The sequence below is a fragment of the Zalophus californianus genome, chromosome 9 (assembly GCF_009762305.2).
Source record: "Zalophus californianus isolate mZalCal1 chromosome 9, mZalCal1.pri.v2, whole genome shotgun sequence".
Taxonomy (NCBI): Eukaryota; Metazoa; Chordata; class Mammalia; order Carnivora; family Otariidae; genus Zalophus; species Zalophus californianus.
The window spans coordinates 115672248-115900535 of NC_045603.1; the positions used below are offsets into that span (position 1 = coordinate 115672248).

Consider the following 228288-nt stretch of genomic DNA (forward strand, 5'->3'; position numbering starts at 1 on the left):
CTACCCACTGAGCAGGGAGCCCGGCCACAGAAAGGCAGAAAGATGTTTAACCAACCGAGCCACCCAGGCGCTCTAAGTGAAGCATTCTTGCTTGTAGTTCTCTAGAGATTTTTTAATTAAGAATGGGCCCACTTCTACACATGACCATAAAAAAGGTCAAATAGTATCTTTATGTGTTTTAATAAACATAAAGGAGTAAATGTTAAAATAACCAAAAAACTATTGTTTTAGATGCTCTTTCCTTTACAACCATTTTAAAACTCCTACTATGTCCCATGGGACGTAATTAACACTGAGGTACAAAGTCCCTCAGGGAACTCAGTCTAGGGTGGTAAGTAGCCATGTAATATAATAATCACAACACAATGCAAAAGTGTTAAAATTGAAGGATATAAAAAGAGCTATATTATGTACACAAAAACAAGTACAGAAATGTTTATAACAGTACTATTTGGTAATAGCCCAAATTTGGAAACAACTCAGTGACCATGAACAGTAGAATAGATATTACTGAAGAGCAGTGAGAACAAACGAACTACACCTATTCATCATCTATGTATCTCATAGACTTAATGTTGAGGGAAAAGAATCTAAATTCAAAAGAGAACATAATGGGTGATGCCATTTATATAAATTTCCAAAACCGGCAAAAGCAACATGTTTAAATTCAGGCTGGAGATACAGTGTCTGGAAAGGGGATGAGGGAAACTTGGGGTTCTAGTAACATACTATTTCTTGAATTAGATGCTTATTACATGAGTATGTTCAACTTGTGAAACTATTGAATGTGTAATTAAGATTTATTTGAAGCCTAAAAAAACAAATGAATAAATAAAAAGCAGAATCAGACCTATTAATACAAAGAACAAACTGATGGTTGCCAGAAGAGAAGGAGTGGTGGGTTGGGCACAATGGGTGAAGGAGAGACAGAAAGACAGGCTTCCAGCTCTGGGATGAATAAGGCATGGGAATAAAAGGCACAGCATAAGGAATGTAGTCAGTGATGCTGTAATAATATAATTGGACAGATGGTAGCTACACTCGTGGTGAACATAGCATAATGTATAAATTTGTCAAATCACTAAGTTGTACACCTGAAACTAATGAAACGTTGTGTGTCAGCAATACTCAAAAGAAAGAAAAAAAAGGGGGCTCAGTCGTTTAGGTGTCTGCCTTTGGCTCAGGTTATGAGCCTGTGTCAGGCTCCCTGTTCAGTGGGGAGTTTGCTTCTCCCTCTCACTCTTCCCCTACCCGCTGCTTGTGTGTGTGCTCTCTGTCTGTCAAATGAATAAATCTTTAAAAAAATTTTAAGAAAAAGGGCACCTGTGCAGCTCATTCGGTTAAGCTTCTGCCTTCGGCTCAGGTCATGATCCTGGAGTCCCAGGATCGAGCCCCACATCGGGCTCCCTGCTCAGCAGGGGGTCTGCTTCTCCTTCTGACCCTCCCCCCTCTCATACTCTTTCTCTCTCTCAAATAAATAAATAAAACCTTTAAAAAAATTTTTAAGAAGAAAAAGAGAAAATCTCTTCTTTAACACTCTTCAAAAAAGATTTATTTTTCTTTGTGTATGTTATACTTCATTTAAAATTGACATTTAAAGAATTGTACATGTAGGGGCACCCGAGTGACTCAGTTAGTAGAACATGTGACTCTTGATCTCGGGATTGTAAATTCAAGCCCCATGCTGGATGTAGAGATTACTTAAAAATAAAATCTTTTAATGAGCACCTGGGTAGCTCAGTCGGTTGAGTGTCCAACTCTTGATTTCAGCTCCAGTCATTTTCTTAGTATCCAGTCCGACTCTTGATTTCAGCTCCAGTCATATATCTCAGGGTGGTGGGATTGAACCCTGGGTCAGGCTCCTTGATAAACAGGGAGTCTGCTGGAGATTGTCTCTCTCTCTCTCTCTCTCTCTCTGCCCCTCTTCCCCTCAAATAAATCTTAAAGAAAAAAAGCCCTTGGGGCCTCTGGGTGGCTCAGCCAGTTAAGCGTAAGCCTTTGGTTTACGTCATGATCTCAGGGTTCTGGGATCAAGCCCAATGTCAGGCTCCCTGCTCAGCAGGGAGTCAGCTTGTCTCTCTTTCTTTTTTTTTTTTTTTTAAAGATTTTGTTTATTTATTTGACAGAGAGAGAGCGCGAGAGAGGGAACACAAGCAGGGGGAGTGGGAGAGGGAGAAGCAGACTTCCCGCTGAGCAGGGAGCCCGATGCGGGGCTCGGTCCCAGGACCCTGGGATCATGACCTGAGCCGAAGGCAGGCACTTAACGACTAAGCTACCCAGGCGCCACCAGCTTGTCTCTCTTTCTCTCTCTTTTCCTCTGCCCGGCCCCCCCCCCCCCCCCCCCCCCCGCTTCGTGCACGTGCTCTCTCTCTCTCAAAATAAAAATCTTTTTTAGGGCGCCTGGGTGGCTCAGTTGGTTAAGCAACTGCCTTCGGCTCGGGTCATGATCCTGCAGTCCGGGGATCGAGTCCCGCATCGGCTCCCTGCTCAGCGGGGAGTCTGCTTCTCCCTCTGACCCTCTTCCTTCTCGTGCTCTCTATCTCTCATTCTCTCTCTCTCAAATAAATAAAATCTTTAAAAAAAAAAATCTTTTTTAAAAAAAGAGTGCGTGCTCTTAACCCTCATATCTATCACCACATTAAAGAAATCCTAAATATTAAAAAATAAATAAGTAAATAAATAAAAAAATAAAATCTTTAAGGGGTGCCTGGCTGGCTCAGAAGAGCATGTGACTCTTGATCTCAGGGTCATGAGTTCAAGCCCCACGTTGGGCATGGAACCTACTTAAACTTTTAAAAAAAATAAAATCTTTGTACATGTCACAGAAACAAGAGAGTAATTAAATCTATATGACACAGATGAGGAAGATCATAGAGAAAGCAACATTTGAGCTGGTTTTTCTGGGATGAGATGGTATTTACAAGCAGAGAAGGTGAGAGAGAACCATTCTAAGGAAAGGTGAAAAAGCTAAAACACACCGTATGTGATAAGCAGCAAGTTTGCTCATGTATCGGGACCGTACATATGAGGGAAGGTGGGACAATGTATTGGATGCAAAGTTGGCTGAGGCTCACTTAAAGGTCATACATGCCATGAAAAGGAGTTTGTGTTCCGTTTATAAATCCATAAAGACAATATATTTTTGTATGAACTACAATTTGATCAGGAAAGCACAACCATTATGATGGATATGGTCTCAGACATTAATTACAGGGATTAAACTATCTAATTGTGGGAGCTACTGAAGAGTCTTTGGAAAGCTATTGCCTCTGCATCTGGAGGGAAACTTAAAATTGCTATAGATCAGTGTGTGTTATAGTCAAAAACTTACATGAAGTAGGGAAGAACAAAGACAAACTGAAACGCCTAAGGCCACTTGGAACCAATGAGGACAAATTGAATTCTATGTTCTCTCTCACTGCCTCTAAAGTCTATGACATTGGATGGCCTTCAGACCAAAACGGGAGCTGAACTCATGCCTGACCTAAGACTCAGGAAAGTAGGTCAAGGTGCTACTCCATGTCTGGTACCCTTCAGAGGTGCTTCGCTCCTACCTGCCAAATCTCACATAAATTCTTACGGTCAACCCTAATTTAGAACAATACAAGGAAGGGAATGCTGGGAGATAGAGTTGTAGCTTCTCTAATGACCCAATACAAATTCACCACAATTATTATAATTTTTACTTTTATTTATTTATTTGAGAGAGAGAGTAAGGGAGCATGAGTCGGGGGCAGAGGGAGAGGGAGAAGTAGGCTTCCCCCAGAGCAGGGAGCCCGATGTGGGGCTCAATCCCAGGACCCTGAGATCATGACCTGAGCAGAAGACAGACGCTTAACCTACTGAGCCATGCAGGTACCCCATTCTAGTTTTTACTTTTAGAGTGACCAGAGTTTATTCCAGAAATATACAGAAAGGTGAACATTAAAAAATCTAACATAGGGCACCTATGACCGAGAATCAGATGCTTAACCAACTGTGTCACCCAAGCACCCCCAAACTACAAACTTTTAGAAGGTATGACAGTTTTTTTTTAAGATTTTATTTATTTATTTATTTGAGAGAGAGAATGAGAGAGAGAAAGAGCATGAGAGGGGGGAGGATCAGAGGGAGAAGCAGACTCCCCGCTGAGCGGGGAGCCCGATGTGGGACTTGATCTCGGGACTCCAGGATCATGACCAGAGCCGAAGGCAGTTGCTTAACCAACTGAGCCACCCAGGCACCCAGAAGGTTTGACAGTCTTAACTAATGCAGCAAGATTAAAGAAAATGAATGAGCTATAAGAATCAGGAAAGGGGCGCCTGGGTGGCTCAGTTGTTAAGCGTCTGCCTTTGGCTCAGGTCATGATTCCAGGGTCCTGGGATCGAGCCCCGCGTCAGGCTCCCTGCTCCGCGGGAAACCTACTTCTCCCTCTCCCACTACCCCTGCTTGGGTTCCCTCTCTCGCTGTCTCACTCTCTCTCTGTCAAATAAATAAATAAAATCTTAAAAAAAAAATCAGGAAAGAGAAAGTAAATATTTCATTATTTGTGGATGATAAGTTGTCCATATAGAACATTTAAGGGAAGCTACTATTATTACAACTAAGAAAGTGTTCAGCAAGGTCGTTGAACATAAGATCAATCAATAATGATCCTTTAAAACAAGAGCAACGGATTATGAAATATAATAGAAAAAGTATTCACAATAGCAATAAATTCCAAAGTACTAGAAACAGAAGACGTGTAATATCTTTATGGAGAAAAACTAAAATTTATCTGGACATGAAAACTGAATAAATAGACATATGTTGGGGTTAATGTAGAGCATGAAATCAGCCATAATACCTGGCTTGCTAAAATTTAACACAGAGGCTGCTGGGGCGAGGCAGGGTTTCCGAGAAGGGCGTGGGCCTGAATGCCGTGAGGATTTACCTTCCCAAACAGCAGACATGTGAACTAAGAGATGTATGCATTGTCCCTTAGGCTGTCTTTCAGCATATCTTTCCCATAAATCCTTTCAGTTTCAGTAAGACCCCTTGTCACATATCACGTGCTTGGGAAACAGTAATAAGGATATCCTGAAGGACCAATACAAGCGGGAGCCAAGATGAGCAAAGGGTCTTGGTCTCTGAGCGTTGACCCCCTTGCCTTCTCCTCTCTTTCACAGCAAAGTTTCGAGTCATCTTTCATCCTTCGGTACAAGGATTGCTGGCCGTTCCCGGCAGACATCTGATAGTCGTATCCCAAATTATAAAGATGAAAATTCTTCCCAAATTATCCGTAAATACAATTCCAATTATAATCCCTGTAGGACTCTGAAGAACTTTATAAACTTTATAAATTGACTCTAAAAAAAACCCTAAAGAAAAGCCCAGAACAGGCAAGATGATTCCCAAAAGAATGTGATGGAATGTTAGGGTGGGCTAACTGCTACAATCAACAACTGCAGTATTTCAGAAGCTTAACACAATAAAGGTTCTCTCTCACTCATATCACAGTCCAGTAATAGTGGCAGAAAAGCAAGGGGGAGGACCGATTCTGCTCCATTGAGTCGTCCAGGAGCACAGGATCCTCTGCCTTGTGGCACCATTATCCCATAGGACCTCAGAGTCCACTGGGTCTGCTGCATCCAGCCAGAAGAAGAGGTTTGAGGGAAGGCAGGGAGAATCTCAAGGGAGATTTTTAGGAACCATGTCTGGAAGTGGCAAAGACTGTTTTCCACCAGCATTTCATTGGTCCCCCTTAATCTCAAGCAAGAGTGAAAAATTCTAGTCTAGCTAAATTTCTAGAGAAGAAGAAAACTTGGTGAACAAATAGCAGTCTCTACCACAAAAGACTGGTCCCGCCAAGTAGCATACTTAAGAATCGTTAGTAATAAGTGTGTGATACTGACTGAAGAAAAGCCATTTAGTTTAGTGGGACAGAAGAGAGAACTCAGGAATTAAAGATTACTGGAGAAAGTATGAACTATTTCATAAATAGCAATGGAACAAACTCTGTAGAAAGCAAAGATAATAAGATCCTTACCTCTGATAGACATATAATAAATTCCACACAAATGAAGGATCTAATGTGTAAAGTACATCTTTAAAGTCATTAGAAGAAAAATAGAGCTGCTGCATTACCCAACTCCAGGGGGCGCCACTCACGTTGTAATCTATATTAATTAGTGCCCCCTGAAGGTGTGTAGCACAATGATCTCATTTATGATTAAGTGTTAGGCAAAGGATTACTTAAACCCCAAAAACAGAATTGCAAAAAGAAAATATGGATACATCCCTTAGCTTATTAAGCTGCAATAACTAAATGCTATAAACTGGGTGGACAATTACTTACTTCTCATAATTCTGAAGTCTGGGAAGTCCAAGATCAACAGACCAGCAGAGTGTGGTTCTTGGTGAGGGCCCCCTACCCGGCTTGTGGGTGGCTCTCTTTTTGCTGTATTCTCACATGTGTTTTGCTAGATGTGATCCATGCTCCTTGAGAGAAAGAGAGCTCTCTTTCTCTTCGTCTTCTGTTTGGTGCACTAATCTTACTAAGAGTCCCAGCTTCATGATCTAATCCAAGCCTAACTACCTCCCCGAAGTGCCCACCTCCAAATAGTATAATACTGGGGAAAAGAGTTTTGGGATATGAACTTAAGGTAGACATAAACATTCAATACATAACAATACATTGGACTACATCCAGATCGAAAACTTTGGTGTGAAAGAAGATACATATTTAAAATTAAAGTATGTTATCGATTTGGAGAGAGACAACACGTGTTGAGTGATAGAATCTCCAAATCCATCTCCCTTCTCCCTTGTCTCTGTGGAAATTATAAAAAGCCCAAAATTCAGTGTCCTAGGCTCTCCTACAGCTAAAGGTAGCCGTGTGTCACTGTTCTTGTTTATGTATATAATAGACCTTGTTCGATAGTGTTTCCGTGAAGGTTTGTTTGTTTGTTTGTTCGTTTTGATGTAGTGTTCCATGATTCATTGTTTGCATATAACACCCAGGACTCCATTCAATACATGTCCTCTTTAATACCCATCACCAGGCAAACCCATCCCCCCACCCCCTCCTCTCTGGAACCCTTGGTTTGTTTCTCAGAGTCCATAGTCTCTTATGGTTTGTCTCCCCTTCCTATTTCCACCCCTTCACTTTTCCCTTCCTACTATCTTCTTTTCTTTTAAATTTTTTTATTATCTTCCTTTCTTTTAACATATAATGTATTATTTGTTTCAGGGGTACAGGTCTGTGATTCATCAGTCTTACACAATTCACAGCGCTCACCACAGCACATACCCTCCCCAGTGTCCATCGCCCAGCCACCCCATCCCTCCCACCCCCCACCACTCCAGCAACCCTGTTTGTTTCCTGAGATTAAGAATTCCTCATATCAATGAGATCATATGATACACGTCTTTCTCTGATTGACTTATTTCGCTCAGTATAATACCCTTTAGTTCCATCCACATCATTGCAAATGGCAAGATTCCGTGAAGGTGTTTAATGGGTAAAGATTTAGCTGGAGCACCCCTTTGCTCTTTTCATCCTTTGCCTTTTACTTGCATCCTTCTTATTCTCGAAATGCTGAAATAGATGGAAGTATAGCAGCTGTCTTGTCCCACAGTGGTGAAAGCCATGTACCAAGTTGGTGAAAACTGAAAGGGAAGGGGAGCCACGGTCCTTGGTAGCTTCATGAACAACTGCACCGGCCTGGTACGGTCTGTGCAAAATCTGATCCAAGAAAAATACAGACATTTGTCTTTCCATAGGGTTTTATTGCTTGAAGCAAAATGGAATTTCTAACTGAAACAATCTGTAACAGACAAAAAAACCTTTTGTACAGAATGAAGAATTCTTACAGTTAATTAAAACCAAAGGACAAAAAACTCCATAGAAAAATGGGTCAGGGAAAAGACTAGCACACAGCAGAAGAGGAATAACAAATGGCCAAAAACACAAATGGGAAGATAAGCTCTATAATAATCAGGGAAATGCAGATTAAAACAACAATGATATACCACTTTTTATTCCTCAGTCCTGCTAATGATCTTATGTCTGACAACATAAAATGCTGATGTGAATATGAACATATGGAACGCTCATACATTCCCTTTTTTTTTTTTAAGATTTTATTTATTTATCAGAGAGAGAGACAGAGGCAGACAGAGGGAGAAGCAGGCTCCTTCCTCAGCAAGGAGCCTGATGTGGGACTCGATCCCAGGACCCTGGGATCATGACCTGAGCCGAAGGCAGATGCTTAACCGACTGAGCCACCCAGGCATCCCCATACATTCCCTTTTTTTAACTTCTTTTGTAAGATTTTATTTATTCATTTGACAGAGAGAGAGAGCACAAGCAGGGGGAGCGGCAGGCAGAGGGAGAAGCAGGCTCCCTGCTGAGCAAGGAGCCCGATGCCAGGTTGGATCCCAGGACCCAGGGATAAGGACCTGAGCTGAACGCAGCCGCTTGACCGACTGAGCCACCCACACACCCAGATCTCATACACTCCTGATGAGAGTGTAAACTGATACAACCTAATGGAGACCAATTTGGTATTTTTCTACCAAAAATGAAAATACACATACCTATTAATGAAGCAATTTCTGTTGTTAGCATAAATTCTAGAAAACTTTCACCCGTGTGTGCATGGGGACAGATATAAGGATATTCATCAGAGAGCCATTTGTAGTATTAAGCAGTTTGAAACAACCAAAATACCTTCAAATGGCGAATACATAATGAAATATGGAACGCAGGAACGATGAAATACTATATAGCAATGAAAAGGAGTAAACTACGCTAGACTCTATGAATCTTGAGAAGATAATGTTAAGTGAAAAAATAAATTTTTAGAATATATAAAATACAGAAAACAGAATTACAAATTGTTTATGCCAACTTAGTATATAAAGTTATTTTTCAATAAAAAGAGAAACAATAAATCTATGTAGTGATTGCCTTGATGGGTCGAGGGACTGGTTATGGTGCATAAAAGGTCTGCATTTTTATCCAAATATTTTATTTCCCTTTAAGAAACAAACATGGAAAGTTGTGACAATTTTTAAATTTTTTATAGAATTTTACCCAGTTGCCCTCCATTATTGAATAATCCATCTTTTCCCCCTGATTTGAAATACTAGTTCCCACAACCCAACAACAAAAAAATAATCAGATTTTAATATGGGTAAAGAGCTGGAATAGACAGTTCTCTAAAAAAGATAGGCAAATGGACAATAAGCACATTAAATGATCCTAAACATCACTAAGTAGTAGGCAAATGCAAATGAGTTGTTTTTGGTTTCTTTTTAGATTTTCTATTTTTATTTTGTTCACATAATGCTTTCTTAACTTTCTCCACATCCTTCTTTAGTTCTTTGAGCATCTTTAAAAACAGTTGTTTTAAAGTCTTTTTCTAGTATATGTGCCATTAATTAGATCTATATGAGTGACATTTGCTATTGTTTTGTTTTTTTCATTGAATGGACCATATTTACTGTTTTTTGTATGCCATGTGATTTTGTTGTTGTTGTTGTTGAATACTGGGCATTTGAATCTAATAATGTGGTAACTCTGGATGTCAGATTCTCCTCTGGCCCCAGGGTTTCCTGTTTTTTGTTTTGTTTTTGTTTATTGTTATTGTTTGTTGATTGTTGTAGGCTGTCTGTGGGAGGATCAGCCTGAGGTAAAACTAAAAGTCTTCTCAAGTCCTTTCAGAGCCTTTCCCTGGGCATGTGTGGTCACTTCTAGTTCTTCTTGTGTTTGCAGTTGCTTTTTTTTTTTTTTAAGATTTTATTTCTCCATTCAACAGATAGTGGGAGAGAGCTCAAGAGAAAGCCCAAGCAGGGGAAGCAGCAGAGGGAGAGGGAAAAGCAGTCTCCCCACTGAGCAGGGAGCTAGATGCGGGGGTTCGATCCCAGGACCCTGGCATCATGACCTGAGTCGAAGACAGATGCTTAACCAACCGAGCCACCCAGGTGCCCCAAAATAAATAAAATCTTAAAAAAAAATTAACTGTGGAAATAAAGGAGCATTGATTCAAGGAAAAAGCTGAGGGGTGCCTGGATGGCTCGATTGGTTAAGCCTCAGGTTCTTGATTTCGGCTCCGGTCATAATCTTGAATCCCAAGTCAGGTTTCTGGCTTGGGCTCAGTGGGAGTCTGTTTGAGATTCTCTCTCTCTCTCTCCCTGCCCCTCCCCCCTCTTGTGTGTGCTCTCTCTCAAATAAACAAATAAAATCTATTATTTGAGAGAGAGAGAGCATAAGCAGGGGGAGTGGCAGACAGAGAGGGAGAAGCAGACTCCCCACTGAGCAGGGAGCCTGACTTGGGGCTCGATCCCAGGACCCTGAGATCATGAACTAATCTGAAGGCAGATGCTCAACCATCTGAGCTACCCCGGTGCCGCAAATAATAAATCTTAAAAGAAAAAGAAAAACAGCTAAATCTCAGTAAAAACAGTAAGCTTTGTGTTGTTTGAACTTGCCTTATTTCCATCCCTCTCTCCCTAGCTCTGCAGTCGCCTTGAAAACAAACTGTCTTACAATCATACTGCTTTGAAAAGCATCATCCTAGCAGCCTCTGGATGGGGAAGAACAGGTTGGGAAAGCCCCCAAAAGTTCGATGCCCAGAGAATTATTGCTATTTGACCTTGCTGGCAGCTCCCTGGAAAATCCCCATTCTCAGGACTTACCTTTCACTTGACTCAGAACTCACTTAGCACCAACAATCCTATGTATTTGTTGAAAACCACTTTTAACTGTTTACCGTTGCAGTGGCTGTGGCAGCCATAATAGGGAAAACAAGAGCTTGAAAAAAAATTTTTTAAGGAAAATCTGGAGAATGAGATGTCCACAAAGGGTTTTGAAAAACCGCAACATATATTTTTGGAAATCCAGAATACCACGAATCCATGCAGAGTTGTGCCCGTGCCCAGGAGACACTGAGTTCAGTGGCTACAAATGACAAAGAATACAGACATTACAGAACTAGCTTGGAGAAGTCATTAAACAAACAAACGACAACAACAAACAGGAACAGCATAAACTCCTGGGGAGAAACCAGATGTTCTTGTGTATGAGTAACTTGCACAATGACACAGGTAGCACCCAGGCCACATAGATATGTATTGTAAAAGTTTCCCCACTTGCAGTGAACACCTGAAACTCTATTTCCTTTGATTATCTACTCTCTCTGGAAACTTCCCACACCAATCTCAGGGCATTGCTGTCAGTGCTAATGCTCTTACCAGATTTTCTTTTTGAGGAATGTGGATGTGGAACGGAGGGATTTGAGAGGAGGATTGGCTTCTTGAATGGTGGAGATGAAAAATTGGGGACACAAATTTGCCTTGATCTCCGCCATTTACAAAGGGTAGCAAAAACAAAACAAAAAAACTTTGCAAAGATACAGGGCACTAAATGAGAATACTTGCCTGGGTTCCTGATGCCCTTCCCAATGACTTGCACAAGTATTTTCTTAGGACTGACTGCATTGGAAGTTTTGAGTACTGTGAGTGAGCCTGAATTCTCGTAACGAGAACTTATTTTTTCTTTTTCTCTTTTCCCCTTTTGTCTTTTTCTTTCTTATGCTACCTTGGGTTTTGTTTTCTGTAACTTCCAACTAAAGATATACTAACTTTACATGGGCTGCCATTTGTCTTTAGAACTTTTTAAATATTATTTTGTTCATTTGTAGGGAAAAGAGAAATCATTCTAGATATTTCCAGCACTAAGGGATTTATAAAACCACTGGAAGGGTTGGAGGACAAAGTTCAGGGAAGGGCCACGATTATCCAGTTCTCAGCTAGGTTCAAAGATTGAGATACGTGGGGCGCCTGGGTGGCTCGGTCGTTAGGCATCTGCCTTCGGCTCAGGTCATGGTCCCAGCGTCCTGGGATCGAGCCCCGCATCGGGCTCCCTGCTCAGCGGAAAGCCTGCTTCTCCCTCTCCCACTCCCCCTGCTTGTGTTCCCTCTCTCGCTGTGTCTCTCTCTGTCAAATGAATAAATAAATCTTTAAAAAAAAAAAAAGAAAGAGTGAGGTACTTGTTATTGTTGGCAGGGTCAACGGTTCTGGGGACAGTTCTGTTGTCACCAAGGCCCGCAGCATCTTATTGAAGTTGAAAATGAGAGGTGGAGGAGGTTGTGTTGATTCAGCAGCTTCCAAAATTAACAAGTGATTAATACACTCAAGCCATGCTGGAAATATTACAGCTTCTGGGAAAGAAGAAAAAACAACACGAGATTGTACTTAAAGGCTATATTTTTCCCCACAGGACTCCAGGAACTTTGCGTTTTTAGCCACTGCTAATTTTTAATTATTTCATGATAACAGCTTGTTCCACTCTATAATAAGACTGGCGGGGCGCCTGGGTGGCTCAGTTGGTTAAGCGTCTGCCTTTGGCTCAGGTCATAATCTCAGCGTCCTGGGATCGAGCCCCATGTTGGGCTCTCCGCTCAGTAGGGAGTCTGCTTTTCTCTCTTTCTCTGTCTCTGTCTCTCAAATAAATAAATAAAATCTTTAAAAAAATAAAATAAAATGACACTGCCACTGTGAAGTGGCTTGACTTAACGTGTCTAAGGGAGGACTTTCCCCCACGTTAAAGGAATAATCAGACCTGCCCGAAAACTAGCCTGTGGGTCTGGCGTGCTACAAATACGATGACTCTGTATAAAAGAATTTCTACAACCAATTATAATAAAATTTGAAGGAGGGTTTACAATTCATTCTATCTCCTAAAATCCTCCTATCTTGTGTGGGCCTTGCTGAACTGTTTAAACAGAGCATTCTATTCACCCTCCTTCTCTGAGGATTCCGGGATGCTATTGTTAGTTTGAAAAGAAGCAAAGAGGGGTAATAATGGAGGGTTGTAGAATCCTGGGATGTCAGTTAATCCTAGAATGACCTGTAATGAACTGAATTATGTCCCCTGCAAAAGCCATATATTGAAATCCTAACCTCAAGTACCTTAAATGTGAATGTATTTGGAGATAGGGCCTTTTTTTTTCTTAAGATTTTATTTATTTATTTGACAGAGAGAGAGAGAGAGAGAGCGAGCGAGCCCAAGCAGGGGGACCTGCAGGCAGAGGGAGAGGGAGAAGCAGGCTTACTGAGCAGGGAGCCTGACTTGGGGCTCAATCCCAGGACCCTGGGATCATGACCTGAGCCAAAAGCAGATGCTTAACCCCGACTTAGCCACCCAGGCACCCCTAGATAGGGCCTTTAACTAGGTAATTAAGATGAAATGAGATCATAGGCTATGACCCTAATCTAGTATGACTGGTCTCCTTATCAAAAGACAAGATTAGGGGGTTCCAGGGTGGCTCAGTTGGTTAAGTGTCCTGACTCTTGGTCTTGGCCCAGGTTGTGATCTTATGGGTCATGGGATAGAGCCCCGCTCTGGGCTCCACACTCAACCTGGAGTCTGCTTGGGATTCTCTCTCTCCTCTCCCACTGCTCCCTTTCCCTCTCTCTCTCAAATAAATATTTTTTTTAAAAAGGACAAGATTAGGACATAGACACCAGGGAAAAGGTCCCACATGAGGACATAATGAGAAGATGACCATCTGCAAGCCAAAGAGTGGGGCTTTAGGAGAAACAAAATCTGCTGACACTTTGATCTTGGACTTCTAGCCTGCAGAAGTGTAAGAAAATAAAATTTGTTGTTTAAGCCGCTCAATGTGTGGTATTTTGTTTTGGCAGCCTGAGCAGACTAGCACACACATGTGCGCGCGCACACACACACACATACACACACACACACTTTTTTTGGTAGAGAATGTGATCATGTCACATAGTGGTCGTGGATGGAGACAGGAGGGATGGTGGGGGAAGAAGCCTGGTTGCCTGACTCCTGGTTTCCTTCCATTATACCACATTTCTAGGCTATATTCTGGTTTGTTGACCACACAATTCTAATTTAGGATCCTGGGATGCAATATTGTGAATTAACTGTGCAGATGTCTGACGTTCACTAAGTAGGCAGTATCACTTGTATCCCAGATAACACGAGAAGCAATCTTGTACCAAGAGAGTCCAAATTATTCTTTCCTGGCACATCTCTTAATCCCTCTGAAGTAAGGTCTTTATGATTATCAGCAATCTGCTATTTCAAAGTTGAATGTGTGAAATTTCCATTTATCCCCATGTGTATGTGCAGAATTTGCAATTACAAATTGTTTTTCATGACCAAATTGATTATCTTGACTAGACATCCACGAAATGAAATATATAAGGTCTGATTTTCAGCTTGAGCCTTCAGTATACATCATGTAGTTTAATACACTCTTATTCTTTATTCTGTTGGGATTTCTTTGAAAGACATTTCATTTTAACATATTAAAACAAAACCCACAGAAAAATACTAAATCAGGGAGACCTGGGTGGCTCAGTTGTTTAAGCATCTGCCTTTGGCTCAGGTCATGATCCCAGGGCCCTGGGATGGAGTCCTGAGTTGGGCTTCTTGCTCAGCGGGGAGCCTACTTCTCCCTCTGCCTGCCGCTCCCCCGATTGTGCTCACTCTCTCTCTGACAATTAAATGAATAGAATCTTTTTTTTTAAAGATTTTATTTATTGGGCGCCTGGGTGGCTCAGTCGTTAAGCATCTGCCTTCGGCTCGGGTCATGATCCCAGGGTCCTGGGATCGAGTCCCACATCGGGCTCCCTGTTTGGCGGGAAGCCTGCTTCTCCCTCTCTCACTCCCCCTGCTTGTGTTCCTGCTCTCACTATCTCTCTCTCTGTCAAATAAATAAATAAAATCTTAAAAAATAATTAAAGATTTTATTTATTTATTTGAGAGAGAGAGAGAGAGCCTGAGAGGGAGGAAGGTCAGAGGGAGAAGCAGAAGCAGACTCCCTGCTGAGCAGGGAGCCCGATGTGGGGCTCCATCCCGGGACTCCAGGATCATGACCTGAGCCGAAGGCAGTCGCTCAACCACCTGAGCCACCCAGGCATACCAATGAATAGAATCTTTAAAACAAAACAAAAAGAACCCCAAAACTCTTAAAAAATAAGAAATATGCTAAATCAGTAAATAGTGTAAGTGTACATTGTGGGAGGGAAACTGGACCCAAAAGTTTTCATGATGTTCATAACTTAGTGTCATCATGTCTGCTTGCAATTTTTAATGTTAACTTTCCACCATTTAGTCACCTTTATAACTTGGAAAAACAAGTTGTCTCCTATCTTTCTGGGTTGGATGATTTTTTATCCTGTATCAAAGCTAACAAAAATATGTAATGTTTTCCCTGTTCTTTAATATTTGAAGCAAGGGATTTTTCTTCTGCTTGTATTTTCTTTGGGGTCAGCTTCAGTTAGGTATACTTTAGTTACAATAAAACTCACTGATTGTAAGTGTGCAATTTAATAAAGGTTGAGAAGTGTATTTAGTCATGTAACCCTCACTACAATCATGATCTAGAACATTTTAATCACCTGTAAAAGTTTATTTGTGTCTGAATTTGGCCTCTGGCAAAGTCTGATCTAATTTTTATCACGGAAGTTTTGCCTTTTCTAAAATTTCATATAAATGAAATAATACAATACGTAGGTGTGTGTGTGTGTCTTCTTTCACTTAGCAAATTGCATTTGAGATTCACCCATGACTTTGTATGCATATATAGTTTATTACATTTTATTGCGGAATAGTATTCTATTGTTTGTTTATCCATAGCTGGTTGAAGGACATTTGTGTTGTTCCCAGCTTTTAGTGATTGTGTATATAGCTGCTGTAAACATTCAAATAGTGGTTTTTGTGTGAACATACATTTTCATTTCTCTGGGATAAATACCTACAAGCAGGATTGCTAGGTTATATATTAGGTATATATTTGGCTTTATAAGAAACTGTGAAGACTGCTTTCCAAAGGGGCTGTAGCAGTTTGCCGCTAGTAAGGTATGAGAGTCCAATCATTCTTCATTCTCACTATTGTCTGCTATTAGAATATTTTATTTTAGCTATTCTAATGGGTGTGTAGTGCAGTCTTTTGAAATTTACACTACAGGGCGCCTGGGTGGCTTAGTGGGTTAAGCGTCTGCCTTCGGCCCAGGTCATGATCCCAGGGTCCTGGGATGAAGCCTCGCATTGAGCCCTGCATGGGGCTCCCTGCTCAGCGGGTAGTCTGCTTCTCCCTCTCCTCCCTGCTCGTGCTCTCTCTTGGTATTTCTGTCGCTATTTCTCTCTCTCTCTCTTTCAAATAAATAAAATCTTAAGAAAAACAAAAACAAAATTTACACTACAGGGTGCCTGGGCCGCTCAGTCCCATTAAGTATGGGTTTTTTTTTTTTTTAAGATTTTATTTATTTATTTGAGAGGAGAGAGAATGAGAGATAGAAAGCACGGGAGGGAAGAGGGTCAGAGGGAGAAGCAGACTCCCTGCTGAGCAGGAAGCCCGATGTGGGACTGATCCTGGGACTCCAGGATCATGACCTGAGCCGAAGGCAGTCGCTTAACCAACTGAGCCACCCAGGCGCCCCTGTTTTTTTTTTTTTTAAGACTTTATTTACACAGCGAGAGAGGGAACAGAAGCATGGGGAGTGGGAGAGAGAGAGGCAGGCTTCCCGCCGAGCAGGGAGCCCGATGCGGAGCCCGATGCGGGGCCCGATGCGGGGTTCCATGCGGGGCCCCATGCGGGGCTCTATCCCAGGACGCTGGGATCATGACCTGAGCCAAAGGCAGAACCTTAACGACTGAGCCACCCAGGCGCCCCAAGTATGGGGCTTTTGATTTACGCTCAGGTCATGATCTTAGGGTCATGAGATAAGGCTCCGTGTGAGGGTCCTGGCTCAGGGCAGAGCTGCTTAGGATTCTTTCTCCCTTTCCCTCTGCCCCTCCCCCAGCTCCAGCTTGGGCACACGTGTGCACATGCTCCCAAGGGCATTCTAAGTAAGTAAATAAATAAAATTAAAAAAATTTACACTACATCTTGGTGGAGTGCAGTGTTATCTTAGAATGGCTTTATTTATTTATTTTAAAGATTTTATTTACTTGTTTGAGAGAGAGAGTGTGCACCTGAGTTGGAAGGGGGCTGCAGAGGGAGAGGGAGAGGGAGAAGTAGACTTCCGACTGAGCAGGGAGCCCCACACCGGCTGGATCCCAGGATCCTGAGACCATAACCTGAGCGGAAGGCTGACACGAATGGACTGAGCCACCCAGGTGCCCCAAGTATGGCTGTAATTTGCCTTTCCTTGATGAATAATGAGTTGAGTACCTTTTCCTATATTTATGGGCCTTTTGTGAAATGTAGTTGTCTTCTTTTGTCCAATTTTTAGTGAATTGTCTTTTTTTAAATTGACTTGGAGGAATTTTTAAAAATTATACCCTGGGAGGGTGGGGGGATGGGTTAGCCTGGTGATGGTATTAAGGAGGGCACGTTCTGCATGGAGCACTGGGTGTTATACGCAAACAGTGAATCATGGAACACTACATCAAAAACTAATGATGTAATGTATGGTGATTAACATAACATAATAATGAAAGAAATTATATCCTGGGTATGATTTCTCTGTCAAATGTATATGTTGTGGTTTATCCTTTCACTTTCTTAATAGTATTTTTTTAAAGATTTTATTTATTTATTTGAGATTGAGAGAGAGTACAAGCAGGGGGGAAGGACAGCGGGAGAGGGAGAAGCTGACTCCCTGCAGAGCAGGGTGCTGATAGAGAACTTGATCTCAGGACCCTGGGATCATGACCTGAGCTGAAGGCAGACGCTTAATGGACTGAGTCACCCAGGCACCCCTTAATAGTATCCCTGGAAATCCCTGGAAACTATGAGTATATTAACTTATATGGTAAAAAGGACTTTGGCTCGTAATCAAGTTAAGGATCTTGAGCTGGGGATATTATCCTGGATTATCCATTGGGGATGTATGTAGTCACAGGGTCCTTATAAGGAAGAATGATGGTCAGAGTCAGAGAGGAAGAATGTGTTTATAGAAGGAAAGTCAGAGATTTGAAGACACTCTGCTGCTGATTTGAAGATGGAAGAAGGGGCCATGAGCCAAAGAATGCAGGTAGCTTCCAGAACCTGGAAAAGCAAGGAAACATATTCTCTGGAGTCTCCAGAAGGAACAAAGCCCTATCGACACCTTAATTTTAGCTGACTGTTCTGACCTCCAGAGCTGTGAAGATAATAAATTAGTGTTGCTTTAAGTCACTAAATTTGTTGTAATTTGTTACAGCAGCTTTAGAAATGAATGTAATGTCTCACCTTCACACTTCACTAAAAAGCAGTCTTTCCATTTTTTCTTTATTTTTCAGTGCTTACTTATCCTGGTTAAGAAATCTTTGCCTACCCCACACTTGTGAAGTTATTTGATATTTCCTTGCAGAAGCTTTATTGCTGGGATGCCTGGGTGGCTCAGTTGGTTTGAGCGTCTGCCTTCCGCTTGGGTTATGATCCCGGGGTCCTGGGATCTAGTCCTGAGTTGGGCTCCTTGCTCAGTGGGGAGCCTGCTGCTCCCCCTGCTTGTGCTCTCTCTCTCTCTGATGAATAAATAAATAAAATCTTTAATTAAGGGGCGCCTGGGTGGCTCAGTGGTTAAGCGTCTGCCTTCGGCTCAGGTCACGATCCCAGGGTCCTGGGATCGAGCCCCGCAACGGGCTCCCTCCTCGGTGGGAAACCTCTTCTCCCTCTCCCACTCCCCCTGCCTGTGTTCCCTCTCTCACTGTGTGTTTCTCTGTCAAATAGATAAATAAATAAACTCTTTAAAAAATAATCTTTAATTAAAAAAAGAAGCTTTAGGGCACCTGGGTGGCTCATATGGTTAAGCGTCTGCCTTTGGCTTAGGTCATGATCCCAGCGTCCTGGGATCGAGTCCCGCATCCGGCTCCCTGCTCGGCAGGGAGTCTGCTTCTCCCTCTGACCCTCCCCCCTCTCATGTGCTCTCTCTCTCATTCTTTCTCTCAAATAAATAAATAAATAAAATCTTAAAAAAAAATGACTTAGTGGAGAGATGAAATACGGATTTTTAAATGATTTTTAATTAGTTTGCTTTTTGGCCATTGGACACCACTATTCATAGCTCATTATATCAAAAGCATTTAATGTTCTTGTTGAAACGAAAATCTTGAGATATAGGGCCTTTTACACTATTACAAAGCAGTTGATAAAAAAAGACAACCAAATAATTTTCTGCAACCTAGATAATGCATACCTAACTTCAAAAGTGTAGGGAGATATTTGCAAAGAAGAGACAAAGAAAAAGCGATTAGGATGGGATAACACTGAAATTATGTGTATTTATTTTTAAATTGTGAGTCTTTACAGGTACGGAGTATCATTCTTCAACTCATACCCCCAGTGTGTAGTACATTGCTTGGTACAGAGCTGGCAATGATAAATGTTTGCTAAATTTTAAATGAAAAATTGAGGGTGGAGGAATTTTAGAAAGTAAAGCCTGAGTCGCGTTATGTCTGAGAAGAGGAAGTAAAAGTTTGGATTTCTTCATATTCTAGCCCTTCTTTTTTTTTAAAGATTTTATTTATTTATTTGAGACAGAATGAGAGAGAGAGAGAGAGAAAGCACATGAGAGGGGGGAGTGTCAGAGGGAGAAGCGGACTCCCTGCCGAGTAGGGAGCCCGATGCGGGACTAGATTCAGGGACTCCAGGATCATGACCTGAGCCGAAGGCAGTTGCTTAACCAACTGAGACACCCAGGCGCCCTTCATATTCTAGCCCTTCTTAATCCCGTATCAGAATTGGTATCTCTAATTCACTGACATTTCCTAATCAAGCAAATTCTGCCAATTTTCACAGCCTTCTCGGGGAAAGGATTTTATTCTCTAGAGTCACCCTGTGGCGCCACCTGCCGGAGATGTCGGGAAACTTCGCATTTGAACTTTCTCCCTGGGCTGTCCTTTACGCTCCTCCCCGTTCTTTTTCGGAGGCTCCCCCTAAACGCATGCGCTTTCGGTGGGCCGCTTAGACCGCGAGAGACTACAATTCCCGAAGACCTTGCAAAGGAAAAAAAATCCCGTGGTCGCGGGGAAGAGGAGGGAAAACGTGAGGGCTCGCGAGAGAACGGGATTGAGGCGGCTGCGCGAAGTGGGTGGAGCGGGGTGGAGAGAGTGAGGAGGAAGAGGAGGAGGTGCCGTCCCACAATACCAGGCGGGAGGGCGGTAGGCGGTTTGTATCCGGGCTGTGAGGTGCTCGGGTCCTCCGCGGACCTTGCTGCCTCTGTCTCTTTAACGCGAGAGGAAGCGATGCAGAGGGGTGGAAAATGGCAGAGCTGCAGATGTTACTAGAGGAGGAGATCCCGTCTGGCAAGAGGGCGCTGATAGAGAGTTACCAGAATCTGACCCGGGTGGCGGACTACTGTGAAAACAACTACATACAGGTGAGGAGCGCGGGCGCGCGGGCGGGCGCTGGCGGGCCGGGCCGAGGATCCACAGCCTGCCGCCCGAGTGACCAGCCCACTGGGCGGGGTGGGGAACTGCCCTAACCTCAGCGGCTGCCTCAGCCCCAACCCCAACCCCAACCCCAACCCAAACCCCCAGCCGGGGAGAGCAAGTGGCCGGGCTGAGGGAGTCGGGCTGCGATACAGGAAGTGGCTGTGGTGGTTGAAACCGATAGAAGGGGAGAGAGAAAATGGGCGAGGGAACCCGGAGCTCGCCGCCGCCGCAGCCCGGCGCCCTCCTGCTGTCCGCCTCCCTTCGGGCTGGGCCCCCCGGGTCGCGCGCTGCCCTCGGCCGCCTTCCATTCGCTGGACTCCTGTGTGGGAGAGCCGGCTGCCCCTCGGTCCCGAGAGGGGTCTTGGACGGGGAGAGGAAAGGGCAGGGACGAGGCGCGGGGAGGAGCGGCAGAAGGGAGAGGAAAAGCGGGGTGTGTGTCGGGGGAGGGTGGGGTGGGGGCGATTATGTCAGTTCAACCCAGAGGGTGTGTCTTTTATTTATTTATTTTTTAAAAAAATTTGTCATGAGTCACATTACACAGACCTCCCCGAAGAGAGGAGGAAGCGGGTGGGGAGTGAGGGAGGGCGTGTAAGAGAAGTGAATCTCAAAATTCCTTTAATTGAAGGTTTGTAAATTTGCCTGGCTGTCCGTTTTCATGTCGGGTTTTTTCCCCCTCTCATCATTTTCACTTCCGCCCCACCATCATGTATTCTAGAGGTTGTTAGGACTATCGTTATTATAAAACGTAAATTGTTCTTAACTACTTGGGAAAATCTCTTACTCTCTCTTCCCCAAAAGTTCTTCAACTGTTGTCTTTATAAGTAACTTAAAATAGAACGGTTGTAACTGCCCGTTGCTTATTTTCTGAGGTTTTTCTCTTTCCGACCTAAGTAAATGCATAGAATATGAATCCAGATAGATTATCGAACATATTTAGTCCTAGGACCATAAGATTAAATGTTATTGTAAATTTATTAGGGCATTCTTGAGCCCTTATTTATGACAGATTCTCGTTTTTTATTTTAATAATTGAAAGTGATTTATGTTGTAGTTTGGTTTGTAGATATTTATTTAACTGGGTAAACCAACAGTTTGCTGTAGAAGCAAATAAAGAGCAGGGAGTCCTTTGTATCAATATAATGGCATCAAAAATTGTCTTGTTAGTATAAGACATAACCCAAACGTGTTTTGAAAGAATCGGGTTATTGCGATTCAGAACTTAAGTATTTATAGAAATGCCTCCCATGTGATTATCATTTTTAAGAACCAGTAGTTTTCTGTGTTGGCAAATGCTTTTAGTTTTAGAAGGAGATACTGTTTTCAGAATATTTTGAATATTTCTCAATTTCCATATTAGTAACATTCTATCTTCAGTATCAACAGTAGGAGTTTATCTCATAAACTTCTTCAAGCTTTTACTTTAGTAGGACTTCTGATAAACTTGTTGAATGCCCACCACGGTCTACTGTATTACTTGTTTTTGCAAACTTTGTAGTTAGCCTTTTAGAAAAATATTCTAAAATCTATAGGAACGTGAATATCGTTTTCAAAGAGAAAAGTGGTCTTGTAGTTTCGATGTTAACACATACAACGCGTATGCAAGCTGACAGGAAAAGCCTTAAAATTGAGGTGAATCTCAATTTATCCCCTGATAAGGCTGAAGGTTTTGAAGATTTTGAAAGTCAGTAAAAGCACAGGAAGTTAATTTGCCCCCAATCCAGAAAAGTCATTTCTTGTAGAAGTCAGTAAATAAGTACTTCATAAAAGGGTGGCTTCTTTTGTTTTGCCTGTTGGGAAATCTGACAAATGTATGGTGTGGTAACTGCTATGTGTTGGCAAATGCAAACGTGTTTTAACTTGTCTGTCGACTACTTTTTTTTCAGGTAGTTGTGTGCTCTAAGGTTTTCATTTTTTTCCTCCCTGAGCTTGTTTCTCTTCTCTTGCCACTATCATGTAGCTCTGAAACACTTTTAAACTTTATTGGTAATATTCCTAGTTAAGATAAATCATGGTATTTCTCCTGTAGTCTCTGTTAAACATGTTAGTACCATGGTGCCATAGCCATTGCCAGTGGCCCCAAATTGTTTTTGGTTGTTCTAAACTTGACACCAGTGAGGTATTCTGATTTTCCTGTGGTGGGGGGGGGGGGAGGGGGAGATGAAATTCACACATACTGTTTATTTTAGTAGCCTTGAAACCTTGGGCAACATGATGCAGGCTACTAACTGCCTTCCTGAGATGCTCAGGTGGGGTCAGGCTCAGAAAGGCTCAGAAGATGATGGAGACTGTGGAAGTTGATATAGTAGCTGTCTTTGTGACATGCTGTGCTGCTAACTTTGGTGCTGTGAATAGGAAACAAATAGTGCTAGAAATACCCATTTAGATGTCTTTTGAGATCTTTCTATATCCTTTCTGTGACCCTGATTGGGTTATAACCAACATCCTACGTAAACATGCCACCTCTCAGGGAAAATATGCAGTCACTTGTGTTTTGAGAATTTTTTATACCCAGGATGAGTTAATTTATTGCCTGGGTGATTTTTATCCTGAGAGTTCAGTTTTCGTTTTGTTTTCCTACAGTTTGGAAGTACAGTTCAGCTCAGGTGAGTTGTTTAGCAGACAAGTTCTTTTGGCTATAGTGCAGTTGAGCCTAGAGCACGTTCTCAGCTCGTCGGGTCCTGTTGACTTTAATTATTAAATTGTTTTATTAATAGCAAAACTTCTCAAAAGAGTCTATTATTGTAAAAAGGATGGGGCTTTTGAAATTGCTATGGGGAAATATTCAAAATATAAAATATTTTTTATAAAGACATGAGGAATAATCTTTGCCTTTTTCTGTCTTTAGTTTGAGTTTTTCTGATGGGTCATGTCAAAGGACAATACTCCTCAACTTGCACACACTCTTCTGGCCGGTTCTCTTTGCTCTACTTTAGGGTCTGTATTGCCTTTGTCATGGGAACTGTTTTGAGGAATAGGAAGGTAAGCTAGGTGAAAAGGATTAGAAACTGCTTAAGAAAGGTTTCTCAGCATGCAGATTGCTAGATTGGGGAAAGACATACAAGTCTTCCATACAACTTAACTTGTTAATTTAATTTTTCTGCCTGGCATTCCCCCAATCAGAGCTGCATTTGGGTTAACAAGTATATTCCTTTTTTTTAAATCTGGGACTTTTTTTTTTTTTTAAAGATTTTATTTATTTATTTATTTGTCAGAGAGAGAGAGTGATCACAAGCAGGGGGAGCAGCAGAGGGAGGAGCAGGCTCCCTGCTGAGCAAGAAAACCCATGCGGGACTCCATCACAGGACCCTGGGATCATGACCTGAGCTGAAGGCAGACGCTTAGCGATTGAGCCACCCAGGCGACCCTAACAAGTATATTCTAAAGTCTGGGAGTATGAAGTGTGAAGGGGATATCATCAGTGAGCTACTTAGTTTACCTTGTTTTCCTTTTTCCCTGATGTTAGCTTATGCTTATTGCTCATTATGCACATTTGATCTTGGAAGGCAGGTAATTTTTGAGAAGGAATACTTTGGAGTAGGTAAAAGCTAACATTGGTGATACTGTACAATGTATGCCAGTTATAAATAATGTCAATTATTACAGTAATTCTATGGTTTTCTTTTTTTTAACAGATGATCAGTCTGCAGTTCAGAGGCATCAAATACCTAGCCTAAAGTTCCGTATCTTGTATTATACAGTGTCTGGAATCAAACCCAGATTTTCTGATTCCATATTCTCAGTGCCTTTTTTTTTTTAAGATTTTATTTATTAATTTGACAGAGAGAGACACAAGGAGAGAGGGAACACAAGCAGGGGGAGTGGGAGAGGGAGAAGCAGGCTTCCCGCAGAGCAGGGAGCCCAATGTGGGGCTCGATCCCGGGACCCTGGGACCATGACCTGAGCCGAAGGCAGACGCTTAACCGACTGAGCCACCCAGGTGCCCCTTCTCAGTTCCTTTTAATGAATACTGACTGAATGGGGTATTTACCCTAGTATAGAGGATAAAAAGCTGGTGTGAAGAGGGTACTATAATCGCTTCTATTTATTGAGTACCTACTGTGTCATAGTCTTTGCTGGTTGATTTGTATTATCTTTAATCCTTACAAAAACTCTCCATGATAGGCAGTATTCTCACAGATGAGGAAATTAGAAGTCAGAAAAGTTAAATGAATTTTCTTTGATTATACAGTTAGTAATTGGCAGTCAGGGTTTCTGCCTAACTCTGAGAGGCTCCACAGGCTACACTCTTACCATATCACACTGTCTCCAGACTCTAATGAGTCTAGAACTCAAGAGACTAATTCAGAAATGTCATGGGAGGGCACCTGGGTGGCTCAGTCGTTAAGCTTCTGCCTTCAGCTCAGGTCATGATCCCACGGTCCTGGGATCGAGTCCTACATCAGGCTCCCTGCCTGGCAGGAAGCCTGTTTCTCCCTCTCCCACTCCCCCTGCTTATGTTCCTGCTCTCGCTGTGTCTCTCGCTGTCTCCGTCTCTGTCAAATAAATAAATAAAATCTTAAAAAAAAAAAGAAAGAAATGTCATGGGAGGGGTGCCTGGGTGGCTCAATTGTTAAACGTCTGCCTTCAGCTCTGGTCATGAGTCCTGCGTCGGGCTCCTTGCTCAGCGGGAAGGCTGCTTCTCCCTCTCTCACTACCCCTGCTTGTGTTCCTGCTCTCGCTCGCTCTCTGTCAAGTAAATAAATAAAATCTTAAAAAAAAAAAAAAAGAAATGTCATGGGATAGTTAGACTCTTGTTGGGCAAGTCTAGGAACCTAACAACTATTTAATCGTTTCTTCTGAGTTCCAAGTTGGAAATATAAGAACAGGTATGTTTGTAATTTGGGGGCTTGCCTTCATCACCAAAGTGCTGAATTATGGGAATCAGGCTAATTTTTCATTGAGCTTAGTGGATTCTTTTCCTTTCTATACATCCTTTTCCTTTCTATACATCCTTTCTATACATCCTTAAAACATTGAATTTTTTAAATTCTGATTCAGCTTTGCCATTGTGATAAGAAAATTTGTAGAATAATTAGTGGAAGTTAACAGGGGCGCCTGGGTGGTTCTGTCAATTAAGCTTTGCCTTTGGAACAGGTCATGATCCTGAGATTGAGTCCCGAATTGGGCTCCCTCCTCAGCGGGAAGTCTGCTTCTCCCTCTCTCTCTGCCCCTCCCCCGCTCGTGTTTGTGTTCTCTCTCTCTCTCTCTCTCTCTCTCTCAAATAAATAAAATCTTTAAACAGTGTTAACAAAAAAGTCTTAAAATATGGTTACTTCTGATTTCCACATGAACTAGGTTCAGGTAAAGACAGTCAAAATGATTAAGGAGATTAGGATGGATTGGAAATGGTGTAATTCTTAGAATTGCGCTTTGCATTTTGAGTACAGCAGGGGCTAGTGAAATTAGAGATCTAGGTTGGAAATCTAAATGAATTAAATAGGCTTTTAGTAATGTACAGTGTGGTGACTATAGTTAATACTGAATTGTGCATTTGAAAGTTGCTAAGAGAATGGATCTTAAAAATTTTCACCACAGGAAAGAAGAAAAAAAATTATAACTGTGTGGTGATTGATGTTAACTAGATTTATTGTGGTGATCATTTTGCAGTATATACAAATACTGAATGATGTGCATGTGAAACCAATGTTACAACAATTATATTTGAAGTAAATACAGGGCTTTTTTAAAAAATACTTTATTTGAGAGAGACCGAGTGAGAGAGTATGAGTGGGGGAAGGGGCAGAGGCAGAAGGAGAAGCAGACACCCCCTTGAGCAGGGATCCCCATGTGGGGCCTGATCCCAGGACCCCGAGATCATGATCCAAGCCAAAGGCAGACGCTTAACCAACTGAGCCATGTGCCTCAGGACTTTATTTTTAAATTTTATTTATTTTTTCAAATCAGGGCTTTAGGTAATTTTATGGCAGATCCTCAATTAGTTGTTAGATTGATCTATACCATGCCACAACATGTTTGTTAATTTATTTTTTTAAAGATTTTATTTATTTGCCAGAGAGAGACACAGCGAGAGAGGGAACACAAACAGGGGGAGTGGGAGAGGGAGAAGCAGGCTTCCGCTGAGCAGGGAGCCCGATGTGGGGCTCGATCCCAGGACCCTGGGACCATGACCTGAGCTGAAGGCAGACACTTAACGACTGAGCCACCCAGGTGCCCCCACAACATGTTTATTAATTGTGTCTCTCTCTGTCAAATAAATAAAATCTCTTAAAAAATTATTTATTTGACGGAGAGAGAGAGACAGTGAGAGAGGGAACACAGTAGGGGAAGTGGGAGAGGGAGAATGAGGGTCCCCGCTGAGCAGGGAGCCCGATGCGGGGCTCAGTTCCAGGACCCCGGGATCATGACCCGAGCCGAAGGCAGACGCTTCACGACTGAGTCACCCAGGTGCCCCAAAATAAATAAAATCTTAAAAACAATAAATAAAACTAATGTCTTCTTCTTTTTCTTTTTGTAACCTTCATACTAGTAAGAACTTTACCTGTGGTGCTTTGATCTAGTCCTGATCTGTTTAGATCCTGAGTTTTAGCATGCTTGTGTCTTTTGGACATCCTAGTCCCTCAGGATGATGACACTTTTTAATTCTTTCTTTGTGCTTCTGCTTCCTCCATTTGGTTCTGATAGCTGAAGAATGCTAATACTTCTTTAGTGGAAGAAAGGTATTTGAACAAATGGAGGTCTGATCTGTGCTTGTGGTTGGAATAACCCTGCCATTTCCAATCCAGCGTAATCCCAATTATTTAGAATAAACCTATATATCTGTCTTGAATGAAATTTGTCCTAGGAATTACATCTGTGAGTTAACAGACAAATATATTAGCCAGAAAGGAAGAGCACTAACATTGGGAGAAGAGGTTGAATCAAACATTAGATTATGTAGATGGAATTCCATAAAAATTCCATGTTGGTATGAAAAGTAAGTTTAAAGTAATAGTTAAATGCTAATTTAGGGGCATTAAAAAAGTTTGAAGAGTGCCTGGCTGGCTCAGTCAGTCTGAAAAGCACGCGACTCTTGATCTTACTCTTGAGCTCTGAGTCGTGGCTTTGAGCCCCATGTTGGCTATAGAGATTACTGGGGAAAAAAATAGAAAAAAAAACTTAAAAAAAAAGTTCGAATTTTGGGGGAGTTGTATAGTTTTTCTAATGTCTTTTTGTGTCGATTTTGATCTCCATTGAAATGTTTGATTTTAGAAGAAATAATAGTCAAACCCCAGAACTAGAAACTTTTTAGTCCCCAATTATTTATTAAGACAATATATCAAAAAATAAGGGATTTAAAAAAATATATAGCATTAAGGGGTGCCTGGGTAGTTTAGTCGGTAAGCGGCCAACTCTTGATCTCAGCTCAGGTCTTGATCTCAGGGTCATGAGTTTCCAGCCCTGGGTTGGAGCCCAGCATGGAGTCTACTTAAAAAAAAAAAAAAATTACAGCATTGAGAAGATAAAAAATTTGGAAAATAGTAATTATTGGATTTTATTTTTATTTATTTAAAGTTTTTTTTTTAAGATTTTATTTATTTATTTGAGAGAGAGAGAGAGATAGTGAACATGAACACGGGGATGAGGGAGAAGCAGAGTCCTGCTGAACAAGGAGCCCGATGCTGTACTTAATCCCAGGACCCTGGGATTATGACCTGAGCTAAGGCAGACGCTTAACCGACTGAACCACCCAGGCATCCCTGGATTTATTTCATTTCATTTCATTTATTTGAGAGCAAGAGAGAGTGAGAGAGAGCTTGAGCTGGCAGATGGAGAGGGAGAGAGACAGACTTCCCGCTGAGCAGGGAGCCCGATTCCAGGCTCCATCTCAGGACTCTGGGATCATGACTTGAGCCGAAGGCAGAAGCTTAACCAACTGAGCCACCCAGGCGCCCCTGGATTTCATTTTTATTTTATTTTATTTTTTTAAAGATTTTATTTATTTATTTGACGGAGAGAGCGAGAGAGGGAACACAAGCAGGGCAGTGGGAGGGGGAGAAGCAGGCTTCCGCCAAGCAGGGAGCCTGATGTGGGGCTCAATCCCAGGACCCTGGGACCATGACCTGAGCCGAAGGCAGATGCTTAACCGACTGAGCCACCCAGGCACCTGTGGATTTCATTTTTAAAGGAAATAGCTGATCTGATCAGTAAACATTAATTCCTTAGAAAGGAGACTTGAAATTTTCTATTGAAGTTTTTTAGTGTTACCACTGTGTCAGCTGAAGTTTTCTTAGAAATAGTTCGTAGTAAATTGAAGTTTGTGAAGAAAATCTGAAAGCAAAATAAAACATCCTTAGAAAGATAATGTGTATTTGTTATCAAATAGATTCTAATTTTTTTTAAAGATTTTATTTATTTATTTGACACAGACAGAGCAGGAACACAAGCAAGGGGAGTGGGAGAGGGAGAGGCAGGCTTCCTGCAGAGCAGGGAGGCTGCTGCGGGGCTCAATCCCAGGACCCTGGGATCATGACCTGAGCCAAAGGCAGACGCTTAACGACTGAGCCACCCAGGTGCCCCAAATAGATTCTAATTTTGATATGTATCTGAGCTTTAGCAACTTCAAATGTTGGCAGAATTGTGATTTATGTTGATTAAAGAATATTGGTAGGATTATTTCAAATATAACTTAATATATAAAGAAACTAATTTAAAATCTTATTTTACTAATAATTAACACAATAATTAAAAATTTATTATGGAAAATTTTAGACATATTCAGAAATGGAGAGACTATATAATGAAACCTTAAATGTTCATCACCCACCTTTAACAGGTATTAACTCATGGTGAGTCTCTTTTTATCTATATTCCTCTTAAATCTCCCTACCATTATTAAAAAGCTTATCTTTTACATATCATTTCATCCATAAATATATTAGTATATTCCACTAAAATGTAAAGGCTTATTAAATCCATTGCATAACTTTTATAAGTAGAGAAAAAAGATAATGAATGTTACTATAATTTACTTGTGACAGAAAGTAAAGAGCTCTAAAATAATATATATATTTACAGTTAACACATTTTTAATTTTTTAAAAAAATTTTATTTATTTATTTGTCAGAGAGAGCACAGGTAGCCTGGCAGATGGAGAAGCAGGCTCTCTGCTGAGCAAGGAGCCTGTTGTGGGACTCAATCCCAGGATCCTGGGATCATGACCTGAGCTGAGCTGAAGGCAGATGCCTAACCAACTGAACCACCCAGGCATCCCAACATATTTTTAACTTATAGTTAATTTTCTTAGTGATTCCTGCCACAGGTTGATTAGATATAGCTATATTATTTGGTTTGTAATGGAAGTTCTTTTTTTTTGAGGATTTGATTGGCTTTATTAAGCAATTCATGAATCTGGGATCATTCCACATAGCAAGTAGGGGGGAGCTCCCAAGTGGAATTTTTTTATTGAGGTATAATTCATATAATATAAAACGGACCATTTTAAAGTATGTAGTTCAATGGTATTTAGTACATTTACGGTGTTGTGCAACCATCACCTTGATCTAGTTCCAAAACATTTTTATCACCCCTCAAAATAACCTTGTACTCATTAAGCGGTTTGTCCCTATCCCTACCCACCTAGTACCTGGCATCCACCAATTTCCTTTCTGTTCTCTCTGAATTTACCTATTCTATATAGTTCATATAAGTGGAATTATACGATTGTTTCTGGCTTCTTTCTCTTCATAGTAGGTATAATATTTTTTGAGACTCATTCATTTTATAGCATTTTATAGCATGTGTTAGTACTTAGTCCTTTTTTATGACTGAGTATATGTCATCCATTGATGGACGTTTGAGTTGTTTCTACCTTTTGGCTACTGTGAATGGTATTGCTATAAATATTCATGTATGGTATTTATTTGAGTGCCTCCTTGCAGTTCTTTGGCATATATACACGTAGGAGTGGTTTATAATACTCTTTTGTTGTGAAATATATAACTAAGTTTGCACTGTAGTACCATTATATTGCAGTGTAATGAGGAAATTCCAGGTATGAACATATACTCAGAATTTCATTGTAAATTGATAGAAAATAAGGCTTAGAGCCTAATTTTTCATTTTGTTTTTTTTTAAATTTTTTTAAAGATTTTATTTATTTATTTGACAGAGAGAGACACAGCAAGAGAGGGAACACAAGCAGGCGGAGTGGGAGAGGGAGAAGCAAGCTTCCCGTGGAGCAGGGAGCCCGATGCGGGGCTCGATCCCAGGACCCTGGGATCATGACCTGAGCCGAAGGCCGACGCCTAACGACTGAGCCACTCAGGCACCCCTATTTTAGTTTTTAAAGATTTTATTTATTTATTTGACAGCGAGAGACACAGTGAGAGGGAACCCAAGCAGTGGGAGTGGGAGAGGGAGAAGCAGGCTCCCCACGGAGCAGGGATCCTGATGCGGGACTTGATCCCAGGACTCTGGTATTATGATGCAAGCAGAAGGCAGATGCTTAATGACTGAGCCACCCAGGCACCCCTAATTTTTCATTTTATATATAAGCTTAATTTCCCCCCAATTACCAAAGTAATATTAAATATGGTAATTGCACAAATTTTAAACTTTTTAGAAATATACAATGGCTTAGACAGTTACAAGTTGGTGGAGCTTGTGACTCTTGATCTTGGGGTTGTGAGTTTGAGCCCCATGTTGGGTATAGAGATTACTTAAAATCTTTAAAAAACCACTTCTGTGTACAGCCTTTAAAAAATGTGTTGAAAGTTTATGCTGTATAGTTGGTAAACTCATATTAAGGCAGAAAATATTTCAGTCATAATATATTTTATTTTTATTTATTTATTTATTTAAAGATTTTATTTATTTGACAGAGAGATACACAGTTAGAGGGGAACACAAGCAGGGGGAGTGGGAGAGGGAGAAGCAGGCTTCTCGCGAGCAGGGAGCCCGATGTGGAGCTTGATCCCAGGCCCCTGGGATCATGACCTGAGCCGAAGGCAGACGCTTAACGACTGAGCCACCCAGGTGCCCCCCCCCGGTTTTTTTTTCATAATATATTTTAAAAACTAAAAACATTCTGAAACTTCTGTGAGATTATCTAATTATTAAATCAAATGTGAATTCTTTTTTTTTTTTTTAATTTTTTTTTAAAGATTTTATTTATTTGTTTGAGAGAGAGAGAATGAGAGATAGTGAGCACGAGAGGGAAGAGGGTCAGAGGGAGAAGCAGACTCCCCGCTGAGCAGGGAGCCCGATGTGGGACTCGATCCCGGGACTCCAGGATCATGACCTGAGCCGAAGGCAGTCGCTTAACCAACTGAGCCACCCAGGCGCCCTCAAATGTGAATTCTTATTCAGAGCTTAAATGAAGCATAGTATGCAAGATGTGCATCTGGATATTCTCAGCTGCTTTTAATTAGAGCAGATTTTTATTTATCTCCTTGAAACTTAAAGGGAACAAAAATACTGTGCTAAAGACAACGTATATTGAAAAAATTCAGTTTACCTTTAAGTCACGTGTTTCCTGAATACTTTATATTTAATTCCTAGTAGTAATTTCTACATGCTGTGATAAAATTGCATTTGATAAATTTTATTTTTCCCTTTTGTGGAAGGGCAAGCATGGTGCTTTTTTTTTTAATTAAGATTTTAAAAATTTTTTTTTAATTTATTTATTTGACAGAGAGAGACACAGCGAGAGAGGGAACACAAGCAGGGGGAGTGGGAGAGGGAGAAGTAGGCTTCCCACCGAGGAGGGAGCCCGATGTGGGGCTCGATCCCAGGACTCTGGGATCATGACCTGAGCCAGAGGCAGCCGCTTAACTGACTGAGCCGCCCAGACGCCCCTGAAATTTTTTTAAGTAATCTCTACACCCAGCGTGAGGCTTGAACTCACAACACTGAGATCAAGAATCTTACTGAGCCAGCCAGGTGCCCCAAGCATGGTGCTTTTTGAGAACCCTTTCTATTTGTGCCATGGGGAATTAATGTCTTCCAGAAAGGTAAACTCGAAATGTATATAATGCATCATGTGGAAAAAGATACTTCTTGGTTCAAATATTAGCAACCTAAGACAATAACAAATACATATTTTAAAAAGTTGTGTACTGGAAAGGGTTTATGAGTGCCATTTTATTTTTTATTTTTTTTAAAGATTTAGTTATTTTAGAGAGAGCATGATGGGGGGGTAGAAGGAGACGGGGAGAGAGAGAATCAGACTCCCTGCTGAGTGCAGAGCTGATGAGGGGCTCCATCTCATGACCCCCAGATCATGATATGAGCCAAAATTAAGAGTTGGGTGCCCATCTGACTTAGGTGTCCCTGTGAGTGCCATTTTAAAATCATGGTTACTACTCAAAAGTGGGCCCTTAACATAGCCCAGCAATCCCACTGTATTTTTCACATCAGTATATTCTTCTGCTCACCGTAAACTTTTAAATTTTCTCTTCCCTTTTAAAATCTCTTTTCTTTCTAATCTTTTATTCCATAAAGAAAATGGTCCTCATTATATGACATGTAATTTCTTAGCGCTACATCTCCAAGCCTACTAGCATCCTTATCCAACTTGTTGTACTTCCTTCTTGTAATGGAGGAGAGATGTCCTTCCTCCTAGCTAGGGTCAGTCCTTATCTTTGCTCTGAGTGCCATTTTCTCTTACCTTTTCAGAAGGCTTACACTTCTTATATATTTCCTTCTCTATTGAATTTGTGCAGTTGGAATCAAAACATCTCAAGTCTTTCCCGTATGAGAAAATTATCCTTTGACTTCATAGAGCCATGTAGTAACTGACCTCTTTTACCTGTGTTGCTTAGAGTTTTTTTTTTTTTTTAAAGATTTTATTTATTTCTTTGACAGAGAGACACAGTGAGAGAGGGAACACAAGCAGGGGGAGTGGGAGAGGGAGAAGCAGGCTTCCCGCAGAGCAGGGAGCCCGATGCGGGGCTCGATCCCAGGACCCTGGGATCATGACCTGAGCCGAAGGCAGACGCTTAACGACTGAGCCACCCAGGTGCCCCTGTTGCTTAGAGTTTTATTAAAATTATTGTCTACACCTTTCTCCATCCCTCACTTTGCATTTAGTTTTTTTTTTTTTTAAGATTTTATTTATTTATTTGACAGAGAGAGACACAGAGAGAGAGGGAACACAAGCAGGGGGAGTGGGAGAGGGAGAAGCAGGCTTCCCGCAGAGCAGGGAGCCTGATGTGGGGCTCAATCCCAGAACCCTGGGATCATGACCTGAGCTGAAGGCAGACGCTTAACGACTGAACCACCCAGGCACCCCTGCATTCACTCTTTAACCTGTTCTGTTTTATTTGTCATCATCACTACTGCACTGAAATTGTGTTCAGTAACTTATAATGTGCAAAATTCATTGAACTCTGTTTAGTTCTCTTTTTTTAATGGTAGACTTTTTTTTAAAGATTTATTTATTTATTTTAGAGAGAGAGGGAGAGAGCATGTGCGTGCACGAGTGGGAGGGACAGAGGGAGAGAGAGTCCCAAGCCCAATGTGGGGCTTGATCTCACGACCCTGAGATCATGACTTGAGCTGAAACCAAGAGTCGGATACTCCACCGACTACTGAGCCACCCAGGTGTGTACCTCTCTGTTCAATTCTCATTTTGTTTGTCTTCTCAGCGTCATTTCACACAATTATTTCCCCTTTTTTGGAAAAGCTAATCCTTTGGCTTTTGTGATGACATTCTTTCCTACTTTCCCTGTTATTCTCTGGCCCCTTGTTCCCCTTTACTTTTAAATATTCTTTTTAAAATTTAACTTTACTATTTTTTAAGGTACTAGGTGTTCCTTTTTTTTTGGAGTGTAGTTAATACATAATGTTAAATTAGTTTCAGATGTTCAAAGTAGTGATTCCAGAGATGTCTGTACATTATGCTATGCTCACTACAGTGTAGTTACCATCCGTCACCATACAGTGCTATTCCAGAATCATTGACTATCTTCCCTATTTGTACCTTTTATCCCTGTGACTTACTCATTCCATAATTTGAAGACTATAGCTCCCACTCCCCTTCACTTATTTTGTCCAACTCCCCACCCTACCTTTATTAAATGGCATAGTTGATACCTCTGCTTGTTTGAATCACAAGTGCCTCAGACTTAAGATGCTAGAAATTGAATTCATCACCTTTCCCCAGTCTCCTTTACTACTGTCCATTCACTCATTTATTAGAAACCTAGGCATCATTCTTGACTCCATTATGCCTCTTTGTCTTTGTCCTCTCCTCCCAATTCGTCTGTAACAGGTCGTGTTGGTTTGTAAGTATCTCTTAAATTGGCCTATTCCATCTCTACCATCCCAGTGTAAAGCTTAGACAACTGCTATAACTTCTGTCTTTACATCACCACATACCTTCCCCTGATCACATTCCCATTATCTATACTGTGGCTCAAGTGGTATTTTCAAAAGAGAAATCTGATCATGTCACTCCCTGCTTAAAAATCTTTCAGTGATTCCCCATAAGTATACAATCTCACAGTAACACCTAAGAGGCCCTTTATAGCATAGCTCCTATTTTTCTAGTCTTGCTGCATTCATCCCATTACCCTCATCTTACCAGTTATATTGGCCTTTCAGTTTTTGAAATTTCATTCTTTTCTGCCTTCTCATCTGTCGTTTTCACTAGAAAACTTGTTTCTCAGTCTGAATATTACCATTTGTCAGGTCTTGTAGTTCAGAGAAAATTACTGTACATATTCATTCTTCACTTGATAAAAATTCTTTGAGTACCTACCATGTGTCAGGTACTCTTAGGTCCCAGAGATACTATAGTAAGGCCAAGTACCTACCCTTAGGAAGTTTTCATTATAGAGATGAGGAGACAGACAATAAACACCAAAAAATAAGACTGGACTGTTTAGATAGGGAGAAGTGCTGTTTGGAAAATTAAATGGGAAAACAAAGTGATTAAAAAATGGGCAGAGGACCTGAATTGATATTTTTCTGAAGAAGTTGTGCAGGTGGCCAACAGACACATGGAAAGATGCTCAACATTACTAATCATCAGGGAAATGCAAATCAGAACCACAATGATATCACCTATACCTGTCAGAATGGTTTGAATCACAAAAGACAAGAAATAACACGTGTTGGTGAGGATGTGGAGAAAAAGGAACCCTGTGCACTGTTGGTGGGAATGTAAATTGGTACAGCCACTGTGGAAAACAGTATGTAACTTCCTCAAAAAATTAAAAATAGAAATACTGTGTGATCCAGGGGCGCCTGGGTGGCTCAGTCGTTAAGCATCTGCCTTTGGCTCAGGTCCTGATGGGATCGAGCCCCGCATCGGGCTTCCTCCTCAGCGGGAAGCCTGCTTCTCCCTCTCCCACTCCCCCTGCTTGTGTCCCCTCTCTCGCTGTGTCTTTCTGTCAAATAAATAAATAAAATCTAAAAAAAAAAAGAAATACTATATGATCCAATAATTTCACTACTGGGTATTTACCCAAAGAAAATGAAAACACTAATTGGAAAAGATATATGCCCTCCTGTGTTTATTGCAGCATTATTTACAATAGCCAAAATATGGAAGCAATCAAAATGTCCATTAATAGATGTATGGATAAGGAAGATGTGGTAGACACACACACTCACACAGTGGAATGTTATTCAGCCACGAAAAGGACGAGAATTTGCCATTTGTGACAACATGGATGAACCTAGAGGGTGTAATGCTAAGTGAAATAAATCAGACCAAGAAAGACAAATACCATAGGATTTAACTCATGTGGAATCTAAAAAACAAAACAAATGAGTAAACAAAAAGTGGAATCAGACTTGTAAATACATAGAACAAAGTGATGGTTGCCAGAGGGAAGGGAGTGTGGGCAAAATGGACGAAGGGGAGTGGGAGATACAGGTGTCCACTTATGGAATGAATAAGTCATAGGAATAAAAGGCACAGCGTAGGGAATATAGCTAATGATACTGTAATAGTACCGTATGGTGACAGATGGTAGCTACACTTGTGCACATAGCATAATGTATAGACTTCTCTGGGATCACTGTGTTGTACACCTGAAACTACTGTAACATTGTGTGTCAATTATACTAAAAATATTAAATACAACAGAGCAAATAAACCTAACATTACTCTGACCTGCTTAAAAAACAAAAACAAAAAACACCAGAAAGATACTTAAATGGGGTGATGATACAGAAAATTTGAATTGGAAGGAGGACTTCTTTAAGGAAGTTAGGAAGTGGTACTACGTGGAGGTGACATTAGAGCTGAGACATGGAAGGTAGATATGACATCTTCCATGTGAAGATCTGTGGAAAGGGAAAGATGGGAAAAATCTTTCTAAGGGTAATGTGGCTAGAGGGTAGTTAGTGAGAGGGAGACTGGTAGGAGAAAGGTCAGAAAGATTGTCAGGAGCCAGATTATGTAGGGCCTTGAAGGCCTTGAAAAGAGGTTTGATTTTATTCAAGTTTGTTGGGGTTATCATTAGAGTACTTGATTTACTTTTTTTTTTAAGGTTTTTTATTTATTTTTTTAATTGAGAGAGAGAGAGAGAGAGACAGAGCAGGAACACAAGCAGGGGGAGTGGGAGAGGGAGAAGCAGGCTTCCCGCCAAGCAGGGAGCCTGATGCGGGGCTCGATCCCAGGACCCTGGGATCACGACCTGAGCTGAATGCAGACGCTTAATGACTGAGCCACCCAGGCACCCCTTGATTTACTTTTTAAAAGTCTCATTCAAGCTACTGAGTGGAAAACATACTGAAGAAGGGAAGGCAAGAGCAGAATCAACCAGCAGGGAGGGTATCCTGGTAGTCCAGGCAGGAAATGAGAATTGCTTATACTTTAGTGTGGGGTGGGGAATTAAGGGGGAAGAGCTTGGATATTTTTAAGGCAGAGCTGGACTGGACTTACTGGTGGATTGCATATGGGGTATGAGGGAAAGAAAGGAATCTAAGGATGACTTCTAGTTCAAAGTTTTTTCTAAGTATGTCAGTAGATGGTAGTACATTTGTGGGAGGATAATCAAGAGTACTGGTTGTTAAGTATGAGATGCCAGTTAGACAACCAGATAGGCCAGATGGTCATTCTGGAGCTTAGGAAAGAGTCAGAGTTGGTGATCAACGTTTAGGAGTCATCACAGAATAGATAAGCACTGTCTCACAGAAATATGTGAGGCACATAATGTAATTTTAAAAATTTTCTAATAGCCACATTAAAAAAAGTGTGAAGAAACAGGTTGAAATTAATTATAATGACCTATTGCATCCAAAATAATTATTTCAATAAGCAGTTAGCATAGTTAATTAAAGTGATCTTTTAGTTTTTTTTTGGTACTAAGTATTTGGAATCTGATGTATTTTATACTTAACAGCATATCTTAGTTGGGACATGGATAGTGAAAAACTGGGAGGATTAATGACTGGGAAGTGCTGTGGTATGAAAGGATAGTTGGAATTGAGGTACTAGAGTAAGTAAACTGTAGGGATGGAAGTTGTGTGTTTAGAATGTGGGATTTTTGAAATCTAGATTTTTGAAATTGGTGTAATTACTTTGTGATCATGAGAGTTTTTGACTGGTGAAGAAAAAAATGGAAGAAAAAATTGTTTCAGTTCAGGAGGTCAAGTGAGAGGCAAGGGTTTTTGGTGGATTATCTGAGTGTATGTTGACATCACTAAGAAAAATGATATGAATAGTGGTGAATTAGTGAGCCAGATGTTAGAGTCCCTCCAGTGTGATGGATGTTGGTAGGTGACACTTACAAGGAGGTTACTTCCTTAGAGACCTCAGTTTATACCCTGTTAAATGCTCGCATAGAATCCTATATCTTCGGGGTGCCTGGGTGGCTCAGTCGTTGGGCGTCTGCCTTCGGCTCGAGTCATGATTCCAGGGTCCTGATATCGAGCCCCACGTCGGGCTCCCTGCTCGGCGGGAGGCCTGCTTCTCCCTCTCCCACTCCCCCTGCTTGTGTTCCCTCTCTTGCTGTGTCTCTCTCCTCAAATAAATAAAATCTTAAAAAAAAAAAAATCCTATATCCTCTGTAGCACTCATTGCACCTGTTTGACGCTTGATGCCAAGCTCCAAGAAAGCAGGACCAGGTTTTTCTTGTTTATTTTCGTAGCTCCACTACCTGCTTAATACCTGGCACATAAATTCTCATAAAGTGTAAAGAGGTTTGGAAGGTTGGTTCTAGTCCTCATTCCATCATGAATTAGTTTTATTGTAACCATCTTTTAACTATCTTTTACCTTCTGTTTTGAACTAGCTTATGTCCAGAGTGACAATTCTTTATTTTATTAAAAATTTTTTTTAAAGAATTTGAGAGATTTGTGCGCGTATGAGTGGGAAGGAAAGGCAGAGGGAGAGGGAGAAATAGACTCCCCACTAAGCAGGAAGCCTGACGTGTGGTTGTATCCCAGAACCTGGAAATCATGACCTGAGCTGAAGGCAGACGCTCTAACCAATCGAGCTACCCAGGCGCCCCTATTTTTAAAAAAATTTTTTAAGTTTTAATTCCAGTTATTTAATACACAGTGCTATATTAGTTTCAGGTGTACAGTATAGTGATTCAACAGTTCTATGCATCACCCAATACTCATGTTGACAAGTACACTCCTAATCCCCAGATTGACAATTCTGATTTTTAGTAAAGTTTGTTCCTGTGTATTTGACTTCCAGCCTGACAATCTGGTGTTTTTCATTAGTTTCTGAATTCTTCGGTTTTCTCCAAAACAAAAGAACAAACAAAACAAATCTCTGATTTACTTATACCTGTTTCTTCCATTGTGTTGTTAGCAGATGTTATGTTTAAATGTTTACTTTGTTATAATTAAGATATCAAGGCACTGAATAAACAAATTGTTCAGGAAATGATTTAATTCCAGTTGTTATGAACTGTGATTCCTCTTAAACATTCTTCTTTAAAAACTTTTTTTTTTACTTTTTAAAGATTTTATTCATTGAGAGAGAGAGAGAGAGCACAAGCAGGGAAAGGGGCAGAGGGAGAGGGAGAAGCAGACTCCCTGCTGAGCTGGGAGCCTGACATGGGGCTCGATCCGAGGACCTCGAGATCATGACCCGAGCTGAAGGCAGATGCCCAACCATCTGAGCCGCCCAGGCGCCCTCCTCTTAAACATTCTTAAAACCTTTTTGTTAAAATCAGTTTTTTCCAAGTCTTACTGAAGAGAGAAAATGTAGGGGAGGATGTGTTAGAATGTCTTTTTCTTTATCTCTTGATCAGTTTTCTACAATATAGATCAATTGTACTGAAACTTATGGTCTCAGGACTCCTTTATACTCTTGAAGTATTGAGGTCCTCAGAGAACTTTTCTTTAGGTGAGTTATATCAATATTTACTGTATTAAAAATTAAGATCAAGTTTATTTATTTTAAAGATTTTATGTATTTATTTGACAGAGACACAGTGAGAGAGGGAACACAAGCAGGGGGAGCGGGAGAGGGAGAAACAGGCTTCCGGCTGAGCAGGGAGCCCGATGTGGGGCTCGATCCCAGGACTCTGGGATCATGACCTGAGCCGAAGGCAGACGCTTAACGACTGAGCCACCCAGGTGCCCCAAAAATTAAGACCAGGTTTAAAATATTTATTAATTCAGTTAAAATAACATGTAATGGGTTTAATAATTTTAATGTAAATAATATATTTTTTGAAAATAACTATAATTTTCCAAAACAAAAAAACTGTTTAATAGGAAGAGTGGCATTATTTTACATGATTGCAAATCTCTTTAGTGACTAGCTAATAGCTACATTCTCATCTGCTTCTGCATTCAGTCTATTATGATATTTTATTTTTGTTGAAGTATATGAGAAAATCTGGCTTCATACAGTTGTGTAGTTGGAAGGAGGAGTTGGATTCGGGAGGAGTATTTTTTGCATGTAATTGTGGATAATTCTTGTTGGTATTTCATCAGAACTTGGCCCATAATAGTTTCCTAAAGGTTGGTTGCAGTGTGGACTCTGAAATCATATCAGTAAACGTTTTGTACTTTGTTACACTAGAAATTGTTGTATAGGTCATTTGGAAAAGTAGGGAAGAGCTTTCAAGCTCATGCTGATGGATACAGGTTTTCAAAAATTCTAATTTTTGCTTGAAAGCTTGAATTTTGCATTGGAAACAAATATTACCGATTATTTTCCTTGAAGTGATAGGCTCATCTTAATAACTGTAGTTTGTCAGTTGTTTTTTGAAGTAACAATGAACTCGCTTTTGAAGTCATTTTTTGAAGTTCCATGGAAAAGTGGCTTTTTCAGCTTGTAGATAAATTGCACAAGTGCTTTTTCTTAAAGGCAACCATCATACTTAGAATGCGAAAGTATTTTATGTTTACTCCCCATTTTGTCACATAGAATATTATAAGTCATCCTAAGGGCCAAGATTTAGTAAAGTTAGTATTTTTCTCTCTTTCTTCAAGAACATTTTTTTTTTAAAAGATTTTATTTACTTATTTGACAGAGAGAGAGACACAGTGAGAGAGGGAACACAAGCAGGGGGAGTGTGAGAGGGAGAAGCAGGCTTCTCGCCGAGCAGGGAGCCCGATGTGGGGCTCGATCCCAGGACCCTGGAACCATGACCTGAGCTGAAGGCAGACGGTTAACCACTGAGCTACCCAGGCGCTCCCAGGATCCCAAGTTCTAAGAGAAATGTTCAGTAAAATGAAATATGTATAATTGTATGTAACGTAGTTCACAGTATGACAGAATATATTCATTTGTCACCTGTTTAGTTATTCAACAACTTTTTACTGCTTATTACATTCTAAAGTGTGCTTTGTGAATCAGATATAATCTCTTCTTTAAGATAATCTCTGCTTCCCCCAATCAAATAAATCACATTATTTAATAGACTTTATCTAGGGAAGTACATGTTGACCTGAGAATGTATGTAAGGTGCCCCCACCTAGCCTAGTGTGTCAAAGAAGTAATGGTGGAGTTGAGATCTGAAGAGTGAATATATGTTAACCAAGAAGTTTTGAGGGAAGGAAAAACAATGTGCTTACCAGAGGGAACAGAAACTATATCTTAGGCCCAAAGGTGAGTAGAGCAGAGTGATTTTGAACAAGATAAAGACCTGTGTACTTTAGAGTACAGTGAGCAAAGAGGGGAGAGTGAGCTTTGAGGAGTTAGGTAAGGATGAGATCAAATAAAGCCTTATAGGCTATGTTAAGGATGTTGGTCTTTTTTATGAGGCTGATGAGAAGACACTGAAAGTTTTAAGCAGTGGGATGACGTTATCATTTTTACTTTTAAAAAAGATTACTCATGTTAAGAGTAGAGAACAGATTGGAAGGAGGTTTGTGTATGGATTGGAAGGAGCTCAAGAAGAGTTTGGGAGGAGGCTAGTTTAGAATTGATGGTAGCAAGTGGTGGTAAATTATCTAAAATCTCTAGTGCCTGGAATCAATATGGTAGGCTGTGGCTCCTTTTCTTTTTTAGAAAAAGGAGTGTTTGAGGCTATAGCGATGTTAGAAGTAGTTCAACAAATAGTTAATTTGATATTCAACAAGTATTTACTGTCTACTCTATGAAGGACTATTTCTAAGTACTGTGATGTCATGTTGTGATGTCTATTATATGTGATATTATGTAAAAATCATTGACTAATAGATTATAAAACCTTAAATTTAGGGAGGAGAAAAATCTATAGTACTGATATTTAAATGAGGAAATATTCTGTATGGAAGAAAATAATTGTTATTTTTGAAAGGTTTTCGATTTTAGTTTTGGCAGTCAGTAGAATTTTGCTTGTGGAAAGAAAAAGTATCAAGCAGTATTTTTTTTTTTTAAGAGCATCTAGATATTTAGTACATTCCTCTAAAAGATTCAAATAATACTTTTGCATTAAAGGCAAAACCTAAAATTCCCCTTTCTTCTTTTGCTCTCCACGTTCCTACTCATTGCCTTCCCCAAACTGTTGTCAAGTTTGTTTTGTATCCTTCCACTTTTTACTCAAAGGTTGAGGTGGTTTGGGAAGATTGATCTGGCATTGGTACAGGATGGATTAGTGAAGAGACAGACTGGATGCCCAATGACTAGTCAGAGGACTTGTATTTGTCCAGATGCAAAGAATATTTCTTGAATTTATTTTTTTTTTAATTTTTTATTGTTATGTTAATCACCATATATTACATCATTAGTTTTTGGTGCAGTGTTCCATGATTCATTGTTTGTTCATAATATTTCTTGAATTTAGATAGCTGTGGTTATGATTGAAAAGAAAGGAATAAATGCAAGTATCAGGAAACCTTGGTGAAGGGGATATGGGTAGATAGGGCAAGGGAGAAGTCAGATGACTTATTTTACCTATAGCCATTCTCCTCCAGCATAAAGCTAGTATGCTTTCAGAAGGCAATTTGCAGTCACAGAAATGAATCTATAGACCCTCTCTTTTCAACCGTTAGTACACAGTTGGTTCCGACACTTCCCAGGTTTTACTCCTCCACAGTTGAATTGATTGGCAGAGCAGTGGGTTGAAAAATAGGAATAAGGCTTGACTGTTAGCTGGCTGTGTGGGCAGAATCTGGGAGAGGGAGGAAGGAGAGGAAAGGGACTCCAAGGTCTCTGGCTATATAGTATGAGGACATGCGTTTGAGGTGCAAGTTTTTCCTTCTAATGTTAATTTTGATGTTCTGTCATAATGTTTTGTTTTATAGATGTTGACATTTTTAGGCACATAGAATCTTTTTATAAGTACTTCTAAAACATGTGTGATTTATATGTGGATTGAGAATTGTTCTTATTAAAAAGGAACTTTTAGACTTCTGAGGAACAGTTCAGTGTTTAGGGATTTCAGGGAAGATTTTTCATAAAGACTGAGTTTAGCTGAGTCATGAATTTAAGGAGTTAAGTGGCAAGGGAGGTTGGGAGGCAAGGGATGTAGGTAGTAGGAACAGCATGTGTACCAGTGCATATTTGAGAGAGCTACAAGTAGTTTGCTTTTGATAGTGTCATATGTAAGGGAGAGTAGTGGAGGAGATGAGAGCTCAGTCAAAAAATGGGCAGACACACACACACACACGCGCGCGCACGCACACACACACACACACACACACACACACACACGAAAAAAAAAACCCCAAAACCAGGCAGACTGCTGCCATTAAACTGTAGATAACCAGTTCAGTGTTTCCTACATTTGAAAACAAACCATGTTTGTTTTTTTTAAACACTTTTTTTTTAAGATTTTATTTATTTGACAGAGTGACCACAAGTAGGGGGAGCAGCGGGCAGAGGGGAGTGGGGAGCCCAGTACAGGGCTTGATCCCAGGACTCTGGGATCATGACCTGAGCCGAAGGCTGACGCTTAACGACTGAGCCACCCAGGTGCCCTGAGAAACCATGTTTTAAATTTAACACTGATAAGGTGAAATTGTGCTTTTGCTGAGTCCTGAGAGGTATTCTGTTGCTTTGTCTAGACACATTTGGCATAATCAACAGATACCAATGAATAAGTGGGTAAATGCAAGACAATTGATTTATAGGTCTAAATAAACCGTTTTTGTATGAACTAAGTGTCATGACTCAGGACTGCTTGCATTAGTGGATTTATTATTAGTGTTTATTAGTATCTTTGGAATGTAAAGCCACTTACTTCCAATTCACTTGTGCATTTCTTCCACTCATCCTTATTCCTCACTTCTGCCCACCCAAAACACACACACACAGAAAGGAAGAAAGGCAGCATGGTACTATCTATATGAAAATCATTCTACTGTCTGGGTTTTTGTTTTGTTTTACTTTGGTTTTGAGTGAAGAGGTGAGATGGTTTAAGGTGAGAGAAAGAGTAAATAATATATTTACATCACTGAGAAGAATTGCAATAAAACATTCCTTTTACAATCAGAAGTCCTAGAAAATTTGCTTCCAAGATGTTTTGACTTCATGAATACTATAAATCATATCATGATCTTGTTTCTTTATCTTGTGGTTTCATAGAGATCAGAGCCAAACTTACGGCTCCAATTTATTGACTAGGACTGTGTGGTCTCTGTGGTCTGTGTATTAATGTCCTGGCTTTATCTTTATGTTAATAGTTACCCTGACTTTTATCTTGTATATTTTGCTGTTTTGTACACATTTTTTATACTGATGTAGTAATAGCTAATGGCCTTAACTGCAGACCAGTGAAATTATAATCTTTTTTTTAAGGGGAAATGAGGATTAGATCAAGTCCAGGCCTCTGGATTTTTTTTAAAAAGCTCACCAGGAGGTGTTGATATCCTCTCAGGGTTGAGAATCACTTGTTCTAGAGCAGGATGTTTTCAGCAAAGGGCTGGGGATAGTAATTATTTTAGTCTTTGTAGGCCATATGATTTGTCATAACTACTCAACTCTCCCTTTGGAGTAAGAAAGCCATAGATGTCATGTAAATTAATAGATATGACTGTGTTCTAATAAAACTTTGTTTACAAAAACAGGAGCAGTGTTTAGCCCGAGGATCATAGTTTGTAGAGCCCTGTTCTATAGCCTGAACTTCAGTGACTGTGCTGTACTGTTGTTGGACCAAAACTGTATTTGAGCTAACATATTGAGGTTAATGGATTTCTTCCTTTTTCTTAAAAAGACTTTTATTTATTTATTTTTAAAGATTTTTTTTGTTTTTTGTTTTTTTAAAAGATTTTACTCACTTATTTGAGAGTGAGAGGGAGAGAGAGAGAACAAGCACGGGGAGCTGCAGAGGGAGACGGAGAAGGAACAGGGAGCCTGATGTGATGAGGAGCTTGATCCTAGGACCCTAGGATCATGACCTGGGATCATGACCTGAGCCAAAAGCAGATGCTTAATTGAGCCACCCAGGCACCCCTTTTTAATTTTTTAAATTTTTAAATTTTTTAAAAATATTTTATTTATTTATTTGGCAGAGGCAGAGATAGTGAGAGCAGGAATGCTAGCAGTGGGAGTGGGAGAAGCAGGCTTCTCCCCGAGGAGGGAGCCCGATGTGGGACTCGATCCCAGGACCCTGGGATCATGACCTGAGCTGAAGGCAGACGCTTAACGACTGAGCCACCCAGGCGCCCCTAAATTTTTAAATTTTTAAAAAAAGATTTTATTTATTTATTTGACAGAGCATGCACAAGAGAGGGAACACAAGCGGGGGAGGGGTAGAGGGAGAAACAGACTCCCTGCTGATCAGGGAGCCCAGTGCAGGGCTCCATCCCAGGACTTGATCCCAGAACTCTGGGATCATGACCTGACCGAAGGCAGATGCTTAACAACTGAGCCATCCAGGCGCCCCATTTTTTAAGTAAACTTTTAAAGAGTATTTTTAATTTCGCAGCAAAACCTAGTGGAAGGTATGGAGATTTCCCATATACTCTCTATCCCTGCACATGCATGACCTCCCACAGTATCATCATCCCCCACTGGGATAGTTTATTTGTTATAGTTGATGAACCTACGTTGACTCATCATTATCACCCAGAGTCTATAGTTTACTAGTTTCCATAGTTTAGGGTTAACTTTTGTCACTGTACTTTCTCTGGGTTTTGACAAATGTGTAATGACAGCTACACACCATTATAGTGTCATACACAGTAGTTCCGCTGCCCTAAAAATCCTCTGTGCTTCACCTATTCATTCCTCCCTTCTCATCCCAGGCAATCAGTGATCTTTTTACTGTCTCCATTAGTCTGCAAGAATATCATATAGTAGTTGGAATCATACATTATGTACCCTTTTCAGATTGGCTTTTTTCACGTAGTAATATTCATTTAAGGTTTCTCCATGTCCTTTCCTATCTTGATAGTTTGTTTTAAGTTCTGAATAATATTCCATTGTTTGGATGTACTACAATTTATTTTTCTGTTCAGCCTACTGAAGGACATCTTGGTTGCTTCCAAGTTTTGGCAATTACAAGTAAAAGTTGCTATAAACATTTTTATGCAAGTTTTTATTTATACATAGTTTGGAAACCCAAAGTGGCTGTACCGTTTTGCATTCTCATCATGGATGAATGAAAGTTCTACTTGCTCCATATCCTTATCAGCATTTGGTGTTGTCATTGTTCTGGATTTTGGCCATTTAAATAGGTATATGTGATAACTTGTTTTATTTATTTTATTTTTTATTATTTTTTTTAAGGATTTTATTTGAGAGCGAGAGAGAGAGAGAGAGAGAGAAAGAGCATGAGCTGGGGGAGAGGCAGAGGGAGAGGGAGAAGCAGGCTCTGAGCAGGGAGCCCGATGTGGGGCTCAGTCCCAAGACCCTGGGATCATGACCTGAGCCGAAGGCAGACGCTTAACTGACAGAGCCACCCAGGTGCCCTTGTGATAACTTGTTTTATTTTATTTTATTTTATTTATTTTATTTTAGATTTTATTTGACAGAGAGAGACACAGCGAGAGAGGGAACACAAGTAGGGGGAATGGGAGAGGGAGAAGCAGGCTTCCCGCCGAGCAGGGAGCCTGGTGCAGGGCTCAATCTCAGGACCCTGGGATCATGACCTGAGCCGAAGGCAGACACTTAACGACTGAGCCACCCAGGGGCCCCTGTGATAACTTGTTTTAAATTGCATTCCCTGATGACATATGATGTGGAGCATATTTTCATATGCTTATTTTCTGTGTATCTTGTTTGATAAGGTGTCTGTAAGGTCTTTGGCCCATTTTTTTTTTTTTTTGAGAGAACAACTCCACATCTTTTATTTATACAAAAAGGGCATATTTAGCAAAAGACACTGAAAAAAGAGTCACTATGGCCCAGGAGACAAGGCAGGGAGGTGACAGGCCTTTGGAGGCCCTGCTTAGGGAGGAGTCTGGGAAAAGTGGTGAAAAGTCCTGGGTAACTGCTGACTGGTGGGGCCACAGAAAGGAGCAAGCTCCAGTTAGATCAACACTGTTGGCAGGTCATGGGTGGAACTCACAGCGACCTCACTACTAACTCTCGAAAGAGTCCCAGTCAGTGCTGTTGACTGAAGTGAGAGCCCCCCTGGTTCCTGGAGGGCACCCACCAAGGGACACAGGACAGGAAGCCCAGGTTGGGAAGTGCAACTCGGGGTGAAGGCCAGGGAGAAGCAGGTGCTCTGCAGTGGCCAGGAAAGGTCCAGACTTGGTGGCGGAGTTGCGTCCTGTTACGTTTGGGGGTTCCGCTCTATCTCTGCCAGGCACTCTCTGACTAGGGCCCGGGACACATGGATGATGCCTCTCTTCAGGCGCTTCATGGCGCTCTTGCTGCCATCATAGGTAGGCCGGATCTCTTTGCCCATCTCCTCTATGACCAACAGCAGGTCCGTGTAAGTGCTCTGGGAGCCCTGGGCTCTGGGTGGTCTGCACATAGCCCATGGAGGGCGGTCCAAAGTCGTTAAACAGGAGTCTGAAAGGGGCAGCGGCTCCTGGCACCGAGCCTGATGGCGATGGGACACTTGCGGCTGTTGGTACTGGGGTGCCTGGCCCAGGGGTGCTGGAGCCAGGGGTGCTGCTAGGGGCGGGGGCAGTGGGTTTGTAGGACATCCCCAACTCTTGGGTGCGGCGGATGCCGGCCCTCTTTGGCCCATTTTTAATTGGATTGTTTATTTTCTTATTGCTGAGTTTTAAGAGCTCTTTATAGTTTTTTGGATAATAATCTTTATCAGGTATGCTTTGCAAATATTTTCTCCCATTCTGTGTCTTGTCTTTTCATTCTCTTGATGGTGTCTTTGCAGGGCAGAAATTTTTAATTAAATTTCTTTTTAGAAATTTTTAATTTTAATGAAGTCCAATTTATTAAGTCTTTGATGGATTATGTCTTTAATATATCTAAAAAGTCATTGCCAAACCCAAGGTCACCTAGATTTTCTTCTATGTTACCTTCTAGGAGTTTCATAGTTTTGGGTTTTACATTTAAGTAGGTCTGTAATAAATTTTAAGTCAATTGTTGTGAAGGATGTAAGGTGTTTGTTTAGATTCATTTTTTTTTTTTTGCACATGGATGTCTATGTGTTCCAGCACCATTTTTTGAAAATATTTTTCTTGCTCCATTGTATTGCCTTTGCTCCCTTGTCAAAGATCAATTGTGTATATTTATGTGGGCCTATTTCTGGACTCTCTGTTCTTTTGATCTATATTTCTGTTCTTTTGCCAGTATCACACTGACTTGATTACTGTAGCTTTATGGTAAGTCTTGAAGTTGGGTAGTGTCAGTTCTCCAACTTCGTTCTCAAAATTGTCTTTTGTCTCTCCATATAAATTTTACTTATTTATTAGGTTTTTTTCCAGGTACACTGAGATATAATTTATATGCAACATTGTGTAAATTTAAGGTGTACAACGTGATGATTTGGTACCCCTATACATTACAGAATGATTACCATAATAGGGTTAGTTAACACCTCCATCATCTCACATAATTACCACTTTGTTTTGTGGTAAGAGCCTTTAAGATCCACTCTCAGCAACCTTTCAGATATATGATACAGTATTATTAATACTGTTGTTACCATGCTGTACGTTAGATTTCCCCAGAAATTGTTCGTCTCATAACTGGAAGTTTGTACCCTTTAGCCACATTTCCCCATTCCTCCCACCTCCACCCTTGGCAACCACTGTAAACTGTTTCTATGAGTTTGGCTTTTTTTTGATTTCACATATAAGTTGGTACTGTATAGTTTTTTATGGTATACCCTTGCCCTCAAGGTCCATCCTATGTTGTCGCAAATGGCAGGATTTCCCATTTCTCATGGCTGAATATAGTTCTTTGTGTGTGTTTGTATGTACCACATCTTTATCCATTCATCTGTAGATGGACACTTCAGTGTGTTTCCATATCATGGCTGTTATGAATAATGTTATAGTGAACATTCTTCTCTGTTACCTTCTAGGAGTTTTAGGATATCTCTCCAAGTGGAGAGTGCAGATACCTCTCCAAGATTCTGATTTCATTTCATTTGGATATATACCTAGAGATGGGATTTCTGGATCATATAGTAGTTCTATTTTTTTTTTTTCTTCAGAAACCTTCACACTGTTTTCCATAGTGACTACACCAGTTTACACACACCAATTGGCCACATGCCTAAAGGTTTCCCTTTCCTCCACATCCTCACCAGCACTTATGTCTTACCATTCATTTGTTTTTGTTCTTTTGAAGTAGGCTCAATGCCCAGTGTGGAGCCCAGCGTGGGGCTTGAACTCACAACCCGGAGATCAAGAACTGAGCTGAGATCAAGAGTCTGACATTTAACCGATGGAGCCACCCAGGCATCCCATGTCTTGTCTTTTTGATGATAGCCATTCTAATAGGTGTGAAGTGATTATGGTTTTGATTTGCACTTTTTTAAGGTAAATTTTCCTGCCTTATTTTTTTCTTTTTTAAAAAAATTTTATTTAAAATAATCTCTACACCCAGTGTGGGGCTTGAACTCATGACCCTGAGATCAGGAGCCTCATGCTCTACTCACTGAGCCAGCCAGGCACCTCTGATTTGCCTTGTTCTGGTGATTAGTGATGTTGAGCATCTTTTCATGTACTTGTTGGCCATTTGTATGTCTTCTTTGGAAAACTCTTCAGGTTTTCTGCCTTATTTGTTTATTTGCTTGCATGCTTGCTGTTGAGTTGTAGGAATTCCACACACACACACACACACACACACACACACACACACACACACACACACACACACACACACACACACACACACACACACACACACACACACACACACACACACACACACACACACACACACACACACACACACACACTTTGGATATTAACTCATTTCCTGATAGGTGGTTTGCAAATACTTTCTCCTATTCGTAGGTTGCGTTATCATTCTGTTGATTTTTTGTGTGTGGTTTTTTTTGTTGTTGTTGATGTTGTTTTTTTTTGCTTTGCTGTAGCTTTTTAGTTTGATGTAATTCCACTTAATTTATTTTTGCTTTTGTGGCTGGTGCTTTTGGTATCCTATTCAAAAAAGTCATTGTCAGGATTAATGTCAGGGAGCTTTTTCCCTATGTTTTCTTCTGTGGTTTCAGGTCTTATGTTTAAGTCTTTAAGCCTTTTTGAGTTAATTTCTTTAATTAACATACAATGTATTATTAGTTTCAGAGGTACAGGTCTGTGATTCATCAGCCTTATATAATACCCCGGGCTCATTACATCACATGCCCTCCTTAATGTCCATCACTCAGTTACCTCATCCCTCCATCCCCCACCCCTCCAGCAACCCTTCGTTTGTTTCCTTTGCTTAAAGTCTTATGGTTTATCTCCTCTGCTTTCATCTTGTTTTATTTTTTTCCTCTCTTCTCCTCTTCCCCTATGATCCTCTGTTTTGTTTCTTAAATTCTGCATGTCAGTGAGATTATATAATTATCTTTCTCTGATTGACTTATTTCGCTTAATGTAATACCCTCTAATTCCATCCACGTTGTTGCAAACTCTTTGAGTCAATTTTTGTGAATGGTATAAGATAGGGGTTTAATTTCATTCTTTTGCATGTGAATATCCATTTTTCCAAACACCATTTATTGAAGAGATTATTCTTTCTCCGCTGAGTGTCCTTGACTCCCTTGTCAAATGTTACCAGACCATATATGTGAGGGTTTATTTCTGGGCTCTCAGTTCTGTTCCACTGGTCTATGTGTCTGTTTTTATTCCAGTGCCGTACTTTTTGGATTAATAGAACTTTCTAATACCGTTTAAAATCAGGAAGTGTGATGCCTCCACCTTTGTTCTTTTTTCTTTAGGATTCCTTTGCCTATTTGGGATATATTGTGGTTCTGTATAAAATTGAGGATTGTTTTTTCTTTCAGTGACAAATGCCATTGGAATTTTGATAGGGATTGCATTGGCTTTACAGATGGCTTTGGGCAGTATGGGTATATAACAGTATTCTTCCCCTCCATGAACATGGGATATTTTTCCATTTATTTGTGTGTTCAGTTACTTTCATCAAAGTCTTACAGTTTTCACAGTACAGATCTTTCACCTCCTTGGTTAAGTTTTTTCATGTGTATTTTATTGTTTTTGATGTTACCATATGAAATTAATACAATTACAGTACAAAAAGTTGTATTTTATTGTTTGTGATGTATTGCTTTGTATGCTCTTAATGGAATTAAAAAATTCTTTTTCTTGTATTTCATTGTTAGTGTATTGAAATGCAATCGATTTCTGTGTGCCAATTTTGTATCCTGCAAATTTACTGAGTTCTCTTATTCTAGTATTTTTTGATGGAGTCTTTAAAATATTGTATAGAGAAGGTCATGTCATCTGCAAACAGACTGTTACTGCTTCCTTTCTGATTTGGATGCTTTTTGTTTCTTTTTCTTGTGTAATTGCTTGGCCAGAACTTCCAGTAGAATAGAGGTAATGAAAGTGGGCACCCTTACCTTGTTGCTGATATTAGAGGAAACGTTTTTAATCTTTTACCCTAGAATATGATGTTAGCAGTGTGCTTGTCATATATGACTTTCATTATGTTGATAAGCATTGTTTCTGTAACCAGTTTGTTGAGGGTTTTAATTTTGAAAGGATGTTGAATTTGGTCAAACACTTTTTCTGCATCTATTGAGATGATTATACGATTTTTATTTTTCATTCTCTTAATGTATATAACACATACTGATTTGCATATGTTCAAACATCCTTGCATTTCAGAGATAGATCCCTTCTGGTCATGTTTATGATCTTTTTAATGTGCTGTTGAATTCAATTTACTAATACTTGTTGAGAATTTTTACATGTATATCATCAGGGATATGGGCCTGTAGTTTTTCTTGGAGTGACCTTATCTAGCTTTGATGTCAGGGTAATTTTGGCCTTATAAAATGAGTTTGGGAGTGTTCTCAGTTTTGAGAAGAGTCTGAAAAAGATTGGTGTTAATTCTTTAAGTATTTGGTAGAATTCACCAGGGAAACCATCTAGTAATGGCTTTTGTTTGTTGGGAAATTAAAAAAAAATACATTATTTTGTTTATTTGAGAGAGAGTGCATGTGCATTAGTGGGGGGAGTAGCAGAGGGAGAGGGACAAGCAGATTCCACGCTGAGCATGGAGGCCAGTGTGGGGCCAGTCCCACTACCCTGAGACCATGATCTGAGCCAAAACCAAGAGTTGGTCACTCAACTGACTAAGCTACCTAGGCGCCCCTGTTGGGAGATTTTTGATTACTGATTCCATATCTTTACTTGTCATTATTCTGTTCAGATTTTCTGTTTCTTCCTGATTCAGTCTTGGGAGGTTGTGTGTTTATACAGATTTATTCATTTCTTGTAGTTTATCTAATTTGTTGGTGTATTAATTGTCCATTGGAGCCTGTTCTGATTCTTTGTTTCTTTGGTTTGTGTTATATTTTCTTTCATTTCTGATTTTGAGTTTTTCTTTTCCACTTTCTTTTTTTTTAAGATTTTATTTATTTGACAGAGAGAGAGAACACAAGCAGGGGGAGTGGCAGGCAGAGGGAGAGGGAGAAACAGACTCCCCACAGAGCAGGGAGCCCCATGCAGGGCTTGATCCCAGGACTCTGGGATCATGACCTGAGCTGAAGGCAGACGCTTAACCAACTGAGCCACCCAGCCACCCCATCTTTCTTTCTTTCTGTCTGTCTGTCTTTCTTTTTCTTTTTCTTTTTCTTTTTCTTTTTAAGTGTCGCTAAAGTATTGTCAATTTAGTTTTTCTCTTTGAAAAACCAGGTCTTAGTTCCTTTTCCTAGTTCCTTGAGGTGTAAAGTTAGGTTTATCTGAGGTCTTTTTCTTAATGTAGACTTTATTGCTATAAACTTATCTCTTAGAACTGCTTTTGCTGCATCTTGTTTCAGTAAGTTGTGTTTACATTTTCATTTGTTTCAAGATATTTTTTAATTTCCCATTTGATTTCTTTGGACCATTGGTTGTTCAGGTGTGTGTTTACTTTTTATGTATTCGTGGTTTTCCAGTTCTCCTCCTGTTATTGATGTCTAACATCATACCACTGTGGTCAGAAAAGATTCTTGGTATGCTTTCAGTCTTCTTAAATTTGCTAAGTCTTGTTTTGTGAGCTAACATAGGATCTGTGGAGGATGATGTATGTATGCATGAAAGGAATGTGAATTCTGCTACTGGATAGAATATACTTACCTTTACCAGTATGTTGTATTAATTTCATGTTACTGATTAGCATCCTTTTTAGCTTGAAGAAATTCTTTCAGCATTTCTTGTAAGGCAGGTATAGTGGTGCTGAACTCCTTCTCAAGCTTTTGTTTGTCCGGAAAAGTCTTTATGTCTCCTTCATTTCTGAACGATAACTTTTGCTTGATAAAATATTCTTGGTTGGCTGTATTTTCTTTCAGCACTTTGAGTATATCAACCCACTCTGTCCTGACCAGTAAGGTGTCTGATGAGAATTTTGTTGATAGCCTTATGGGGATTCCTTTCTAGGTGACAAATTTCCTTTCTCTTGGTGCTTTTAAGATTCTCTTTGTCTTTGGTTTTTGACAGTTTCATTATAATGTGATTAGAGAAGATCTTCTTGAGTTGATTTGTTTGGGGACCTGTAATCTTCATGAACTTGAACGTCCAAATCTCTACTCTGATTTGGGAAGTCTCTGCTATTACTTTAAGTTTTCTCGCCCTCCTAATTAGGCCATCTCTTCTCTGTAGTACTCCAGTAGTTCACAAATTGTTTCTTTTTATGCTATCCCAAAGTCATGTAGGCTTTTTTCACTTTGTTTTCATTCTTTTTCTTTGTTCTCCAGTGACTGGATAATTTCAAAATTCCTGTCTTCTACTTTACAGATTCTTTCTTCTTATTGATCCATGCTGCTGTTGATGGTCTCTATTGCATTTTCTCTTTCATTGTATTCTTTCGCTTTAGAGTTTCTGTTTCTTTGTTATGATTTTGGTCTCTTTGTTAAATATCTCATTTTGTGTATTGTTTTTGCTGATTTTTAAAAATTTATCTGTTTTCTTGTAGCTCATTGAGCTTCCTGAAAGAGATATTTTGAATTCTTCATCAAGTAAATTGTGGAACTTCATGTCTCTTTGGGGTTGTTTACTGGAAAATTATTGTGAGCCTTTGATGGTGTCATTTTTCCTTGAATTTTCATGTTCCTTGAATTCTTGTGTTGCTGTCTTCACATTTCAAGTATTGGTCACCTCCTCCAGTCTTTACTGGTTGACTTCAGGAGAGAACTATCTTCTGTTAGCTCTGCTAGGGATTCTGAGGCCTTCACAGATCTTCCATAGCTATGCCTGCTCCAGATTTCTTGCTTCTCTTTGTGGCAGTATGCTTAAGCTTCCGTGTTCTTTTTTGATTCTACAAAGTGCCAGGCTAGGTGCTGAAGGCCTACTTTTGGCTTTCCCATAGGTGATACTTACATGCTCAAGTTAATGATGCCTCCCAGGCTTGCAGATTTGGGCTGGCTTTCCATATGTGCTTTTTGCATTTTTTGCAAAAGCTCACTTTCACCACTGTCGGGTGTGTTGACAGGGAGCCAGTGATGAGGTGGGGGTGTGTGGGGGTTAGGCATGTGGGGCACCAGTAGTGCCTGTAGGCCAGTTTGGGGAGGATCTACAGGCAAGGTGTTTCCAGCAGCTCATGGTTGGGTCTTCTGTTCTGAGTCTGGCTCCTGGTCTCCCAGTTGCTTACTGCCCCCTAGTCATGCAGCTCATGACTTAGTATTTTGGGTGGGGCAAGAAAGAAATGGGCTTCTTTGGCAGTGTGTCACACATCGGGGGAAGTCAGGCACTCCCTCACTCACACTCAGTTTACTTCAGAAGAGAAATCATTGGCAGAGAAGAGCTCTTTTGGCACTGAGCTGTTTTGGAGCTTTCTTGGAGGAGGGGTAATGTGGGTAAAGTCAAACTATTCCTTTTATCCTTTCCAAAGCATCTTATCTCAGATTTTTTTTCCCCCCAGTAATGTGCAGGAACTTTTCCACTGGACTCCTGGACTTCCCAAAGGTTTTCTCATCTGTGGGTGATTGTCTAAATTAGTGTTCTCCAGGGGCTCCTGGACTGGGGCTGTGAGGAGCTGAAGCTGGTTCATGGGCCACCTCAGCATCCACATCCAGGACCAATGTCTGTATGTCTGTTACCTGATGCATGGGTGGGTGAGAGTCCTCCTAGATTCCTTGGCATATGGTACTAAGTGTCTGAACCAAAGGTAATTGGGGCTGGAGCTGAGTCAGTCCTCTGGAGCTGATTCTGAGTCTGTAGTCAAGACCGTAGTCAAGTCAGCTGCCTGGGTGCTGGCCTGTCTTAGAACAGCTCTCCTCCATCTTGGACTGCACTGGGTTTCACAGTCTCTTCTCTGGATCTTAAACTCTTACAAAGGCACTTTTGTCTGTAGATGGATGCCAGATTTTTGTGGCTGAAGGTGGTTATGATGGGGGATATCTTTTTTGGTATCTTTTTTTTTTTTTTTTTTAAAGATTTTATTCATTCACTTGAGAGAGAGAGAGAGAGAGAGAACACAAGCAGGGGGGAGAGGCAGAGGGAGAGGGAGAAGCAGGCTCCCCACCAAGCTGGGAGCCCGATGTGGGACTTGATCCCAGGACCTGGAGATCATCATCTGGGCTGAAGGCAGACGCCAAACCATCTGAGCCACCCAGGCACCCCTTTTTTGGCTCTCTTGCTGATATCACCTTTCCATGTAAACTTTAGAATCTGTCAGTATTCACAAAATAACTTGCTAAGATTTTGTTTGGGATTGCATTGAGTAGATCAAGTTGGGAATAAGTGACATCTTAAAAGTATTGAGTCTTCCTCTTCATGATCATGAAATATCTCTCCATTTATTTAGTTCTTTGATTTCTTACATAAGAGTTTTATAGTTTTCCTTATAAAGATCATGTACATATTTTGTTAGGTAGTTTCTTTCATTTTTTAAAAAAAAAATTATTTATTTGAGAGAGAGACAGAGCATGAGCATGGGGGGCGGGTAGGTAGAGAGGGAGAGAGACAAGCAGACTTCCTGCTGAGCAGGGAGCCTGACATAGGACTCTGTCCCAGGACCCTGAGATTATGACCTGAGCTGAAGTCAGACACTTAACTGACTGAGCCACCCAGGCACGCTGGTAGCTTTCTTTTTAATGCTATTGTATCTCCTTAGTTGGCATTTAGATTTCTTTTTTAAAAATTTTTTTAAAAAGGATTATTTGAGAGAAAGAACATGAGCTGGGGCAGGGGCAGAGGGAGAGGGAGAAGCAGGCTCCCCACTGAACAGGGAGCCCGATGCGGGCTCTGTCCCAGGACCTTGGGATCATGACCTGAGCCAAAGGTAGATGCTTAACCGACTGAACCACCCAGGCATCCCTGGCATTTAGATTTCTAACTGGTTAGATTATTTGGCTTGGATTCAGTATCTGGTAATTTATTAATAAAGTATTTCTTCCTCTTTTGTGTCTTTCTATTTTTGTGTGTGTGTGATTTCTATTTTATAACTGTTGTGTATGTGAACAGAACATCTCTTTGTTCATATCTCAGATTTTTTTGGACTAGCTACACAAATGATTCTACATCTCTTTTTGGCATGGCTGTAACTTAAAAATTCAGTTGATTTCAGTAGAGGTTTATTAATTGAGTCTTATACTTTTTATAATTCTCCTTTTTTAAAATTTATTTTTATTATTATGTTAATTACCATACATTACATCATTAGTTTTTGATGTAGTGTTCCATGATTCATTATTTGTGTATAACACCCAGTGCTCCATGCAGAACATGCCCTCTTTAATACCCATCACCAGGCTAACCCATCCTCCCCGCCCCCCAGAACCCTCAGCTTGTTTCCTGAGATTGGGGTAAATATAATTTGTCAGATAGTGTCATACTGGTCCTGATTTTTGGTTTGAAAAATGTGGTTAATGAATCACTAGGATGGAGATGTCCAAGACTGATTCTGTGAGACTATTGTAAGCTGGTGTAAATGAGGAAATAGGCAGAGTCAATGGTAGGACAAGGTACTTTTGTTGGTATTTATAGAACCTTTTTTTTTTTTTTAAAAAGCAGAAGTACTTTGTTGTTCTCAAGTCAGTTAATTAAGGGTGGTACTGATTGTGACAGTATTAACTACCACCTTACCTAATAGTTTACAAAATGATGCATTATGGTCCTTAAGTAATTTCCTAATGGAGTCACATTTATTTGAGGATGAATTGAAGATGTGAGTTTGTTACTTTAGTGAGGAATAACTTAGAAAAGTGTAAATGTTTAATTTTTGTTTCTCTCATTTATAGAACCTCTATTCAGAGCATGAATTGTTTTGTAGATCAAAAACATTCTCAGCTGCCCTGAGAAAGTCAGCTTTCTCTATTCTCTTCCCTTCCAGTTAATTAGAATTTATTTGGTATACAAATTAGTTAATGATGACTTGGGGTGGTTAATCTTAGAGTAACAACTTTAGTAGTTTCACTCTTGACACATTAGAATTGTATTTTGTGCTATCTTAGAATTATAGACTGGGAGTCAGTGTGGTATAGTGGAAGACCATGGCCTTTAGAGAGACATAGTGGATCTGTTTTCCTAGCAGTGGTACTTTGGGCAAATTACTTAACCTCACGAAATTCTTTTTCCTCATTGTAGGTTATTCTAAATGGGATATTTAACATAAAGATAGATGCCTTTCTTGTGTGTGGTACAGAGTACATATTACAACAGAATTCCTGTCTCCATTCTTGTCTTCTCTGTGTTTTCCCGGTCCACTTTATAAAACTGCACCTGAAGTGTTCTTTCTAAAGCCAAAAACTAGTTCATGCTTTTTCTTCCTGAAAATCCTTCTGTGGCTCCCTTGTAGCCTCAGGATGAAGTCCCAATTCCTCAAGGGCCTATAGGATTTCTCTAGTCTTGTGGTGTATTTCCCCCTTGTGCTTGCTGACCACTGAGGCTTGCTCACCTCCAAGCTAATGTCCTTGTTCATTACATTTTGCTTTGAACTCTATCTTTTGCTCTTTGCCCTCTCCTTTCTGACCCCCAAGCTGCTTCTGTTGTTAAGAATGTTAGGTGAAATATAATTTCAGTCCCTTAAGTCCCTATGACAAGAGTAAGAGCTGTGTAAAGACCTTTGGATGAAGGTGCAGACCTGGGTTTTAGTCCTAGCTCCTCTATTTACTAGTTAGAGGATACTTGTACAAATTAGTATCTCTGAGCCCTTATCTGTGAAACTGGGATGTCTGCTTAGCTTATTGTGTGAAAATGCTTTGGAAACTAAATGTGTAGCTGTTAAAAGTGCTACTATCAAGAGTATATTTTGGGTATTAGTAAGATGGCGATATTTCCTAATGTTTGAGGCATTGGATTATGTTCCCCTGCCCCAAATTTATATGATGAAACCCCAACCCCCCCTTGTTACTGTATTGTAGATAGGGTCTTTAAGGAGGTGATTAAGATTAAATGAGGTATAGGGTGTGGCTCTGATAGAACTGGAGTCCTTATAAACAGAGATCAATCTCTCTCCATCATGTGAGAACATATTGAAAAGGTGGACCTCTGCAAGCCAGGAAGAGAGCTCTCACCAGAAACAGAATGCTGATCTTGGATTTTTCATCCTCTAAATATGTTAGAAAATAAGTTTCTATTGTTGAAGCCATTCAGCATTTTGTTATGGCAGCCCGAGCAGACTAAAACAGATTAGAATATAATTGCCTTGTGGGAAGGGCAAACTAGACTGATTTTTCAGATTTTTTTTAAAAGATTTTATTTATTTGACAGGGAGAGCGCATGCATACACAAGCAGGGGGAGCTGCAGAGGGAGAGGGAGAAGCAGGCTCTCCGCTGAGCAGGGAGCCCGATGTGGGTCTTGATCCCAGGACCCTGGGATCATGACCTGTGCTGAAGGCAAATGCTTAACCGACTGAGCCCCCTAGGCGCCCCCAGATAACATTTTTTAAAAAAAGATTTATTTATTTGAGAGAGAGAGAAGGAGAAGGAGAGGGCCAGAGGAGAGGCAGTGAGAATCTTAAGCAAACTCTGTGCTGATGCGGTGCTCTCTCTATCTTATGACCCTGAGATCATGACTTCAGGCAAAACCAAGAGTCAGATGCTCAACCTATTACACCACTGAGGTACCCCTCAGATAACCTTTTAATGAGTAACACAACCAGTGTTCAATTAGTGAACTAGTTTAGAAAATGGCTTTGGTAATTTGGGAGTTACCCTAATAGTTTTTTTGTCTGTATGACAAGGAGAATTAGTGTGTTACTTTCAAGTTTAACCAAAACCCTTTTTTTGGAATGTACTCTGCCCCTTCCCATATAAAAATTATTAAGGATGTTGGGTGCCTGGGTGGCTCAGTCGTTAAGCGTCTGCCTCTGGCTTGGGTCATTATCCCAGGGTCTTGGGATAGAGCCCCGCATCGGGCTCCCTGCTCTGCAGGAAGCCTGCTTCTCCCTCTCCTACTCCCCCTGCTTGTGTTCCCTCTTTCACTGTCTCTCTCTCTGTCAGATAAATAAATAAAATCTTAAAAAACAAAACAAAACAAACTCAGGCTTAAACAATAAGGAACATATATTATTTTATAATCACAAGAAATTCCAAAGTAGGGTTGTCCCAGGGTTGGTTAATTCTTTTTTTTTTTTAAAGAGTTTATTTATTTGAGAGAGAGAGAGAGAGTGAGAAACAGCATGAGAGGGGAGAGGGTTAGAGGGAGAAGCAGGCCCCCCACTGAGCCGGGAGCCCGACGTGGGACTTGATCCCAGGACTCCAGGATCATGACCTGAGCCGAAGGCAGTCACTTAACCGACTGAGCCACCCAGGCGTCCTCAGGGTTGGTTAATTCTTTAGCTTTGTATTATCAAGGATTCACGTTCTTTTCTGTTTTCCCTTTTCTGTTTGATGGGGTGGTAGTGAGGTATGATTAGCCTTATTTTTAGTTTACTGGTGTCTGCAAGTGCTGGTTGCGGTAAAAGTGTTACATGTGATTATAGAACATTTGGAAATTCCACAGAAGAATGAAGATGAAAACACAAATCATTTATATAGTCCTGCTGTAATTGGAAATAATGCTGATGTATCTCCTCTCAATATCTGGTGAGTTAGTTTGCATAGGTATTTAATTATAGCAAACAAAATTAGGTCACACTATATACACAGGTATGTATTGTGTTTTTTTCCATTAAGATTATATAAAGAGAATTTTCTTAGTAAAAATAATTTCTTTCCGAGTATCGAAGAGATGATCATTGAAAAAATTGGATACAGAAAAAAATATAAAGACTATTAAAAATCACCCATATCTCAATAATCCAGTGATATTTACTAATATATGTGTATTTTATTTTTATATTTTATATTTGTATAAATATATATTATATATATAAAACATACATATTTTAAAGTTTCATTTACTTTTATTTTAGAGAGAGTGTGTGTGCAGTGCAAGTGGGCTGAGGGGCAGAGGGAGAGGGAGAGAATCTTCTGCAAACTCCGTGCTGAGTGCAGAACCTGTCTAGTGGCTGGATCTCATCACCCTGAGATTATGACCTGCGCCAAAACCAAGAGTTGGCTGCTCAACTGACTGAGCCACCCAGGGACCTTTATACAGATTTCTTTAAAAAAAACAAACAAACAGGTATTCAGGGTCCCTGTGTGGCTCAGTTGGTTTAAGTGTCCAACTGCATTGGGCTCCACACTCAGTGTGGAGTCTGCTTGAGATTCTCTCTTTCCCTTTCCCTTTGCCCCTCCCCCTGCTCTCTCTCTCTCTCTCTCTCACACACACACTCTCTCTCTCAAATTAATAAATAGAATCTTAAAAAAAAACAGGTACATAGTCATTTTGTAACCTGCTTTTTTACTGAATATACATCTTTTCTTGTGGTTCATACCCCAGCATCTTTGCTTCTTCACTCTCAACCGATACCTGTGGTCTCATAAGGAGTTTCAGTTGACTAAGAAAACTTAGACCGAGTTTACAGATGGTTTTGGGTCATATGCTTCTACCACCCGAATATTGATATTTTTAGCACTGTAGCCATAATCAGGGGTGATCCAGAAGGGCAGTGGTGAAGGGAAATTCTGATGAGTAGAACTTTGAGCAGTGTACCTACTTATTTATTTTGCCTGGAAAGAGAGATGGTTAGAGATGTAGATCCATTCTGACTCATGGCAATAGCAATTCTTGGGCTTATTCATTATGGACCTGGAAAGAACATAATTGGAGGTATGGGGAATAGATGTGTAGATATGCTTATGAATGGACATCAGCTAATGTTTGTGTTCATTGTGAATGCCCATCAAAGAGCAACCACAGCAGAGAAGGATCTTAATAATCAAGTGGACGAAGTATAACCTCTGAATTCTAGCCTATTTCCTCATCCACCTCTATCATTGCTCATTAGGCTCATGAAAAAGATGCCAGGGTGCAGGCGTGGAGGTTGTGTGTCCATATGCTAAGCAATATGGACTTCCATTCACCAAGACCAGCCCGGCTGCCACTACTGCTGAATGACCACCTTGCTAATAACAGAGTGCTGAAACTGAATCCCTGAGATAGCATCATTCCTCTGGTATTTCATATCACGTTGCCTTTTTTTTTTTAAGATTTTATTTATTTATTTATTAGAGACTGCACACGTGAGCTGTGAAAGGCAGAAGGGGAGGGAAAGGGAGAAAGAATCTGAAGTGGACTCCTCACTGAGTGGGGAGCCTGGTGTGCCGAAAACAAGTCAGATGCTTAACCAACTGAGCCACCGAGGCTCCCCCATGTAACATTGCTTTTGACCAGGCAGCTCATTTTACAGCAAGTAAAAGGTGGCATTGGGCTGATGTTCATGGAATTTCTAATTTTACCATGTTCCCCACTACTCTTAAGCGGCTGGTGGCAGTTCCTGTGTGGTGCTAGGTAATGTTCTCTAAGATGTGGTCCAGTCTCTGAATCAGCCAGCAGTGTGTGGTGGTATTTCTTCTGTAGCCAGCATTCACAGGTTAGGGAATTAAGGGGTTGACAGGGAGTGAATTCTTCTCACTATTACCCCTAAAGGTCTACTAGCAAAATTTTTGCTTCTTTTCTCACAGCTCTTGGATATGCTGATTTAGAGAGGAATGCTGGGGAATGCAACATTGGTTCTGTTGAACTGGAAGTTGAGCTTCTGGCCACTTTGGCTTCCTCATGCCAGTGAATTCATAGGCAAAGCAAAAGATTATCATATTGGTTAGGGTGATTGAGTCTGATTCCAAAGTGGAGATTGGGTTGCTGTTACACAGTGGTAAAGAGGAAAATGTATGGAATGCAGGAGATCATCTGGAGTGCCTCTTAGTACTTCATGCCCTATGATAAAAGTTAATGGAATACTCAAAGAATCGAATACAGGCAAGGCTGCTAATGGCAGTGGTTTGAGTCAGCATACCAGGCAAGGAAAAGTAACCAGATGAGATGATTGCTGAGGGCAAATGGAGTATGTGATAGATAGTGGAAAAACATTATAAATACCAGCTATGACCTCATGACCAGTTACAGAATGAAAACTCTAGTATTTATATTTGTTCTGTACCATAACATTTGTATATATATTAACCAATTATTTTTCTCCTCTCTCTCCAGTTCTCTTATATTTAACTTCATGTGTTAATAGTGGGTCAGCCTAATTATTTCAGTATTTAAGTTACAGGATATCAAAGGGGAAGTACAACTCAGCCAGCTAGAAAAGGAATGAATATTACTCAAAGAGAAAGTAGACTTTGTATTCTCTTTTTGGGAGATAGAATCGTTTTGGTTGTATGAGGTTGAGTGTATCATGTTAGACTAAAGCATGTTTTTGCTATTGTCTTTATTCAAGAGTTAAATATGATGAAAGAGGTTTGTACATATGCCATATTGACAGAGGGTACTGTGGTGGTTTGTACTATTTCAGTTTACTTAAGTTGAAACTATGTATCTCGTAGTTCTGTAGTAGGGTTCCTTCCCTGTATGGTTGTGGGTTAAAATTGACTAAAAGAGAATTTGTGTAAGCAACATTCATTAACCTCTAAAGGTTTTTGTGGTTAGATGTAGTAAGAGGCACAGAGGTGTTGGTGGGTTCCAGCTTGACCTTGATCTCCTTTGTTCTGCATGTAGCTCTTTTTTCTGGTTGCTGACAGTTTGGGCATCAGGCCCCTCACTTGATATGAGACCTGCAGAAGCATAGCTTCCCAGATCTCAGGAGCATTTCCTTTGCAGTTCCATTTCTCCAGCTGGGTGTGTTTGGTTTCTCAAATTGACTGATGACTTTCTGATTCTCTCACGTCCCTTGTGGACTATCTCAAACTTTCCCAGCTATTTCTATAATTGTGTATGGTAAATTTCTATAATTTCTTATTCTGTTAGTCTTAGTGGCTGTGCTTCCCAGTTTGAATCCTGACTTAATACACTTTACTTGTTGGTAAATATCTATCACTTTATTGACTACATGGCATTCTAGTATATGAATTTTTTTAATCACCTGTCATTGGTCATTTAGATTATTTCTTTTTTTTTTTCTTGTGATTATAAACAAAGATGGTTGGACATCCTTAAACATACAGTTTTTTTTTTTTTTTTTTTGGTTTTGTTTGTTGGTTTGTTGCACTTGACCTTTTATTTATTTTTTTGGTAAATTCCTAGAAGTGAAGAATATATGCATTTTTTTTCTTTTGAGATTTTATTTGTTTATTTGATAGAGAGAGAGATAGCCAGAGCTGGCACACAAGCAGGGAGAGTGGGAGAGGGAGAAGCAGGCCTCCCACGGAGCGGAGAGCCTGATGCGGGACTTGATCCCAGGACCCTGGGATCATGACCTGAGCTGAAGGCAGACGCTTAACGACTGAGCCACCCAGGCTCCCCAAGAATATATACATTTTAAAGAACTGTTATACATGTTGTCTAATTGGACCCTCCAGCAGTATGTGAAAGTGCTTGCCCAATATACACTCTTGATCATGATGGCTCTTTCAATTGAATTCTTTTTTTTTTTTTAAGGTTTTATTTATTCATAAGAGACACAGAGAGAGGCAGAGGGAGAAGCAGGCTCCCTGCTGAGCAGGGAGCCCAATGCGGGACTCAATCCCAGGACTCTGAGATCATGACTTGAGCAGAAGGCAGATGCTTAACCATCTGAGCCACCCAGGTGCCCTCTTTCAATTGAATTCTTTTTAAAGTTGTTATTTAAATTTGTTAATTAACATACAGTATAATATTAGTTTCAGGCTTACAGTATAGTGATTCAGCACTTCCATATAACACCCAGTGCTCATCACAAGTGCACTTCTTGGGGCATCTGGGTGGCTTAGTCAGTTGAGCATCCTGCTTTTGGTTTTGGGTCAGGCTGTGATCTCAGGATGGTGGGATTGAGCCCTGTGTTGGGTTCCACGCTCAGTGCTGAGTTGGCCTGAAATTCTCTCCCTTTCCCTTTCCTTCCCCCTCTGCCCCTCTTTCCCCTCATGCCTGCTCTCTCTCTAAAATAAATAAAATCTTCAAAAAAAAACCTAGAAAAACAAGTGTACATCTTAATCCCCATCACCTTTTTAACCCATCCCCCCACCCACCACCCCTCTCAAAGTAATTCTTTTAAGAAGAAAGAAGATCATATGAGAATATAATTAGTTAACATGGAGTTAATAGGAAGCTAGTGTCTTGGACTAAGTATGAAATATATTCTGTCAGTAATACTTAAATGTGTAACTAATTTTGTGTTTAAATGTAGTTCCTCTTGGGGCATCTGGGTGGATCAGGTTAAGCTGCTGCCTTCGGTTCGGGTCATGATCCCAGGGTCCTGGAATTGAGCCTCATGTTGGGCTCCCTTCTCCGCGGGAGCCTGCTTCTCCCTCTCCCCTGCTTGTGCTCTCTCTCTCTCTCAAATAAACAAAATCTTTTAAAAAAGTGGTTTCTCTTTTGAAAACTGGGTTCTTACAGGTTTTCCATTAAGCCTGTTTTTTAAAATACAAGTTTTTTTTTTTTTTGAGATTTTATTTATTTGACAGAGAGAGAGCAGGGGGAGTGAGACGTCTAGATTTTGCTGGAAGCTCATTGGCCTGTTCGAAGTTGCTTAAGTGGGAGATGGTAGGAGGAGCTGTGCTAACGCTTACAATAACTAGGTTTCAGCCTGAATTGTTGAGCAAACAGTTTGTTCTTTTTGCTGGATATTTGCCATAACCTGGTAGGGTTTCTTTTTATTTATTTTTCACTTTTCTTGAAATGGGAATTGTGTTGGAGAAAATCATATCATTTCAGTGCTAGCTGGGTATTGAGAATATGCATACCCTAATCTGCATAACTCCATGCTAAATAGGTTTATTTGTCAGTAGTGAGCCAGCATTTGGCCTGTGTGCACCACCCCCCCAACCTCTCACTCTTCTCCACAAAATGATTATGATTCCTCCTGGAAAGTTTCTCAGGTCTCAGACCAACCAAACCTTAGGTTGGCCTTCAGCAAAGTAGATGTTTTGTGTACTTTATGGTATATAAAAATCTTCCTGTTACAGGTTTTAAAACTTGACATTTTAAATTCTTCCTATTAACATTAACATTTTTTTTTTTTAAGGGCCCGTAGAAGGCTCCCTGCTCAGTGGGGAGTCTGCTTCTCCATCTCCCTCTGCCCCTTTACCCTGCTGGTGCTCTCTCTCTCTCTCTCAAATGGATGAATAAAATCTTTGAAAGAAAAAAAAAATACAGGGCCCTTAGACCAAGAAGTGTTCCTTATATGCTGTATATATAATCAGTTCTAAGAAACTTCCTCCTCACCCCTTCATTTTAACATTTCTGAAATTGGGATGCATTTTACAGTTAAAAAGCTGTCACCCAGAGCAGTGGTTCTTGTACTTGTGTGAACTTGGTTGTTTTTGCTGGTGGTTTAACTCGACTATTGCAACCTGTTAACAGATCATTTACGGACCATTTGAGGAAAGAATAGAGTCCTGGGTTTTGCCTTAAGACAGTTTTGGAGGGTGACACCTTCTGGTAAGATTAAGTTAGCACTAGCATCAAAATGTGCAGAATTGGTGTCAGCAGCTTGGAAGAACATTCTGGAAATAATGATAGAGCCTTAAAAGATTTTTGTGTCACCTGCAGTGGAAAGTTGACAGCATCACCTATATAGTATTTTTGCCACTTTGTTTAATCAGAACCTAGTCATAAGGAAATAATCAGACAAATCCAGCTTATAGGACTTTCTGTAAGACTGGTTTTTATTTTATTATCATTAATTTATATATTTGTAAAAAAGATTTATTTATTTGAGAGAGAGTGCACAATCACGAGCAGGGGGAGGGACAGAGGGAGAGCGAGAATCTCAGGCAGACTCCCAATGTGGAGCTCAGCAACCTGAGTCAAAACCAAGAGTTGGACACCACACCAGGTGCCCCAGCTGATTTGGATTTTTAAAATAACATCTATGTTTTAAACATAAAAAAATGTCAGGGTTGAAGGGTAAAGGTTATTTTAGTTTTTTTTTTTTTTTTCAATTTGGTATAGCAGTTCCTATCCATTGCCTTATTTATTTATTTATTTTTTAAATATTTTATTTATTTATATGACAGAGAGAGACAGCGAGAGAGGGAACACAAGCAAGGGGAGTGGGAGAGGGAGAAGCAGGCTTCCCGCCAAGCAGGGAGCCCGATGTGGGGCTCGATCCCAGGACCCTGGGATCGTGACCTGAGCCGAAGGCAGACGCTTAACTAACTGAGCCACTCAGGCGTCCCCCATTGCCTTATTTATTATAACAACCTCATGGGAGGCCAATGATTTTCTGCCAATTTCCAGGCAGTCTGATTGTATAAGGGCACAGACAGTAAGGCCAGTCTGAGTAAAGACTGTGATCTCATGCTCAGAGTTTGGCTCACAAATTCTTTTCAGCATTTGTAACAGTCAATTTCCTTTTTTTTTTAAATTTTTTAATTAACATATAATGTATTATTTGTTTCAGGGGTACAGGTCTGTGGTTCATCAGTCTTACACAATTCACAGCGCTCACCATAGTACTTACCCTCCCCAGTGTCCATCACCCAGCCACCCCATCCCTCCCACCCCCCACCATTCCAGCAACCCTCAGTTTGTTTCCAGAGATTGAGTCTCTTACGGTTTGTCTTTTTTTAAGATTAAAGATTTTTTATTATTTTTAAGGAATCTCTACACCTAATGTGGAACTTGAACTTAAAACCCCAAGGTCAAGAGTTGTATGCTCCACCGACTGAGCCAGCCAGATGCCCCTTTGTAATTTATTTTTTTAAATTTTAAGTAGGCTCCATGCCCAATGCAGGACTCAGACTCATGACCCTGAGATCAAGAGTGGTTGTCTCTACTGACTGAGCCAGCCAGGCACTCCAAGATACTGTCGAAGAAAAGTGTTCTGAGTTTATTTAAAAAAAATAAGTGAAAATTAATTTTTAATGTATTCCAGGTAAATTTTGCAGGCAGGGGCACTTGGCTGGCTCAGTCAGTGGAGCATGTGACTCTTGATCTCAGGGTGCTGAGTTCAAGTCCCATGTTGGGTGTGGAGCCAGTATTAAAATTTATTTTATTTTTTTATTTTTTTAAAGATTTTATTTATTTATTTGACAGAGAGAGACACAGCGAGAGGGGGAACACAAGCAGGGGGAGTGGGAGAGGGAGGAGCAGGCTTCTCGCAGAGCAGGGATCCCGATGCGGGGCTCGATCCCAGGACCCTGGGATCATGACCTGAGCCGAAGGCAGACACTTAATGACTGAGCCACCCAGGCACCCCGGAGCCAGTATTAAAATTAAAAAAAAAAAATTGCAGCCTTATAAAACCAAGTAAAATCTTATTTATTTATTTATTTATTTGAGAGCGTGAGAGAGAGTGTGTGGGAGGGATGGAAGGAGGAGGGCAAGAGAGAGAGAGAATCTTAAGCAAGCTCCACGCCCAGTGTGGAACCCCATGCAGGGCTTGATCTCACAACCCTGAGATATGAGCTGAGCTGAAATCAAGAGTCGGATGCTTAACTGACTGAGCCATCCAGGCGCCCCTAAAATGTGAATTTATAAAACTAAATATGATATTTACTGAAGTCAAAAGACAGGTATATGGGCTTATCATATTTTCTACTTGTATATATATTCTTTACTATTCAAGGGGAACAGTAGGAGATATTCGTAATTAACTGTACATGTTTTCCTCTGAATGACTGCAACTACTAAATAATGCCATCTCTTGTTTGGTCATTTAGAAGAAATTAGATGTGAATTTTTTTTTTTTTTAACAGGGCTCAATATGTTGATGCCGTCATTAAAATCAGGTTCTTAATATTAGGGGATTTAAAATGAGGCAATAGGCAACAAACAAGTTACTGCTGTAACCATGAAGCTATTGAAAATTGTTTTTTGAAAAAGATGCTAAGGAAGACTAGCACATGGAGAAATGCTCATGGTATATTTAATGAAAAAAAACAGGACATTAACTGTAGGGTATAATGTAAGTTTTTACATTCTTGCATACAAACACATACTGGAGAGACTTGGAAGAAAATACACTAACATGTTAACATACTGTATTTGAATGATAGGACCATGATACATTTTTTTCATTTATATTTTTGTCTTTCTCTGTATTTTTCTGTTAAAAAGCAGGCAAAAATTAAAAAACTATATAGTATTTGTTTTCATTTAGAATGCATTAATTTTGGGGCGCCTGGGTGGCTCAGTTAGCTAAGTGTCTGCCTTTTGCTCAGGTCATGATCTCAGGGTCCTGGGATGGAGCCCAGAGTCAGGCTCCCTGTTCAGCGGGGAGCTTGGTTCTCCATCTCCCTCTGCGCCCCCCTTGCTTGTGCTCGCGCGCACGCTCTCTCTCTCACTCAAATAAATAAATCTTTTTAAAAAAGAATGCATTAGTTTTTAAGCATAGTCGTGACAAGGATGTTCTCTCAGTATTCAAGTATTTATGTGGGATAGAGGGAGAAAGATTTTTGCTCTGGTAAGAGATGAAGGTTGAGAGAATGTGGGAGAGGAAATATTGTTAAAGGTAAATGTATAGATATGAGAGAGATTGCTTATAGCTAGTAATTTACACTTTAGGGAAGGGGGGGAGGATCCCTCGCCTTTGTAGTCACTTTGAAGGGCAAGAAAAGAACTTATAGGTGTAGATATTACTTGAAAATGTTCTTTACTCCAGCTAGCAGATTCTGACTCAGGAAAGCTTGGTTTCCACAGGTAGAGGAGGAAAGAAGAAGACAGCTAGTTTTATGTATGAGCTGTTCATAAAATTCAGTTATCTAAGGAATTTCCGGTTTAGTTCTTGGTTACATTGTTTATTTTGAGTTTAGCTCTTTTAAATAATTAACTTTTTATTTTAAAGCTGAACATGTTTATTTCCATTTTAAGCAGACTTCATCAATGGCATAAGACAGGGATGGCAAATGGGTTTCATACCACATGTCAACTCCTGGAGTGATTAGTTAAGAGGTTTTAGACTTTGCAGAGAAGACTGCTATAATTAACAATGTCTGTTTTAGCTCCTTGGAAAAATGCTGGCTATTTGTCTTCTAGTTTATAATCCATTTTGTATGGTTCTTGGAACATACTAAAGCTGTTGGTAGTGATTCAGTTAAAGTATAAAAAAAGGAGGAGGGAGGGGCGCCTGGGTGGCTCAGTCGCTAAGCGTCTGCCTTCGGCTCAGGTCATGATCCCAGGATCCTGGGTCGAGCCCCACATCAGGCTCCGTGCTCCACGGGAAGCCTCTTTCTCCCTCTCCCACTCCCGCTGCTTATGTTCCCTCTCTTGCTGTGTCTCTTTCTGTCAAATAAATAAAATCTTTAAAAAAAAAAAAAAAAAAAGGAGGGAGACCAACTATTGGATACTAAACTTACAGTCTGACATAAGCAACAGCAGCAATTCTTGTGTAGACTTTACTTTTTAAATTCACTGGTCTGTAGAGGATATTAACTATAACTGTCTTCAGTAAAATAGCTGCAATCCACATGTGGCTATTGGGCACTTGTTAAAATGTGGCTAGTTTGGAAATGAATTTTTAAATTTCATTTAAATTATTTTAAATTTAAATTCAAAATGGGAACTGTAAAATATTTTTTGTTAAACACAACTTTATTGTTTTGGTAGGACTACATTTTACTTTAAGAATTGCATTGGAACAGGGACGCCCAGGTGGCTCAGTCGTTAAGCGTCTGCTTTCGGTTCAGGTCATAATCCCAGGGTCCTGGGATCGAGCCCCACATTGGGCTCCCTGCTCTGCTGGAAGCCTGCTTCTCCCTCTCCCACTCCCCCTGCTTGTGTTCCCTCTCTCACAGTATCTGTCAAATAAATAAATAAATAAAATCTTAAAAAAAAAAAAAGAATTGCATTGGAACATTCATGGGAGGTTTTTATTTCTAGGCCTGTAAGTGGCACCCATTTCTGCTATCATTCCATTGACAATATTTAGTTTTATGACCATGTGATTAGGGAAGCTGGAAAATAAAGTATCATTCTATGCTCTAGAGGAAGGGAAAATAGATTTTAGTGCAAAGCTAAGTCTTTCCTAATCTTGGGAAAGAAAAGTGTGCAACTTGTACACTGAAAACAAAAAGGCAGATGAAACTCTAAAATTCAGTGGATGACTGAAAATAACCAAGTGTCACTCAAGATTAAATCTGCCTAGTTTGGTAAACATACTAAGAATAGAAAGTACTTCCTTAGCTTCATAAAGGGCATATACCTTCGTAAAGGTCGGATGCCTAAAAAGTCAGTGCAGTAGAGCAAGAAAAAGAAGAAGGCACACAGATTGGAAAGTAAGAAGTAAAATCATCTTTCATGATTGTCTATGTACAATATCCTAAGAAATCTACAAAAAAGCAACTGCAGCAAATAATTTAGCAGTGTTGCAGGATTACAAGGTCAATTCAAAATACAAGGTATTCAAAAACCAGTTGTATTTCTATAAGCTTGCAATGAATAATTGGCAGTTGAAATGATAAAAACAGTACCATTCATGATAGCATCAAAAATATGAAATACATAGGGGTAAATTTAACAAAATGTTTGCAGTTCGTACACAGAAACTTTAAATTCTCTCAGAAAAGTTTTTTAGAAGACCTAAATAATAGGAGAGGGTTATTGTGTTCACAACTGAAGGTGCAGTATTGTTAATGGCATTTTTCTCCAAATTGATTTATAGATTCAGTGTAATTCCAGTCAAATTTTTAGTGGGCTCTTTTGTGGAAATTGACAAACTGATTTTAAAATTTACATGAAAGTGCAAAAGACTTAGAAATATCTAAAGATTTTTTTTTTTTTTAATTTGACAGAGAGAAAGCACAAGTAGGCAGAGGGAGAGGGAGAAGCAGGCTCTCCGCTGAGCAGGGAGCCGGACGTGGGGCTTGATCCCAGGACCCCAGGATCATGACCTGAGCCAAAGGTAGCCGCTTAACCGACTGAGCCACCCAGGCGCCCCAAGACTTAGAAATAAAACAGTCTTGAAAGAGAAAAATCTGGGGGACTTCCCTACCTGTCTTCAAGAGTTACTAAAGCTATAGTAATCAATAACAGTATAGTACTAGATGGGGATCAACAGATGTAACAATGGAACCTGAAAGAGAGCCCAGAAATAGACCCACATCTATGCAGTCAATTGATTGTTGAGTAAGTGCCAAGACAGTTCATTGAATAAAAGGGTGATCTTTTCAACAAATGATGCTGGAACAGTTGGATATCTATATATAAGAAAAGAGTTTTGACCATTACTCTAACTTGCACCATATGCAGAAAGTTTGTATGAAATAGATCATAGATCAACCTAAATGTGAGAGCAAAAATTATAAAACTTCATTGGGTTCCCTGCTCGGCGGGAAGCCTGGTTTTCCCTCTCCCACTCCCCCTGCCTCTGTTTCCTCTCTCGCTGTCTCTCTCTCTCTCTGTCAAGTAAATAAATAAATAAAATCTTAAAAAAAACCAAAAACTTCTGAAAGAAAACATGGAGAATATCTTAGTGACTTTGGGTTTGGCAAAGATTTTTTTTTTTTTTTTTTTTTTAAAAGGGGTTTGGCAAAGATTTTTAAAAATAGGGCACAAAAATCATGAAATATAAAAGAAAAAATTATAAATTGGACTTCATCAAAAGAAAAACATTTTTCTCTTCAATGGGTTGTTAAAATAATGGAAAGGCAGGCTACTGACTGGGAGCAATATTTGTAAAACATACCTAACAAAAAATTTGTATGGGGTATATATAAGCAACTCAGTAATAATACAAACAAACCGGTTAAAAATGGGCAAAAGATTTGAACACTTACCAGAGAAGTGGATAGTATACAAGCATTTGAAAAGATGCTCAATATCATGATTTAATAGGGAAATTGAAATTAAAACCACTAGTGGAATGGTTAAAATTAAAAAGACTGACCATGCTGGGGGCGCGTGGGTGGCTCAGTTGCTTAAGTGTCTGCCTTCGGCTTAGGTCATGATTCCGGGGTCCTGGGATCGAGTCCCGCATCAGGCTCCTTGCTCGGCGGAGAGCCTGCTTCTCCATCTCCTCCCCACTTGTGCTCTCTCTCACTATCTCTGTCTCTCTCAAATAAATAAATAAAATCTAAAAAAAAAAAGACCATCCTGAATGTTTGCCAAGTATGTGGAGAAACTAAAAGTCACATATATTGCTGGTGGAAATACCAAATAGTTTCTTATACTGTTAAACAGAAACTTAATTTACCATGGACTTGACAGCTCTACTCTTAGGTATTTACCTAGGTAATACCCAAGAGAAATGAAAACATGTCCACTCAAATACTTGGACTCAAATATCTGTAGTGGTTTTAGTCATAGTAGCCCCAAACTGGAAACAAACTAAATGTCTATCAGCTGATGAGTAGATAAACAAATTGTGGTAAATCCATACAGTGGAATATTGCTTGGCAATAACAAGGATGAATTTCAAGAGCAATATGCTAAGTGAAAGAAGCCAGACACAAAAGACTATATATACTTTTGATTCCATTTATATGAAACTCTAGAACAGGCAAAACTGTAGTGGCAGGAAGAAATCAGTGGTTTCCAAGGTCCAGAGAATGGGGAGATAGTTGACTGTAAAGGGACATGAGAGAAATGCTCTTATCATACTTAGGATGGTGGCTATACTACTGTACACATTTGTCAATACACACTGAATTGTATACTTGAAATTTTTGAATTGTATGCATTTAATACTTTAATAAAGCTGACGCACCCTTCCCCTCCCGAGATGGTTCTTAGCATCCTACCAAACTGGTCAATGACCTTTAAAAAAATTTTTTTTAGGGGCACCTGGCTGGCTCAGTTGGTCTTAGAGCATGTGACTCTTGCTCTTTGGGTTGTGAGTTCGAGCCCCATGTTGGGCATAGAGATTGCTTAAAAAAAAATAATACTGTCTTAACTCTTTTTTTCTCCCTTGCTTTGTTCAGGTATAATTGACAAAATTGTGATATGTTTAAAGTATACTTCGTGATAGTTTGATAAATGTACACATTGAGAAAGGATTCCTTCCATCTGGTTAATTAACACATCTGTCACCTCACATATTTATCTTTTTTTTTTTTGGTGACAACATTTAAGTTCTCTTTTAGCAAATTTCAGTTATACAGTATGGTTGTTACCAACTGTAGTCACCATGTTTTACATTTAGGCCATTTCTTTGGACAGGGGTAGGATATTGATATATGATAAAATACAAATTGGGTTCAAACTGATGCTTTCAATTTAAATCCAGAACAACATGTTTTTTTCTTAAACCTTGTTCTTCTTATGATCAGAATCTCTTTTGAACCATGCCAAAACCTCACTTCTCAATGACATAAACATAGAATGACTTGCTTCATCTCACACTACACAAACAACAGTCTCAGGATAAATTCAAAACTTGTAAAATGATTGAAAATAGTTTCAGGGTTTTGTGTTTTTTTTTTCTTCGAATTATTTTTGTCTTAAAGATAAATCCCATTAGGAATGAACAATCAAGGGGCACCTGGATGGCTCAGTTGGGTAAGCGTCCAACTCTTGATTTTTGCTCAGGTTATGATCTCAGGGTGGTGAGATGAGCCTCTCGTTGCTTCACACTGGGTGTGGAGCCTGCTTAAGATTCTCTCTCTCCCCCTTTTCCCTCTGCCCTTCCCCGGCCCCCTCTAAAAATAAAAAGAATGAACAATCAAATTACTGTGCCTTGAAATCACTTTTTATTTCCCCTTTGGTTAAGCCACTAATTGGGCACACGGGCCCATTTGATTAATTTTACATGTAATTTTGGGTAATTTTTTAAAATTTAATTTTGTTTTATAATTGTGTAAATTATTTACATAGTTCTAAAGACAAATCTACAAAACAAGGTATGTTTAAAGAATGTTAATAAAATGTTTTAAAAAAATAAAATCTTTTATTTATTTATTTATTTTTTAGAATTATTTATTTATTTGACAGAGAGACACAGTGAGAGAGGGAACACAAGCAGGGAGAGTGGGGAAGAGGGAGAAGCAGGCTTCCCGCAGAGCAGGGAGCCCGATGTGGGGCTCGATCCCAGGACCCTGGGATCATGACCTGAGCCGAAGGCAGACGCTTAATGACTGAGCCACCCAAGCACCCCCAAAAATAAAATCTTAAAAAAAAGGGGGCGCCTTTTTTTCACAAGTAGGCAGACAGGCAGGCAGAGGGAGAGGGAGAAGCAGGCTCCCCACTGAGCAGGGAGCCCGATGTAGGGCTCGATCCCAGGACCCTGGGATTATGACCTGAGCCGAAGGCAGACGCCCAGCAACTGAGCCACCCAGCTGCCCCAGTAAATAAAATCTTTAAAAAAAGAATGTTAGCTATGCTCCCTCCAGCCTATTTAACCCCTCACCTTAAATATAATGATTTTTTTAATTTTCATTTTTTTTAAAAGATTTTATTTATCCATTAGAGAGCACATGAGTGAGGGAGAGGGGCCAAGGGAGGAGAAGCAGACTCCCTGTTGAGCCAGGAGCCCGATGTGAGGCTTGATACCAGGACCAGGAGATCATGACCTGACCTGAACGCTTAACTGACTGAGCCACCTAGGTTCCCCTAAATGTAATTATTTTTTAAAGTGTTACAGTTTAGGCGTGCCTGGTGGTTCAGTCAGTTAAACATTCAACTCTTGGTTTCCGCTCAGATCATGACCTCAGGGTCCTGGGATTGAGCCCTCTGTTGGGTTCTATGCACAGCAGGGAGTCTGCTTTCCTTCTTCCTCTGCCCCCCTACCTTGTGCACTCTGAATCTCTCTCTAAAATAAATAAATAAGTCTTAAAAAAATAAAATGTTTATTCTTCCTTCTTAAAAAATACAAGCATATATTTTCATATCTTTACCCATTTCTTAAATGGTGGCATTCCAGAAACATTTATTTCCCATCTTGTATTTTTCACCTCAGCAATATTCTGGAGATCACGGTGTAGTGGTAATAATGACAGTCCTTATTTCAGCAGTATAGTACTCCATTGTTTATAGAGCCCATAATTTATTCAGTCCTCTATTGATGATTATATGGGTTGTTTCCAGTTTTTTACTATCATAAATAGTGCTATCATGAATAACTGCATTTTAGGATTCCTAAAATGAGATTACTGGGACAGAAAATAAATTGGTATCTAATTTTGCTTGTTATGACCAGCAATGTATCAGGGAGTCTTTTCTTTTTTAAAAGATATTTATTTATGTATTTTAGAGAGAGAAAGAGCGAGCAAGCATGTGTGAGAGGGGAGCGGGCGAGAATCCTCAAGCTGACTCCTCACTGAGTGTAGAGCCCAACGATCCCAGGACAAGAATTGGTGGCTTAACCAATGAGCCACCAATGAGCCACCCAGGTGCCCCTGCGTTTCGTTTTTTTTTCTTTTCTTTTTTTTAAAGATTTTATTTATTCATTGGACAGACAGAGACCACAAGCAGGGGGAGGAGCAGAGGGAGAGGGAGAAGCAGGCTCCCTGCTAAGGGAGCTCCCTGATGCAGGGCTCAATCTCAGGACCCTGGGATCATGACCTGAGCTGAAGGCAGACACCGACTGAGCCACCCAGGTGCCCCTGCGTTTTTTTTTTTTTTTATAGTGAATGAGGTTGAATGTCTTTTCAAATGTTTAAAAATGGTTGTATTGCCTTTTTTGTGAACTGTTAGACCTCTATTTTTTATTGATTCTTGGTGTTTTTCATTTTTAGATTATAATGATATTTACTCTTTATTTGTGATCTACCTTGTTGCCCCCCTCCCCCTACACAGAGTTTATTACTTGTCTTTGAACTTTGCCCTGAGCTTTGCTATGAACTCTGCTTCTTAACTTTTCTCACCACCTGACTCTGAGTTACGTACAGCACTTTGGGAAGAACAGGTGGGTAAAGGTTTGGTTTATAAGATTCACAGTTTTTGTGGAGATGAGAGATGGTTATAATGGATAACAGGGAGGTTGGAATTCTGATGTTGATTAATGTAAACAGGAATATAAGACGGATGGATTTAATCTATATGATTGTTGGTAGGTGTTGGGATTTTTTTGTTAACATTTGTTAAGTAGAGCCTCTGGTTGGTGAGCCAAGGTTCAACAAAAGACTGCAAGGGAAAGTGGAATAGAGAAGTTTATTACTCATAGGTCCTGGGGGTACACAGTATGATGTCTCCAGGGGACACAGGGAGAGTTCAGTGCAGGATGTAGGCAGGAAGTGAGTAGCAGGACTTGGGGTACATGCCTTTATTAGGGTCCTCAGGTGCAGTGCTCAGGGGTTCCCAGGCTAATTCTGGATTGGTCAGTTCAAACCAAAAACAGTAGGGTTTTGATAAGCTCCAAGGTAGTCTTATCTAAGGGGCACAAAAGGGGAAGGAGCTGGGAGACAGGAGAGATTATCACAGTAGGGTTTTGGGGAATCATATCTGGAACTTAGATTTACTTGTGACCCTGAGGGCTGTTGCTGTTATCCAGGGCATGCACTTATGGGAGGAGGTAGTGTCAATTGAAGACCCCTGCAGGACACTTAGCTGCACAAAGTGGATGCTGAGGCACCAGTATTACAGAGTAGTTTCCTAAACTCTCAACAGTGGGTTGGAAGCTTGGGGCTGGCATAAGGTCCTAAAGATGTAATGTGATAAATTGGTGGTTTGAGGGGCTTTAGTGACTCAGAACCAACTGTAATGTATGCCTGTGATGACAGTCACTTGGTAGCTTCTTTGGTGGACCTCAGTGGATTGGCCACTTAAGAGACAGTGGGTCCCACCTAGCAGATAGGATTTCTGCCATGGCCTCACCAGGGTCCTGAGACTATCATCAGACTTATGTGGTAAGTTTTTCGACTCAATTGGGTCTTTCCATTAAAAAATATAATTATAACTTTGCCTTTCAATAGAATATATGTTTAATGAATATTAACCTAAGTAAGTATTGGGATTTGTTTTTTTTTTTCTTATTTTCAGGCTGCAGACAAGAGAAAAGCTTTAGAAGAGACCAAAGCCTACACAACCCAATCCCTAGCTAGTGTTGCTTATCAAATAAATGCATTGGCCAACAATGTACTCCAGTTGCTGGATATCCAAGCCTCTCAGCTTCGGAGAATGGAGTCTTCTATCAATCATATCTCACAGGTAACAGTTTGTGAAAGGCTTTACGTTCACATTTAATCAGCTGGCAGAATAGAAGCCGCATAGTCAAAGAAGTAGATTGCCTGGAAATACAGATTTTTTACTCATCTGAATGAGTGTAGTTATTTTAGGTTCAGCTTTGAGTTCAGTATACCTACTCTTCTTCTTCTTTTTTTTTTATTTTTTATTTTTGTGATAAAATATACATAACATAAAATTTACCATTTTAACCATTTTTTAGTGTATAGTTCATTGGCATTAAGTATATTCATATTGTTGTATAACCAGTACAAGTTATCCTACTGTTAAAGCCTTTTTTTGAGGTAAAATAAATTGCACATAATTAAAGCATACAATTTTATAAATTTTAATACGCATACTACACTGGAGACCATCAACACATTCAAGTTCATGAACACCCTCCACCTCCTAATTTTTTCATCCTTCTTTGTTATCCTACCTTTCTGTCCCCTGTTCTCAGACTTCCTGTCACTATGGATTAGTTTGTATTTTCTAGAATTTTATATAAATAGAATTATATGATATATAGTGTTTTTTGTCTGACTTCTTTCAGCATAATTATTTTGAGATTCATCCATGTTGTGTGAAAAAATTTTACTCCTTTTTTATTGCTGAGTACTACTCCATTGTTCCATATTTTGTTTATCCATTCACATGTTGATGACCATCTGGATTGTTTTTGGGTTTTGCCTATGACAAAGCTTCTATGAACATTTGTGTACAAGTCATTATATGGCCATATGTTTTTATTTCTCTTGGGTAAATTAAATACTCTTGAGTGGAATGGTACATAGTTTATATGGTAGTTGTCTCTTTACCTTTATAACCAAATTTATACCTGAATTATTTTCCAAAATGATTATACCATTTCATCTACCTACCAGCACTGTATGAAAGTTTAAGTTGCCTCACATCCCTACCAGCACTTGATATGGTCAGTCTTTTTAGTTTTAGTTATTCAGTTAGGTGTTTTAGCCATTGTAATACTTGGGATTTAGTTTCCGTTTCCTTGGTGATTATTAATGATGTTGAGCATCTTTTCATGTGGCTCTGTAGGTTTTAGTATTTTAAGGCTTGCTCATCTTTTGTCAGATTTATTCCAAAGTATATCATATTTTTATGCTATTGTAAATGGTATTTTTTATAACCGTAGCTTGGTTGTTCATTTCTTGCTTGTATGCACAGAAATACAGTTGATATTTGTATACTTATTTTGTATCCTTGTTAAAGTCACTTAATAGTTACAGTAACTGTTGTACAGATCTCATTGGATCTTCTACATAGAAGATTATATAAATACAGTTTTAGCTTTATTTCTTCACTTTCCTCTCCTCTCCTCCCTCCCTTCTTCCCTCCCCTCTCCCTTCCGCCTCTCCCATCCTTCCTCCTTTTCTTTCCTTTCTTTTCCTTTTTTTTTTCCCTTTGCCTTACTGCAGTAGTTTGATGCTTCAAGAAAATATTGAATAGGATTAGTGAAAGTGGACATTGTTGTCTTTTTATTTTAGTAAGAAAGCATTTAGTTATTATGTGTATTACAGGTTCTTCAGAAATATGCTTTATGAGATTGAGGAAGTTGCCTTCTAAAGGTGCAGTTTGCTGAGAGTTCTTACCAGGAGTGGATGATGGATTTTGTCAAATGCTTTTTCTGTGTGTGTTGAAATGATCTTTTTTTTTTTTTTTTTTTTACATGTTAAACTAGCTTTGCCTTCCTGGGATAAACTCCATGTGACTGTGATGTAGTCTCCATTTCATAGATTGTTCGACTTCATTTGCTAAGATTTTGTTAAGAACTTTTGCTTCTGTGCTCCTGAGAGTTACTGTAATGTCTTTGTCTGGTTTTGGTGTCAGTATAATGCTGGCTTTACAAATATGTTGGATAGTATTCCCTCCTCTTCACTTCTATGGAAAAGTGTCTGTTGAATTGATACTTGCTTGCTACCTTTTAAATATTTGGTAGAATTAACCAGTGAAGCCATCTGGGCCTGGAATTTTTCTTGGCAATGATGTTTTAACTATATATTTGATGTCTTTAGTAGATTCGGGGCTGTTCTCTTTATTTGTTTCCTCTTGAGTAAGCTTTGTATTTTTCCAAGAATTTGGCCTTTTCACCTGTGTTGTTATATTTATTTGCATAAGGGTGTTAGTAACATTCCCTTATTCTTTTAATATTTGTAGAATCTGTAGTGATGTCACATGTCTCATTCTTGATATACTTAATTGGTGTCTTTTTAAACTGATTAGTATGGCTAGTTTATCAATTTTACTGATCTTCTAAAAAAGACCTCAGGTTTTGGTTTCATTAATTTTCTGTACTGTTTTTCTCTTTTCTGTTGTGTTGACTTTTATTTTGTAGTTGATTATTTCTTCTCCTTTCCCTTTCCTTGGAATTAATTTAGTCCTATTTTATACTCAAAGTAAAAGCTGAGGTCTTTAAGAGCCTTTATCTTTTCTTATATAGGTGTTTTAGGTCTATAAATTTCCCTTGAAATAGTGTGTTATCTGTATCTCAAATTTAGATAAGTTGTACTTTCATTTTCATTCAGCTTGAAATAATTTCTAATTCCCCTTTTTGGTTTCTTCTCTGGCCCAGGGGTTATTTGGAAATATTTCAAGATTTTCAAAGGATCTCTCTGCTGTTGATTTCTAATTTAATTCTGCAGTAGTAAGAAAATAATACAACTCCTTTTAAATTTATTATAAATTGTTTTATAACCCAGAATATGGTCTCTCTTGGTAAATGTTTTGTATGCACTTGAGAAGAATGTATATTTTGTTGCAGTTGGATGGAATGTTCTGTAAATCTCATCAGGTCAAGTTGGTTGATAATATTGTTCAGTTCTTCTATATCCATGCTGATTTTCTGTCTTCTTGTTTTTATTAATCGTTGAGGAAGGTATGTTGTAATCTCTGACTCTAGTTTTTTACATGTTTTATTTCTTTTTGAATTTTTATCATTTTTAATGGAGCTATGTTATTAACATAATACTGTAAATGCTTAGGTTTGTAATGTACTATTGGTGGATTTATCATTATGAAAATACTTTTTTTTAATCATTGGTAAACCTAGGTTTGACTAGCTTGGCAGATGTAGTTTGTCCAGGCACTGCGGAGATGGAGTAAGTTCCTGCAGTAGAGGTGCTAACTGGATCAGTGCTCTGAATTCTCATACTTTTTGTTCTCAGGCGCACTTAGCATCTTAAATATTGAGAATGCAAGGGTTTTGGTTTATACGGGTAGATCTTTCAGTATTTATCATATCAAAAATTAAAACTGATAAATCTTAAAGTACTTATTAACTTATCTAATAATAAACATACCCATTACATGTTAATACAAATAACATTTAAATGAAAAATAACTCTTACCCAAAACAAAAAAATTTGTGAGAAGAGTGGCCTTGTTTTTACATTTCTGCAAATCTTTTTAATGTTTTGTTTAATAAAGGTAACTGGATTCTCATACCTGTTTTTGCATTTAATCTGTTGTGATTTGTTGTTTTGGTTGAAATATATGAAGAAAGTCTGGCTTCATACAGATATATAGTTAGAAAAGGCAGGATGTTGGCGACCCTGGGAGTCTTGGACTATAGTTGGAGAACCACTGCATTGTGGGGTTATTATGGTTTAGTCTATGATATGTATTCTCAGTGTCATATACTGGTCGTCATGCTTCCATTTAGAAAAAAATCTCCCAAATTTGTAATATAACTCCACCTATAGCTTTTTTCTGGCTCTTTGTTGTACAATTCTTCTTCCATCCCTTACTGACTTTAGTGTTATTTTTGGTGAACTTATCCATGATATCATAGGACTTCTGTTGATCCCTAATGGTCTGTTGGTATTTATTTTAGGTTTCCTCAGCCAGTTTCTTAAAGATATTTCATGAGTTTTAAGATTAAGCATGCTTCTCTTCTTTGGCACTTGTTATCAGCTGAATTGTGTTCCCCCAGAATTCATATGTTGAAGTCCTAATTTCTAGTACCTCAGAATGTGAGGTTCTAGATAGGGTTTTTTTTTTTTTAAGATTTTATTTGTTTATTTATTTGAGAGAGAGAGAGAGAGAGAGAGAGACAGCATGAGAGGGGAGAGGGTCAGAGGGAGAAGCAGGCTCCCCGCTGAGCCGGGAGCCCGATGTGGGACTCGATCCCAGGACTCCGGGATCATGACCTGAGCCGAAGGCAGTCGCTTAACCAACTGAGCCACCCAGGCGCCCCTAGATAGGGTTTTTAAAGAGGTAATTTTTGAACAATATTATCAGTCAACTTGACCTGATGAGATTTACAGAACATTCCATCCAACTGCCACAAAATATACATTCTTCTCAAGTGCACACAAAACATTTACCAAGAGAGACTATATTCTGGGTTATAAAACAATTTATAATAAATTGGAGATAGGGTTTTTAAAGAGGTAATTAAGTTAGAATGGGGTCACTGGATGGGCCCTTATCCAGTATGATTGGTGTCTTTATTTATTTATTTTTACAGTTTTACTTATTAGTAAAGTGTGAGTGAGTGGAGAGAGGGGTAGAAGGAGAGAGAATCTGAAGCCGACTGCACTGAGTTGGGGAGCCCAACACAGGGCTTGTTCCCGAGACCATGAGATCACAACCTGAGCAGAAACCAAGAGTTGGACGCTCAACCGACTGAGCCACCCAGATGCCCCTGATTGGTGTCCTGATAAGAGGAGAAGATTAGGACATAGACACAGAAGAAAGACCAATGTGAAGACAGAGAGAAGAGGGCCTTTTACAAGCCAAGGACAGAGTCTCTTAGAATTCTGCTGACATGTTGATCTTAGATTTCTAGCCTCCAGAATCATGAGAAAATTAATTTCTGTTGTTTAAACCTTCCAGTCTGTAGAATTTTGTTATGGCAGCCTGTTGTGATGGTCTTGGCCAAGAATGCCTTAGTCTCTTACCCAGGCCTGTATTTGCTCATAGCAAGCCCCACAGACTTGCCCCCTACTGCCACGGGGGCCCATTGTTTTGGCTTGACTAGCTCTCATGGTTCTTAATGATTCAAGATCACCTCCTAAAACCAATAGGGAACTTTAAAAAAACAAGATTTATTATTTACAGGTCTTGAAGAGTAAATGGCACTCTCCAGGGCCACATAAGGGCTATACATCAAGGTTGCAGGTAGAGAGAGAGGGAAGGGAGCATGAGTCTGGTGTAGGGTCTGAGGGTGGGGTGTGCTAGGGTTTTGTGGGTTCAGTCTGTTGGTGAATTTAAAGTGTAAGAGTGGGAATTAGAGTGCAGAAGGAAAAAGTGGAGTCACAAACAGTTAGTTACCTAGGTTACTGAAAGCTTTCTGCAAGAAGAACTTCATGGATAGGGGTAACCTGGTTTCTTATCTAGTAGTTTTGCTAGTAGCTATGCAGTATAGCTAGTAATATGTTTATTTGCGATGGATGTGTTTGGAATGGATGCCTCACCAATCAAAAACTTAATGCCACACACTTACAGTATACAGCTCTGGCAAACTCATCTAGTACTGGTATGTCATCTTTAGCACTATCACCTCTATACTTTTTGTTAGCTATTATGGATTATAAACTTCATCAGAACTTGAACTAATAGGTGGAAAGATAACAGTGCAGATTGTTGTCATTTAAAATGAGAAGGCATGAAAATAAAAGTAAAAAATAAGAAATAAATGAGAAGGCATGATATGTTAACACCCAGTGGCTAGGAGCATTCAGTAATACTCATTTGATTGGCTGATTTACCATGAAGAAAATATATTAACTGCCCTATTCAGAATTCTAATAGATTTATATGTGCATCTGACATTTCTAAGATGAACCACATGGTACTAGGCTGAGTAATGGTTCCCAAAGGTATCCAAATCTTACTCCCTGGAAATACATTACTTTATATGACAGAGAGGACTTTGAGGATGTAAATTAAAGATCTTGAGCTGGGGAGATTATCCTGGATTATCCAGGTATGCTATAAATGTAATCACAAATGTCCTTATAAGAGGGAGAGAGAGGGTGCCTGCATGTGGCTCGGTTGGGTGCCGGACTCTTGATTTCAGCTTGGGTCATGATCTCGCTCATGAGATCAAGCTTCCATTGAGCTCTGCACTTGGGATTTTCTTTCTCCCTCTCCCTCTGACACCGCCCTCCTGTCCCCACCACGCTTGGGCTCACCCTCTCTCTTTAAAAAAAAAAAAGGGGGGCAGAAGATAATTTGACACAGAAGAGCAGAAATCAAAATGGTTATATAAGAACAGAGATTATTAGAATGATATGGTGACAAGCCCAGGAATGCCAGAAGCTGGAAGAAGCGAGGAAAAATGTTCTCCCTTGAAACCTTCCAAGGGAATGTGGCCCTTTTGACACTTTGATTTAGTTCTATAAAATTCAGTTTCGATTTCTGGCCTCTAGAACTGTAATCGAATAAATTTCTGTTGTTGGGGCTCCTGGGTGGCTCAGTCGTTAAGCATCTGCCTTCGGTTCAGGTCATGATCCCAGCGTCCTGGGATCGAGCCCCGCATCAGGCTCCCTACTCCGTGGGAAGCCTGCTTCTCCCTCTCCCACTCCCCCTGCTTGTGTTCCCTCTCTCCCTGTCAAATAAATAAATAAAACCTTAAAAATAAAAATAAATTTCTGTTGTTTTAAGCCACTAAGTTTGTAGTAGTTTGTTACAGCAACATTAGAAAACTAATATACATGATACAACAAATCAGTTCTAAGTGTGGTATGACTTTATATTTGTGTAAATCTTTGGTAGATTGGTACTTGTCATTTTCGTGATATGGATTAAAATTGTGTATCTTAAAATCATGAGGAAAACATGAGAAACTCCTCAAGTTTCCTGCCAAAGTTCTGTTACGAAATAGTATTTTTTATCTTCACCTTTGTTATTTTAAGACTGATACACAATCTAACAAGTTGCTAACTTTCTTCCATTTTTTCTTGTACATATTAAGATGCAACAATCGAATGTTTTAGGGCAAATTTCTTCACCTTTTCAGAGGGAGGACACCTTTTATTAATTGAAATTAATGAGGCATTCTTCCTTTAATACTAGTTATTAACAAGATAGATTTATAGAGGAACAAGCTATAGTAACATGGCACAGAACATATAAATGTTTATTTGTAGGAGTTGAGGGACTAAACCTTGTCTTGGCACTAGACTTTGTCTTACTGTTACGTAAAATAAAATTCTTTTAATTACTGTATGGATAAACATTTGTTTCAAAATTAGTTATTCTGCCAGGGACTCTTATAGCACCTAGCACAGTGCCTGGTACTTAATATGTGCTTCCATGTGAGTTTAAGGAATTTTTGAATTTAGTATGTTTTAGACATTATATGAAAAGTTTGAAGTTAAATAAAAATACTCTAAAGTATAACAAAGATTTCTGGTATAGCTTTGGTCCTCTACTTCCCATTATATTCTTCATATATATATATATATTTGTATCATGATTTGTAACAACATCATTCGATTTGTAACATATAAACATATAACTTGTATCATTAATATGTGTGTGTATGTATTTTACTATAAATCATGTTTGTTTTTTTTTTCTAAGAAAATGTATTAACCTTGTCTCTCAAGACTGTTAATTATTGGTATGACACTAGAGCTTCATGCCATCGAATGATTTCCATGAATTTGAATGTTTATTTGAATAAATAATTTATTGCAGGGATCAGTAAATGGTGATCCATGTGGGCTAAATTCAGTCCTCCTCTCATTTTTGAAAAATAAAGTTTTATTGGAACATAGCAGCATTTTTTTGTTTACATGTTGCTATGGCTGTTTTCACTTCTGCAATAACATGGTTGAGTAGTTATGACAGACACCATATGGCCTGTAAAGCCTAAAATATTTACACTCTGGCTCTGTTGAGAAAAAGTTTACTGATCCTTCATGTAGTGTTATATAAACTTCTGTTTCAAAAAATTTTAAAAAGCTTTGTGGGATTTGATACCATTCTCTCCCAACTACTTATAATAACTTTTTTTTTTTAAGATAATTTTTCTTGAGGTTGATTTGCTGAGCCAGAAATTGTAAGGAATGGGGCTTGCATGATGTGATTACATGATGATACAAATTCTACAAGTTTTATGACTTCATTCCTTCTATATCTCAATGTAGAGAAGTTAGCTTGTATAAGAAATGTTGGAGGAAGCTCCTTTAGAGGTTTAGTATTCTGGCATCACTTGGTATATTGCATTGCTATGCTGACATTAACCACCCAGAGTCATGACTGCTCCCATTTCGGATGCCAGTGGCAAGTTGGATCCCCGGTCTATCCACACTTTTGACCAACTGGTCACAGATCTTGAGCAGGGTGGGGGGTGGTGGGGGGTGTCTTACAACGCCCCTGAGGTGTGAGAATTATTAGAATGACTCAGAATTCAGGGAGATACTATTCTTATGGTTACAGTTTTATTTTAAAGCAAACACATTGGGACCAGCCAAATGAAGAGACACAGGGTAAAAACATAGAGCTTCTGTACCCTCTTCCTGTGGAATCAGGGCACATCACCCTCCCGGCACATCAGTGTGTTGTTCATCAACCAGGAAGCTCTACTGAGCTTTGGTGTCCAGAGTTTGTTTCACATGTAGGCATGATTGATTGAATCATTGGCCATGTGACAGAACTCCATCCCCAACCCTCCTTCCCTACTCAGAAGCTGGGCTGACTCAAAGCCTCAGCACTAGTCACATGGTTGGTCTTTCTGGTGACCAGCCCCCATACTGAGCCATCTTGTTAGCATAAACAAAGATACCCCTATCATTGGGGAAATTCCAGGGATTATAAACTCCCTCCCAGGAACAGGGACAAAGGCCAGTCAAATTCCTTATTATATAATAGCTATCAAATTTGAGGGTTTATGGCCCAAAATAAGTTAGTAAGAACCAAGAGTTAATGATGTATTTGTTTCATGGTTGAATCTGTTATTTAATTCTGTTCATATTGAAGTTTATATAAACCTCATGTTGAAGGATTGCTTTGTCAGTTTGTTTTATAAGCAGTTTTTACTGCCATAGAACACTAGATCAAAAGATGTAATTTATAAGATGTTTCTTAAAACTACTTTTCATATACTGATGCTTAAGGTGTAGTATATTTATAGATTTCTCAAATTGGTAATTCTATAGAAGAATATTTAGCATTTTAGATAACTGAAATTTCCTGTTTTAATCATATAATAGAAAATTTTCTAATATATGTGCTTTCTTTTACATATATGGGTAGACTGTAGGTAATCCCACTCCTTCCTGCCCCCCCATGACAGAATTTGCAGGTTTTCTGTGCATAAAAGAATCTCTGAGAACTGCAGACTTGGGTGAATAACCTCAAAACATGTTTCTTCTCCTGGCTTTCACTTTTTAGGGTAGATTTGATTGGGGTTGGCAGTAATAAGATTGATTTGGAAAAGATGGATATCAAATCTTTGAATTTTCAATATTCTCCTTTCCTTCCTTTCTGCATCTACATTTAGCACTACAACAACCCCAGAATGGTCTTATTTATAGACTTTTTATGCCTAGGTGTTGTTCCAGGACAAATACTGGTTTTTTTACCCCTCACAATTGTTTCTGGTTTGTGAAGAAAGAAAAGGAAGGTAAATCTAGTGTTCATGTATATTATAAGTTGGCAGAATGTCAAGTAAGGTTTCTAAGATTTTTAAAATTTATTTAAATGATAGTTGATGGTAGTATTTTTTTTTTTTTTAAGATTTTATTTATTCATTTGAGACACAGAGATAGAGAGCTCGAGCAGGGGGAGAGGCAGAAGGAAAGGGAGAAGCAGGCTCCCCGCCGAGGCTGACAGGAGCCTGGGATCATGACCTGAGCCGAAGGCAGATGCTCAACCATCTGAGCCACCCAGGCGCCCCAGTATTTTTGTTTTTAAAATGTTGTTACTGGCCAATAAAATCAGTAACAATACTTTTTCTTCTTCCCTTTTTCCTCCATTTTGTCTTTTTTTTTTTTGTCTTTCATTTTGTCTCTTTTCTTCTTTTTAATTTACTGATCTATGAAATTCAGACACCTAAGCCTTTCCATATTCTAGTCACCTTCTAACACGCACATACACACCAACCCACCATCCACTTCTGAATGAATGAAGATTGAAAGAGACTTGTGCCATTAACCTTAGAGGACTAGAAAAATTAATTATTTTTAGGCTATTGAGAATAAAGGCAAAGCTGTGTATTTAGTTTCTATTCTAGAGCTCCCAATTTTGCAGTAAAAGTTTACCAGTACCATAGGCTGACCCTGAACTATGCATGTGTGGAATGAAATGCAAGCAAGCTAGCCAAGGGTGAAAGAACTGAAACAGAAGTCTTAGCTGCTGTCCATCTTAGAGGAGACCGTTTGGAGTTCAAGTCCAGCTAAGTTTATTAGCAGTACTTTTCAGAGGACTATAACAGGATTTTGACTTTCTGCAAGGTATCAGTTAGCATGTACAGGATAGCTATCATTATTGGGCCTATGAAGAAATGGGAAATATGACCAGAACTCAAGATAAAAGGCAGTCAGTAGAGCTCAACTCTTACGAGTGTTAGACAAATAACTGTTTCATTATTTAGTCAGCTCTGAATTCAGGGACTTAAAACTTTTTATAGTTAAAGGGAATTTCAAGGTACTGATTCTAGTTTCATTCAGCAGTATTTTTTCTCATGTGTTCTAAGGTCTGACCTACAGTTTGATAGTCTCTTGCCCTGTAAGATTAGGTCTTCATTAATAATTCCCAGAATTCTAAGAACTGGCCTACTAGGGAAGCTGTAATCTGTGATGGTGCCATTGTAATTACTGACTTTAAGAATTTGATTCATGGATTCCAATTAAGAATTAGAAAGCTTTCGTCACTTTTTGCTGCCTCAACTAACTCTTGACACTTGCAGCTGATGACTGGGAATTGGAATTTGGAGTCCAGTCTTGCCTCCACTGCAATTGCTTCTCAACACCCAAAGAATTAGAGAATGGATACTGGAGCACCACTTTGAAAAAAATCTCATATCTCAACTTGTTTGCCAATAGAGAGTAATGTAAAGGGGTAGTAAGAGATCTCCATCTCACTTTTAATTTCTGTATCCCATGAAAGTGTTATCATTGACAGGTCTGAAATTACATCCAGAAGCCCAGCTGTGAGAACAAATGAACAATGTTGGTTTTGGCTTTTTGGCTTCTGTAGAGCAAGAAGGTACTCTTAGGATGGGGTGGAAAGGGTAGAATGAAGATGGAGTGAACTAGTCTTACAGCATGCATTGATGTTACCTGCACTCCCCTAGTACTTTAAACAGATACCAGTTGCTGCATTTACTGTTGGCATTATGTTTTCAGTGTAGTTGGGGAGCTTTTGAAAGGTAGCAGATTGTATTATACATTTCAGTTTTTAAAATTCTAGAACCGAGCACTAAACCGGTCATTGACCAAGCATTTAGTGAATGTTTGTTCAAAAGTTTCACTTGGGAGAGTTGGTATGTACACTACTATTAAATACAGTACATGGAAGTATTTAATAAACATTTTAATAGAGTAAAAAATCCTGTGGGCATATAGTTTGGGTGGCATCTGTGGTAGTCTGTGCATTTATTGCGAGACATGGAGTGCAAATGCATTCCAGTCTGAGGTAATGGCATCAGACACTGACACAGATGTCTTATTCAGGGTGACAGGGATGTGCAGTGGAATGTTTGGAATGGGGCATGTACCTGGAGGTCAGCTTGGAAAAGTAAATCTGAAGTTCTAAATTATACTTCATTTCCCTTTGATTTGGTTTCATTGATGAGGCTGAATAATGGCTTGTGTTATATTAGGAGCGTAGATAGTATCCTCTTGCTTCTTTTTTGCTTCTCATATCTGCTTAGTGCTAGAGCTGTACAGCTCCTGAATTGAGCAACATGCTTAGCAGAAAAAGAGTTTATCGGTCTTCCTGAGCTGTTGTCAGATGGCTGACTGATGTGATTAAGCCCCTGCAGCAAAAGGGAGACGTGTTTTTTGGAAATTCGATACTCTCTTCTTTGCTTTCATGGTAAACAGCAGGCTTATCCTGCCTCTGTTCAGTATGCTTTTTGGAGAAAAGAATCATCCAAGCCCATCTTATGCCTCAGATAGTCTGTTTGTGGTGTTGAGGAAGCAATCCTCCAGTCTCCTCCCTATTTATCACACAGTTTGGTCTCAACCACTTTTTCGTTCTGTCCTAATTAACACGGGACTGTTCTCTTCTCACTTAGAGTAAGGACTACCTTTTTTCTGAAATAGACTTTGGAACCCCTCCTTCTAGCTTGATTCTGTATAGCTAGTTTGGGAGTCTCCTTCCAGATCTTAAGTTCTTATGGTTGTCTGTAAGCCGTTCACCAGGCTACAGCTCAAACCTCCTAATTGGTTTCTGAGTCTTCATAGTAGCCTGATCCTGTTTCAGATCCTGGAAATGGGTTTTCACTTCCTGTAGTTTCAACTTTAGATTCCACAGCATGGCATAAAAGGTTCTTCGATCTGGTCTTTTCCACCTCTCAACGCATTCCTGCCGTATTCAACTTCTTGAGGTGTTCCAAACACAGCATGTGTGCCTCTTTGCTTTTCCATAATCTGTTTGTCTTACTTGGAATTAACTGTTGTGTCTCTCTTCTGCTTAACAAGCACCATCTGAAGTCTTCACTGATCAGCTCAGGGTAGACCTGGTGCCTCTTTGTGCTGTGCCATCTAACGTGTTCCTACTTTTGTCAGTGACTTGAGGTATAGATGTCTGTCTCCCGTTTGTCACTCTTGAAAGAAGGAGCATGTTTCATTCATCTCTGCTCCTCAGTGCATAGTAACTGGCAGTTAGGAAGTGGTTTGAGGGCTGCCTGGCTGGCTCAGTCAGTAGAGCATGTGACTCTTGATCTTGGGGTTGTGAGTTCGAGCCCCACATTAGACGTAGAGATTACTTAAAAAATTAAAAAAAGTGATTTGAGAAAAAAAATGATTTCAAAAGTGATAAAGCCATGTGGTATGGTGTGCTTTGGAGTCATAAAGACCTGGGTTTGAATCTTAATTCTGCCACTGTATAATGTGTTCAGATTACCTAACTTAACTTTGAGTGTAGTTTTCTCATTATTCATATTGGGACAGTTGTGCTGACTTTACAGATTAAATAAAGAATTTTACATAAAGCATTTAGCCTAACACTTGTATATAAAATGTTGGTATTATTAGTCATTATATCTATCATCCGTTTTTTCTCTTATATGCAACTACTCTTGTACTCCCCCTTCTAATCAACATGCAAGCATGTTTGTTTTTTCCCATGGTAAAAAGGCTTTCCTTACCATACCCTCAAGATACTATCTTTTCTCTTGACAGTTCCTAGCTCAAGATCTTGAATCTCTCATCTCATGGCGTCTTTTTCCTCCAAACATGTATGTGTCTCAATCCACTGTGATTTGATTTTTTGTCTCTGTCGCTTTTGCAATGAGCAGCAGTATCTTCTAAATCTAATAGCATATTTCATTTAAACCTCATCCTTGTTGCTTTTATTTGTAGCATATAACAAATTTGTAATTATGTTTATTTGTATATTTACTTATAAATGCTCCTTCTATTATAGGTAAGTATAATGATGACAGGAACCTTATCTATTTTGTGTATCACTGTATCCCTTGTGTCTCCCATAGGGCTGGCAAGGAGTAGATCCTCAAATCTTTGAGTTATCAGTGTGGCACTTCTGAAAATGTATAGTCCTTTGCAGGTAGGGTGGAGTGTCAGTGTTGTATTTAGAAAGGTCTCCATTTCAGGGTGCCTGACTGGCTCAGTTGGTAGAGCATGTGACTCTTGATCTCAGGGTTGTAAATTTGAGCCCCATGTTAGGTGTAGAGATTATTTAAAAATAAAATCTTAAAAGCAATAGTTCTCCATTTCAGAGCAACACAAATATACCCTAGTGTAAATTTTGAATTATCAGTCCTTTGGTTCAGAATCTTTTTTTTTTTTTTTTAAGATTTTATTTATTTATTTGAGAGAGAGAATGAGAGATAGAGAGCACGAGAGGGAAGAGGGTCAGAGGGAGAAGCAGACTCCCTGCTGAGCAGGGAGCCTGATGCGGGACTTGATCCCAGGACTCCAGGATCATGACCTGAGCCGAAGGCAGTCGCTTAACCAGCTGAGCCACCCAGGCGCCCTTGGTTCAGAATCTTAAATAAATTATTATTATTATTATTTTCAGATTTTATTTATTTGACAGAGAGCACAAGCAAGGGGAACAGCAGGCAGAGGGAGAAGCAGACTCCCCACTGAGCAGGGAGCCCAGTGTAGGGCTCGATACCAGGACCCTGGGATCATAACCTGAGCTGAAGGCAGATGTTTAACCGACTGAGCCACCCAGGCGTCCCTGTTATTATTTTTAAATTTTATTTGTTTATATATAGAGAGAACGAGCACAAGCAGGGGGAGGGGCAGAGGGAGAGAGAGAGAGCATCTCAAGCTGACTCTGTGCTTTAGTGCAGAGCCCAGTGTGGAACTTGATCTCATGACCCTGAGATCATGACTGGAGCCAAAATCAAGAGTTAGTCGCTTAACCTTCTGAGCCACCCAGGCGCCCCTTAAATAAATTATTTAATGCGGTCACTAACAATGTTTTTGTCTTCCTGTTGCCTGAAAAAGTCAAAGTGTGGAGAATTACCAAAAAAAAAAAAAAAAAGGCTGAAGTGACTTAGAACATGTAATTAGGTATTAGTAGTGTTTACATTCTTCTCCATACTCCTACTCTGCCTTGCAGTCTTGAGAAGTGACCAGCCAGGCAAGAGCTATTCAACCAAGAAATAAGAGAGTTTACTTCTAGCATTAAAAAAAAAAAAAAAAAAAAAAAATCGGTGTCTGTTACTTTTAATAAAACCCACACCCATCTCTGTTAGATGATACCATGTCAATCCTTAAACTCTCCCTTCAGGATAAAGGCTAGTTTGTTAGTATGGTATTGATGCAAGCATGATCTTGCCTCTCCTTGCCTCTCTAGCTTCATTCCTTTCCCTTTCTTGCCCCTTTCTTTGTGCTTCAGACATCCTAATTGATTTAGTCTTGTAGCAATATACCTTTATAGTGGCTAGTCCCTTTGCTTGGAATGTCTTTCTCCCCTTCTTCCTCTGTCTGCTAACTCCTCCTCATTCATTAAGCTTCAGGTTAATTGTTCCTGCTCAGGGAAACCCTTTTTTTTTGTTGCTGTTGTTCCAGAAGGCTAGGTTTGATCTTTCCTAATACCTCTGCACATAGTTCTACATGACAGGTAACTTCTGTTTGATCTTCCTAATCTACTCCCTTCCCGCCTTGGTCTTTACTCTGGGAGGCTTACCTGTATGGAGTATGGGCATCTGTGACTTCGGGCTTTGGAGTGGGTGCAGCCAGTGTGGAACAAAGGAAGATAGGAAGCAGTAAGGAAGGTAAGCTCAGAATATTTACTTCCCTGGTTTGTTCCCTGTGGGTTGGCTGTGTCCCAAGACAAATCATTACTCCCTTCAAGGTAGCCTTCTCTATGTCACTTTCTCTTCCAAATTCTCGTTATCTCTCCTGCCCCTCATCCTTTTCGATTTAGGGGTACAGCTCCTGCTGCTTCTAGTTCCTGTACCTTTTGTTGCATTCCCCTATCCCTCATGATTCCTTGTGTTTAGTTCCTTTGTATGTAAATGCTTTTTGAATTATTCTAATTGGATTATTTAATCAGATTCTGATGGGAGGTCTGTCTAATATAACCCAGCATATATATATATATATATATATAATTTTTTTTAAAGATTTTATTTATTTGACAGAGAGAGACACAGCGAGAGAGGGAACACAAGTAGGGGGAGTGGGAGAGGGAGAAGCAGGCTTCCCGAGGAGCAGGGAGCCCGATGTGGGACTCGATCTCAGGACCCTGGGATCATGACCTGAGCCGAAGGCAGATGCTTAACGACTGAGCCACCCAGGCGCCCCCCCAGCATATATTATTTTGATAATGTTTTCTTTTCAGTAGTTGCCTGTTTCTGCCTTTGCCCTTAACTGAGGTAAATAGGCTCAGCTCATGTAGTTCTGAAATACCCTATTTCCTCTTTAGACAAGACATTGCTACTTTTGTTTGTATTACATATTGAGCTTCTTTGTATAAGGTGACTTGAAGTTAGGAATGAACAATAAAAAAGGTGTGAAAAATCCATGACATTCTTAATATCTTTGTAGTGGCATTTAAGGATCTTTAAAGACTTGGCCCTGCCTTTTTTTCCCCCCAGCCTCATCCCTTAGTACTAGCCCTTCATGGACTTTTAAGTTCCAGGGATACTAAATGCTCTCTGCCATGTCAGTGTCCTGGCATGCATTGTTACCGATGTGTTTCACCTAACCAACTCGCACTCATCCTCGAGGTCTTACTCTAGATACTTTTTTTTTTTTAAAGTTTGTTGCCTAGGATACACAGCATTTATTTTTTTATTTTTTAAAGATTATTTATTTATGTATTTGACAGATAGAATAAGTAGGCAGAGGGAGAGGGAGAAGCAGGCCCCCCACTGAGCAGGGAGGCCAACGTGGGACTCCATCCCAGGACCCTAGGATCATGACCTGAGCCGAAGGCAGACACTCAACCAACTGAGCCACCCAGGCGCCCTACTCTAGATATTCTTAAAGGGTGGTTTTTCCCTACTGCCCCTTTCTGTCCTGCCTCCACCTGCACATATATTACTCAAGTTAACTATTTGTATAGCATCCTATACTTCCCTTCATAGCATTTATCATTAGAATTATATAGTTATTTGTCCTGTTATTCAGTTTCTGCCTTCCATAGGGGTCTGTGATGATCGTTACCATATTCTCAGTGCCTAGCATATATATATATCCATTTATACAGCAAAGGAAATTAGACTGGAAGGTCATAGAATTTCTTTAGAGGAGTATTATGAAGATAATTTAGGGCCATTAGAATTTGTCAGTTTGGTATGGGGTCATCCCCTTTTTAAGTTTCATTGATGAAAAAAATCAGTATATCCTCTTTTTAGAGGAATATTACTTGGTTCTGCTCCTTCATAAATTAGTGGAACACTCATCACTAAATACCTCTGAATCAGTGAACTAAAAAAAAAAAAAAATCCTATTCTCATTTTTATGACTGAGCAATAAAGATTATTTAAAACATTTGTGGGGGGTGGGTGGCACCTGCCTGGCTCAGTAGGTAGAGTGTGAAACTCTCGATCTTGGGGTCGGGAGTTTGAGTCCCATGTTGGGGCGTAGAGTTTATTTAAAAAAAATTTTTTAAAAATTAAAAAATCGGGAAGAATTTTCAATTTACAGAAAAGTTGCAAGTACAGAACAAATAACTTTTTGTTTTGAATTGTTTAAGAAAAACTTGCTGGTATGCTGGCCTGTCACCCCTGAATACTTTGGTGTGTATTTTCTGGACACAAGTATATTCTACAGCATAACCACAAGGCAGTCATGAAAATCAGGTGATTAACACTGATGCATGCTACCATCTAATCCTCGAATTACATTTAAATTTTCCAGTTCCAATAGCTTTGTAAGAAAAGGATCCAGTTCGGAAGCATTTATGTTATATCTCTTTAGTCTTCTTCAATCTGGAATAGTTCCTCAGTCCTCCTTTGCTTTCCCTGGCCTTGATACTTTTGAAAATTATGGGCCAGCTCATTTGTAGAATGTGTCAATTATGGGCATGTTTAATATTTTCTCATGATTGGATTCAGGTGATAAATTAGAGATACTTTTTGGATGCAGTAGCTTCCTATTTAAAAACCACTACCATTGTCTTAATTTTTTTTAAAGATTTTATTTATTTGAGAGAGAGAGCAAGAGAGAGAGAGCACGAGCAGGGGGGAGAGGGAGAAGCAGACTCCCCACTTAGCCGGGGAGCCTGACATGGGGCTTGATCCCAGAATCCTGAGATCATGACCTGAGCTGAAGGCGGGCACTTAACTGACTGAGCCACCCAGGTGCCCCGTGTCTTAATTTTTTCAAGAAACTTTTTTGTTTACATTTTAAGTCTTCTGCTTTTTCCTGTTTTTTTTAAGCTTTGTCTCATCTAAGCATAACTGATCTTTTTATTTTTTATTTTTTTTAAAGATTTTATTTATCTGACAGCGAGAGAGGGAACACAAGCAGGGGGAGTGGGAGAGGGAGAAGCAGGCTTCCCACGGAGCAGATGCGGGGCTCCATCCCAGGACCCTGGGATCATGACCTGAGCTGAAGGCAGACGCTTAACGACTGAGCCACCCTTAATGACTGAGCCACCCGGGTGCCCCATAAACATAACTGATTTTAAAAATTATAGTGTGATATTTCTTTTATTTTCTTCTAAGTTTTTAGAGTTTTGGGGCTTGTAAATGCATAGTAATCGTCAAAGATAGAGGAAACTTACAAAGAACCTGGCATGTACATCAAACAACATCCCTAAAAATATTTTGTAAGAGACCAGCAAAACTTACTTTCATAGGAATTTGTATTTCAACTAATCAGGAATAATTTATTTTGCTATATTTTGTCATTAAGATCACATTGTATTTAAAAATTCTTTGGCTTCTGAATTGCTAGTGGTACTTGAGAACTTCTAAGACAAATAAATGTATTTAATTATGGCAGAACTTATTTCTAAAATAACCGTCTTGGTTAAAAACAAATTGTACACATTTTAGCTCTCAGTTTTAGCTCTGAAATAATTTGAAAATCCAATGAAGGCAGTCAGAATCACTGTTCTAAGCCTATTTTTAGATTTTTTTCTTTTTAGCTGGTTTCCTTTCTAGCCACCTGCAGTTTTATGTGCGGTTGCACGTGTTCATTTTTTCTAAAACTGTCCCCTTACCAAGCTTGGCATGTAAGCAACCTCTGTAATGCTTTTGGTTTGTTCTTTTTGAAGAGGAAAGTGTAAATTATAAAACCTACACTGAGTATTTCAATTCATTAAAAATATTTTTGATAAAATATATTATTACAGAAGAAAAGACTGTCTCTAGGAATCCTTTTTTTTTTTTTTTTAAAGATTTTATTTATTTGAGAGAGAGAAAGAGAGAGAGAGAGAGCATGAGAGGGGGTTTGGTCAGAGGGAGAAGCAGACTCCCTGCTGATCAGGGAGCCCGATGCGGGACTCGATCCCGGGACTCCAGGATCATGACCTGAGCCGAAGGCAGTTGCTTAACCAACTGAGCCACCCAGGCGCCCTCTAGGAATCCTTTTTGATTATAGTTTGTTTTGTCTTAATATAATACATATTAATATATAGAATATGTCTTTTCTATTTACTTTCAGCTTTTTCCTGTTTTTTTAAGCTTTGTCTCATCTAAGCATAACTGATCTTTTTATTTTTTTTAAGATTTTATTTATTTATCTGACAGAGAGACAGCGAGAGAGGGAACACAAGCAGGGGGAGTGGGAGAGGGAGAAGCAGGCTTCCCACGGAGCAGATGCGGGGCTCCATCCCAGGACCCTGGGATCATGACCTGAGCCGAAGGCAGACGCTTAACAGCTGAGCCACCCTTAACGACTGAGCCACCCGGGTGCCCCATAAGCATAACTGATTTTAAAAATTATAGTGTGATATTTCTTTTAACTGGGGCATTCAATTTACACTTAATGTAGTTAGTGATATATTTGGATTCAAATGAATCACCATTATTTTGGTTTTTTATTCATGTTATTCTGGTTTTTTTTTTTTCCCCCTCTTCCTGGATTAACATTCTCTTTGGATTAACATTCTTCAGAGGCCTTTTTGTGTGTATGCTTGCATGTGTATTTTGTTTCTTGGTTATGGTGAATTATTTCCTTATGAGTTTTATAAATTTTGATTGTGAACCCATCTTAAGATCTCATCTTTGAGATCTGTCTACCGATAAGATAAATTGAAGGTATGTTCCTGGTTTTGTTAGGGATACCATCAATACAGGACTGTTTAAAGTTTTGAACCTAAAGACTTCATAGGAACACATTAAACTTTCTAGGACGACTGCTGCCCCCCACCCCCACCCCCCATGTGTGTGGGTATATGTCTTTCTGTGTGTCTGTGTGTTTTCTGTACCTGCTATGACAAATTACCACAAACTTAGTGGTTTAAAACCACACAACTTTACTCTCTTATATAAGTTACAAAGGTCGGAAGTCGGAAATGGGTTTCACTGGGCCAGAATTGACATGTGGGCCTGGCTGTGTTCCTTCTGGACATTGTATATGGGAGAATCTGTTCTCTTGCCTTTTTTCAGCTTTTAGAGACCTCCTGCATTTCTTGGCTGGTGGCTGCTTCCTCCATCTTCAAGCCAGAAATGGCCAATTGAGTCATTTCACATGGCAGTCACTCTGATCAGCATTAACTCTCCTGCCTCTCTCTTTCCCCTGTAAAGATCCTTCTGATTACAGGAGCCCAACTCAGAAATCTCAGATAATCTTTGTGTCTCAAGACCCTTAACTTAATCACAGCTGGGAAGTCCCCTTTGCCATGTGAATTCTGCCTTCCCACCTTCAGCAAATTGAGGCCTTACATTTTGTTCCCATTTGGCATAAAAGTCCTAGCTCCTTTTTTAGAAGCTAGCATGTCTCTGTAGAGTAGCTTCTTTCATGTTTCTGCTCTGGGTTTTAGTCCTTCCTTCTTCCTCTTCCAGGATTTTCTTTACTCTCTTCAGCATTGGGCTATGAATTTTTAAAAGATGCTGTCACAGTCTGTTAGGGATGTTAGGTAGTTTGTAGTGGGAGAATTTTCAGGTTATCTAATCTGCCATATTGCCCCAGTTGCCATTCTTTATATTATCAAGGTATTAATGAGTTTTTTTTTTTTTAAGATTTTATTTATTTATTTTACAGAGCGAGACATAGCGAGAGAGGGAATACAAGCAGGGGGAGTGGGAGAGGGAGAAGCAGGTTTCCTGCCCAGCAGGGAGCCCGGTGTAGGGCTCGATCCCAGGACCCTGGGATCATGACCTGAGCCGAAGGTAGACGCTTAACGACTGAGCCACCCAGGCGCCTTGGTATTAATGAGTTTTAATAAGATGTAAAGTCTTTCACTTCTATTTTTCCTATTATTTTTGAATTTAAATTGCTTTTAATTTAGCTTTACTAAAGAAAATCTCAATGAGTCTCATCGTTGAAGAAGCTGATCCATTAAGTCTGATTAAAACAGTTTATCTGTTTGAGCACTGTATTTTACTCTTATCAACACACTATCTTTTTAAATTTTAATCTGACCCCAGTCTGTCCTGTTTAGCCTGCTACTTGTCCCCAAGAATCTCTCTCACCACATCCTACCTTTCTTCTTGATTGTCTGGTCAGGTGGTTCTCTTTCAGTAAAAAATGTTATTTTCTGTTTTTCTGTCTCATCTGAGTTAAAGGTATATAGATATTATTCTGTACCCGACTGTTACCATTGAGCTTCATTTCACAATTTTCTTCTGGTTAAAAGCCATTCAGATATTACCTAAAGAATTGTAATGATAAGTCAGGTTCTATGTTACTCCTTTCTGTACCCAGTCTTGCTCTCTAGAGCACTCACATAGTGAGTACTGTGTATCAGGCTTTTATACATGTGAACACCTACCAATTAATTCATCCTCACAAAATCAGAGGGATTTTGTGGATAAACTAATACACAGATAGTTATGTGACTTATTTAGGATCATATAGCTATTAAATGGCATTCGAACCATGCAGTCTAGTTTTAGAATCTGCTTATCACTGGGGTGCCTGGCTGGCTCAGTTGTTGGAGTGTGTGACTCTTAATCTTGGGATTGTAGGTTTGAACCCCACATTGGGTGTAGAGATTACTTAAAAACATAAAATCTTAAAAAAAAAATCTGCTTTATCGCTATGCTGTACTGCTCTTATTTTTAGACAAAATTATTTTCCCCTCAGACTTTTAAAGGCAATAGACCATTTCTTCTAGTTTCCAGTATTGTCATTGAACTTTCTGATGTGTCTCTGATTTTATTTTATTTATTTTTAAAGATTTATTTTTTTCTTAGAGCATGGGGAGGGGCAGAGGGAGAGAATCATCAAGCAGACCCCTGGCTGAGTGTGGAGCCCGATGCAGGTCTCTATCCCACCACCCATGAGATCATGACCTGAGCTGAAACCAAGAGTTGGATACACTCAACCGACTGAGCCACCCAGGTGCCCTGTGTCTCTGATTTTAGATCCTTTGTATGTAACTTGTCTTTTTATCTCTGGAAACCTTTGGAATATTTGTCTTTAGCTGTGGTGTTTTGAAATTTCATAGGGATATAACTTGATACTGGTCTTCTAAAAGTACATATGGTCCCCTATTTATGATGGTTGACTTAAGATTTTTTTGACTTATGACAGTGTAAGAATGATATGCATTCAGTAGAAACTGTACTTTGAATTTTGATAATTTCCTGGGCTAATAATGTGCTGTACGATATTCTTTCGTGATGCTGGGCAGCAGCATCTCAGCTCTGTCAGCCACATGATCAGGAGGGTGAACAACTGACATACTTAACAGCATTAAGCACCCATGCAGGCATTCTGTTTTTTACTTTCAGTCCAGTATTCAATAAATTACATGAAATATTTAACACTTTGTTATAAAATGGCTTTGCATCAAATGTAGGCTAATGTAAGTGTTCTGGGCAGGTTTAAGGTTGGCTAGGTGAAGCTATGATGTTCATTAGGTTAGGTGTATTAAATACATTTTTGGCTTTGCTCCGCCATTGTGGTATGTACGATTGACTCTTCCTCGCCATGTCTCCTCACAAAACTTTTAGGATCCAATGATTCCTGTCCAGGAAACAAAAGCAGAATTGTCCCATTCCCCAGTGGATTTGGATGAAAACTGGTAATAAAATCAGGTGCAACTTTAAGAGGAGACGTTGGAGAAGAACCAAGCTGTGTCTATAAAGAATTGCACATGAGATGGCACACATTTATGCTGTTTTGATGTTACTTGCTTGTACCGTATCACTCTGTAAACATCACTACTACCTAAGCAATAGACATATTTTATTGGGAAAAAAATTTTTTTTCCTGTTTCTAGGCTTCTGCACTAGTAGGTTGGTTCAGTAATAATATATGAGATCTTTTATTTGAAAAAAATGTACTTTTGATTTACAATATTTTCAGCTTACAGGTTTAATAGTATATAACCCAATTGTCAGTTGAGGAAGATCTGTACATTGTGTTGGCACTTGGAGAGATGCTACTATATTTTTAGGATACACTGTTATTTAATAATTTCTTTTACAGGGGTGCCTCGGTGGCTCAGTCGTTAAGCCTCTGCCTTTGACTCAGGTCATGATCCCAGGGTCCTGGGATCAAGCCCCGCATGGGGCTCCCTGCTCAGCGGGAAGCCTGCTTCTCCCTCTCCCACTCCCCCTGCTTGTGTTCCCTCTCTCGCTGTGTCTCTCTCTGTCAAATAAATAAATAAAATCTTAAAAAAAGTAATTTCTTTTCCATTATATTCTCTGTTCTTTTTTTCTAGGTGTTCTATTCAGATATTAGACCTTTTGTGTTAACATTTTAGTGCTATTTTCCTTTTTTGTTTCCATCTCTTTGGGAGACTTACTCAACTATAAAGTCCACTGAATCTATTATTTTAGTTTTTACTATCCTTTCTAATTTTTAAGAGTTTTCTTGTTCTTTTTCATAAGTTAAATTTGTGCTTATTAATGGATTGTGTTTAATTCTTCTGCATATAATATATATCCTTGTTTTTAAGTATTCCTCTGATCGCTGAAAAATTGTTTTTTTTTTTTTTAGGTTTTTCCCTCCCCTTTATGAAATACTGCCTCAAATCTAGTGATCCTTGGCTGTTTCTATTTAAGAATGAGGAACTCAAATGCTTTAAGTAGAAACTATATGTGACAGAGTGTCACTTGATGGGTGATTGGGCTTTAAGCAGGGGCACACCAGATTCTTAATATATAGAAGTCTATTCTTGTGCCATTATATTTCTGTTTTCGAGAATTTTCTAATGTTTTCCATGAGAGTTGCATTCATGAGGGAATGCTGACATTCTGAGACCATGGTGAGTGGAAGGGTGGGAAGTCCACTATTTAGTATACAGACACTGACTCAGTTATCCTGCTTTTAGCTTTGTTCCTCTCTTTTATTTATTCATTTATTTTAAACTTTATCTATTAGAGAGAGAGCATACCAGTGTGGGGAGGGGCAGAGAGAGAGGGACAAGGAAATCATGACCTGAGCTGAAGTCAGATACTTAGCTGACTGAGCCACCCAGGCTCCCCATTCCTCATTTTTAAAAACAGTTCTCTTGATATATAATTCACATACTGTGTAATTCACCCACTTAAAATGTACAGTTGAATGGCTTTTGATATATTCATAGAGGTATACATCTATCAGCACAAGCTGTTTTGGAACTCTGTCATTACTCCAAAAAGAAACCCTCAGTACTCCTTAGCTTTCACTTCCCAGTCCCTGTATCCTCTCTCTACCCAGCCCTAAGCAACTAGTAATCTACTTTTTATCTCTGTAAATTTGCTTATTCTGGATATTTCATATAAATGGAGTCATGTAATAATATGTGGTTCTTTGTGATGGTCTCTTTGATTTAGCATGTTTTCAAGGTTCACTCGTGTTGTAGCATGTATCAGTACTTACTCCACATTATTGTAAATAATAGTCTATTCTGTGGATATCACATTTTATTTATCCATTTATCAATTAGTGGACATTTGGGTTGTTTCCACTGTGTGGCTGTTATGATTAATGCTGGAACCTGAATATTTCTTTATGAGTTTCTGTTTGGATGATAGGTTTTCAGATATATTGGTCATATACCTAGGAGTGGAATTGCAGCATCGTAAGGTAACTCTGTTTAACCATTCAAGGAGCTGCCAATTGTTTTCCAAAGTGGTTACAGCGTTTTACATTTTCACCAGCAATGTGTGAGAGTGTCAGTTTCTCTACATCCTTGTAAACCCTGTTTTATCTCTATATTTTTTTATTAAGCCATCCTAGTGGGTGTCAGGTGGTATCTCATTGTGGTTTTGGTTCTGTTCCTCATTTTTGTAGTCTGTAGAACCTGTCACTTCCAAATTCTGAGCCTCTCAAAAGTTATTTTTTTCTTTCTTTTTTTTTTTTTTATGTTTTATTTATTTATTCATGAGAGGCAGAGGCAGAGGGAGAAGCAGGCTCCCCGCCTAGCAGGGAGCCCAATGCGGGGCTTGATCCCAGGACCCTGGGATCATGACCTGAGCCGAAGGCAGACGCTTAACCATCTGAGCCACCCAGGCGCCCCAAGAGTTATTTTTTTCTTTTAGGATAAATTGTCTTGCTGTCTACAGGAGTTCGGGGTTCTAACTTTTTTTTTTAAGAGAGAGAGCAAGAGCGTGTGCATGTGAGCAGGGAGGGGCAGAGGGAATCTTTTTTTTTTTTTAAAGATTTTATTTATTTATTTGACAGAGACAGAGATAGTGAGAACAGGAACACAAGCAGGGGGAGTGGGAGAGGGAGAAACAGGCTTCCTGCCGGGCAGGGAGCCCAATGTGGGACTCGATCCCAGGATTCTGGGATCATGACCTGAGCCGAAGGCAGACGCTTAACCACTGAGCCATCCAGGCGCCCGGCCAGAGGGAATCTTACGCAGCCTCCACATCCAGCACAGAGCCGGACTCAGGGCTTGATCCCATGAACCTGTGGTCATGAGCTGAGCCAAAATCAAGATTTGGATGCCCAACCGACTGAGATACCCTGACTCCCCTTCTTCTGTCTCTTCTGATCAGTTAGTTACCTTGACTCCATTTGCTTTCTGATATCCAAAGATTTATTAGTAGTTCTTGTCCATTGATTTTTCTCCTTTTATTTCCCCTTGTTATAGGCAGGAAAAATATTTTTATGAGTTACTTATGCAAAATATTTTTGTATTAGTTATTATATATAAATTAATTTTTTGGCATTCATTTTGGTGGAAGTCTCAGAAGGGAGAGCCATTAATGTATAATCAGTCCTCTAAATTTAATCTGAAGTACCGTTTGTACCTTTAAATATCCTCTCTGTAAATATCCCCAAATGTGGTTGTTACTTGTAAGAAGGATTACAGTACCACAAATACTTTTGTGATGAATATGAAAGAAGTGAGTAGGCTCAGAAAGGGCTACTATTGAGCATAATTCAAATCTTTTCAAAGTGTTGGGCTTGATGCTTTTTTTCTGGTAATACTGATTTGCACTCCATATATGTTTAATGTGGCTGGGCATCTTAAATGAACTAAATAATAATTTTTAATTCCTTTTTTTTTTTTAAGATTTTATTTATTTCACAGAGAGAGACACAGCAAGAGGGAACACAAGCAGGGGGAGTGGGAGAGGGAGAAGCAGACTTCCCGCTGAGCAGGGAGCTCTATACGGGGCTTGATCCCAGGACCCTGGGATCATGACCTGAGCCGAAGGCAGATGCTTAATGACTGAGCCACCTAGGAGCCCCTGATTTCTAAGATTGATTATAAGAGTTGTATTTTTTTTTTAAGATTTTATTTATTTATTTGACAGACAGTGAGAGAGTACAAGCAGGGGGAGTGGCAGAAGGAGAGGGAGAAGCAGACTCCCTGCTGAGCAGGGAGCCCAGTGCTGGGCTTGATCCCAGGATCCCAGGACCCTGGGTCATGACCTGAGCTGAAGGCAGACACTTAACCAGCTGAGCCACTCAGGCGCCTCAAGAGTTGTATTTGTTATTAGCTTTAAGCTTTAACTGGTTTAACATCTAGTAAACTCAGTTAAATGCTTGGATATGGATTGGGGAACAGAATAATAATAATAATAACAATAAAAGCTAACATTTATTTGGTTCTTTCTGTATGCCAGACACTGCTGAAAATCCTTTATGTATAATAATTCACTTAATCCTCACAATAATGGTGTGAGTTTGGCAAATTTTTTTGTTTTTATATCTTATTTGTACAGTAAGAAACTGAGGGCATGGAGAGAAAGTCACTTGCCCTAGATCACACAGCTAGTAAATGCAGAGTCTACTATTAAATCGATGCAGTCGGGTTCTTGAGCTTGTGCTCTTAGTCATTAGACTATAATGTGTGGCATTTCTCAGAATTTTAAATACATATAATCTTTTTAAGAAGGGAGGGACCCTCATGAAATAGTAAAAAAAAAAAAAAGTTAATTCCTAGTAAGGAGTAATAGGTTGGGGATTAAGTACAAATTCATGACCTGGTATTTGGAAGATAAACTGTGATCCAATGTTCTCTTAAAAATTCATATTTGCCTTAGATCCTAATTTGGATCAAAAATGGTCATCACTAAATTAAGCACAAAAAATTATTTTTTGAGGTAGATGTATAATCACCATGTGTAGTGTTCTACATTGTGTCTTATATTCTTAAGCAGGAGAAGAGACAGAAAAATGTCATTGGGTGGTACTAAAAAATTGGATATGGGCCAAAGTGTTAGTGACAAATCCAGTTTTTCCCAGGATAAAGTATTTCTGAATAATTCTGATCCAAGTGTTTTAGATTATGTTTTTCCACCAGAGTCTTATTTTGCAGCTCATCATTTCTAAATAGGTCTATTTTATAGTGTGTATATATAGGTCATTCTGAATCAAGTTAACTTTGCAGTTGATTGGGACCTTGTTTCAAGCTTATTGAACAAAGCTCTGTAACACAGAATTTTGGGCATACGGCCATTTCCAGAGTCTGGTCCAAATAAGCAGTAACAAACAAAGATTGTTTCTTTCTTGGCTAACGGCTTTGTCTGTGTGGCTTGTCTCAGGACTCTTTTACACTTTTTCTATTCCTTTTATACTCCTCTCCCTTTTCTATTCAGAGCAAAAGTGTTTCGATTTTCATTCTGTAGTTATTCTTTCAGCAAACATTTATTGTGCTTTTACTTATATACAGGGTTCTTTGCTTGAAATCTATAATGCCCTCCCTGTATTGACAGTGGCAGTTGTGAGGATAGTAGGCCTTCCAACATGATATTGTAGAAAATATGTGAAATGTTGAGTAGTTTTGCTGTGTTGTACTTCTTTTCTCTCTAGCTTTCTGTCTTTTGATAATTAGGATATTTTTTTTTTGAGTATCTATAAAGAAAGCATGTTTTTCTGCCCCTTCCCCCCTCTCCCTCAACATGGTAAGGGAAAGGAAAGAGAACATAATTAAAACAACTTATTTCAATATAATAGTTTAAAATAATCATATCTTAAAATATAATTAAAATCTTGTGTGCTTACAAAATTTATCTTATTTCAGCATTTGTTTTAAAAAATATTTTCCTTTCTAAATAGAATCACTTTTAGACTATTTTAATTAGAACCTTTGCTTTCCACAAAATTTATTTTACCTCTTCAGTCCCTGATCTGCTTATATTATAAAGGGCCTGTTTGACCCTTTAAAAATAAATTGCCAAATTTGCTTTTCTAATTTCTTTAGTATTCCTTTGATAACTTTTAATCAGAGCAGAGTTTAACTTATTTTTATTCATGCCGTTAAAAATTTTCTTATATGTCTAAGCAGGTATTGTATTTTCATGTCTCTTTGCCTTTGCTTATACTGTTCCCTCCACTTGGATTTTCCTCTTTCCCCCATCCTCCTTTCTTCTTTTTGGTCTGCCAAATATGGCTGGCTAAAATGAAGTTTCTTTTATGGAGTTCCTTGATGTCGCTTGAAGAATATTAATCATTTTTTTTCCTCTCTGCTCTATTTAGTACTTTGTGTGTGATTAAAATTTTTGAAAAATTATACTTAATACATTCAAAAGAATAAATGTAATGCATGTTACAACATTTGTAATAATAAAACGAATATCTGTGAATCCACCACCAAAGTTAACTAGAAAATGATCAGTTCTATTTCTTCTACCTATGTGCTTCAAAATTGCCCTTCAAAAAAGTTTATCACATAAATATATATTCCTTAACAATTGTTGTTTAATTTTGTTTGTATTTGGGTTTAGTAAAAATAGGTTCATGCTGTATGTAGTCTAACATTGCTTGCTTTTTTTAAATTAAGCATTATGTTTCCAAGATTTATCTGTACTTCATGTATAGTTCATTCATATTAATGTATAATATTTCAAATATGCCGCCTATTTGCATTTACATTTAATGGATCTGGAATTGATTTTTTTCCCTGTAGTGTGAGGTTGGGTTCCATTTTTAGTGTTTCTTTCTATATGGAAACTAGTTGCCCCATTTGAATAATGTATTCTTTCCTACTATGTCATCACTGTAAGATACCAAGTTTCCTTGTTAAGTGTGAGCTTGTTTCTGAGTTCTTTCTTCTGTTGAATTTGTCCATAGTCTTATTCACTATGGCTTTATAATAAATCTCAATGGGCAAGTTCCTCCTCCCCCTTTCTAATTTTTTTTTTAACTTTGGTCATTCTTTCCCCTTTGCCCTTGTGTATATAGTTTGAAACTATAAAAGACTTGCTGGGGTTTTTATTGGGAGGCCTTGAAGTTGTAGATCAGTTTGGAATCAATTGTTGTATTGGCAGTATTGGCATCAGTACTTCATTGCATGGGAGTGGGGGAGTGAGAGAGATGTCTGGTTGTGAGTAAGTGGGTGTGTGCTGTACTTGGCTTGGAAGCCCACATAATTTTTTTTTTCAGGTTAATTTTTCTTTTTTTTTTTTTAAGGTTTCATTCTAATTTTTTTTTTTTAAGATTTATTTATTTGAGAGAGCGAGAATGAGAGAGTACATGAGAGGGGAGAGGGTCAGAGGGAGAAGCAGGCTCCCCGCCAAGCAGGGAGCCCGATGTGGGACTCGATCCTGGGACTCCGGGATCATGACCTGAGCCAAAGGCAGTTGCCCAACCAACTGAGCCACCCAGGCGCTCTCAGGTTAATTTTTCAAACTCCCATTTCACTGTTTCCTTATTTCTTCCCTTATTTATAACTGGTTGGGGAGAGAGTTTGTTATGGTTTTATTCAGGATGTTCTGATCATTTCTGTTGATTATCTTATGTTCCACGTTGTCATGATTCACAACTCTTCATATCATTTGTACTTGTATTGAGTCTGTCAAAAGAGTTTTCTATTTGTGTTATCTTAGCTCTAGATTATGCCTCTTACATTACCCAAATTCAGAGGCCTCATTTGCTTTGTTTTGTTTTGTTTTTTTTAAAGATTTTATTTATTTATGTGACAGAGAGAGACACAGCGACAGAGGGAACACAAGCAGGGGGAGTGGGAGAGAGAGAAGCAGGCTTCCCACTGAGCAGGGAGCCCAATGTGGGGCTTGATCCCAGGACTCTGGGATCATGACCTGAGCTGAAGACAGAGGCTTAACGACTGAGCCACCCAGGCGCCCCCAGAGGCCTCATTTGCTTTGTATTCAATGGTTGCAGCTATGTCTTTGTTCCTGGCCCATTGTTGTACAATTTCATTTTGTGTGCTGAAAATGCAACATAAAATATTAATAAAATTGAAAAAATTATTTTTAAAATGTGAAGACTTTCTTCAAATTAAAAAATTTTACAGGGGTGCTTGGGTGGCTCAGGTAGTTGAGCCGTCTGCCTTTGGCTCAGTAATGATGCCAGAGTTTGGGAATCAAGCCCCGCATTAGGCTCCCTGCTCAGTGCGGAGCCTGCTTCTCCATCTGCCGCTTTCCCTAATTGTGCTCTCTCGCTGTCTCTCAGATAAATAAATAAAATCTTAAAAAAAAATTTTTTTTACAAACTATTGCATAGTTTCAAAACTGGACAAGGAAATTGTTAAACTATTTGATTGTCATTTGACGTTTAGGCAGTAAACAGAAACACTGCCTTATGTTAAATTTAGTTCTTTGATTTTTTAGCTTTGAATTATGTAAAAGGTCTTCAGGAATGTACTCTTCCCTTAAAAGCTGATCCTCTGAACATGTTCATTCTATCTCTTACTTCCAAATATATCTCCATGTACATTCTGTTTTGACTTGATCACTTCGTTAGGTGCTGAATCATCAAACATGCTCTTCATTTATCAGAACTTGTCTTTGGGTTTCTAGCCTTTTCTCTAGTTTGTCCTGCTGATAGCCATGTCTGTAACATCTGCTTTCTTCTTTCAAGTCAGTTTCAGTCTTTAGGGCTTGTTTACCTTGGAATCATTGAGTTTCGAGCTTCCAGAATCGTAATGCTCATTAGACTGGCTCTGAGGAGTCCTCTAACATCCTACTATTGCAAAACTGGAGATTTGAACATAATTCGCATTCGTCATCTTTCTTTTTTTATTTTATCTTTTAAAATAAAAATTATGTATATTTAAGGTGTACAACATGATTTGATGTACATATACATAGTGAAATGATGACTGTAGTCAAGCTAAATAATGTATCTTCTTCTCACAGGGTTACCTGTTGTGTGTGTGATGAGAGTACCTGAAATTTACTCTTTGTAAATTCAATACTGCATTATTAACTGTAATCATCATGCTATACATTAGATATCTAGGCTTACTCATTCCATGTAGCTGCAACTTTGTAGCCTTTGACCAATATCTCCCCATTTCCCCCACTCCCAGAGTCTGGTAACCATCTTCTGCTCTGCTTTTTGTGCCTTCAACTTTTTAGATTCTTCATTTCCTCCACCTCCCCACCCCATCTCCTTCTGTGTGTTTGACTTTTTTTAGATTCTACGTAGAAGTGAGATGATGCAGTTTTTTTTCTTTCTGTGTTTGGCTTAGTTCACTTAGCCCTTAGTTGACTCCAGGTTCAATGTTCATTATGTTTCTAATACACAATGTGATACGTACATTTTTTCATATTAATATTTTAGACATACTTTACCTTAACTTCAGGGTTGTAGATTGGATAGTTTGATAAATAAGATTCAGATTTGGTTAAATTTTTTTAGTACTTTTTTGTATCAAGCAATATTATTCTGTTATCCCATCCCCATTATATGTAAGCAAAATGGAATCTTAGTGAGCTAAAAAGCTTGTATGAAATATCACAACTAGTACATGAAAGAGCCAGTGTTCAAACCTAGGTTTTCTGATTTCATATTTGTGTGTGTATGTGTGTGTATTTTCTTTTAAACCAGTGGTTTTCAGCTATGCTTCATAGGTCTAGGGATTGCTGCCGGGTGATCACAACAGTAAACTAGGGTAACTCTTAAGTTTTATCTCCAGCATATTATAATTGAAAACTAATTTTCTTTATATCAAACTGCTTATTTTGCTATCTAAAAATGAAAAATCGGGACGCCTGGGTGGCTCAGTCGGTTAAGCGGCTGCCTTCGGCTCAGGTCATGATCCCAGGGTCCTGGGATCAAGTCCCACATCGGGGTCCTTGCTTGGCGGGGAGCCTGCTTCTCCCTCTGCCTGCCTCTCCCCCTGCTTGTGTTCTGTCTCTCTCTCTCTCCCTCTCTGACAAATAAATAAATCTTAAAAAAAAAAAAAGATGAAAAAATTGTGAAAGTAAGGAAATTCACGTTTAAGAAGGAATTAGTCTCCCTAAAAAATCTAACTTTGGCTTGGTGAGCATATGCATGCTGTTGTTATACAAATGTTCCAAGTCTGTTTCCCTCCTCCTGCCTGCTGTATTCATTCACCCTGCCATATGGAGGGTTGTGCTTTGGACTTTTGTGATTTGGACTTTTGTGATTCCTACTTGGGAAACTGGGGAGGGAGTGAACTCAGAGAGAAAGACTTCAAGTAATTTGAAATAGTGTCCTGAATATATCTGCAGTGTGTAAGGGAAGTAGGGAGGGTGAAAAAGATTATTTTAAGGCAAGATACCATGATATTTGAGAGAAATAGGGAAAGAACTCGAGCCAGTTTGAATTTGTTTTTCCCATGAAGACTGGGAACCATGTGGGATGTTCTTTTAATAGGATTTAAGCAGGTGAGATATCTTCAAAGTTTTTCATTTTGTTTTCTCAAGTTTACTGTTTTTGTAAAGATCACCATGGTTACACCATAAAGAACAGATTGAAAGAGAATAGATGGATGCAAGTGAACCAGTTAGAAGGCTTTTGTAATAACTAAGGTGAGGGATGGTACAGTAGATTGACTAGGACGAAGCTGTTGGGAGACAGAAGGAAATACATTTCTGGTTTGTATATATGTATGTTTTTAAATCGAGGTAATATTGACATATTAGTTTCAGCTGTACAACATAATGATTCAGTATTTGTATATATTGCAAAGTAATCACCACAATAAGTCTAATTAACATCTGTCTCCAAACATAGTTAACAAAAATTATTTTCTTGTGGTGAAGACTTTTAAGATTTACTCTTAGGAACTTTCAAATATACAATAAAGTATTATTAATGATAGCCACTATGTTGCACATTACATCCCCATGACTTACTTATTTTATAATTGTCAGTTGTACCTTTTGACTTCCTTAACCCATTTTGCCTAGCCCCTGCCTCTGGCAACTACTGATCTGTTCTCTGTGCCTGTGGGCTTGTTTTTTTGTTTTTTAGATTCCATGTATAAGTGAGATCATATGGTATTTGTCTTTCTCTGTCTCATTTCACTTAGCATAATACCCTCAAGGTCCATTCATGTTGTTACAAATGACAATATTTCATACTTTTTTTATGGCTGAAAAGCACTCCATTGTGTAGTATACCATTGTGGTGGTGGTGGGTCATACACACACACACACACACACACCACAGCTTTATCCATTCATTCATTGATGGCCACTTAGATTTTCTCCCCCCATATCGTGGATATTATAAACAATGCTGCCGTGAACATGGGAGTGCATATAGATTTTTGAATTAGTGTTTTTATTTTCTTCAGATAAATAATCAGGTGGAATTGCTGGATCATATGGTAGTTCTATTTTTAATTTTCTGAGGAACCGCCTTACTGTTTTATATAGTGGCTGTACCTGTTTTCATTCCCACTAACAGTGCACAGGGGTTCCCTTTTCTCCACATCCTCACCAACACTTGTTAAAGTAAATGTGACAAGATTTAGTGATACTGGATATGAACTAAGCGCTAGATGTCTGACTTAAATAACTTGATAGAGAACTCTTATAGAACATTGAAATAGAATTGAGTAGACTATATGTTTGATTTGGGGCACTTTCATTTTGAGGTACCATTGACATACCTGAGGGGAATGTTACTTTTTTTTTAGACTTATTATTTATTTTAGAGAGAGAACATGTGAATGGGGGAAGGGCAGAGGAAGAGAATGTCAAGCAGACTCTGTGCTGAGCATGGAGCCTGACGTGAGGCTTGAACTCATGACCCCGAGATCATGACCTGAGCCAAAACCAAACAACCAGCTGAGCCACCCAGGCGCCCCCGTTACACTTTATTTGTACAATTCTGCAGCTCAGAGGAGAGGTCTAGAATAAAGTTTATGTGTATATAAATGGCAATTTAAACTTGAATGTGGATGAGTTTGCCAAGGAGAGGTTATAAAGCCGAGAGAAGCTAGGACATAATGCAGAGGTCCTTGCAAAGGACACAGAAATGAGTGTTCAGGGAGTTAAGAGCAAACCAGGGTGAGTGTTGGTCCATGTTGTTTTACCTTCCAGTGAAATCTCAGTATTTTCTTTTCTGTAGTATTATGAATCCCCAAAATTAATTCCATGTCAATCCAAATTTGTACTAATTAAAATTCTGCTATAGAAAAGGAAAAGAGTTTATTTCATTTTTTTAAATATATTTTTTTAAGATTTTATTTATTTATTCATGAGAGACAGAGGGGGAGAGAGAGAGAGAGAGAGAGAGAGAGAGAGAGAGAGAGAGAGAGAAGCAGAGGGAGAAGCAGGCTCCCAAGGAGCAGGGAGCCTGATGCGGAACTCGATCCCAGGACCCCAGGATCATGACCTGAGCCGAAGACAGATGCTTAACCATCTGAGCCACCCAGGCGCCCCAAGAGTTTATTTCATTTTTCAAAAGATTTATTTATTTTGGAGAGAGAGCATGTACACATGTGCGTGTGTGAGTTGAGGGGACGGCAGAGGGAGAGAATCTTCAAGCAGACTCCCCACTGAGCACCAAGCCCAATATGGGGCTTGATCTCACCACCCATGAGATCATGACCTAAGCTGCAACCAAGAGTCGGACGCTTAACTGACTGAGCCCCCCAGGCACCCCAGAAAAGGAAAGAATTTAAAAGATAAGTGGAGGCATTAAAAAATGTAGCTTTTAAACTACGATTTCTAACATGAATGACTATATCAGATAATCTTCAGGGTTACTGAGTGGGAGGGACTGGCTTGAGTATGAATTGTTTCAGTATAAAAACGGGTTTGCTTTTTTTTAAGAACTGTGAAAGGTCTGAGATTTTGCCGTCTATGCAAGCTAGCAAGTTAGCCTGCCATAGTTGCATAGATGCTGGTAGAAGGTACAAGACTTCTGGGTCATAGACATAGGACTTTATTATTCATGACAGTAGCAAGAGCCAGTGTTGTTATTTGTGCCAGTTTTCCAAGCCCAAACTCCATAGAAAAATTTGAAGAGGGCTGAGTGATGCCTCTCCTGTATTGCAGTATTGTCTGTTATAGAAGAGGAGCCTCTAGGTTAGGGAACCCAAACTTTTATAGTGGGAAGTAGCCTGCCTGATGTTAATCCTGGAGGGAGATGTCATCTTTATTATACTAGATAGTAAATGAACCTATCTATTGCTCCCAGGGGAGACATTTGTATCCTTCATGGCTGTTTGCTATACAAACATACTTAATATATTATGGAACAAAGAGAGGCAGTGGCTCCACTTACAAGATATATATAAATATTATGGAACATGGATAATTTGCCTTCAACAAGTTTTTCCCCTAATTTCTATACATTACTTGGCTTCTGGTAAAATTTCCCATAATGATGCTCTTCATTGGTCCTTCTGATTAATTTGTCTGACAAAGGCTGGGACCACAGCCATCCAGTTTATCTCATAAGACATTTAATTAAGGTTATGTACTGTCAGGGTAGCAGGATGAGGCCAAACTGCAATATTGACCTCAACTGTGCTCTGTAGGGTCGTAGACCCAAGCAGCTGAACAAGTGCCATTAACCATCAGGGTCTGCCTTAGAGAGCCAAGTGGCTTTCTCTTTAAGTTTCTTCACCAACTTTCTACTTGACCCAAGGCATTAATCTAAGAACTGCAGGATGTTAGAAAAAACCTGCAGGATATATTAAGGAATGCACAGATTTGGCCTTTGCCTGCAAAGAGGAAGTCTGGGGCAATTCTGTCATCCATAGTAATCCTGATCACAGTGAGTTGAGACTGACCTGGATGGCCGCAAGGCTGAGGTGATGTCATTGATCACCTCAGCTGAAGTCCAGGACAAATTTTAAACTACCTTTTCTAATTGGGTATTAGAATTAGTAAGGGTATTAGTGAAGGGTATTCTGCTTTTTCCATGCCAATAGAGCTCTCGCAAACCTGGTGAACATTCCTAAAACCCGCTGGACTTCTGCAAGAAGTGTGGCAAGCACCAACCCCACAAAGTGACACAATACAAGAAAAGCGAAGATTCTCCTTATGTCCAGGGAAAGCGGCATTATGACAGGAAGCAGCATGGCTATGGTGGGCATACTAAGCCGATTTTCTGGAAAAAAGGCTAAAACTACAAAGAAGATTGTGCTGAGACATGAATGTGTGTTGAGCCCAACTGCAGATCTGAGAGAATGCTGGCTATTAAGGGATGCAAGCATTTTGAACTGGGAGGAGATAAGAAGAGAAAGGGTCAAATGATCTAGTTCTAAGCTTCATATTTGCTATATTATGAAAACAAAAAAATCTTGAGGTTATGTTTAAGAAACAAAGTAAGGCTATTCTTAATTATTGCGGGGGGGGTGGTGCACAGTGGACCTCTCAGAAGGATAACTGACTTGTTAATTATGTGCAGTCTGAGGCAGTTATCCCTAAAATGGGAGTCATCCAATTAGAAATACCCTTACTTTGGAAAGAGCAGTTGTCTGCAGACTACATGATCTCCTTGTGGTGCTTAAACACTTGAAGGTCTCTTATGACCACCCCTAAGGTGCAGAATGTGGTGTTTACAGTTGTTGTCCCTCTGTCCCCCAGATAGGACGTAAGTCAGGGAGTACAGGCTGACAGTTTCTCTGTTGTTGCCTCCTGCAGAGCTGGTAGGCCTTACGGGTCACAGTTCAGTACAAATAATCAAGTCTAATGATTGTTTTTGGAGGGATTACCTGAAGGCAGTCAGTCCAGTCTGTCCTGTTTATCTATGCCATCAACCAGGTAGCATTCATCTGGCCTTTGGAATGACTGAATGATAGCTATAGGAAAGGGCAGGGGGTAGGAGAGACACCTGGAGGTATTGACAGGTGTTTTGTGTGGGAAGTGCAGGAGCTAGGATTACCCTCTGTTGCTTCCTAAAGACTCTTCCTTGAGGTTAAAGAGAATGGTGATCCTTTTGTGATCAGAGCCGTACAGCAGGGTGTGGCAGACTCAGCTGTCGGTTCAATTTAAGGCACTGGGACACTGTATAGGAGAGCTGCACCAGGGAATTTTCCTTTGTGAGAAAAGCTCCAGGGGTGATTTTGAAAGACAGAGATCACTAATGTCCCTCTTTCTTACCTCCTGAGGTCTAAAGTGTTTATTCCACAGGTGCCAGAGTTGTTCTTCCACATCACAAAATGAGTGTCCCATACCAGTAACTAACTTCTCCCTTTTTCCCAGTCATCCCTGACTCTTACCCAGACCTTTTGTCTGGAATGGTCAGGTACAGGAGGGACAAGGGCATTTTTTATTAAACTTACAGAGACCCTATTATGTCTCCTGTTTTGGGCCACATGATTCACTGTAAGGGGACTTGGTGAGCAGCAGTATACTTTATTAACCAAATGGTCATTATCTTTATTATCTAAGAAATCCATCAAGAAAATTCAGGTGGCTAAACCAGAAATAAGTTAGAATTCCCAAGACCTTCTTTTGTCTAGGCTGCCATCCGGAGGGTATACCAATCAGGTCAGCTTGGGGTTTCCATTAGGCGAAAGAAAGAAGCATCATGCTTGGTAATGGTTAGGACAGATCACAAGTGGCAAAGAAGGGATGATTGCTTCCTAGGGATATCCACGTTCAGTGACCAAATTGCTGTATTGTTATGTGTGAACCAGGAAGAATTAAGGAGGTATAGTCAGAAATCTTTCTGAGTTGATTAAAATTTTTTTTAAATTGTGGTAAAATACACATGACATAAAATTTCCTATCTTAACCATTTTTTTAAGATTTTATTTTTTAAGTAATCTCTACACCCAGCGTGGGGCTTGAATTCATAACCCTAAGATCAAGAGTTGCATGCTCTACCAACTGAGCCAGCCAGGTGCCTTGACTAGTAGCCCATTGTTAGTGACTTCTAGAATAAAAACATACTATCAGACTGCAAATGGTTTGGAAAGTGAAAAACATGGCACAGATTAGTGTCAAGGGTAACACTGGTGTGGCTGGAGTCAGCTGACTGGACTGGAATAGCAGTATCCTACTTGAGAAAGTGTCATCAACGGTAAGGCCCCACTAATAGCCTGAAGAGGAGGGTCAAAGATCTGATGTAACCAGTCTGTCAGTAGGAAGAGATATGGCCTCTGTCATATGAGATGAATGGGTCTTCTGAGAATTACAAGTGTGGGATGCAGTGATTGCCTCCGCATCAGAAATATAGAGTCCTTTACTCTGTATCTGTTCTGTGATGGTACATGTGTTGATAGGTCCTGCAGCAGTAATGGCAGTCTGGGCAGTACAGCCCTGATCAGCACCTTCATTCCATTTGATCTCATCAGACAATGGTCCCTTGCCATGGGCATCTATATTTGTGACCTAGACTATCTGAACAGCAACTGCAATATGTCCCCACAGTTTATGGCTAGTTTTTAGTCAGTCTGTAGTTTTCCAAGTGGTAGGCCAACAAGCTAGGTCATTGGTAACAGACCCAGAATCAGTAAAAATATAACAAGGTTTATGAAGAGGAATATTGGTCAGATCTGTGAGGACATCCTTGAATTCTGCCCACAAAGCAAAGCAGTCACACCCATTTTCAGCTCTGTGTAGCTGGCCCTGAAATTGAACAGCATAGTAGGCCACTGAGCAGCATAGGGTTTCAGTGTAATTAAATCATTCATTAGTGAACCAGGCCCAGGCATTTATGGGATCCTCTGTGAATCAGGGGCCTCAATGAGCCAGCAACTTTAGTTAGGCAGAATGGAGGCCAAAATTTCCCCAAAGGGATAACTGACACTTTTTCATTTAAAGCTGAAATACCACAGGGGCCTGGCTGGCTGCATTCTTGAGTTTACCTCTTTAATGTGATAAGAGAAGCATGTTAGGCTCTTACCACCTTACTAGTCATTGAGTTTGAGTTGACCCATTCTGAAATGGGAAACTTCAAAAGGAGTGCACCTGGTGGCTGTGTCAGGGAGGCATTGAATCCAGAAACCAAGGGACACCTTGGTGGCGGCTGCACCTCTTGCCAGAGACTCCAGTCAGTAAAATCATCTGTGCATGGAGACTTGTACACAAAGGGGTCATAAGGATTTTGGGGTGCTAAAGCTACCAGTGCTTTCTACATGGGCTCTTTCCAGTTGGCATAATCCCCTCTGGCACTTAGGAGCATTCACAGTACAGGCATGTAAAATATCAGTAAATTATATATTCAGTGGTAGAAGCCACAACAGTAATACACCAAATTTCCATAGGATACTGAAAAGAGAGCCAAGTGCTGTCTGCACAGAGTTGAGTGGATTACAGGAAAGGAACTCCCAATTTAGGGGACCAGATCCAAAGACACCATCTGAAAAGTATGGGTTAGTTACTCTTTTCACACTGTGAATCCCACCCAAACCTTGATAGCTGAAAGCATGTACCCTCTTCCTCCACATGAAAGGTATGAATGTGATGTGGTCTCCTGTATCTAACAGAGCCATAAAATTTTGAGTCCCTCCTCTTCCTGGTGTTCTAGCATACCTGGGTATGATTGATCTTCAATTCCCCTTGGGAACTAGGAAAACTCATCTCCACCCCCAGTCATCTTTCTCTGTAAAGCAGCTGAGGCTGGGCTATGGGGAGATTGGGAGAGAGCAGCTCTGCACCTGTAAAGAAGTTGCATTTCCTTTCAGTTTTGAGCAGTGCTCTAGCTGCGTGCTGAGCAATCGAATAAATCTGTGGTATTTTTGATCCTCCCAAAGTCCCATATTCTGTGACAAGGTCATCAGTACTGGCATTCAGCAGCTACAACCACATTGCTTTCTGACCAAGGAAATGAGCTTGTGCCCTTTGGATGACTTGGGCTAAGATCTGCACAGTGACAGCATTGTTTTTAGGAGTCTACCTAATGTTGGCTATTTGCTGCTCCATTGTCAAGATAACATCTCTTAAATTCTTGCTTGATTTCAACATAAGAATTAGAGGAGTTTTCCAAGGCTAGAAGGTCTGACAGCAAGAATTTATCTAGATTTCTTTGGTCAATTTCTCATTCTCTAGTGAATCACCTTCATTATCATTTTAAACCCAGTTCAGTACAGTAAGAGCCTGAAGACAAGTCAGTGCCTGCCGCAGTTTCTCTTAGTGAAATTTGGGATGAGCTGGGGAGGGTGGTGGGAAAAGCTCTCTTGGAGCAGACAGGACCCATTGCCAAAAAACGCTGAGGTCTTTACTCATCTTTTTTTTTTTTTTTTTTTTAAAGATTTATTTATTAGAGAGAGGGAGAGAGAAGATCCCAAGCAGACATTCCATTGAGCACGGAGCCCGATGTGGGACTAAAAATCCACAACCCTGAGATCATGACCTGAGCCAAAATCAAGAATTGGACGCTCAACTGACAGCCACCCAGGCGGCCCCTCTTTTACTAGTGTTGAATGGATTGAATGTTGACAAAATAGACTGCAGGAGGGTCTGAGCAATAAGATACAAAGCTGTTGCCGTCTTTTTAAATAAGCATTATGTGTCCCATCCCTACATCTCCTAAGCAAACTAGCTGAAGTTCTGAAGATTCTTTTGGTTCTGACCACAGTTGTTGCAGTTTTTCTCCTTTGGCACCCAGTGTAACATTGGGTGTAACATTATCTGAAGAGGAACAGTCCTTTGTGTTCCCCACTCCCTCTGCCAGATAAATCTTATTACCAGTTGTTCACAGAACAGACCTGCTGAGGCCAACTCTAAGGTTGATGGAAAGCTGACAGTAACTGGGGCATCATTCAGACTTCTGTTTTTGAACCTACAAAATGATATTCAACCTGAAACTACATCCTCAATTTAGCCTTTGTTAATAGGCAGTAACATGGAGGACCATTCATTGCTTGGTTGACCATCCCATTTGGTCAGCATGTTCACTCACAATTCCCATGGACTTACGTCACGTCGATTCCTGTTAACTGGTCTTTCGTTCTATTTCTAGAAACTCTGTCAGTATTCCATCCTCATTGTCAGAACTGTCAAAAATTGTGAAGAGTTTAAGATTTTACCCTTTGTGCAAGCTAAGAAGTTAGCCTGCCACAATTTCATAGATACTATTAAAGACATGAGACTCTTGGGCAAGATGCAGAATGTCATTGCTCATGGCAATAGCAGTAGCCAGTGTCAGCATTTGTGCTAGATAACTAGCCCCAATTTCCACTGGATACTGAAAAGAGAGCCAAGTGATGTCTGTGCAGAGTTGGGTGGATTACAGGAAAGGAACTCCCAGTTTAGAGGACCAGATCTTTTATAATGGGCAATAAACCTTCCTGACCTTTGCCCCAGGGCTGACATTATTTTTAATACACTGGACAGTAAACAAACCTGCCTTTTGCTCTCCAGGAAGACATTTCATCTTCTAAGGCTATATAAATACTGTATAAATATCCAGGACAGAGGGAGCAGTGCCTTTTCTTATAGGATGTGCAAAAACGGTAGACACTGAAGGAGAGTTGTCTCTCTACCTTGTTTTGGAATTGGGAGAACATTTTTGATTACAGGTTCTTTCCCAATCAATTTTTTAAAATTCTGGAAATAGAATCTTAAGCATTAACATTAAATTTTTTTTATTCTGACAGTACCCCTCTACCCCCTTCAGTTCACATCCTTGCTTCTTCTCCACCTAGACTACCATCATTGCCTCCTACCTGGTCTCACTGCCAGTGCTCTTGTTCTGTCTATCCTCAACACCTCTACCAGAGGGATTCTCAAAAAAATTTTATTTATTTATTTATTTATTTATTTATTTATTTATTTATTTATTTATTTATGAATGACATAGAACACGAGTAGAGGGGAGAGGGAGAAAGCCCCCAACATGGGGCTTGATCCCAGGACCCTGAGATCATGGCCTGAGCCGAAGGTAGACGCTTAACTGACTGAGCCATCTAGGCATCCCTTATCTAGTTTTAAATGTTGGCAACTAAACAACAACAAAATTCTTTTTTAAGTCATAAAGGCCAGTATTAGGTAGGCTGCATGATGCCAGTTCATAACTTTTGCTCTAACTTACCATCTTTTCTCCTATACTTTTTTCTGCAATATGAATAATTGCCTTGAATAATTTCCATATTTACCTCTTCTATTTATCCTTAAAAACCTACAGACTCTATAAAGTCTTTAAGTGAGCACTTCTCAACCTAGTTAGGTATCTTGGCTCTGAACACCTTTGGAGTAATTTCAGATACACTGTGCTTATGTCACTACAGCACTACCTCATTGTGTTGTAATCATTGATTTTCTTCCTGGTCTGCATCCCCAGTAAAGTGTAAGCTTCTCAGAGCAGGACCTCCCTCCCTTTCCATACACGCTGAATTTTTAGGAATGAAAATTGCTTTCCTGGAAATTGTCTTGGAACCAAATCCATTAAATCAGTTGGTGCTTTTAATCATCTTTAGATATTCCCCGTTTTGAGCCTCAAAGATAGTAGTTTCCTTAATTTTGAAGGGAAAGATAGAGTATTCACTGGAAAATAGACATGCAGTACCATCCTGTGGTCCAATGTTGTATATGGCCCAATATATATGGACATTAGTTAATGCCTAATAATATTTTCTTTGTTCAAATTTAAAATACAGACTGTGGACATTCATAAAGAGAAAGTGGCTCGGAGAGAGATTGGTATTTTGACAACAAATAAGAATACATCAAGAACTCACAAAATAATAGCACCTGCAAATATGGAGCGTCCTGTAAGGTACATTCGGAAACCTATTGACTATACAGTTCTGGATGATGTGGGCCATGGTGTCAAGGTAAGCATTTTTATATTGTGTTAACTTGAAATAATTTATCCGGTAAATATTTTGGATAGGAAATAGGGTAATAAAAATAATTTTAATAGATTCTCTTAGCTGGTAACTAGCATTACAGTTTTCAAAGAACATTTATTTGATAATAATTATACTAAACTTGAGGCAGAATTTTATCTGTGAAATAGGTTGTATTCAAGAAGACAATAAAACTTAACATGCTATTTATTCATCAATTAAGCCATTTGAGTCCTAGACTAATATTACAAATTTTATTTTGAATTCCATGTCTTACTACTGAATGAGTATTTAAAATCGTATGCTTTTTTACAGAGTTGGTTTAGAAAATAATTTGTAAATACTTTAAACCTTTTATTTCAAAATATGTATATGTGTTAGTGCATCTCTGTAGATGTGGCTATAGTTCCAGCAACTTATGAAGAATAAAAAATTGTATTTTGTTTTGTGTACCACCCCCTTCCCTTCCCCTTCCCCTGCTGTGGCAGGCTTTTAGGAAAGAGATTATTTGTTGCCCATGTTAATTTAGTTGCTCTTGAAGGATATCAGTAGCCTGTCAACTTCTTAGGCGTTTGTGGTCATTTTGCAAACATCCCGAATGACCTGAATTCTTCTTACCCATTTCTGCTCAGGATAAACAATTCCTTTTAAATTTGGTAGTCCCTTTTCTAGAGGACCATTATTTGATTTTATTCTGGTTTTCAGAATTTTTATAATAAATTTTTAGGAATCAGCTAGAATCTCGAAGCTTTCCCTAACTGGCTGATTTGACAGATGCTATTGCTGGATCTGTTGCATTCTGAATTATTTGGGGGTTCCCGATCAAGAAGGGAGTATAGCTGACTGACAATACTGACTTTTATTCTACTCTCCTTGGACATTATTGGAATCTCCCCTTTACTGTCATGCTTGGAAGCTAGATGTAAAGTTGGAACACTGCAAATGTAGAGGAGGCTACTTGTTTGTTTCTTATATTTTTACCCAGGGGATGTGGCTAGGCTTGTAAAACAGCTTAAATTCAGTTTATGATTTCTCAGAAAGATCATTGCCAGCTTAATTAAGTATTTCTAGAGCACAGTTAGAGGTATGTGAAGGTTAGAAATTTGGATAGTAATGAACAAATGCTAGGGCCAAAATTATGAGAAGGAAAAGAGAGAAGCTATACTTAGCTATAGTTCTAGAATTATTTTCTTATGTTTTGTCTACCACTTTTCTATTTAGAAGTTTGTTTTTCTACTGATTGATAAGAGTTCTTTTTTCTGTTAAGGAAATGAGCTTCTTACATATTGGCAGATATTTCTTCATACTGTTGTTTGGCTTTTGACTTTGATGTTTGGGTATTTTAAAAAATATATACAGATTAAAAAATTGTATCCAAATATAGTATTTCTTCTTAAAGCTGCCAAGTTTCATGTTAAGGTTGCTACACTCCGAAATTAATATTCCATCATATTTTCTTTTGTGATGTAAATTTCGGGGTTTTGTTATTTGTATTATTTAAATAATATTTATTATGTTAAAGCATTTTATGCTTTGAAATAGATGGTTACACATAAGTTTGGTAGGAATTAAAAATATGGAAACAATATCTTAAGATATGTCTGGTTTGACTTTTGGAAACAGTAAGATATGGATAAGAGAATCCTAGCGTAAGGAAACTACCAGAATATATACATGAAGGAGAATGTAAAGAAGATGAACTTTATAAGAGAGCACAAGTTTTCAGAGTAAGATATAGACTAGAGAAGACCTGAATACTTAGTAGAGACATTTAAATTTTTTTTTAAAGATTTTATTTTTTTGAGACAGAGAGAGAGAGCAAAAGCGGGGGTGAGGACGTGGGGAGGGGCAGAAGGAGAGGGAGAAGCAGACTCCCTGCTGAGCAGGGAGCCCAGCAGACCCTGGGATCATGACCTGAGCTGAAGGCAGATGCTTAACTGAGCCACCCAGGCACCCCTAAATTAATTTTTAATTAACAGCTTTATAGCCTGGTTCATAATTTACAAAGGACTGACTTTGAATGTATGTGTTTTTAAGCCTCAAAAAGACCATGCGATCTAGGATTTGTTACATTTTATTAGTAGAGAAACTAAAGCTTTACCAAATGTATATAAGAATGTATTTTTTCAAGGTTTCACTTGTATTAAACAAAGGAGTAAGCTAATGAATCATATGTCAAAGAAAGGATTGGCTGGCCTTTTAGACTTTCAGCACCTGTGGTATACAAAGCTTATGATTTACTTAGGGCCAGAAGATAGGGAGGAATCAAAGAGAATTCTATCGTTTTAAACCTAAGATTCCAGGGAAATGGTAAAGGGGCTCATCCATAAATGTAAATGTTAAAGAAATGAAGTGAGATCTTAAGAAAATAAAAGTCTAGTTTGGATGTGTTTTGGGGATATTTAAGTGGAATAATCTTGTAGGTCGCTAACAATTACAGTATTTTAAGCTGTAAGATACAGAGATTATTTTCTTCTAAAACTGAAACTCAAACATGTCTGTATACATAAATACACGCTTGATAGAGGAGGCGGAGCTCCATATAAGGTTAAAGGTTACACCATTGCGTAGTAGCAGAGTTCAGCTAGGAATTTTTTTTTTTTAAAGATTTTATTTATTTAACAGAGGGAGACACAGTGAGAGCGGGAACACAAGCAGAGGGAGTGGGAGAGGAAGAAGCAGGCCAAGTTTAGACTAGGATAGTATTTGGTGTATTGTAATGCTATCACATTAGTATATCTTATTTCCAAGGATAATAATGTTATTCAGGTTTACAGTTTCTAAATCCAGGTGTGATATGTAGCAGCTAGGTAGGATTCCAGACATTGATAAAAACGAGCAATATCATTCTAAACATATTAACACCAAAATTCTGGCATAATTTCTGGAAATGAGAATATATCTAAGACAAAGTACATTCCTCCTTTGGTTGACTTTCTTAATGTTGTCTTTATGGTCACCTGAAAATGATAGATTCATATTTAGAAGGGCAAGTGTTAAAGAATATATACGAGGTTAGACTCTATGACCTAAAGATATTTCTTAAGTGGCGTAGTACAAATAGTGATGCTTTAGGATTATACACAGTATTTCATATTATTTATAGTACATTATTACTTCAAGTATAGGCTAGTCATCTTTCATAGAAGTAGCTTTTAGGATCAAAGCAATCATTCTTCAGTTTTGAATATTAGCTAAACTGGTTCAGAAGAAAACTTGGAACTAAAGTAACCTATAGCTTCCTGCTACTGTTGGCCTGCTCAGATTTAGATTCATAAGTTACAAATGAGAGGGTTTCTAGACCCTGTTTGTTTATGCCTTAGTTAGAATCTGGCTAAGCTGCTACTGTGCATCGTGTTTTGTTTTGTTTTGTTTTAAACACCAAGGTGCTAGGTCCTTTTCTGAATTTGGAAGCAACATGTGGTTTTGAATTTTAACATTTACAGTTTTATCAGTTTTTAAAATACTATGTTACCAGTCATCTGATGAATACTTTACTTGTTCAGTAAAGCCTTAGGTCTTGTGCACTGATGTCTTAAAGTAGCCTTACATTGAGTGTGTTAGGTGTTTCCGTTTAAATCAGTGTTTATCATCTGTGATTCAATTGGATTAGTTTCATAGGATGAAATACTGACCCAAGACATTATTGGACTTGCATGAGATTGGCATAATTAAGTGGTGGTTTCCTTATGAATATATTCTTTTGAAAAATATTTGATACACGTGAATATTTCCCTACTGCTTATGGATACTTTTTTCTTTATAAAATATTTGAAATATGGCTGGGTAAAAGCTTATCAACATGAATTGAATAACTATAAATGTAAACGTGTCCTATCAGATATAATTTATTTAGAATTAATTTCTACTTTTTCCCCCCCTTTTTTTTGCCAACGTAAAGTGGCTAAAAGCCAAGGTAAGAGATACTACTTATCATCTGATCCACAGTATTCCCTCTATACTGATAGAGGCTGCCGAGCCACTAAAATTTGAAAACTCTTCCTATGTCTGTCTGCTTTTTTCCCATAGGATTTATGTAGAGTAAATAAACTCAGTTCAAATCAGCAACATAGCTTGGATGTGTTAATATATCAAAAGATATATTGACATCTGCATTTATATAGGAACATTAATTTTGCTAACATTTATTGCTTTGCTCATTTTTTGATAGTTGCCTTGCTTTTATTGACTTACAATTAGGAGGTTTTCCAGACATATATGACTTTGTTACTGAATTGTTAAGATAAAGATGAGTTTTATCTTAATGAATATTTTAGCAAGTTGACACTGAGATTTGTAGTTTTTATTAATGTACATGTCTAAAAAATTTTGGGAAATCCAGTATTTGAATGCAGATAAGTTGGAGCTCAGTGAACATGTTTAACAATAAAACAATGTAGAGAATCCAATAATCACACCTGTATTTGCCATAAATTGGTATGAATAGCACAAGATAATAGGAGAAAAGCCAAGTGCAAGTGGTTTCTTGACTTTTTAAAATGTAGTACCAAAGTCTGTTATTAAAACTGTCTGGGAATCCTTACTTCACATTCTGATATTAAAAAAATAATAATACATGGTGTCAAAACACCAGCAGAACAATTTGATATAAAAATAAAGGCTTTTCTTTCCACATTTTAGCATGGAAATAACCAGCCTGCAAGAACTGGCACGCTGTCGAGAACAAATCCTCCTACTCAGAAACCACCAAGCCCTCCCATGTCAGGCCGGGGAACATTGGGGTAAGAATTCAACTACATTTTACAAGAAAATCTATATGCAAAAGAAAAAGATGTTTCTGTGACTTAAGTAAGCATATGGGTCCTTGCTGTGGGACCCTCTCAATGTGAACTACCTTTTACAAATTAATTTTGGTTCTTATTTCCTTGAACAGAATCCAAAATGAATCTGCGTGTTTTATAATATTCTCTATAGAAGTCTGTACTAGAAAGGTTCTTTTGTATATGTGTAAATAAGCATTATTTATTTTTTTAATCTTCTAATTAATTTTTTTGGGAAACAAATAAGTCTAGCCCAAGTTTATTTCTAATGAAATCGCCAGAGGATTCCATATGATGCTTTCACATGTGTTAACAATATTCATATTGCAGGACTTTAAATAAGCGGTGTATTTTATGTAGTTCGGCTTCATAGCCTGCAGATCTTTTTGGCACCTGAAACTTAGGGACTCTACCTGGAGTACTCTTGACTTTCTGCTGGTAATCTGAGGGTCCTTCATACTTGAGCTTTGGGGGTAGGCCAGTTGGAGAAATAGAAAAGATAACAGTTAATGGCTTCTTCCTTCTCAGTTCTCAGTGCAATAAAAATATTGAATATTGGTAAGACATTTCTGAAAGTTTATTCATCTTAACACAGGAAGGCAAATAGTAGATTTCTCGTGTTTGGTAGAGGGGTGAGGAATCATTATTTTATAGTAACAGGGATTAATAATTAACATTTGTACTGCATCTTAGTTTCCATTTTCATACTGTAAATCCCTAGCCCCTGAAAAAAAAAATACGAAGTTATTAAATAGAAAAGTTAAAACCATTTATTGAGAAATTTATGGCATTACATAGGATCAGAATGTATTCATTCGTATATTTCTACACTGAGGTAGGAATAAATTGCAGGGGAGATACTTCATTTTTTTAAAAAAATTATTTATTTATTTATTTGAGAGAGAGGGAGAGAATGAGAGATAGAGAGCACGAGAGGGAAGAGGGTCAGAGGGAGAAGCCGACTCCCCACTGAGCAGGGAGCCCGATGTGGGACTTGATCCCGGGACTCCAGGATCATGACCTGAGGCAAAGGCAGTCGCTTAACCAACTGAGCTACCCAGGTGCCCGAGTTACTTCATTTTTATAATGTACAAAGACAGTGGCTTGTGGGTCACTGAGCTGGGAGTAATGTATAATTCAAAGTTGAATATTACTGAGCATTTAAAAAATTACAGTCATTATTTTTAGAAATAAGGTTAGAAGTTTTAAATCACCCTTTCCTATGGTTTTAATAAGAAAACGTAACAAACTTTAGTTTTTGTGTATAGTAACAAAATTTATATACAAAAATTTAAGGTTTTTTTAAAAAGATTTTGTTTATTTAATTGACAGAGAGAGAGAGAGCAGGAACACAAGTAGGGGGAGTGGGAGAGGGAGAAGCAGGCGTCCTGTGGAGCAGAGAGCCCGATGTGGGGCTCGATCCCAGGACGCTGGGATCATGACCTGAGCTGAAGGCAGACGCTTAACGACTGAGCCACCCAGGCGCCCTAAGATTTTTTTTTTTAAACAAAAGTTATTATTACAAATTAAAGAAAAAAAAACTTGTGTTATACTTGGTTACAAAGAGACAATCACAGATTTAGGGGAAAATACCATTTAATCTTTCTTATTCATTATTCCTTTCTCTTTTATGCTTCTTTAGACGAAATACTCCTTACAAAACCCTGGAACCTGTTAAACCCCCAACAGTTCCTAATGACTACATGACAAGTCCTGCTAGGCTCGGAAGTCAGCATAGTCCAGGCAGGACAGCTTCTTTAAACCAGCGACCAAGGACACACAGGTAAACCTTCAGGTTGAGTCTTTGAATATCTGCAAGTGGGGGTGGTTGACTGGTGACAAACTCCTATAAAGTTGCCGAGTAAAGTATTGCTCTAATGCTAATACAGAATATAAAAGATGGGTAATAATATTGTATGTTTCTATAAATAAATTTATGCCATAATTCCTGTTCTTTAGGTTTTAAGTAAGTTTGTACTAATTGCAGATTTGCCACTATGTTGTTGGTTTTTTTTTTAAGATTTTTTTTTTCATTTGAGAGAGAGAGAGAGCATGAAAGGGGGGAGGGTCAGAAGAAGAAGCAGACTCCCTGCTGAGCAGGGAGCCCAACACAGGACTCCATCCCAGGACTCCAGGATCACGACCTGAGCTGAAGGCAGTCGCTTAACCAACTGAGCCACCTAGGCTCCCATGTTTTCTTTTTGATGGAGGTATAAATGTATATTTGGATCAAGGCCCAAGAATGTTTTTTAGAACAGTTATTTAAAAAAGATCAAGGCAACCACTCTTAAATATTTTTGGGTAAAAGATGAAATATCAGAAATTATACAACATGATTTAAACTTTATGAGGTTGGAAGAAAAAAGACCTTAAATCTGAGGAAGAATTTAAGAGAGTTGATAGACTAGAATATCTAAGTTGTTTAAAAAAAAGTTCTAGAAATTACCTCCCCAGTGGATTTTTTAAAAACTTGATTATGGAGCATGATGTACATTCAGAAAAGCATACAGTTTATTAAATATACAACTTGATGGTTTAATACGAATTGAATATACCCACGTAACCATCCCCAGATCAGAAAATGAAATATTACCAGCAACCCCGAAGGTTCGCCTTAGGTACTTTCCCAGTTATAGCCTCTATTTTCTTTTCCCCAGAAGTAGCCACTCCATGTTTTGGGTACTTTTATAAAGTCCAACAAATTTATTGTATAGCAATAGCTTAACTTTATAGCTTTATTTTATTCTTCAGTTTTATCTATCACTTAGTAACTTGGCAAGGGACCTCTCTTTACCTTGACTTTTAGGTTGGTATATTAGAGAAATTTAGCAAAATCATTTTGGGGGATTCAATTAAGTAGGGGTATGTCAAGCTTCTTAGGTTCTATGTAATGGAAATTTGTTGTTACTGCTACTGTTAGTAAATAAATTATTATATTGATATCTGCAGTTACTGTAACAGGTCAGGTTCATTGAGGACCAAATTCTTTTGTGTGTGTTCATTTTTGAATAATAAAGCATGGTTTTTCTCTCTAGTGGAAGTATTAATAGTTTAATCATATACAACAACCACTTACTAAGAGTTACTTCATTAGGTACAGGGACATGCCCATAAGATATAGTTTAATTTTCTAGAAGCTCATTCTGTTTTAATAAAAGGCCAGATTGTTAATATTTTAGGATTTGTGGGCCATATGGTCTCTTGCAATTACTCAGCTCTGTCATTGCAGCATGGAAGCAGCATGGACAACACATAAATGAATGAGCATGGCTGCATTCCAGTCAAACTTTGCATATGGAACTGAAATTTGAATTTCATATAATTTTAATGTATCATAAAGTATTATTCCTCTTTCAGTTTTTTTCAACTATTTAAAAATCACGAGAATATTCTTGGCTCACAGGTTGTAAAAATTGGATCAGGGGCCAGATTTGGCTGTAATTTTCTAACCCCCTTGTGAGAAACAGGACATATAAACCAATAATTGTAGAAGAGCATAGTAAGTACAAAAACTTCCTATGTCTGTGATGCAGTGCTGGGACAAAACAGGATATTGATCACCTGGCTTGAGGGAGTAGGGAGGCCTTCACATTCAAGCAATTTATGGCATATAAACAGCTTGTTCTCTTTTTCTTTTTCTTCCATTAACATATGATAATGTAATGATAGAATAATCATATTGGAGAAAAACTTTTATTAAACAGTGCAAGTTTTGCTCTCTTCAGTTTCTGGGCCTGTTGATTTTAAAGTCAATATTGAGCCTAAGGTTACACATGCACATATATACTTGTGTATACACGTACATGCACATGTTACTAAAACAACTGGATAGTGTGAGGTTGTATGCCTAAAGGGACAGTAAATCCACAGGAATTAGAATAGTAAGGAATTGGTTAGAGTTTAACAGTATCGACTCTACAAATGCCCCATGCTGAAGTGTCACTTTTTTTTGTTGTTGGTTTGCTTGCTCGTTTTCCAGAAAGTTTCCCTGTCTTACCACCATTCTTTGAGATGGGATGGAGATTTTGGTACTAATTCCAGACTAAAACTGGTTACAGTTTTTATTAACTTCTGTAACATCTTGTACATTTTCTTTTGTGGCATCCATCATGGTATTTTTTAATGTCTATTTTCCCATTCTCAGCTGTGAGCTCCATGGCAACATGGTTCATGTCTGCTTTAGTTACTGCTCTTCATAGTAGGTTTTAATAAACTTTTGTTGGATCATTATACTATGAGATTTTATTGGTCATTCATTTCTCAATAGGATGATCTCTTCTGATGGTTCTGTGTGCTATGTTAGGACTGCACTGATTTCCAGTAGTTTGAGAAGTAGAGTAAAACACAACCACGTTAAGCATTAGGGTTAAGATTGTATTGAATACTTCTTATAAACTTTTTGTTTTGTATATTTAACACACACACATAAAAGGAGTATTTAGTGGCTTTGAATTTGTCTTTGGATAAATGTCTAGAATGGCTTTTTTCAAACTTGTTTCTTCGCAGCGGAAGCAGTGGAGGGAGTGGAAGCCGAGAAAACAGTGGAAGCAGCAGTATTGGCATTCCGATCGCCGTGCCCACACCGTCACCGCCCACTGTTGGACCAGGTGTGTTGCATGTTGACCTGTTTTAATATGTGCTGGAATTCATGAGCTTTATTATGAAAGTCTGAAACAGTTACATTAGATAAAATTTACTTAGGAAATTTATGTGATTGTTGCTAGAAGAAATGCTAACAACAAATTTAAGAACATTTTTAGGGAGACTTTCACAGAGACTTTAGGATTTTGCTAGCTCTTTTTTCTTACATACAAATATCCAAAGCATATTATATAACATTATTAAATAGTTTTTTGGCCATTTTGCTCTGGAAATACTTGCCTTGGGCACTAGTCAGGAATGCTTTTTCCTATTTCAAGAGCAAACCAGTATTGTGATACTTGAAAGGATGAATGTCTTTAATGTGAATTATATACCAGTGAGTTTTTTGTTGTTGTTACTGTTTTTTAATACCAGTGAGTTGACGTCGCTTTGTAGGCTGTTGTCTCAACTCTGGAGGTAGCTTGTTCTGTGACTTTGCTGTATTTACATATAATATTCCATACATATTTTAATAAAATGCTATGAATATAAAATGGGATTAAAATTGGAAAAGTGTTTTACTCTTTAGATTATAGAAAAATTTAAGAAATCATTGCAGAACATTAAATTAGTCCCTTGATTTTTTTAGTAAATGAAATGAATATAGTGTTAAAAAATACATATTTAGTAATCAAACTGTTAGGAAAAATTCTTAGCTTCTCAAGGAGGTTGTTGAAAAAGGAGAAAAAGCTGCTTATAAAAATGGCGTATTTTACAGTTAATGCAGGTATGAACTCAATGTCCTTTTTACCTAGTAAAATGAATTCATATTCAGTTGGACATGCTTTACATATGGGTGTCTTTTTTTTTTTTCCTTTCCAAAACTTTGTATTTTCTTACTGTTTCAGAATGTTTAGTTTTCTTTCTTGTCCTCTGACCTGAATTATAAACTATTTTATTAGAAAACATTTCTGTCCCTCCTCCTTCTGGAGCTCCACCAGCACCACCTCTTCCACCACTTCTCCCTGTGAACACTGTGATAGGTGAGATTGCATAACCACTGGAGTGATTTAACTTACTGTTCGTAATTCATAATAAACTCCTCTGTTAGACTGCTAGCTTTTATAGTTGTTAGGTTGTAGGTGGTAATACAAAGGTTAAAGTGTTAATCTAATTTACACTAATTTCTTCTGGTGAAAGGCCTCTGAGGTTACACAGTTAAATATAAAATCACATTCTCTGAAATGTGAAATGTTTTTATGCTTAATTTGTAACCAATTTAATATGGTTTGTATTTGTTGCTTGTTTTGATTTTTTTTTAAGGAAAATTATAGCAGTGATTGTTCAAAAAGATATTTTAAAATAAGTAATGTAATATTTTTTTACGTGAAACTTCATTTGGAACTCCCTCGTGTATACAGTCAAAGGATTGGGGTGAAGATGGGGGACAGGAGGAATTTAGATGGAAAAGAAAATGAGGTGTGGTTGTGGGGTGCTCCTGAGGCTTTCCTGTGGATCACAGTATGAAAAACTCTGATATAGCTCAGTACTTTTGGCATCTGGGATGCCAAGAAGTTTTTTTTTTTCTTAATCAGTTACATTTAAATTGTTCCTAAATCGGAGGTGACTGGATTGAACATATTAGGAATTCAAAATACACACATAGGATGAAACCATTCAGCCTAGAAATATACAAGAGCAATAATCCAGATAGAAATGGATAATGAAATGTTTCAAATGACAGCTGAGTTTCAGTTTGGGTGAAATATAGCTGTCTAGCCACATCTTTTCAAAACATTGAAAAAGGGGCAAATGGAGATAATAAAAAGAAGACCCTAATAATAAAAATTATTGCCAGAAAGTCCCATGTGAAAAAAAAGTCCCCAACCTAGTTAATAATCAGGAAGATGAAAATTAAAATCACAGTGAGAAACTATTTTATATCCACCTTATAGGTAGAAATGTAGAAGTTTACTAGTACCCAGTGTTGATGAGGGTATATAATAACAGGAAAGTACACTGCTAATGGGAGTTTATTAGTTGATACACTTACTTTGGAAAGTAATTTGTTGTTACCTAGTCAGGTTGAACAGGTTTCTACCTTAGATTTAATATTATTTCTAGATATCTGCCCTAGAGTACTGGTTCTCAGAATCTGGCTACAGGTCCCTGGGAGGATGCTAAGATCCTTTTATGGAGTTTTTGGGGTCAGAACTATATTCCTAATAATAAGACCTGTTTGCCTTTTTCATTCTCATGTACAAGTATACAGTGGAAGTTTCCAGAGGGCTGTATGACTTATGATAGAATCATTGCTGTGACAGCTAACAGAATGTTTATTTGTATTTTGTATATTCATGTGCTTTAAAGATGTCAGTTTAAATTTCTGTTATAGTAATTACCTGTTGCTATAACCCACCTCTGCAAAAGCTTTTTGAGGTTCTCTAATTTTATTTTTATTTTTTCAGTGCTCGCTTCGGCAGCACATATACTAAAATTATTTTTATTTTTTCAGTTTCAATCATTTATTTTTCAAATATTCATAAATGTAAGGTTCTCCACACGCAATCAGCCCCATCCAGATACACTGAAAACAAAGAAAATATTGTTTTCCATAGAAAGTAAAATAGAAAGTTGCACAGGATGAGACATTACATTTCACTAATTATGATTTCTGCATAAGGTGAATCTACAAAATCACCACATGAGTATTATTACTTAAATATTGGGCTGTCAATCACCATGCATTTTTTCAACTATGAAGAATACTTCTTTGGGATAACTGGAATAAATATGATGAGATTCTCTAATTTTAAAGAGCGGACACTAAAACCATAAAATTTGAAAACCACTGTCCTAGGGCAGTGGCTTTCATAGTGTGGTCCCCAGGCCAACTGCATTATCATCACAGGGGAACTAGTTAGAAATGTAAATTCTCAGATCCCATTTTAGACCACCTCACTCAGAAACTTTGAGGACTGGGACCCAGTAGTCTGTATTATAACAAGCCCTCAAGGTGAAATTCTGATCAGTGCTGAAGTTTGAGAACCAGTGTTGTAGAGAAACTCAGGAACCCATTTAGGAATGTTCACAGTAGTAGCATTATTAGCAGAAATCTGGATGCAGCCGAAATGTGTAATCACAGTATAGTGGATAAATTGTGGCATGCTCACATGCAAATAAAGCAACAAAAATGGATGATACAATATTGATATGCTTACCACCAGGAATGAATTTTTTTTTTTAAGATTTTATTTACTTATTTGTCAGAAAGAGAGAGAGACAGGACACAAGCAGAGGGAGCGGCAGGCAGAGGGAGAAGGATGCAGGACTCGATCCCGGTACCCTGGGATCATGACCTGAGCCAAAGGCAGACACTTAACCAACTGAGCCACCCAGGCGTCCCTCCAGGGGTGAATCTTAAATAAACAAAACAAAACAAAAAGAGCAAGCCAGCAGCATGCATAATAACTCCATTATAAAAGTTTATAAATTGTAACTTATCTGTGTGTTCTGTATTGTTTGAGGTTATATATATCTGTGATTTAAAAGAAAGAAAAGAAAGAATGTTTAACACCTTTTGGGTTTTGGGATCTAGAAGGTACAAACAGGAAGCTTTGGTGATACTGTTTCGTGGAGTTGGGTATTTATCTTATTTTTCTTTAAATCATATACAAAATAAATATGTAAATTAATATATAACCATTACATATATTGTATACATATTAGTGTATATATAACTATATGTATATATAATATTTCTGTATATAATGTAATTATATAAATCATATACCCATTGGTATTATGATTTATTACATAATAAAACATTAAAGTAAATTCTGAAATAGGCACAGTTTGGAAATGCTGAATGGTTGGTTTTCAGTTTTAGATCACCAAGGAAAATAACTTGGATTTCATATACTTTTTATGTAAGTCAGAGAAGTATAAAAAATCATTTTACAGAGATCTCCATTAAAAAGTTAAAGGTTTACCTCTTAGCTCTATGGAAACCCTAGCTTTCCAAAATTTCTTATTCATGAAGGCTCTTGAATAGAGTATTATTTTTAAAATGTGTTTCTATTTAGAAAATGAGCATGGCGATGATTCAAATAATTAGTGACTGCCTATGGCTTGGGAGCTCCAAAATGTTAAGTTTATTAGCACTTTTTAAAATGAACAACCTCTGCTGTATGGTTTTATGTAATAACTTGTATGACCTCTAGGAGAGGTGAAATTACACAACTGAATGAAAATAAACTCATTTTACTTAGTCTGGTTAGATGTTTGGGTGGGGCAAAGAGGCTAACAATCCTGAAGTTACCTTTGGAAAGTATGGTTAACTTTAGAGGCTTTTAACTTTATTAATCTTTTAAATATTAAACTTTTGAAATGTTGGTAAAGATGTTGAATAAAATTTTAAGAACTGTTAGTACTTTAGTCATTCTAGATATGCATGATAATAATAAAAGATTGTTTTGGGTGTAAGATGGAAAAAAACCCTCCAAGTATGGAGAAAGGTAATGGATCTTCTACATAAAGCTACTTTAAAATTGGAAAATTATTTCACAAAGTCTCAAATTATTTACAGTTTTGTTAGTTACAAAAACTTAAGTGAAAGGGGAAGTATGTTATTCTTAAAAGTTTGGGGGTAACAAATCCGATACTATATGTAAGTACTTTGAAACTAGAAATTGTGCTTCTCATAAAAATGATTCTGCTATCATACGTATTTGATTATAACTGCTAACACAATAAACATTCACATAAATACAGAAGTATATGTGGAAAATATGCTAGCCTGTTTACATTTTATAATTTAACCTGTGTTCCTGAAGATTTGGCAATGGAAAAGGAAGTTTGTAATCAATACATTCACATCTGAAAACTGATGCGTTCCATTTCATATTACCTTTTGGTACTTATTTTGTTGGGGAGACATAGTTCACATGTAAAACCTATGTATTCTAAAATGATACAGAAAAAAATTACATATAATATTAGCGAAATACCATTTGGGATTCTGCTAAATTAAAAGGTCTAAGAATGTTAATTATTTTACTTTTGCAGCTTTCCACACAGTATCTGTTTTTCCTTTTGTTTGTAACTTCAGAGAGCTATTTGTGTTTTACCTTCACTTTTCTCTTTATTTTATGCTGTGGGCTTTAAAAAGCAATGGGTATTTCTTACTGAGAGTCCCCCTCTCTTTGTTCTGCCATCGGAGGTCACATGTTGCTCAAGTTCTTTGTTGGTTGCTTTTGACTAATGCTTTTCCGCAGCCCCGGGCTCAGCTCCTGGTTCCCAGTATGGCACAATGACCAGGCAGATTTCTCGACACAACTCTACCACTTCCTCGACATCTTCTGGTGGATACAGACGAACTCCCTCTGTGACTGCTCCATTTTCTGCTCAGCCTCATGTTAATGGAGGTCCACTTTATTCTCAGAATTCAAGTAAGCTTGTGCTTTGCCAGGCGTACAGCAACAGTGGAGTTCCTTTTGAAGGAAATTATTTGAAGCTGTTGTTCTTGCCAGTGATAGACAACAATTGAAACCATGCTATTTCATGTTTATTTTTGCTTTAGGAAGTCAGTCCTTGAATCCTGCCATTTTAAGAATTACTGCTTATCACAAAAATAATTGCTTAACACTTTCAAAAAAAAATGTACACGTACTGAGTATACTTACTAAAATTTAACTAATGGTTTAATATGATATTTTTATTACTATATGTAGAACTAGAAAAGAAAAATACTGAAATTAAGCTGAGTTTATTTTTGGCATGTTTGAGACACTTCAGTAGCAGTGAAAATAAGAACATTGTGAAAATTTTTCTTTAATACAGTGAAATTGCTGGCTATCACTTTTAAGCTTGTTAATCTGTACTGAAATGAGTTCAGAACCATTAAAAACATTTGTGATGCCTGCTTATTCTGTCTCTAATCACTGTAACAGTGGGGAGGATTTTCTTCTGATTTCTTTCTCTTTATGTCAAATTGCACATCTCAACACTAACTGCAATCAGTGTTTTTAAAGGCTTTAAGATATTTAAAGATAAGAAAATAGTTAAAATGGCAGGGAGTACGAATTGCTTAGAGTAATCATTAATTTCACTTTCCATGTTAAGATGTTTAATTCACAAAGGAAAAAAAAATCTGACATGAGCCTGTTGTGCAGTATTTATTATTGACTTCAAGAGGCGAACACTGGGTATAGACTAGAACACACTTTCCCATGTGGCACTTGTAACTACTTTCTAGAGGTGCATGTTGTATTAGTAAAAAACACTGACTACTCCCTGTTTCCCTAAGAAGTTGGTTTTAAGTTTATTTATAACGTGTGTTCTGAACATGTATTTTACAGCAGAGCTAGAGGAAAGTTCTTTTATTTATTTCCAATGTAAATTTTAGAGTTCAAGATTGTGTTGTAGCAAAAAACTCCTGAGAATTGAAAAACACTTTAGCAAAAATGTCAAAATTTACAGATAATCCCCAAATTTATACAGTCCTTTTCCAGACTAAAATTTCCAGGCTGCCTACCAAGAAACTTTACCCGTTAGAATTTTATCTCACATTTTCCCTGATTTCCTTTTGGTAATGAAAGGTAACTAGAGTCTGAATATTCCATGGATTATCTGATTATTAGCCTTAGTAGTTTCATGATTTAATTTTTTTTCCATAATATGTTGTGTTTTTAGATCCCATCTTTATGTTCTTTATTTTTCTTTGATTCACTTAGATACTTGGTTCACTCTGCAAATAGGGTTTTTGGTGACACTTCACCTAATATATGTTTGTGTAGTTGTATTTTAACAGTGCTCGGTGGGTTACTTATTCTCAAATAAAACCTTTTCATTACTAAGTGACTATATCTTTTAGATATTATAAGGGAAATTTGGACTCAAATTTTAAAAATATGATGTGTCAAAATAACTCTCCATCAATCTGAGTTACTGTTGGTGTTGTAGTAATAGTGGTGGTAGTGGTCATTGCTGTAGTAGTAGTAGGATGTAAATGTTTTTAGTGTTTTGATGTGCATATTTCCCCTTCTGTCCAAACGTGGTGGTAATGACTAGTATCTTCATAGCATAGCTTTTCTTTTTCTGTCTTACTAACCAGCATGTCTGGTTACTAAGGGTTGTTTCTAAACAAAATTTTTAGGCTTGTGGGAGGTTTGTTTTGTTTTTAAATCAAAACTGTAACATTTTATCTAAGAGCCTTCTATATCCAAAGTCTCAGAATCAGTGAGGACCAGTTACATAGTGAATTGAATGTTAATTTTAGCTATACAATGAATATTAATGTAATTATATTGCTTTGGTAAGTTATTGCTGCTTTGAATACTGAACCTCTTTCAAATTTTTATGCTTACCAACAAAATTTATACATTGGGTTAATTGAAACAACCTTTTGGTTAAATGATCCTTGGGAACCAATAACTTGTTTTTCTCTGTCAATTTAGTGTCACGTTTTGGTGACTGCTAGTAAACTGAATTTTGCGAGTCAGTCCTATTGACTTTTTCTAAGCAACCTTTGGCAGTTACTGTCTTGTTAAAAATGAGACAGTGGTAAACTTAGGAATGTTTACTTCTAGTTTGCTACAGTTTTTAATACATTTGTTGCCCACGTGAGCATTTGATACCAATTTCCTATAAATTATGTCCTCTCCAGAAGGAAGTTGGAATGTTTACAGCTACTCAGTGATTTGTTAGAAATTACTTTAGTGCAGATAATTGCATATTTTAACCTGTTATGAGATCAGGTTTCCTATTTCAGAACAGTGATAAAATGAAGGAGGTCACTTGTGAAATACTTATCCTATGAAACTCAATGAACAATTAACATGGTATGTGGAACACTGTTATTCCCTAGTTAATTTAGGAGGGATATCTTTACAAATAAAATTGTTACCTTAGAAAATAATAACGACCTTGTTTTACAGTAACAAGGTTTTTCCTGGAGAGCTGTGTATAAATTTAGATAGAAGAACTGTTTTTAAAGGAAACCTGTGATTGATAGTGTCTTTATATATGGAATAAACAGCTATTCCATAACATATTTATTTGGGTTCTAATTTACAACATTATCTAACTTACCACATTATCTATTTACAACATTATGTTACAACATTATCTAGACATACCTGTTAGGTTATAGTGATATGGCAAAGACACAATATCCTGGAAATAAAGACACAATATCTGGAAATATCGCTGTTACTCGTTTTTTTAAAAGTCTTTCCTTAGAATTTGAAAATTCATTGCATGAAAATGAGTGTGATGGTAAGCTTAAATCTTCCCCTAACAGTATAACATTAGGATTAACTTAAATGTATTTTTAAAAATTAACCAGTTGGCTAAGCAACAACTCAGTTTAGGTTGACTGGTGGGAAATGAAGAAGGTTCTGCAGGTTTTTGTTTTGTTTTTTGTTTTGTTTTGTTTCATTTGCAAACTGTTCTTTGCCGTACTTATGTTTGTGGTCCTTGTAACTGACTTCTGCTTTTTGTTTGTTTCCTTTTCTTTCCTTTTTCTGTTTTACTTCCCCCATACTGTGTTGTTGCTGCCAGTATCTATTGCTCCACCCCCTCCCCCTATGCCTCAGTTGACTCCACAGATACCTCTCACAGGCTTCGTGGCCAGGGTGCAGGAAAACAGTAAGTTCGGAAAAACTGAGCTGTCAAAGAGTAGAGGCTGTCTCCTTATAGCATGCATGGCTGATGAGTCATCATTTTCTTACTTTTATTGAGAAGCTAATCTTATCTTGAAAATAGGTGCAGCTATGTTTTTGAAACTGAAGAGCACGGTCTTCAGTTTTTTTCTCTTGTGTGCATGATTACTGACCCATATAAATTCAAAACTGCAACTTAGTTATGTTATTTACATGATCTAAAACATGAAATCTGATCTTTGCAGATTCCTAAGGAAAGTGTAATGAAACAAAATTCAAATTGTACGGAAACTACCAGCTTCTAATAGTTATTAGGAGAATTAGAAAACATTTTGTATTCTGTTACCAACAAATTCATGAGCATATAGAGTATGAGATTAAATTTATTATGCATTGGGGGCAGGTTTTTTTTTTTCCCCCTTTTAGTTACATAAAAATTTTAGTGAAAGCTTTGTAGAAGCCTCAGATTTTTTTTTTTAAGATTTTATTTATTTATTTGACAGAGACACAGTGAGAGGGGGAACACAGAGAGAGGGAGAAGCAGGCTTCCCGCCGAGCAGGGAGCCCGATGTGGGGCTCGATCCCAGGACCCTGGGATCATGACCTGAGCTGAAGGCAGATGCTTAATGACTGAGCCACCCAGGCGCCCCGAAGCCTCAGATTTTTACACAGAAATAATTTTGAACCTATATAAAGATTTGTTGTTAGGATAAGAATGAATCTGCAAGAATAAGTAATTTCCATCCAGGTTATCCATGCGAGAGTGATAATGGCAAGCCCTCTTCGTGTTTTGGCTACACGCAGGCCCATGAGAAATATTTCTGAATACATATATCTGTCCGCTTTTAGGTCTTCTCTCAGGGAGGTCAGGTTAATGATTTTTGGAAATTCTTTTAATATATGGATTTGATTAGGATAGAGTAGTTTATATTGCTGCCTAATTATCTTGAGGTTCCAGAAGATGTATAATCCTAACTACACGATCAGAGTGAATGTTACTTGACAAAATAAAAAAATACCACCATTACTGGATTACACTAGGCCAAAATAGCTGTTGAGGTTGAGATGGTAAGGTGGTCTAGTAGTGATTTACTTCATTTGGGATCATTGCCATGCAAATAAATTTTAGAATGGTTTGAACAAATGTGTAACCCACATGATTACCCCATCTTCCAGGAGATTACAGTGTGGGAAATTCCATTGTTCGGCTTTTGCTGACTCTGTTGTGTAATTCTCCACATTTCCTCCCTTCCTCCAGTCAAATAATTGTTTATTCAGTGTTATGTGCTAGGCTCTGGGAAGAGTACAAATAATCTAAGACAAAGTTTGTACCTTTAAGAAACATGTATGATTGAATGGGCTTTTTATAAAATGTAGTTCCAAAATGTTGAAATTTCTGAGTGTAAACTGTCCTTATTGTTAACATTTGTTTGAAAACTCCCAGTATGTTTAAACTTATAAAAAAATGTGAATCTTATTTTTTTAAGAAGACGTGAATAAGGGTAAATTGCTAGTCCTTAATGCTGTAAGAGTTTAAAAATTTTGAGCTGCTTTACAGACAAAAAGGGGGAGGAAATATTTTAAGATAGCCATAATAAACATCCATTTAGTGGGGCCAAAGCATATTGACTAGCATTTTGGTAACTTTTTTTTTTTTTTTAAAGATTTTATTTATTTATTAGAGGGAGAGTGAGCACACGCACACCAGCTGAAGGAGAGGCAGAAGGAGAGGGAGAAGCAGGACCCCCCCCCCCCCCCCCGCCGGAGGAAGGCTCTATCCCAGGACCCTGAGATCATGACCTGAGCCCAAGGCAGAAGCTTAACTGACAGCCACTCAGGCACCCCAGCTTTTTTTTTTTTTTTGATAGAAACTCAGTATTAATGGGCATGCATGTTTTTTGCTAAGGAGGACCATGGTACTTAATATTTTATTTTAGTTCTTTTCCCCACACTTATGAACTGGAATCAGTTATTCTACTTGTGCTGCAGAATGTGCAGCTTTATTTAGGATCTGTTTTCTTTGAAAGCATGTTAGGAAGATTGATTATAAACTATCAGTATCTTACATGTTTTATGGAGTACGAATTTTCTGTTCTTCTCTTAAATATGCAGTTTCCTGTGGCACTCAAAATTGGTGATAATAAATGCCTGTAGCAGTTAACCTACTAAATGTGCTTCAGTTTAAGACATGAGCCCCTAAAAAAGTCCATGTGTTTACATCTGTGTATGATTAACATCAGGAAGCATTTTTGAACTAATTATGTGTGGTGCTAGACAAAGGATTATGCATAGAGAATTAGATTGACCAGACTTCTGCCCTTGTGTATATATGATTTGGAGATAAGCCAGTGTAGATTCACAGCAGTGGGACATGAAGACAATTGAGTGAAAACATGAAATTGGTAAGTTACGTATAAGTCAAATGCAATTTAGGGATTCAGGCAAACACATAACTTATCATTAAGCCAAATTAAGGATATGAGCTGTGGCTCTTAGATGTTAGGATGGATTCATACCCATTTTCTTCTCCTCTCAATAATATTAGCTTTATGGAGAAAGGGGCAGAAAGGATCCAAGCATTGGATGGAAAAATAAATTGTAGACCTGCTTGATAGCCTTCAGAATGAGCATCACTACACAGGATTTATTTTCTCATAGTCTTTCTCGTCCCCTGACAGGATCAAATAAAAATCACAGAATTGAAGTGGTTATGGAAGTAGGGCTATTATCCACAGATGTTCTAAGTCTGGATCCCTTGGTTATGTTCTCAGCACGTTATTCCGAATAGGGTGGAGTAAACTTTAAAACCTGTACTACAAATAGATTATGACTGCATGCTTTGATTACATAAATAGCCCCAGAAATTGGCATTTGAGTTAGTATGTTGGTATTCTGAATTTCTCCCCTGCGGATATTATAGAATTCTTTGTATCAGTTTTTGTCAAAACATTTTCACATCTTTAACTTTCAAAGAAATTTGTGAATCAGAAATTCAAATTAAGAATTAGTTGTGTGTTCTAGCTTTGAATTCCTTAATATTGGGAGCACTTGTTACCTGGTATCATAATAGTTCAGGGAGCATAGTTCTAGCCTGACATTTTCTCATTTCACTGTTCGATTATTTAAATCACACACATACATGTAACCACACCCATCTACAACTTGAGGTATGAGTCATTATTGTTTTGCATGATATAAGTTCCTTTTTGTTTGTTTTTAATTACATCTTTCTGCAACACTTTATTTTAAAAATCTTTATTGTGGATGTATTCTTAGAAAATTGGATCTTTAGAATCGAGTCTTTCCCCCGTCCCATACTTAAGTTTTACTAGCAATAATGCAAAAATTCTTAGCTTGTTTTCTGTATTTAAAAAGTTGATTATGAATTATAGACATTTCTGAAAATATTCAATGAGATTTTGTATTAGCTTGGAATTATTTTCTAATTTAATTTCTTATTAAAATTTAAATAAAAGAATAGAAAACCTACACATAGAAGCATACCTGATACTGCCAACTTTTTTCTCGATTAAAACAGATAAAAATAAATATCCACCCACTGGAGGCTTATTTCTGGGGAACTAAAGGATAACTAAAAGCTAAAATCGGGGACCTGAATGTGCATAGTGAATAGGTTATCAAACCTTAAATGTAACAGTATAACATAACATTTACAGTAGTCCAAATAATGAGAAATGTGACATAAGGCTTATTTAAGGAGGTACGCTTACTAAAAGGTGACATTTGTTCTGGTCCGAGCCTTGGAGTAAGGAAACTTTTTTACTCCTGTAATCCTTATAAAAAGAGACATTGTGTCCTAACTTCCTGCATTCATTAATTTGTAGCACTTCCTAATACTCTCATTTTTAGCTTATTTTATTATTGCACAATTATTATTAAGAGTAGTAGAAGCTCTAACACACCAAGCTTTTATTTCTAATCATTGCATGTTTTATTATAGTGCATGCTATATACAAATTAGAGCTTTCTTAAATTCTTTTAACTTATGAATTTTCATTTACTGTAATTTCTGATTCAAATTAATTATCTAAATTCTTTTAGTTGCTGATAGTCCAACTCCACCACCACCACCTCCCCCAGATGACATTCCCATGTTTGATGACTCTCCACCTCCGCCACCACCACCTCCAGTGGATTATGAAGATGAAGAGGCTGCAGTAGTTCAGTATAATGATCCATATGCAGATGGGGATCCTGCCTGGGCCCCCAAGAATTATATTGAGAAAGGTAAGGTACAGTCATCATTGAATTGAGGTAAAGGAAACTAACCTAATTATAGAATTTTAGAGCTATAAAGAACATCCAGTCCAGTGTTTCTCAACCCTTTGAATAGCTTTACCAGCCAACATAATTTAGTTAAGCCTTATTTCCTATACATTTCCAATATAAAGGATGATCTTTATTTTTTTAAGTTTAAAAGTATGTTATGATGTTAGATGTGGGTTTTCAAATGACATAGGCTTCCAGCTGGAGGTGAACTTGCCTGTTTGCATTTTATAGATGAAACAAATAAGGCACAGAAAAGGAGTTAAATGACTTACTAAAGTTATATAATTAGTAAAGATTTAAAACAAAATTTCTAAGCTCTTAGAAACCTTTCATATCTAAATATTTAAAAATATATTGAGACTATCATGAGAAAAAGCCTCAATTAAGGTTTTCAGTTAGTTGATCTTGTAGAAGAGAAGATGATCACTAGAATTTCATTTTATGAGATGTATAACTCTTAACATCCAAAATTATCAAAATTACCTGACATTCATTCTAATTACGTATTAAGAAACTAGTGGTAGGAAAGAAAGAAATCCTGTTTTTATAGTTAATTGTTTTTCTTCATCCAGCTCTGTGTTGTTTTAAAATCTGTATTTGTCGAGTTTTGAAAAATGCTTGTAACGTAGTTAAGCATATTTGACTGCCTTTGAAATATATTCCCTTCCATTGGTCTTTACTCGATTAATTGATGTTAAGCAAGTAGCTTTAGCTCTTGAGACCAGCAGCATTTTTTTGTGCCAAGGTTTTGAATACATGGCTAAAAGGGAATTTGCTGTTTTCCTTTGTGTGTGTGTGTGTGTGTGTGTGTGTGTGTGTGTGTGTGTGTTTAAATTTTTTGAGTATAGTTGACACAATGTTATATTAGTTTCAGGTTTACAACATATTCAGCATTTCTATAGGTTATGCTGTGCTCACCACAAGTGTAGCTGCCATCTGTTACTGTACAAGCTATTAAAATACCATTGACTAGATTCTCTAGGCTGTACCTTTTTAAATATTTTTAAACTGTGAATATTCTACATACTGTTCAGGAAATCTTGAATAGTGTATGTTTAGATTCTCCTCTACCTTTAAATAGAGATATGTTTTGGTTATTATGAGGTTAATAAACTTAAGTAGTCTTGAGTTGTGCACCTGTATTTCCTGGTTTGGAAAAGCAAATTTAACTTTAAATTGGGACTAATATGGAACTAATAAAAATTGATCAATTTAAAATGATAAAATGGTTAATACACTTGGCAATAGAGCAGAATTACAAAATGGCTTTACAAGTTGAAGTAATAGTCTTGTTAGTGGTCATCACACATGTTTTGTAGATCAGATAATAAATAGTTTTAACTTTTTTAAAAAAATTGAGGTATAATTAACACAGCAGCATTCTGTTAATTTCAGGTGTACAACATAATAATTTGATACGTTTGTATTGCAAAAATGAAATATTTTTAACTTTGCCAACCACCATAGTCTTTTTGTCACAACTACTCAGCCCTTCTGTTGCAGCACAGAAGCGGCCACAGACAGTACATAAGTGAGTGGGTATGTCCATGTTCCAATAAAACTTTATTTACAAAAAAGGCAATGGTTTGGATTTGGCCATGGGCCATTGTTTGCTGACCCGTAGTCTAAATCAGAGAGTTGAGATTTAGTAGGATTATATTTCAAGTCTTTTTAAATAGTCACCTTTATAATCACAAGAAGAGTAAGACCTGGTTTAATAGGAATTTCGTTGAATATATTAATCATGAATGTTTTGGACATGAATGTTCCAAAAGCGAAATTCTTAGGATACATTAGCTGAACTGTAACCTAATATATACCAATCTGATCATATCCATTTATACTACACTGGTATCTAAGTCTAGTTTTGAGTACCACATTTTAAGATCCTGCAGATAGCAATGTCTTCAAGAGGAGAATATCAGGAGGCAAAATATCTAGGAAGTGCACCTATAATGTGAAACAGTTGAAAGCATTATTTCTAAGTTGAGAAGATTGCAGGGGAACTAAGTAGCTGTCTTCAAATTTTTATCATTTAGAAGTAGGATTAGAGTATGAAACTTTTATGAGTTCCAAAAAATCCTACAGTACATGCAGAAGGGGGAGTTTAGCTCTTTGTATGAATTAAGATTCTGGAGAGTGGAATGGACAATGACTTGTTAATGATTAAGTACTCAGCAGTAAGCATTATTATATGAGAGAATACATACATTGGGGAGGGGAAGTTGGGAATGACTAGGATTCATTTACAAAAGGACTTGGAAAATACAAACAATTAATTTGGTTCAGTACTCTTACCAGCTCTTTGTCTAAGTGGAACTAGAAGCATGAGGAAAAGAGAGCTTTCATTCTTCTAACTTTGAGGGTGTCAGGCTTTTGTCATGATCCGTCTAAAAGTCCTCTACACCACACAAACTCTAACCTATTGTGACTCTGAATACAAAGAAATTGTTACTGAAGCTAATAAATAATTGACAAATTAAGTAATATGTTAACTGACTAAATTATTACAGTTTTCCTTCCTAATGGTTTTCTAGTAAACACTCAGTTTTCTTGAATGGTTACTTAGCCAAAAGTAATACCAGGATAGTAATTTAGTATTATTTATTCTGTATGTTTTTGGGTTTTTTGGAAACTGGATAGGTCAGTGAGCTTGTAACTGTGATTCTGCTGCAGGATTAAAATGGAGGAGAATGGACTTGAGTTTACTTAATACAGTTTTGTAAAGGGAAAAAAAGGTTGCCTATTTTAATTTTGTGAATGGTGCTATGGATCAGTACTTCAGGTGTCTTCCTTATTTATAATTCATTAATTCAGAATAATTTGGAGAAGTTATCTTTCTCAGGGGAAAAGGGAGTTCCAAAATATCTTAAGTGTCCTAAGAACTGTTTTAAGAAAAAAGATAACATGGGGTAATGAAAATCTTTCACATATACTAGAAAATTGCATATAACTTTAGAACTATCAGGCAGAATGAAGGAACAATTAAATTCATAAAGCAGTTGTTTGGAAAACTAGTAATGTTTTGATGACTGTCCTTCCACAGTCCTTTCCACTGTTTACAAAGGAAGTGAATATTTTGAACTCAAAGTAATCAAATACCACAGAACTGCAAACAGTTCTCTAAGTCTTAATTAATGGGTCTTTGCACACCTATTTCCCTGTTTAAAAAAAAAAAAAATCCAGTTGACCTTTAAAGTATGTAAATACTCTTTTAAACAATCTAGGTTTGGCCCCATAAATTACATGCTTATTTTCTGTGGGTGAGTAGGATGAGATTGACCTCCCAGGATATGTGTATTTTCAGATTAGTTTGGGCTGTTACCTGATTTACTGATTGGCTCTGTAGCTTTGCCCACTACGTATTTTGGAAAATGGTGTTTTGCAATGGTTGGTGCTTAGTTGATATTTGAACAAATGAAACATCTAATAAATATGAAAATTCAGGGATCTTTACTGGATAGATAGGTTGAAACTATGGATGTCTCTCTAGTCAAATTGTCAGTTTGGTCCTATGATGAGGCCAGTGATTTAGGCACATGGTTGGCCACTGAATCACCTGTTCTTACTGATGTAAGAATTAATAGTATTTGTACAAATAGTTGGTTTTGCTATACTATAGATTTAACTGGCATTGCATTTTAAAATTCAGTTAAATGTTGGAAATAGTGCACTTACCATGGTATTTCAACTGTTCTTTCCATAGTTGTGGCAATATATGATTATACAAAAGACAAGGATGATGAGCTATCATTTATGGAGGGTGCAATCATTTACGTAATAAAGAAGAATGACGATGGCTGGTATGAAGGAGTCTGCAATCGAGTGACTGGTCTGTTCCCTGGGAACTATGTTGAATCAATCATGCACTATACTGATTAAACTTTTTTGCTTTTAAAGTAGGTTCTTATTACTCAGTCATACTTGGGACTATTATGGTTAACAGAATTGTCTTAAAATGTTTTAAAACTTGCCCATTCAGGACATGCTGTTTTATTGGTATAATTGAATGTCTACCTGTAAGCATACATCTTTGAGGCAGTTTGTGTATTGCTAAACGGCAATTTATACGAGAGGCTGTCCATAACTGATTATGCTTATGTACTTACTTACACAGTTAACTTTATGACCAGCCTAAGTATTCTGGGGGTTTGGGGTATAATATTTAACAAATCATGATTCAGATTGTACCATTACATGTTTCAGTGCAGCATGGTTACTAACGCTATGTCAGACTAATATTAAAATCAGAAAATTTCAATCCTGGTGCTGGTCATACTTTTTGTTTAGACTTTCTCATTCTTGAAATATACTATTTGTTTAAAGCATGCGTACAAATTTATGTATTGAAATACACGTAAAAAATCCAAGATGCTTCCAATTTGTGTAATATTTACTTGGAGTACTTGTACTTAGGTCTCTTGAAATGAATTGAGTCTCTAAGGTCTCCATGTGAAACAAAACAAAGGGTTATCTCTAATGTAATTTGTACCTAAGTTTTTTAATGAGTGAATTTGCATTATAAATTTTTTCCATTCATAAATATATAAGTGAACCAAAGGTTTTTGTCCTTTCATTCACTGGTTTGCTTTTAAAATAAATAAATAAATGAATAAATAAATGAATAAATAAAAGATACTGATTTATTGCAGAATTATGGTTCTATTTTCTCAATATATTAACTTGGAAAAAAATATTAGCCTTATCTCAACCTGTCCCAATGGCAGTGACTGATTTTTGCAGATTTAAAATCTGAGATGGGTATTTACAAGTCAATCTACTGAATTCCTTTTCTAAAGTAACTTTTTCAGAGCTAAGAAAATGTGTTAAAGTGTGCACATTCTGTTAAGTAAAATTCTTAAGGACTGCCATATTAGTCCTTCGGTTTTCCAGTGGATTGTTGTATACTGGGTTCAATGAAAGGAAATTATAAGTATCTTTTACATGTTGTTTTTGTAGAAGTGGGTGCAATTGACTTTTGAATAGGCGCTATTTAATCCATTACCTGGCACTAGCAACATAAAAGGTTTTAAAAAGAAAATAATTTGAAAAAAGGTGGATCATGTATTAATCAGTGAACAGGGAATATACCTGACCAACAGATTTATACTGTCTTTTGAAATAACTGAAATGCAACACATGCACTTTGTGTGTCTCGTCTTAATTTAAGGGAAGGTTGGAGGGATGTTTTTTTCTTGTGTGTAATTCTGTATTGCCTAGGATATTAAAGTAGAGCACTCAAGTATGGGTTTCTGTGTATTGAGGATTTGTTTGGATTTCAAATTACAGTTATGTACTGGGCGTTACAGACTTATAACAGCATAGTAAAATGATAAGACTAGTGCAAAACATTTATTTCTGAAAATTAAAGGCCATTATTGCTACCAAATCAATGTGACTGTTGTATATGCATTTTGCCTTTGTTAATTTTAAACATGATTTCAGTATCACTAGTGATCAGCTAGCTACCTTTTTCATTTTTTCCAAGTGGAATGTTCTCTTAATTTTGTATATAACCTGTTGTCTAAATTTTATGTACAGTCTTTTATAATAAACCATTCTCCTATATGAAATTTTGGATACTGTTAAAATCTAATGTGGATTGAAATGTAGACTTCACAATTTTTGTGACCTTTACTCCTATGGTGAAACACGATAAACCATTTGCATTTTAACATTGATTATTTATTTGTCTAATGGCTTTACATGTGGATCTTAACAGTGTAAACAATACCACATATAACCATCAAGATACCTCGATTAGAATTTACAGGACTAGAGTGACAGATTCGGATAGTTTAATTACATTTAAAAAGTTTTCTGAAAAACTTTGTCAATAAAAAAAAAATTGCCCATCAATAAGGTTGAAATGATTCTTTGAAATGATTTTTGGTTATCCGCACATGAAGCAAAATATATTTCACAAAATTCTTTAGGCACAGTCTGGTAAAATAGCTGCCAGAAATAACAGAAAGAGTTGTCATTTATCTCTTGTGAGTACAATTTCTGAAAGCTGTATGAGGGCCTCTCTTTCAGGGGACGGTCGAAGTTTACTGATCTCTCTTACTGCTTCATGGCAGTACCGCTGTGCGAGGTAGGTGGTTTGTTGTACACCGTCACTCTTGGGGGCGGGGGGGGGGAGACAGAACAAGAGAGGACAGACACATCACTCACTGATCAGCTCTTAAATTCCTGCTATGATAGTTAAAAAATATTTTTATAGAGATCAGGTTAATAAATAGCCAAACTAAGTCTCAAGTGCTCTCTCTCCAACTCATCACTCCAGCTTCCTCTGCCTACTGTGTTGAGGCACTTTTTCTCAGATTGAAGCACATTTTTATTCTATCAGCATGCAGGGCAACTAACTCATTAATATTAAATAGCCACCTACTTTCCCTTATTTTTAAGTATTAAATTTTTAAGTAAAAAACAAAGTTAAGAAAAGAACATACACATAATAAAAGAGCGCATATGACGGAAATCAACAGTTCTCTTCTTCCAAAGACACCAGCTTTATCTGCTGGTTTTAATGTCTTAATTAGCCACTTTAGTTATTATCTATTGCCTTTCTGCTGAGAAATATGAGGATTTAGCCCATCCACCCTACACCTCCTGATTTGAATCCTATTACCATCTTTAGTTCTTCTGTTAGTTACTTTTGTCATTATGTAGCACCAACTACTTAATCTCAAGGATACCAGTGTTCTTTAATAGAGATTTGCATTCTCTTCTGGAGCCATGTTTTTATGTTGGTTCTAAAGCTGAACACTAATAAAACACTGTTTCCATGATGTAAAGATACATTTACTACAGAATCAAGTCATGTACTGTCACTTCATTTCCTTCCCCATCGTTCCAAGCTCATGAGCCCGCTGTCATTCAGAACAGAATTTTCCTAACGTCACTCGGAAAAGCCTCTGGTTTTTTATTTTTTATTTTTTTAGATTTTTTTTTTAAATTTATTCATTTGACAGAGATACAGAGGAAGAGCGCACGAGCTGGGGAGAGGGGGGAAAGGGAGAGGGAGAAGCAGGCTCCCCGCTGAGCCAGGAGCCCAATGTGGGACTCGATCCCAGGACCCCAGGATTATGACCTGAGCCGAAGGCAGACGCCCAACCATCTGAGCCACCCAGGCCTCTGATTTTTTTGTACTTTACCAATTGACAGAAAATAGGATGCATTTTAGTTTGCTCTGCCTTAGTGTACAGAAGCCTACTTTTGAATGTAACCGTCTGATCCATAATCTTTCCACTGCCTTCATCATTCTGTTGGCTGCTTAGACTGACCGCCTTCCAGCTCTACCAGACAGCTGCCATCCCCAGCAGGTTTCCATCAAACTCTAGTTCATTCCACTGGTTTGAGTGCCCACAGCTTTCTCTTTTGTGGTGTTTCCATGTTGTTACTGAAATCCATCCACAGATAACTCACTCAAGAGAATGGGTACTGGAAATCAACTTTATAAGTGTGATGATGACTTCTGCCTTCATATGTAATGAATGGTTTGAATGGATATAGAATTGTAGGTTTAAAATGTTTCCTCATCATTTGGAAGGCCTTGCCTACTGCCTTCTAGCATCCAGGGTTTTTGCTGTACACTGAGCCTCCTGACCACTCTTTAATTTCTTTTTGGATTCTCTTCCTGAAACACCTGTTACCTCATCGTATTTGATCCTCTCAAAGCCTTTCTCATTTTCTTTCCTTGCTGTTTACGTTTTTGAAGATTTGCTCATTTCACGTTGTAACCCTCCTTTGGATCTAGTTTTTCACAATCATTTAGACTTTTCTTAGAGCTTGTACTTTTTTTTTTAATATCCTTTTCTTGTTATAGGGAAACAGTATTTTTCCACCCCCATTAATATTTTTCCCTGAATATTCCTGTTTATCTTGGTCTCACTCAGCAAGCTTTAATCAACCGTTTAGTAATCCTACTAAGTAAATCCTAATCCATTCATATTTAATAAAGGAATAGGGATTAGGAAGGAGCTCTGGGTGAAGGGTGCTAGGATTTAGAGGTCTTTGGAGAATTTAAGAGCATTCTTGTACCTTTCTAAAATGCATTTCTGCCTAGGCTTGCTGGATCTTCGTCACTGTTTTGTTAAGAGCAACAGTTAATTTTCCCTCTTTTCAGTCCCACTTCTCACTTCAGCCTTCAGTAATACTATTTCTGACACCAGAACCTCTCCCAGGTACATTGACCTCTTTATCAGTTACAGCCCCTTGTCATACTGAGTTTTTACTAGTACTGCCAGACTACCCTCCAAAGAGGTGGTGATGCTTAACAATATAGAGTTAAGGGAAATACATCCTTTGGAGGGGGTCTTGCTTTTTGGAAGTCTGAAAGGTAATTATTTGGAATTCTTTTAAGTACTGCATTAACCATAGACCACACATTAGCTTACTAATAAACTGCTCACCCCATCTCATTCATTAGATCTACTGGCTCCAAACGACTTTGGGTTTGGATTTTGGAAACAGCTCATTCTCAAAAGATAGTTATCGAAAGTGAAAATATGTAAAAAAGATCTGGCTTCTACAGAAAAGTTCTGAGGATGTGTGGCAGTGTATCTGAAATAAGCTCAGCCCCTGAAGGTGAAACAGTCCGCCTCTGTGGGTTCTTTTCTTGAGGGACTAGGGACGGCCAGTACTGAGGTGACAGCTGCGAGCACCCGATAACCTGGGGGTGGCAAAAGTGAGAGCCTGCACCAGGAGGTGCGTCTGGGTGCCAGGAGGACAGCAATGCTGCCAGTGGATTTGGGGAAGACTGGTTTCAAACCAGGGGGACTCAGCCCACACTGCACATTAGAATCACTTGGGTAGCTTTAAAAAAAAATCCTAGTGTCCAAAACCTTACCCAAGGCCACTTAAATTAGTCTTTAGAAAGAATTCTAGAAGATAGAGGGGACGGGGGTGGGGGATGGGTTAGCCTGGTGATGCGTATTAAAGAGGGCACGTTCTGCGTGGAGCACTGGTGTTATACGCAAACAATGAATCAGGGAACACTACATCCAAAACTAATGATGTACCGTGATTAACATAATAAAAAATTTAAAAAATTCTAGAAGAAAAAAGAGTTACAAGTTTCTCTCTCAGTTTTTGTCAAGTCAAGAATTGACCACACTTGGTTTTGTATCTAAAATTTGTTACATTATTTGGTTAAAGAACTCTGCCACGCGTTGTACCTGCTCCTGCCTTATTTCTTTGTAAAATAATCATACCTGTAATACGTATTGTCGAGCTCTGTCCACATCTCCAGGCAAACTGAACCGTCTCATTATCATAGCATTCATTTCTGGGAACTAACCATAAAGAAAGAAAATATTTATTTATTGCTCTTGTGAAAATCAAATGTTCTAACACTAAGTTTGTAACAATAGGAAAAGACAAAAAGGTGATTAAATGTTTAGATGGTGGTGGGGGCAATAAATTGTAGCAATTAAAGAAGCAGAGCTAAGAGAGACATCCATTTTCCATGCCCAGGGACTGAGCTCATGCTCAGGAGAGGCAGCTGTTGATCCTTGTTCATTCTGGTGTTCTTTCTATTCTATTCTTGGGTCCAACACTGAGTGAGAAAGAGCGAAGGAACAAACTACATCCCTAAAATCTCCTTGTTGGCTTCTCTTACAGTTCTCAAACTTTAGATTGCACCAGAATCACCAGAGGCCTGTTGGGCCACTCCTTCCTTGATCAGTAGGACTGGGGCCTCAGCATGCATTTCTAACAGATTCCCAGATGATATGGATTCTGCTGGTCTCTGCTGACATTTTGAGAAGCAGTAGCCTAGGATGAGGGTGGGAATTAGGCATTCTACTTTTAGTGCTAACCTGAGTGACACTTGAAAGCTACTGAGGTATCTGAGCAGAGGGTATTATGAGCAGAGTTCTACCTCAGCAGCTTGTCAAGTGGATCAGAGCAGGGAGTGCTGTGTTGACTGCACGCTGGAGTCAGTCGGGAAGCTTATGGTTGCCTGGATCTGCTCCCAAAGATTCTGATTATGTTGGCTGGGGTGGGGTCTGGCCTGGGCATCAAGATTTTGAAAGCACTCCCGGTATTTTTAATGTGCAGCCAAGTTTGAGAACCACTGAATTACAGGAGGTAGAGAGGCCAGTCACGTTACTGTAGTTAATTTTAAAGACGACCAAAGTTAAGCTGTGGCACCGAGAGAAAAAAAGAAAATAGGTACACTGAAGATAAAAATCTATATTCTGCAACATGTAGGAACAATTCAGGAGAATTGTCGCCATTAACAAAACCAGGAAGTCAGGACACCAGATCACTTCATTTTCTAGACCGGAGCTCTAGTCCTGGTGCCTCCGTAGTCGAGTGAGCTCCATGACCTGTGCGTCCTAGCCTCCCCTTCAGTGTCGTGAGGGAGCTTAACCAAATGAGCTGAGACCCGTGAGCTCTAGCAGCTTCTGGTTCCCTGACGTAAGAGTTAAGATAGCTTTGGTCCTGGACACATCAGTGCTTACGGCAGTTGCCAGCTTTTCCCTGGCAGTGAGCCTGAAGTTGTTGTCCTGTAACCACCACCACGGTATTAGTAATCCTAGAAGAAAAAATAGGGCACACATAGAAAAACCTCAACTGGATGATGACAGGTGAAGAATTAAGAATGTTCCTTTCAGAGCAAAGTATGCGTTGGAACAAAGTTCTAAACATGTAGAGGCTGCTCACATGCTTATAAAACGTAAAGGCCAGCAAATGGTTAGTTCTTAAAAGAAAACCAGTAATTTGTTTGAGTTACTGGCCTTTAAGAATAGAACAATTTAAGTTTCACAGGAAACATCAGGAAGCTCACATCAATCAATTTTAGGGGTAGAAAAGCCAAATCAAGTAAGCATTTGTCTTAAAACCGCATTCCAAAATTGCACTTCTGGAAGGCCATATCCTCAGAGCTGACAGGACACTGTCCCGGGCGTCTAGTAAAATTACCTCGTTTATGGTATGTGAGCTTTTTCTGCAGTACCAACAAGGGTGGTAAAATGTGCTGTGTGTGCTGACTCCTTTTACTATAAAAAGCATCGAGACAGCAAAGTTTGAAGAAAATATTTGTAACGAGTGTGGCTACATCCTTCCTTTAAACATGTGGTGTGTGCAGTTTTAATATGCAAATACTGAACTGTTCCCCTAGGCATCCCCGGCCCCTTAACTGTGTACGTGGAGGAGAAATGAGAAGCGTGACAGGAACAACAGTTGCCTGCTTGCAGGCTTCGTGAGAAATAAGGAAACTTTTGTTTGTCCAGGCTGTTTTAGTTGGAGGGCCTACAGGGAGACCTTTCAAGAGTAGGACGAATCAGGGGCATCTGGGTGGCTCAGTCGGTGGAGTGTCTGACTCTTGGTTTCGGCTCAGGTCATGATCTTGGGGTGGTGGGATCGAGCCCTGTGTTCGGCTCCACGCTCAGCGGGGAGTCTGCCCCTCCCCCACTGCTTTCTCTCTTTCTCTGAAATAAATCTTTAGGGGGAAAAAAAAGCGTAGGACAAACCATATTCTAACTGTGAAATGTATCCATAAACTAAACTACAAAGGTGATGAGTAAATGTAGTGAGCTTACGCAAACAAAACCTGGGTAGCTAGGGGACCAGCTAGTCACACTAACAGAAGCCCATACAGCTGGTGCGGGGGCTGGGGCTGCTGAGGGTGGCTGGAAGTGCGGCTAAGGATGACATTTAGGTCTGGTGACTTATCAAATAAGAGAAGCAGAAGAAAGGAAATGATCTTTTAAAGGATTGAGAACTAATGTAATCTTATGAAAAAAAAAACCCAAAAAACACTTCTATTTTGTTTCTGAAGAGCTCAAGATCCAACTTACATGCTCTTTTAAAAGATCTGACATGACGTTTTTGTTCTTACAGAAAATATGTGTACACATACAGATGGAAGGACACCGTCATCACTGGGAGCCCTCCAGAAATCCCAGAATTTTTCTTAAAATCCCCTGTACTAACTGTTATCCAGACATCTCTTTGGAGAGATGTCGAAAATAGTGAATTCCAAAAACAGGGAGTTTCTATTAAGTTGCTGGGTCTAACAAATTCCCGTCAAGACAACAACTGTGTTAAAAAGGAAAAATGGTTTCCCGAAGTTGCTTGTTGTGGTCGAGACTCAAGGGTTCGCAGATGGAAAAACTCAAAGACTAAGTAATTGGTAGACAAAACTCACCCACCTATGGAAAAAGATTACGAACATCTTACAAGGACTCTGCTAAATGGGCAGGTTGATGACAGATCCGGAGGGCTGACACAGAGGCTCTTCTGGAGCGTCGCCAGCCCCAGAGCACTCGAGTTACCTGCTCTGTGGGAAGCCCCACCGGGGATCGGGGATCAGACAAGCTCTCATCAATGTCCGCGCTGGCCATAAGACATTGAGGAGTGAAAGGAATACTGGTCTTAGAGGAGTTGGTGTTTAATTGTCTGCTGTGCCATTTACCAGATGTCTAATTTTGGCCAAGTTTGCGCATCACTTTCTTATTTGTAGAGTGGGCATAATACCTACCACAAAGAGGAGTTGTGAGATTAGAGATACTGTATGAAAGAATCCTTTGCAAACCATGAAAACAATGCACTTTCATTAAATGGAGATACTGCACAGTCTCCTGTTATTTTGGAATTTGTTTTACTCGAAAATCACTTTTGGCCCCATAAATCTTTTCACACAGTGCTGGCCCCAGAATCCCCTTTTTTTGACCGTGTAACCCACAGTAGAGCCTAAACTTGATGTTTTCTTTTTTTAGTATATGTGCTGCCGAAGCGAGCACTTGATGTTTTCTTTGAAAACAACTTTAACTTGAGTACCTCTTGCCTATGCGCCACGGGACAGAACAGCCAGTCCACTTAGGAAACAAGCTCTGTCCAGAGTCACTTCCTGCTCAGGCTCACTGTGTGTTCCCTCTTCTAGGGCTGCCCTGCGCGAGTTTTCACTCCTTTTCCTGCCGCCTTATGGGCGGATGGGAACGGTGCTGTCTGGTGAGGGTGAGTGGGTGCCTTGTGATGCTGCATTTCCCAGTGAGACACCCAGAGCACTGTGGTATGGGGTGCTGTAAGCTTTTGTGGGTTCCCTTTCCTTGCCTCTTTTTTTTTTTTAACCCGGCATTTTTAATCTCTTATGTATTACTCACTAATTCATATGTAGGAGTGACCCATTTTCCCCCCTGACTTTGACCCACTATGTCTGAAGGGAGAATTATTCACTACTCCTTTGTGTAGAGGAAAGCAAATTAGTTTCTTCTGAAATACGTTCACAGTGAAGCAATCAGAAGAGGCATCCATTCTCAATCACAGACTCAGCTGTTCGTGTCCCCGGGGCTCAGGACGACTACTTGTAACTAGGATTTCTAAAAGTACGACACCCCAAGCTTTTTGGTAGACTGCGAGCTTCTTTCGGGAAAAGACCTGTTCCTTAGTCGCCTTGATAACCTCAGGGCTTCACTAAAGGCATCTTCGCTCACACTCGCTAACCAGGGTCTCGGGAGCAGGCCGACTACTGTTCGTAGTTGTCTAGACGGCACGTGGTGACTGATCTTTCTAGCCTCGGGCATGCCTTTACATTTACAGGGCCCATGAGTTCTCTGCTTTTAGGTGGGCTAATGGTAAAAAATAAAATGTTCCTTGCTCATGCTTTCATGTGTACAAGGGGGTTTTATAAATTCTTGTCAGAGCTTAGCACACGTTTTAAAAATATTCTCCCTGAGTTTGGGGGCCGGCAAGTTAGTCTCCATAGGAGAAAGGACCCATTTATAGCACGCCTTCTCCTCACCTCTGTCTCAAAATTCTGCGAGGACAGAGCCTGACAGTGAGGACGGATATTTCCACAATGCAACATCTCTGTTCGGAGCCCTTGTTCCTCCGTTGACTGCTGCCCCCTGGCCCAGCCCCACCCCACCCCCGGCCCCCTCATCAGCCTCCTCCGAGGAGAATTACCCGGGTTACAGCTCTGCTAGACAATGGATAAAAGATGAGCTCTCCTTTCTTGGATCAGAAATTGATCAAAAGCAAGGTCACTGGTTTCAATAATGGAATCACTTGAGTTCTTTGGAAGACATAGTTTATCTTTGTAAATTCTGAGAAAGAACAGAGGCAAAAATCTCAGAAAGACTAAAAGTTACTAAAATTTTTGACCAAAGGGCTAATTTTTAATTTCATGGCATGGTGACGAACATCTTATTGCTTTGCTAAGTTTTAACTGGATTAAATATACTACAAAGATGAAAATCTATGAAAAAGATGTCCAAATGCCAGCCAATATCCCACTTACTTCAAACCACATTTGGCCCAGCCCCAAGCGATGTTGGAGGGGGCTCCAGAGCAGGTTCTGGAAATGTCTGCCTCACAGACCCTGCAGCATCTGAAGTTCCTAAGCTCTCATCCACAATAAAGGAGGATATGAAGGCAGCTTTACTTCCCTCCTTAATGGATAGTCCCTCAATCTGGAGAAGGAAGAAACTATGGTTCTAGCAGTGCATTCCACTGACTTCTTGACATTTTGAGGCCATGGCCAAGGCTAAGAGCAGCAGTCTCATTAAACTTCTAGAACTGCAGAATTTCTCGGAATTTCTTATGCTCGGAGTCCCTTCCTGTGCCTTTTTAAGGGGCTCTGAGGCACACCCCAAGTCCAGTCCTGAAACCAAGATGCGGAAACCATTCACCTTGTCAGTGCCAAAAATATATGGAAATCCTCATAATGCTACCTTAAATGCACACAGCATTTAATCTGTAAAGTACAGCTTGAACATTATCTCCATTCCTCCTCACTACAGCCCTTGGGAGGAAAGCTGTAAATCTCAGTGTCACAGACAAGGACACAGATACAGCTTAGGAGTCCAATAACTGGTCCCAACATCTCAGTCGCAGATGCCAGGATCAAATCGAGATCTGAGGTCTCTTATGTAAATGCTTTCCCATGCCTTCCTTATCTGAACCTTCCCGTCAGCTGTGCCCGGAAGATACAAAGCACCGTGTCAGAGGGAGTTTGGAAAACGTACCTGTTGGCAAGCAAATAAGACGGGGCCCGTGGCTAATCCAAGCTTCAGGTCCGCCGATGTTGGTTTGCCCATCTGGTCAGAACATGAGGTGAAGTCTAACACATCATCTATCAGCTAGCGAACAGAAAAAAGGAATGTCAGGAGCATGGCCATCCCGGGCGTCACTGCTGCCCTTCCCACTGTGCCAATGGGCCACGTTCCTAAAAAGTGGACGACCAACCTGAAAGGCGATGCCCACGTTTTTTCCGTATTGATAGGCAATCTCATGCACCACTGGGTCCGGGCATCCTAGGACAGAGACCTGAAGCAGAAAGAATTCTGGAGTAAGTTGCTGACAACGAGCAGGGCAGCCAGCCAAGGTGGTGAGGCCATATTATGCATAGTCAGGAGATCCCGCCATCAGAACGAGACCAGACATGCACAGAGTACCTGTGGGTTGGTGTTTGTTTTTTTTTTTTAAGATTTTATTTATTTATTTGACAGAGAGAGAGAGAGAGAGAGAGCCAGCACAAGCAGGGGGAGGGGCAGAGGGAGAAGCAGGCCTCCTGCTGAGCAGGGAGCCCGATGTGGGGCTCTACCCCAGGACCCTGAGACCACGACCTATGCTAAAGGCAGACACTTAACGACTGAGCCACCCAGGCGTCCCAGAATACCTGCGTTTTTAATGAAAGGGTTCCAGCCTCTATCTCAGATTGTTCTCTTAAATTCTAGGGAAGCTACCTGCCACCCCTCCTTTCCCAGGATAAGACCTCTTTTTCGCTGCTTTTAGCACTCAGCAAACCTGGCCTAAATGTTGGCTCTATTTTTATTTTTCTATTGATTTAGCCATTTTTGGGGAATAGATATCTCATCTGCTTAATCACACACGATGTTGCCATACATTTCGCTTGTAGTTCCTTTCTTTTAATAATTTTTGGTGATTTCACTTTTTTCTCAAATGCAGTTATTTTCTGACATGACTGTAACAGCCTCTGCTCGCGCTTCACACAGACACTTTTCTCATTAGCAAAGGGTCTTCACTGGTCCTACTGTTTGTTTCTTATGCAAGAAGTAATTAGCTACATAAAAGACCCCCCCCCCCACCCTTTTCAGTTGAAGAGAAATAGGACTTCTAAGTCTTTCTAAAACTCAAAAAAACCTAGCCGCCACTGGCCACTTGAATGCATTTCCCACTGCTCTGCTAAGCATGCTAAGCAGGTCCTGCCACATTTCTAGAAAACAAAGGCTGGGTAAAAATCAAAAGGGGGGAGCGGGGGAGCGGCATCGACTTCACTGGAGAGGAAATGTCTATACTGAGTGCACAAGAAAGCCAGATGGCATCGGTGTCCTGCCTGCCGTGGGTCACTGATGATTCAGAACCGGGTCTTCCGCCTTCGGTCGCGGCCTCCGCGGCCCCCTGGCCGGGCGCTCTGCAGTCGGGCCGCTAGGGGCGCACTTACGCCCCTTGCGACACCACGTGATCTCAGTGTATTACTTGGTATTTCTGTGCTTCGGTTTCCCCTTGTGTAAAATGCAGGATCCAAAGCACTTAGCTCGTAGGGTTGCTGTAAGGAATGCATGTCACGCTACTTTTAAACCTCAGCACAGTGCCTGACATCTGGTTATAACACTAGATGTTTGCGATTATTGCTAATAATCCTCCTCCTCATCCCCTGGACGCACAAACCGGAGCTGGGCAGTGCCCATGCACCGCGGCTACTGAAAGCCAGATCCCACTATTTGCTCAGCCCTGAGGATGTTTTTGATGATGCAAGAAGGCCTGTGACTGTGTCACGTTTGGCTGCACGCCCTCAGATGACAATGTGCGTGTCGTGAAAGGTCAGGCGGCCGCTTCCTTGAGTGAATAATAAACTCAGAACTGCTACAGGGAGGAAGTCCTCTTTCCAACCTAGGAGACCACATGCGACACAATTTAGAAACTTTGGCAAGAGTCAAGAAGATATCCATCAACTTGGCTGAATGAATGAGCAGACGAGATTCGGGCAGCCGGGGAGGCGCTGAGCTCAGAACACGAGGACACCCCCTTTCTTGATGGAAACTCCCAGGGCACTCCTCCTGTCCACTTACTTACCTCAACACAAAACGGCACCGAAGTGCCAGCTTCCTTCCTGAAAAGTCAAAGACATTTAAAAACTCCATTCTATTTCTAAACTCACGGGATTAAAATTTGTGGAGCACCTGGCTAGGATGAGCACTTTACATTATCTTAGTTAAACCTCACAACGTCCCATAGGCATTTCTTCTGTGGTTGATGGCTGACAAGAGCGAACAATGCCTGAGCTCCCAGTAGGCGCAGGCCCTGGTCTGAGGTTTCCCACGTGTTCACGGACTCATGAGGGAGGCCCGGAGGCCGGAGGCCCGGAGGCCCGGAGGCCCGGAGAGTGCGGACCAGACGTCAGGGGGCTGGGGAATGGCGGAATCAGATTTTGAACCCAAGAGGTCTGACTCCAGAGACCGTTCTCTTAGTCACTTCACTCCGCCGCACGGAAGCCCGAAGAGGTCAAGTAACGTGCCCGAGGACGCCCACGGCCGAGCGGTCGGCGCGCACCGGCCACCTCTCGTTCCCACGCGCTAACGCGGCCGGGAGCTGCTCTTCGTGGGCGCCTCCAGCTTCGCGGGCGGGGACGGGCCATTTCCGCTCCGAGCTCGGCGACCGCGGTGTAAAGGCCAGTCCTCACCGGCCGCAGAGAATCCTGCTCCCCCAGCTTGCGGACGGGCGGCCTGCGGCTGTCCCTCCACGGCCAGCAAGGTCACAGGCCCCGCGTCTTTCCGGACGGGGGTGGGGGGGGCAGGGAATGGTTAAGGCAGAGAAGGCGGAGCTCAGCGAACCGTTCTGTGGGAAGCAGGCCCACGGCCAGGTTGCGTCGTGCCTCTTGTGGGGGAAGGGCCGCACCTCCTGGAACGTTCTCCGGAGCCCTGTCTCGGAAAGGCGGCGGCGGCCGGTCCTGATCGCACGGGCAGGCGCCTGGCACTTGGTGTTTCTATCTTTGACGTGCGGGCGTCCACCATGTAAGACGTACATATATGTATTGTGTCTTACTTATTAAAAAAAACAGTGGAGATTACTGGAGCTCCATTCTTACGTTACAAATATCAAAACAGGTTGTCAAAAACCAACTGAAAATATTGGGGGAGAACATAGGCAACATAAAATCACAGATCAAGAGCTCGTATTCTTACTATATAAAGAGCTGTTTAAAACTGCGGGGGGTGGGGACCAAACACCCGCTAGAAGGTGGGCAAAAGACGCGGAGCGGCTACAGAGCACGGGATGCTCTCCCTCACATATCCCTAACCGAAGAAAGCAAGGTGCCAAGGGGGGAGTAGCGCGTGCTTCTCCTTGTGAGAGAGAAGGGGACCCCCCGGGCCTGTGCGTCCGTTCATTTGTGTAACGAGAAAGACAGGAAGGAGGGAGCAGAAACTGAGCCTGGTTCCTCGGGGGCGGGGGGGGGGGCAGAGGGTGCGGAGCCGAGTGGGGATGGCCGGGCTGGCGGGCAGCCACCTGCCGTACGGTTCTGACTCGCGGAGCTTTGTTATGGTTTCATACACTCGAAACGACAGCAGCCTCCAACCCCAAACACAAAATCCCTAAGAATGGGAGGGAAGCCCTGAAATGGAGTAAAGAAAAAAAAAAAAAAAACCTAACCTGTATTTCAAAAAATAATGTAACCACACTGAAAAGGGGTGAAAGATAACTTTTGAATACAGATCTTTGATTGTATCATCCTCAGGCTAAAGACAAAAGGAGCTATAAACACATACTGAATTACTAGGGTTGTTTTGTTTTAACAGAGATAGGAAGTTACCAATTTTTAAGCCCCTATGGTATATATATTCTAGGGGATTGAGCAAATAAATATATTGGGGAGAATAGGACCCAAGCTTCTTACTCTTGGGGAAAGGAGTTACAAGTACAGTTGACCCTTGAATACCATGGGAGTCAGGGGTGCTGACACCACCCCCCATCTCCCCTGCAGTTGAAAATCTAGGTATAGCTTTTGACTCCCCAAAAACTTAACTACTAACAGACTCCTGTTGACCAGAAGTCTCACTGATTAACACATTCGATTAACACATATTTTGTGGTTATATGTATTATATCCTCTATTCTTATAATAAGGCTAGAGAAAAGAAAATGTTATTAGAAAAATCGTAAGGAAGAGAAAGGACTTTCACAGTGCTATACTGTTATTTATTTAAAAACAACCCACACAGAAGGACCCGTGCAATTCAAACCCATGTGGTTCAAAGGTCAACTGTATGGAAAGAAGGAATGCTAGAATAAATAATGAATCGTGTGGTTACCTCATGGTTTTAAACGCACACAGGTGAGGGGCACCTGGGTGGCTCAGTCATTAAGCGTATACCTTCAGCTCAGGTCATGATTCCAGGGTCCTGGGATTGAGCCCCGCATGCTTCTCCCTTTCCCTCTGCAACCCCCCATCTCTCTCTGAAATAAATAAAATCTTAAAGAACTATATAATTATAAAAATAAATAAACACCACACATAGATGGGATATAAAAAGACCAAGATAGATGCATATCCACGTATACACATATTAAAATCTCCTAGCTCTGTCCACTGGGAGGGCCCAGTGGTACCTAGGGCAGGATCTTGATTTCTAAATACCATTCTCCACCAGAAAGAATAGGGCTCCTTGGAGAAATTATGAATCCCAGTGCTGGGAAGGGCAAGATGAGCCTGGAACAACTCCTGCTAGAAATTAAAGTGCGGAAAGAATGAAGGGGGTGGATTAACAAGACACAGGAGCCAGGTTAAAGGGCCTTTCCCATTGGCCAAATACAGGATACTTCAGCATTTAAATAAATAAACATAAAGGGTTATCAGCAATAGAATAAGAATGTAAGAGTCCATATAGATAAAATCGTCCTTAAAATAGAAGATCTACTCTATTGGAGAAGCGTGGTGTAGAAGGAATGACAGAATTCACACAACCGTCATTCACCACCATCGTGGTACTAAGTTGAAAGCATCGTAAGTAGATGCGAAAACTGGAGAGTTTGGTAAGAAGCAGATTTACATAATCTCAAAATACTTTCCCAGACAGGGAAAAACAGTAACTTTCAAGTGAAGAAACCGAGCAGTCACCACCGCAATCAAGTGATCAAAGTGAACATCACCAGTAAAAGGACATGTGCCCCCGGACACGACGAACCAAGAAGGGGCATCCCTTCTGTTTTCCTGCCCCAAATGCATACCCTGTATCTCAGTGTGCGAAGTAGCAGACAAACCCAACTCGAGAGGCTCAACAACATAACCGGCCTGTGCTCTTCAAAATATTAAGGGAACGTAAGAACCCAGACGGACCGGGGAACTGTTCCAGACGGAGAGACTAAAGATTCACAACTGCTAAATGCAACACGAGAACCTGGATTGGATCCTGAACTGGAAGATTTTTTCTCCCTTTCTTATGACAGTATTATGACAGTTGGCAAAATAGGAATAAGGTCTATCCGCAGATTAGGTAAGACTATCGTACCAAAAGTCAGTGTTCTGCAAATACGAGCCACAGAACAAAATCCTGTAGTGGCGCACCGTGGCTTTGAAAATAAAGTAACAGGAAGAGAGCCCATTGATGCCAGGCCCTATGCAGCACTGGAGAGAGGAGAAATTCAGAAAGAAAAAAAAAAAAAGAAAACCAAATGAATGCAGGATTACCATGCCCAGTTCTGGGTTCGAATCCCAGCTCAGCCACTGACTGACTAACACTGGATGGGCACTGGACCTCTCAGATCTCATTCCCATCAGATTTTCTAGGGGAACAAATCATGGCCTTCATTGGGAGGCTCGAATGTATTCTGCCTATGTATACAAATAAATAACACTCATTTAAAAATATTACTACTATTTTCGTATCAGCCACTGTCCTAAAACAATCCTAGATAGCCCTCTCTTAGATTTTATACTATTTCTACTAAAAATCCAAGGAGTGGTTAAGGGGGTGGTGGTGGTGTCTTTAACAGAATAAATTATAAGCTGCTCAATATCCTTCAAGTTCCTATGACATCTTAAATTCTGATTAGTTATTCCGTAATAATTCTGATGTTTAAATTCTCTGTATTCCCTCTTTTTGGCACTTCTAGTTTGCGTTGCATGAACTTTTGGAGCCCCACATGTCTTTGCATTTTGAATACCAGGAGTATAAAAATAGCCATGTTGAATATGTAACACCTCTGGAATATTTCTACCCATAGGCACTTAAATATAGAATCTTTTATTTAGAACGCTCACACTATGATTTTGCTTTATTATTCTACCAGTTCTGGGGTTTAGGAATAAATCACAGAGAAAGTGGGTCGTTGTGGGATGACGCCAGCATGCCTCCTAGTGGATAGCATAAAGCATTTCGTTTTTAAAAAGGGCTGAGCCATGTTAATATACATGTCTACTGGTGCCTTGCTAATCTGTGAAGAACGAGGTGCAATTTATAAATGAGTACGTGTGCTGTAATGGAACAAATCTGGCTTCCCAAACAGAGAGGAGAGGGACCACAATCCAGGCGTTCCTTGGTGCCTCGGGTCCTTCTCCTTGGCCCTTTGTAGGGTTTGATCACTGTGGGCATTAGCACCTGCCTGGTCCTCATGGGGCACTGCGGCCCTGTGCCTACGGGATGTCCACTGTGTGTGAACGACTCTCAGCGTGTCCAGTTCCAACAGCCCCACCAGCCTGCAGTGCTTCCCACTGCCATCTGCAGCTTGTGAGACCATCTGTGAGCTCCACCGAGCGCCCGAGCGTGCCATATGAGACTGGCGCTCCATCTTCATGGATGTTTTGACCATCAGAGGTATGATGGTCGACGAAGGGTTCCTGTGACAGCTTTATGGCACCCCCTTTTAAAATCAGCCATTCTTTTATTCAGCATTCTAGTGTCTACCATATTTTCATCCATCTCTCTATTTTAAAAAACCGCACCTGGAATTCCTTGGAAATAAAATATCGGCCCTTTCAATAAAGACAAAAATGGCTGAAATCATGGCCAGCACGTTCCACATAATTCACATTTCTTAGAGTTTCCATTACGTCTTTTTAGAAAGAAAATGTCCTCATCCTTTTATGACTCACAATTATCCATTTCTTGACACTTTTCAGAACTGACACACTATTGGCAAGGGGCCTTTCTCACCGGAGAGGCCCGAGGAAAAGCTCTCTTTAACTGCAGGAATATTAAGAGCGCATGAGGGCAATGTACATCTGCCCCTGGAGGGCTCCCGCTGTCGCTGCTTTGATCGCAAGGAGCTAGTGCTTGCCCAGGACTCGTCTCTGCCACGTTGGTTAGGCTGACAGCCGGTCAGATGAGCAATGCTATGGAGAGAACCGGCTCTCGTTTAGGGGCTAGCACTGAATACCACATGTTGTAGTCTACAGACTCAGGAGAATACAGACTTTTAAAAAAAAGAAGAGCGGAGGGAAGGCCAGGGAGAGAAAAAGTTACGGTTCACACTTGATTTATATCCGAAGAAAAACGGCTTGGGTTTTGTTTTGTTTTTTTTTTTTCTTTTGGGGCTTGAACTCATGACCCTTAGCTGAGATCAAGAGTTGGACGCTTAACCCACTGAGCCACCTGGGTGCCCTGAAAAATGGCTCGTTTATGTATCATGTAAAAAGACCGGGAGCATCTACTACTCATAAGAAAGGACACTAGGACACCCTAATCGGCATTTTCTCCTGGGCAAACAGTGAATTTAAGAACACAGCACTTTGCCACTTTTTCAGGGTAAAATGTCAGAAATGGCATATGGGACAACAATCGTGAAAGAAATTATTTATGAGAAGTTGTTGCAAACATCACACAGTTTGGAGATCAGACCCAGTGCAGAGGGCTTATTCTGATTCTGCTCTTGGGAGGAAAGATGAAAAGTGAATGTCCGCCTAGCAACAGAAGACCGCAAAAATGGACCCCATGGCAGAAGCTGTCCATTGTTTGGGGATGTCATTCTTTTCTCAATGACCTCATGGGATTTTGGTTACTATTTTAAGGTTCTCCAGTGAAATGTTCCCCAGGAACAGTAGTTCCCAAGAAAGAGCTATGAGGCTTTTTTTTTTTTTTTAACTTGAACAAAGACAGAACGTACATACTGCTTTACAACTGTTGGCTATCAGACTGGCAGTCTTCTTGAAGGTCTTCTCAAGGTAGTGTGCAAATCTTTCGTTCTCATTTTCTTTTGACCCTAGCTGAAGAAATTCACCTAGAAAGAAAGAAAGGGGTCATTTGCGATATGGCTTGATCGCCTGGCTAGTTAGACGGGGACTGAATAAAAAAGAAGAAAAGTCAGAATTAACCTACCGCGCACCAAATCTTCAATAACTTGGGTTAAAATAGATATCACAGTTGTATTTCCAATTCGTGCCAGAGCTATAGATGCTGCAGAAAGAATTAAATCACCAGCAAGAACAGCCTAGAAAAGAAGAAAAGAAACTTATGGAGAAAAGCATCAGCGCAGTGGAGCCCACAGTGGAGCTGGCTCCTCAGAGGAGACATTCGGGATGGGAGCGAGGGGTCATCTTGGCCCCAAGTCTTCCCCCCTGCCTCGTCCTCAGCAGGAGTCCGTGCAATAATCAGTTACAGATTCGGAACATCACTGGCACTGGATCGGTTCCCAGAGATTACCCATCTTTCCCCCCGGTTCAGAGCAGGGCAAGTGAAGGCCTGGAGAATGACGGCATCGCACACTCTCGCTTCATGCCTGAACCCGCCAGAGTCCAGCGGCCCCTGGGTCGGACGTGCTGGAACACTCGCGCTTGCCTTAAGCCATGCGGTTGTGCCTCTGCACTCACTGTCTCTCTTACTCAGAAAGTCCTTCCCCTTCTTCGCTGGGCAGACATGGCTGCACAGTTAGCTCGGGTGACACTTCCAGGAAGTCCACCGGGATCCCTCAGTCTGCAGATGCCTCTCCTCTGTGCGCTGTGCGCGGCACCCCGGGCATGCTGTTGTCGTCACCCACTGATGCCCTCTTCACCGAACTCCCTGACGGCACGGGCCGGGGGTCATCTCGGCTGGCGCTCGGCACAGCCCAGCACCTGGCACAACGCGTGCTTTTCTCAGTGAAAAGCAAACCTCGGCATCCTGGCTCCAAGTTCAGTGTTCTTTGTGCTGTACACCCTGCCCCTCGTTCCTAGACAAAATTTTCTGTAGTGAACACTAGATAATCAATATTTTTCCAATCTTCTTTAGATTGGGAGTAGATGCCCATACTGTACTTACAGCTTGTTATAAATTATATATAACTGAACTATACCCTGTAATCATACCCATTTGCATAAAGACATGCTTGAGTTTTATTATTAGTAGTATAATTATAAATTATAAATGCTAGATTCCATAGAAATTATAATTCATAGTTTTCAACATCACATTTTAACTTTTTTTGTCTTTTCACTAGTATCTAAAATTAGTGTTCAGTATGTTTACCTATTAAGCATTTTATATAACATATTATACAAATTATCTCGACATAAACATAAATAAACATTTATAGAGTCATTGTACCCATGATGATATATATGGATCCCTCATCTACCCCTCCATCATGAGCACCCCTCCATCATGAGCACCCCTCCATCACTAGGGCTCTGGATCTCTAGGCCTTTGTGTCTTTCCTCTCCTGGCCCCAGGGATCCCAGAGGCCAAAAGGTTCCAGCGTATGAAGATGAAGCCACCAGACGGGGCTGGAACCCGGGCAAGGTACCGAGGGCTCCTGGAGGAGGTAAGTGTGTGAATGGATTTTTATTGGAAACACAAGTACTTCCCATTGAGAGGCGGGGGTGGGGGCGGGGGCAGGAGGAGGCTGGCAGGTGGGGTGCCCCGGCAGACCAGTCTCAGGCTGAAAGAGGCCTCCGAACAAAAGGCCTGCATGTCTTCCTGCTCATTCGCTCAGTGCCGTTCCAGCGGCTTTAAATCCCATGATTTAAATATCTTTAGGCAAAATCCATTTCCCCTTCAAGAGATGCTAATAAAATACTGGGGAAATATGCTTTAAAATACACAAGTATGAACCAAACCCAATTATAGAGCCTGTATTTAAAAATGTATAATTTTCACTGTATATGCGTGTGTATATTTTTTTACGTATCTATATTTAAGATACACACACATATGTCTTAGCTTCACTTGTTTCCTTGCCATGATACTCTTGCACATGGCAGTCAATAAACGGTTAAAGAATTAAACTGAACTTGAGTAATCTGAGCCCCAAAGTAAAATGTATGGTTCCTCACAAAAATATGCTTTTTGGGTAACAAAAATCCCTCTCCCTATAACCAAAAGGAATTCTATATAAAACTGTGAATAACCAGAAATACGAAGCTTATTTTTCTGTGGTTTCCTCTATTATCACATGTATGTACACAGACGTGAATACTATTTTGGAAGTTGGAAGGCCGCATCTGAGGAAGCACATTTTACTTTTTAATGAGACAAATCTGAAAAGTAAATGCAATCCGAAGAGCGTGTGAATGGCTAAGATGAAAAGGAAACAAAAACACCATACCTTCTGTTCACCCCAGATCTTATTAACCGTGTGTTTTCCTCGCCGAGAACTCGCGTCGTCAATGACGTCATCGTGCACCAGACTAGCAGTGTGGATCATTTCTGCAATCAAGGCTATGGAGCGCTGGCTTGCTTGCACGTCTCTAATTAACAGAAAGCAATGCTTTTTAACAGAGATGCCATCTATAACCTTCTCAGCAATCATCTTGTGCAAACTGGACATCTGATCTAGGATAAAGAATTTTATTTCTCTAAGAGAAACTGTATAAACACTTTGGCTTCCCTACAGAGCCATTTCTATCATTTGGAGAACATTTTAAAAACGCGTGAGATACCTGGCCAAGATTCTGCTGTACACACAGCACATTCAGAATTTGTAGGACAACAAAAAAGGCTAAAATGGCCCAGAAGTCTGGCCGTCAGGCTGAAGAATCGACTTTATGCCCTGTAATCATGATCTTGGGCATCTTGGGCAGTTGGTCTAAGTCAGGTTAGGAGTTGGTTTCAGGGGAGCAATGGGGAGACAGGTTAAGGAGCAATGTGGAAAAGTGTACTGAAGAACCAACAGTCATTGTGTTTAAAGCTTTTAACGTTGTGTTAAATGAAATGTTTAGGAAGAAGACCTCAAGAACCAAGATAGAATTTTGGCCAAAACTGTCTTCCAATCCACGTTTAACCTTTGCATTAGAAATTGAAACTTGGGCGCCCGGGTGGCTCAGTCATTAAGCGTCTGCCTTCGGCTCAGGTCATGATCCCAGGGTCCTGGGATCGAGCCCCGCATCGGGTTCCCTGCTCCGCGGGAAGCCTGCTTCCCCCTCTCCCACTCCCCCTGCTTGTGTTCCCTCTCTCGCTGTGTCTGTCAGATAAATAAATAAAATCTTAAAAAAAAAAGAAGAAAAAAAAAAAGAGATTGAAACTTCTTGGGGCACCTGGGTGGCTCAGTCGGTTCAGTGTCTTCCTTCGGCTCATGATCCCGGGGTCCTGGGACCAAGCCCCACACTGGGCTCCTTACTCAGCGGGGAGCCTGCTTCTCCCTCTGCCTGTCCTTGCGCTCACTCTCTCTGACAAATACATAAATAAAATCTTTAAAAAAAAGAAAACTGAAACTTCTCTTTTCAACTATAATACAATATTCGGGATAAGAACTCTTAAGAAGATATATGGGTGTGAGGTTTACGGCTTTTAAAAGAAAATGTGCCCCAGTTCGTTTTTAATCATCATCATTATCACCATCATCATCTATGGGCATTTTTATTTTTTTTTAAAGATTTTATTTATTCAACAGAGAGAGAGAGGGAACACAAGCAGGGGGAGTGGGAGAGGGAGAAGCAGGTCTCCTGCCGAGCAGGGAGCCCGATGCGGGGCTCAATCCCAGGACCCCGGGATCATGACCTGAGCCTAAGGCAGATGCTTAACGACTGAGCCACCCAGTTGCCCCTCTATGGGCATTTTTAAAAACTAAATTTGGAGAAAATCAAATTGGGGAAATAACCAATGGAATTTTCTCACCCGAATACACAGGCCTGACTTAAACAAACACATGCCCACCAAATGTTTCACTTATTCCAATGGCTTACTTTTCAAATATCATGCTATGTCTTAGAGGGGAGAAAGTCAGAAGGATGTTGAAATAGGACTTTTTCTTAAAAAAAAAAATCTAGTCTGAATGTCTGCAAAAGATAGTGCTCATTCTAATTCCTCACATCTTGCAGAAAGCAATGAAAAATGAAGTGCAAGTACATAAAAGACGCTGGTATTTAACTAGACACTAAATCAGCCTGGAGAATGTCTTCTGATCTTGCTTTAAATATAATTTTAAAATACGGTGCTTTGCCGGCAACTTTGCTCCACTAAGATTTCAGAATGAAACTCCAGAACCTTCCAACTTCTTTTGGCCCAGAATCACTTGTGAAGTGCTGCCCATTATTTATTAATCTGTCACAATTGTGACAGTTCTAAATCCTTCCAGATCACACCACTTTCTTCCGAGGCAGGAGAAGTAAAGCGGTAGACGGCAGGGATGAATTCTAACGCCATGCCAGGGTATGAGAAGATGAACGCTCCCAGGGCTTCTATGAGGGCTTCTGAAGCCCTTGGTGAGACACTCACAGACCCCACACCAGGAGGCTTGGATCTCAAATATCTTTCAGGTGAATGTGTTGGACCCTATCTTACTTGAGCTCAAATGCACAGGAAAATGTAGACGCTTACAGGCGTTTCATATAAAGGCTACCGTTCAGGATATCTTCTCAATGGCGTTTTGGTCTAATACACACTGCCTAGTGGTGAGTAGCAGAACTTACCTTACAGCAGCTGTGAGGGCCCCTAACGGTTCTCATGCTTTCCTAACAGGGGGACCCCACCTCTATTATCACTAATACGTCAGCAGACAGGGGATCCTGCCTGGAGGTTGCCGGGAAATGGCAGCACTCACTGAGACACTGGAATTTTTATGACTTGAGGATATTAGAACAAAGACAAAAATTTCTTCAAGTATTTTGAAATTTCAGAGACCAGATGTACACAGAAAGGCCATTTCACATGGCCAAATTACTGACTGGTGCAACTGGGACTCTTGCTCAGCACATTACTTGGCACCGTGACATAGCCCCTACGTGGGATAAACATCGCCTTTTAGATGCCTTCTAACTGTATCTGATGTCCTTCTTCCCACACAACTAAGCTTTAATGTGTGTCGCCTTCTACTGGGAAAAACTGCCACTGCTTTTCCACAGCACAGCGTAATGGCTGGAACCAAAATTTACGTATTACAGAACACTCTCACACTGTCTTTAAGATGAGATCTCCAAAGTGCCAAACTGAGTCCTGCCTTCAAAAAGCTGGGCACCATTTCCACTTCCTACTGGGAGAGCTGACACACTTTCCTGGCTCCTGCCAGAGGTGCTAAGAAAAGCCAGACTAGCAAGACAGCATGAGAAACGGAGGCCGTTGGCTTGAAAGTTGGCTGTGTCCCCTGTACTTCACACCTGCACGAGTCTGGGATGATTCGGCAGCCCCAGGACATTTGTTTCTTCCCCTTCGTTAGACTTACCACAAAATTTTTATAATGGAGTATTTCAAGCACAGACAAAAATAGGTGGAACAAGATAATGACATGCCCCACCCCCACTACTCTTTACCCAGCTGACATGCAATGTAAGTAAAATGCTGGTTTTCCCTTATACACACTAACACATAATGTGAAGTCTTTTTTTTTAAGATTTTATTTATTTTATTAATTTTTAGGGGTCGAGCAGGGGGAGCAGAGGGAGAGGAAGAGGGAGAGAAGCAGACTCCCCGCTGAGTGGGGAGCCCGACAACATGGGGCTCAACCCCACGACCCTGATATCCTGACCTGAGCCGAAATCAAGAGTCAGATGCTTAACGGACTGAGTCACCCAGGCGCCTCTACATAATGTGAAGTCTTAAATTACACGTAAAACCCCCCAGTGTGGGAAAATTGTCTCTAAACAGAAATTCAAACCTTGTCAATCGATTACTTGGGTTTGGAACAAACGAGGGAAGCAAATTTAAATAGTAAATGTGGCTTCACTTTAACAGCAGAGACACAGAAGTTTCTATTCTCAAATCTATAGAGGTTGTGTAAAGAACAGAACTCTCAAGTGGTATACAGAAGGCTCTATTTCTATTTCAAAATGTTCTTTTTGTCTCTTCTAACAATTCTAAAATTAAGTGTTTCACTTTGTTTGTTAGGACTTTGACAAGCTCAGTGTTTCTTAGACATATATTCCCTGTCCATCATGTCAGAATCTGATGACGGGGCCCAGGAATCTGCATTTGTAAAAAGCATGCCAGGTGATTCTGATGCACAAAGTTTGGGAAATGCCGTTCTTTCAAGTGGCGGTATTCATTTGATTTACCCTAAGCCACCAACGGGAGCTTTCCTCCAGAAGGGTTTTGGTACTGACTCAGCCTTTGCTGATCCACTGCTGCACCGCCTCTAAATTGTGGGCAAATGAAACAAGACGGCACCCTCCTACTCTGAACATGACCTGAACCCTGGCGGGGCCCGTTCAAAGGTCTCACGGTATTGACGCCCCAAGTCTCTTTGCAGCCCAGGAGCAGAATGGCTCACCTGCTCACCTGTACAATCTTGGGAGGGTGACCTCTCTTCCCTTTTACACTCTGCATCCTTATGTGTTTTAAAGGACATGACTGAACACTTTATCAGTGTGGTACTGAAGAAACTCCCTACTTAAAATGCAAGTAAAGTCCTTCTCTTTCTCCATCAAATGCTTCAGGATGTAAACCACATTTCCTAGTTGTCACCTGATAAAAGTACACACATTCAAGTTTTCAGTATGGTGAACAACAGATCCATCTAGACACAAATCAGATTTTATCTTTACCCGTCACTGAACTGACTTGCTGCAAGTTGGGGTCCTTCACCTATTGAGACTGTGGAGTGTGTTCTGCTTGGCCCTCTGGCCTGCTCCGGTCAGGGCTGCTCGCCACAAAAGAGGCCCCTCCAGGGGGAGAGAGAAGCCGTCCAGGCCCCTCCCCCCGCTGACGTGATACAATGTAACGTAGTTTCTGGTAGTTTCTTGTGGCTGCAGTGACACATTACCACAGACTCAGTGGTTTAAATCAGCAGAAACTCTCTCACGCAGTTCTGGCGGCAGGAACTCCAAACAGTTCCTCCGAGCTGAAATCAAGGTGTCGGCAAAGCTGTGCTCCGCCCAAAGGGGCAGCCCTCCATCCCTTCCAGCCATGGGCAGCTGTCTGCAGGCTTTGGCCTCTGGCCACTGGACTCCAACCTTTAAGACCGGCATCTTCCATATCTCTCTGCTCCACCTTCACACCTTCACGCTGCCTGCTCTTCTGTATGAGCCAACCTCCCTCTACCCCCCTCTCAGAGGGAGACATGGGGCTGCATTTAAGGCTCACGCGATCATTCAGGATCATCTCCCCATTCCGAGAGCCTTTACTTCCATCAGTTCTGCAAAGACCCTTTTGTGCTATATAACATCACACAGGCTCCAAGGATGAGGATGTGGATGCCTTGGGTGGAGCCGTTCTTCAGCCTAATGGTTTCTTACCTTCACTAGCCTCTTGCTGGGGCTCAAATGTTTCCTTATCAGTGATCCAATTCTTGAAATACCTGCTTTTACTCCACCTAAGATCTCCTCTGTCCTCATTATTGATACTACATTGAAGTGTCTCACCTTCCACAGTGGTGGAATGGGACCGAAGGGGTTCCTGACCATCTCTCACTCTCTACTTCTCCTTTGGCCTCATGTTTCTGTTTCCTGGCTTCTGTCTCTGGCCTCTGCAATCTCGTTCCCTTTTCCTGTGTTCCTGATGGCATGTTGAGGATGCGACTGGCACGAACACCAAAGTTGCCTTCCATCTGAGGTACAGCAGGGTGCAGGAGGGATGCCTGTGAGCTCAAAGTTGCTTAGCAGGTCACTATCCTTGGTTACTGGCTATTCACCTTCCGGAACCCAAACACGCTTACCAGGCTCAGAGTGGCGTCTGTTTTTCTTGGTTGAGAATGGTGGTTTCAAGCCTGATCGTAAGTGTCAGAATTCAGGAGCAGTTCTAACATCAAGAGAAAAGAACTGACATCCAAGAGTAGCAGCTCCTGATATTTTAGATTTATCTCTGGATAGAACAGATGCCTACAAAGCTGCATCACACATGATGCGGGGTTCATGCTACTGTTTATTTTCTTGCCACTGAAGACACACTGCAGAAGTTTCAGGATCTGTGGCTGTGTGGAGAGCAGCTTACCATACTGATGTCTTACCAGGCTGGCTCTGCACATGGCTTTCTCCATAGGAGCTGGGTGCTAGAGAATAACACATTGTGGTTTTTTTTTTTTTTTCAAATTGGGCACAGCGAATGAAAGTGTGGTTGATTCCTTCAGTGATGACATCATCCTCCTTACGCTTGAGCTAGACCTCACCAATGAAACTGATGGCCACCTGGTGATCAAAATCTCCTCTGCCTCAGTTGGTGTCCTTTATTATAGACTATAGTTCAAGATCCCTTTTTTAAAAAATTTTTCTGTTGCTTTTTATTAATTCCTGTTAACAGTCCATTTTATAACAACACATTCAACATTTCTGAGCACCTTATGCACTGCTGCTTTCACATATTTATCTTTTTAAAGCAGTATTTGCAAATGTCAAAAATTCCCTACCATATATAATTGAAAGCTGGCTAGAGGATGGACAATATGGCCACAAACTTTTAGACAGCTGGTATTTTCGTTAAGCTGAAGAAACACTTTTTTGTAAAGACTAAATCTAACCCCAGTTCAGAATCCGAACAACCAGCAAGTACGACTACAAACTTTTCACAAGACGAGGCCATAAAGACTTGTGGTTATCTTCATAAGCCAGCGGACGCCTACACACGCTAATCAGTATCTTTAAAACCCTTATGAAAAATGAAAGTAAATTAAATGATGCCAACAGCTAACCCTGGTCTGCCTGGAAGCCTGCAGGCTCCTGCTTTAAAGCCAGCTACAACACTCAGGTCCCAGTGCTTTGATTTGCTCAATAAATTCTTCCTGAGCACCTCTCCATGTGTGTCAGTCAAGAAGAGATTCTTGGCCTCATGGAATTTAGTTTCCTAGCTGATGCAGAGAAATTACAGGCCATTACAACAGGGGTTTTCAAGCTGACGAGGAGCAGGGTGGCTAGCCCAACTCCCCTCCCTGCCCCAGCTCCATCCCCTCCATGCCCCAGACCACTCACCATCACTAGCTGTGAAACCACTTAAGCCAACCTGCCACAGGATAACACACGTGAACAGGAGGGAGACAACAGTATCTCATGGCCCCACTAAACCGTGACATCCTTTCTCAAGTTGAGTCTGTTCGATGCCTTGGAGGCTCCCAACTGTGTCAAGCTGTCCCTTAATACAGCACGGCCACTCCAGAAACAAAAGCACATTCAGATGCGTAGCTCTGATTACCCAAACAGATGATACTCAAGTATCATTTCTTTTTAAACAAAACTCATTATTACGAAAATTCGAAAGATCCAACAATCATATTCTTGAAACAATTCTTAATCAAACATCTGATGTTTTTATTTGCAAATCAGTAAATAATATGTGTATACTAAACCTAAAAATTTAGACAATCAAGGCAACATCTGTAATGCACAGGCACTGGAATGAAATTACTTGTAGATCTGAATGTTTTGTAAATAGCATAATCACTGCATAATATACCCTGAATACACAGTGTTTATAATCTCATTTTTACTAACAACTCTCTTCAGAAAGATTCTTAGTTCTAGTTGATTATAAAGCCCAAAATTAATAAAGCTTTACGCACTTCGGAGGACCAGTCTCTGGTGAAGGTGCTAATCTGTATAGCCATGTTTCCTACTCTCATATGCCTATGTGGATAAGTCGCATGTATGTGTGGTTTTGTTTTAAAGTTTAATACAATGTACTGCTAGTAACTGGCACACAGATTTGCTCTGCAAAATTATATCCCTCAGTTCTATTCTAAACTTACAGTCCAGTTGATTTTATTGTCCTTACTTGAGGACATAAAACTGTCATACATGGGAGAAAAAAACTGGGACCTTAAATCAAAGTGGTTATTTTTATTACTTTGCTTAGATTCTGATTTAAATATAAATCGAGATGTGAATATATGTAGTTTGAGAGATACTTCAGAATTCTATTCTGACCCCATCTTTCTGGAAGGAAAATGATGTATCGTTTCTGGACAATTTAGCAAGAAGTGATGATATTCCCAGCTAGTTTAAAAACAATCCTTTTGTTTACTGAATTTCTGGATTAGTCTGTGAGTTCACCAATTTCTAAAACTGGCCTTAAGCAAAGGTCTGAAACCTAGGTAACTACCAGGGGCCATGCAATGTAGCCCAAGAAGGCACTTTAAAATGTCTCAGAATGGTTTTCCAATTTAGGGAAAACAACAGATTGCACTAAATCCCTGAAATTAGGTGTGAAAAAGGGCCTGGTATGCAGGTTAGACCCCCTGGAACAATTCCACATTGTCCTAGGAGGCCTTAAAATAGTTTTGTCTTATGGGTAAGTGGTGGCTTTCTCAAAGACTTCTCAAATGACACCATTACCACCTATCTCTTACTAGACCAAAGGGGTAGAGAATGAGAAGGGCATTTTTACTTACATAGCACCAAATACAACTACCAATTTCTTTTTCATCTGGAAAGAGTATTTTAAGAGGCTCTGAAAGAGCAGAGAAACTAAGAATTAGAAGGTTTAAAAGTATCTAAAATTTAAATATTAAATCTTTTATACAAACTCTCCTTACATTAAAGAACATATATTTAAATGTCTTCTATATTTTTAAATCAGATACTTCTCTAAAATGTAAGAAAGTGGAAATTATTTAAAATACGAGAGGTTGGGATGCCTGGGTGCCTCAGTCGTTTAAGTGCCTGCCTTCGGCTCAGGTCATGATCCCAGGGTCCTGGAATTGAGTCGCACATCGGGCTCCCTGCTCAGCAGGGAGTCTGCTTCTCCCTCTGCCTCTGCCGCTCCCCTTGCTTGTGCTCTCTCTCTCACACAAATAAATAAAATCTTTAAAAAAATAAAATATGAGAGGTATAGGTAAAGGGTGAACTATATATCCATTTTAATTTTAACCCAATTTAATTACATGAAAACTCAAATATAAAATACAGACATAAGTGAAATTCTTCTAAAAGGAAGTAAATATTTACTATTCCCCCTCCCAAAGTAGGTAAATTACACTACAGAGAACAAATCTACAGGGACTGAGATATTTTCTCGCTTTGTTATATGTAAAAAAAATTTCATGTTGTGTAAATTTTTAGAGTTATATAGTTGAAATCTAGACTTCTACTTTTATAGATGTGTCCACTAGGGGAAATAAGTGAGCACAATCATTTGAATTGGTTGTCTACATACTGGACAGGGCTTATTCCTTTTCTTTAGCTTTTTTGCATATGTAAAGCATGCCACAAGATGTCCTGTTTTGCCATGAACAATGCTACTGTTTTAGGTCCACCTTGGCAAATCACACAGGGTTCAGTGGCATTAAGAAGAAAACTAGAGGGGGGCAACCTGGGTGGCTCAGTCGTTAAGCATCTGCCTTTGGCTCAGGTCGTGATCCTGGGGTCCTGGGTCGAGCCCCACATCGGGCTCCTTGCTCAGCAGGAAGCCTGCTTCTCCCTCTCCCACTCCCCCTACTTGTGTTCCTGTGTTCGCTGTGTCTCTCTTTGTCAAATAAATAAATAGAATCTTTAAAAAAAAAAGAAAAGAAAAGAAAACTAGAGGGGTGCCTGGGTGGCTCAGTCGGTTGAGTGTCCAACTCTCGATTTCGGCTCAGGTCATGATCTCATGGGTCGTGAGATCAAGCCCTGTGTTGGGCTCCACGGTCAGTGGGGAGTCTGCCCGAGATTCTCTCTCTCTCCCTCTCCCTCTGCCCCTCCCTCCCTCTAAAAAAAAAGGAGAAAGCTAGATTCTACTTTTTTTTTTTTTTGGCTTTTGTTTTGCTTTGTGTTTTTATTTTGTTTTGACTTCTTGGCTGCTATAAATGGGGCTACTAGAAGTTGATGGCTGAGAACAGTCCTTACTTTTTTGGGATTAGGAGACTTGTGTGATTTTATCACCATTTTCCTCAGCACAGGACTCTCTGGAATCATCCCCTGTAGGTGTTTGTTTGTTTGTTTGTTTTTTAACAATCAGAGACCTCAAAGCTGCCTTCTCCTTGTGTTGAGTTTTCTAGTTTGGCTTTTGTAGGCATTTTCCCTTCATCTTTCCTTTATCTTCAGGAAGCCAATTCTCACAAAGGGCCCAACATCTGCTGCAATGAGGTGGAAGGGGATGATTCATTTCACTGCATGAAGCACGGTTCTAACAGTCAGCTAAGGAAATTTCAGGATCTTCTTCAAATGCATCTCTATCACTCTCCCCTGCCTGATGCAGTTCCTCGGTATTCATCATCGTCTGCATCTGACAGTTCTCGTCCATCTTCCTCAAGGCTACAATCTTCTGCATGGAGAGACTCAACTTCAAAGTCTACACTAATCTGATTTGAAACTGAATCCTGATCCAACTGATCGCCTTGATATTCACTCACACCAGCACCCAGATCCGGGTTTGACGGGAGTCCCTGTTGATTCACTTCTATCGCTTCTTTCACAGGGTACTTCCCTTGTTACACACAGAGCAAGGCTTTCATCAAAGGAAAGGGAAATACTATCAGATCTATGATGCTGTCGTTCACCAGGTGATTCATCTGAATGTTCTTCTGCCTCACTCCCTGCTCTCCTTCTGGAAGAGGTACGTGGTGGAGGCACCAGATCTGAAGGTGAAGGTTTCTCTTCCTGTAGCTCTTGCCAGGGTCTTTTTGATCACTCCCACCTTCCAGGTGACACCTATTTTCACTCACACATGTGCCTGACTCGGATGGTTCATGCTGAGTGTCCACTACCAAGTTTCTGTAGAACCCTGTATCTATTTTCTTGTGCTCTTTCACAGAGCAGCCTGGCACTCCTAACAAGTCCCCTGCAAGATCCCTGGGGCCACACATAATATGTTGTTGCTTCTCATCATGTAATCATGTAGTTAGACTGGCCAAGAGAAAACAGAACTTCTTTCCCAGGAGGATCAGTATGGCGTAGCACGTATCTCTAGTGCAGTACTTAACCTTGGATCTGTGGATGCCCAAGGAGTCCGCTTTCATAAGCTAAGTGTCTTTTTGTGCAAGGGCAGAGTTTAACAACCTTAAAAGCAATGACTGTGGTCTCACCAGGGTCTGAGGTGCTTACGGGACCAGCAGTAGATGCAGACGTGTCGGTACTGCACGACTGCCCAGCTCAGGGTAGCACAGTGCTCTACCTTGGTGATCACGGGTACCTAGCTTGACGTTGGTGATCACAGGTACGTAGCTCGACGTTGGTGATCACAGGTACCTAGCTCGATGCTGGTGATCACGGGTACCTAGCTCGACGCTGGTGATCACGGGTACCTAGCTCGACGCTGGTGATCACGGGTACCTAGCTCGACGTTGGTGATCACAGGTATCTAGCTCTACTCACCAGTGAATACAGCTGCTCCTCACCAAATGGGGGTTTTCTGCATCCCTAGCAGGGGGAGCGGGGACCCTCAAGGCTCCCCAGTTCCCTCCACTGGGCATGGGGAAACGCGACGTCCTGGACCTCGGCGACCATTCCACTCACAGGGCCCAGGCCACTGGGACGCTAGAATGCGCCAGGTCCAGAGAAGGAGGCTCCTGGTAGTGAGAGCGGCAGGACCTCAGTCAAGAGGGGTTAAGGCTGTCCCTCAGGCTCCAGTTCTTGCTCCACTTGCCCTCCAGCCGCAGAAGGGGCGCAGCCGGCCGAGGGGAGGCTGATGCGGGCCCCTGTTGCCCTCAAGATCCATTTCAGTAACGAGTACAGATACATCGAAAGGGCCATCTTCTAGGTTAAAAGCAAAAACGTTTCTTTGGGCACCAACTTTCCCGCCTATGTCATAAATTGCTACGGTAGTGGCTGGCTCAGTGATTTGGAACACACAGAAACCAGGAATGGCTCCACATTCATGAATGGCCTGATCTCAGGAATCATTTAAGTGAGATGGTGCTGTAATGACTATTTCGTTACCGTTTTCCGAGGGTAGGCTTTTGTAATTTCCTTTGTCTGTGTCAGAATCATAAAAGTTGCCTCCTCTGCATGTAGGATTTTTATCACACTAGGACCCTTGATATCATCACTAATATGAAAATGGCATCTTAAAATCTGTGCCATCTGATCAAACGTCTGGCTCTGGTAACTGGACCAGTGGGATTCAGTGCCACTTGGCGACTTGCATAATGAAGACCAATACAATGTGAGCAATCCTGTTACCCCAATCACTGACAGCGATAGCCGCCTCCAGAGCAGGAAGACTTCCACAAAGGAACGACTGGGGCCAAGATCGAGGACAAGAGGAGGTCCCTTTGATGCAGCTGCTGAGCAGGGGGTTTGGCTTGTTTGAGAAAGATCAGACACTACAGCTGTGCTGCGTTCAGTGAGGAGAGCAATTTTACAGACATCTATTTATCTAAAGCTCATTTTTGATGTCGATTCTTTGATAAAGTAAGTCCTACCCTACAGTTAGTTTGCTGAACTCTGGTGCACACTGGGTTCTCTGGGAAGCAGACTCCGAAGTTTGAAGTGCCTGTCTCGGGAGTGCCCTTGGGATCAAAAGCCATGTGAGGGAGAGAAGGAAACAGGACTGGGTAGAGGGAGAAGTTTCTGTGATGCAGGCCCATCCATAGTGTGCGCTGGAGCCAGAATGGCCCTTCATCTCTCAGTGCCCCCATCTGGGCCGGCTCTGGTGAAAGGATTTGCTGCAGCGGACGCGATCCTCAAAGAGGCTCAGAACTGAAGGTTCTCTGCCAACGAGACCCGGTCCAGCACTGAGTCCTTCACTGCAGGAGGATCCAGGCAGCGCATTTCAGAACCACCGCAGCTGTTTTCTGGACCTTTCAAGTCTGAGTCTTTGTTTGTGCATTCCTACTTTACCTGCCCAGGTACTGTGTTATCAGGATACAGACAGGAAATATAAAGATTGAGTGTTAGGCTCTTCGGGGCCATATTGCCTTTGGAGAATATATTAGGAGCTTCTGATATCCCTCCCCAGAAAAATGCAAATACACAAAAAATTCCGCATACAATTCTAAGGGACTCACAGACCCCATAACTGTCATGGACCTCAGGTTAAGAAGTCCTAGCAATCTGGCAAGGAAGATTTAATGGACCACTGAAAAGTTTACTGAGGAAAGAAGGAAAATCAATAAAAGGTAGTTCCCCCCCCTCGCTATTTCTTAGGTGTCTGTTCTATTCGGTTTTCCAAAATCCCTTCTAGGATTATTATTGACCTATGTAATAGACATTCACAAACAAGAAGATGATGCCTGATAAGCTGCACAGAAGCCGTTAAACTTTGATTGTCAGACGATAAAGCAGGGATCTCTCAATTGCGCCATCACCAGCGAGCAAGCGGATGAAGGACTGGAATGGGTTCTGGTGCCCCCAGGGCTGGGGGATGCCTCTGGTGGCACTGGCTGGAACCAGAGGCTCTGTGAGGTCCTGCCCCTGAATCTATAGCTCCTTTTTGTCCATACTGTTCTAAGTCTTTCTCACCAAGCAAAACCGGAAATGGCCCAGGTCTCCAGAAGCTCCCCCCGCCCTGTCCCCACGCCCCTCTTGCTGTAAGAGGCACGGAAGTAACAGCTAGATATTTAGCCAATGAAGAGCCTGATTCAAAAGGGCTCTTAGGAAGCAAGTATTCTCAAGAAGCGAGGGCTTGGGGAGTGGTACTGTGGGATACTACCCCACTCGCATGCATGCCACCATCACAGTTCTGCCTCTGTACCGTGCCTTGCCGAGCCCTGCTCCCATCACTTCTGGGAGAATGAGGCTGCAGCTAAAAGATCCCGGAGAGGGCAGTGTTCAGCTTACTTTTCATTTTATTCAAGTAAATTCTACCCTCAACATGGGGCTCGAAATCACAACCCCAAAGTCAAGAGTCACATGCTCTACTGAGCCAGTCAGGTGCCCTTGAATGCATTTTTTTTTTTAAGCTTTATTTACTTATTTGAGAGAGGGGGAGAGCGAGCAGGGGAGGGGCAGACGGAGAGGGAGAGAGAGAATCTGAAGCCGACTCCCTGCCGAGCTCAGAGCCTGATGAGCTCGATCCTGTGACCTGAGATCATGACCTGAGCCAAAATCAAGAGCTGGACGCTCAACTGACTGAGCCACCCAGGTGCCCCTGAACTTACTTTTTAAACTAGCAATGCCTTTGTTGTGTTATATTCTCCCATGTTTTCTGCAACCAAGTTTATTCAGTTTCAGCAAGGCAAACTGAAAAAACTTGCAACCACGGGGATAACAATGGAGAGGATTTAAAGCAATGCAGGATGTTTTCCTTCCCATGTCACCTCTGACGGTAATGAACTGTATTAGACATTAATCCGAGAAATTAAAAATAAAAACACACACTCTCTCTAGACCAGTGGTTCTCAACCAGGGATGATTTTGCTCCCCAGGGGACATCTGGCAATGTCTGGAGACATTTGTGGTTGTCATCAACTTGGCGGGGGGTGCTACTGGCATCTGGGGGGCAGAGGCCAGAGACGCTGCAGAGCATCTGTGATACACAGGACAGCCCCCACACAAAGAATTATCTGGCCCAAAACGTCAAGGCCGAGAACCCCGCTCTAGATCGTGTGAGATGTATCTCAAATTTGGTTCATTTCTGCGGTTCTGCCTCCCAGGTGAAGTGGACGTGGTCCCGAGGATGGTCCACGGCCAGAGATCCCACTGGCTGTTCCAAGTGCACTGCGAGCACTGTGAGCACTTGGTGGGTCTTGGTGGGGGTCGGGGGGGAGGCACCCTGAGGTGGTGGGACGTGCTGGGGCAGGGGGCACAGCAGCAGGGAGGAAAAGGCTGAGGGGAGCAGCTGCTAAGAGGCGACCTCCGACACTCCCTGAGGCATTCCCGGAAGTGTGCTCCCCTAAGAAGAGGGAACATAACGCAAACGGTCCGCACTAGGGAGATGTAGCCCACATTATGGTGGACTGGAACTTCCGTCAGCAGATCAGACCACGTAAAAAGAACAGCTATGAAGACAGTCCAGCAACGTGGGCAAGAGAGAAAACAGGGTGAGTAAAGAATCACAGATACATATAGAATGACTGAGAACAAGAAGAGAGGACAAGAGGGAGCGGAGATGGCTGCATAAGGCAAGGGGTCAATCTTTTTTTATAAGATTTCCTTTAATACGGTTGTTTTAATATTTAAAAATTTTATACGTATTCAAAACACAGAAGTTGAGGACCAACAGTCAAAATTGCCTTCTTCTCCAAAGATTTTTCTTTGGCAAATTTCCGAAGGTCACAGGAAGGCAGACCCTCACGGCGCAGGCGTGCAGCTCAGAACTTTATAACTATTAACCTTTGGACTAATGGCCCCGTGTATATAATGATTACATGTATGTACACACCCTGCTCTTCTTTACTTCTGAGGGAGAAAACTAACTTTGGCTTTTAAAATTCTTTTCAAAATGGTTACTTGCAGCTGAGGTTGTTCTTCTAGGACATTAAAAAGTGTGGAAAGGGAAGATGCCCAGACCAGGTGACTTTGGGGACTCAAAGCCAGAAACTACTCACCACAAAGTGAATTCTAAGATAAATGCTACCACTTCATCCGGGAACTAAATGGCAAGCTTGGTAAGGAAGACCTGCCAAATATCAAAACAACAGAGGAGTGAAAGTAAATAACTCACCGGGAATTATTATGATGAATATTACACGCCCGGGCCATTAGCACCACGATAACTGGTCGAAAGGCTTTTCCTTTTCCATCAAAGTAGTATTCAGACATTTCCTTAAGTTCGGTTGTAGATATGAGTAGTTCCTGAAATAAAGTTTCTCTGTGTCAATATGGCATCATGATAGCAAAAAAGGCAACAGGATTTCTTTTACAAAACTTTGATTTGATTTCAGTGTACTCGCTTGTACTCTGTATACTCACTTCACTTGAGAAATTCAACACTCGATTGGAAGAGGTTCCAACACTGTAAGGCCGCCCTATAGCTGGGCCACACGTGATGTCTGGCCGCCCGAGTGGCCAAAGGGCTAGGGTGAGCCCAAAGACTCCAACAGACTCCAGGGAGGAGGAGGAAAGCAGTCGGTGGCCCAGGGACCAGAGAGGAACAGGGGCTGGTAGCCACTTGGGAGATGGAGGGGAGAGGACAAAGATGGGGAGCATGGGAGCCAATGAAGCAGGAGTTAAGGGGGTGACTGGGGTATGGAGGCAAAGCCATGTATCAGGAACAGGAAGGGGGATGGTGGCCGGGAGGAAGCAGGGATCAGTAAGCCTGGCTCAGCCACATGTGTCAGAAGTTCACAGAGGAAGTTGAAGACATGGTTTGCCTGATTGTGAGGAACTTAGAACTGAGCTGGGGAGATACATTTTTTAAAAATATAAAATGTTCAGAGTGGTAACTTGAGCAATGACATAATTAAATGCAGTAAATTTTTCAAGATTATTTATTTATTTATTTGAGAGAGAGAGAGAGCGCACAAGAAGAGTGAGGGAGAAGCAGGCTCCCCGCGGAGCAGGGAGCCCGACACGGGACTCGACACCAGGACCCCGGGATCACGACCTGAGCCGAAGGCACATGCTTAACCGACCGAGCCACGCAGGCACCCCTAAAAGCAGTAAATTAAATTAAATGCAGTAAAAGTTCAGAGAAGGGAGAAATCAGTGTGGGCTAGAAAACCAAATATTTACTGGAGGATAGAAGCTTCGACCTGGAATTAAAGAACAAGTAGGGTTTGGATTCATGAAGAGGGGGAGCCTTCTAGCTGATGGACTTGTGTGTTGTATGTGCCTCTGAAGGACTTGCTAGAATGAATCACAGCTTATGTCCCAGAGCAACGGGGGCTAAGAACGGCCCCTGAGGACCCTCAGCCAGGCTCAGGGGAACATGCTCCGGCGGCGCCAGTCTTTAACTCACCGAAATATCGACCTCAGTGCCAAGCATAGTAATAAATGCAGAGGTCACAAAGAAAAATAAGACCGTCCCGGCCTTTGAGGAGCTCCGTCTGCATGGGGGGAAGGAACGCAGTAACTGCGATACGCAGCGGGACAGACGCTGGCCCTGAGGTAAGTGTGGCTTCCCCGGGAGCACAAAGACCGGCATGCAGACGGGCGCAGGCAGGCTTGTAAACGGCGACCCAGCAGGCGCCCAGGCACTCATGAATCAAGTTTGCGACGGCACTGGACGTATCTGAAAACCTGCACCGTCTGTTCACAATTCTCAGAAACCAACATTACTTCCCAGCACGTTCAAACCGAGCTTACCTTTCTAATGTCCTCATACAGACCGTTCAAGTGTCTCCAACCGAGTTTGAAGGGGTCAGTGTATTTCTCCCCACTCTGTGTTTTGCTACAACAGCACACCGCCAGCGTCGTGTGATGGAACCTGGGACAAGCACAAACGCACACAAGGTTAAGTGAGTTTTATTAAGTGAGATAATTTCGTTTTTTAGTAAGAATTATATATACTTCTACTTGCTGGAAATTAAGCACAAATCCAAAATGGTCATTATAATTTAGAAAAACACATAGAATTCTGTTCTTGCTCAACAATACAGCAATAGTTTATTTTTATACCCAGGACCTTGAGAACCCACAAAATCAAAGACTAAACTGGTTTACGGTGTTCTGGGTTTAAATGTTATTACATTCCCATTTTTTAAAAAGGCAGAGGTCACACAGAGCAGATATTGTGGCACTTAGTTAACCAAAATATTCAATTTGTTGGACTAGCCCACCACAATTCAGAATAGAAATTTACTGGCAATATGGCTAATAATTTTAGCAGTTATAACACAGATCATAAACTTACCGTGACATACTATACCTATGTGGAAAAGCAGATGTTAAACTCTTCACAAGATTAAAATAGGACATCTATAAAATAAAAGTATTAACAAATCTGTAAGAATATTTATGAAAAATGTGTTTATAATGCCAGATACATAAAAACATTCATAATAATCATAGAATTCATAATAAATATCATCTTTATCTTTTTTTATAATCTTTATCTTTTAGTTGTCCCTTTGTAGGTAGATTGCAAACTTCAGGAAGATAATAAAAAATTTCCTTATTACAAAAGCAACATTTATCATTACAGAAAATATAAGGAAGGGAGCCTGGGTGGCTCAGTCGGTTAAGCGTCTGCCTTCAGCTCAGGTCATGATCCCAGGGTCCTGGGATCGAGTCCCGCATCAGGCTCGCTGCTCGGTGGGGAGCCTGCTTCTCCCTCTCCCTCTGCCTGCCACTCTGTCTACTTGTGCTCTCTCTGTCAAATAAATAAATAAAATCTAAAAAAATTTAAAAAATTTAAAAATTTAAAAAAAGGAAAACATAAGGAAAAAAAACACATCTGTAATCTATCCTTTTCTCCAAAGGCTAGTTTCCATATTCCTATCTAGCTTTCCAGACCTGAAAAGGTAGTTTTTAAAACAATTTCCTTCCACTTAACTAAGATTAGTCAGAGAATAGTAAAGATCAGTGTTATTTACATCCTTTTACATTCTTAAACGAGTTGAAAACAAAGAGTAATCAAGCTCCCCCAAGCATCAGAACAGAGAGTGAAAAGGAAGATTTCAATGTTGACGAATGATTTTACATTATACATGAACACTACCTATTTTAAATTATTTTTCCTAAACATACTTGGAAAAAGCTACTTCTTGATCAGCAATATTAAAAAACAAGCAAGCTCAGTGGCATGTTTTGAGAATATTAGAGATCAAGAACAACAGAAGTGGGGCACCTGGGTGGCTCAGTTGGTTAAGCGACTGTCTTCGGCTCAGGTCATGATTCTGGAGTCCCGGGATCGAGTCCCACATCGGGCTCCCTGCTCGGCAGGGAGTCTGCTTCTCCCTCTGACCCTCTTCCCTCTTGTGCTCTCTATCTCTCATTCTCTCTCTCTCTCTCAAATAAATAAAATCTTTAAAAAAAAAAAAAAACAACAGAAGATCACTAAAAGATTCAGAGGTGGTGGAGAGAAATACTAGTTCCAAAGATTATTGAGGACTACTATGGGCCAGGAAATGTGACAGGCACTGTGGCCCAAAGATACAGACCACCAGTCTTAAAGAATGCAGGGACATAGTCATTTCAAAAATTACTAACTTATGGGGCCCCTGGCTGGCTCAGTCCGTGAAGCATGCGACTCTAGATCTCAGGGATCATGAGTTGGAGCCTGACCTTGGGCATAGAGGTTACTTAAAAAAAAAAATCACTGATTTACTAATTTAATGTGGTAAGGGCTCTGTATTTGAAGAAGGGTTTTTTTTTTTTTAAGATTTTATTTATTTGTCAGAGAAAGAGAGAGAGAGTGCAAGAGAGTGCGCATGCAGGGGGAGCAGGAAGAGGGAGAAGCGGGCTCCCTGCTGAGCAGAGAGCCCGTTGGGGGTTGGGGGACTCATGGGGCTGGGGGACTTGATCCCAGGACCCTGGGATCATGAACTGAGCCAAAGTCAGCCAACCAACTGAGCCACCCAGATGGCCCTGAAGAAAGTGTTTTGACAAAAAGGATGAATTTAACACAAGAAAAATAAAACGAATCCACTCTATTTGTAATAAAGTCTTACAACATGCTTTTACGCTATTTGACCCTCACAAACTACTTGTTTTTATACAGCTGGGGAACTTGAAATTCAGAAAAGTCAAGTCTGAAAACTGATATACAGATACGTTGACAATACATCAAAAGAAAAATGTAAGGGGGGCGCCTAGGTGGCTCAGTTGGTTGAGGGTCTGAATCTTGATTACAGCTCAGGTCATGATATCAGGGTTGTGGGATAGAGCCTCTGTGCTCAGCGCAGAGTCTACTTGGGATTCATTCTCTCCCTCTCCCTCTGCCCCTCCCCTTGCTCAGGCACATGCAGACACTCTAAGTAAATAAATAAAATCTTTTAAAAATAAAACAAAAGAAAAAAGCAGTTACAAAACCATACATGTTCTGTGATCCCACTAAAAACTTACACATACATACATGCACAAATAAAATCACAGAGAATAGGGTTTAAAAGCATATAAACTAGGGTATTAAAAGTAGTTATTTATTTTTTAATAAATAGGTTTTGTTTTATTCATTTTTTGGTTTCTATTTTCTGATTCTCTAGTGAACACATATTGCTTTAGACATATTAAAATGAGAGTAAAGGTTGACTTTGCCAGGCAGGCAGTGGCCAAGGAAGACTGGCTGACTTCTAGGCTTTCCACCATAGCATTATATATTCCTTAAACCAGTAAGAACATTTATAATGTCCCAAGAAAGCCAGGTGATAATCCTCTCTTTTAATTTTACCATTATATGACATTTAGCCTACTTCTTCCAGTTTCATGGGTAATTAGTTCATATGAATTCAGTAATTCATTGTAGTAGTTAGTTTGAGACCTAACCTCTAGCCTGGGGTAAAGAGTTAAAATTACATAGCTAAGGTAGTTCTACCCTATGACCCAGCAATTGCACTACTAGGCATTTATCCAAAGGATACAAAAATTGTGATTTGAAGGGGCACATGCACCCTAATGTTTATAGCAGCAATGTCCACAATAGCCAAAATATGGAAAGAGCCCAGATGTCCATCAACAGATGAATGGATACTTAAATAGAATATACACACACACCAGAATATTACTCAGCCATCAAAAAGAAATCTTGCCATTTGCATCAACATGGATGAACTATAATGTATTATGTTAAGTGAAATAAGTCAGTCAGAGAAAGACAAATACCATATGATTTCACTCATATGTGGAATTTAAGAAACATAACAGATGAATACACGGGAAGGGAAGGAAAACTAAAATAAGATGAAAAGGAAGGCAAACCATAAGAGACTCTTACTATAGGAAACAAACTGAGGGTTGCTGGAGGGAAGTTGGGTGGGAAGATGGGGTAACCAGGTGATGGGGTAACTGGGTGATGGGCATTAAGGAGGCCACTTCATGTAATGAGCACTGGGTGTTATATGCAACTGATGAACCAGTAAATGCTACCCCTGAAACTAATAATACACTATATGTAAACTAAATTGAATTGATTTTAATTTTTTTTAAAGATTTTATTTATCTGACAGAGAGATACACAGCGAGAGGGGAACACAGCAGGGGGAGTGGGAGAGGGAGAAGCAGGCTTCCCGCGGAGCAGGGAGCCCGATGTGGGGCTCAATCAGGACCTGAGCCAAAGGCAGACGCTTAACTGACTGAGCCACCCAGGCGCCCCCATGAATTTACTTAAAAAAAAAAAAAAGCTGAGTAAGAATCAAAAATCGACAAGTGATTTGGCAGTAACAGATGCACACCGGTTTCTGTCCTATTGCAAGATTTGTTAATGCTACCACAGGTGAAGTTGGGAGAAGGTACATATATGAGGAAACAGAGCTGCGTCTGAGGGCAGACGTGGCTTTTATCATTGTTGCTCTTTGTTAGGATTATCAGGGCTTAAGAGACTTGAAGTAACCAAAGACACATGCCTGAGGTAGACACCAGAAGGCCAATGTCTTCATTTATAGTGAAAATAGTGATGACACATGAATCAGCAATATATGGCATTGGCATCATCAGTGTAGTACCACCCTGTGGTCCTGAAAGCAGACATGGAAAACACTGAGCACATTCTCTCCAGGAAAGCACCCTTTCTGTGGCTGGAAAAGTTGTTCAGTGGGCACGTCATCAAAAAAAAAAAAAAAAAAAAAAGGAGTGTCAGGACTGTATCAAAATAAAAAGCTTCTGTACAGCAAACAATCAACAAAATGAAAAGATAACCTACTGACCAGAAGATCTTTACGGATCATATATAAGGGGTTAGTAGCCAAAATATATAAAGAACTCATACAACTCAACACCAAAAAAACATTTAATCCAATTAAAAATGGGCAGAAGACATGAACAGACATTTCTCCAAAGACATACAGATGGTCAACAGACACATGAAAAGATGCTCAACCTCACTAATCATTACAGAAATGCAAATTAAAATCAGAACGAGATATCACCTCACATCTGTCAGAATGGCTAAAATCAAAACCACAAGAAGCAAGTGCTGAGGATGTGGAGAAAAAGGAATACTCGTTTACTGTTGGAATGCAAACTGATGCAGCCTGTGGAAAATAGTATGGAGTTTCCTCAAAATAATTAAACAGAATTACCATATGATCCAGTAATTCCACCAGTGGGTATTTACCCAGAAAGTATGAAAACACGAATTTGAAAAGATATATGCACCCCTATGTTTACTGCAGTGTTATTTACAATAGCTAAAATATCGAAGTAACTCAAGTTTCCATTGATAGGTAAATGGATAAAGAAGATGTGGTATATATACAATAGGATATTACTCATCTATTAAAAGAATGAAACCTTGCCATTTGCAACAACACGGATGGAGCGAGAGTATAACACTAACTGAAATGAGTCATGAAGAGAAATGATTTCACTCACATGTGGAATTTAAAAAACAAATGAACATAGAAAAAAGAGACAAACCAGAAGACAGGTTCTTAACTAGAGAACAAACTGATGGTTACCAGAGGGGAGGTCCGTGGGGGAAACAGGTGAAGGGGATCAAGAGTACACTTATCCCTATGGAATTTTCAAATCAGTACATTGCCCACCTGAAACTAACATAATACTGTGCATTAATTATACTGGAATGTATTTATTTTTTAAAAGATTTTATTTATTTATTTGAGACAGAGAAGGAGAGAGCATGCGTGAGCGAGCACAAGCAGGGGGAGCAGCAGAGGGAGAAGCAGGCTTCCTGCCGAGCAAGAAGCCCGATGCGGGGCTCGATCCCAGGACTCTGGGATCATGACCTGAGCAGAAGGCAGGCGCTTAACGACCCAGCCACCCAGGTGCCCCTATACTGGAATTTAAATACATTTTAAAAAAGGAGTGTCAAAGAAGTATCCAGTGCTATTAGATGGAGGGTGCAAACATCTCTCCAAATAATGCCTTCATCTGTGATGCTAGAAATATTGAAGTCTGGTTAGAACAGTACTGAAATGGATCCCAGCAAAGTCCTGAGACTCTTCGCCCATATTCTCTTTTTACTAGCTGTTTGCTGGCCCTGCTGCTATTCTCTCTCCAGGTGCCTGTTCTGGATAAGTTGTGATATGTATCCACCTTGGTACAAAGTATACATTTATAAAAGCTACATATTTCATATAGGTAACTGATGTTTGAGGAATACATGGGAATATGAAGTGTCCCAAAGCCAACTGAAATAGAAGAGTCCTAAATTCAATAAACTTAAAACAAAACAAAACAAAACAAAGCAAAAAACCCTGAGTCTTGTGGATGAAAGGGGAACACATCATAATTGCTATGTGACTGGAGAAGTCTCTAAAAAGGACAGTGAATCTACAGATTTTGCTCAATTATCCCAAACAGTGCTACCCTATAGCACTTTGAGAATCAATCACTACAAAGTGCAGTTAAGACTTATGGAGCCAGGGCGCCTGGGTGGCTCAGATGGTTAAGCGTCTGCCTTCGGCTCAGGTCATGATCCCAGGGTCCTGGGATCGAGTCCCGCATCGGGCTCCCTGCTCCTTGGGAGCCTGCTTCTCCCTCTGCTTCTCTCTCTCTCCCTCTGTCTCTCATGAATAAATAAATAAAAATCTTAAAAAAAAAATAAAAAAAAGACTTATGGAGCCACAGAACATGTCACTTTACAGAGGCTAAACTGGCCGGAAAGGGAGAAAAATGAGGTCGGGCCCAAGAGCTGTACAGGAGAGAGTCAAGTAGTCACGGTTAGTGCTGAGATTCTGACTCAACTCAAGAAGTCACATCAAAGTTCAATGTTTCTCTACTTGTGACATCCTCAGGCCTTTTCTTCCAGTGCCCTCCCACCCCGTCCGGGTTGGGTCTCCCGGGGAAGCAACTACTGTACGACAGAGACAGAAATGCGGTGCACCCAGGGCATTAGCCCTACATACTCTCCACAAACCGCCTATTCCGAGCCCACCTGGATCTCAGGGGGCACCTTTTGCTCTAAAATCCTAATTAAGACCTGTCCTCCTGAAGCCCTGGCTGAAATCCGAAAGGAAACGGGTGCAGTCGGGTCTCCAGGCTTCACTGGCTCCCTACCCCAGGAGACAACCTGACTACCCCGCCGCCCCCCCGCCTGCCCCCAAGGCCTGGCTCCTCACCGCTCCCTCCCCAGGCCCCGAGGCGTCCGGGTCCCCGGGACCACGTTCTGCAGTCTCGCGCCGGGCACCCCTGCTTCAGGCACAGACGCCCGGCGCCCACCGCTCCACGTCCCCCGGCGGGGCTCGGGTCCCGGCGCCCAGCCAGCCCGGGGTCCCCCCGCAGCGCAGCCCCGCGGCCCCCAGCCCCGACGCACGTGCCGCTAGCTCCCATTCATTTCTGCCGCGCCGCTGTCATTGGCGCCGTGACCTCTGCGCCCGGCTGCCGCGCGCGCCTCGGGGCCTCACCTGAGCGCCCGCGTCTGCAGCCGAGGGCGTCCGGGGCGGCCCCGCGCGGCCGGGGGAGCCGGGCCCGGGGCTCCGGGCCGCCGGCCTCCAGGAGCAGCAGCGCCGCCAGGGCCACCCGCCTGAGGCCATGGTCAGAGTCTGAAAGCCGCGGCGGGGCGCTGGCTCCGCCTGCGGCCCGGCGGTCCGCCTCCCGGGACCCGGAGCCGGAAACTTGGCACAGGAAGAGCTTGGGCCCCACGCGGGCCGCCGCTTCCCGCTTCTCCCGGGGCTGGCGCCTGAAGGCGCGCTCCCGGGACGGCCGCGCGGAACGTCGGGCGCTCGGCCCCTCGCCTGCCCCGAGCTCCCGGGAGCCGCCCGTCGCCCCGCTGCCGGCTCCAGTACCGGGAGCGACCAAGCGGGACCTTCTGTCTGGGCGAGCCGTCTCTCCCGAGCCCCTGCCCGCCGCTCCGGGGAGCCAGGAGCTCCAGCGGTCATAGCAAAAATGGACCTTTGGGAGAGCGGCCGGTAACAAGAACTGCCACCGCGCCCAGACCTCCAGTCGGCAGCTCTTCTGTTCTGCGTGTTTAGGCAGAGAGATGACTCAAAGAATTGGGCTCCTGTTTTGCTGCCGAACCCGGGGGCTCCGGTGTCCGCCGCTGTTTCTCCTGGGCGTGACCTGCCACGCCGTTGTCCTCTGCTCCTTGCTCCCTGGCCTGGAAGGAAGTGCCCGCCTTTGGCATCTTTCCAGTAACGTGTCGCACCACGAGCTGGGCTTTTGTGAGACAGAAGCTAAATTAGCCTTGTCTCTCGACTTTTGGACTCTGTCCTCCGAAAACCTTAAAGGTACATCGTGGCATAGTTTGGCAGTCTTGCTCATATCTAGATGGGAGTCCCACTCGTGGGTGTACTTAGCTGTGTGAAATTGTTTAGTATTTGGTAATGTTGGACATATTTGCCAGCCTTGGGGATACTGGAATTATGTACAGGATTAGAACCTGACGTGGGTTAGAAAGACCTCTCCTTGGTTCTATGGCCAGATTACTCTTTTCATGGTAATGAGAAAGCGTGCTTATAACAGCAGTCGGTGGTGCACACAAACAGAGCCAGGGAGAGAAAGTGTAGGCGTTAGGGATACAGAAATGAAAGAAGCTTCATCTGTCCTCAAAAAATTCACCTTTATGAGGAAATAGACCAGCAAATAGGCAACTACAATTCTCTTAAAATTTTTGTCTGTTCTTTTGAACCATGCTTTTTGCATTTAAAAAGTGAAAGTACCCGTGGTATAGCTGAGCACATTATTTTTATATTTATCTTCAAAGTGTTGTTTTTTTACGGAATAAGAGCATAGAATAAGGTTGGCTAAAATAAGCCAAGTTTAGGATTTTTTCCCCAATCTTGAGGAATATGATGTAAAAAAAAAAATGTCAGGTGCTTTACAAATAAAGGCTGTTAGTACACATCTGTGGCTTGATACAGGCTTGTATATTAAGAAATACGCCACAGCTAGACTTTGCCACGGTAAAGTGTAGCAATAAACACTTGTATTTACAATAATCCTACAATTTAGGTATTATCATTTGCCCCTTTTCACAGATAGGGACACAGATAGGAGGATTTGCATGTCTTGCCAAGCTCACAGTTGGCAGATACGGCTCTATCTACCAGGCCATTTTCATTTAGAGATAGTTTTCCCTGATTAAAACAAAACACCTCGCTCTTAAAAAGATGGAATTTATGCAAGGCTAAGTAGGGAAAGCAGATAAACTTTGTGAAGGTTTCCAAAATTATAGTATAGCTACACCTTTGATGAGCTATATAACCTACCAATAGGTTGCAGAATACATGCATCCCGGGACGGTCGCGCCGAACCTCGGGCGCTCGCCCCCTCGCCTGCCCCGAGCTCGCGGGAGCCGCCCGTCGCCCCGCTGCCGGCTCCGGTACCGGGAGCGACCAAGCGGGACCTTCTGTCTGGGCGAGCCGTCTCTCCCGAGCCAAAGAGGCCAAGCCTGTGTCTAGGAAGTTAAAACCATTGAGCTGTGCAAGTAACTGCCAAAGAACAGACCCCTCTATGCACAGGCTAGGAACAACTTGGGTCATTTTGACTACTTTTATGAATGAAGCGACCAGTAATGACTGATAAACATGGAATAAGTGTGTAATTGAAAGCATTTTCAAAGTTGTTATTTCAATGTTGGAGAGTTGACTGTACTTTAATAAGACATTTTCTTTCCATAGTGATACTGTTCAAAACATGCTGTGTGGTAGGACCAGGTTTTATAGCCAAGGAGAGATTATATACATGATACTATGTATAGATTGTATACCATGTCTTGATCCATAGTACTGCCTGAAAACGTCTCATCCTGATGTTATCAGATAAATGATCAATGAATTACCAAGGTCACTGTAGTAAGAACGTTTATTGAGAGAAGAGGTTCAGGCATCATCAAACTGAAAGATTCGCTGGTTTTGTGGATTTCATATTCTTAGGCAAAGCTGAATGCTACAGAATTTAATTTTGGAATGACTGATTTCTCTGAGATGTTAAGATAAAGACTTACTATGCATCTGGAATTTTGTCTTGGTTTGGGTTTGTAGTTTATGACTGATCATTTGGTTAAAGTGTAACGAGGGTGAGGGCTGGGGACTTCTGAAGCAGTTGGCCTCTTGTTCCACAGCCAATGATTAAATGTATTGGCTGATAAACTACCTTGCCAAAATGTGAGTCAGTCAGTACAAAATCATGGGTATTAATGAACAGTAAATACTGTCTGTGTGCTACTAAAATGTTAGGGCATCATGATAAGTGCACAAATTATAATTTAGTCTATTTCCATATAATGGCTCTCCTAAAAGAGAAGAAAATACACTGTGGGATCTTCTACTTTTAATCATATTGTCAGGTTTTCTGTGGTGAATGCTGAAATCAGCTGTTTTTTGGCTGACTACCCATTTGTTCCCCATAATGTGCCTTATGTACCATGTATTTAGGGGAAAATATAAAGGTTAAATCTGGTCCACATTTGCCTGTTTTTATACTCATCTGGGAAAGATAGAAGATTACTCTTATTTCTGTTATAACTGACATTTGGTTCACCTAGGCTTGGGTGGGATAAATAGAAGTTAATCCGAACAGTTGGATCTTGATGTATCTTGATGCCACGTTTCCCTACTGATTCAAAATATCATTTTCATTATATAGAGAATTCTTAACATTACTTTGGGCTGTTTCTGTTCTTTTTATTGAGTCCCTTTGTTCTTTGCATCTATTTGGGGGATAACTATTTTTAGTTATTGTGTTCTTATAATTTATAAGAAAACTCCCATTTCTAAAACATTAGTTTTTATTTTTCAAGATTTACACTTTAAGCTGATCAGTTGTTGTTTTTTTAAGATTTTATTTATTTGAGAAAGAGAGAACTCACAAGCAGGGGGAACAGCAGAGCGAGAGGGAGAAGCAGGTTCCCCACTGAGCAGGGAACCCGACCCCAGGACCTGAGCTGAAGGCAGACGCTTAACCAACTGAGCCACCCAGGCGCCCTAAGATGATCTTTTTCTTCAAAAAAATCCTGCTAGGATGTTGGTTGGGTTTCCATATGTTTATTAAATAATCTGGTTACACTGATATCTTGACAATATAATCTCTATCCAAAAACAAGTTTTTGTGTCCCCTTGTTTTGTGATTTTAGTAATACACCTACCCTCTTCTGTTTGTTTTTTGTTTTAATTGGTTTGGATTAGGAAAACAGATTAAGATTTTTTAAATTGTACTTAAAAGAAAATACGTTCTGAGTATCTAAAGCATGTTCAGAACTCTTTTCGTGCAGCTTTTAAAATAAGGTACATGTGCTTTAGTGCATGCTTTGTACATTTAGTAAAACATCTGTTGCGTGGTATTAGGGTTTTTTATATGTATCTGTTTCTTTGAGTAATTATGATTTTCTGAAGGGCAGAAAGAATGTGATTAACTGCCTAATATTTTTTGGTTGGATTCCACTGAATTGGCTAGTGGAATTAGCTGTACTAATTCCACTAGTACTGTACTAGTACTGTAATTCTAAAACTATAATGCTGCTCACCTCCACTTCATTTATACATCCTTATTTATAAACATATTGTGTATCCTGTTGGTCTCCCACAAGTGAAATCCTCAAAGACAGGGTATGTATCTTGTTTTAAACTTTTTCCATCTCCCATCTTCTTGGGTGGCTCCATTTACTGTATTACATGAATATTGGATAGATATGGTTGAAATGACAAAATAGGCTTTAAATAACGCAGTAGGAAGAAAACAGTGGTATAAATTGATTTTCTCGAAGAACTGTAGTCCTGAGGAATGTTAATGTTGTCTATGAGACAAATGAAAACACTAAGAAGAGATTTTGTTGTTTTTTTTTTTTAATCAGCCGTGTTGCCAGTTGATCCTGTTAAAGAAAATTATGTTCGTAAAGTGAAAAACTGTATTTTTTCAATTGCCTTCCCTACTCCTTTCAAATCAAGAGTACGTCTTGTAGCAGTTTCAAAGGTTAGGCTTTATTTTTTCACAACAAAAATACTTAATTCATTATAACTTTTGTCTAAAAAAAAGATATTCATACTTTTTGGAGTTGAATTGTTAGTCTATTGGTAAATGATTATATTTGTGTTTAAAATTCAGACACTTGGAGAATGTCATTCTTAGAAATCATGTTTTGATACTGATTCCTAGTTTTGATACTCAGCCTAGTACTCCGTTTGATCTTAAAGTTATCTTACAAAGAAAACACCCCTTTTTGAAAAAAGGGGCAAATGAGTTAAATTCTTAGAAATGGGCTCTAATAAATTATAAATTGTTCTCTCATGATATAATTGGATTTGTGATAGAAATAGGACATTAACTTTTTTCTAGTTCCTTTAAAGAATGTGTGCTAAGAAAAATAGTATTTAACTATGCATCACAAGAATTAAATAAAAATTTTAAAACTGTCTAATAGAACTGATTTTCCCAAATAGCATAAATAATATAAACTATGGTACATCCCTCATGAGAAAATATTAATGTACTTTTTGAAGAGGTTCATTCTTTTAATTTTCTTTCTTCCACCAAGTCTCTTTTCTCTAAAATTATTAAAGGATTACTTCAGTTTGTAAGGTCTTTTTGTTTTGTTTTTGTTTTTTTCCTGCGTCAGGAAGTTCCAGAAGATATTTTGGACCTTGACTTATCTGTCTCCGAAACAGATGATTTTATCCAGCTTGTGAGTGGTGAAAAGATAGTATTTGGATCCATTCCATTGGCTCACAGATATGGTGGGCACCAGGTATGACAGCATCATAGCATCCGCTACGACTTCCCTTACGTAAATATAAACAGTTGGTGGAAAGGCTGTCCCATTAATGAAGTTATTTTGCATTAATTCTTCTAATATTAGTGTATGGAGACTTCAACAGATGCTTCTAGAAGAATGTGTCATCGTAAGATGTTTGTAATTGGCTGATGTGATTTCTTGCTGTGATAAAGCTAATGCCCAACTTTCTTTGACAGAATCAGGAAAACTGGGATAGCACTAATATAATATTTCTGTGAATTATTGCTAGAGAACTCATTCAGGGACGTTTCAGGCAAGAGATGTAGGCAAAGTCAAGTAGCACAAAAAGTCAATATAAAAGCCCCAGAAGGATAAAGAGATTATAGTTTTGCCAGGATACCTGCAGAAGGAAGTTTTAGAACTGCTAGAGACTGCTAGAATTTAATCAGGATTAACTGAGGATGTTATTTATGCTGAAGCAATTAGGAAAGCGACTTCTAGAAATGAAGTTAAGATATTGAAGCAAGTTCAGGTTGTGATATCTGACTAAATTAAAAAAAAAAAAAGGAGAAAAAGAAGGAACACAGGACCAGTTGTTGAACTTGCTGTGAACTAGATAAGATTACAGTCTGGCTGTCCGGGGGCTGGCTGACTTCGGAATATATTTTAGGAAAAGTAGAGAAGCATAATAGGGTTGGAGTAAGGATTAAGTTAGAAAATATGAAAAGTAAAAAGTGCTTCCATGATAGCTATTATAATAATGATAATATCAGGCTCTGGTTTGTTGGGGGCAGTTAATTCCTTTTAGATTTTTGTTGCTTTCATTCCTCAATATCCTAAGAGGCAAAACTGTCATAGAAGCTAAACTGACATAAGCCGAGAAGCAAAGTGACATAGACCATTAGGATGGAAAAAGACTTCAGGGGTCATCTATGACAAACTCGAACCTCAGTGTCTTGATCCGTAAGGTGCAAGGGTTGACCAGGTCCATTCCAGGAGTTGTGAGAAGGGCTGTAGCAAAGAAATCCGCTTAATTTTATTTAACACCCCATTTTCCCAACATACTTGACTGTAGGGTTTTGTTGTATTTTGTTTTTAAGGAAAAATAACATTTTGCCGAACTATGTTTCTCAATTTTGAAACTTCTGGACTAGATGATCCTTATGGTTTTTTTTAGCTCCCAAATATAGGGATTCCATAGTTCAAAAAGCCATTTCCCACATAGGTTAAATTTATTAGATAGCATTTTGTACCAGTACTCAACATGTACTGTTAGAGTACAAATGCAGACCTTAAGCCCTGCAGAGTTTTGTTAAGCTGTATTTTTTTGTAGGATTTTTTTTTTGGGGTAGCGTAGTAAACTAGATTTTTCTCATCAATTTCACGTTTCATCTCTTGCTTCTCTCTGATTTGAAATTATAAAGATTTATAAGGATGGCTTTGCCATTTTGAACACTAAATGATTTCTCCTTTATTAATAGAGAGCTACCTTCTTAGTTCCCCGGACTTCACTCCTAGCTCTGGAGTTACTATTCTTTCTACTTCTTTTTCATGGTGTGGGATATACCTAATGTATTGTTGACTTTAGAAATTGCCAGAATATGCTAAGAGCACCTTTCAGATTTGTGCTCTTAGAGGTATCATATAGCTAAAATTAATGGTGATCTGTTCCTTGTTAAGATGAAAAATTAAAATACTGGATAGATTTTTCTCAAATTCATGTTTTTCTATCAGAACTATAAACATAGTTTAAATATTCCACACCTATTTATAGAACCCCTTTTATGTGCCAGGAACTATAGATTGCTAATACTCTAGGGGAGGAGATAAAGAAGTGAATTCTAATAACATCAGCATCGTGATAGGGTTAAGAGTAGGAGTCATGGGAATTCACAGAACCCTCCTAGTCCCAGAAAGTCAGAGACAACCTTCTGGTGGAAGTAACATGCATGTGGAAAATGGAGTGATGTCTAAGTTAGCAAATCACTGTTGGTAATGATAATTATTACCATCTTAGGAGCTCTTGCATGTGTCGGACATAGGACAGAGCATCCATTAGCATTCATTCTTGTAACAACCTGGCAAGGGTTATCTCATTTTACAGAAATGAAAGGTCAGTCTCAATGGGATTAAGTAATTCAAATTTCCATAGCTAGTAAGTGGTATAACTGGGAGTTGGGCAACCACAAACAGAAAATGTTGGAAACAGCTAACTGTGCAAGTTCAAAAGCAAATTTTTTCAGTTGCAAGTATGTTCTTGATTTTACATTGCATACATATACTATAGGCAAACTTTCTATAAATAAGTTGTTCCTAGTTCATATTCTGGAATTAAATAGATCAATAGATCAGTTCTAAGTATTCTACAGCTAACAGAGTTTAGCTCAGCTGTAAGATGATGAATTTAATTATATGTCTCAAATTTATATTTTTTAAAATGAATTTCACTTATGTCTTATTGATTGAATTTTATTTTCACCTTTGTTCAAGTTGTTGATTATTATAATCCTAAAAATGCAATACCCCATTCTCAATTTTTACAAAATAACTTTGGCTGTAAAATTACTATGAAAGCTTTAAAGGGTAATAAGCATGAATAATTTTCCTTTTTCTCCTTTAGTTTGGGATATGGGCAGGTCAGCTTGGGGACGGAAGAGCCCATCTTCTTGGAATTTACATGAACAGGTACCACATGTTTTCTGGTACAATAGCTTTTCTGCTAAATATTAACACGGATCTTCTGATACTTAGATTTCTTTGTTGTTGTTGAAGGCAGGGTGAAAAGTGGGAGCTCCAATTAAAGGGCTCAGGAAAGACTCCATACTCCCGGTACAGTTTGATATTTTTTTGGTCACCTAAATAAAAATTAATGTTGTCTTCATTACAACTGAAAATGTTTTTTCTTGTTTTGCCCTAGAAATGGTGACGGCAGAGCTGTACTTCGTTCCTCAGTGAGAGAATTTTTATGCAGCGAGGCTATGCACTCTCTTGGAATTCCAACTAGCAGAGCTGCAAGGTAATTCCTTTTTCCTTGAAGCTAACTTTCAGGACCGCATCATGTTTTCTGCAGGCATGTGTTGGTAAATTGAGCCAATAAATCTCTGGTAGCATGATTTCTCACCATTTCTTACGGTTTTAGGTACTTCTTGGTAGCTTGCTAGCAGTTAACATGTAACTTTGTTGGATTCTCTTATGTTTCAGTCTGGTTGTGAGCGATGATGAAGTATGGAGAGATCAGTTCTACAATGGAAACATTGTGAAAGAAAGAGGTAATGATAATTTTTAGAATATTTACATAAAATTCGGCTGAGTTCTTAAAGAGTAACAAATCCTGGACATCTTTGTGGACCAGCAAAATGTTACAAAACCAGGACATGAAAGTTCATGCTCTTTCTTCTGAGGAGAGACCCTCAGACCTTTCCTCAGAGCCTGACTGCTCTTACTTCATGCATGCTTCCAGTCGGTTCAGTTAACTTCTTCCTCAGGCTTTAGTAGGCCAGAAATAAAAAAAATCAGGAAGGGGTGAGAAGTGTGCTGCAGAGCAGCAAAAGAAACAGTGAGAGAAACTTGACCTTGAATCTCTGGGGAGAGAAGAGACCTGAAAATCAGTAATAAGTGATTGACTGATTGATTGATTGATTTTGAGTAAGCTCTACACCAGTGTGGGGCTTGCCCTCACTGCCCTGAGATCAAGAGTCACATGCTCTACCAACTACGCCAGCCAGGTGCCCTAATAATAATCTTATTCAACAGTTTAGAAAGCAAAGCCTTACCTGCTCTGTTGGGTCCTGCGGACATCACTGTATGACGGGGGCAGCATTTTTACTGATGTTCACGGTGATTCACCGAGTGTCCACCGAGTTATATTCTTTATACTTAGCACCTAATATGTTTTGACAAGATTTTCATAAAAAACAATCCCCCTAAAGTAGTCATGCTTAAAGGAGTTAAGGGTTATTTATCTTTGAGGTTAGGAAGGATTGCAGTTGGGGGAGAAGAAGGAGTGTGCATGTGCGTGGAGCAGGGAATAGCACAGAGGCCCAGAGGTAGCAGTGAATGTGGGATTATGTCGAAGGGCAGCACCAACAGAGCAGGAGGCTTTGTTGCCTGGGAAGACTTCATCTTGACATCTAGACACATGGAAGTACAGCATTCCTTTTGAGAAAAAAAAGACACAAATTCTCTTTACTAATTGTATTGCTAATGCCTGTAGTCAAAACAGAAGGCGGCAACAGAAGGCTGCAAACACTAACACAAAAATGCATAGATTCACTTTGTTTCATCTGTGTATGCATAAGTTAGAACATATGCAAACGTTCATTTATTGACGTTGATTTTCGATTAGTTACACCGAGAGAAGGCACTTGCAGGGACTATGCCATGGAAATTATTTACTAATTCCCTATTTTGGGGTGAGGGTACAGGGAAAAGGTCACAACAGAGGAGACAGTGGGAATCCCCATGTTTGGATCCTGACAGTTTAACTGAGCGGCCTTTAGTGAGGTTGGAGCCTTGGTATTTCTGAAAGTGTTGTGGTTCCTGATATTCAAACTGATTCAAGGCTTAAAGAAATAGAGAAAAATCCTCAATCCTTTCTAGAGTATAAATTAGTTGCTTTTCTGATAAATTGGGTTCCTGTATTGTTTTTCTACTAAAATAATTTAAATTCTCAGAAAAGCTTATTATGCTGTATTTGCACAGTTTAAAATAACTTGTGCTAAAATGTGTGTTTTTCAGGTGCAATAGTGCTGCGTGTTGCAAAATCATGGTTTAGAATTGGATCATTAGAAATTTTGGCTCATTATGGTGAACTGGATTTACTAAGGTTAGAAAATGACTTTTTTTTTAAGTGATCGAAGACAATTAAATGCTTATATAAGTGCTGTGAAGTTAAAATACTTTTGGTTTTCTTATAAGTAAAACCAAATATTTCAATTAATAAATATTTTTAACACTTGCTATGTGTGGGTTTTCTAGGAGGCCAAAAGAAGTGTGAGACCCAGTAGACCCTTTGCTCAAGGAATTTTTAATCTAGTATGCAACCCAGTTGCAGCTGAGGGCCTCTGTGCCATTCAGAGCCCTGGGTGGAAGTAATTCAACCCCCACCCCCCCAAATCTGCAGCCTGCAGAGGCCCAAAGATCTCCTTCCAACTTCTGGGATTCCCAGGGTGTCTTCTCTCTCCTGTCTCTTCTTCCTTGGACTGTAGTTTTGACAGGTGTGAGATGCCTGGTTTGCTCTGGGTTGACGCATACTTGAAACTCAGCCCCTTCACTAGGACAAAAGCAAACAAACAAACAGGCAAAGTTTACACAAAGCATCTCAGGACAGAATGTATCTTACTGAAGACTTTTCTGCAGGGAGGACAGAGGATCACTTCAAAAGAGCGAAAGCAACGAATTCTTCCTCTTGCACCACGCAGTACAGTTTCCAGCATTTTGTGATGTCTTGGTGCCCGCAGTGTCTCTACTTGCACAGCTCCATCCTCCTCAAGCCCACTTATGAGATGTGTCTTCAGGCAAAAACATTTCCTCCTTTGAGAGGAATTTTGCTTCCTGTTGTTAAGATAATACAGTTTTAAAAAGTCATAAAAAGTCACATAGATTCTCTTAGACAAACTAGAATCATTTGGGTTGTGGATCCTGTATTGTAGTTATCAGCGTAGTAAGTCCAGATACCTAGTCAGTGAAGGATGCGGGGAGAGAAGACAAGAGGGAAATGAGTAAGCAGAGTAGAAAAGTCATCACACTGGTCAGAGTGGTCTCTGAGTCTCTTACTTTAGCAAATGTTCTCTGAGCTCATGGTCATCTTGCTTGTTGAGAAGAGTTGTCTACACTCAAAGGGCATTATTTCTAACTTCTGTTTGTTTTTTGGGGTCACTTCTGCTTGGATTCATGGTGTCACTGAAACTGTTCCATCTGGTAGTAGTACTTTCGTATTGTTCACTTAGCTCTCTGGCATTTGATGTATATTAGTGACCGCCTTCTCCTGAAAATCTCTCTATTGGCTCACATAGCCACGTATATATTCCTTTTTGTTTCCCAAATGCCTGCAACAATTCTTGACATATAAGCACTTATTCACGATTAAATTATTAAATGACCAGAAAAATACATATATACACAAGCTCTAATCCACTCCTTTTGTTTTGACTGACTTTTAATAATTCCCAAGTCACATCTACAACCCCCAATTTTTTTCTGGCTTCTTTCTTATCCAGTGCATTCAACACTATAGTTAGTTGACAAGTCAGTTAAAATAGGGAATAAAAAATATGATACACAGACAACTTAAGTACTTTAACTTCAAGCATTGGGCAGTTTTTTGCCACCCCCTGTTTGTGAAGTCTTACGTGACCCTGCCGACATAAATAATTGTTCCCTGCTATCTTTGTGTCTTTTATATTGTTCTGTTATTGCATATGTTACACTGTAATGTCAGTATTTTTTCCTGTGTTCGTCTCCCTGATCTGCTCTGTGTGCTTTGAGGTTTGGGTCCTCTGGGCCTGGGTCTTGGCATATCCTTTCCCCCAGGACTTGCACCTGATGGGGCATATAGTAGGTGTGTGCTGGGTATTTACTGAACTAATCTGCATTTGTAATATAACATGGTGGAATCTAATACTGTCTTAGAAACACATTTCCAGTTTTGACTGGTATTGAGGAAGTATTTCTCTGTGGCTGTTTTGAGAGTAAAATCTTACTTTAATTTTTAAAATTTTAAGTTTGCATCTAATGGCTTCCTGGATGTAAAGGGCAGATTTAGATGATTTGATACTGAGGAACGCTGATGCTTTCTCCTTCTTCTCTCCAGGACATTATTAGACTTCATCATACGGGAGCACTTCCCCTCAGTGAAGGTCACAGAACCTAACAGATATGTGGTAAGTTTTTAAAGAGAAAGAGCGATACTCGGTTTTCTCTCATGGCCCGCCAACATCAGCAGTTACAACTTAGAACTTTACTAAAGGTAGGAAAGGAAATGTAGAGCACTTTGAACATTTTGTTAGAGGAGGAGAAGGTGAACCAATTCATAAACAAGACATAGGTAAGAGTTGTTTTGTTTGAAAGGTATCCAGAGAAAAAGAACAGGTGCTACTACATCCTGATTCTAGACGTTATGTTTTGCACCCATGTTGTGTAATTTGGTCTTACGTATTCTTTTCTCACGTGTGAGAAATATAGATACTTCTATAGTAGTAATTTTAAAATAAACACAATACGTAACAGGAAAATGTGATTTTCTATTCCCGTGGAAATGATTTGGTCTTCATAACCCTCTTTCATTCTCTTAGCGGCCGCAGAGAAGAGAATTCCATTATTTTTCTTGGTGACTCATTTCAAAGTTTAAGAACTCACTTTGCTTACATTTACCTCACTTGCGCTGAATTCTAATGCTCTTCCTGTTCTTACTGGACATGGAGGAAGCCTGGTCATTATACTGTGTCTGAGCCTTTACATATTATTTCTCGGTGACTAATTCTACATTCTTCCATTTTTTCTGTACATCTGCTAATTTCCATTCCTTTAGTCATCTTTTGGCATTCTGAATTCTTTCCATGTTTGCCTTATGACTTAGCAGAAGATCCTAAAAGAGTATACATTCCTGAAAATCTGAAAAATTTCTGAATTTTATTTTAGGATTTTTTCTCTATTGTGGTATCAAAGACGGCACAACTCATTGCCTTGTGGATGTCTGTTGGTTTTGCTCATGGTAAGTCATCTACTGATGTTTCATTTTCCTGGTGGGAAAGCAGAGTTAATTTGTTGAACCAGAAGACTTCTTTTTTGGGTACTTCAAAATATTCCCGCTGATGATCTTCTTAACATTTACGATATATGAATTTGTTCTTAGCAACAGAGAAACAATTTTCTTGTGTTTAAAATGGTTTTGAATGGAACAGTGTACACAAAATAGAATAAGCATCCTCAATTTGACGAGGATATTATTACCTGCATAACTTTCTTTTTTAAAAAAAGATTTGATTGATTTTAGAGAGAGCACGAGTGAGCAGGGGGAGGGACGGGGGTGGGGGAAGAGGGACAAGCAGACTCCAGGCTGAGCGCAGAGCCTGACTCCAGAAGCTGGACTTGATTTCACAATCCCAAGATCAAGACCCGAGTCAAACTCCAGAGTTGGATGCTTAACCAACTGAACCACCCAAGTGCCCCAGCCTGCAAATCTTTTCAACATTGTGGCTACATGTATTATATTTAGGTTTCTTTAAAGCTGTTTATAAAATCTTAATTATAAAAGCACTGCATGCTTATGGTAAAGAATGGTAAGTATAGGGTGCCTGGGTGGCTCAGTCGGTTAAGTGGCTGCCTCGGGCTCAGGTCATGATCTCAGGGTCCTGGGATCGAGTCCTGCGTCTGGCTCCCTGCTCGGTGGGGAGTCCATTTCTCCCTCTGCCCCTCCCCTCACCCATGCTTATGTGCTCTCTCTCTCTCTCTCTCTGGCTCACTCTCTCTCTCAAATAAATAAAAAAATCGTAAAAAAAAAAAAAGAATTGGAAGTATACAGAAGTGAGTGTGAATTCCATTCTCCAGGGTAATCATTAGTAACCCATTTCATATCAATTCTTTTGGGCTTTTTGGGGATGATATTCGTACACCTCCTATGAAAAAAGCAGGGCTGGCTTGTGTGTTTGAAGCCACTTAGTGTGTGAAGTTGCATAGGAAGGACTATCTGCCTGAACTAAGAATAACTGAAAAACAAATCATGTATGTTCTAATGTCTCTAGATAAATACCAAAAGGGAATCCCACATTGCAAAACTTCTTGAAATCCGCTTGCTTATCACACACATATTCTGTGTATCTCTCTTGGGGTGGGTTGGGGGAGAGCGGGGTAGGTGTTTCATAGTTTTTGCTATTATGAACCATAGCGACTACCTTGCAACTGTATCTTCATATTCCTGAAGGTAACTTTGGAGGACAAACCCCTAATGTGGAATGGCTGGGTTAGAGAGTCTGTCTATTTAACATTTTGATAAACAGGGCCATCTTGCTCCGAAAAAGGTTGAAACCCTACATTGGACACAGTTGCCAAATACCCTGTATTAGGCTGGTGTATCTGTTCCCCGGCTTCCTCGTACCCCACACTCCGGCCGCCAGCCCTAGCCCCCTTGCCTGGGAGGGCACACTCCTTCCCCAGTCTGCTAGTGGTCTGCAGCTGAGGACTGTAATGGGGAACATATCCATATTTCCCCCTTTTCTCATCCTTTGGAAATGAATTCATCTTATTCCTTTACTAGTTTCATTTCCATTCCAAGTAACCTATATTTTTAAAAACAAATGGAAGAAATGGAGGATAAGTAAGAAGAAGTTGTATTTCTTGGCGCTTTTGTTCCTGCACTATTTGAAATCTTTGTGGGGGTGGGGTATAAAACAAAAGGCTAAATTTAGTTAAAAGATGTAGTTTTGATATCTATTAAGTTATTTGACATCACCAGTTAAACTTTCACTTGATAATCTAATTTTGTTTCACTTCTAAAACAAATGCATTTCCATTGCCTTTTCTATTCTGGATAATTTTATACATTTAAAAAATGCCTTATTATTTTATTACTACGTTTTTGGAATCTTTTTGTTGTGGTTTCAGGTGTTTGTAATACCGATAACTTCAGTTTGTTATCCATTACAATCGACTATGGCCCATTTGGTTTTATGGAAGCCTATAACCCAGGTATGTGTGATTTATATGTAAATATGTATGTATATACACACATATATCTTATTTCACTAAAAAGTGATTACAGGTTTATTTTAGATAAATTGTTATAGCTAATACAGTGATGGGGTAGTAGAAAGAATCGGGTTCATTCATAAAATGGTCTTTTTATGTGGTACTAAATGTTCCAGGTGCTACAGGGATACAAAAATGAGCCCTTTGTGGTCTTTGCCCTTAAGGAATCACATATTAGAGAAGATGACAGGGAGGGTAGTAGGGAACCTGTGTGAGAGAGATGCAGGTTTGACTTCTGGCATCTGAGCCATAGTGGCTCTGTGCCCTTCCCTGGACAAGTTACTTAACTTCTCACCTTACCAACCTGTAAAATGGAGGCCATAGTAACACAGTCCTTACAAGGAGGGATCCAAGTGGGCTCTGTGGAGGATGTGATACTTGAGGTGGAGTTTGAAGTACATTTATGATCACCTGAATATTCTTTTTTTAAAAGATTTTATTTAGTTGGGGGAGAGAGAGGGAGAGCGAGCATGAGCAGGGGGAGGAGCAGAGGGAGAAGGAGAGGGAGAAGCAGACTCCCCGCTGAGCAGGGAACCTGATGCAGGACTCGATCCCAGGACCCCGGGATCATGACCTGAGCCGAAGGCAGACACTTAACCAACTGAGCCACCCAGGTGCCCCTGATCACCTGAAAATTCTTACATATTAGAGTTGTATTCCTCTATTAGGCAAATATTCATATTGAAAAAGAATTTCATGTGTATGGGTAGTAAGTGTTTATGTTACTTTTTTAGTTAAATGTTTAATGTCAGAAAGATTTAATAAATGTAAACATATCTAGTGAATATAAATTTATTAAGTTTAAATATAAACTTAGAAAGGGAGAGGCTATTTATTACAATTATCTCCACTAAAAAATGCTAATATTTTTATTTTAAACAGATTTTGTCCCAAACACATCTGATGATGAAAGAAGATATAAAATAGGAAATCAGGCCAATGTTGGGATGTTTAATTTAAACAAGTTGTTGCAAGCTTTAAACCCATTACTGGATCCTAGGCAAAAGCAGCTGTGAGTAAATCCTAAATCCACTAATTAAATCTGTATGAAAATACAGTTTGTATAATGATCATTTTTTGAAGCTAACATTTTAAAAACCATCTTATTATTTAGTCTTTAATAATGAAGTCATTTCAAACTGTATTTTTTTCTAGTACAGTTTTGGCTTTTTCCCACAGTTATCAGGATAAAGTGTTTCCCTGTTTATTGCTTTTTAGGTGTTGTGAAATTTTGCTTATTTCTTCTTTGATCTAAGGGTTATTTATCACTGTTTTTCTTAATATTTAATAGTTGGGCTCATTTTATTCATATATTTTTATATGTGTTTGGTAAAATCTATTTAAAATGTGTTAAGGTTTCTTTGTGGCCCCAATATAATGAATTTTGTGAGTATTTCATGTAGTCAAAAGTTTTACTATATCAAATTAAGTGTATTGAATGTATTATTCAAGACCTTTATGACTATTTTTTTTATCTATTCGATAAATTTGATACATAAGAGATGTGTATTAAAATCTTCCACTTTTTTTTTTTAAAGATTTTATTTATTTATTTGACAGAGAGAGACACAGCGAGAGAGGGAACACAAGCAGGGGGAGTGGGAGAGGGAGAAGCAGGCTTCCCACAGAGCCGGGAGCCCGATGCGGGGCTCGATCCCAGGACGTTGGGACCATGACCTGAGCCGAAGGCAGATGCTTAACCGACTGAGCCACTAGACGCCCCTAAAATCTTCCACTTTAACTGTATTTTTACTAAGTAGTTTTTTGTAATTGTTTTAAATTTGCATATTTTGCTGTTGTATTATTGGTACATACAGGTTTTTACTTATATTTCCTTAAAAAAAAAAGTGCCCTTTAGCCCAGCATAATCACCCCCCTTATCTTGATTTATCCTTTTAACTCCAGATTTCAATTTATCTGGTATTAATATTATGATTCATGCTTTCTTTTTGTTGGATTTGCCTTGAGTCTCACTTTGTTTTTTTACCTTTATCACTTTGTTTTAAAGCGTTTTTTGTTAAAACAAACAACACATATAGCCAGGTTTTAACTCAATATGATGGTTTCTGTCTTAATAGAAGTATGTAGGCTGTTCATATTTATTATAACAACTGATTGATTTTATTCCTGCCTTACATCATGCTTTATCTTTATTTTATGTATCAGTTCCCCCCCCCCCCCGACTTTCCTTATCTTTTTCTGATTTGAGCAGTTCATTCATCATCCCTCCAACCTTGATTTGGACACTACTGTATTCTCCACCCGCCACTGCTAATTATCTTCCTTTTTCTGCCACTTTCTCTACTGTTACGGGAAAATGAGTTCCCAAATACTTTTCCTTCGCTAAGATTCTACTGGCTTATTGTTTTCCCCCTCCATCTCAATGAGACTCAGAATGCTTTTACATTTTACCTCTGAGTACCCAACTGCTAGATTTTGCTAATAAGATAGCTTAGTATTTTGAATTTCAGACTGTTGTAGGTTTTCCCTTAAAGTGTATCTCTCCCATCTTAAGAGTCCTTGCCGTTGTGCTTCCCCCACCCGCACACGCATACATATCTAATAATTTCACTGCTGGCCACCACTTTTTTTTTTTTTAAAGATTTTTATTTATTTATTGAGAGAGAGAGAGAATGGTAGAGAGCACGAGAGGGAAGAGGGTCAGAGGGAGAAGCAGACTCCCCGCCGAGCAGGGAGCCCGATGCGGGACTCGATCCCGGGACTCCAGGATCATGACCTGAGCCGAAGGCAGTCGCTTAACCAACCGAGCCACCCAGGCGCCCTGGCCACCACTTTTTATTCATGGTTCCATCTCGAAGTCTCTGTTTTGATTACTCTATTATTTACTGGGATATAGAGGTGATATATTTTCTGAATTCTTACATAACCGTTACTATTTTTATTTTACTCCGACAGATAATTGAGATGTAGGGTATTAGATTATGGATTTACCTGTGTGTAACAGAAACCCAAAATAATAGTAGTTTGAGCAAGATGGACATGCGTTTTCTCTCCCATGAAAGCGTGCAGGTTGGTAATTGAGGACTAGAGTGAGGACTCTGCTGTCTGAGTCTCAGACTGCTTTCAGCTTTTCATCCCGCCTTGCACTGCGGGTAGTCCTCAGGGTCTGAGATGGGGCACCGTCTGTAACATCCAAATTCTGTGTGGCAGCATGGAGAAGAAGAAAAGAGGCAAGTCCTCACTACTGAAGGGTACATGTCAGAATTTGTGCACATCACCTCTCTCTTTTCACATTAGCCAGAACTGTAAAGCGTAGGAGCCTTACATTGTATCAGCTTAGCTTCACTGGTCCAAATTCCCCTTCCCTGTATGGTTATGGCCCAAGAGAAGTTTGCAGGATCTGGAAGGTGGAAGTGAGGCAGCAGCACAGTTACACCCAGAAGGCTGGGCTAGAGTCAGGCCCCACTGCCGCTCACACGTATTGCCGTCCATCTGCTGGTTCATCGTGCTGGTGTGGGGAGAGAGCCAAGTGGAGTCCTGGGCCAGGGTGTGTACTGCTCCGTGGTGAGGGGCCCTGGCTCATCCTGCAGCTGACCTGCTCCACTGAGCTTAGACACTTGGGGTTTAGACATGGGTTTCAGTTTGTGTACATTCCAGTTTGTCTTCACTGTCTCCAGTTTCACATCCAGTTTTCTGTCCTCTCCTTGCTGCTGACGTTGAGCCCCAAAACCAGACACAGAAGCAACAGTATGATATGTCATTCTTCACTGGCTCCCACAATCACGGAAGGTCAAATCCCTAAGATATACCCCTTGTCCTCTAGCACCAATAGTGGTTCTGCTTCTCTGACTGTAACCACATCCCCAGCAAGAGAAATCTCTGCTATTGCTTAACTGTTGACTTCCCTCCATTCATTTCTTTTTGTGCTTCTGGCACTCCATTCTTTGTATGAACCCTCCATATGTCCCCAAGTCTCTTACTTTTTTCCTTATGCTTTCCATTTCTTTGTATTTTTGCATAGTGTTTTTTATACACTTTTTAAAAAATATTTATTTATTTATTTGACAGAGAAAGAGAGAGCACAGGCAGGGGGAGCAGGCAGAGGGAAGGGAGAAGGAGGCTTCCCTGCTGAGCAGGGAGGCCAGTGTGGGGTTTGATCCCAGGACCCTGGCAGATGCTTAACTGACTGAGCCACCCAGGTGCCCATTGAATAGTGTTTTGTAGTATTTCTTCTCCCCGATTTCCTAGGCTACCAAATTTGAGTCTCAAGAGTAACCATTATCCCCCTCAATTCATCCACTGAATTTTTAGTCTGAAATACTAGCTTGTAGTTCCAGAAGGTCTCCTGAGGCATAGTTTATTCTTCTGAAGTGTCTTATTATTTTTTTCATATTGTTATCTGTCTCCACTAGCTGTTCCATTGTATTAGGAGCCAACTGTTCTGGCCTTCTTTTGTTTTTCCTCTCTCTGGGTATGAGAGGAAAACACTTAGGCGCTGTGTTATTTTCCTTTGCCTCTCTGCTGGGGCTCTGCTCCAGTTAAGCGGTCGTACCCCTTTCTTGGGCTGGCAGAGTACCTGCAGGCAAGTTTTTAGCTCTCCACTGGGCCTCTCGTAGGCTGCCTCTCTGCTCCCAGCTCTCCCAAGTAGTCAAGGCTAACATTCTCCCACCTTCGGAGGTAGAGAGGTTTTAGCAGCTCTCCTGTAGCTGCTTGGAAGCCAGGGAACCCACTGATTTTTTGCAGTTAACATTTATGTAGGTAGGGCCCTTAACGTCTTTGCTCTGCTCGGCCATGCTGTACCTCAACAGTGAGGGCCTGCAGCCATGCTCAGACCCTCCAGGGCCTGCCTGCCTGCTCCAGGCCCTTGCAGCTCTGAGGCCCAGCACAGGGGCTGAATTAGAGCAGGGAAGGGCAGGCACCAAAAATTCATTTGAACCGCCATCTTCCTTTGACATCTCTGGTTTAGTGTTTGGCCTTGAAGACTTTTAAAGGAAATCACTTATTCCCTTTCTGGTGGTTCCTTGTGGTTGGGGCGGGGTGGGGGGGCTTCCTTAGAGTACACAGTCCTTCTCTGGCTCCACTTACTCCTCTCTGGGGGACAAAGGGTTAATGATCCGTTTGATGAATTTGGGAGAAGAAACTAAACATGTGTGACTCATCCTAGTAATACCTCTCTTTTTGGACATCTGCCTGACCAGAGAAAGCCTACATTTTCTGCTTTTTTATATGAAGAGTTTGCAGGGGTGTGCCCAAATTGGGGAGGTCCATAGTTGTAACTGTTACTCTAGTAACTGAGTGAACAAATCTTTCTAATTTAGGCACAATATATTAACATGCCGATTATCCATAGACTTAAGCCTATATTTTCGAGACTAGCTTTTATCAATAATAAAGCTGAACTTTTTTTTTTTAAGATTTTATTTATTCATTTGAGACACAGAGATACAGAGAGAGAGAGAGCATGAGCAGGGGGAGAGGCAGAGAGAGAGGGAGAAGCAGGCTCCCAGCTGAGCCAGGAGCCAGACGTGGGGCTTGATCCCAGGACCCCAGGATCATAACCTGAGCTGAAGGCAGACGCTTAACGACTGAGCCACCCAGGAGCCCCTAAAGCTGAATTTTTAATCTCAGTCTGACTATTGTGTGACCTCTCATTCTGAATTCAGGCTGAAGAAACAAGTGTACATGGTTGCCTTTTTAAACAACAGAATAAATAATAAATAGGCATCATTGTAATGTTTATAATTAGTTACTCGAAATATCTTGCATATGTATACGAATAAGCATGAATAATAATCTAAGTACATTAATAATTACATAGAATGTTAAGATAATTCTTGACATAACCACTGGACATTGAACTCCTTGAGGGCAGGATCACATTTTAATCATTTCTGTGTCTCTAAGCTATTTGCTAGAAGATAAAGCATATTTTTTTTTTGAAGATAGCATATTTAACTTGACTCTCTTCCCCACCCCTCCCCCAAATCTAAAATTGGCCATTTCCAGTACAACATCCCAAGTGGAAGGCAAAGCATATAGTAATTTCATTAACCCTAGGTAGCAAAAAGGATTACTACAATAAAGATGAGTTTTATATATGATCTATGGTTTCCTTAATATAATTCAGAAATATATTGGTAATATATCATAGTTCAAAATCAAAGCAATATAAAACAATTTTCATTAAGCAGTCACTCTTGTCTCCATGAATTTTATATCCCTTTTGCCTTGCAGAGTTCATTTATTTGTTCAACAAATATTTATTGAGGTGCTCAGTATGTGCCAGACACTGTTCTAAGTACTAAGGGGACAGCAGTGAATCAAACAGCATGTTAATTGGGCCCTTGTGTTACTTACTTCTGGTGGGAGAGGCAGTCAAGCAGAATAAATAAGTTATGTAGCTTATTAGAAGGAGATAAATACAATGAAGAAAAATAAAGCAGGGGATAGGGAATAAAGGGAGGGAAGGTTTGCAGTTTTAAAAGGATGGTCAGTATGTCATTCAAGCAAAGGCTTGAAGAAGTCACAGGAGCAAGCCACACGGATGCCTGGGAGAAGAGTGCTCCGGGTGAGGGACCAGCCTGTGCAAAGGTCCCGAGCAGGTGTGTGTGGGGTGTTTAAGGAACAGCAAGGAGGCTCCTGTGGCTGCCTCAGAATGAGCAAGGGGAAAACTTACATGGGATGAACTCAGTGAGGTAAAGGCAGTGGGGCTTCAGAATGAGTTGAGCTTTTATATGATTTAAAATACATTTAAGAATATTAAGAAATAGAAACTTAATTTGTTTCAAGATGAGTTTAAGGTTAAGAATGCTTTAATCTTTATATTTTTATGAAACATATGAATTGAGATTGATAAATATAATTACCATATTTGTATTTCACATGTGAAAAGGCTCACTTTGTTCTTGTAAAATGTGATTCAAGAATGTTAATTTTAAATCAAGTCTAATTGTCTTTCCTTTTTTGTCCCTGTAGAGCTGCTCAGATTCTTGAGGGGTATCCAGTTCTTTATTATACAAGGTTTGTCCTTTTGAATAGGGATATTAAAGCATCCTGGTTGATTTGAGGACAATTCTTAAAATAGTGAGAGTTGAACTGAATTGACATTTCTATTTCAGATTTAGAGACTTGTTCAAAGCCAAACTGGGGTTACTTGGAGAGAGGAAGGGTGATGATGATGTAATTGCATTTCTCTTACATGTGAGTTTGTCATTTTCTCTTTTTTTTTTCTGACTAACTTTTGAATTACTAATCAGCATATCCTTGAAGACTTGAGATTGATAAACATAATTATTCTCATTAGCTCATGGAAAAGACAGAAGCTGATTTTACAATGACATTTCGGCAGCTCAGCGAGATTACCCAAAGCCAGTTAGAGGAGCTCAACATTCCCCAGGTAGTCATTTGTGACATTTGGTTTTCTCTTAATTAAGTTTTCTTTAACAGATGTATTGAGGTATTATTTACATGCCATAAAATTCCACTGACCTTATGTATATAATTCAATGATTTTTTATAATTTACAGATTTATGCATTTATCACCACAATTTGATTCTAGAACAGTTCCATCACCCTAAAATAAAGATCCTTTGTGCCCATTTGCAGTTAATCCCTGTTTCCACTCCTAGCCCCAAGCAGCTACTAATTTACCTTGTGTCTCAAGGTTTTCGCTTTCTAGACATTTCCTACAAATGGAATCATACAAAATGTGGTCTTTTGCACTTGGCTCCTTCATTAGCTGAGTTTTGAGGTTCATCCATATTGTTACCTGTATCAGCAGATCTTTCCTTTTTGTCGCTGAGTGGTACTCCACTGTATGGATATACCATCTTTTGCTGATCCATTTACCAGTTGATAGACATTTGGGTCATTGCCCCTTCTTGGTTATTGTGAATAAATACTGCTCCAAACACTCATGTACAAGTTTTTGTGTGAACATATGTTTTCATTTCTCTTGGACAGATACTAGGAGTGGAATCATGTCTTATTAATTTTTAAATCCTTCCCACCTAACAGTTCCCAGAGCAGCATTGACATTCCATAAATATTTGTTGAATGAATGAATAGATGACTAAATAAAATGCAGTTGCAAATGAAGTTTTTTAAAAGTAAATTATACATTATTTAAAGGAAGGCTTTGGAAAATAAATAAAGGAAGGCTTTTGGATAACATAAGTATTCACATGTAATCTCTATAAGGACTTGGTTTATCTTAAATCATGCCATTACATGAATTTCCATGAATTAGAATTTTAGACTTGAATGTCATATAAAGAAAAGGAAAATATTATTCTTTTTTAGTATTACTTCTACTTGAAATAGCATGTCTTAAAAAAATCTGGAAATTACAAGTTATTAAAGAACATAATTTAAAGTAACATGAAGTTAAAATAAACAGAACGAATATTAATATAATAAGCAGCCTATTACCGCATTTTCACTTAGCAATTCTGGGCACTGAAGATGATTTCAGAGCACAAGCTTTTTCCTGCCTGGGTGTCCCAGTACCTTTTGAGACTGAAGAGGTAAGGTAATCTAACCACTTCTGAAAAAGCATGTGATGTATTACTTTAGCAGAGGTACCCTTTGAGTCTTCCTTCAACTTTTCATCATTTCCTTTTTAATCCTGGGTACTTTGCACCCGCTGAGGCGTCCATGGCAATACCTCACCCATGGAGACAGCCCAGGTCTGTTCACCTCAACTCTGATAATGCTGCTTCCCCAGGTACCCCGGAGAGCCCATACCGTGAAGCTCTGGAGGAGAGCTCCTCAGGCTTCTAGACTATTAGTTGTCACATCATATACATTTGTAAGACTTACTTTGCTTCATAAATTACAGTGAAGTAGAAGCAACAAACTTGGGAGTAAAGACATTGTGGGTAGTGGCCTCTGAAGGGAGAGACAGGGAGAAATAGTCCTTCCCAGTTTAATTGCCCCTGAGGGCTGTTTATAAACATGACCATGATTAATCAAGAAAAGAAAAAATGGAATTATTTTCAGAAAACTGTTTAAGATAAAGAAAGGTATCAGACAAGTTAGTTTTTTTTAGACAAAACTTTTTTAATTTGTAAAAATAAAAGGTTTGGGATTAGCTAAAATAACTAAACAAGGTAGTATTTTATATGTTATGTAATCAAACTCAGTATTTTCTATCTTCCTTTCAGACCACTGATTCAATGTGATTTTTAAATGTTTTTTTCCCCAATATTTGTCTTGTGAAATAATTCCCACCCTTTTGAAAAAAAGATATGAGGAGACAATGGTTAATTTTGTCCTTTGTTTTATTCTTTGTTAGTAACATGAATGATTCAGATTCTGAAAGAAGAAAAAGAATGACAAGTGAGTAAACCTTTTGATTTTTTCAACTTTAAGGATTATCACATAAAAGCAACATTTTTTTGAAAGCCGGAAGTAATTACTTGAGGTAATTACTTGAAGTAATTACTTGAGTAACAACCAAGGGTTGTTTTTTGTTTTTTGGGTTTTTTTTTTTTGGCTTGTTTTTAACTAGAATAATTCTAGTTAAGTATATTTTAGTTGAAGTGTCATCTATGAGCCTTTCTAAATGACCTTTAACAGTATAACAGTTTGCATACTGATGTTAATATTGTCCTAAAAGATGGTAAAGAGACAAGGTAGTTTGGGTTATGGGGGCAAGAATGTGAGTTTGGGGATCTGGCAGATGAATCTCATCTTGCTACCTTTTAGCTGCATGATCTGCAAGATACTTAATTCTGAGTTTCAAGGCCCTTAGCTATTGTAAAATGGGGATATTTTGCAGCGATGTTGTAATGATGAGCAATAATATATGTAAAGTATCCTGTTACAGTGCATGGGCCATAATACACATCCAGTAAGTGATAGCTCTAAAAAGAAATCATCTCTGTATATCAATTTTAGTTTACCATGTGACTTCACACTTGGTTTGGAAAATAAAAAAATGGAAGTTAGTTCTTTCTACAGTGTGGATTCTAACAAGATCAAAGACGTTCAGAGAGTAGGTTCAAAGTCCTTGATTCCTGTTGTCTTACTTAGGACTTGTTATAGAGAGCTAGTGTGTGTCATCGGGGTGGCCGATTTGTGTGAGTGAAATAAGGCTGATGCTAACATTCCATGTTAGATTAGGGAGTGAGATTGCTTCTTGAACTCAGGACATTATTAGAGAAATAAAACTAAGTTTAGGGGCACCTGGGTGGCTCAGTCTGTGAAGGGGCTGCCTTCGGCTCAGGTCACGATCCCAGGGTCCTGGGATGGAGCCCCGCTTTGGACTCCCGGCTCAGCGGGGAGCCTGCTTCTCCCTCTCTGCGGTTCCCCCTGCCTGTGCTCTTTTGCTCCCTGTCTGTCCAATAAATAAATAGAATCTTTAAAAAAACAAACAAACAAGTTTAGCTTTTACAGGGAAGTGAGTGATCTCTTCGGGGCTCAGCATGGAGTCGTTGCCAGCCACTTCTGTCCACTGGTGCAGTCATACAGAATTTATAAGCCAACTCAGAATGTGGACACTCAGCAGTTAAGAGAAAGAAGAAATCGGAAGACTAACATGTGGTGACAGTTTTTAGTTTTTGGATTTGTTTGGTTATGACAGGATGGATGAGGTGGTAAATGAAAGAAATTTAATGAACTCAAGGCTGCAGCTTTCAGTTATTTTAGAGAAGCTAGTGCTGAACAATGTGCTCTCAAGGAAGGGAAAAAGATAAATTTCTACAAAGAGCAGCGGTCTGATAAAAGTTGATAATGATAGTGCAGTTATTTTTTTAAAGGTACACTTCCATACGTTATTACTACTTATTTAATTGATAGGAAAATGCAAATATGTAAGAAATTGCACAAATTCATGTAACAGTGTGTACCGGGGGTGTGGAATTGAAGAACTGAACAGGCATGAAGAAATAAAATATCTAAGAAGAGTGTCCAGTGTAGTGAAGTCTGAATCTTCATTTCCCTTCTAGGGTCTTCATTTCTCAGCTCTTGACCTGAGTTTCTTTTCCTTAGAGGGTCAGTATGGTCTGGCCCCCGGAGTTGGACCAGCTGTACCTGAGCTCTGGTTCGGCCATTTATTTCCTAGATGTTATTAAGCAGGTCACTCGATTCCTTCATCCCTCTTTTTCTCTTTCTGGTGTGTATATATACTTTTTTAGTGGCTTTATTGAGGTATAATTTACATCACAAAGTTCATTTTAAGTGTACAGTGATTTTTTTATAAACTAAATTTAAAAAACTGTGCAATCATGACAGTCCAGTTTTAAAACAATTCTATCCATTTGACTTCGCTTTTGTTTCCTCATCTATAAAATGCATTTACATCATGGATTGTTGCACAAAATCAGGAGATGGTAGTTGGCACATAATAAGTACTCAATAAGTATCAGCTATTAAGTTAGTATAGAGTACACTAAATATCTTTGTTGGGAAGGCTGGGATGACTATGATGACTATGTTTTTTAGAAACCAAAAGGCTAATAATATATTGCTGTTGTATATTGTTTCAAAACATTAAAAAAAAATCAATAGTAGATTAGGGGAAGACTTTTTTTTTTTTTTAGTAGGCTCCACGCCCAGTGTGGAGCCTTGAACTCATGAGCTACGATCCAGAGTTGCATGCTCTACCAACTAAGCCAGCCAGGGATTCCAGGGGAAGATTTGCTTTAAAATTTTTTTGTAAATGCTCCAAGTTGCAAGCAATGGGAACATCAAAGATGAGTGTTTTAAAGGTCTTAGAATTAAAAAAAAAACTCTATAAAATTTATAATTTTTAAGCCTCCGAATAACTCTATGATCATAAGCCACCAGAAGGCATTGATCACTTCTCTTCTGTGTCACATTGTGCCCACCCAGCCCAAGATCATAGTAAAATCTTGTTTGAGAAATGCTTTTGATTACTGTCGGTACTGTGCCCTGACAGTGGCCATTGTATCTCCAGCATGATGCGATTGGGTTTATATTGCTGCGGGGGAGATCTTAAAAAGCTCTAAAACAGCTACATCTGCAATAAAACTAACTTGGTTGTAATTCTGAAAATGCATCAGTGTAATTCTGCTTTCTCTGTGCCTAGTAGTGAATTTGTGGCACATGCTCCAAAGAATCTTTACTTGTTCTCCGAACACAGGTTATTAGAGCTCAAGGCCAACTATGTTGAAATCCTGGGTTTGAGCTTCATTGGAAGACACAGCCATATGCCCAGTGATCATGGAGAATGAATTGGCCCCGACTGGGATTGGCTCAGCCCAAACTTCTCTCTTTTGGAAAAGAAACAAAGAGAATGCTAGTATGAGACATTGCAAGTCAGAGACATTTCCTTTGTGTGCTGAGGACTCTCAGTAGAAATTAAGCAAGATCATTTGGGAAGCAAGGTGAAAGTGCTCTCAGTTAAGGTGATAGTATAAATTGTGACCTCAAGTAGGTATTTCAGACCTGACCTTTTGTAGATAATAGAATAAAAGAAAAATTTCCTTCTTCATTCTTCCTCCTGGACATTAAAATAGACAGAGAGAAGGAACAATGGAAGATGCTACATTTGTAATCATTTTTCTCAAAGTATTTTAATAACTAACAATGAGAGTAAGATTTATTTTTATTCAGTTAGATAAATGATAAATAGAACTACCATTTTCCAGTTTCATTGCCAGCCTATGAGAGATTAATTCCGTTTAATAATTTGAAGAGTTCAGTGTTTTATGGCCACCGAATCTGCTGACTTTCTGATAACGTTAATTTTTTCCATTTGTATGGTAGCAGTGACGTGCTTTATTTATATTATGATGTGGTCAGTAAAACATAGTCTTAAATCTCTTTCAGCACTAAATTTGCTTATTCAGAAACATATACTTAGCCCCTATTACATGCCCCTTTTTGTACAGTCACTCTGTTGAAAGGTGAAACTACAAAGATGAATTTGAGCCCTGTCCGTAAGTAGTCAACACTCTAGTGGATCAGGGATTACCACATTACATGGAACTCTGGCAGGGTTTGTGTGTGGACAGAATCCTCACTAACCGACTGCTTAAAATTTTATTGCCAAAAGAAATAACCCACCAACAGAAAATTCCCAACTAGATAAAAATGTACAGAATCCAATAACTCCTCAAACAATCTTATAAACAGATCTATAATTTTCTGATTTTCAAGTAGTTTGTATATTTATAACTTGGTCCAAAGCACTTCTGCTTGTAGCTGAAATTTCTAGTACGTTTTAACAGTATTTCATTGCCAGGTTTCTAGGCAATGTTTGTCAAATTTGTCAAACATTTCATTGGAAGGCTCTGCTCTCCCTCTGCCTATGCTGAGCATTTCCACAATTCCCCTTGCATGTTAGTTTCCTTTTTGTTTAAAGATTGTATTTTCTGTGCAAATGTGTCTTGTTTTAAACAAGTACTGTATGAATTCTTTAAAATTTGAAAAATGCAAACTTATAGAAAGACTAAAAAAAAAAATCCTGTTTTCCCAAATACAGTTATTATTTACTTTTTGCATTTACTTCTAGTCTCTCTTTCTCTGTGTGTATTGATTAGGAGAAAAATGTAGTAGTAATCATACAATGGTATAATTTAGGTCCTTTTTTTTTCTGCTAAAAGTAAATAAGGCATTTTCCCTTGCTGCTTCATTCTTTATAATGTAACACTTTTAACAGCTGCATAATATTTCTTTGAAAGGGTATGCAGTGTTTTACTTAATTATTCCCCTACTAAGTATTTAAATTGTTTCTGGTTTTCCTTAATATAAATAATACTTTTTTTATGTTTAAATTTGTTTTCATAGACTATGTTCCTACAGAATTACTGGGTCACAGGGCACTTCTTATAACATTAGATTATATGTCGTAACTTGGTAGATTGTTAAAACCAAGTTGAAAGGGAATTTGTATGTTTCCTCCATTCAAGTAGGTCAGCAAACTGTTGAGAATCACAAAATGATGATTCCTGGAATTTCTGTTGTGCTAGTGGGGAGAAGCATCCCTCCTTTCCATTCAGTTGATAAATTATTTTGGAAAAGGCTCATCTCAACTAAAGACGTAGTTTCTGGAATTTTTCTAAATGTGCCATTATTATAATACCTTTAAAATGACAAAATGCATGGTTACTATAAAAAATATAAATTTATAAAGAGTTTTGCCTGCATGTAACCTTTCATGTTTGCTCTTGGCAGCATTAACTTTGAGCAGTCCTACTAAGTCAGACCTGGATTCTGAGCTTAAAGATGTTAAAAGCAGCAACTTCTTTCCCCCACTACCTCCACTTAGGCTAACGGGCCTAATTCAGATGCATTCACTACTTTCTCCATGCTTTAGAAAGTGCTTAGTGAACTGAACATGGTGAAAAAACCAAAGTAGTGATGAAACACTGAAGAGAAAAACCAAATACAGTATTGCTCATAACGCTCAAAAAAGTGTTTTCTGTGCCATAATAGTGCACATTGTTTATAAACAACAAAAATGGACTGATGCTGATCGTTTCTTCTCATTTGCACCTTCCAGCACAGTTTTTTTTTTTAATTTAATTTTATTATGTTATGTTAATCACCATACATTCCAGCACAGTTCTTAAAGCTTATCCAATTTGGGGGATAATTTCATATAGCCTGTATGGACTTAGTAATTTATTGTTCCAAAACATGCTTTTCCCCCTTAAGCTGTTAATCCTAGGTATGTACTGAAGAACTGGATGGCAGAATCTGCAGTGCGAAAAGCAGAAAGGAATGATTTTTCAGAGGTAAGGTGTTTGAGGCTTCTGGCTTTATTTTTATTAACTTTAAGCATTCTTGCTGCCTAGTCTCCCTTTTTTTTGTTTTTCAGTGAATCATTTTTTTTCATAGTTTCTAATTTATTCTTTAATGGATTTAAAATTTTAAAGATTCATTTATATCCCATATCTATATTATTCAGATTTCTGAGGGTCTGATTCTACTGTTTATTGCTTATGTTTTGGACTTCTGGATTTCAATCTCTGAGATCCAGTGAAGCCTGATTTAAGGGTGCTTCTCTGCAGAGGGAATTAGCTTTTTGCTTCTAGCAGGTGTCCATGGCACTAGCCACGTGGGTCCACTTAAATTAACCCTGACAGCAGTGAAGATGGGGTGAACTAAGTCTCCATGCATCTGCCTGGATGAATCCCACATATAATGTTAGGCAAAACAAGCAAGTGGCAAAGGCATATAAGTACCACTTAAACACGTTGTAACACGTTCAATATTATATGCCACATAGGGATGCATACATATATAATGAAAGTAACAAAAGGAATAAAGATGAGAAACATCATCTTCGGACAGTGGGTTACTTTGAGGTAAGGAAGAAATTTGAGTTAGGGAAGGAGATTCATACTGGGCTCTAATCATATTGGAAGCATCTGATTTCTGAAGCTGAGTGGAGGATACACGGGTGTTCATTGTATTGTTCTGCATACCTTCTTGTATGCTTCAAATACTTCATAATCAGTTATTTAAAATGCAATGCACATAGTATATTTTTTAGAAGAGGACTGGCCTTGGCACTCCTGTTGTCACTGTCCTGCCCTGGAGTGGATGTTATCGATGCTGGGCTCTCTCTCTTGCACTGGTCCCACCTCAGAATCATTCTCACCACAGCACGTATATGGTCACTACCAAGGGATTAGAGTTGGCACGAGAGAGAAACTATTTTTGCTATTTCTTTTTTCTTTTAAAGATTTATTTATTTTAGAGAGAGCACAAGAGAGCATGTGTGAGTGGGGGGAGGGGCAGAGGGAGAGGGAGAGAGAGAATCTCAAGCAGACTCCCCACTGAATGCGGAGCCCAATGTGGGGCTCGATCTCATGACCCTTTCATGACCTGAGCCGAAATCAAGAGTCGGACACTTAACTGACCAAGCCACCTAGGCGCCCCCTATTTTTGCTATTTCTAATTTGGGACTTGCATTAACTTTTTATTTCAGTAGTTTCATTAGCCTGACAAATCTAGGTTTTCACTTTAGAAAATAAAACATTTTAAAATGTAATCTTTTATGGTATGAAAGAAAGACAAAGAGAAGGGAGAGAGCTCAGTATTTGTCTTTAAATCAGCCAAAGCTGGGGAAACGAAGCACTGTTTCATCAGTTGTTTTGTTGGCTTGTTTCTCCTTCCTTCCCTATCTTTTGTTCCTTGTTTTCTTCCCTTCCCCCAAATTATCTTTGAGTAAGGGTGCAGCACCTACCGTGGGTGGAGAGGCGTCTTCCTAGGTTCAAGTGCACATTCAGGTTCAGGCTGCTCTTGGCCCCACTTGGCTCGGACAGAGGACAGACTGGCTTACCAGCAGGGCAACATCAGGCTCCCCATCTGCAGGAGTTCTTGTGGTCCATGCTAGCACCCGGCACAGCAGCGAAGCTTGGGTGTGCGGGGACAGGGCCCACACTGGGAAGATGCAGGGCAGCCCTGGCTTAAAAGCTTCATGTTCCATAGAAACCAGTACCTCTTGTCACAACCCCATAGGCAGAGTTTCCAGTGTCCCCACAAGAGACCTGCCTCGTACCGAGTCACCACACTAAAGAAAGCCTAAAGCATTTTGTCGGGTGTTTACAGTTCTCCCATCCAGATGCTATTTGTCAGTCATAAGCAATGTTATATGGTTTTATCTATATATATAAATATAAGTATAAATATAAATATATACATATAAGACCTTATCAAGTGACTAGGGGAACAGACCTAGGAAGTTAATTAAGGGTTCAAGTCTCATGCAGGGAAGGAAAAAGATTTTTGTTAAACCTCTGTAAGGAAAACTTTTACACATACAACTTATGTTTACCTGCCTGCATCAAACATTTCTTGAGACTGTATGTGAGGTGCTATGAAGAAGTATGTAAAAATGTATTTAGGGAGATTTTTAGCCAACAAGTGAGATTAGATAGGTATAAAACTAACTTCAACAAAAGGATATGTATAAAGCACCTGGGGGAAGTTAAGAGAGGTTCTAAGAGCACCATATTGATTATGATGAGTCTTCCTATTTTAAATATTAGTAATACAGTAATTTGATCTCTGATCTCTTGGTACTTTCTTAGTATAGATAATCATGCAGCTTTTTCTATCAGAACCAAGTATTCCTTTATTTACACCCAAGAAATGACAAAACCACCAAAAAGTATATTTTAATTGAGGTATAGTTGACATATAACATATTACTTTAATGTCATGATGAGTCAATATTTGTATATATTGTGAAACTATGACCACAGTTAGTCTAGTTAACACCCATCACCATAGATGGTTACAAAAATTTTTTTCTTGTGATGACTTCTTTTAGGATCTGTTTTCTTAGCAACTTTCAAATATGCTATACAGTATTATTAACTATAGTCACCATGCTGGACATTACATTCCCAGGACTTATTTTATAACTGGCTGGAAATATACATTTTGATCCTAGAATTACTTTTGAAAGAGGTGTGTTCTTTGATGCCTCAGTCTGTTACCAAGGGTCAAATTGCAAATGAGGAAGCAGCATGAGTTGGACTCCATGCCCTTGATTTAGAAAGATGGCAAACCACTGACATTCTTTTATTTTTGTAAATATTTTAGAAAATTATAATTCTCTTAATGCTGTAAAAGAACTTTAAAATTATTGGGACATATATATATAGTCTTTGTGACAGGGTATGTATTTGCTCTCCTGTTTTAGCACAAAACTAGTACTTAAAGGAACTTTCTGTGGAATGATAGAAATTTTAAGTAACAACTATAGTTGAAATTTTAATAAAACATAAAATGTTTAAATATTTTTAAAGAAATATATATTTAACCTTGTCATTCTGGGAATTTAGAAAATTGATAAGGGTCCTGAGAAAGAAATCTGTATCTATGTGCTTCAATTGTTTGGCAGGTCTGTCTTCTCCAGCACGTTCTTCAGCATCCTTTCCAGAAGCATTCTGCAGCGGAGAAAGCAGGCTACTCCTCACCTACTCCTTCTTGGGCTAAAGACCTTAGAGTTAGCTGCTCCTCTTAATTTAGGGTGAATAAATTAAGGAATACTTCTGTCATTGAATTCGACATAGAGTGATCTATTTGATAAATTCTTAATGACTACATTTTGATGACAACCCCACATTTCATAAAAAGGATTATGTTTGCAAATATTTTTTAATCAAATAAACTGGACCTATTCTTTGGAACAACTTTGTGATCATTTTTGTTCTAATGAATAACTTCGGTGGAATAATAAAATATGTTTGGTAAGGTGTTTGAGTTATTCTCAATAACTGAAAAATCTTATGGCAATCTTTTAATGAACTTGTAAGTATTCATCTATGACATGCTATGTACCCAGTGCTGTGGGGCACATCGGATAAGTATGCAGTTTAACCACACTCCTAGGGCTTTTTTGTCTCTTATAGTGGTTTTCAGACATTAACCAAAGTAAAGAGAATAGTATAATGAACCTGATTTACCAGCCAGCTTAATTATCAATGTGTGATCAGTGTTATTTCATCTACATCCCTACACATTTCCCCTCATTTCTAGTTATTGTTTTAATTGAGGTATAATTTCTGTATCCCCACATAAGTTCCCAGATGTGTTTCATTTAGTTTACAAATATTTCTATACGCATCTCCAAACATTAATGACTGAAAACACATGCCAAACCTTATCACCTTAAGACAACTGAACAACTCCCTAATTCATCGAATCAAATGACTAGTTTTTGGATTTTTCCTATTGTTTTATAAGTTACTATCATCACTATTATTATTTTATAGTTACTTATTTGAATTGGGATCCAAGTAAAGACACATTCGAATTAGATGACAAAATCTCTTGAGTTTCTTTTGATATTTTTGGATACAACCGCCTGCATCTTCTTTTTCCTTGCAATTTTTTGTTTTGGTTGAAGAGAGCAGGTTACTTATCCCATAGTGTGTCCCAGAGTCTGCATTTTGCTGGTTGCATCTCTGTGTTATTGTTTAGCATGTTGCTCTGTCACCTGTATTTCTATAAACCTTCTATTTATCGGAGGAAATACTTGCCATCAGAAGGCAAGTGTGTGTACTTCCACCAACAAGTACATATTGGCTGTCTCTTTTTGTGATATAAGCAGCCCCTGACAGTCATCTCCTTGACCCACTGATTCAATAAGGTTGTAAAATGATAATCTAATCCTAGCATTCATTTGTTAGCTGTAATCCTTCTATAAAGGAAAACTTTCTATCATTAATTATTGGTTATCCTGAGATACAGAAAGGCAAATGATTGGTTCCCAAGCATCCTCCAAAGACAGCCAGTAGGCTTATTTGTTTTAGTATCATTATGAACTCTTGAATTTAAGCACATTTTATGTTTTAGATTATTGCAGTTATTATCCTAACCTATGTACAAATTGTCCCATGTATGGCCAGTGAGGTTTTATTCATGATGGCTCCTCGTGTACATGATCCTAGAAATTTGTTTTTCTTTTTTTTTTTAGATTTTTATTTATTTATTAGAGAGAGAGAGAGAGTGAGAGCACAGAGGAAGAGTGAGAGGGAGAAGCAGATTCCCCGCTGAGCAGGGAGCCCGATGTGGGGCTGGTGATCCCAGGACCCTGAGATCATGACCTGAGCTGAAGGCAGGTGCTTAACCGACTGAGCCACCCAGGCGTCCCTAATTTATTATTTTAATATCAATTTTTTGTTATTCATGTAGCAGATAATTTTTGTTTTTTATGTAGTAAATAGTGTTTCTTTTCTATCATCAGTACTTTCTTCTTTGGTGGTGTCTTTTTAAACAGGTTTTTAATTTTCATATATTTGAATTTGGCAATTTAAAAAATCACTTTTGGATTTTATATGTGGTTTGTATTGTTTAAATTTTATAAAAAGTATTTCCTCATATTTTCTTCTAGTATTTTTAGAATGTGTACTTTTTAATCCCTTTGAGATTTGTTGATTTTTTTCGCCACACTGGCAGATAATGTCCCTATACTATTTGTCAAATAGTTTATCCTTTTCATACATGTTTGAAATACTTTTATTATATATTAAGTTCTCATATCTTTGAGCTCACTGCTAGACTTTATTTTTTCAACTCTTCTAGCAATGCAACTCTTAATTATTTTGATTGTATAGTGTCAACAGTATAGTATATTTTAAGTTATTCTGCTATCATTAATCCTTTTTATTTTTTTTTAAATTTTTAAAAAGATTTTATTTGAGAGAAAGCGTGAGAGAGAGAGCACAAGCAGGGGGGAGGGGCAAGGGAGAAGCTGACTCCCCACTGAGCAGGGAGCCCCCCACCTGGGGCTCGATCCCTGGACCCTTAGATCATGACCTGAGCCGAAGGCAGACGCTTAACCGAATGAGCCCTCCTGGGTGGCACCCCACAAAGAAAACATTTTAGAAGAGTAATGATAGGGGCGCCTGGGTGGCTCAGTTGGTTGAGCGTCTGACTCTTGATTTCGGCTCAGGTCATATCTCTGGGTTGTGAGATGGGGCTCTGCACTGGGTGTGGAGCCTGCTTAAGATTCTCTCTCTCTCTCCCTCTGCCCCTCCACACCACTTGTGCATGTACATGCTCTTTCTTTGTAAATAAAAGAAATATTTTCTTTGTTATTTAATTATTTTAGATGAATTTTTATGTGTGTCAACTTTCAGAAAAAAATCTTGCTGGGATTTTGATTGGGGTTTATATTAAATTTAGAGTGAGGAACGCTTGGGTGGCTCAGTCAGTTAAGCATCTGCTTCGATTCAGGTCATGATCCCAGGGTCCTGGGATTGAGTCCGACATCTGGCTCCTTGCTCACAGGGAGCCTGCTTCTCCCTCTGCCTGCTGCTCCCCCTGCTTGTATTCTCTCTCTCTCTC

At 39.6% G+C, this 228288-nt stretch overlaps 3 protein-coding genes, 1 long non-coding RNA gene and 2 pseudogenes across 24 annotated transcripts; 2 read left to right on the top strand and 4 right to left on the bottom strand.

Annotated features, from left to right (window-relative positions):
- Positions 1–10562: 10562 nt before the first annotated feature.
- LOC113923081 lies at positions 10563–12730 on the bottom strand. The gene is made up of 3 exons (XR_003520163.2): positions 12690–12730; positions 12015–12185; positions 10563–10924 (listed from the first exon to the last, which is right to left on the bottom strand). It is a non-coding gene; the product is annotated as an uncharacterized LOC113923081 (long non-coding RNA).
- Positions 12731–20017: 7287 nt separating this feature from the next.
- On the top strand, positions 20018–148727 carry ABI1 (abl interactor 1). Of its 10 annotated transcripts, XM_027592310.1 has the most exons (12): positions 20035–20307; positions 77511–77678; positions 120540–120716; positions 124633–124647; positions 125373–125473; positions 127155–127295; positions 130019–130119; positions 131056–131136; positions 135370–135543; positions 138656–138742; positions 142819–143004; positions 146753–148727. In XM_027592310.1, exons 1-12 carry the CDS (start codon positions 20191–20193, stop codon positions 146926–146928), a joined length of 1524 nt encoding a protein of 507 aa, XP_027448111.1. In that variant the 5' UTR covers positions 20035–20190; the 3' UTR covers positions 146929–148727. The 10 variants fall into 10 exon arrangements, with proteins under 10 accessions (XP_027448106.1, XP_027448111.1, XP_027448107.1 ...); XM_027592311.2 differs by lacking the exon at positions 138656–138742 and having other exon boundaries at positions 20036–20307; XM_027592302.1 differs by lacking the exon at positions 131056–131136 and having other exon boundaries at positions 20036–20307.
- Positions 47371–47749, bottom strand: LOC113921508 (annotated as a pseudogene).
- PDSS1 (decaprenyl diphosphate synthase subunit 1) lies at positions 135477–193053 on the bottom strand. 5 transcript variants are annotated; one of them, XM_027592299.2, is made up of 11 exons: positions 192541–193053; positions 185931–185995; positions 185384–185504; positions 183801–183931; positions 168532–168673; positions 166329–166440; positions 166121–166230; positions 158242–158322; positions 158022–158135; positions 152262–152342; positions 135477–135585 (listed from the first exon to the last, which is right to left on the bottom strand). In XM_027592299.2, the coding sequence occupies exons 1-11, from the start codon at positions 193012–193014 to the stop codon at positions 135511–135513; spliced, it is 1506 nt and encodes a 501-aa protein (XP_027448100.1). In that variant the 5' UTR covers positions 193015–193053; the 3' UTR covers positions 135477–135510. The 5 variants fall into 5 exon arrangements, 4 of the variants coding, with proteins under 4 accessions (XP_027448100.1, XP_027448099.1, XP_027448102.1 ...); XM_027592298.2 differs by lacking the exon at positions 135477–135585 and adding an exon at positions 148939–149167; XM_027592301.1 differs by lacking the exon at positions 135477–135585 and adding an exon at positions 148939–149167 and having other exon boundaries at positions 185931–185945; positions 192541–192644.
- LOC113921509 lies at positions 177990–181026 on the bottom strand (annotated as a pseudogene).
- Positions 193054–193077: 24 nt separating the features above from the next.
- Positions 193078–226995, top strand: LOC113922240 (protein adenylyltransferase SelO-like). 8 transcript variants are annotated; one of them, XM_035729090.1, is made up of 19 exons: positions 193078–193362; positions 196926–197044; positions 197688–197816; positions 200425–200489; positions 200577–200633; positions 200722–200820; positions 201006–201073; positions 202542–202629; positions 204616–204685; positions 205443–205515; positions 207405–207488; positions 208431–208560; positions 214485–214529; positions 214628–214709; positions 214813–214905; positions 215956–216035; positions 216806–216849; positions 222136–222215; positions 225338–226992. In XM_035729090.1, exons 1-19 carry the CDS (start codon positions 193116–193118, stop codon positions 225458–225460), a joined length of 1776 nt encoding a protein of 591 aa, XP_035584983.1. In that variant the 5' UTR covers positions 193078–193115; the 3' UTR covers positions 225461–226992. The 8 variants fall into 8 exon arrangements, with proteins under 8 accessions (XP_035584983.1, XP_035584985.1, XP_035584984.1 ...); XM_035729092.1 differs by lacking the exon at positions 222136–222215 and having other exon boundaries at positions 225338–226993; XM_035729091.1 differs by lacking the exon at positions 214813–214905 and having other exon boundaries at positions 225338–226993.
- Positions 226996–228288: the final 1293 nt, after the last annotated feature.

Excerpts from the sequence above, each read along its gene's own strand:
- ABI1 (XM_027592310.1), top strand. The coding sequence starts at position 20,191 with ATGGCAGAGCTGCAGATGTTACTAGAGGAGGAGATCCCGTCTGGCAAG. Across the intron at positions 125,474-127,154 it reads TCAGGCCGGGGAACATTGGG|ACGAAATACTCCTTACAAAA; the intron begins GTAAGAATTCAA and ends ATGCTTCTTTAG. Across the intron at positions 127,296-130,018 it reads CAGCGACCAAGGACACACAG|CGGAAGCAGTGGAGGGAGTG; the intron begins GTAAACCTTCAG and ends GTTTCTTCGCAG.
- PDSS1 (XM_027592298.2), bottom strand. The coding sequence starts at position 193,014 with ATGACCGCTGGAGCTCCTGGCTCCCCGGAGCGGCGGGCAGGGGCTCGG. Across the intron at positions 185,505-185,930 it reads CATAGGTATAGTATGTCACG|GTTCCATCACACGACGCTGG; the intron begins GTAAGTTTATGA and ends TGCTTGTCCCAG. Across the intron at positions 168,674-183,800 it reads ATTCATCATAATAATTCCCG|AGACGTGCAAGCAAGCCAGC; the intron begins GTGAGTTATTTA and ends TCTGTTAATTAG.
- LOC113922240 (XM_035729090.1), top strand. The coding sequence starts at position 193,116 with ATGACTCAAAGAATTGGGCTCCTGTTTTGCTGCCGAACCCGGGGGCTC. Across the intron at positions 216,036-216,805 it reads TACCTTTTGAGACTGAAGAG|TAACATGAATGATTCAGATT; the intron begins GTAAGGTAATCT and ends ATTCTTTGTTAG. Across the intron at positions 222,216-225,337 it reads AAAGGAATGATTTTTCAGAG|GTCTGTCTTCTCCAGCACGT; the intron begins GTAAGGTGTTTG and ends ATTGTTTGGCAG.